This window comes from Carcharodon carcharias, chromosome 1 (assembly GCF_017639515.1).
Source record: "Carcharodon carcharias isolate sCarCar2 chromosome 1, sCarCar2.pri, whole genome shotgun sequence".
Classification (NCBI taxonomy): Eukaryota; Metazoa; Chordata; class Chondrichthyes; order Lamniformes; family Lamnidae; genus Carcharodon; species Carcharodon carcharias.
This window is the reverse complement of record NC_054467.1, coordinates 73,372,139-73,660,496: the sequence shown is the minus strand read 5'-3', so window position 1 is coordinate 73,660,496 and position 288,358 is coordinate 73,372,139. Positions and strand designations below refer to the sequence as shown.

The 288,358-nt window shown below is 42.1% G+C and overlaps 3 protein-coding genes and 1 non-coding gene across 8 annotated transcripts in view; 3 read left to right on the top strand and 1 right to left on the bottom strand.

The window, feature by feature from the left end:
• The window catches only part of LOC121278687 (protein transport protein Sec24B-like), a 111,550-nt gene extending 15,113 nt beyond the window's left edge, over nucleotides 1-96,437 (top strand). For 2 of the 3 annotated variants that reach the window (XM_041189034.1, XM_041189043.1), the window contains 23 exons: nucleotides 1,544-2,269; nucleotides 5,345-5,515; nucleotides 21,896-21,991; nucleotides 26,117-26,203; nucleotides 30,338-30,522; nucleotides 31,918-32,102; nucleotides 35,944-36,046; nucleotides 37,513-37,639; nucleotides 39,596-39,705; nucleotides 40,169-40,281; nucleotides 41,058-41,176; nucleotides 44,064-44,119; nucleotides 48,559-48,765; nucleotides 50,810-50,933; nucleotides 53,262-53,420; nucleotides 63,534-63,707; nucleotides 71,478-71,588; nucleotides 73,857-74,032; nucleotides 77,005-77,142; nucleotides 82,699-82,803; nucleotides 87,840-87,932; nucleotides 94,581-94,684; nucleotides 95,325-96,437. In XM_041189034.1, the coding sequence (XP_041044968.1) occupies nucleotides 1,567-2,269; nucleotides 5,345-5,515; nucleotides 21,896-21,991; nucleotides 26,117-26,203; nucleotides 30,338-30,522; nucleotides 31,918-32,102; nucleotides 35,944-36,046; nucleotides 37,513-37,639; nucleotides 39,596-39,705; nucleotides 40,169-40,281; nucleotides 41,058-41,176; nucleotides 44,064-44,119; nucleotides 48,559-48,765; nucleotides 50,810-50,933; nucleotides 53,262-53,420; nucleotides 63,534-63,707; nucleotides 71,478-71,588; nucleotides 73,857-74,032; nucleotides 77,005-77,142; nucleotides 82,699-82,803; nucleotides 87,840-87,932; nucleotides 94,581-94,684; nucleotides 95,325-95,439 (3,561 nt within the window). In that variant the 5' untranslated portion in view covers nucleotides 1,544-1,566 and the 3' untranslated portion in view covers nucleotides 95,440-96,437. The remainder of the gene's footprint in view (nucleotides 1-1,543; nucleotides 2,270-5,344; nucleotides 5,516-21,895; nucleotides 21,992-26,116; nucleotides 26,204-30,337; nucleotides 30,523-31,917; nucleotides 32,103-35,943; nucleotides 36,047-37,512; nucleotides 37,640-39,595; nucleotides 39,706-40,168; nucleotides 40,282-41,057; nucleotides 41,177-44,063; nucleotides 44,120-48,558; nucleotides 48,766-50,809; nucleotides 50,934-53,261; nucleotides 53,421-63,533; nucleotides 63,708-71,477; nucleotides 71,589-73,856; nucleotides 74,033-77,004; nucleotides 77,143-82,698; nucleotides 82,804-87,839; nucleotides 87,933-94,580; nucleotides 94,685-95,324) is intronic. The other variant, XM_041189050.1, reaches the window with a different exon arrangement.
• A 43,160-nt stretch (nucleotides 96,438-139,597) lies between these two features.
• LOC121272852 (calcium uniporter regulatory subunit MCUb, mitochondrial-like) lies at nucleotides 139,598-246,006 on the top strand. 3 transcript variants are annotated; one of them, XM_041179794.1, is made up of 8 exons: nucleotides 139,598-139,902; nucleotides 208,459-208,534; nucleotides 218,686-218,856; nucleotides 221,930-222,034; nucleotides 235,340-235,500; nucleotides 236,615-236,818; nucleotides 241,679-241,795; nucleotides 243,356-246,006. In XM_041179794.1, the coding sequence occupies exons 1-8, from the start codon at nucleotides 139,822-139,824 to the stop codon at nucleotides 243,413-243,415; spliced, it is 975 nt and encodes a 324-aa protein (XP_041035728.1). In that variant the 5' UTR covers nucleotides 139,598-139,821; the 3' UTR covers nucleotides 243,416-246,006. The 3 variants fall into 3 exon arrangements, with proteins under 3 accessions (XP_041035728.1, XP_041035648.1, XP_041035811.1); XM_041179714.1 differs by having other exon boundaries at nucleotides 243,352-246,006; XM_041179877.1 differs by lacking the exon at nucleotides 221,930-222,034 and having other exon boundaries at nucleotides 243,352-246,006.
• A 633-nt stretch (nucleotides 246,007-246,639) lies between these two features.
• On the bottom strand, nucleotides 246,640-279,055 carry LOC121272777 (caspase-6-like). Its single transcript, XM_041179592.1, has 8 exons — nucleotides 278,866-279,055; nucleotides 272,059-272,103; nucleotides 269,932-269,968; nucleotides 267,272-267,421; nucleotides 263,873-263,949; nucleotides 260,235-260,410; nucleotides 251,855-252,008; nucleotides 246,640-247,757 (listed from the first exon to the last, which is right to left on the bottom strand). The coding sequence occupies exons 1-8, from the start codon at nucleotides 279,038-279,040 to the stop codon at nucleotides 247,519-247,521; spliced, it is 1,053 nt and encodes a 350-aa protein (XP_041035526.1). The 5' UTR covers nucleotides 279,041-279,055; the 3' UTR covers nucleotides 246,640-247,518.
• Nucleotides 260,944-261,107, top strand: LOC121285657. Its single transcript, XR_005944738.1, has one exon. It is a non-coding gene; the product is annotated as a U1 spliceosomal RNA (small nuclear RNA).
• Nucleotides 279,056-288,358: the final 9,303 nt, after the last annotated feature.

Below are 288,358 nucleotides of genomic sequence, written 5' to 3'. Positions count from 1 at the left end.
TATGGTATACTCTCAGCTGGGTCAGACGCAAGGAATATCCTGGTGTCTGCTGTCCATCATAATGATCTCTTCCTTGTCTGTAGACTGTTCAGGGTGGAAATCTGAAGTTGGCAACCCTAAAGAGGTTCCTTTTGTCCATGCTTTTTCATTCTTGACTGCATGTTTGTGTACTTTATTTTTAGGGGGTGGAAGGTATTTCATGACAGTCACTCATTCATTTACACCTTCCATTCAGCTGTCCAGTTACCAAGGGACAGGTATCCAAAGTATCCCCTTCCTATTCCAGCTCCTAGCTAATTCAGTCAGCCTTCTGCTTATTTCTTGTTTGGGCAGTTTATTAACCTTACTCAGTTTGTTTAGATATGGAGCATGAGATCCCACCTTAGCAGCCCGGCATGGCTTGCAGAAAGGCCGATGCCTAGAGTCATGTTCTGGGCAGACAGCACAGGCATATGCTGCGCTGATTCTTTGTCAGTTCTGGCAGGCTGCTGCAGAATCCTTCTTTTAATAAGAGGGTCATTTCTATAATATTCAATTAATTTCTTAAGATTTTATAAGATCATTAGGTAGCCATTTAAAATCAGTAGTAGGTGCCAGGGCTGGAGTCAAGAGGTGGAGTTGCCCTAGGAATGGAGTACAGTGCTATTGGTTTTAGTTTTAACTGCATACCACTCCTCTGCTGTTCTGACGCTTAAAGGTAACATTTGCTCCTGAAATCAGGTTTTCACAGTTCAGTTTTAAATTTGAGAAAATCCAGTAAGGTGTGGAGATTTAAAATTAATTTTTAAAAATCGTTGCATTGGCATTCACATGGTGCCTTTTATCTCTGTTGAAATAAAGAAAAAACAAAGAGCTGTGTTTCTATACTTCATTTCACAATATCAGGACATTCCAAAACATTTTACAGCCAATGAAAACTTTTAAAGCGTGGTCACTGCTGTAATGTAGGGAATGTGTGAACCAATTTGTGTACAGTAAGGTTCCACTGAACATAATGAGGTAATAACAATATCATTTGTTCTTAGTGATATCGGTTGAGCAATAAATTTTGGCCAGGATAATGGGGAGAATTCACTATCTTTCATTGAATAATGCCATGGGATCTTTTACATCCACCTGAGGGGGCAAAAATGGTCTCAGTCTAACATTTCATCCATATATGATACCTCCTACAGTACAGCACTTCCTCAATATTGCACTGTCAGCCATGATAGATTATGTACCCAAGTGTCTGGAGTGGGATTTGAACCCAAAACCTTCTGACTTGAGGCGACAGTGCTATCGCTGAGTGATAGCAGTCAAATGGCTCAAAGGCGTTCAAACAAATTAATTTTGGAATGCAGTGGTATGTAGTCAAAGAATAGGAGCTGTACTGAAGCGTGAAAGGAGAAGCACCATTTAGAACTCTCATCACTGGATGCACCGTAGTGAAAATACAACACACGAATGAAACAGTTTGTAAAGGCACATATGTCTTTGGTTTCTCACAAATAATTATTTGTAACTTACTGATCATTTCATAAGCATTTCTTTTTCTTTTCAGGCCCTACACAGAATTTGTTGTCTATGCAGCAACCTCTCTCTACTAGACATGGAGCACCTCTGCAGAACAGCAGTACTGCTCCAGAACGTCACCAGCAAGTGCCCAATAAAGCACCACTTGCACCCATGGCTGGACAGTATGACTTTAACTATTACCAGAACAACTACCAGGCAACCGTCCACAACTTCATCAGACCTCCTCTATGTCCTACATCATTGGGTACTCCTCAAGGACCTGGTCAGATGTACCCTGCACTTCCCTTGGGTCCTAATCTGATCACTGCCAGACCTCAGTTAGAACCTAAGTTTGTAAGCACTCCTCCTCAAGGTGGTTATGTTCCAAGTGGTGGACACTATCCAGGTCAAGTTCCCTACAATGTACCTTCTCAAAGTACTACTCAGGGTATTCCCCCTCATTCTTCTCCTTATACTGGCTTCTCTTATCATCAAACTATGCCTGTTTTCAATACCCAATATAATGCTCCTTTAACCTCACAGACTGTTCATCCTGCTACCAGTCAGCCTTTAGTTGGTGTCTTACCCAGTCATATGAAACCATTGCCAGAAACTGGGCAGAGACCCACCCAAGCATCTTTTCAACCGTATACTGTTGGAAGTACTGCTGCATCATGGCATCCCTTACCCGGAGCATCAATGACAGCACCAACTGGTCCTGTTACCAATCCTGCTGCTGCTGCTTCCTCTGCAAATAGCCAGACTTGTGCAGGTAGGGGATATTTTCTATGATTTTTTTCAAGGGAGGGAATGAGAAATATGTGGTGCAGTTTTTTGATAGTAACAACAGCCCTATGTGTAAACTGCATTTTTACCCTTTGTTGATGAATCCATCAAATAGTCCCTAAAATTTACAGGAACTCCTTAGTTTCTGAAGTGTTTCCAACCAACATAAGGTTTAAAATTATTTTTAAAATGATATACATAGCATTTTTCAGATAGTTTGCATGTTTTCTTTTCATTTTTCCCAGAAATTACAGTGGTATTGATTTATATCCTGTTAAGCCAGAGCAGCTTTGGATTAAGGTGTTAAAAAAAATCAAAATTGCGTTGCAAAGCCCAGTATGATGCTCCCTGGTATGAAACTAATGACAAGACTATTTTCTACTTTTATTTTTTTTATGTGCCCTTCTCTTAAAAGATGGTTCTCTGCCACATCCAGCCCCTCTGTCCCAGCCAGCACTACTTGGCACCTTTGTGTCTGACAATCCAACCAGAAATGACACCCACCTGCCATGAAAGAGACAGAAAGCAGGAAACAATAAGCCAGTTATACAACAATGACATCTGTAATTGGGAAAATACTGGAATCAATTAGTAAGGAAGTAGTAGCAGGACATTTAGAAAATCATCATAAAATCAGACAGAGTTAACATAGATTATGAAAAGGAAATATTTGACACTTATTAGAGTCATTTGAGGATATAGCAAGCAGGGAGAATAAAGGTGAACGTATAGATGTGGTGTGTTTTGATTTGCAAAAGGCATTTGACTAAAGGCTACATAAAAGGTTACTACACAAGATAAGAGCTCATGGTGTTGGGGTGATATATTAGCATGGGTAGAGTATCGACTAACTAACAGAAAACAAAGTCTGGATTTTCGGGTTGTCAAACTAACTAGTGGATTGCCACATGGATTCAGTGTTGGGCCTCAACTATATTAATGACTTGAATGAAGGGATTGACTCTATTGTAGCCAAATTTGCTGAAGATATGAAGATAGGTAGGGGAGCAAGTTGCAAGGAGGACGCAGTCTGCAAAGGCATACAGATGGGTTAAATGAAAACAGGTTAAGATAGGTTAAGTGAAAAATTGCCAGATCGATTATAATGTGAGAAAATGTGAGCTTGTCCACTTTGGTGGGAAGAATAGAAAAGCAGAATATTATTTAACTGGAAAGAGACTGCAGAATGCTGTGGTACAGAGGGATCTGGATGTCCTCGAATGAATCACAAAAGGTTAATATGCAGATACAGCAAGTAATTAGGAAGGCAAATGGGATGTTGGCCTTTATTGCAAGGGGGTGGAGTTTAAAAATAGGTAAGCCTTGGTACAACTGCACAGGGCATTGGTGAGATTGCACCTGCAGTACTGTGTACAGGGGTTTTGGTCTTCTTTAAGGAGGAATATGCTTGCATTGGAAACAGTGCAGAGAAAATTGACTAGTCTAATTCTTGGGAGGAAGTGGTTGTCTTATGAGGAAGGGTTAAGCAGCGCCCATACTTATTGGAGCTTAGAAAAATGGGAGGTGATCTAATTGAAACAGGTAAAGAGTCTGATTGGGCTTGGCAGGGTGGATGCTGAGAGGAATCTAGAACTAGGGGGCACAGCTTAAAAGTAAGGAGTCTCCTTAAGACTGAATTAAGGAGGAATTTCTTTGGAATTCTCTTTCCCAGAGGGCCTTGGAGATTGGGTCATGGAAGAAATTCAAAGCTGAGGTAGATAGATTTTTTAACTATAAGGGAGCATATATGAGGAGGCAGGTAGGAAAGTGGAGTTAAGGCTACAAATCAGATCAACCTTGGTCTTTTTGAATGGCAGAGCAGACTCGAGGCCAAATGGCCTACACCTGCTCCTATTTCTTTTGTTCTTCTGTTATCAAGTGGCAAGCGCTATTGCTCCCTGACTTCACACCCTCCATTCTTTGCTTTTTTATCACTTGTTCCTACACTGTCCACTGCTAGAAGTCACATGCCTGGGAAGCAGTAGGAACATGGACAAGCACCAGAGGATTTATTGTCCAATAAACTGAAATAATTTTATATTTTTACTTTAACAACACAAGTAGAAAATGAGGCGGAATTTGAGAAAAAAGCCTGAAAGATTGGTGATCCAGTATTTTTTTTAAATCTAGTATTTACATAACTTCTGCAATTAATGTAAAATCATTAATTGTCTCAAAGTAAACTCCTTAATCATGGAAATTAACTTAGTTGTGGAGAACCAGTAGACATGTGCATCAGTAACTTAGGAATGGAACTAGGTTAGATGGCCTTCCTTGTGAAGGGTCTGGAGCATCTGGTTGTCAGCTCTTGTGATTATTGTCGGTTTACAGCTGTTCAAAAATAGGTTGGAGGATTTTTTGGCTGAGGCTGATCTCACTGCATCTTGAAGTTATGTGGGATGTTGGATGATATTGCTCATGTTGCCTGTGGTTTCCTGGACCTTATTTTCATCGTCTTCTGAATTTCTCAGAATTGTCTTTTCCCCTTGGATTGGCTTTTAAATTCTACTTTCTTGCCTCACAGGAGATCATGTGGTTGACGGTAGGAGGGAGTGGGGTGGAGGGGTCATGATGTTTAATTGCAGCATGACTATGGAGCAAATTTGATAGACCAGCTGCTCTTTGCTGTTTGTCAATTTTCTATTTTAAGCATGTTTGTACTTCACAGTAACTGAGAGCAATTAGTTGCACTGAGCAATATGGCAGACTTGAATGACATTTTAAAAAAAAACACTTTTGTTACTTGTCCCGGCATTCTGCTCTGCTTCAGCAAGGCCGGACCAATTTCTTACTGCTCCCTCTCCCCAACCATCCCCACCCAACCCGCAAACCCACCCTTTCTATTGAAATGTGGCTAATCCACAACAGCTGAGACTTAGGGAGATGAGCAGCCCTGCCATATTAGAAATCAAAGCCATTATTTGCTTGTTCTTATGATCAGTGGCATGCAAGAATTGTACTTATTTTTTGCAGCATCCTATTTGGAATTTATTATCATGTATCTAATGTGTACAGTCAAGTCACACAAATTGTTTGCAGTCAAGCTCTGTTCTGCCTTTAGGTCCACCCCCTTCAATGCCGCATCATATCAACCAAAGTTACCTACCTGACAGAGCAAAAGTAGCAACGCTTCCAGTTGTTGGAGCACCTCTTGCACGAGGGCCACCACCATCAGCTAATCCACCCGTATCGGCGTCTGCATCACAAGCACTTGCTTCAGAGGCACAAGAAGGTAAATATTGTTCTATTGCTATTTATTTACCTCACTTCTCTTCTATCCCCCTCCCCGCCTCCCCACCACTCTTCATCCCACAAACACATAGAGATGATCAATTTGCGCTATTCTTAAAGTCCATGATTAAAATAACTAATTTACCAGAAATAGTTTATTTAAGGTGATCAAGAGGCAGGCAAAGATGACCGAGGGACTGTGATTAGCTGATGCAATGAAGTGGGCAGATACCCCTTCAGGCACACTCACAATCCACCTGGCAAGAGACCACGAAATGCACAGAGTCATCAACCTCCATAGCAAAGAGAGAGAGAAAGAAATGGTAATGGGAATTCTTGTCCACTGGTTAGGTGGCAGTTCATTTCTTTGAAGATAGTGAACCTGAAATTGTTAGGTGTCCTGTACATTCCTGAGATACAGCTCTGTTTTCAACAAAGAATGAAGCTTATTGGGCAAATGAGTGAAATGAAGGGTTTAGTGCTCCTTTTTCAGAGATTGTTGCAGAACTTGGCATCTCCTTGTGAAGTACTGAAGTGATGTTTATTTTGCCACCGATGGATCTAGTACTCATTGCTGCTGTCAAGAATCACCAAATTGTCTTTTATTCAGTTGTTTTTGACAGCTGTCTTTTAATAAGTTGATGGTCTTAGTCCTTACTTCTTAGAGCTGGCAGCAGGTTTATCATCCTTTTATAGAAAACTATTCACTTCAAGATGCTGAAGAATTGGGAAATTCAGTAATGATGCTACTTATATTTGGGAGTAGTTTTGTTGGAATCTTATGCTGATACTAATATTGACTTTGAATGCAATCCTAAACAAAACATTTTCATATTTTTATCCCCACTCTGACTTTTCTGTTAGCCATTTTCCTATTTTCTCTCTTTTCTGTGCTCCCTTTGTTATCTGTTACTTTACACTTTCTTTCTTACTTTCCTAATGTTTATGTACTAAATTTAGCTTTCTTCCCTTTCAATTCTGGAACTGGGACATAAGACAATTTTGATCTTGCTGAAAATTGCTTGCAGTATCTTATTTTTTAATTCTTTCACGGGATGTGGGCATCGTTGGCTAGGCCAACATTTATTGCCTATCCCCTAATTGCCCTTGACAAGGTGATGATGAGCCACCGTCTTGAACAGCTGCTTTCAATGTGATGTAGGTACACCCAAAGTGCTGTTAGGAGGGGAGTTCCAGGTTTTTGACCCAGCGACAGTGAAGGAACGGGAATATAGTTCCAAGTCAGCATGGTGTGTGGCTTGGAGGGGAGCTTGCAGGTGGTGGTGTTCCCATATATCTACTGCTGTTGTCCTTGGTGGCAGAGGTCGAGGGTTTGGTAGGTGCTGTTGAAGGAGTCTTGGTGGGTTGCTGTTGTCCAGTTCAGAGAAAACCTGTAACATTCAACTCCTCCATTTGTCAGGATACATCCGCAGTTGTCAATCTGCTCAGCACTCCTCGACTCCACCTTTGTCCTTGTTGCTAGTAAAACCCTTTCACTTTCCCAGCTTGATATCGCTCTCATCTTTATCTCTTCAACTTCAATCCCACCAAACCTGAGCATAATTAGCTCATGACTGGATTGTACTAAGCATTTGGATTAAGGCATCACTGGTAAGGCCAGCATTTGTTGCCCACCCTAATAGCCTTTGATCTGATTGGCTTGCCACACCATTTCAGAGGGCAGTTAAGAGTCAACCACGTTGCTGTGGGTCTGGAGTCACATGTAGGCCAGACCGGGTAAAGGACATTTTTTAAAGGACGTTAGTGAACCAGATGGGTTCTTACAACAATCGACGATGGTTCCATAGTCACCATTTCTGAGATTAGCTTTTCAATTCCAGATAATTAATTGAATTTAAATTCCACCGGTTGCCGTGGTGGGATTTGAATCCTTATCACCAGAACATTAGCCTGGGCCTTTGGGTTACTGGTGCAGTGATGTTACCACTATGCAACCATCCTCCTTCAATGTTTCTCCTCCATTGCCAAACTGAGTAATTCAACTCTTAACTATCTAATTTTAGCTGGAGTACTTTCAGCAAAAGCTTCTCTTCCTGCTCTCCACACCAGCACCTTGAGTCCTCCTATCCAAAGACATGGGTCAGGTTCCATATGTATACTGTTGACACGAAGCTCTACCTCGTCAACACCTCCCTTGACCCAATTGTACGTAATCCCATCCACAGTCTCTGTGTTATTTGCCTGCTTGCCTGGCATCTAGACCCGGATGAGCCAGTTGAACATTGGGAAGACTAAAACTATTATCTTTGACCCCTGCCAGACTCTATGCCTTTGACACCCAATTTCTCCTCCCAGTCATTATCATAAGCTGAAATAGTCTTCATAGTCTGTTTGACATTGGCTAAGCTTCCAACTGCCAAGTCATCTTCAGTACAAAGCCTACCTACACAACATGCCTGTCCATGTCCATCTGCTGTTGAAATCCTCAGCCGCGCATTTGTCACCTCCAGACTTCACTATTCCATTCAAAAACAGAAAATGCTGGAAAAGCTCAGCACATCTAACAACATCTATGGAGAGAGAAACAGAGTTGACGTTTTGATTCTGTATGACCCTTTAACTCTGTTGCTCTCTTCTCAGATGCTGTTAGACCTGCCGAGTTTTTCCAGCATTTTCTATTTTTGTTTCAGATTTCCAGCCTCCGCATCTGCTTTCATTATTCCATTGCTCATTCAGGGCTCCTAGTCTCCACCCTCTATAAACTGAACACATCCAAAACTCTGCTCTCTACATCCTATCTCTGTAACTTTCTCCAGCTCTACATACCTCTAAAGTACTCTCCATTCCTCCTCCTCTGACCTTTTATGTATCTCATACTCCCATCTCCCTACATTAGCTGTCATGAATTTAGCTGTCAAGACCCGACTCATGAATTCCCTCCTTATACCCCTCTGCTTCCTTCTCTTGCTTCTGGCCCCTCCTTAAAACCCACCTATTTGACCAAGCTTTTTTCCTTATTACCTCTTTTTAGCTTTGACTGTTGTTTGATTATGCCTCTACAAATTGCTTCAAAACATTTTACCATGTTAAAAACAGCATGTAAATGCAAGTTGTTGATTTTTGTTGTTGAGGTGAGGAATAAATGACACCAGGAAGGCAATTCTAAAAAGTGTTTTTGTTCAGAAGACTCTCACTGTATAAATTTTCAAAAAAGATTCTGCCATAAAAATATATTAAGGGGGCTCACCAGTGGGAAGACTGGCAAAATGACGTGTGACATACCCAACATCTTTCTGCAGCAATGCCATTTTGCCAGCTGTGGGAAAGGTGACAGACCAGCCGATAAGGGCCACTTCCTGCCTCTGTCAGGAAGACCTGCCCCTTGGCAGCTCCCCCAGCGGACTTCGGTTGGGGTGGTCCCTCCATTTTAGACACTTTTCTGCCCACAGAGTACCACCCCTGGCTGCTCATGTGGCAAAGGTGCTGCTGCTTGCTCTGTGACCTTCCTTCCCTAGTCAGAGCCTGTGTGACTGGTCCCGGTGCCCCCAGATCCCACTTACCTGACTTTGAGGGCACATGTCCGTTGATGCGCTCTCATCCTGCAGGTGCAGCCCCAGGAGTGGCCACTGTTACTTGATTAAGCAGGAAGCTCTTAATTGGCTGCCTCTGGCAAACTGTGGTCCTGCTGAAGCGGGGTGGCCTCCCCTCCCCCCGCTCCTTCTCTCCAGCTGTCAGCATGGTGGGAGGGCTTCTGCTGCCTCAGCTAAATTCCAGCCATGGATTTTTTAAATTCCATTTTTTAACCTCTGGAGATTTACAAATTCTAATCTCCTCATCCTTAAACTACTCAGTGATGTCACTAATGGGTAATGCCCCTCACTAACTCAATTAAATGCAGAGGAGGCAGCAACTCCTGAAAAACCTGAGTAGCAGGACTGAACCATGAACTTAAAGAGTAAATATTAATTGAATATCAATTCTGAAAAATGATTAGATATCGAAAACAAATCCATCAATTTATGTAAATGACGACAAGAGTGAGAAAGCGATGAATTTTTTGACAATCCATCTGCCAGCAAGCAAACACAAATGCAAGGGCAATTTAGATGAATGTTGACTGAATATCTAAAAGTGAATAACCTATTTAAATTTGACCCCCTTTTTAAGTTTCCATTCTCCCTGTTCTTGTTGTTCAGTATTTTAATACTTTGTGTTTTCTGTGATGTTGAGGTTTAACAAATGAGTTTCAAGCTTACTAGACTAAGCAGGTGCTTACTTTAGCAGTGAGTGTGCTTTTTACCAAATGAAAATAGGATGTAAAACTATGTGTTATGCCTTGATATGCAGTTTCAAATTGGAGACAACTCAAAATATACTTAGATTTTTTTTTACATTAAATAGGAATTGTTGAAAACTGGAGAGGCTAACAAAAAATGAATGCTTAGTAAACTCTTCCATGTTTTTTCTCTATCCTGACCCTTTAGATGCGTTTCCTTTCTAATTGACCTTTTTACTTTTGATCATTGCATTCTTGTTTCAACTCTTAGTTTGCACTTGCCTATTCAGAGATTCAGTTTGGATAATTTGTGTAGTTGCTGTTTTCTATTTAATGTTGTCCTTTCCATCTAATTACAATATTGCTTTATCAGGCAGTATCTAAACAGTTCATTGCCCTGAAATGATAAAAATTACCTTCTTAAAATAAAATGTATTTTTATTATGCTTGGGCTTTTAAAAATTAAATCATATGAGATAATAAAACACATTATCATTTCAGTATTTCACCTTGTGGACATTTCCCATTCTTTCTCTTACATATTTCTTTTTCAATAACTTTCCTTGGGGAAAGGAGATCATTTTCTTTCAAGAGCACAAGCAAATAGATTGACTCACATCAAATCCAGATCAACTGGGGTGCAGGGGGTGATTGGCTTTTAATTTTCTTTAAATATATTGTCACTTACACATACCCTTCCTCCCTGTTGCACTGTTAGGCCAATAACACATGTTTTCTCTTTCAAGACTACATTTGTTGTCTCTGTTTTTAAGTGCAATATTTTTTATTTTGTATTGGATTGGCCCATTGCTTTTGAAACACGTCAGGGGAAGGAAAGTGGGAGGGGAGATGGAATAATTTTCCAACACACCCAGGTGATGGTTTATTAATTCATATTTTTGGATGAAACCAGGAAGCAGGTGTGAACGATTGAGAGGTAGGTGTGTTCTGTGGGAAGAAAGTAGGGATGGGGGCCACCCTTGGGGTACAGAGGAACCCACCTGGAGGGATGGTTTTGAGTCAGCATTTGTAGTCTTGTAAAAATCATGTAGTTCCAAGCTTCACCACTTGTACACTGGTGAGATCTAAACATTTTTTTTTATTTCAAAAGGGAGCAAGTGAGACGAGCTGTAGTCGTTTTGTGGGAGTGCCTCTGTTGCTGTGTATAGTTCGCATCTATTAAATGGAGTGTAATTGCATCATTCACTGAATTAGGTTATACTGATAATCTGTATACTGTCTACTTTCCAAAGACTCATGTCTACTTTCCAAAGTTGAGCTACATTTGTTTTGAATTGAAGAAGGGAAACCATATTGTATTTGTCTGTTGCAGGTTGCTCAATAACATTGCCATTTAACATCAGTGTAATATCTGTTTTACATTTCGGTAGACAAGCTTGATTTTTAACTGTAGACTGCAAAATTCATTATTGCATAGTTTTCTGAATTATAATTTGTGCTTTCATTTCTGCTGAGAATTTCCATCATCTATATAATCTCTGGGAAAATATAGTCAATAAACAACTTGCAGTTGCTTCATCTTCTCAGCTGATAAGAGAGAATCTCAATAGATGCTCTTTTCAAGCTGTGGGCTTTTTAGGGACCAATTGTCAGCATTTATGTTTTAAAATTCATTTGCTCATAAAAAAATAAGAGAATGAACCAAACTCTGTTTTGGGAAGTGTTCTAAAATGTATTAGAGCAGAGCAGTGAAGAGACAAATCTCCACTGGGAGCCTGTTGCAAGGGAATAGTGGTTAGCCATCCCTCAATGTTTCTTGTTCGCAGCCCCAGGGATTTCATCTGAGTTCGTTTAATTCTAGCCATCGCTGTATTCAACCTAACGAAGCCAGTTTTCTCAGGCTTTTATTAATCTTCATTTGGTAATGTATTCCTTGGCTAAACTTTAACTTTTACATCAGTAAATTCAAACATTTACATTTTAAAACAAATTAAATGTTAATAATTTAGCTGATTTTGACGGTTTCATGGCAATATTCAACAGTGGTCCTTTTTTATGGCTTCCAAAACAATGTTGAATTCAGTTAAGGTTTGTTTTGCATATTGATGTTCTGTCCATCAGAAAACAAACATTCTTAATCACTTTCTCCTTGGAGGATTGGAATTTTAAGTTATATGCAACTGTTAAAAATGGTTTCTCCGCCTTTTTTATGTTTTTAAATTCTGTACTCTACTCATGGGAATTAGAATAAAAAAATGTGAAATTGCCATGAAAAGTTGTCAATTTTCTGGAGTGGGATGAGAAAGCAATCCACTCGGCTTCACACAGTTAGAAAGTACATCAGAAACATCAGTTCTTTTTGTTAACCAAGTGCAATTACAGATTGTGCTTGCAAAATTTTGTGATCGTTTAACGCCTCCTCTTTGTTCTCCCACCCCTGTCTCATCTCACCGTTAACGGAGAAACACCATATCAGTTAGTGCAAGCTGAGCTGCAGTGTTGCCAATATAAAGGGATTGTCAGTGTTTTAGCTTGTTGGATTGGCAGTAGCAAAAATTTTCAGACTGTCCTATGCTTTTGGCTTTATAGCTGTTTTCAGGAAGGTTAAATTTAGGTGTTAATTTCCAACTGTTTTTTGTGGTCTCCTTTTTTGTGGAATTTGGGATTGTGGGACATTTTTCTTGTTTTAAATTTGAAGGGAAAAAAAGTGTCTTTCTTGTAATTAGGAGTTTCAGCTTTACAACATAAATAGTGAAGTAGTTAATCAGAGTTGCACTGGCACTTAAAAGTTGATTTGTATCTGAGCCCTTAGAACTGCAGAATCACCAACACATCACAGCAGTGCTGGATGACATTCTAGATCTTGGTTACTGGAACTGTTTTATTTTAATTGCACTTGTTTTCTGTTCATGGATACTGCTCCATCTAATTAATTTTGATAGAGGGCCGTTTTGCTAGTTTTTTCTTCTATATTTCATTATGCCTTTATCGACTCAAGACTCAGCTTTGGTCATAGCTTCGCTGACTCTAACTTCCATAACTCATTCTGAATGCTTTAGGCTCCCTCCTTATCCTTATAGTCCCTTCACTCCATCATTGTGACGTTCAGCTGCCTGCTGCATTAGTGTATTGGCTTCATGATTCATTTCCTTGCCTTCAAATCTCAGCTCACCTGAGCTTAGCAGTCTGACCCTGTCTTGCATGTCCACACATACCATCTGCTTCTTCATCGCTCCGTGTATTTCACTGTGAGTGGCCACACTATGACAATGCCTATTTGTAGTTCCTTCTTTGCATCTCTCCACCTTACCACTTCTGCCTTGCTCTTAAATAACATGCCTCTTTTCTGTTTCCCCCTTCTTTTTTTTTCCAATAAATTATAAAGATTTTCCTTTGCCCACCTATTTCGATTATATAAAAAAACCCCACTAGAGCTATACCTTGAGTGCCCTACCATCCATTCTTAATTAGCACATTCGTTTAGATAATATCACCAACTTTAACTTTAACACCTATGTGTTCTATTGTACTATTGTCGTTGACATCTTTTGATGATCTGCTTCTTTCACTGCTTGTTTGTCCCTACAACCACACCCCCCCCCACCTCTCTCTCTCTCTATCTCTCCGCCCCCTACACACACACCTTAAACCAGCTTATATTTCAACTCTTTCTTGGACTCGAACTCAAGTTCTGTCGAAGGGTCATGAGGACTCGAAACGTCAACTCTTTTCTTCTCCGCCGATGCTGCCAGACCTGCTGAGTTTTTCCAGATAATTCTGTTTTTGTTTTGCCTCTTTGACTATTCTTTCTACTGCCCCCTCTATCCACCACTCTCTTTTTTGCTCCCTTTACCCGACCCTACCCCTATCCTTCTGTTTGGTTTCCACAGTTTTTCTCCATCCTTTAAAGCACTCTGAAGTGTACAGTAATTTTTTTCTCTCTATAAGAATGCAAGTTGTTTAGATTTCACTTTTTTGCAAGTCTACATGATCCTGTTTGTTGATATCCATGTGTCATAAAATTTATTAGCTAATATTGTACTTGTGAGCGAGAACTCTTATTTTTAGACATTGAAAAGATCTTAAGATTCCAATATAATAAAATTGGTTTGTACAATTCAGAGGTTATATTTTCTACACTTTAAAGGTTTGCTCTATCATTTCAGGATGGTGCTGTTTATGTTACCTTAGATTGGACCTCAGATGAGGACCAAGCTGGCCAGCAGCAGCCTGCTACACAGCAGAGGGGGAGCCAGCAGACAGGTGGTTTGCTGTTCCTTGCATAACATTGTGCAACAGCAAGGCTGTTCACACTGCTACAAGGGATCTCATTGTTAACAGAAGATTCAATAAGGTTGCACCAGTACCTCCAGAAAATGGAACGATTGCTCTTATCCCTTCCCCTCCATAACGCCTCTAACACAAAACAGTCCTGTGACAATGAACCAGACTTCCACATCATTCCAGTCAGTTCCCATGAATTCATATCCCCACATTCTTCATCAAGCAAAGTAGAAGGCACTTAGCGTAAACTAGACAAGCTGAAAATATGGTGAAATGGCTTGATATTTATTTGGCCTGAACAAATAATAAATTTATCAGTGCAATATTTTATCAGACACCTGTGTGCAGCTACAAAGCCTTACTCCTTTTTTGGCTACTGCTACGTGATGCAACCTGTGTGGCTTCAGCAGAGCCAGCGCCAGGCTGCTTCAATCTCTGCTCTAACTGCTCAGATGCTCTTGGCCAAAGCCATGAATTCATATCCCCACGTTCTTCATCAAGCAACCTAGAAGGCACTTAGCATAAACTAGACAAGCTGACAATATCAAAGCATTTTTGAGCTCTTAAAGATCCTGCCAAAGACTGCCCCTACTGGTGTCTGTAAAGCGGCAGACTCCATCACCAGCAGACAAAGCTGCACGTGGGCAATAGAATCAGGTGGGCTATGGCTGAGAGGTCAAAGCACTTTGAGAAAGGTCATGGGAGTGGGCTCCATTCGGTGTCATCTTTTTCATGGGCCAGCCGCGTTTCACTGTGCCGGTGAGCACCTTGGTGCCTGTCAGGAAAGCCCTGTAAGGCCAAAGTTGGGTATCTGTCAACATGTTTAACATGGCAGACATGTTAACCACCATCCAGAGCATGTGTAGTGATGTTAAAGCGTGCATGGATTCATTTGATTGGAGGCTCTGTCATTTAGTGTGTTCGAGACTGAGATTGATAGATTTCTACATACTGAGAAAAACCAAGGGATTTGGGGATAGTGCACAAGAATGGTGTTGAAGTAGAAGGTCAGTCCTGAACTCATTGAATAGCAGAGCGGGTGTGAAGGGCTGAATGGCCGACTTCTTTTTTGTTCTTTATAATATGGCAGTCCATAATGCTGGACACTCTGTTCATGGAAGAATACAGCATCTCAGTGGGATTTGACACCACCCCTCATGCTTGAGGTGGACTCCTCCAATTTTTGTACAATTGTGTAAATTCCACTTTGAAAGCCTGTCAGTGCATTGCACATTCTCTGCTGGTGTCCCATGATTTTCTTCTTCATCAAAGGCCTTTAAGGTACAATATCGATTACCAGCTGAACAGAGCTTGTGCCCTCCGATGTGGACTCTCCGCTGCTGTGCTTCTCGCCACGACCTGCTCTCTCTCAGTTATGAAATTAGACTCACCTGGTGAAAACACAGCTATCTGCCTTACTGGTCCCACCAAAGTGCGAGTATCTGAACTGATACATGGCACATCCTCAGAAGGAATCCTGCTGTGAGGAACCTTTATCCGCAATCTCCACCAACGGCTGCTGTATAGGTGATGGTCCTGAGGGGGAGAAGAATGAGTCCTGAAAAGGTGAAAAAGTGTTGTTATTGAAGCCAAGTCAACGTGGGGTGCACCAGGAAGATGATAAGGTGTGAGTCGTAATGTGCCGAAGTAGACGTGACGAGACAGAATTAGGAGATAGGGTAAGGCAGATGTATTGACCTCACGTTTCCTGACCTAGTTAGGACATGAAAGCACTTGTGTACTGAATCCAGCAGTGTGTTACCATACCCCTGCTGCTGACCACCTCGGCTACCTTTAGCCATGGTTTCTTGCTCTCCATTGCAGACTTCTTCCTCCCATTTGTAGAAGGGTAGAGTATATCTCTCCGACATCTCTCAGTCTTCAGCAACACACTCCGGGAGGTGCCACTGAAATTAGGTGTAGCTTTGCTCTGTCTCTCTTCATTCTGGTACTTCCTTCTCTTTGGTTCCCAATTTTAAACTCCTTCGAAGTGCATGTTTGGAGTGACCCCATAAATACTGGAGTTGCGATTATGCCGTGTGGGTTCACATTACACTCACTGCCACTAATTGGACAAGAAATTGGAAGTAAAACTATAATGAAGTGGTTAAGTTAAAAAGTCATTGCCAGATACACTGCATTTGCTTCTGGGTTTGCTGAGCGCTATTGGACCCTCTTACCCCAACATACCCAGTAAGTTGCAGAATTAAAATTAGGGCCAATGTGTCCACTTACCTTTATATAGTTTTTAATTAATAAATTGCAAAAGGCAATATTTGTTTTCATAATGCATAAAAATCCAAAGAGTTGAAATTTGCTCAAGTTGGCAAAAATCTGATTTTTCTTCCCTTATTGTTTTGAGACAGGGCTGGTGGTGAATAATTTGTTTGAAGAGGGAGTACTTTTGACCTCTTTGAGAGAGTTTTATTTTATTCATTCATGGGATGTGGGTGTCACTGGCTAGGCCAGCATTTATTGCCCATTCCTAGTTGTCCTTGAGAAGGTGGTGACGAGTTGCCTTCTTGAACCGCTGCAGTCCATGAGGTGTAGGGTGTACACACAGTTCTGTTAGAAAGAGAGTTCCAGGATTTTGACCGATTGACGGTGATACATTTACATTTCTAAGTCTGGATGGCGAGTAGCCTGGAGGGGAACTTCCAGGTGGAGGTGTTCCCATGTGTCTGCTGTTCTTGTCGTTCTGGATGATAGAGGTTGTGGGTTTGGAAGGTGGTGTTTTAAGAAGGCTTGGTGAGTTCCTGAAGTGCATCTTGAAGATGGTACACATTGCTGCTACTATGCATCGGTGGTGGAGGGAGTGAATGTTTGTGGATGTGGTGCCAATCAAACAAGCTGCTTTGTCCTGGATGGTGTCAAGCTTCTTGAGTGTTGTTGGAGCTGCACTCATCCAGGCAGGTAGAGAATATTCCATCACACTCCTGACTTGTGCCTTGTAGATAATGGACTGACTTTGGGGAATCAAGAGGTGTGTTACTCACTGCAGGATTCCAAGCCTCTGACCTGCTCTTATGGCCACAGTGTTTATATGCTAGTCCAGTTCAGTTTCTGATCAATGGTATAACCCCCCAGGGTGTTGATAGTGGGGATTCGGTGATGGTAAGCCACAGTGTTTATATGGATAGTCCAGATTGTCTTGGAGTTACTTAACCTGTCAATGTGATGATGTTGAATCAATCAGTAGAGATCTGGCAGCTTATCTCGGATACTACAGTGATCACACAGAAAAGTAAAATATTCAGCTAATCAACAGAATGGACTAAAAATGAGGATAGAAGCTTATAATGCTAATTCCTTGCTACTCTAAAGAAAAGACCATTGACACATATGCACGCACAAATTCAACTTCCAAAGGCTGTGGATGTCTTACAAATATGGTTCACTACATGCATTTCCTAAATCCTTTTATTATGGAACTAATGAACTGTGTAAATCTATAGAGTTACCAAACCTTATTGAGATCAAAAATAAGGAAAAAATTCTTGAACTGTTAGAAATGTAATCAGTTAATAGAACATTGTCTAGAAATATCTGATATAAATTGTGCAGCATTGAGAGTTTGGCATCACCAATTGCAATTTAAGGAGGTAATGCATTCATCATTGGAGTAGTTTTTGCATGAGCAATGCACTGTTGAAAGTCTTTGGAAAGATAATTGTAAACTTCTATGTAATGCCACATTGGATCCAGTGTTATTATTGTTAACCACTTTGATTTTCTGAAGTCTAATAATAATTACTCGTTTCTATAGAGGGACACTTGGCCTTTTTAATTGGAAATAGAAATATTCTTGATGGAAAGTATTTCCTGATTCCTGTGTTCTCAAATTTTCTTCTATTAAAAGGTATTTGATTTTGCGGGCTAATGGATATTGCGACTGTTTTAAAATGTTGCATACAAATTCTATTAAATTTGAGGTTTATAGTTTTGATACCCTTGATATTTCAGACACTGGCTATCGAATGTGCAAACATACTTGTTTCCAATGACAACTGAAGAACCGTTTGTTTGCAGATACGGTTGACTTGAAAGGGCACAACTGGCAATGCTAAAGTTCAGTTGCAAATGCAGCATAAAGACACTCTGCATACATTGCCACAGAGATCTTGTATATGGTGAAGACTTTTTTCATGATAAATTAAGGAATAGAACTGAAGTACTAAACAGTCTCATGGCAATTCTTCATTGTAATATTTCAACATACTGAATGAACTTTATATTTTCATTGGGAAAATAATGAGGACACTATTTACTTCAATGTTTCAGATGTTGAAACAGGAAACCTCTGCGACTTCCAAATAAAGTGCAGTTTATTCTTCTTGTACACATAGCCAAATTATTTTTTTGTGGGATTTTCCTTTTTTTCACTTATTAATTGAGATGAGGGGAATTTAGCTGCAGCTAGCTAGGACAGTATTGTCTACTAGAATGGATATATTGAATTGTTTATAAAGCAAGTTTGGAGATTCCATCTTTTTTCCAGTTATCTTAATCCTAATAATAGTTGTTTGTCCTTGAATTTATTGTAGTTTTAACTGTTCGTATTTAAAATGTTGAATAAAAATGTTTTGGGCTGCAAATATTGCGTACATTTGCTGAAAAACATGATTGGTAATCTCAATTTGTGCTAAATATAGCTTGAATCAGCGAGACCTTTGACAGCACAAAATACTCCACTGGTAACATCCTCAAAAGTTGGATAAGTTGGCCAGTTGTACATCATTGCTGGTCACATTGGGCAGCACTGAGAGTTGGACATTATTGAGGATCAGTTTGTCTGCTCGGGTGGTGATTCTTGCACTGAGTGGTGATGGATGCTGTTGGTACTTTACGAGTTCTAGCACTGCATTGATCCAATTTGACACCAGTAAGTTGACAACGAGGTAGTCCTTTTGGCGCTGCTTATGCACCATTCTTTAGCACTGATAGTGCAGCAGTAGAAAAGAAAGCACACAATGAATTGATTTTAGGGACTTCTGTTTTTGCACCAACTGTTTTGCTGCAACAGTCTCGGACATCGACAGGGTGCTGTGTTACAGTTAAGCTACTGGAATAAGCTTATGTTGGTGCTCTGTGCAAATTGGGTAGGCATTGGTTGGTGGCAGTTCTAAAAAGACCTGGATCTCACACCCAGTTATGCAATACTGAAATTACTTCTTCACAGAATACCCTCCTTTCTATTTAGCTTGGGTTAAATCTGGAACTTTGGTAAGCTCTGACCCTTTTAAGTTTAGAAGTGAGCCTGAGTGGATCAGAGCTCCATAAAGTTAGACATGGAACTAATTATGAACACTCCATCTCATTCTTTAGATGAAAGCAAAATACTGCGGATGCTGGAAATCTGAAATAAAAACAAAAAATCCTGGAAAATCTCAGCAGGCCTGGCAGCATCTGTGGAGAGAGAAACAGGTTATTGTTTTGAGTCCGCTCTGAAGAAGTGTCATATGGACTCGAAACGTTAACTCTGCTTCTCTCTCCGCAGATGCTGCTAGACCTGCTGAGTTTTTCCATAATTTTTTGTTTTTATCACATTCTTTAGACCCTATTGACCTGATAATTCCACTAGTACTTGTTTCATTTTCCTTGACATTGTCCTTATGGATCGTGATGAGGGGGATTTAGCAGAGGCTAAGTCAGCAACCTCTACTAGTAACCAGAGTGAATATACAATATTATTTGTAATGCAAATCTGGAACTTCCATCTTTGCTGCCTGTTGCTAACTGAAGCCTGTCTTTCAAATGTAGTAAGAACATGGCAAAGTTTACAGAATCACAGAATTGTTACGGCGCAGGAGGAGGTCATTTGGCCTATCATGACTGCACCGGCTCTGCGATTGGAGCAAGTCACCTACTTATTTTTCCCTGCTTTCTCCCCATAACCTTGCACATTCTTCCTTTTCGGTCTTAATTTCCTTTCGAATGCATTGTTTGAACCTGTCTCCACCACACCCTCAGGCAGAGTATTCCAAACCCTAACCACTTGCGTGAAAAGTTTTCCCTCATTTCTTTTGCTTCTCTTGCTAATTCCTTTAAATCGGTGCCCTCTTGTTCTTGACCCTTTCACAAGTGAGAACAGTTTCTCCCTGTCTACCCTGTCCTGACCCCCTCATGATTTAGAATACATCTATCAGATCTTTTGTCCAATGAAAGCAATCTTAATTTCTCCAATCCATCTCCATAGCTGAAGTTCCTCATTGTCGGAACCATTCTCGTGAATATTTTCTGCACCCACTCTAATGCCTTCACGTCCTTCCTAAAGTGTGGCACTCAGAACTGGACACAGTACTCTAGCTGAGACCAAATTAGTGATTTATACAAGTTTAACATAACCTCCTTGCTTTTGTACTCTTATGTTCCTATTAAGAAAGCCCAGGATACTGTATGCTTTATTAACTGCGCTATCAACCTGTCCTGCCACCTTCAATGATTTATGCACATAAATTGTTTGAAAAGCATTCACATCCAGAAAAAACAGTCCAGATACTGAATTCATTTATTCAATAAGCACTTCAGATAATGTTCTACTTATGGCAGGAATGCCATATCATTAGAGCGCTACAAGCTATAGATTTTGTCTCAAATGGAAAAATCCCCTTCTCTGGATGAAAACAAGTTGACTTCTGTAGTGTCAGGCTACATTAAAGAACACCAAAGTAAGAGTGATCTCAGTGCTCATCTCCTTATAATATATACCTTGATCTTGGTGTCCTAATCTACTCCTGTGCTTGATAGCATATTATTGGACCTTTCTGTAGTCAGCTGTGCTGCTAAAGATGTCTGTTGAGTGTAGATGGATGTTAGACAATAAGGTTGAAGCTTTGCTGTGGCATGCAAAAATCTTTTGCAGAACTTGAAGACTATCTTAGTATAACTCCAAGGATCAAACTTGTTGTCTCCATGGTAGGTTAACGTGAACAGGGCTTCTTGGAACATAAGGGGGTATGCTTGGGCCCAGATATACATCTAAGCTCCATTAGCAGGAAGTACCAAAAGTACCCGAACTTCCTAGCAGCCCTGCAGCAACTGGCCAGCATTTGTCCCATATCTCCATGTCCATAAGGCTTCCAGCACGTGGAGGGAGATGCATTTTATAGTTTATGGTCTTAAGGAAGTACTTAGTTTCCAATGTGTGGATCAGTGAGACTACATAAGCAAGATTAGAATTACTCATTTAGGTCAGATGATGAGTCGGTGGATTTAGAGCATTTGTCACTCATGGGAAACTACCACCTTTCACCCAGGTGTCACAGATTGCTTTTAAACCTGTTGTTTGGTGTTTACCCCACTAAAATAAAATTCTGGGCAAGTTTTTCCAACCCAGCTCACCGCTGGGATCTTCCAGTCCTGCTAAAAGTCAATGGATTTTTGGCTGGGCTGCCGAATTCCCTGTGGCAGGTCCCGCCACAACAGGCCCGTAAAATCCTGGCCCCTGACCTTGTAGCATGGTCGGTTAAAGTTACCATAAATATACTGTATCCTTATGAGTCTTCCTGTTGAAAACTAAGGCTACCTCTGTAATACATTGTGGATATCAGTACTTGATGAAGATCATCCTATAAGTAGGTACCATGCATTTCTTCCACAAATATGTTTCTTGTGTATAGTTGGATGGAAAATAATTATGAACCCAAACTGATACTTTTCAGCATTCTCCCTTATCCATTACCCCTTAATCCCATACATTTGGTGGACTGCTTTTGTTGTTTTGAATGGATGTTGTTTTTTTTGTTGGATTGAGAGAGCTGGTCATTCATTAACTACTTGGTTTGTATCCTATTAACTTGCTCATCTGTCTTGCACTTTTATTGAATGATTTGCACTGAGTGATTCTTATTCTTTGCTCTGTTTAATTTTTTTTCTTGTTTTGTGCTTTCCACTCTACAGGCATGCACTATGGATATGTTGCTAATAATCAAGTTAATTCAGCACCGAGTCCCTTGTCATCAACTTCAGATGATGAGGATGATGATGATGAAGCAGGTGTGCTTTATGTTTTAACAGATGTCCTATATGTTGCATGTGCTGAATTCATTTGCTGTAAATCATTGATTAATACTTACATAATTTTGATGACTGCAAAAGCCACATACTTTGACTTGAGGGAACAAAATCTTCTGCATTGAGTAAATAACGGTGACCAAGTACAATTTATTAAGGTTCAAAATGCATGAGTATCAAAGTAATTTGTAGCTCTGAAGTAGAGGGGTTTTTCAGGCACTAAATCAAGGCTTCATAATCAATGAGCAGTTTGTGTAGAGTGAAATGACTTATTTCTCTGTAAAATACTGATCCTTACTTGCAGGCTTAACATTCTGTAGCTTTGAGTCTTTTGGAATGAGAAGCAATTTTTCCAAGAGACAACTTATATTTGTAAAGCACTTCACCACACCTCTCAGAACATGCCAACATGCTTTATGTAATATGAATTAGTTTAAAGAACCATCATTATTACATGTGGCAGCCCATTTTGTACACAACTATGTTCCATAAACAGTGGTAAGTTGAATGAGAAGCTAATCTGTTTTGTTGGTGTTGACTGAGGGACAAATATTAGCCAAAATAACAAGAGAACTCCCCTTTGAATAAGGGCACGCAATCTTTAATATTCATCTGAACAAGCAGACCAAAGCACAGTTTTACTGACAATGTAGCACTCCTTCTGTACTGCACTGACATACTACATTATATTATTTGTTCACTTACTAAAGTGGGTCCTGAACCCACATGGCATGGAGTAACAGGAGCCTATGGGTGGGTTAGGTGAGTATGCAGAATTTAACATTAGCTACTTGAGCACACTCTTAGAGAAACATGGACTAGCTAGAGGGGAAAAAAGTGATAAATAAAGATCAGGACTGGCTGCCACACAAGTAGATTAAAAATAGAGAACAGTGAGGCTGATGAGGCATAAGGCAAACTCATCAGCCCATTTTGATGCCAGAATAGAGGCATAAGGCAAACTCTATTCTGGGGGTAAATAAACTTGTGCATAAGTGACTTGAGCTAAGCTAATGAAAGTAATCCAAGTTAAGTCCTAAACCATTGATTCTCAGATCATGAGCAATTATAAACTAACATTTTCTTTTGGAGATTATCTACTGTACTTGTCATATGTATTCATTCACTCTAAAGTAACTAAATTCAAAATCTGCAATATAGATTTTATACACTGATATTCAATTGGTGGTCATAACTTCCAAATTTACTTTTACTGTAAATGATTTATAGTGTCATTATTGAGTTTCCAGTTCCATGCTCGTAACCCCCTTTTTTTTTTGCATTCTTTATTTCATATGTTATTAGTAATGTTGTCACTCATAGCGACAACCAGAAAAGCATTTTCACTGTTCATTTGGACTTGGTACTTAATGAATACAACAGTAAAAGAAATGACTTTACAGTCATGTTCACTAAGTGATAAAAATAGAGGGAGTTTACACCATCAGTACTACCGTGCCTTGTTGCTGTCATAAACTGAATGACTAGTATTACGCTGATATTGTCCTCAACACAGAGCTTTACAGCCCTGCTTTGAACATATTTGTAACCAATTACAATTTGTGATCTTTTTACACCACTATTTAAAATAAAAATAAAAATTATTTTTTTTAAAAAGTTGTCCTCAATAAAATGAACTGTTGCATAAATATTATATTCTGTTCAAGTATTTTTGATTTCTGTGTGATGGGGTGGGAGAGCAGTTTTACCACTGAAACTGATCTTCACCGTTCTCCTGATTTCTGCTTGCTATGTTTGATGTCGTGACCAGAGTGCAGATAGTCTGTGATCTGAAGAAATCAAACAAGATTTTATGCTTATTTGTATTTTCATAAATGAAAGTTTCCTCTTTTTCCTTTCCCAGTAGTCTCCTGTCCCCTCCTGGAGGCAATGAATCATGCTGGGGCCTGATAGTATTTCGCCCAAAAGGCAGTCCTTTGTCTGTGACAATGAATTGCCATAGACAATGAATTTCAGGAGCTATTTGATATCTGTGCATGCACAGTTTTAAATAGAGGCCATTGTATAATGATGGAAACCAGGAAGCTCATCTGATTTTTTTTTTTCTTCTCTATTTAGCCCTGGGAGACTAAGACCTAATGTGGCTCTCCCACACAACATTTGCTGCAATTGACAAATGACACCACCTTAAGGATTGAGCCTGCCTTGTATTGCCGCCTTTGAAAGAATCCCAAGTTAGATGGACTTTTTTTTTGTCATTGTTCTCGAGGTGTTTGGAAACTTAACAGATGGTTATCTACTCGGTTTTGAGATGGTCAGTAATTTGAAAGATCATTAAACCAGAGGGTAGATTCAGTGAGGCTGCATTTCTGGAGCACAGTCTTGCTAGATGGATGTGTGGTTCAGAAAATAGCGCTGCAGCCTCAACAGCCTGTTTTGGACTTGTGCTTTTGAGGTCTTGTTCGCAGTATTCCAGAGACCCAGGGTAATGGGTTTGAATCCCATCATGGCAGATGGTGGAATTTGAATTCAATAAAAATCTGGAATTAAAAGTCTGATGACCATGAAACCTTTGCCAATTGTTGTTAAACCCATCTAGTTCACTAATGTCTTTGAGGGAAGGAAATGTGCTGTCTTTACCTGGTCTGGCCTATATGTGACTCCAGACCGACAGCAATGTGGTTGACTCTGATAAGAGCAATTAGGAAAGCTCACCTAGCCAGTGATGCCCACATCCCATGAACAAATAAAAAAAATGCCTCACTAAATTTGCCCTTATATAGTACCAGCTGTCTACCAGACCTTCCTATTTTCTTCACTCTGTTTGACTGTATATGTTAGCAATAGGAACATCTTGAAAATTGGGGATATTGCTGAGCATTAAAATTTATGCTCACATAAGCTACTTGACCCAGTTAGGCAGATGGTGTAAGTGGCTGATTCCAACTGAATCCAAGTGATTAATAAATAAATTTTGCTTAAACTGATATTGTCTTTAATACAGAAAGAAAATATCAGCGAGGGGGTAGAATCTTTTGCTGGGTAATAATGTAGGTGGAAGTATTGTCTAGGTAGAAGTATTCTATGAACACGTTTTGCTTTCTCTTTGTCAGCACTTTGAAAATTAACCTATCTCAAATAATATCTAGGGGCTGTTTAGGTCAGTTGGTTAGGTGGCTGGCATATGATTCAGAATAATGGCAACAACGTAGGTTCAGTTCCCCTTCTGACTGAGGTAAACTTGCCTCCTCCCCTGAGTGCGCAAGGCAATGGCAAACCACCGCTGGTAAAAACTGCCAAGAGAATGGCTCAGGATGAAACATGAGCAGACAGTGAACCAAGGGCCTGCCTTTGGCCAGAGTACGCATGACATAATGAAATATGTTTACAGATTTCCATCACTTCTTATTGAATATGTTCTTGCTCTTACAATTGCACTGATAATAGCAGTGTCTTAAATTTATTTTCTGCACTGGCAATGTTGTTGACCTAAGATCTGTGTGCAAATTACCAAAGACTATGCTACAACCTTATGCAACAGAAATAATTCATTTTGATTAACACAGCAGTGCAGGTGGGTAAGCACCCCTATATGGTGTGGTTCTGACCATACAGACCTGCAAGTTCACAAATGTTTATTTCTGTGAACTGCATTCAAATGACATTTTCTGAGACGAGTAATCATTACAGCAAAATGAACAATTATGTTTTTGTGTAACATTTTCAGTTTCTTGTAAATATGAATATTTACACAGGTGTATGCAGAATTGTTTTTTCAGTAGTTAAATTATATACTGTAGTTATAAAAAAAAAGCAAAATGTTCAGAGACTGCTTTAGTTATCTTGTGCTTTTTGACTGTATAAAGTATTGTGGAGACCTGATGACATGGAAAAAACACTGAGAGTCAGCTATTACCTTAGGTATGAGGTTGTTTTTAATGTTGCACACATTTTATTAACCGAAAAAGAAATTTTATTTGTCCTGATGAGTAAATGGTGAGATGTTACTTTACGAAAGCAAAGGAGCTGGGTGAAGTTCCATTTATATTTTTTACATCCATTTTAATTCCAGCCCTGCATAGGTTTTTTTTCTGTGAATGTGTGACTGTCTGTGAATGTGTAACATGTTTTGATTATTTTTTCTAGGTGCAGACTCTTCCTCTTCCTCATCATCATCCACTAACACTTCACTCCCCAACAACTACGATGCTTTGGAAGGTGGAAGCTACCAAGGTAACTGCTAATTTTGGTTCGCAAAGGGTAGCATATGTATCGAATATAGAGAACTATGCTGTTTTCCAGACTTAATTTTTCTTATACCTTTCTTCTAGAGTATTCATTGTTTATGGTTAACTGTCACTTCTTTCTATATCACGTTTTCTTAAAAAAATATTCTTTTCAACTCCTTAGTTTAAAAAAACTTTAACTCAAAACTAATGATATTGCTGCTGGACACTTAACAATTTTGAACCCTCAGATGAAGTGCATGTGTGATTAAGTGAAGTACACAGCTCCAATCTCAGAACTGACCTCCAAGGCAGAGTGTGACAATTTTCCATTTTTCACCACAGCCTTGTGGTCTCCTGAAACTGGTTGCCAATTCAGAATAAGTATGTGGCAGTTCTATACCATTGGAGCTCAAGCTTATAACAGAGGCTTTGAGGCTGCCAGAACTCATTTCACGAAGGCACTTCTGTCATTTGTCTAATACTGAGAGTTGAATTGGATGCTTAATTTGTAAATGAATGAAATTTTGCACAGTGGGTATGAAGCCCATTTTCAGACACTTATTCTGTAGTTTCCATGACAGTTTGCTTTTGCAGCAACAAATCACAAATGTTTTCAAATCGCTGTGGCTGACTGATTGTTCGCTCCGGTAGACCAAAGAATACGTAACTTAGACAGAAATTCTACTTGAGCTTTTTGGGTATAAAGCTGATCTTTGCTGAGCAGCTGGTAAATATTATAATTTGACTAAATAGAACTTATTAAAATCTAAAGAAATCATTAAAATGCATACAATGATGAGAATAAGTCAGCATTTAAAAATATAGCGATCACCTTGTTCATATTTGATTTAAATGCAGCAATATGTTAATGCACATGTAAAGTGTTGTAAAAAGTTATCAACTGAGTTTTGAAAGGTTATGTTTCTGCTGAGGAGCTCCACAATTTTACACTCAAAAGAACTTGAGGAAAAATTTCATAACATTAATAAACCTGTCAGTAACTTTATCACATTACAGCTTTAAAAGGAGGAAGAATCTGTTCACTTGGGAGTGGGAAGGGGAGTATTTGTTCAATTTCAAATACCCTATCCATTTGAGAAGTACTCTTAATTTTACTATTGATTGAGAGCCCAGGGGGGACATGCTATTTTGCATCTTCCAGTGCATTATATTGAGGGCATTCATCCTCTCCCACTGTAATTTTTCTGTAAATGCATGATTTCATATTGTCAGTTCAGACTTGGTTCATTTAAGGTATAGTTGGGGGACATTGAGACTAAAAGTAATGTTACCCATTGAGAAAGTGGAAACAGTTGGAGACTTGTCAGTATGATGGACAAGGTGTAGTATTTTTTCCTGTTTCTCTGCTTATCATAACATGGGTATTGATACTAAAGAAATAGAATACTTTTCATTTCAGGTATCTAGGCTCCACATTAAGTCCTTGGTGAGTAATAGTACAACTGGTTGCAGAAGGAAATAACTTCTACTCTGCTGCATCGATGTTAATTCTAACCTTAGAAAGCATTCCTGTTGCATTTTTACATCCGTCAGCCTTTCTTGTGGTCTCCCTGAGTGAAAGTGCTAAATTACATCAATCAGTAAATGAATTATGAACAGTTTTGTCAACTGGGAGCGTGGTTTTATGGAGATCCTATAGAGAAATCGAGCTGCTTCAATACCCTGGGCTGGATTTGGCCATAACTTCAGAAAAGTAAGAGCACAATTGTGACCACTGAGTTTCCCTCAGCGAGGCTAAATGTTAAGGATGCATAGTGTTATAGCAAGGTCCAATGATTTAGCAGATAATAACATTACCCAATATAGTATTTGGGCAAAGAGACCAGAATATTCAGATTTGTTTTCCACTTTGTGATTAATTGCTCTCAACTGAATGCTGCAATTTGTTTCAGTGCTTTTGGCCTGGAGAAGGTGAAAAAATAACTCGGCCTCTCTCCTGATCACTTTTCAGTATTCTGTTGGCTTCTGTTGACAAGAGCACATGCGTGGAATGTGGAGGAGGCCAGGATTGAGATTTAACTGTGGTGCATTTTTTAACAAGCTGCTTGCAAGTGAAGAATTGTACTTGATCAAGAAATAGAAGGCTGAGGCAGCTTAGAAGCCTTTCGCCAGCATGAGGGTTGATTGGCACCCCATCCTCTCCTTTAAGCATTCACTCCCTTCACCACCAATGCACAGTGGCAGCAGTGTGTACCATCTATGAGATTCATTGCAGCAGCTCACCACAGCTCCTTGAATAGCACCTTCCAAACTCCTGACCTCAACTACCTAGAAGGACAAGGGCAGGTGATGTATGGGAACACCACAACCTGGAAGTTCCCCTCGAAGCCACACACCATCCTGACTTGGAAATATAACGCCGTTCCTTCACTGTTGCTGGGTGAAAATCCTGGAATTCCATTCCTAACAGTACTATGGGTTTACCTACACTACATGGACTGCAGTGGTTCAAGAAGGTGGCTCACCACCATCTTTAGGGCAATTAGGGATGGGCAATGAAAATGCTGGCCTAGCCAGCAACGCCCACATCCTGTGAAAGAATGAGAAGAAGCAACAACTTGCTCACCAATGCTCAGTTTGAGTTCTGCCAGGGCCACTCAGCTCCTGATTACATTACAGCCTTGGCCCAAATATGGACAGAAGCGTTGAATTCCAGAGGTGAAGGGAGATTGATTGCCCTTGACATCAAGACAGCATTTGAAAGAACATGACAACAAGGAGCCCTCGCCAAATTGAAGTCAGTGGAAATCAGGGATAAAAACTCCACTGGTTAGTCATACCTAGTAAAAGGAAGATGCTTGTGGTTGTTGGAGGCCAGTCATCTCAATCCCAGGACATTGCTGCAGGAGTTCCTTATAGTGGTGCCTTAGGCCAAACATCTTTAGGTGCTTTATCAATGATCTTACCGCTTTCATAAGGTCAGATGTTCGCTGATGATTGCACAGAGTTCAGTATCAAAAGCAACTCCTCAGATAATGAAGCCATCTGTGTCTATATGCAGCAGGATCTGGACGACAGTCAAGCTTGGGCTAATAAGTGGCAAGTAATACTTGTGCCATACAAGTGCCAGTCAGTGACCATCTCCCACAAGAGAGAATTAACCATTTCCCCATGACGTTTAATGACATGATCGTCGCTGAATCCCCTGCCATCAACATCCTGGAGTTTATCATTGACCAGAAACTTAAGTGGGCCAGGCATATAAATGCTGTGGCTACAAGAGCGGTAAGAGGCTAGGAATCCTGCAGCAAATAATTCACCTCCTCACTCCCTAAAGCCTGTCCACCATCTACAAGGCACAAGTCAAGAATGTAATGGAATTCTCTCCACTTTCCTGGATGGGTGCTGCTCCACCAGCACTCAAGAAGCTCAGTACTATCCAGGGCAAGTCAGTCCGCTTGATCAGCACACCATCCATCATCTTAAACATTTACTCCCCGCATCACCAACGCATACTACCAGCAGTATGTAACATCTACAAGATTCACTGCAGCAACTCACAAAGCCTCCTTTGACACCACCTTTCAAACCCACAACCTCTACTAAGAAGAACAAGGGTAGCCCAAGCATGGGAACGCCACCACCTGCAAGTTCCCCTCCAAGCCACATACCATCCTGACTTAAAACTATATTGCTGTTCCTTCAATGTCGTTGGGTCAAAATCCTCAAACTCCCTCCCTACCAGCACTATGGACATGGACTACAGAGTTTCAAAGACCACCTTCTCAAGGGCAGTTGGGGATGGGGGATAACTGTTGGCTTTACCATCAACTCCCATATTCCAAAAGTAAATATTTAAAAAATTACTGCAGATTTAGGAGTGATAACTTTTCGAATAAAATTCTAAGTACAAGAAGCCTTTCATTGTTACCTGGTCATATTTAGTGCCCTGATTATCTGTCAACAAAAAACACTAAAACTAGATTATCTTGTCATTATTTCATTGTTGTTTGTTGCACTATGCTAACATGTTTTGCTGCATTACACCTGTCGCTATACTTCATTGCAATGAAGTGCTTTAGGTTGCCTTGAAATCATGACAGACACTATGTAAATACAAGCTCTCTCTTTCTTTGTATATTATTGTAATTATATTTTCATGCTTCGATTTTTGCAGACTCAACATCTTCAGCTACCACATTCCCCGCTCCTTCTGATCCACGTCCATTGAAGAGCACTAAACCATTTGGTTACGCATATCCAACTCTCCAACCAGCCTACCAGAACGTAGCTTCTCCTTCACAATCTGTGGGTCCACCCACTAGCCCAGGATATTCTCCAGGACCTCAGCAGTTTACTCAGGTAGGACTTGTATTTATCTTAGTCTTATGATGAAGTTGTAAGTTATCTCAACACAACCTCTTCTTAATCTCTCACACCTGCCACCACTCCCCCCCAAATGCGTATGCTGGGGAGGTGGAGGAAAAGATGGGGAATCTTTGGCATTTTCTGTCAATAAGGGCAGTATTTTTGTGAGGAAATCTCTTCATTTTTGTGCAATTGCTGTTATATTCAAAAGTTGTGACCAGTTATTTACCTGCATTTTTTGCATCTGCCTGTTCCTTACTTTCCAGCATTTTGTAAGTTAATGGATCCAGGAATGCGTATTATTGCTGCACGTAATCCAGATAAGTACATGGGGGTAAAAGAAATAAAAGGATCCATTGATATGGGGAAGTAAAGTAGGAAGAAACATAACATTGACACAGCACTTTTGGGCTGAATGATCTGTTTCTTTGTTGAAATTCTGAAATTTTTGAGGGTGAGAACCCTACCCACTTTGATGTTTCAGAAAAGGAGATTTGTTATTGACTTGGATGAATTTCTCAGTTTCTGGTAGATTGTGGGTACGGGGAGTGGGACAATTGCTGGAATCGTCCAAAGTTATGCAAGTGTAAAATATTTTACATTATGGGTATTTTCACTGCAGATGAGGAAGTGGGAACGTGGTAGTACAAAAATATTAAAATATCTGTGTTACTTCATTCAGCTTTAGGACCCACAAAGTTGGGACACCTTAGTTGGTCTGTTTCTTTGTTGGAAACTTTGGTTTGGAAGTAAACCTGTTTGTGGAGATGTGTCAGATTTGCATTGTAACACGTTCTCTCCTCCTGGAAAAAAGAGAAGCTTGATACTGTGCACGTTTCTGTCACATCTAGACTGGAAATGCATCTTCGCATTACACTGGACTTGAGTGGTATAAATTAATTTGCTTCTAGTAAAGCTTTTTAAAATCAAGTCCAAATTTTAAGTAATCTGCTTGATTCTGCCTTGCTGACCTTCATCAAAAGAACAAATTTGGCATGGCTAATCATTGTATCAAAATAAAATCTAACATGATTATTTGAAACTATTTGCATAAGGAAAATATTCTATGCCAATTTTTAGTTGCCTGAATATTTTTTGAAAATTTCATGAAAAACCAAAATTGGTTGCAGATGTACAATAAGATTGATCCTAGTTCATATGCTATATAGTTGTGAATTGTAACTGAAGTATCCCCTTCAAACTGGCAATCTTAATGTCTTTGGGTATTTAGATATTCCAACAGATTTTTAATAAGGAGGTTCAACATTTCAATAATGATGAAATGAATTAATATTAAAGAGCTTGTGTTTAATTTCAGTTTATAATGGAAAAATGGATGCTGAAGTTAAAATGTAAAATCAGATGAAACTGCTTTTTATTTAATTGCAGCCTTTTTCCAGTGTTAATCAGCTGTCGTCGTCCATGGAGGGGCTAACCTTTCGGAATAATCGGCAGGCTGAAGCCCTTAGGCAAGTCAGTCTGCTTCAAGAACGGAATATTCTTCCACCTGTACCAATCCTGAGCCCTCAATCCAATTTAAGTCCAGAGCTGAAAAAGCTTAACTGCAGCCCAGAGTAAGTCAACCAAGAATCATATTTACTCTTGCAAGTGAAGCATTTTTGTTGTTCCTCAGCTTTGATCTGCACGATATTCACTGGAATAAAGGCAAAATACTGCAGATGCTGTAAATCTGAAACAAAAACAAAAAGTGCTTGAAAAACTCAGCAGGCCTGACATCATCTGTGGAGAGAAAGACAGAGCTAACTTTTTGAGTCTGTATGACTTCTTCAGAACTAAAGAGAAGTAAAAGTATGGTGAAATATATACAGTTTAAAGGGGGTTGGACAGGTGAAGCTGGGTATAGGGCCAGTGATGGGTGGAGGTAAAGGAGAGATTGCAAAATGTATCAAAACAAAAGGTCAAAGAGGTGTTGATGGTGGTGATACTGGCTAAAGGAGGTGCTAATGGCGACATTAAGAGTAGAAAGCAGAATGAGTAAATGACAAATGGCCCGAGTGGAGGTGGGGTGGGGGGGAGGGGATGGTGTGGGAAAAAAGATCAAAATAGGCTAAAAGGTGGGGATAAAACAATGAATAAAAATTGAAATAAATGTTTTAAAAATAAAAAAGTAGGCAGGGAAAATGATATATGCGTGCATATATAAAAATTTTAAAATAAATATTTGAAAAGGGATCAAAAAGGGGTGAGGATGGAGGAGAGAGTTCATGGTCTGAAGTTGTTGAACTCAATGTTAAGTCCGGAAGGCTGTAAGATGGGGAGTTGTTCCTCCAGTTTGCGTTGAGCTTCACTGAAACATTACAACATGCCAAGGACGGTCATGTGGACATGAGAGCAGGATAGTGTGTTGAAATGGCAAGCGACGGGCAGGAAACTGTCCGCAAGCAACGGGCAGGAAGCTGTCCACAAGCATGACCCAAACCTCCCTGTCGCTTGCCATTTCAACACACCACCCTGCTCTCATGCCCACATGTCCATCCTTGGCCTGCTGCAGTGTTCCAGTGAAGCTCAATGCAAGCTGGAGGAACCGCATCTCATCTTCCGAATAGGCACTTTACAGCCTTCCGGACTTAATATTGAGTTCAACAACTTTAGGCCATGAACTCTCTCCTCCATCCTCACCCCTTTTTGATCTCCTTATTTCAAATGTTTTTTTAAATTTTTATATATACACATATATAATTTTTCCCACCTATTTTTAATATTTTTAAAAATTTGTTTCCATTTTTATTCATTGTTTTATCCCCACCTTTTAGCCTATTCCAATCTTTTTTCCCATCCCCACTCGGGCCATCTGTCACTTGCTCATCCTGCTTTCTACTTTTAATGTCACCATCAGGACCTCCTTAACCACTATCACCACCATCAACACCCCTTCGACCTTTTGTTTATGACATCATTTGCAATCTCTCCTTTGCCTCCACCTATCATTGGCCTTCTATCCAGCTTCACCTGTCCCACACCCACCTTTAAACAGTATATATTTCACCACATTTTTATTTCCCTTTAGCTCTGAAGAAGAGTCATAAGGGCTCGAAATGTTAGCTCTGTCTTTCTTTCCACAGATGCTGTCAGACCTGCTGAGCTGAATTTTTCCGTCAGCGAGTTGGGAGCGGAACCCCTGACGTCATCCTGCCCCATATAAATATTCAGGAAGGCGGGGGCACAGTCCGACTGCAGGAAGGCAGTCCGCCTGCCGACCTGTCAAGAGCCAATTGAGGCCATTGACAGAGTAGTTAAAGGTTGGCGGGCAGGCCAGGAGCCCCGGCGGGCTTCTGAAAAAACATGAAACCTCATCCCCCGGCAGGATGAGGTTTCATGTCGGTTTTTAAAAAGTTTATTAAAGTTTTTGTGCAATTTATTAACATGTCCCATCTACATGAGGGGGACATGTTAATGATTTTTTTATTTTTAAAATTTGACAACCTTTCAGCGATCTCTCTGAGGCACCACTTAGCCTCAGGGAGATGTGCGCTCTTTCTCGCATTCTTGCATTTGTGGAATCCCCACCCGCCTGCACGGGAAGCGCTTCCCGTCAGGCATCACGCTGGGCGGGCCTTAATTGGCCCGCCCACTTAAAATGGCAGCGGGGCCCGTTTCAGCTGCGGCGATCAGCTGCCTTCCCCCTCATCAAAGGCAAAATTCAGCCCGCTGAGTTTTTCCAGTATTTTTTGTTTTTGTTTCATTATTCTCTGGGGTTACCGTTACTGAATTTCATTAATATTGTGTATTTTACGTTCTTCCCCATGTTAAAATTGTTTTTTTTTAGCTTTATAAAATCCAATGCATAAGCAAAATACTGCAGATACTGGAAACCCGAAATAAAAACAAAATGCTGAAAATGTTCAGGTCTGTCAGCATCTGTGGAACGAGAAACAGAGTTAATATTTCAGGTTGATAACCTTCTGTCGGAACTGATAATCCAGTGTATTGGTTATAACCAACAGTAGCTGGAAAATTGTAATTGTGCTATTGATTAAGTTTCCTTCCCAGGTTTGCAAAACGTAAAACATTCAATTCAGTTGTGACAATAAACAATTTATGATGTGTGATTATATTTTCATTGTAATTCCAACTGTGCATGTTTATAGCTGTATGCAAGTTAAGTGCAACCTCTGATTCTAACCATGCTTTGCAAAGCTTAGAATAATAAGGAAGGTTTTGAGAGTAAAGGAGCAGGTTGTAAATTGTGGTATTCCAAAGGTAAAATTGGTTTAAGCTTGTGATGCTTAATATTGTTCATTCCACTTTCTGACTGAATTGAAGGCGCAGAGCTGACAAAACCATTGGCAATCAATATTTTTGCAATGCTTCACTTTTTGAATATGCTTGTTAAATAAATGTTTACTGGAACTTAAGGATCAAATGATTCCCACAAATGAATGGATTGCTTTAGGGATACAAGATTTCAGAGTTCTGCAAAGATCTTTGGGCAAGACTAAAGATTACCTAGTTATAAAAGCTTTCTTTCAAAACTATAAATTTAAAAATGTACTATTTCCTTTGCAAGGAAAAAAAATCTTTGTTCATTTAACCCTCATGTTCAAACAGAATGTTGTTGCACTCATGTGAAAGGTCACATTTCTGCCATGCATGTGCACATGCATCCACAGCATTTTAGATTATGGGCTATGTTAATAATGTCCCATAATTGGTAACCAGATCTTCTAAATTTCAAATTAGTGTTCAGTTTTTTGGGTTTGGAGTCATTACATCAATCTCCCAACCAATTCTGGGCCTTGTGTGCTGCACTGCTCGTTTCTTGGTAGGAATTTGACCATCAGTTCTGGGACCTGTATTCGAATCATATCAAATGGGATAAGGTTTTTTCTTATATTTGCTGACTTTTTAAAGATCCTTCAAGAAAGAAGCCTGGGAAGCCTCGACACAGCTATGTAGAGCACCACAACATGAAATTGCACTTATTGCAACCGTATTCAAGAGCACAGGAAGGTTGCTATGGTGAATGAAAAATGTTGCACTGGTACATTCAGAAGTGTGCTGTTGAGATTGCAACAGAATGATTTTTCTTGTATCTAATTCTACTAAAGCTGACACTAGAAGCTCACTGAAAAGTGTTTCATTCTCCTGCAGTAAATTCCTCATCCTGAGGAACATAAAGAAAGTATATGATAGTGAAGTTTTAAGCTTTTGCTGAAGCTGAACCTTTATGTGTAGGCAATGAGAAATGGCTGATGTAAAATTTGACATACCCACTTCTACCTCCTCAATTTCAGGCACACTGTAAACTTTTTCGCCTAGCATATGCATACTAAAAACAAAAGTTATCACTAAAAGCAACATATTGAGTAGAAAAACAATAGAATATTTTACCCTAGGATTTATCCTATATTGGGGTTGTGCCTGATTTGATTATTTCGATATTTTTTATCTCAGCTTATTCCGGTGCACTCTGATGAATATCCCTCAGACCCAGGCTTTGCTGAGCAAAGCAAAACTTCCTCTTGGATTATTACTCCATCCTTTCAGAGACTTGACGGTAATCAACTTTTTTTATTTGGTGTGTATAATGGTACTCTTTCACCCCATATTATATTTCGTAGTGCAACTAAATGACAGTATTGGTGCTCAAAATGTTCAATACAGAACTGCTGCTAGTAATGACCTGTTCAACCAATACTGCCTCTTATTGTGGTCAGTACTGATAATAGGCCATACTGATCTTTGTTAGCATGCAAGAATATTAGCAAGTAGAAGAATGAAAGTTTTATGAAATGATTTTGGAAAAGCAACTGCAAGGAGAATATCAGTATCAGCCTAAACACTTGCATGAAAAACAATTTTGCATAAGTGTACAATATTGTTCGGTCTATCACCTTCATTATATAATAATGGGGCGCAGAGAGCTGCTGCTGCCAGGTTAGTCAAAAATACCCACTGGTTAGGATGACCTCTTTTCTTAGTGTCCCTGCCACTAGAGGTAAAGATGGCAAGAAACTCCCTTTTCTATTTTCTATTACAGATGAATAATACTTTTGAATTTCTACAGCCATTATAATTGGTGGAAGCACTGCCCTAATGGAGACAGCAGCTCATCGTGCAAGGCAGAAGCTTAATGCTCCCATCTCATTATTTAATTACACACTTTGTGTATTGTATTTCCATCCTAGTTTTATTTTTTTGCTGTATTTAAATTGTTATTTGTTCTCCCCATGACTAAAATTTAAATTTGACTGTCAACATTTGAAAAAAAACGTCCTTGGATTTTCTCTGTCCTTTTTAATCTTCCACTCAGCACTAAAGGAAGTCGAGTTTTACAATCCCTCTTATTGTAAGTGTGACTCTTTAACTGCTTGTGTTGTTTTTCTTTGTATTGAGATAGAACTCAGTTCTGCCCCTTGTAACACTAAGCTAAATTTTCCTTACTTGGTGAGCCAGAATATAATGTAGAAGGAAATCCCAAAGCAAAAGTTCAAGCAGCCACTTTACAATTTTTTTTTAAATGCCTTTCAGAATAAATATTTTCTAAATAATCTGGAACATGCTGCACCCCCACCACTCAGATTTGCAAGTTCTCTGAAGAATTTTAGCCACTGCTTCTAAATATTCGGGTGATAAGTAAGGAAAACAGTCACTATATGTTTGAAGTACATTTGATATAAACATAATTTTGTATTGATTTACTTCTGCCAAAGGGATTAATTAAGGCTTCTCCATAAGTTGATTAATCAACATTAAAATTGTTGTTAAACCCACTGGCATCCACTGAGAGGAATATTGTGCCTAATGGGTTCCACAGACAAGTAAGCAACCAAACCTGCCTGTGCATGAATTTCTTCTCATAGAATCCCTCTGGAAGTACTGTTAACAATATTTTATTAGCCTTGCCTAGTGTGTGGAATTGTCTTTTACTGTTTCTATTTCAGTTACCAAAATTTTCTTTTTTTTATGAGAACAGCTAGAATTTCTGCTTAATGCTAATGATTGATTTCATTGATAATTTAGCATTTGCCTGTGATTACGTCCAGCACCATCGTCAGATGCCGAACCTGCAGAACGTACATTAACCCATTTGTATCCTTCCTTGATCAAAGGAGGTGGAAATGTAATCTGTGCTATCGAGTCAATGATGGTAAGTTAGCAAATGTTCCTTTGTTTGGTTTGGTGTCATTTGGGGTTATCTTAACATATGAAAGATCTAAGTTGTTGTTCATATGAAAATAAAGTTCAATTTTACAATTAAGGATTTTAGGATTATTAAAATACTTGGATTCATTCCAAAGCCTACAAAAGCCCACAAAAAGGGTAAGCCTATCATTCTCACAGTGACAAAAAGGATTCCATTTATCTCCCCAATTTCAGTTTGCTCTGTGATCCTTTCCCTCCAGTCATAGTATACAAGTTTTTCTATAAAAAGCAACAGTGGTTCAATTTTTTGACAAAATATTGCTAGGGAATTCATATGAACATACAAATTAGGAGGAGTCAGCCACTCGGCCCTTCAAGTTTGCTCTGCCACTCAATAAGATCGTGGCTGTTCTGATTGTTACCTCAACTCTACATTCCTACATACCCCCAATAATCTTTCACCCCATTACTTATCAAGAATCTATCTACCTTTGCCTTAAAAATATTCAAAGACTTTGCTTCCACTGCCTTTTGAGAAAGAGAGTTCCAAAGACACTCAGCCCTCTGAGAGAAGAAATTTCTCCTCACCTCTGTCTTGGGCAACCCCCTTATCTAAACTAGAGGTCCTGCTAAAGGTGTTTGAGAAACTAAGAGCTAAACTAAAAAGCAGATCCTAATGGGACCTCTGGATGACTAAACAAGCAACATGCTAATTTACATAGGGAGAAGCAGATAAGGAAAGTGAATGCATAACTGAAAGAGTGTAGCAAAGAGGGATCTCGTTTCTTGGCCACTGGCACCAGTACTGGGACAGGAAGGAGCTGTACTGCTGAGACTGGCGCTCCACCTGAATGAGAATGGGACCCGAGTCATAGGATATTAAATGGTGTGGATATGCTAAGCAGTAAGCATTACTTCAAAGTAAACCAGGAAAACCGGATTGGGGGATATCTATTAATGAAGTATAATAAAACTGATATTAGGAACAATATCCTCTTTAAAATTTAGTTGTTGTGCGTAGCCAGGTTTTTTTTTTACAGTCTGCGGTCCCTTTAAATTTTTTAGTTCCCATGCCTGCATGTTATTTGTCACAGTCTTTATTTGCCAAGACCTGTGTGGAACCTTCCAGACTGCTGCACGACGGGAACATTGATTAGGTGTAACAGTTTTACAAAATAATAAATGTTTAGAACAATCTGCCAGATGGGGCAATAAAATCAAAATACTAAAGATATGCAGAGAGAGGCTAGATGAAGCTCCTGCATTACTCTGAATTGAGGTTCACTTTCTTCTTGACTGTCGTGCTTTTTCTAGCTTAGTTTGTTGGGAGCCGCACTCTACATGACTGCTGCGTTCTACTTGACTGAAGCAATCTCAGTAATTGTTCTGGATTTAATGTTAACACACACTACCTGAGAGTATGGTTGAGGCAGATTTAATCATGGCTTTCAAAAGAGAAGTGGATCATTATCTTGAGGAAATATTTGCAGGGCTATGGGGAAAAGGCAGGGAGTGGGACCAGGTGAATTGCTCTTGCACAGATGGACACACTGGACCGAATGGTGGCCTCCTGTGCTGTAGCCAATCGATGATTCTATACTATAATGAGAGTGTTAGGGTATTAAAATGATGAACTTTAATGAAGAAAATGGCCTTTCCTCATCCTTTTTGTTTTGTTTCTAAGGCCTATCCCTTCTATGGGTTGAGTAACTCATTCAGACCATTTCCCTGCAGCAGGGCAGTTCAAGTGCTCTAGACCTTGGAATGGCATCTGCTACCCTTTGTATTTTGGCTTGGTGTCATTATTAGATTTCAAGTCTCCCAGCATGTATGCAGAGTAATGTCCTGTTTGCCAAAGAAGTTATTAGCATTTGGGAAGCTACTTGCATATATTAGAATAACTAACTATATTGTACTTTTGCAAATTAAACAAAATATTTCACTTTGTTTTAAATTTCAGTACCTGAAGAATTTATGTATAATCCTTTGACACGCTCCTATGGTGAACCACACAAACGACCAGAGGTTCAAACTGCAACTGTGGAGTTCATTGCTTCTTCAGATTATATGGTAAAATGCTGCATTTTGAGGAACTAAATTAACAGATATTCCTGTCTATATATGGTCAACTCCTGCTGTTTGCGACCTCCCTCTATTGCAAATTTGTTTACCCCCGTAAATGTGTTTGTGCACCCAATCGCAGTTCGCAGACCCAAAACTTCACTCATCCGTGATTTAGAATGTTAAACTTCTCACCTTTCCCACATAGAAATTGTGCACTGCGCACGTGCCATCTCTGCACATGCGTATGTTTGCCATTCGCGATTTTACCTTCGCGAAATTTCATGGGAACAGAATGCCTCCCCTCCCCGGGCGAACGGCGGAACTTTACTGTATTGTTAAAAGTGTGCACTTCGTACATAATAGTGCATTGCAATCAAGTTGAAAAGATTTAAAATCAAAATTGTATGTTTTAATATTTCATGTAGTCTAAGGTATACACCTTTCAATGTCCAAAATGTTTTCTTTACAGTTGCGACCTCCTCAACCTGCTGTCTACCTCTTCGTTTTTGATGTTTCCCATAATGCAGTGGAATCAGGATACCTGGACATTTGTTGTCAGTCATTGTTAGAAAACTTTGACAAGTAAGAGTGCCTTTTTAAATGCATTGTGCAAGTGAGATAAGTGGAACATATAAACAGCAATTCGTTTCACAATTTGTTCCCAGATTATGAAGCCCAAAAGGACATAAGTGAAAATGCCTTGTACAGTTGCAATTCAAATCGCTTTAGTTTACAGTTATAAAAAGTAGAAAATGTGCGACACAGAAGAAGGCCATTTGGCCCATCATGCCTGTGCTGGCTGATAAAGACTTAGCTAATCCCACTTTCCAGCTCTTGGTCCGTTGGCCTGCAGGTTACAGCACTTTAAATGCATATCCAAGTAAATGTGATGAGCGTTGTTTCTGCTTTTACCACCCTCTGGGTTGAAAAGTTTCTTTTTATCTCCCCTCTAATCCTTCTACCAATCACTTTAAATCTACGACCCTTGGTTATTGGCTTCTCTACTAAGGGAAATAGGTCTTTCCTATCCACTCTCTCTAAACTCCTTATAATTTTATACCCCAATACATACAGTTAACAAACTTCATAGCATGTGTTCCTGCCTGTTTGCCTTAAAATGCATTTTAAAACTTTTCTTTGAATGAAATTTAATTTCCCATACAATAATTTAGTTCTTATAAATCTTTAAATATCCGATGATGGATTTGAGTACAAGCCCAAGAAGATATCTCATACTGTATTGCAATATCTTCTTCATAGTAACTTGTGACTTATTGGTATAAGAGAAATTTGTTTATTTAAAGATTATGACCAATGTTGAATGTGCTAATACATGTATATAAATATATCTTTTTAAGGTTACCGGGAGATTCAAGGACCAGGATAGGATTTATTACATTTGACAGCACAGTTCACTTCTTCAATCTGCAGGAAGGGTTATCGCAGCCTCAAATGTTGATTGTGTCAGATATTGAAGGTACAGCTGAAACCGTGTTTTTCAATTATAACCAAACTTTGGTTCATTTGTTGTATTGTGGGAGTAAGCCTTTCATAAAGTAATGTTGGTTTCAGAATACCTGCTGGTGCTTGGTACTGTTTAGTATTCTTCTTCTACATGTTCAAATACCAGTTTTGCCAGCAAGTGTATTCAGTAGAACTGCTCAACTTGAGGATGTTTCTGGATTGACAGGTACTGAACTGAGATGGACATAATGCTGAAGTTTCCATAGAATAATGAAATTGTGTAAAAAGAAAACTGCTGTTTGAAAACATAGCTTTAGACATATTAGCCTCATCAAAGAAACAACGCCAGTGAAAATCAAACCCACTGAATTTATCAGCCTGGCACCTAAAAGGGATGTAGGATGATGCTGGAGTCATGCTTAGCACGAGGGAATGGTCCATCCTACATAATGGACCTTATATCAATGTGAGAAGTACTATTTTCAGCAAGTGAGATTACCTGAAATAGAGGACGTTGCCTACTCCAGAATAAGAGACTACCAGAGCTCTCCTAAGGGAAATAAGTAAGTAAGTACTAAGGGAATTAAGGGATATATGGGGTTAGTGCAGGAAGGTGGAATTGGTGTAGAAGATCAGTCATTATCTTGTTGAATGGTGCAGCAGTTTGAAGGGCCAAATGGCCTACTGTAACTTCTATTTTGTGTGTTTTTAGGATAAGTGGCTCTTGAAAAGCTTGATCAAAAGGAGTTGGAATTTTTGCAGTCATTTGTAATGGCACCACAGGGTATTGGCTTTAAGGAAAGCAATTAATCTTGCAAAACTAAGTGAAAGTAACCTGTTCATTATTGTTCGTACCATCAGGGTTTCCTGTGCCAGTGACATTACCAATAGTACTTTCAAATATTGTTGGTTAAAATAATCTGTCCAAGCTCTCAAAGTTCAAGTATTTTTACCCATCGTGCTCCTGGCATGCACGAAAAGTGGGAGGAATGTCCCCTGCTTTTCTTGGGCAATGAAGAAATGGAGCGTTTATGTTTATGAAATATTTGGGAGAAGACAGGAAGTGGGAAATAAAAAATCCAATGATTTTGCTTTTTATAAGTATGAATAAATTGATCAGGCCTAAATCCATAGCAAAATCCCTCCGGGCTACAAAGTAGCCATCACTGTCACGAGTATCACTTGAAAATTTTGTGTGTTTGGCAATGTGACCCCCACCTCAATGAGGGGAAGAGGGAGAATATATGTCAATAAATAAATTTCTAACTTGTCTGCTTATTCTTCGACCTTTACCCTGTGGGTGCATGGCAGACCTTTGTGATCAACAAATTTAGGCTGGTGCTCAGTTGCAACAGTACTTTATGGAGGAAAATGAGCCAGCACACCAGGCCAACACCTCCAGCCTCGTTATAATGAGCCTGTGTTGCTGATGTCACGAGAAAGCTCCAGGAAATCCAGGGTGACGGGAAATCATGGCCTTCCTTAAGTCACTGCCCCTTTTCCTATTCACTGTGCCTGGGGAATGCCACTTTGTCCCAGGGTGCAGTGAAGTGAAAATCCTCCCTAATATTCTAATAGCAGTATAATTAGTAATTTGTACAAGTTTATTATTATCCACTTGCTTTTGTATTCAGTACCCCTATTAATTCAAGCTAAGACCCAATTGTTTTTAATCATCTTATCCTCCCCCTTCTAAGATTTGTGTATGTATGCCCCAAGTCTGTCTTCGCTATTCCTTTTAACGTTTTATTATTTAACAAGGGCAAAGGACTTCATGGATGTCTTTGTTGCTAAGGCTGGGACCTTAAATCTCAGCTCTTGCTTTCTTGACCCCATTCTCACTAAACTGCTGACTACCCAAGTTCCCTTCCTGACCTCCAGGCTGTTGTCATTGTGAATGGTTCCTTCTTCGGGAATTGTTTCCCTTTCTTTAAATAAAACAGTTGTCACCAGCCTCCTCTTCAATAAGAGAAACACCCTTGACCCCTCTTTCCTTAAACTATTACCTCAACTCCAACCCCTCTTTCCATGGCAAAGTCCTTGAATGTGTTGCTGTTCCCCCACCCCAAAAATCCTGTTTTCATCTTTGCTGCAACTCCTTGTTTGAATCTCCCCAATCAGGTTTCTGTAATTTCTCCCCCACTTCCGAGTAAAAAGGCTCAAATCCAAGCTGCAGATGATATCCATTGTAACTATGATGCATTTTTACACCTCATCTTCCTTCAGGACTGCTTGACTCTATGCTTACCCTCCAAATGTAGACAAACATCTCCAAAAAATGGTTTCTCTTCCTCTGCTCATATCTCTGGCATTCCTCTGGGATTCTATGCTTGAGCCCTCCCCTTCCTCATCCAAATTATGTCCCTCGGTGACATTGTCTGCAGACATGGGCTCAGCTTCCACATGTTTGGTGACAACTCCTAGCTTACCTCTCGAACACTTCTGTTGGCAGCCAATTTGTCCTATTTGACTGAGTTGTATTTCTGACCCCATAGCCTCTTGCATTATAAAGATCACCTTCTTCCACCTCTAACATTGCCCACTTTCACCCCTACCTCAGCCCATCTTCTAAAACACTTTTCTGTTCCTTCCTAGCCTGACTATTCAAATGCTTTCCTGGCCAGCCTCTGATCCTTCCTTCAGTTGGCTTCAAGAGATTCTTACTTAATTATGCTAGCATTAGCACTGTTGAACCTTGTAATATGCGACTGCTGCACCCAAGTATCACGTCTGCTACCATGGGTAATGCAGTCCAGGTGGCAAACTTTGGTGTAGGTTGTAAAGCATGCAGAAATATATTTTTAGAAGTTGTATTATTTAGTTGACCCTGTCTAGTTACTTACTTGCAGGTTAAATTTTGTATTTTTCTCACAAAAATTGATGAAGACTTTCTTCTGCAGATATCTTCATACCTACTCCAGACAGCTTGATGGTAAACCTATATGAAAGCAAGGAGGTAGGCAAAAGGGAAAGAGAATTTATGATTAAAATTTAACATCCTTCCATTTTTTTAAAGAATGTTTTGAATGCTGTGGTAGTGCTATCAATTACAGCTAATGCAAATCTACCATTTTACTGAAAACTATTTTCCACCATGGGCAAAGCTTCATAAAGCAGGTAGTCATATGCCAGCTTGGAGCAGTTGATAGCATTCTTACCTCTGGGTTGTAAGTTGAAATCCAACACCAGGACTTGAGTTCATAACATTTGGCTGGCACTTTGGTGCAGTACTGAGAGGAACAGTATCCCGCACCATAGTACTTTAGATGAGCCAGATGCCTCCCTATTCTGATTGGAAGGTGAATATAAAAGCTCCCTTGGCACAACTCAGAGGAAAAAAATGAGCTCTCCCTGAGTCCTGGACAGTATCCTTCCCTCATTCAAAAAACAGATTAACTGGCCATTTATCTGATTGCTGTTTGTGGGGCTTTTAATGTTACAGAGTGGCTGCTGTATTTGCCTGAATTCAGTGCTCTATAAAAGTAATTTATTGTCTGGGTGCTTTGCGATGCTTTGATAAAATGATAAGGTGCTATATAAATCAAAATATTTAATTTCTCTTCAGTTGTATGATAAATTAATGAGTAAGAAAACAATAAGTTTTGTCTCTTTCGCTATTATTTCAGTCTTGCCTCTATAATAAAGTGTGTTTTTGAAAGTTAAGCCACATTTTTTTAACACTTCGTAAATACCTGAAGGGCAATCTAAAGATTTGTGTATTTTTCTTACAGTGGGATTGATTTGAATGGAATTAATTATTTATAGATTTGAGTGTTTGTTTTATTAAGGAAAGGCACTATTTCAAAGTTTCAGCGTAACACTGACAAGCCTAGACAGTTGTACTGGACCTTTCAGCCTCAGAATGGTGTAGCAGCCTTTGTTTCTTACATGGTGCGGGACAACCTAGAAAAGGATTTCTGGTAACAGAGAATGCAGGAAGTGCATGACCCAGGCAAACTAACCTAGGCAGGATAGCTACCATTTCATCTTTCCTCAAGTTTTATTCTCCAGGGCTCTTCCTGACACCTGTAGTTAATATTTCAGGAGTTATAATCAGTGCATTAAAGAGGTAAATGAAGCACTGCTTTGCCATGCACCCATTTACTTACACTTCAGAGAGACAACATGTTTCCCCCAGGCACAAGGCATTGTTCACTATGCATTTGACTGTGCCAAACCTATGGCATGCTGAAATAAGATGATATTTTATTCTATTCATGTTTAAATAAAATGCTACCGTGCCAGAAATTGTGCATGTTAATAAATTCTAAGAAATTTAGTGTTAACACAGGTCTTTAAAGAAGGAAGGGTTGACTCCTCAAAAACAGCCTGTGTGGTTCACCCATGTCTGACAATGACTCTGTGAAATCCTGGTACTTTCCAAGAGAAAAGATACAATGGCTTTGGTATTTACCGAGTCCCTGTAGGATGTGTCACAGCGTTGTGTAGGTGGGGGTCTAGTCAAATTGCTGAGGGGAAGGGCAGATAGTAGAGATTGGGGGTGGGGTTGTTGGGTGGGGGTGGGGGGTGCTGGGTTTACAGGATTAGCTTAACTGTCCTGGTAAGAACTGCTCTCCTGGTCCACAGGAGGTGCTGTAAAGGCACTTACCTGATAGATCCAGTCCTCCATGCCTCCTTTTAACTATCAGCTTTCTGATGCTGCTTTGCTGAAACCTGACTGACAGCAGTTTAAAAATAGAAATCTTGTTGAATTGGAGCTATGTAACTTCTTTAAATGGTTTTCATGCAGCTCCTGAGAGCAAATTGATTGCCTGAACCTGATACCACCTCCATTAAAACCGGAAGTAGGGTGATTGGGTTTGGATTTGAAATTTTAAAAATTATCCCCAATAATGCAGATTTGTCAGATAAAGCCTTCATTAAACAACTGTTTCAGATGGCTTTAAATGCTTGGACCAATCTTTTGATGGAGGAGCAAGCTTACCTTGTCCACCTTTTTTGAAAAGAAGCAAGGGCAGGAACCAGTTATCATGCAGGAGCTACTGCAGCTAGGGAGACAGACATAAGAAGCACTCATTGACCAGAGCTTCTAGTGAGCCCTGGTATCTGCTGGAGCATTCTATTGACTGGTTTACGTATTTTGCTATACTTCAGAATTGCACGTTTAATGTGCACTTCCATGCCTGCACAACAAAAAAAAGATAGAAAATATGTAATATTAGTCTTATAATTTTATTTTGTGAATTAGTACATATGTGAGATATTCAGATTGGTTTTTCTAGGTGTTAAACTTCTATGTATAGCTTTTTGATGTGCCTTAGCCTTGTGGGAGTAACAGTAGTGCTTGACTGATCAGACAAGTTGGTTGCTGCTTGGAATTCAGAAAGTCCAACTGTCTGCATCTGTGCCTAACCATTACACTGCCAGATATGTTGCAGTTGCATAATTGGGGTACTTGGCTCTGGTTCTTGCTCATCATTGATGCATTTTTGTCGTAAATGTTAGTATATTTTACTGTACTCTTTTCAAGTAAGAGAAACATGTTTAAAGAGACAAAGGAGTCATAGTGACGAGAGAAGCCTGGAAAACCAGAATTCAAGGAGATGATTATCTTACAATCTTACTGATCACTGCTTTCAGTGCTGCTTCCTACTTTATAAATTGCACAGAAACCCACTGTGTATGGTGTTTGGGGTGGAGGCAAAGATTTCTCAGGTTGAGAGGGGACGGTAATTGGTCTAGAAAACAGAAATAAATCAAATCTTATTTGGATAGTATTTCAATAGTATGTCACTTTCTAGTCATAATTGCTCATCAGACTGATCTATAACAAAAATGATCTAAACTGTGTAAAATGTGAAAATAAGCTTTAAAAAGAATTTAATGTTTATTTGAAAACTGACATCCAGTGCAAGATTTCTTTAATAGAAATAAGCTATTGTGTATTGATGTGTTAGTGATAGAACAAAATTATTTCTCAATTTAACAATCTAGCACTACCCAGAAATGGGCTCTAAATTATACTAGGATTTATTTTTTGGATCGCTTTCCTTGGCACATCTTTATTGACATCACATACAAATGTTTGATCATTATAAACATCCCAAAGAAAAATATGCAACAAAATGAAGACATTTAAACTTTTTAACACTCAAATAGGCGGAATGATTGCAGAATGTTAATATATATGCTAATGAGATTGGTTTAAAAATTAGAACCTAGGTAGGAATTGCCAGTCTGGTTAAAATATAAGCAGCTAGGTTTCACTCGTTTATTTTAATATTTTTTAAAAATCATTCCCGCCTTCTCTGCCCCTTTCATACTTTCTGTGGGTTCCCCCCACTACCCAGTACCTGTTCATGTGAGTGGCAATAACTGGCAACAGCCACATTTGACCCTGCCCTTGTCTGTTCTTCATGCATGCTCATTTCCAACACAGGCCGTTGAATAGTATTTGGGAGCTGAATGCCTGACTGTTTAATTCTCTTGCTTCTACTTCTCCTTCCACTTGCAGCCTAGGGCAACCACCTCCATCACTACAAAACTGAGATCAGCCAGCTTGATCTGTATGGTTCAGCTGCTTAATGGTTAAACTTGCTGGCCTACCAAGGGAGCACTGAATGCATTTCTAACAATCTGAGTTTATACAAAAGAAAATATACCAATTACGTGCAAACAAAAACTGGTTCACACACACGCCCACCGGGATTTTCGGATACATCAACAAGATAATTATGTACATTTTTTTTAAGCGTCAATGAATCAAAGTTGTCTTCTCTGCTGCAAAAGCACTGATGCAGTAAATTCTATGAAAGCACAAAAGGGAGGATTTCAATACTTAAGGGGTTCTATACAGAAAAAAATCATTCTTTTGGAGGAACAAAAAACAAATATGAAAAAATGCAGTTTTTATTTCCCCTGTGTGTAATTACTATAGGAGGCAGCTGTTTTATTGGTTCCGTATCTGTGTGTTCATCTTTGACTTCTTGTTGTGATGTTGGCATCATCTGGTGTATCCAAAACTCACTGCTTTTCCCTCGCCTCCTGTCCAATAGCATAACGACACAGCAAGGTATTCCTCTCCTTGTTTTTAGCTACATGAAGCAATCTGACCTGCCTTTATTGCTGAGGGAATTCATATAGTACTCCACTGGTTCTTGTGTAGACATAGTGTACAATAACCCTGCAGAATTATCCTAGGTGATATTGTATTTCATTGAATGTCCCCTTTTAGTTCCGCTGTACAAGATATGCAGAAGTCACTGGTACATTGTCAGGCTTCTTGATTGTAGAACTGCCATTGATGTTTATTGTCACTTGAATGTTACTGAGGGAAAAATAATTACTGTAGATCTTTGCTAAATATTTGTCAGTAGTTGCATATGTCCTTTTTTACCCTGTTATTTATGAAATATGTTTTTGTTTTACTTGTAGCTTATTAAAGATTTATTGAAAGCATTGCCCACAATGTTCACCAACACAAGAGAGACCCATAGTGCATTGGGCCCTGCTCTGCAGGCTGCGTTTAAACTTATGTCTGCGACAGGGGGGCGCATATCTGTGTTTCAGACGCAGCTACCATCTGTAGGTGTGGGTCGTCTTCTATCAAGGGAAGATCCTAACCAGAGATCCACCACAAAGGTAATCAGTTTTTCATGCCAAATGGAAAAGAGTCTTACTTTAAAGATAATATATAGGTAACTGTGCATCACTCCACACTCCATTTTTGGGGCCAAGCAACTCTGAATAACCTCAAGGATTCCCTGAGATCTTCAGACAATGGAAAAGAAAGGGCATGTAGTACAGTGGGCAACAGAACACTTCAGTAAGAATTATCCTTTAGGAATAGGGTTGCCAATTCCAGTTGGGATTATTCCTGGAGAGTTGGTCACGTGACCTTTGCTGCAGTCTGAAATGTTACTGCATTTAATTGGTTGATACTCTGCAACATGAATGGTACCATATTGTGAAAATGCTTCATAGATTAAACTTGAGTGCACTGACACATGGAAACTTGTAGTACACATGCTACAAATGAGCTTGAATATATTTAATGTTTTATGATCCACGGGTGTGTAATCTGCTCCATCATTTCTGATTGAAACGCAGAGGTCCCTGATTGCCCAGTTATCTCTCAGAATGATCAATCAGTCTCCCAGGTATTGCTGCTGGCAATCTTTGAGTAAAGAACTTCTGCTTTCTGGTTCAAACTATCATGTTTGCAAACTGCTGAACTCAGCCCCCACCTTGCACCATTTTACCTGCATCTGTGGGGTTGGACATACTGTCTATCACCAGATTTTAACGATTCCCTGCTGGAGCATCAATCATGGCAGTTGCTGTGCCCGTGTTTGTTGGTGAGGCAACTTACTGCACACTCTAGAATTATGACGGCAAAGTCGCGTCAGCCATGAGGGAATTTGCTGTGCCTGCCTTGCTTACCCTGGCGAAGAGATCGGAGCCATAATTTTACATGCATGAATGTGGCAAGCGAGTAATTGATGAATGTGACTTTGATAAGTTAAAGCTAGTGTGACTTTATTGTATGAAATGGAATGGACAAAAATTACTGCAAAAGTACTACAAAAAGGAATGCAAAGATCTTTAATACATGTCAGCCTTAAATCTCTATTTCTTATTTTTTGTCCCATAATAATGAGTCAATTGTTGCATATAGAATCATTTTTACTTTAACCAAGTCCAAGCCCTGACAATCTTCCGCATAAAAAAAAATTCCCACGCTCTTTCCTCTTTGTTCTTCTGGTGATGATCCTAAATCTATCCAACTCATCGATCAGGTTTTGCCTGCTGACCTTAAACCCCTTCATAATTTTGAACGCTACTATCAGAACTTATTGAGATTCTTGGTTCTATTAAAAAGAGCTTATTTTTTCTAGTCTCTCATGATTCAAGCATCTTAACCTGACCCTCATTTTAGTTACCTTGTACTAGTAAACAACTGAAAGTTAAAACTGGAAAATTGCTTCTGACTAAACCATGAGAATAGGACAACAGCACAGGTTCGACTGGTGAAAGGCAAATTTAAAAACGAGTTCAGGAAAGTGTTCTTCAGACAGTGATGAACATCTGGAATAGAAGAGCTATAGAGTTGAAACACTAAGAATTATCCATAAAACAATTGGATGCCATGATGGGGATGGGGGCTGAACAGGTAGAGGGAAGTCTGTGGGATCTTTCTGGATGAATGAACCAAGATGGACCAAATGGTCGTAGTCGTCAATATTTCTTTTGTGCCTAATGTCTCATCACAGCTGCTTGGATCAAAGGCACCTGGGGTCAACTGCAAACGATTGACTAATGAACTCAGACTTTGGAATTTGTGGCTGGCTGTGCTGTTGCTAAGAGGTTCTACTTAAGGCAGCTCACAACAACTATTTTTTTAAATCAATAAACAAGAAAGAATTGAATCTTCACAAAAAGAATTTGTGATCTAGCAGCGATGTGATCCATTTAGTGAGGGAGGGTGGATAATGTGAGTATCATCTCAAAGCAAAAGCCTTTAATGAAACAATCCTATTGCTTTTGACATTTTAATGACCAATACTCAAAAGTATGATTTTAAAAAAGAACATACTCAGGCAGGTAATATTATTTTCAAGGGTTACTTTCTAATTTACAGTTTAATTAGAAAATATGAGATACTAACTATTTAATTTCAATTAAGGGTGTGCAACACCTTGCGCCAGCCACAGACTTTTATAAAAAGTTTGCCTTGGACTGTTCAGGCCAGCAGGTGGCAGTGGATCTGTTTCTACTGAGTGGACAATACACCGACATGGCTTCGCTTGGTAAGATAACACTTTTTCATGACCATTAAATGATGTATGTAATATAATTGACAAATGAATTAAGAAATATCTTTCTTTGAACCAATAGGGTTCAACCTATTATTTTTTAAGTTGACTCAATACTTTCACAGGCCGGAGCTTTTTTTTAAATATTTAAACCAAGGATTGGGCGGGACTTATCATTGCAGTTATCAAAGATTAATGACGCACAGCTATTTAAAAACCCCAAAGTACCAACTGACGATAAGAAAGTCATTAGAGAACTTAATTTATTGAAGAAGCCTGGAGACTGCACGCTGAACCTTGATGATTCACCAAAGATCACTAAATTTGTGTTACAAGATAAACCTACAATCATAGAAAAGATGTTCTACCATTACATAATACATATATATATATATATATATATATAATTAGCCATCTAATTACACTCCAGTGAAGTTACAGCTCCTTTTTAGCAAGGTCAGTGTTCTTCCCACCGTAGAATGTACCCTGCAATCCAACCATTTTTTCTGGGATCGGACTATTAGGGATAATTGGAACAGTTACTGTCCTGGTCTGCTGGGAAACCTGCAAGAATGGGAGCTGGCTGCTGACCTCAATGGCAGGTGAAAGGGAAAGCTATTTTCCAGATTTCAAAGTGCAGAATTGAAGAGTTTAATTGATTATATTGTATTCAGTGCAACCCCTGTTCAGAGAATTTAAAGTGTAACTCTGCCCCCTGCCAGTCAAAACAGTTCTGGCCCTGGAATGCATTGCTGCCCTTTGTGTGCTATGTTGATAAGGTGCCAATGAGAGAAATACATTATATGATGCATTTATGTTATTTGTCTAATTATAAGCTGCCTATCCATATTTGAAAAGGCATATCATATGCCTGATATCCCTTTGGAGAGCTGGTGTAACTCCGATGTAAAACTTGCCCAGAATGTTAATTACTTAATGCAGGCTTTACTGCAGTTATATAATCTAATATTTTTCTAAGATGCATTGTAGTGCTGTTTTCATCTTGATATTGAACAAAGGGTTTAAAAGATACACAAAAAGGTTATGAAAAACAAAGTGAAGATAAAGCACTCAATCCTATTTGTTCTTTATTCTGATAACTTGTCATTTGTTATGTTATTTGCTTAAAATAACTTGTGTTTCAGAAACTCTGCACTTGAATAAGTTAATTTGATTTAACAGAATATTGCTGAATAATCTGGTTGCAAGAGATGTTAGAATTGGGGGGTGTTAGTATTTGGTACAGGTCTTGATCTGATTGATTTACATCTAATAATGAAATCCTCTGCTGTTTTGGGTGTAATATCTCAGAAGTTACTTGGTTCACTTGTAGCAGCGCTCAATCTGGTTTCCTGTAGTTTATGAGAAGGGTTATGTACTTTGTGGTGGCCTGATGGTTCTGCTAATATACTATTCCTATTAAACCTTTTATATTCTGTATGTAATGGCTCATAAACATCATAGTTACTGAAAAATTAAATCCTCTTTCTACCAGTCATTATGGGGAGACAGTGGCGTAGTGTTAATGTCACTACTAGTAATATGGAGGCTCAGGCTAATACCCTTGGGACATTGGTTCAAATCCTACAATGTCAGCTGGTGGAATTGAAATTCATTGAATAAATATGGAATATAAAACTAGTCTCAGTAATGGCGACCATGTCATCCATTGTTGTAAAAATCCATCTGGTTCACAAATGTCCTTTAGGGAAGGAAATTTGCCATCCTTGGCCTATATGTGACTCCAGACCAACAGCAATGCGATTGACTCTTAACTGCCCTCTGAAATGGCTTAGCTCAAGGGCACTTAGGGATGAGCAACAAATGCCAGCCTTGCTGGTAGTGCCCTTATTCCATGAAAGAATAAAGAGAAAAAATTCCAAAAGCAAAATTCTGAATTTTAGAAGAGAAAAGATGAACCAAAGGGAAACAGATAAGAAAATTGAAATGAAAAAGCAAAAATAGCAACATGAAGAAATTGTAAGAATTATGATGGAGAAATAAAAATAGAAAAGATGACAATCAGAAAAATAACTAAAGTAAGAACTGCAGAAAACAATATTTGCCCTGCTGAAAAAACTTAGGGTGCATCTTCTAATTACTTTAGTAAATTAGTTATTTTTATTTTGTCGCCTCTTTCAGAAACATTTCTGCACTGTTTTGTATACGTGCATACACTGATGTTATTATTCTCAGCACTTTAATTACAATTATTTATTTCTCAACAAATAATTGTACTTGCAAAAGACTTTGCATATTCACTGCCAGTGAACAATAGCAAATTTTAAACCTATTTTATTACAAATCTGATGTTTTCCACAGCTTGTATGTCAAAATATTCTGCCGGTTCAGTCTTCTATTATCCATCATTCCATCACATTCACAATCCTGCCCAGGCTGAGAAGTTTCAGAAAGACCTCAAACGATATCTCATTAGAAAAATTGGCTTTGAGGCAGTTATGAGGATACGTTGTACCAAAGGTAATATTTTATTCTGTATATGTAGTTATGATAGTTATATGGATTGTATATATTTTTGTTACACTGTTGCATAATTCTTTACAAAAATATTTCTCATTGCCTTGTAAAAGAGAAAAGAAAGACTTGCATTTATATAATGCCGTTCATGATCACAGAATTCCCAAAGCACTTTGCAGTCAATGAGCTAGTTTTGAAATGTAGTCACTATTATAATGTAAGAAAGGTGGCAGCCAATTTGTACACAATAAGCCCCCACAAATAAGAATGTAGTAATGACCAGATAACCTATATTTGCAATGTTGATTGAGGGACAAATATTGGCCAGGACAGACTGTTCTTCGAAATAGAGCCATGTGATCTTTTATGTACATCTGAGAGAGCAAATGGTAATTAGCCGTAATCCATAGGTATCATAGGACCATAGGCATCCCTGTCCATTAGAGAGAGTGACAATTGGTTATGTGGCTTGAGAGGCACCACTCCACATTAAATGTGGGGCAAGGCAAGGAGGCAGACTTCCATAAACTACCACAGCTGCCAAGGAATAGTACCCATGTTGTTGGCATCGTTCTGCATCACATTGTAGTCATCTAGCCAACTGAGCTAACTGACCCGAAGTACAGTAGAAAACCAAGTTCAATTTAGAAAGTACAGAGGAAACCTATAAAAAGAAATGAGGGAAAAAGAAAAGTGTGGGAACAAATATGTCCTCAGCTTTAACATCTCATTCTAAAGGCAGCATTTCTGGCAGGACATCGCTCCCTCAGTACTGCACTGGAATGTCAGTTTGGATTTTTTGTGCTCAAATCTCTGGAGTGGGTTTTGACCCATAATTTCCTGGCACAGACAAGACTCATTGGCTGTCTCTCAATTTGAGGATGACGTCTACTCGGTTGCAATGTTACATGTGACTGAACAGGCTGATTCTTGAACCACAGACCTTTGGGCACATGAGGCAGGACAGCCCATGAGCTAGTGGGATCCAGAGTACGGCACTTGCTTCCTTTACTTTCCTCCTTTGCCACCCCTCTGATCATTAGGATGTTTGGCCTCGAAGCTTGATAGACAAATTGTTGCCATTTTGAACGATAAGCTCCTCCCAGTCATTAATGTCAGTGCTGCTTCTTCAGCACCTTTAAAGTGTTTTCTTTGTTCTCCCTTGGAATGCTTGCCTTTTGAGAGTTGAGAAGACAGGGTCTGGCAGGGGAGATGGGTTTCAGCCATTCAGACATAGTGTCCACTGCCTCATAGTTGATTTTGCAGGAGTTTTGCCTGAATGTTTATGCAGCTGGCTTTAAAAAGGACACCTTGCATTTGTTCAATGGCCCTCCTATTGAATCTGGAGGATGCGGCAGAAGCATTGCTAATGGAATGAGCCTGTCCGTCATCCGCAAGGCACAAAGCAAGAGTGTGATGGAATACTCTCCACTTTCCTGGAGGAGTGCAGCTCCAACAACACACGCAAAGCTCAACATCATCCAAGACAAAGCAGCCCACTTGGGAGGCACCCCATCCACCAACTTCAACATTCATTTCCTTGACCACTGATGCACAGTTACAGCAGTGTGTACTATCTACAAGATGCACTGCAGCAACTCACCAAAGCTCCTTCGACAGCACCGTCCAAACTCATGGCCTCTACCGCTTAGAAGGACAAGGGTAGCAGATGCCTGGGAACACCACCACTTCCAAGCCACACACCAGCCTGACTTGGAACTATATCATCATTCCTTCACTGTCGCTGGCTCAAAATCTTGGAACTTCCTTCCAAACAGTACAATGGGTGGGGCAGCATCGGCAGAGAAGAAAAGAGTTGACGCTTCGAGTCCTCATGACCCTTCAACAGAACTAGGTGAATCCAAGGAGAGGGGTGAAATATAAGCTGGTTTAAGGTGGGGGGAGAGAAGTGGAGGGGGGTGTGGTTGTAGGGACAAGCAAGCAGTGATAGGAGCAGATAATCAAAAGATGTCACAGACAAAAGATCAAAAGAACACAGAGGTGTTGAAGTTGGTGATATTATCTAAACGAATGTGCTAATTAAGAATGGATGGTAGGGCACTCAAGGTATTGCTGTAGTGGGGGTGGAGGGCATAAAAGATTTAAAAATAATGGAAATAGGTGGGAAAAGAAAAATCTATATAAATTATTGGAAAAAACAAAAGGAAGGGGGAAGAAACAGAAAGGGGGTGGGGATGGAGGAGGGAGTTCAAGACCTAAAGTTGTTGAATTCAATATTCAGTCCGGAAGGCTGTAAAGTGCCTAGTTGGAAGATGAGGTGCTGTTCCTCCAGTTTGCGTTGGGCTTCACTGGAACAATGCAGCAAGCCAAGGACAGACATGTGGGCAAGAGAGCAGGGTGGAGTGTTAAAATGGCAAGCGACAGGGAGGTTTGGGTCATTCTTGCGGACAGACCACAGGTGTTCTGCAAGGTGATCGCCCAATTTACATTTGGTCTCTCCATTGTAGAGGAGACCGCATTGGGAGCAATGAATGCAGTAGACTAAGTTGGGGAAATGCAAGTGAAATGCTGCTTCACTAGAAAGGAGTGTTTGGGCCCTTGGATGGTGAGGAGAGAGGACGTGAAGGGACAGGTGTTACATCTTTTGCGTGGGCATGGGGAGGTGCCACAGGTGGGCATTGAGGAGTCGGGGGTGATGGAGGAGTGGACCAGGGTGTCCCGGAGGGAACGATCCCTACGGAATGCCGCCGGGGGGGGGGGGCGGTGAAGGGAAGATGTGTTTGGTGATGGCATCATGCTGGAGTTGGCGGAAATGTTGGAGGATGATCCTTTGAATGCGGAGGCTGGTGGGGACAAGGGGGACCCTATCATGTTTCTGGGAGGGAGGAGAAGGCGTGAGGGCGGATGCGCGGGAGATGGGCCGCACACGGTTGAGGGCCCTGTCAACGACCATGGGTGGAAAACCTCGGTTAAGGAAGAAGGAGGACATGTTAGAGGAACTGTTTTTGAAGGTAGCATCATCAGAACAGATGCGTCAGAGGCGAAGGAACTGAGAGAATGGGATGGAGTCCTTACAGGAAGCGGGGTGTGAGGAGCTGTAGTCGAGGTAGCTGTGGGAGTCAGTAGGCTTGTAACGGATATTGGTGGACAGTCTATCACCAGAGATTGAGACAGAGAGGTCAAGGAAGGGAAGGGAAGTGTCAGAGATGGACCACATGAAAATGATGGAGGAGTGGAGATTGGAAGCAAAATTAATAAATTTTTCCAGGTCCCGACGAGAGCATGAAGCAGCACCAAAGTAATCATCGATGTACCGGAGAAAGAGTTGTGGAAGGGGGCCGGAGTAGGACTGGAACAAGGAATGTTCCACATACCCCTTAAAGAGACAGGCATAGCTGGGGCCCATGCAGGTACCCATAGCCACATCTTTTATTTGGAGGAAGTGAGAGGAGTTGAAGGAGAAATTGTTCAGTGTGAGAACAAGTTCAGCCAGATGGAGGAGAGTAGTGGTGGATGGGGATTGTTTGGGCCTCTGTTCGAGGAAGAAGCTAAGGGCCCTCAGACCATTCCGGTGGGGGATGGAGGTGTAGAGGGATGAAGAGGAAGCGGTTGGGGCCAGGGAACTGGAAATTGTTGATGTGACGTAAGGCTTCAGAGGAATCACGGATGTAGGTGGGAAGGGACTGGACAAGGGGAGAGAGAAGGGAGTCAAGATAACGAGAAATGAGTTCCGTGGGGCAGGAGCAAGCTGACACAATCGGTCTACCGGTACAGTTCTGTTTGTGGATTTTGGGTAGGAGGTGGAAGTGGTCTGTCCGAGGTTGGATGACTATCAGGTTGGAAGCTGGAAGGAGGAAGATCCCCAGAGGAGATGAGGTCAATGACAGTCCTGGAAACAATGGCTTGATGTTCAGTGGTGGGGTCATGGTCCAGGGAAAGGTAGGAGGAAGTGTCTGCGAGTTGACGCTCAGCCTCCGCGAGGTAGAGGTCAGTGCGCCAGACAACAACAGCACCACCCTTTTCAGCGAGTTTGATGACAATGTCAGGGTTGGACCTGAGAGAACTGAGTGCAGTAAGTTCAGAGAGAGAGAGATTAGACTGGGTGAGAGAAGCAGAGAAATTGAGACGACTAATGTCGCGCCGACAGTTCTCAATGAAAAGTTCAAGAGAAGATAAGAATCCAGAGGGAGGGGTCCAGGTGGAGGGAGAATATTGCTGGTGGGTAAAAGGATCCATTGAACGGGGAGAGGACTCCTGCCCAAAGAAGTGAGCCCGGAGCCGAAGACGGTGGAAGAAGAGTTCAGCATCGTGCCGAGCCCGAAATTCATTGACAACCGGCTTCCTGTAAGGACTTCATCCCATTCTCTCAGTTCCTTCGCCTCCGTTGCATCTGTTCTGATGATGCTACCTTCAAAAACAGTTCCTCTGACATGTCCTCCTTCTTCCTTAACCGAGGTTTTCCACCCATGGTCGTTGACAGGGCCCTCAACCGTGTGTGGCCCATCTCCCGCGCATCCGCCCTCACGCCTTCTCCTCCCTCCCAGAAACATGATAGGGTCCCCCTTGTCCTCACTTACCACCCCACCAGCCTCCGCATTCAAAGGATCATCCTCCACTATTTCCGCCAACTCCACCACCAAACATATCTTCCCTTCACCCCCCCTGGCGGCATTCCGTAGGGATTGTTCCCTCCGTGACACCCTGGTCCACTCCTCCATCACCCCCTACTCCTCAACCCCCACCTATGGCACCTCCCCATGGCAACGCAAAAGATGCAACACCTGCCCCTTCACTTCCTTTCTCCTCACCGTCCAAGGGCCCAAGCACTCCTCTCAAGTGAAGCAGCATTTCACTTGCATTTCCTCCAACTTAGTCTACTGCATTCGTTGCTCCCAATGCGGTCTCCTCTACATTGGAGAGACCAAACGTAAACTGGGCGACCACTTTGCAGAACACCTGAGGTCTGTCCGCAAGAATGACCCAAACCTCCCTGTCGCTTGCCATTTTAACACTCCACCCTGCTCTCTTGCCCACATGTCTGTCCTTGGCTTGCTGCATTGTTCCAGTGAAGCCCAACGCAAGCTGGAGGAACAGCACCTCATCTTCCAACTAGGCACTTTACAGCCTTCCGGACTGAATATTGAATTCAACAACTTTAGGTCTTGAGCTCCCTCCTCCATCCCCACCCTCTTTCTGTTTCTTCCCCCTTCCTTTTGTTTTTTCCAATAATTTATATAGATTTTTCTTTTCCCACCTATTTCCATTATTTTTAAACCTTTTATGCCTCCCCACCCCTACTAGAGCTATACCTTGAATGCCCTACCATCCATTCTTAATTAGCCCCTTTGTTTAGATAATATCACCACCTTCAACACCTCTGTGTTCTTTTGTCTGTGACATCTTTTGATTATCTGCTCCTATCACTGCTTGCTTGTCCCTACAACCACACCCCCCCTCCACTTCTCCTCCACCCCCAACCCACCTTAAACCAGCTTATATTTCACCCCTCTCCTTGGATTCACCCAGTTCTGTTGAAGGGTCATGAGGACTCGAAACGTCAACTCTTTTCTTCTCCGCCGATGCTGCCAGACCTGCTGAGTTTTTCCAGGTAATTCTAAATTTGTTTTGGATTTCCAGCATCTGCAGTGTTTTGTTTTTATATTAGTACAATGGGTGTGCCTACCTCACATAGACTGCAGCCATTCAAGGAAGCGGCTCACCACTACTTTCTCCAGAGCAATTAGAGATGGGTTACAAATGCTGGTCTAGTCAGCGACACTCTCATCCCATGAACAAATAAAAAAAGAACTCTTGCACTCATGTGTCACTGATACACAGTCTAGGTATCACTGCAGTAAAAGAGTGTGGTGATTGCAACTGCTCTAAACTAGGACTTTTGCTGACTTCCGGCAGCCTTTGTTGTCAAACGCTCATGGCTGTAGTTTGTAGAAGGATGAGCTGGCGCAGCTGATCTGAACTGGATCTCCTCTTCAATGTTGCCCTTTTGAGTCGTGGCTGCCAACATGTGGGAAGTGCTCAACATATTCCAGAGTTTTTCCTTCAGTGTATATATGGGATATGGAATATTTTACTGACCAAGTCTGTGTTGATATGAGTTTTGCTTTGATAAAGTTATAGGTAGACCTAGTCTCTTGTATGCAGAATTGAAGAGATCGAGGGGGGCTTGCACATTGGTGCAGAGTGGGCAATGACACAGCAGTTATCTGCAAACTGTAGATCATATATGTCTATGATGGTCAGTTCAGTTTTGCATGGAGGCGACTCAGGTTAAAGAGTTTTCGATCGAGGTGGTTTTTAATACTCACACCAGAGGACAGTTAATCTTTGATGGGATGAATAGCTTCTGTCAGGTAGATTTGTAAACAGTATGAGGGCTATCGCACAGACTTGCTTGACACCAGTCCAGATTTTGAAGGGGGCTGTTTCAGATCTCCCATTCAAAACAGTTGCAGTCATATCATCAGTTGCAGGATTGTGATGAAGTTTCTTGGATATCCAAATCTCTGGAGCACAATCCACAGAGCCTCTCATTTCACTCAGTCAAATGCAATGAGCTTAAAAGCTTACCTGATAAACTATCACAGCTGCAAAGGGATTGCATCTGTGTTGTTGGCATCATTCTGCATCACATTGTAGCTATCTAGCCAAATAAGCTAACTGACCAAAGGTTCATCATACAGTAGACAAACAAGTTCAATCTAGAAAAAAACAGAGGAAAACTATAAAAGGAAATGAGGGAAAAAGGAGCGTATGAGAATAAATACATCCTCAGTTTTAACGCTTCATTGAAAAGGCAGCATTTCTGGCAGGGCAGCACTCCAGAACCCACTAGCTCATGGGACGTCCTGCCTCATGTGCCCAAAGACCTGCAGCTCAGGAATCGGCCTATTCAGTCACATGTAATATCGCAACCCTGAGTAGACGTCATCCTCGAATCGAGGGACAGCCAATGAGTCTTGTCTGTGCCAGAAAATTGCGGGTCAAAATCCACTCCAGAGATTTAAGCACAAAAAATCTAAACTGACATAAAGCTTACCTCTAAACTGAGCTTTAGAAGACCATGTCAGAGGTTCCTCTGGGAGGTCTAAAGTCACACTGTGCCTCTGGGAAGATTTGTCAGGAAGTAGACGATTCGAGAGAATGCATGTCAGGATTTTCCCTGCAATAGACAAGAGGGAAATACTTGATGGTTTCCACAGAGAATGATTATCTCCCTTGAAGATAGTTACAACTTCGCAAATAAAAACAGAAAATGCTCTAAAAACTCAGTAGGTCTAGCAGCATCTGTGGAGAAGAATAAAGTTAACTTTTCGAGTCCATATGACTCTCCAGAGGTAAAGAGAAATAAAATGTAATGAGATTTATACTGTTTAAGGGGGAGGTAGAGCAGGTGAAGCTGCGTAGAGGGCCAGTGATAGGTGGAGGCAAAGGAGAGATTACCAGAAATACCATAGAAAAAGGGTGTTAATGATAGTGATACTGGCTAAAGGAGGTGCTAGTGGTGGCATTAAGGTCAGAGAGCAGAATGTGATGATGGCAGGACAAGGGTAAGCACTCTGGAAAGAACAACATGAACAAGTGACAGATGGCCCAAGTGGGGGTGGGGTGGGGAGAGGGGACAGTGGTGGGGGAAAAAGGATTAAAAAAGGATAAAACAATGAATAAAAATGAATTTAAAAATAGAAATAAAAAATGGATAAAAAATAAAAATGAAAAAATAAAAATTAAGAAATGAGAATGAATATTGAAAAAAGGTGATATAAAAGGGGGTGAGGATGGAGGAAAGAGTTCATGGTCTGAAGCTGTTGAACTCAATGTTAAGTCCGGAAGGCTGTAAAGTGCCTAATCGGAAGGTGAGGTGCTGTTCATCCAGTTTGCATTGGGCTTCACTGGAACAGTGAAACGTTTTGCTTTTACAATTTCGCAACCCTGAAGTCAGGGGTGGGGGAAGGTCTTTTACCTCCCTAATCCGTAGGATGGGTGCTTGGAGTCTTGTTATGAGCAAAAGCCCACCAGCTTTGAAGGCCTCAGCTGGAATAGCATCAAAACTACAGGCTTTGTTGTTTCTCATCCATTTGATTGCTTGTTGCGGTTCACCCATGGATTCTACCATAGCATACTGGGGTTAGCCTGGAGAGTATCAGCTGCCACTGTGGATTCATGGTTGAGAAGTTGTTGAAAATGTTCTTTCCAGAGTTGACGGATGGTATTATCATCCTCAAGAAGAGAAGCACCATCCTGTGAGCAAAGGGGATTTTGTCCATTTGAGCTTGGTCTATATATAGGTGGCCCAGGTGGCTTCAAAGAAACTTTGCATGTCATGACAGTCAGCATATTGTTGGATCTCTCAGGCTTTTTCTTCCCACCCCTTATCCTTTATCTTCCTGATTTGTCTTTGGGTGTCAGCCTTGAGCTGTTGGAATGCTGCCTTCTTGACTTGTGACCTTTGATCTGGACACAGGAATCTAGTACAGCTGGCTTTATTTGATCTCACTGTTCTGAAATTGACTTCAGTGTGTGTAGATTTTCCAGATTGATTGTGAGCTGCACTTGGAATTCCTCTCGTCGTTTGGACTGCTTTGAAGTTGAAACTGGTGATCTTCCTCAAGACCTTTTGGTTCTTATGACGTCTTGATACTAGGTGCATGTTCATCATCGTTTGAACAAGTCAATAATGTGTCCAGCAGGCATCATTCCCCCGAGTGATGCAGACATCACTTAGATCTTTGACTCGAACAATGGGATAATCCAGAAGGTGCCAGTGCTTTGATCTAGAATGCCTTCATGTGGCTTTATATTTGAATATGAGAATAAATGTGTCCACGGTTTAAAATTTCATTTGAAAGACAGCACTTCTGACAGTGCAGCACTACCTCAGTACTGCACTGGAATGTCAGTCTAGATTTTTTGTGCTCAAATCTCTTGAGTGGGTCTTGAATCCACAGCCTTCTGACACAGTCATGAGTGCTCCCAACTGAGATAGCCTCTTGGCCCCAGATCTCAGTAGAATGAGGATTACCACCTGGAGTTTCCCCAGGTGGAAGTGAGGATGCTGAGCCACAGGGAAGAGGGGAAAATAATTCTGAGCTCAAGTCTAACAGGTCTCTTGTTCACCTTCCAGAGGACAGTTGCAGAGAAATGTCATAAAAGGCCTTTATAGCAGATTTGTCCTCTTCATCAGAAATTCATTAGCAGATAGCTGGAAAACATTTAGGGCTGAAATACAGGAGATGGATTCTGATAATTGTACAGTTTCATTACAAATATTATTAAATGTGTCAAGCTTAGCTCATTTGTTAGCTGTTTGGTTCTGAGCCAGAAGATTGTCAATTCAGGGCTCATTTAACCAAGGCTGATATGCTGGTGTAATCCTGAGGAAATGTTGCATTGTTAGAGAATTTGCTAATCAGTTAAAGTGTTAAATGAAGGCTGCATCTGTTTTAATATTTTTTGTGCACTTTAAAAATTCTATTTCATTATTTGAAGCAAAGCAGGAAATTCTTCCAATGTTCTGGCCAATGTTGCTTCTTCAAGCAGCATCACCTAAAGTAAATTAACTAAGCATTCGTTTCATTGCTGCCTGTGGGATCTTATTGAGGCTGAAGTGGCAGCTACCTTTCTCTACACTGCAGCCACTGCACTTTAAACTACTTGTGCTTCTAGGCTTTTCCAAGAGATGTAATTGGTGCTTTACAGTTGGAAATTTTTCTTCACTTGGTAGTATCAACAAGTTCACTTCCTGACGGTGGAGACCTGGAGGGCCTAAAGAATACGAGAAATAGTAGAGAATGAGGGAGGAATAAATTGTTTTTCAAAAATAAACGTCTACTTAGCAGAATGGAAAGTTAGTCAATATTCAAGTAATTATTTAAGGATGCAAGTGATTGTGTTTATCTGTTTCCTTATGTACTAAGTCAGTGTACTTAAAAGATATTAATAGTGTGAACAACTTTTAAGATATTTCAGTGCATTATACAAGTGTAGTACAACTATGATTAATACAAATTCCCATATACAGCAAATTCCATGATAGTGCATTTGAAAGGGAGTTACAGAAAAAAAATTGATTTGCTTTGTTGCACATCAAGTATAAGCAGAAGCATAACAATGCTAATAATGATTTCCCATTTACAGGTCTCTCCATTCATACTTTTCATGGAAATTTCTTTGTGCGTTCCACTGATCTGTTATCCCTTGCTAATATAAATCCTGATTCAGGATTTACAGTGCAAATGTCCATTGAGGAAAATCTGGTAGACACATCCATTGTATGTTTTCAGGCTGCTTTGCTTTACACTTCAAGCAAAGGTAGGTGAATGTCTTATGACTTAAAAACTAAGTATGTATGTTCACGCTAGTTGATGTAGCTCAAGAAAATCTAAACCAGAGTTTTGATTTCCACAAATTAGTTGTTTCATTTTAAAGATTTTCTATCATTGAAATGTTTACAAGACTTGGTAGAAAGTGTGTTATGTCTAACTAAAATTATAGATACTTTTAACTATTTACTTGTGTAAATATGTATCTTTGCCTTCTCTGTGTTAAAAGTTATGCCATTTGAGGCTCCGGTGTTTATTATGGAAAAGTTAAAAATGCATGTCTGATTTTATAATCCTGAGGGATCCAAAGAATGTAAACTGTCAAACACCAAAGCTGATTTCCAAATGGCCACGGTAGCTTTTGTGAATCTGAAGAGTGAGTGTTCTGAATATGATATACCATATTTGAGCTGTCATTTAATAGAAATATTGCTGTTCTCAAATATTGATATTTCAGCATTCAAAAAAATGTGGGAAAATCAGTAGAACATTGCTGAAGGTACTGTGCTTCCCATTCTTTCAAAGTGGTTCAACATTGTTTTGTAAATAAACCATTACTGTTAGCTCTTGAGGCAGCTTCTACTAAGGGCAAGCCTACAAGCTATTTTGAAGTTCTTTCATGCTTTAAGTTGGGTTCTGGTCGGGTGTTCTTTGTGTTATAGTCATCATTTGAGACATGCTGAGCCAACAACATGCCACACAATGACAACTGCTGAAGCCTGAGCCATATCAGCCTTCGGCACTGTTGAAACAGTGATGAGTTAGCCTGGCTGTCAAATGTTGGGCTGCTTTTGGAAGGTGACAGCTAGGAAGGGAGGATCAGGAAAAGGGTGGGAGTGAAGTTGGTGGAGGGCTGAAGCCACTGGGTTAGGCTTGTGACTGGTGCTGGAGAAAGATGTGTGATGATTAGAGCGCTTCCTTTTCCCAAATACGCAAGCAATGCAGAGCATTGTTTGACTGATGCATCTTTATGGAAATGAGCCTGAAAAATTTCCTTGTCCACATTCAGTTCACTGTCACCTATGACAGATTAAGTCTTGAGCTGGAAACTGAGGAAGCTGTACCTAGAGGAACGGAGCTTTATTGTTCCTGTGAAAGTATCAACTTTCTACAGACCTATTACTTGTGTTCATCCTTTATGCCAAGTCTGAAGCAGGTATCACATTTCAGAAACCATGCAAATGTAGCAAGGGCCAAGAACCAGTGTAAATTTTAAGACCATGAACTGCAGCAACCAACAATTGATGTATGGCTAAATGGAGTAACTTATTTTTGGGAGACTGCATTGGGCTGTTGCTCAAGACCATATGGAAAGGGGTTAGGGGCTGGTGGTTGAAGATGGTAAATCTTCTCAGATTGAAATTAATCCCTTTCTATGAGCACTAGGATCCTGAGGATTTTTCGACTGGTGTCCAGGAAAACAAGGGTAAACAGATTTTTGATGGACAAGAGAGTCTAGGGTTATGGCAGACAGGTAGGAAAGTGGAGATGAGACCACAACCAGATTGGTCATGATCTTAAAGAATGATAGAGCAGTCTCGAACGGCTGAATGGCTTACTCCTGTTCCTGGGTCATATGTTCCCATCTTTCCTATGGAAAGAGAGCGAACTAATAAAATGTGATCTTTTTTAAATGTCTTCAGTATAGTTAAACAACATACTTCAGGCAATTAGAGTGGGGTGAATGGACTAGAGATTTTTTTTTTTGAAAAATATACCTTATTCATAAAATATCGGGAAGAACATTCCAAAACATTTCAAAATCACCGTCACAAAAGTACAATCACATTCAACTTTTACACATGGATCACAAGGTGCATCAATACAATCAATGAATATTACAATCATTTCAATATGGTCAATGCAGACAATCAGACAACATACATCATGTTGCACTCTGAGGTGCTTCTATACAATTATAATACAATTAGTGAATGGACTAGAGATACAGACCAGCATATGGGAAATTTGCTGCACAATTCTTAACAATACACTACTTCCAGGTGTCACTTGCTGAGTGATGCCTCTTGGAGGTCAGAAGACTGAAGAAGATTTTATAGGGTTAGAGCATTATTGTACCTTAGTCTACTTGTCAGGTCCAGGGAACAACTCCAGTAGATCTGCTATAGGTGTGAATATCAGAGTAGAGTTTAGCATATTTACCTTACAAGGAATAGGGTAGATTTGCAAGGTCTAACTTGGGTTTGGTAAAATTTGTTATGTTATTGGAAAGTACAATTTCAAAACTGGTATACTTGGCAGTTATTGGGTTCTTTTACTGTTTGTGTAAAGTGAATTGTTTGTGCATGGGGTGTCTCTAATAGTTCAGCAAATCATAAAAACAAAAGTCACACAATAAAAAAACTGTTATACAGGGCATGTAAGTATATATTCAGTTGTAAACCTGAACTGATTAATGCAACATCACAATACTTTATGAAGGGGTATGCTTATGATTTTAGTTATATTTTGGAACAGCAGTTTAAATCCATTATCTGTCGTAGATACAGGTCACTAGTTTAAAACATAAGCTACAGATGTTTGAAATAGATTTGCTATGAAGTTTAAGGTCATTACAAGTGGAAGCAGATGGGAAGTAGCCCATGTTGCAACTTCTGATTAATAAATGCAGTGTGCAAATATTAATCCAGCTCCTGTGGTAAATTTGTAAGCAAAAAAAGCAACAAACAGTGGCATGAATTTTCTTTTTATGTTGACTGATATTGTTTTGTATGAGGAAACAGGATGAATGCACACAGGCACAGGACTCTTGTTTTTCTGAGGGGTGGAGGGGGAGGGGCATACCTCAATTGTAACTTATGTAAGAAATGCGCTGTCAGCAGAGCAATGCTGCTTTCAGATTAGTGTTTCAACTAGAGTCCTCATCAATCCAGTAATGTTCAACATCTGTCTAATCTTTCCGCTCTGCAATTAACAACACCTGTCCAAATACCACGATTGATATTTATGTCACCTTACCTAGCAAGATAACCTGTCAATGCAGGAGTATTTTCTGTACATGGAAGATTTTGTTTTTTAATGAGTTACAGAAAGCACTGCACACTAATTGTCACCCCATGATGAACCCTTAGTGTCTGTCTGAAAGGCTCTTTTCCATTTATAAATTATGGTGGTGTAATGGTTATATTACTGCACTAGTAATTGAGAGATCTGGTCTAATCAGAGAACTGGGAGCTCTCAACATTGACCCGGAAAGTCTCATGATTCGCAGTGGGCAAGGACACCTCCTGCTGATAACCCCTCCCTCAGTTGATAAATCAGTACACCTCCACATTGAGTGCTACTTGGAGCTTGCACTGACAATAGAGGGGGAACAGAATATACTGAGTCTAGTTGGTGGATGTCAATGCCCATCACCAAAAATGACTTAGTTGTACCACCAGTGATTGAGTTGGTTGAGTCCTGAAGGACATTAATGACCTAGACCTTGGTGTACAATTTCAAAATGTGCAGAAGATATGAAACATGGAAGCATTGGACGTGGACATGTTGGTGGATTGGGCAGACAAGTGGCAGTTGCAGTTCAATGTGGAGAAATGTGAAGGGATTAATTTTTGTAGGAAGAACATGGAGAGACAATTTAAAATAAAGGATACAACTCTAAAGTGGTTGCAGGAACAGAAGGACCTGGTTGTATATGTGCATAAGTCATTGAAAATGGCAGTAGAGGTTGAGAGTGCAGTTACTATAACATAGAGTATCTTGGACTTTATTAATAGGGGCATAGAGTACAAGAGCAAGGAGGTTATGTTGAACTTGTACAAATCAGTACTTCGGCCTCAGCTGGAGTATTGCGTCCAGTTCTGGGTGCCATGCTTTAGGAAAGATATGAAGACACTGGAGAGCGTGCAGAAATGATTCACAAGAATTGTTCCAGGGTTCAGGAACTTCGGTTACGAAAATAAATTGGAGAAGTTGGGACTGTTTTCCTTGGAGAAGATTGAGAGGAGATTTGATAGAGATATTCAAAATCAGGATCAGTCTGGGCAGCATAAATAGAGAGATACTGTTCTCACTCATGAAAAGATCGAGAACAATAAGGCAGAGATTTAAAGTAATTGGCAAAAGAAGCAAAAGTGACATAAGGAAAACTTTTTCACGCAGGTGGAAAGGTCTGGAATGCAATGCCTGGGAGTATGGTGGAGGCATTTTCAATCGAGGCTTTCAAAAGAGAGTTAGACTGTTATCTAAAAAGAAAGAATGTGCAGGGTTTCAGGGTGAAGGGAGGAGAATGGCACTAGGTGAATTGCTCATTTGGAGAGCCAGCCCAGACAAAATAGGTGGAATGGCTGCATTCTGTGCTGTAACAATTCTATGATTCTGTGACATAGCAGCCAGATTGGGGTTGTGGCAGATGATGAGAGAACCAACATGAAGGAATAATCTACTTGACTGCATCATCGCCAGTTTTTGTCACAGGTATATATGTCTGATCATGACTTTATTGTTAGGTGTGACCATTACGCAGTCTATGTCGTGTTTATGTCCCACCTTTACACTAAGGACATCCTCCATCGTGTCTTGTGGGCTACCACCATGCTAAATGCAATAGATTAAGAATAAGCCTAGCAGCTCAAACTTGGTACCCATGAGATACTATTGACAGAATTGTGTCCCACCACAACCTGCGATGTCCTATTTGGGAGATCCCTCATTCTCGCATCACTATCAAGCCAGATGACTGAGAGGAATGTAGAAAAGCATTCCAGCAGCAGCACTAGGCAAACCTGAAAATGGGATGACAAACAAGATGAAACTACAACGCAGGACTGCATGCATGCTGAACGCTGGAAGAGACTCGCTGTCGACAGAGCTAATCGATTGCTCAACCAAAGAATCTGGCCTAAACTCTGGAACCCTGTCCCATCCAGTTGTAAATGATGGTGGACAGTTAAAGTAGCTACAAGGTAGAATGGATGATTCTTCTTGGACTCCTACAAAGGTCTGCATCGTTGCATGATAATCATCAGCCAATTTAAATCCACTCTTTGACACCAAGAAATTACTGCGTGCATTAGACACAGCACAGGCCATGGGTCCCAACAATATCCCAGCTGTAATGCTGAGGATCTGTTCTCCAGAACTAACAAACTTGTTCACATACAAATAAAACATCTACCCAGCAATGTGGAAAATTGCCCAAACATGCCCTGTCCACTAAAAGCAGGACAAATATACCATGACCAGTTACTGCTCTATCAGCCTTCTCCCAATCAGCAAAGTGCTGGAAGTAGTTTTCAACAGTGCTTTCAAGCAGCAATTACTCACTAATAACCACCAGGACTACTTAATTCCAGGCCTCTTTACCATCTCGGCAAAAAACATGGACGCAAGATCTTAACTCCAGAAGTGAGATGAGTGACTGGCCTTGATGTAAAGGTGATATTTGCCTGAGTGTAGCACCAAGGAATCCTGATCAAACTGAAGACAATGACAGTTAAGAGACAATTTCTCCATGGCTGGATTCATACCTGAAACAAAGGAAGGCTGTTGGGAGACAAATCATCCCAGCTTCAGGGCATGACGACAAGAGTTTCTCAGGGTAGTGCCCTAATCTCAACTATCTTCAGCTACATAATCAATTAACTTCCATCCATCATAGTATCATAAATAAGGCATTTTGCTCTTGATGATAGTGTTCAGCCTCATTTACTATTCCTCAAATCATGGAGCAGCTGATGCCTGCAACAATAGATAACCATCTCCCCTTGACTATCAATGGCATTATGTGCAAACATATGAATTAGGAGCAGGAGTAGGCCACTCGGCCCCTTGAGCCTGGTTTGCCATTCAGTAAGATCATGGCTGATCTGATTGCAACCTCAACCTCACATTCCTGCCTTCACGCAATAACCTTTCAGCCCCCTGTTAATCAAGAATCTACCTAGCTCTGCCTTAAAAAATATTCAAAGACTCTGCTTCTACTGCCTTTTGAGGAAGAGAGTTCCAAAGACTCATGACCCTCAGGGAGAAAACTTCTCATCTGTCTTAAATGAGCGACCTCTTATTTTCAAACAGTGACTTCTAGTTCTAGATTCTTCCACAAGAGGAAACATCCTTTCCACATCCACCCTGTCAACAACTCTCAGGCTCTTAAAGGTTTCAATCAAGTATCCTCTTACCTCCTAAACTTCAGCGGACACAAGCCTAGCCTGTCTAATCTTTCCTCATAAGACAACTCTCCATTCCAGGTAAACTTGCTCGGAACTGCTTCTAACACACTTACATCTTTCCTTAAATAAGATTACCATTTCCAAGTCTCCCACCGTGAGAATATAATAAATAGGAGCATGAGTAGGCCATAAGGCCCCTTGAGCCTGGCCCGCCTTTCAGTAGGATCATGGTTGAACTTTATACTAACTCCACCGTCCCACCTTGTCCCTGAAACCCTTGAATCCCTTCATGCCCAAACACCTATCACACTCAGTCTTGAAAACACTTACCAATAGCTACCAGGACCACTCATCTCCAGATGTCATTGTAACCTTGGCACAAACAAGACCTTAATTCCAAAAGAGATGCATGCTTATCCTTGACATGAAGGCAGTATTATTGAATGTAGCATCTAAAAGCCCTGGTAAAGCTGAAATTGGATCAACACTATCAAATTTGTGTTCTGATCCTTTGCCTACACAGCAAGAAGATAATTCAAAAAATGTTGACATCTGGCCAAATTTCATGAAGAAAATGTTACAAATGTTTTATCCTTATATTATGTAGGTTTATATATTCATCATGATAAATGTCCAGGATTATTAGCTAATTGCTGAAGTACTTGATATTTGAATCTTGGCTTAAACATTAGTTCACATTAATACTGTTAGATTTTTTATTGGTGGTTAATAGTGGCAGTCTCCAGGAAATTGTGTTTGAATGTTGCAAATATTCTCTGACCTATTGATACTTTAACAGATGTTAATTAGGCATGATCTTGCAATACATACTAAATTTGGCACCAGTGAAGCTGTCAATTTAAAAACGTTTTGTATCTTTTAGTAGCTGGACTTGACCCTCCCTTATTTTCTGACTTTTTTGTCAATGTAAATGTAAACAAAAACATGTTTGTCCAGCTAGCCCTATTAAACACTGCAACTCACAATGAACTTCAAGCAAATTGTTACCAAATGATACACGAAGGAAAAAAACAGGCATGAGATCTAAACTGAAATCCTGGCTTTCAGTTTCCCTTTTTGCAAGTAGTGGAGTCAGCCAAGTGTGCAATGAAGCTTTTAAGGCCAAATCAATTGGAGACCTGAAAAAGGAACAGACAATACTGAAAATAATAGCTACGAAGAGAAAGGACTGACTAACATTTTGTGTGAAGCCGATCATTTTAACAAAATGAGAGATCTTGGATGTAAAGTATCCACTGTCATTGGATTCTTCAGAGTTCCCTGCAGCTGGTTAACACAATTTCAGTTTTTAACTTGTTTTAACACCTAATTGTTTGAACTGTGTATAGCAATGCCTTTGATTTATAAAGGAAATTTTTTTCCCCGATCTAAAAGTCCGCCTTTAGTAATTCATAATCAGATACAGATTCTGTATACTTCATTCTGTTGCAAAGTGTAGGATCCCTAGTGTTTGGTATCACATTATCAATAAATCCAAGATACATGGATACAGATCAGACTTCTGACTTCTGTTTCCTAAACTATATGTTGTCTTTATTTTATGAAACATCATTGCAAAAAGTGAATTTTCAAAACTAGCGACCTTAATTTTTGTTTTCTTTCAGGTGAACGTCGGATTCGTGTGCATACTTTGTGTTTACCTGTTGTGACCTCTGTAGCTGATGTTTATGCAGGAGCAGATGTGCAGGCTATTACTTGCCTCCTAGCTACTATGGGTAAGTGCCTGTTCTAATGTAATAATACAATGTGATAGGGAAAATCCAGGCAATGAATGAAGAGACCAGAACATAAGATTCCAGGTCTTTTCTTTACAAGTGTAAACATGGTTGCTGGTGCTTTGGAGCACCTTTTTGACCATGGGGCTTTATCCTGTTAATCATTGACAAGCTGAGTTTATCAATATTGCATTTGTTAACCATGAGTGGAGGACATGCTGTGTTGGCAATTCTGTATGGAAGGGTGGATTTCTTTCAAAGAATAAGATCATACCACAAGTTTGGAAGTTTCGCATTCTTCCACATTCGTTCACTCCAAATGGGAGGATCCTATAAAAGTAGACGTTGATGGTGAGGTTCTGATGATCTCCATCTACGGGTCAGACTGGGCTCTAGCAGTGCCAAAGTGCTTGTTCACTTAATTATTCAGGAAACTGCAGACCATTGGGCTGCTATCCTGTTGTCTCAGCAAAAATCTGAAACTTTCTCCATGGTGCCATACTCCTTATAACCTCATTTGTCACAGACTTGACTGCCTTCAAATATAAGAGCTGTACACAAAGTTGGACCTTATTTCTGTTGAGAGCATCTCCTGCCCGACATGTGCAATTCATTCAACAATAGCATTAAATGTTCATGCTGTCAGCTGGGGACTGAGTTCTATCCTACTTGTTCATATAACCTGTCATATTGGTGACAGTCCATTTTTGACAGCTATGTTGAAGTCCACCCTTTACAATGGGGCCAGCAACACTGCTCGAAACACTGTTGATGTGCTAAGCATCGTAAGAGGGTTCCCCATATTCACTAGATTCAAGCTTCTTCCAGGTAGAATTCGCTGCCTATTTCTACCTATTGAACATGGCCTCAGCTCATTTGCTGCTGAAATCCTCATCCGTGCCTTCGCTGCCTCTAGACTTGAATGCCCTTCTGGCCGATCTTCACCCTCTGTAAATTGAGGTCATCCAAAACTCCAGTGCCTATGTCTTAACTCACAAGTTCCATTGCCCAGTCACCCTCCCTGACCTATTTTGGCTTCCAGTCAAGCAACACCTTGATTTTAAAATTCTCATCTTTATTTTTAATTTCCTTCTTGACTTTGCCTGTTCCTCTCTGATTGATTGGGAATTTTGGTTGTGCAGTGCTGTAATTTGCTAATTTGCTGCCACTTGGGAAGGCGCTTATAGTGGCGAATTTCAGAGTCCACACTCACAGAAAGGTGCCACCAGGGATGGACCCTTAATAAAACTGCAGAGTGCCGAATTCAGACAGAATGATAGCATTTTACCTTGATAATGTAGGCTTAAAGTTGATGTTACATCCTGTAGAAAACCTGAATGGCTAAATGCATTATCGAGCCACATGTTGATGACACCAACAAGAGTATGCATTTATATAGCATTTTTAGCATTGTAAAACATCCCAAGGTGTTTCACAGGAACCTTATTAACAAAATTTGACAGCAAACCACATTAGATATTAGGACAGATGACCAAAAGAGGTAGGCTTTAAGTAATGTCTTAATGGAGGAGAAAAAGGTAGAGAGAAATGAAGAGGTTTAGGGAGGTAATTCCAGAGCTTAGGGCCTAGCTATCTGAAGCGTAGTCACCAATGGTTGAGTGAAAAAAATCAGGGAAGTTTAAGAAGCTAGAATTAGAGAAGTGCAAACACCTCGGAAGATTGTGGGGCTGGAGGGGATCACAGAGATAGGATGGGCAACGCCATGAAGGGATTTGAAAACAAGGATTAGAATTTTAAAATCAAGACTTTGCTTGAGCAGGAGCCAGTGCAGATCATTGAGTACAGGGCAATGGGTGAACGAGACTTGGTGCAAGTTAGAACATGGGCAGCAGAGTTTTGGATGAGCTCAAGTTTACCGAGGTTCCATGGCTGCCCAAAGAGGCCAAGTCTTGAGGTAACAAAGACATTAATGAGCCTTTCAGCAACAAATGAGCTGAGGCAAGTGTAAACTTTCACTTTATTAATGTAAATTTTCTACAAAGTGTTCTAAAGGCGAGAAGAATTGCAGTTAATTTCTGCGGAACATATTTCAACCTTTTTATTTTTAAAATCCGTGCCTGTTGTATAATGTGATCAATTATTTGACAATGCTGTGATTTTTTTTTTAGGTCCCATGTACTTTTCAAAGTGGCATCACTTATATTCATTCCCCTTTTAAGCATCTGAAGATATTGGATGCCACTGGCAATCGTGTGGATTCAATCATTTTTTTGTGTCTTAATCTGTAAATTGTTGTTTGTTCCTCAGCTGTTGATCGATCTGTTTCCTCAAGTCTGTCTGATGCCAGAGATGCCTTGGTGAATGCTGTGGTGGATTCCTTATCTGCGTATCGCTCCACTGTTTCTAACCTCCAGCGGTCTGTATTAGTGGCTCCAAACTCCCTCAGGCTGTTCGCTGTTTATATTCTGGCTCTCCTGAAACAGGTATATTTAAAAAGTAATGACCGTCACTCCTTTCATAATGACTGATGTATTTATAAAGCAGGGGCATATTCAGAATATGCTTGGATGGCCAAAACCATTTTTCCATCTAACAGGAGGATTGTCATGGTTAAGGTTAGAAACCATTATAGTGCATAATGGCTCTAATAACAACAGTAAGTTTAAAAAAGCATAATTTGGTTGTTTATTCAAAATGGTTACAGGGCGGCAAGCCACTAATGATGGCTTTAAATATTGTATGAAGTGTTCAGGAGCATTTATCAATTCTAATGGCTATAACTGTTTCCTTGGATGCCGTTTTATAAAATTCATTCATGGGATATGGGCATCATTGGCTAGGCCAGCATTTATTGCCCATCCCTAATTGCTCTTGAGAAGGTGGTGGAGAAGGAGAAGCAACCTTCTTGAACCGCTGCAATCCATGTGGTGTAGGTACACCCACAGTGCTGTTGGGGAGAGAGTTCCAGGATTTTGACCCAGCGACAGTGAAGGAACAGTGATATATTTCCAAGTCAGGATGATGAGTGGCTTGGAGGGAAATTTCTTTGTGGTGGCATTCCCATGTGTCTACTGTCCTTGTCCCCACTTCTAACATTATGATGGAAGAAAGGCCATTGATGAAGCAGCTGAAGATGGTCGGGCCTCAGACACTACCCTGAGATGCTCCTGCAGTGAAGTCCTGGAACTGAGAAGATTGACCTCCAACAACCACAACCATTTTTCTTTGTGCTAGGTATGGCTCCAACGAGCAGAGAGTTTTCCCCCTGATTCCCATTGACTCCAGTTTCGCTAGTGTGAGGAACCTGTTTTTTGGATAATTTGAAGGACATTGAATTTTGGACATTCTTCCTCCTGAGTTAGTTTTAAAAGTTTACAATATTAATTTGAGGCTGTGAATATGCAATTCTTCAAAAAACCATGGGTCAAGATAGGTGTCTGGCAGGGAACACCTGGAGGGAAGAGATATGTTGTATATCTAAGTTAGCAAAGAACTGTTGTGGTCAGGCTAAAGACTCTTGCTAATTGGTTAAAAATACCTGGCCTAAGAGAAGTATCCTTTAAGCATCTTTGACTCTAAGACTCTGTCAGAGTGAATATGAGGATACCTTAGAAGCAGGTTGCAAGAAAAAGGTTATCTCTTGCCTTCTCCCTGCTCTATCTTTGTGTTAAACTTTCCTCAGATATGTCTCTTCAGGGTAACTCCATTTTTTTTGGAGAATTCGCAAAGTTGAGATAAGTAAGAGTCAACAAGGACAGTTTTACCAAAAAATCTATCTGAAAGAACTTCCAGAATTCTGGTAGATCAACAGAGTTGAGATCTTTTTGAATTTTATCCTTTATAAAAGAAATGTTCCGATAACTCCAACCTATGTAGGGACTGTTTGTTTTGTCCTGTTTTATGTGTATGGGGTGTTGAATTTTTTTTAAAAAGGCAAGAATTGTTATATTTCTAAACTACAATGTTAACCAGTTTAATAACTTGCTTTTAAAAAGTAGTTTGTTCTATAATAAATCATTTTTTTTCTTTTCACTGAAAGAAGCCTGGTTAGACCCTTTTTATGCCAGGATTAACAGTATCAAAGGGTAACAACTAGCCAGTTTTGTGGGTGAATTAAACATTTAAACTATTGTTATGACCTGTGGAGAACTGCAGCTAAAATTAACTGTGCACCATACTTGGTCAAATGCTGCCTTGATGTCAAGGGCAGACACACTTATCTCACCTCTGGAGCTCAGCTCTTTTGCTCAGGTTTCAACCAAGGCTGTAATGAGGTCAGGAGCTGAGTGGCCCTGGCAGAACCCAAACTGAGCATCAATGACCAGGTTATTGCTAAGCAAGTGTCACTTGATAGCACTGTTGATGACCTCTTCCATCACTTTACTGATGATCGAGAGTAGACTGATGGGACAGTACTTGGTAGATGCCAGGGTTGTAGCTGTATTGGAACAGCTTGGCGAAGTGCACGGCAAGTTTTGGAGCACAAGTCTTCAGTACTATTGCTGGAATATTGTCAGGGCTCATAGCCTTTCCAGTATCCAGTGCCTTCAGCCGTTTCTTGATATTACATGGAGTGAATTGAATTGGCTGAAGTCTGGCACCTGTGATGCTGTGGACTTCTGGAGGAGGCTGAGATGGATCGTCCACTTTGCACTCCTGGCTGAAGATTGTTGCACATACTTCAACCTTGTCTTTTGCACTGATATGCTGGGCTCCCCATCATTGAGGATGGAGATATTTGTGGAACCTTTTCCTCCAGTGAGTTGCTTAATTGTCCTCCACCATTCATGACTGGATGTGGCTGAACTGCAGAGCTCAGATCTGATCCATTGGTTGTGGAGTCGCTTAGCACTTGCTGCTTCTGCTGTTTGGCATGCAAGTAGTCCTGTGTTGTACCTTCACCAGGTTGACACCTCATTTTTAGGTATGCCTGGTGCTGCTTCTGGTATGACCTCCTGTACTCTTCATTGAACCAGGCTTGGTGGTAATGGTAGAGTGGGGGATATGCTGGGCCATGAGGTTACATTGTATTTGAGCACAGTTCTGCTGCTGCTGATGGCCCACAGTGCTTCATGGTTGCCCAGTCCTGAGTTGCTTGATCTGTTCGAAATCTACTCCGTTTAGCACGGTGGTATTGCCATAAAACACACTGGAGGGTATCCTCAGTGTTACATCATGGCCCCGGTATTCCCTTTAACAAGAAACTTTAAAATAAGGTCTCCTTAAGGATCTGCCCCCTTGTGCTACTACTCTATTCAAGAATACTATGAGCAACAGCTCCCATTTTGTGTGCCATGTTGTGTATCAAGCTGTATCAGTACTGGTATATGTACTGGCCAATAATAAAGAACCTGTGAACTGTTTGCACCATGTCTAAATTTTTCTGGGTCAGCATTTTTGGTCATTATTAATTTGTACAGCACAATTAATATCTTGTTTAATCCTTGCTTTACAGCAAGCATTCAGAACTGGCACCAGCACTCGATTGGATGAACGGGTGTTTGCCATGTGTGAGATGAAGACGCAGCCGTTAGTTCATCTGATGCTTACGATTCATCCCAACCTGTACAGAATAGACAATTTGTCTGATGAGGTTAGCAATAAAGCATTACAAAATATTTTCACCTGAAATTTAATTGTAGTTTTAAGGAAATTCAAAAAAACTAAGATATTTGGATTACAAAAGGAAAACGAAAAGTTGCAGGCCTGAAAAGTTAGCTCTGTTTCTTTTTCCACAAATGCCACCAGACTTGCTGAGTAATTCCAGCATTTTCGGTTTCTATTACGTATTATATATGTTATAAGACTTTCGGAGACCTTGGTTGGAATGTTACCAGTCCTTTGCCAATGGGCTGGGAGATAGAAAGGCTGGCAAAATGGCACAGGAAGGAGTCAGGGATGGGGGTTTTTGGATGTCTTCCCATGGCCATGCCATTTAGCTGATGACAGGAAAGGTAGAAGATTGGCCAGGAGCCCAATTAAGCCACTTAAGTGGCCAATTAAGAGCCATTTCCTGCCTCATGCCCAGTGTCCTCAGGGGTAGGTCTCTTTTCTGGGCACTCCATGGTCCTTAAAGGGCCATCCCAGTAGCATTGCCACCCCCCCCCCCCCCACCCCACCCCACGGTAACAGCACCACTGACACTTAACAAATTCCCCGATTGCCAAGCTAGGCCTGCCAACCCCTCTTCAGGGGCACCCAACCGTTGAGGCACCTTCTCCCTACAGCTGCAGCCTCGGCAATGGCTACCATTTGCAGTGGCACTGTTGAGCACTGGCCCTCTTGGCCAGCAGCTTTTGGGAAATGGGCTGCCATCCTCAATTTGATGGCGGCCCCTGCAGTGGCCACTTAATTGGCCATCCACTGCTATATACCCCTCCCACTGCTGGTCTCGCCTCCCACTTTCAGCTTTGGAGGCGGGACTTCTGCCTGCTGTATAAAATTCAGCCACTGTTATTGGTGCCAGGTGATGAACCATTTGATAAAAGGAATATATTTTCTAAATTACCCTCTTGCCTCAGAGGTGAAACGGCTACCTAATTTCTTCACAGTGCTTTCCAGCCATGGGCTAAAAAATCCATTGACCTTCGGGTGAAATATAATTTAACAGATACTTCCATATTTTACCTAATTAGTAGAACATGGTCCTTTCATTAACATGGATTCAAACAAAAGCCAGACTGATGAGGTAAAATTCTACACTTAAGTTGTAAATAAGAGTCTCAAACTAAGGACAAAAGCATTTTTTCACACAGTCAAGCTAATTCCTAGGAAGTACCAATTAAAAGTGTTCTTTCTCAGTACGGGTAGTTAGCGTGAGAAGCAGGAGTGTCCTAATAATAAGGTACCTATTAAGAAAATGTATCCCTCATCTTGTGTCTGAAAGGGAAGTATTACACTTGTGTTTAAAAGCACTGAGTAAAGAGGACAATAAGCACCCAGATTCCCTTTGTGGCCCCGAGTGTTTTGAATACTTTTATAAACGTGGAGTTCTTATTTAAGTAGCAAGTGTTCTTATAATTATGATCGTGCAGAGGACTGACTAATGGCTATATCTCTCTGATATTGTAGACAGCCATTTCTGTTACAGGGCTACCTGTCTCCGTCTAAGTTTTTGCAGTATTTTTTTGAGTCCAGAATGTGAGAGCTGAATTTTCTTTCCCCACCAAACAGATAAATATTGATTAATATGGTTTTCTTCAGCATTCACACTGTTCTACTTTATGCTAATAAAATTTGGTGTGGGGGAATTTAATACCTTCAAACCGTTCTTAAATGTTGTAACTGTCTGGTCTGTTTTAAAGACATCCATCTAAAGAAGCATTTTACTTAAACATTGAGTCAGCAAGGAACCAATAAATTTGACAAATCTTGGCATCCACCAAAGGACCCAACTAGGCACTCATCGTTGCCTCCTTACAAACAGTAATCCCAACTGCTCCATCCTACTCTCTCATTGGCCTTCCTTCCCCTCCCCCCCACCAACTCATGAGCCCACAGGGGACTAATCTTGACCAGTCGCCTCCTTATTCAACTCACCCTTCCTAATACTGACCCTTTGGACATGATAACCATCACAGATCAGCTATCCCATTCCTCTCCACATTTCCCTCCAGAATTTCCATTCACTTGTGAAAAAGGCCATTGCCATCCAGTTTATTGAGAGTGATTGCATAAATATCATGACCTTGGTGCAAACCTGACTGAGGTATGATGGCACCTTTTCTTTTTTTAAATGAAACCTCCCTGCCTGGCGATACCTTCTACTACATGCCCTGGTCCAACTATTATGGTGGTGGTTTGGTTGTTATCACCAAGTCACACCTTAGTCTGTCCCCCTACTCCTCTAGCACTTTCTCTTCCTTTGAGCATCTCACATCTCTAACCTCTCATTTAAAAATCTTATTCTCTACTGCCTACCTAAGTGCCTGAAAAATATTCTCATTTGAATATCTTTGCCACTTTCCTCCCTCAGCCTCTGCACTGAGAAATCTTTCATCCTCTGTGATTTAAAACTCCATCTCAACTCATCATACTCTCTGTCTCCTCTCAGTTCACTGTCCTTATACCCCATCTTAATATACCCTTCCAAATAAACTTCCCAATCCATAGTCATGGTCACCCTCTTGACCTTGCCACCCCTCATGGCCTTGCTATTACCATTGTGTCAGTCACAGATAAGGCAAGCTCTCATCACTTGCTTGTGCTGCTCTCCACCACATCCTCTTCTACCTACCATCTTTCAACCCTACTTCCTCTTGTTACTGTACCTGAGAGGGAGGGAAACTCTCCCGGTTCATTTACAACTGTACTTCCAAATCCTCGCTCTCTGCCCTCCATTCATCACAACATTTCTGCAGCTACCAATCTGCTTAACTACACCCTCACTTTCACCTTTGATGCCATGGTTCCCATTAAAACCATTACACTCCCAGCCTGACCATTCCCCTGGTAATACCCTCTTTTCTGTTCCTTTAAGCGCAAGAGACACAAAGTTGAAGGGATATGGCAGGCCATTGTTTAAGCCAATCACTGCCAGACTTGTTCGTACCACATAAAGCACAATTGAATCCTGCTATTCTCTACTAAAACTGGTCACTATTCCAGGATTATCCTGAAATGCAAAGAAAACCCCTGGCTTCTTGTCTCTACTGCAAACCATCTTCTTAAACCCCTCTCCTCTGCATCCTTTTGCAACACAAACAATAGTGCAATGAGCTCATGGACTTCTTTGGCACTAAAATTGAGATCATCCCATCTGCTGCTTCCCTCCCTTCTCCTTGTCCGTTTGACCAAAATTCCTCTAAAAGTTCCCCTTTCCCTTGTCCCGAATGTAATTTTTTCTCAAGTTTCCCTTCTGTCTCCCATCATGCCCTCTCCAAGCTCATCTTGTCCATGAGACCCTTGTCCTGCCCCCTGAGTCCTACTCGCATTAAACTGCTGACCATCTGACTTCCCTTCCTGGTTAGCTGATATTGTTAACAGTGACTTCTCCTTCAAATTTGCTGTCATCACCCCTCCCTCTCTCTCCACCTGCCTTCCTTGCAAATCACTATTCCATCTCCAGCCTCCTCCAAAATCCTTGACTATACTGCCTCCTTCCGAATCTGTGCCTGTCTTTTCCGAAATGCCACCAGGTTTCTGCTCCTGCCGCAGTGCCGAAACCACTCTCATCAAAGTCACAAATGGCACCCTATGTGACTGTGACAAAGGTAAACTCTCCCTTCTCACCCTTTTCAATCTGTTCTAATCTTTTGACAGGGTTAAACATTCCATCCTCCTCTAACACCTCTGTTATCCAGCTGGGTGTGACTGCACTTAACCTGGTTCTATTCTTATCTATCCAGCCCTAATCAGAGTATCACCTGCAATAGCTTCTCTTCCCACTCCTGCAGCATTACCTCTGTTCCCGAAGGATCTATCCTTGTCTCCCTCTTATTTTTCATCTGCGTGCTGCCCCTCGGTGACTTCATTTGAAAACACAATGTCTGTTTCAGCGCATAAGTTAATGACATCCAGCTGCACTCCTCCACCGACTCTTTCCACTCCTCCACTGTCTCTCAATTGTCAGATTGCTTAACTGTCACCCAGCACAGAAATGTCCTCCATTCACAAATATTTGGAAGACTGAAGCTATTCACACAAATTCCATTCCCTAGTCACTGACCCCCACCCACCCCCCCATTGCCTTAGGACACCTGCCACAAATTCCATTCCCTAGTCAACTCCTCCCCCGGCAACTGCCTGAGACTGAATTAGATTGTTTGCAATATTGATGTCATATTTGACCCAAAGATAAGCTTTTGACCACATCTCTGCACCATCACTAAGAACATCTCTTTCCACCTTCCAAACATTGCTCAAACCACCCCTGTCTTAGCTCATCTGCTTCTGAAACCCTCATTATGCCTTTTTGACTTCTATACTTGACTATTGAAACACATTCCTGGCAAGCCTCCCATGTTCTACTCTCTGTAAGCTTGAGGTCATCCAACATTCTGTTGCTTCTGTCTTAACTTGCACTAAGTCCTGTTTACTCTTCACCCTCATGCTCCCTACGTTGGTGCTAGTTAAACAACATCTTAATTTTAAATTTTCTATTTTTTAAATGTCTCCATGACCTCCCCATTCCCTACCTCTGTAACTACCTCCAGCCTACAAATCTAACCTAACTATCCAAGATATCTACACTACTCCAATTCTGGCTCCTTGAGTATCTGAGATTTCAGTCACTACCCCATTAGCAACATTGCTTTCAGCTGCCAAAGCTCTGAAGTTCCCTCCCTAAACCTTTCTACCTCTCTTTCCTCCTTAAGATGCTCCTTAAAACCTCCCTCTTTGACCAAACTTTTAATGATCTATGCTAATATCTCCTTATGCGGCTTGGTGCCAGATTTTGTTTGATAACATCTGTGAAGCACCTTTGGACATTTTACCATGTTAAAGGCGTTATACAAACACAAGTTGTTGTTCTATATCTCCCACTTGAATCTTCCTTTTAAAAAAATTAATGAAATAAATTGTTCCTTTTTTCTATTTAAGTTATGCATGAGGTTATTCATAATTTTGAGGTGGTAATAATATTTGCCATTCTGCATCAAACTTAAGCTTACTTCACAAATATAGCTTCATTCCTGCCAGGCCTGCATGTCTTTACACAGTTATGTCTCTGTTTGATATCACGGCAAATTTATTCTATGCCTCCAAATTTTTTAATAAAATTGATGCATTTGTACAAAATTTGATATGTTGTGAAGGTGTTTAATTTTTTCATTTCAACCTTGAAAGATGTTTAGGCATTGCTGGCAGGGCACATTTTATTTTCCAATCGGTGCCCTGTGTCTAAAAGAGGAATAGCACTTACCCAGGATTTGACTATTATAAAGAATAATTTTTGAGAGACACAATGGGAACCATGTAATTTAAATGTCCTATTTGCCGCACTTTCGAAGTTTGCAGATTTATACCAGAACCATGGTGCATTTGAAAGCCTGAACATGCTTCTGCGTATGGATTCAATTATCTAGCCTTGGAGCTCAGTGGCTCAGATTTGATGGAAATTACAAGGACTGTAACTTGTTTTACCCTTGTTTAATTGTTTTTCTCCCAAATAATAGATTTTTTTTAATTCTTTCTGTGTTTCTGGTAGGGTTCCATCACTGTTGGTGACAAAACTGTTCCTCAGCCACCTATTCTGCAACTTTCTGCAGAAAAGCTGTCAAAGGAAGGTGCTTTCTTGATGGATTGTGGCTCTGTAAGTAGTTTTTATTAAAAATGGTAAACCCAAGTATGTTTCTTGTGCAGTTTGCAGTATTTTCTGGTGAAATGTTACTAAAGAATTCTGTACTTGGTATTCTAAGGGCATTTGCATGTGAAACAAGCAGAGTCTTGCTCTTTATACAAATTTTTAGAAATTGGCCAAATATGTAGCTAAGTCAACGTTCAAAGCTGAATTATTTTGCCATGGGAAATCGAACGACCTGTACAGGTTGTTCCTATCCATCATTGGGTGTTAGATACATTTCCTTTTTTTTCTCTGGCTGTGTGGTTACGTTCATCACTGAAGGGAGTGAGAGCACTTCTTTGCCTATTTTTTCCGCATTTGCTCATTGGATGTGCCAGCATTTATTGCCCAACCCTAATTGCTCTCGAAAGATAATGGTGAGCCGTCAACTTGAACCGCTGCAGTCCATGTGGTGTAGATACACCCATAGTGCTGTTAGGGACGGAGTTCCAGAATTTTGACCCAGCGACAGTGAAGGAAGATGATATAGTTCCAAGCCAGGATGGTGTGTGGCTTGGAGAGGAACTTGCAGTTTGTGATGGTCCCATGCGTCTGCTGCCCTGTTTCTTCTAAGTGGTAATGGTCTCGCATTTTGACTATGCTATTGAAGAAGGCTTGGCAAGTTGCTGTAGTGCACCTTGTGGATAGTACACACTGATACCATTATGCACCACTGGTAGAGGGAATGTATGTTTAAGGTGGTGAATGGGGTGCCAATCATGCTTTGTCCTGGATGGTATCAAACTCCTTGATGAAAGCAAAATACTGCGGAAGCTGGAAATCTGAAATAAAAACAGAAAATGCTGGAAAAACTCAGCATGTCTGATCTGACCACATCTGTGGAGAGAGAACAGAGTTAACGGAGCTCTGAACAAGGGTCATGCAGACTTGAAATATTAGCTCTTTCTCTCTCCACAGATGCTGTCAGACCTGCTGAGTTTTTCCAGCATTTTCCATTCTTATGTCAAATTTCTTGAGTATTGTTGAAACTGCACTGATCTAGGCAAATGGAGAATATTCCATTACACTCCTGACCTGTGCCTTGTAGATGGTGGACCTACCCTTGGGGAGCCAGGAGGTGAGTTACCTGCCACAGAATTCTCAGCCTCTGACCTGCTCTTGTAACTGCAGTATTTATATGGCTGGTCCTGCTCTGTTCCTGGTCAGTGGTAACCCCCAGGATGATAGTGGGAGCTTCAGCAATGATAATGCCATAGGGAGATGGTTAGATTCTCTCTTGTTGAAGATGGTCATTGGCTGGCATTTGTGTGCCATGCATGTTACTTACCACTTATCTGTCTAGCTCTTGCTGCGTGCAGGTATGGACTGCTTCAGTATTTGAGGAGTCACAAATGGCAATGAACATTGTGCAGTCATCAGGGAACACCCCCACTTCTGATATTATGGAGGGAAGGTCATTGATGAAGCAACTGAAGATGATTGGACCTAGCACACTATCCTGAAGACCTCCTGCAGTGATGTCCTGGAACAATCACAACCTTCTTCCTTTGTGCTAGGTATGACTCCAATCTCTGGAGAGTTTTCCCCCTTGACCCCAGCTTTGCTAGGGCTCCTTGATGTCACATTCTGTCAAATGCTGCCTCGATATCAAGGGCAGTCACTCTCACCTCTGAAATTGATCTCTTTTGTCCAGGTTTGGACCAAGGCTGTATTGAGGTCTGGAGCTGAATGGTCTTTAAGAACTCATTGAGGATCAGCGAACAGGTTATTGACGTGTAAGTGCTGCTCGAAAGTACTGTCGACGACACCTTCAGTCGCTTTGCAAGTGATTGCGAGTAGAGTGATGGGGCAGGATTGGATTTGTCCTGTTTATTGTGGACAGGGCATATCTGGACAATTTTCCATATAGTGCATAGCTGTGGCATAACAGCTTGGCTTGGGAAGCAGCTGGTCCTGGAGCACAAATCTTCATTACTGTAGCTGAATAGTTATCGGGGCCCATAGCTTTTGCTGTACCCAGTGCACTCAGCTGCTTCTTGATCATCATGTGGAATGAATCGAATTGGCATCTGTGATGTTGGGGACCAGGCCAAGATGGATCGTTCACTCAGCACTTCTGGCTTAAAATGGTTGCAAACAATTCAACCTTGCCTTTTGCACTGGTGAGTTAGGATTCCCTCATTATTGAGGATGGAGATGTTTATGGTGCCCCCTCCTCTGGTTAGTCTTTTAATTGTCCACCACCATTCTTGACTGGATGTGAGGGTGCTGGTGAGCTTTGACCTGATCCATTCATTGAGGTCTGTTCAGCCTTTCAAACTATTTCAGTGAACAGGTTCCTGTGTAATATTAAACATCTGATTTATATAAAGCATAGTTTCGAAATGTACATCCAATTTCAAAAGTCTGCTTACGTGACTGAAGGTACTTTCCAATGTTTTTGTATCATACAGGCTCTGCCAAAGAACTTGAAGTGATTTTAAAAACAGCCCATGGAGCTGATAATACCAAAAATGGCTAGTGTTGCCATCTTGCAAGACAATCACAAATGGGTTTTTGTAATTGCTATTGGTTGACAGTTTCAAATAAGCAACAGGCGACATCTTTTTATATTGCAAGCTGGAAGGTTTCAACATGTAATCTTTTACAAATATCCACTATTCTGCCACAAAAAACTTTTAACTAAAGTTGATTTCAAAAATTTAGTTGGCCTGATGAGAAATTAACCTTCTTCCAGCCTTAGCAAGGGCAATTAAATTCATGACCTACAGGTAAATACTAGTATAGCAAAGAGATGGGTCTTTTAAACGAGCATTGCCTTCATGCCAAATATGTATCTCTATCAATGTTGAAAACTCTATTAGGTAGAATTCCAACATTTGTTTGAAGAAAACAAAATTCGATCCAAGTCCCTTCACTACCCAGATGGCTATTACTTTGGGTGTAGAGACTTAATGAACAGTATGAATTTTGCATGTACGACATTTTATACTGGGCTTTTGCAAATCACCAGAACAACCCATCTAGGATCTATTAAAATTTTTGCAACCAGGTAATCTGACTTAGCCATTGGCTAATTCTCTAAAATTGGGAAAAATATAGACTAGGCCTATATTGCCTACAAATAATCAAGTAAGGGTCTGCAAGCCACAGTTCGACTCTTCGTTCCTTCATCTTCCATTTAGCATTAGAAGAAGTGCCATTTGACATTATGGATAATCATAGTACAGTACCTCAAAGAAATTCAAATTCAGGATGTCTTGACAATGTGGTATTGTCTGCATAACCTTTTCTTTCCCTAGGAAGGCACTTGGTTTTCTTTTTATTGATGACCAATTTTTAGAAAACAAAACCATTTTTTAAATTAAAAAACATGTTATTGTGGGAAAAAATATCAAAGCTTTCAGACTTCAAACACTGATCAAAACATGCATGATCTTAACACAAAAGGTTACAAGCATCTGCAGTTCTTCTGAACAAAAAAAAAATTGTATTCCATTGGGCTTCTCCACCTATACCTGCTTTGGCTAACTACAGTTATGGGAAACAATCCTAAATAATGAAATGACTGCAAGTGTGAGTTCAGGGAGACTCATTGAACTTTGCATCTTGTTTTGACCCACTCTTCTGAGAACGGGATTGCTTCTTGGGTACTTGGTCAGATTCTATTTGCTGCTATTAATATGGCCAGTGTAAGATACCCAAACGCACTGACTGGCACTGATAAAAAAAATTCCAGCTAGCAGCACACTGAGCAGACAGATTCCAAACAGTAGGAGCTAATTGAGACTAATGGTAAAATTATTGTCATGACTTTGACAATACTTAGTAAGTCAGGTGTAACCTTGGGGCCTGCTTACATCCAAGAGGTTGAATAAAAGCAGTGAATGTCTAGATTTCCAATTGTCTTTGAGTCTAAGGAATTCATGGAGAGAGCATTCAGTTTTGATTTCCTGTGTCTATATGAAGGGGGGTTGTTCCTCCACTTTGGCACCAATTGGCTTGCAAGAAACATTGGTTTGATGCCACTATCACCGACTATGCGACAGTAATTTTACCATTAATCTCAATTAGCTCCTACTGTTTGGAATCTGTCTGCTCAGTGTGCTGCTAGCTGGAATTTTTTTATCAGTGCCAGTCAGTGCGGTTGGGTATCTTACACTGGCCATATTAATAGCAGCAAATAGAATCTGACCAAGTACCCAAGAAGCAATCCCGTTCTCAGAAGAGTGGGTCAAAACAAGATGCAACAGTAGAGCATTAATCTTGATCCTTTGACACAATTTAGGATTCAAATCACTTATGTTGCACTAGGATTGAGGCTTTGAATCTGGATTTTCCATGCTGGATTCATTGTGATTATCTGCATCGTATACATTTTCAGTTTTTCGTCTTTTCCACCCCAGTTGCTCCCCCAATATCACCTTTATCATTGCTTAAATAAGAATGATTTTGGTGAAATTGTCAATTTGTCTGTGTTCTCAACACTGTGAGGCCTTTCTTCACACAGTCGTCACAACTTTCCTGATGAAGCATGGTAAGCTTTCCAAACCAAACCAAAACAAAAGCCCCTGATTCATAAGAAACAAAGTCCAAGAGGCTGAATGACAGCAGTGAATGTCTTCACACCCAAAAATATTTGGGAATAAGGAATTTATAAAGATATCTTTTTCTGTAGCTTACAGGAATACAGATCAATGTTGGGAGTCTCACTTCAGGAAGTAGGATTGCAGATAATTTAGGTCTTGAAAAGGTTGGCAGAAATTTGGAGGCTGAACAAATAAGCAATAATACAAAGTTTTCCTAAGTCCTTGGATATCTTTTAACATCAAAAATTTTCCTCAGAATAAGAATTTATGATTTAGCCGCTTGTAGCAGATGGTTTGTAAATCGGTATTTAAAGGTGGCATAAAATGGGTGGTGACTATTTGTTAGCCCGTTTTACACCCTGAATGATTTCCTTTTCCATTGCTTTACATTTAGGTTGTGTGATAGTATGAGGGAGTAGCATCACCAATAAATGGACTTAATTTTCTTTCTTTTAGGTAATGTACCTCTGGATTGGCAAAAGTTGCAGCAGCAACTTTATTAGTGAAGTGCTTGGATTTCCTAACTATGCTTCTATACCACAAAATATGGTAACTTGGAGTCTACATAAGAATAAATTTAATGCATTGCTGTGTTTATTACTGTGTATCTCTTGCTCTTGAATAGTGAAAGAAATCAGTTAACTATTATATTCTTGAATTGTTTTAAAATGTAATAACAAATAGAATCAATGCAACTCTCGTTTATATTAGATTTTCTAAAATTGACCTTCATCTTATAAGTAAGTTTATTTTCTTCCTCACCAGAATGGCTGAGCCCATGAGCTTCTGCCAGTTTCACTCCAGACCTGGCCACTAAATGGTGTGAATGTGTGGTTTCAGTAATGTTGGCTGAAATTTTCCGTGCCCGCTGGCAGCAGACATGATAGAGGGGATGTGTGGGCAATATGGCACGATCAGTTTCACGACAGCGGGAAGGCAGGTCGTGATCTTCTGCTCTGTCCACCAACAGCGGGCCGCATTTCCCGCCGCCGGTCGTCGGGGCGCTCATTGTAATACATCAACGTATCATTAAAAGGCGGCCCTGCTGGATCGTCCGTCCACATCAGGAAAGCACGCTGACGTGTTTCACAACAGCACGCAGGCAGTGTGCACTTGGCGGCCTTCACTTTGTGGGGACTGAGGTGAGTGAACAGCAGCATTCACCACAGCGCGCCAGGGTCGCCTGTTGCTTTGCAGGCTTCAGGGGCGCCGGGGGGCATTGGTGAACTGTCGCCATGCCTCTCTAGGAAGGGGGTGCCCAGGGCCAGATGCTGCCCTGCCAAGGAGGCAACTGCTGTCGGGGGCTGAGGTTTCCGTGGGAACTGCTGCCTGGCCTCAGAGGTGACTGTTGCTGGGAGTGTTGGGGGGGCAACTGCTGCCCTGGCATTAGATCCTGTGCACAAGCAATCGAGGTGGGGGCCAGGGTAAGCGAGGAAAGTAGCTATGCATTAGGGAGACCTGTACAAACTGACCATCCCTCCGCAACTGTTCAAGCGCAGCTACAGTGATATGATTGGGGCTGGGCTCTTAGACTGCCCACCCACGCAAGCAATGCGGAGACAGCAAAGTGCCACCAAGCTCTCCGGACCTTGCCCCACCGCCCCACACAGACTGCAAGTCCGCAACTACTTTACTGAACTGCAGAGCAGTCGGACTGCACACGTTGTTCAATCTCCTCGACAATGCTGGCCATGCAGCAGTCACTGCAGGAGGCGCTCACAGCCCCTTGCAATCTCAGCAACTCGGTTAGAAGCTGTCTCCCCCGTGTCGCAGGCTGACAGGGCAGCCACGCAGCGCACTCACATATGGCTATCCGAGGGGTGGCCAGCATACTCCAGGAAGCATTAAGAGGCTGTCACACGGCCAGAGGGTGCTAAGTTCACCCATGCTAACCACACCTCTCTCTCTTTCATGCCGCAGGAGGACCACATCAGGAGCATGGAGCCTGGTGATCTAGCTGTATGCCTGATGGCCTACAGAGAGCGAAGAAAGCAGAGGAGAGAACGACTGAGGTGCCTGGCCGCGCAAAGGCAAGAGCAGCAACCTCACGAAGAAGGGGCAGCAGGAGCTCCTGCACACACTGCCCAGGAGCGACAGCAAGCCTGGGCTGGCCGGCACCTAGCGACACCCAGGGTCTATAGACGCCGCCAGAGATTCCTGCAGATGGTTGAGATTGACGACTGCGCGTGTCTAGGGACCTGGTCGCTCACATCTGCCATTAGCTGCAAGACTTGGCGCCAAGGGGACATGGTGGGCATCCAGTGGCTATGAAAGTGACCACACCATGCAATTTCTATGCCATTGGCTCCTTTCAGGGCTCCACAGGTAACCTCTGTGGGATATCACAAGCCACCATCCGCAAATGCATTCATGAGGTCACGGATGCCATCTTCTTGAGGGCACACAACTTTATGCATTTCGCCTGGGACCAGGACAGCCAGGATGCAAGGGCCATTGGATTCGCCCAAAACTCAGGATTCCCACAGGTGCAATCGACTGCAACCATGTGGCGCTCAGGTCTTCGTTGCTGCACATAGTGGACTACATCAACCACAAGGGATTCCATTCACTGAACGTGCAGCTGATATTTGACCACCAGAAATGCATCCTGCAGGTGTGCGCACCGTTTCTGGGGAGTGTGCACGATGCCTACATCCTCAGTCAGTCACAGACCCCTGGAGTCTTCCAGGGTCCACAGAACGTGCAGGGATGGCTCCTTGGGGACAGTGGCTACCTGCAGAGGCTGTGGCTGATGACACCTGTGCGGCAGCCTCAGACTGCAGCAGAGCGACGATATAATCAGGCTCATGCAGCAGCTCTCAACTTGGTGGAGCAAACCAGCGGGATGCTGAAGATGAGATTCCAGTGCCTGGACCGGTCTGGTGGAGTCCTGCAATACAGTCCACAGAGGGTGTCACGCATTGCCGTCGTCTGTTGTGCCCTTTACAACCTGGTGCTGCAGGGAGATGAGCTGACTGAGGAGGAGCTGCACATCTCCTCCGATCAGGAGGATGCCGACGGGGATAAGGTTGAAGAGGTCCTTGGAGCCGATGATGGGGTGAGGCCCTTGCACTGGCTAGACGTGGCAGGCATGCTCGGGATTCCCTCATAGCTGCTAGACTTGTGGAGAATGATGACAACATGCAATGAGGTGACTGCATAGATCCTCACATCACATTTGTTAATGCTTGACTCCAGTCTGGCTTATAGCAATGCAAATACCCTGAGAATGCTCCTGTCATGGAGATATAGTGGAACCCTGATAGCCGCTCGATTGCAGGAGGATGATGATGACATGCATTGAGGACACTTCATAAATCTTCACACAGTCTCTGAGAATGCCTGACTCCTGTCTGGCCGAGGGCAGCTCACTTGAGCTCCATGATCAGGGTCATATCATAGAGACGGAGCCAAGAAACTTTAGAAGCATCTGATGCTTTGTCCGCCTTCAGCACCTGAGCCCTTCAGAAGCTGGAGCACAGCATCACTGGTCACAGATGGGATCCCACCCCTCCTTAAAGGTGCTGAGAGCACACAGAGAGAATGAGAGAACTCTGTGGCGTCTGCCCACTACATTCTGGCAGGAATGACAAGCACTGCCGCGGTGCAGGCATCAGTAATGTTTCCAGGGAGTGAGAGGCTGGACCATCACTTTGGTCTGAAGGCTGCACAGAGCACAGGGAAGAGGCCCTGGACTGAGACACCTGCCTTTCTCTTGCACAGAAAGTGTCACATCTGAGTGACAAGAACACTGCTCATCAGAACAAGGAGCCATAGGCAGGGAGATGTTCTTTAGAGCTCATTGACAATAGTGAACAGTATGTACAAGTGATTAACACCCATGCACAGGCTGTGCAACTAATTCTCCTTTACTTTCCTAACCCTGCCTCTACGTCTTGGTGCTCCCCAGACATCCACAGCGGAGGTGGAGGCAGCCTGATGACTGCTACGCCCTACCTGTGATGACTTTGGTGGGCGTCCTCTATAGGGCTGATACTTGGAGGGCCTCAGTCTGCTTTCAGGGCCCTGCTGTGTGGCAGTAGCACCCTCCTCAGCCTGTGAAGCTGGAGCTGCTGAGTTCACAGGAAGAGGGATTTGGATGGGCCGGACTCCCAGAGTCACCTGGGTGGATAGGCCCACAGTGTGCACCTGCTGATCCTCCTCCCTATGGGTGCCCACAGGCCCCTGGCTGACTTCTTGAAGGGAAAGGGTAGCTGGAGTGAGATCGAGCTGCCCTCTCGGTCGACATTGTTGGAAGCCAACTATGGCATCAGCAATGGAGTTGAGACCGTGCAGCAGTGCAGGAGCAAACTCCTGGACCAAGATCTCCATGGCAGCCAAATTCCTACCAGTGTTGACCTTGGTGCGCTGCCATGCTGGCATTATCACCTCGGCCTGTAGGCGGACATGCCTTGCAATCTGAGGAGTGCAGCGGACCTCCCATCCTGATGTTCCGAGGCTTGTCTTTGCAGCTCCAGCAACTGAGGTATGACCAAGTCCAGAGGCTCGTCATCTGACTTGGGCTCAGCAAATATCTGTCCTCTAGCAGTCCTCCAAATGCCGGGGACCTAGGTAGCCCTTGCTGCCGCCTGTTGTGGATCAGACAGTGTGATGTGCTCATCAGATTGTGATCCCATGTCTACTCTAAAGCTAGGTCCCACTGAGGTGTGTGTGCCTGCGCTGGTGGGGGGTGTTGGTGAGCCTGTGATGGGACTTCAGGGAAGGTGCTTCCAGATTCCTCTTCAGAGGTTTCTTCGGGGCTTGATTGGAGGCCCTGGGTCATGGACTCTGTCAGCTCTTTGGCAGATGTGCCTGCGAAAGCAAGGAGAGATAATTAGTGCATGGCAGTGGCCTGTGAAACAGGACACATCACTCACGACATGGTTGTCTGATGGATGTTACACTGTTGGATCCTCACTTGGTCGAACAGCGCTGACCTCACTGTCAGCACAGGACTGGTCCAGGTCCTCGCTGACCAGCTGGATGGCTCTGTTTTCAAAGTCCAGACGACCTTGATTTCGGGCATTTCGCCACAGGTCTGCAACTTTTCTCTCTTGTGTGCCAGCTTGTCCTGCATGGATAAAGATGGAGAAAGTGTAAGCAGGACGCCTGGCGGGCGGTGAGTGGTCCCATGGATGGGCTGAGGACAAGAAATGTATGTGTGAGAGAGTGAATGGTGATGTCCCTTGACCTGGCAGTGAATGAGGGCCCAATGGATGTGTGCTGGGTTTGTGAGTGAGTTAAGAGTGATGAAAAGAGTGATTTAAACTGGCGGAACAGAGGAGATCATCCTCTGTGGCACTGGGTGGCTGTCCTCTTCAGAAGTGCGTTGGCACTGGCCATCGCCTCCCAAGCCAGATTGGTCACAATGCTGCATATCCTGTGGCTAGAGTGTGGGGGTACAGGATATCCCAGTGGGCCTGCACGGCATCCAGCAGTTGCTCGAGGGACCCGTCATTAAACGAGGGGGATGCAGTCTTGTTTCCTTTGCTGGCCATATCTCCTGGGCTGTGGTGGTGAGCTGATGGCGATGAGCGGTGTGCTGGCGGCTGCCTTTTAAACATGATGGCCAGCGTGATGCAATGGCGGGAGAGCAAATGAGAGTCCGCTCGTGCATGGAAACAGCATGTTTCCTGGGAATACATAAATAATGTGGCGGGTTTGGGACAATGCGATGTGAAAACCTGCCATCCCGGCCAGCGGGTAGGACGCCATTTTGGCCATCCACTATGGCATTTAGTGCAAATTTGGGAAAATTCTGCCCATTGTCTCCCTAAAAAGACATCTCGTCCTCTGGTCTCTCCTGCTCTTAATGTCACCTAAAATTGTAGTCTCATTGTCCAGGATTATGGTCACACATACTTAAATGTTAACTTTCAAAAAAACTGTAAATTTATTGCATTTCTGATACTGATCAATACGGTAAAGCTGAGAGAGCTCAAAAAGTAGCGATCCAGCTTGTTGACATTGCGGTTGAAGACAAAAAGACAAAATTGGACTGTCCCAGAGAAGTTTTGAATGCACTAATGAATACACCACTGGTCTGATCACAAATCTGAATTGCCATTAATGAAGATAACATCAAGGTGTTCTGGCTCTTGCATAGAATTGAACTTTCAGGTATTTCCTCACTCTCAAACTTAAAACTCGAACCATTCTCATTCCACACTTGGAATTAAACCAAACCTTTGATCTAAATGGGTGTCAGCTGTGGCTCAGTAGCAACACTCCTGCCTATTAGTAAGAAGATCATGAGTTTAAGTCCCATTTCAAAGACTTGAGCACTTAATGTAACTCTTTCGAGTACAAACCCGTTTCCATCTGTTTATTCAGATGAAGTTACATTGTTTCATAGTTTGCCATTGTGAGATTTGAACTCTTGATCTTGGGTTTACAAACCCAGTACCATAACCACTTGGCTATTTAGGCCAAGCGCTGAACCTCCACGGGGCCGACTGTCGAGACAGGGAGCCCGCGACAATGGCAGGGGGGCCACAGCCGGGAACCTCTTGACGACACGGACAACTAGACCCAAACCTCCTTTTTATATATATATATTTATCGGGAGGTGGCCGTGCCGGCCGCATTCGGGACTCGGTGACCATGCCGGCCGGGACTGTGTCTCGAGACAGAGCGGATGGGCGAGCCAGCCTCCCCCCATGACAGGGAGGCCAGTGCCGGGTATAAGTGTAACTCTGTCGAGTACAAACCCATTTCCATCTGTTTCAGATGAAGTTACATTGTTTTCGTAGTTTTGCCATTGTGAGATTTGAACTCTTGATCTTGGGGTTACAAGCCCAGTACCATAACCACTTGGCTAATGTAGGCTGGCACTGCAGTACAGAACTGAGGGAGTATTGTACTGTTGGAGATACCATCTTTCAGAAGATTAAACAAGGACCCCATCTGCCCTCCCAGGTGGGGTTCAAAGAGTAGCAGAGGAGGTGGGGGGGGGGCGGTTCTTCTAGTGTCCTGGCCAGCTTTTATCATTCAATCAAGACCCAAAACAGATATTATGGTCACTTAATTAATTGCTGTTGGAATCTTGTTGTCTTCAAATTGGCTGCTGTGTTTCCTACATTACATTATTATCTATACTTCAAAAATGATTCATCAACTGTAAAGTGCCACAGATTCACTTTTTTTTCCTTTTTTCTCCCATGTCCACAATACTGTTCCTTTTTTCTCGGAAAAAAGACTCAGCTACCAGAATTGAATACAATTTTGTCTCAAAGAACAAGTAATTTTGTTTCCTGGCTTCGAGACAGCAGACCTTTCTTATCGATTATTTACATTGTGAAGTAAGTATTTGCTTTTTGAATTACTTTAAAGGGCATTTCTTTATAGTTGTTCCGGGGGAAAAACCAAATAGCTCACAAGATAGGTTCTGATGAATAAAGCCCTTAGGCTCATTTTTTTTCATCATTGCAGAATGATATTATTGTCATTACTGCATTATAGTTTCTGGCTGTTTCTGAAATTAATCCAATGTCCTATTTATCTACGCTTCCCAGAAGTTTACACTCCTCTATCATTTTCATTTTCCTCCTTAGCGAATTTTATCCAAGCCATGAAGTACACAAGTTAGATTTTAGTCCCGTATTTAAATTGATTAACGGCAATGAGTTGAAATCTCTTTACAAAGCTTTAGCTGCCTCATTTTAAGCCACAATCCTCCTTACTTTGGTGTGGTTTATGAATTTACCTAAGTTGCATTGTAATTTCAGTAATTTTATGCCAGGACTAAAGTTGTATTTCTTGTAATTTACAGCTTTATAGTAATTATTTAGATGATAAAGCATTACTTAGAAAAAAACAACTGCAACACTGGCCTAAAACTGTTGTCCATGCACAAATGTAAATTTTGGCTTTCGGTTCAAACACAAATTGTGATAATTGTATGTGTAATGTTTGTTACATGATGTTATCAAATATCAACAGGGATGATGGTCCTATGAAAGCAAACTTTTTCCAGAAGTTAGTGGAGGACAGAACCGAATCTGCGTTGTCATATTATGAATTCCTTCTTCACATTCAGCAGCAAATCTCCAAGTAACAGCAGTTATAGTTTGAAAGCTGGAACTGATCAGTGATTTTCTCGTTTTGGGGGAGGGTTGGGGCAGTACTGTCATCTGAAGCAAACGTACATTTACCTTGGAGGATGGATTTTGTGTTGAGGTATAATGTGAGGTGGACATCATCAACAATATTCAGTCTTGATGAAGGTTTTTACACTGATGGTAGGAATATGAAAAGCTGGTCAATAAAATGTGCAACCTTGCAGAATAAATTCTTGAAGTTACTATGCTGTAATGTGTATTTCTGCTCTACAATGCAGTGAAATGAAAATGCCATTGTACTGATAGAATTCTAATAATGGCGTTAAAGAATGGGCTTGATTGTTTTATCCTAGATAGAGCAGGAGCATAGAGGCCTTGTTACTGAATACAAATAGAATAGATGTATTTATTACGATGTATAAGCTCTGTTTATTCACAATTTTGTTCAAGTTTTTGATCTGATTAATTTTCCTGTCTGTTAATTTTCCTGTGTGTAATGTATCAGTGTACATGTTGATTTTTCACTGGCATTGGGTAGAGGTGATGACTGTACATGCTTATGCAGATAGGAATTTTTATTGGATTGATAGCAAATACAGTCTGCATTAAAGTACAAGCCAAGATCACTTACAGAGCTGTTGAATGTGGTTTAGAGATGCACATTATAAAATTCAATGTGTACATAGAAAATTTAACTAACTTTGTAAAGTAATGTACAAAAAAAGTATCAATCTAACTTTCGGTTCTATTAAAAGTGAAAGAGTAAACTGTATGCAACAGTGTTGAATGTTTTGTGATCAAACTCCTCCTGCCTCACTCAGGCCATTTGAGGCTAGAGAGGACCTGAATGCAGGTATTCTGTGCCATCTTCCAGTTCAACTGGCAATGACTATCATTTTATAAAAACTCAAATTATTTCTCATTGTAATTCTGTTTTTCATCTTTCTCTTGCGATTAATTTCTTACCAGCTATTGATTAAAGAGCTCTGCTGGATTTTTATTTTTTTTGATGATGCGTCTGTGTATACTTGTTTACCTTTCAAACCAAACTTGTCTGACTAAGGTTGATGTAATGGATAGGCCATTTTAAACATACGTTCTCATACATCTCATGTCTATGGTTGTCTAAAATCCTGAGAAAGCAAAAAGCTTGATTGTGTGCAAACAGCTCTGTAGCTGAATAAATGTATAGGATGTCAGGAGAGGTTTAGAACACTGGCATACTAATAAATGAATACCTGAACCTCAGCAAACTAACTTCTGGTGTTTTCTGCCAACTAAAACACTCAAAATATCAGGTACAGCATCCATCCAGTATCTAATGTTTATCACTGGATTAGAAAAGTTAGCAAAGTGCAAGATTGAAATAAACTTCTAGCTGTTCCAATTCCATACGTAAAACAATCAGTAACAAATGAGTATTGTATGAAGCACAAGTCTGGAAAGAAAGAGCTAATGATGACTCAAACCCCAAACTCCAGTGGTCAAGCTGAATCAAGCTTAATCTGTCTATAGAGAATCTTGCTGCAAAGAGAAAATAGAAAATTAAAATAGCGGGTGTAAGTTGAAGGGCTTAAGTATTTAGTTGATTTTTTTTTCTTGGATGCTATGTGTTGAATGAGCAGGGTAGGTATCCATTAATGGAGCTTCAGTTGTCCAGCATGGGACTACTTAAGGAGATGAAGTACACCAATAACAGTCAAGATAAAGACCTGTGAGATAATGGAAATAAATTAAACCCATGGCTTGTATTTGGTCAAAATAAAGTCTATAAATATTGACTAAATATTTTATTACTTGTCTGTATTATTTATGCCTGTCCACTATGTTCCTGTGCTTCCTACTTTTATATAATGCACGGGTTCTTTTGTTCCTCTCAAATGGCATTCTGATGCAGGTTAAATAGATTGATGTTGCCAGATGTTTTCAAAGACATTAGGAATCAGTTGTTTTCGCTTCAGATATGTCCCCGAACTGGGTTGACCACTATTCGGTGATGCCCAAGAGAAGGCTTCATTCTTACACCTGTTATAGACCGGGTCAGAGGGAACTACTGAAATCCTGTCCCCTTTCCCTGCTCAATGTAATCAGTAAGCTTTGGAGAGGAAGAGGTTGTATGTGTTTCCTTTAACCCCTGAGCATGTGGACAATTTGAATTACTAGCAGCAAGCTTCTCGTGGGTTTAAATGAAGAAAGGTTGTTTATTTAAGCACTCACTCCAAAATCTGATATTACAGCATCCACCCACACAAGCACACAAACACACTCAAGAAAAGTACAGCTGAAGAGAATACTGCATTTACAAGCTATAAACAAAAGTTCATAATTCATGTGATCATCTTGTTCTGGAAAACATGTGCTGCAAGCGTGATGAAAATACAACTTCACTATCGGTGAACTCAACAGCCAAAGCCTTATGCCAAACTTGTGTTCAGGATTCTCTCAAGGAGATGTGCTTTCTGCAGGTAAAAAAGTTATTTGCTTTTAGTCTCAGTACCATGAGGTCAGTTTGCTGTATTGGTGTACCTGAAAATGAACAGGCTTGGAGACTTTAAAATGTTACAACCTCAGGTTCTGAAGGCCTTGATGTTATTGTCCTTACTGCTGTAGACAATATTTAAAGATTAAAAGGGGCAAACATGGCTGCCTTACCATGTGACTCCTCACACTGTGATTGGCCCCTTTGCAAAATATGGTGGTGGTCTTAGGTTGATGAGCCATATCCTGGTTTATTTTAAGGCATTCTTCCTGAGGGTTAAGACAATCACCACCTTTTAATTAAAAAAAAATGACCCACTCAATTCAGGAATGTCTTCTGATGGTCTCAGGTTATGTGTAGTTGACACCTTTTCATCTGGGATGTACCCTTTTGTCTGTGTTTGCAGTCAGTCAATTTTTTGAATACACAAACCAGGTCAGCTGATCTTCAGCCATCTTTTCAGCAACACATTCCTCAGTTTAAAAAGAAAGGGTCCATTTCAGAGTCCATACTGAATCTTAAAAGTTATGAATATGACATACCTTCACTGGCCATGGCAAACTGTTATGATCCTCTGGAGACCAATAAACCTAAAGTACCAAATGAGCCTCATGGAAGAAACTGGTGACAAGAGTTCATTTCTTAAGTTATACTTTTAACAATCAAACCAAAATCAACATAAAGTGAACATGAATTAACAGGCAAATTGTAGTCAATGTAAGGTATAAATTGCATTTTAAATAGCTGATACAATAAAGATAGATCTCACAGACTTACAATTTACTAGCAGTCTTAGTATATATGGCACTTCGTTCAGCCACAGAGTCCTTCAAAACTACATCTTCCTCGGGTAGACTTTCAATTCCTTTATGTTGAGGCTTTAGTCACCAAGTCCACCCAACAGCTTTATTCCACCCGAGTTTCACGAGTACTGTCTTCACCTAAAGATACATTTTTTCCAGACCCCCTCAGCTCTGCTCATAGATTCCACTTTTTTTTTACCCTTTCCCTAGCTGCGCTACCTGCCCTTAATGTTACTGCACAAATCATTTTGAGGCTCTATCTTTGTCTAGTTTCTGTTTCCCTAGCAACCTGAGATCAGAAATCTAACATCACAGCCATTCCCAGAAAGCTGAAGTCTTAGTTTCTCTTTCACGTAGGGACTCTTAAAAATCAAGCTTTGAGACCAGAGTTAGTGCACCCAACAAACATCTGGCAAGCCATCTGTGCAGATTATAGCTCTCACACGATTCCCCACTGGTCCTGCAAACTGCTGATTTGATCACAACACAAGGAAATTATTGGGTTTTTTTATTTTCTTTTTAAATCATGTTCTTAATACTGTATAGTTCAGCTATATTAGATAGTTACTTTTGGGACTGCAATGATTATCTTGTAGGCCAACAAAACAGTCATTTTGCATCTTTAGCATCCCGCAAAATAGAAATTACATGAGTGACCAGATAACGTTTTGTTAGTGGTTGTTGAGAGAAGGTTCACCAGGACACTAGGATAATTCCTTTTTCTATAGTTCCATAGGAAGTTTTAACATTTACCTTATCAGACAAACAATCTTCATATATTATCTCACCAAAAGGATTGTATTTCTGACAAAATGCCTAGTTAATACATTTGAGTCCAGTGTTGTGATTTTAATTAAAAATGGAAAATGCTGGAAAAACTCAGCAGATCTGGCAGCATCTGTGGAGAGAGGAAGAGTTAACATTTTGAGTTCATATGACACTCCTTCAGAGCTGAGGAGAGGTAGAAATGTGATGGATTTGTACTGTTGAGATGGGCGGAGCAAAACAGAAGGTCAGGGATAGGTGGGAGCTCTGGAGAGATTTAACAAAGATGTCATGAACACAAGACAAAGGGAGTGTTAATGGCATAAGGGTAAGAGCAGAATGAGTTATTAGCAGAACAAAGGTGAGAGCTATGTGAAAGCAAAACAAGAACAAGTTACAGATGGCACTTTGGGGGGAGGGGGTTGGGAAAAAATTTAAAAGATCAATATGGAGGACAGAGTTCATGATCTGAAGTTGTTGAACTCAATATTAAGCCCAGAAGGCTGTAAAGTGCATAATCAGAAGATGAGGTGCTGTTCCTCCAGTTTGCGTTGGGCTTCACTGAAACATTGCAGTAGATCAACAATAGAAATGTGGGCATGAGAGCCAGATGGTGTGTTGAAATGACAAGCAACAGGAAAGTTGGAGTCATGCTTGTGGACTGAATGAAGGTTTTCTACAAAGTCACTCAGTCTGCGTTTAGTGTCCCCAGTGTAGAGGAGACCACACTGGGAGCTGAAATACAGTAGACTAAATTGAATGAAGTGCAAGTGAATTGCTGCTTTACCTGAACGGAATGTTTGGGACCTTGGACGGAGGGGAGGTAAAGGGGCAAGTGTTACACCTGCGATAACATGGGAAGGGGATGAGGTGTTGGGCATGATGGTTAAGTGGACCAGGGTGTCACGGAGGGAATGGTCCCTACAGAATGCTGACAGTGGAGTGAGGGGAAGATGTTTTTGGTAGTGGCATCATGCTGGAGTTGGCAAAAATGGCAGAGGATGATTCTTTGTATGCAGAGGCTGGTGGGTGAAAAGTGAAGAGAAAGGGAACCTATCATGGTTCTTGGAGGGAGGGGAAGGGGTGAGGGCAGTGGTGCAGCAAATGGGTCGAACACAGTTGAGGGACCTGTCAAGGACAGTAGGGGGCGGGGGAATCATCCACTCAGGAGAAAGGAAGACATGTTAGAAGTGCCATTGTGGAAGATGGCATCATCTGAACAGATGCAATGGAGGCAGAGGAACTGGGAGAATGGGATTGAGTCCTTCCAGGAAACAGGGTGTGAAGATCTGTAGTTGAGGTCGCTGTGGAGTTGGTGGGCTTGTAATGGATATTGGTAGATAGTCTATCACCAGAAATGGAGACAGAGACATCAAGGAAGGGAAGTGTTGGAGATGGACCATGTGAACGTGAGAGAGGGGTGGAAATTGGAGGCAAAATCAATAAATTTTTCCAGGTCCACATGAGAGCATAAAGCAGCATCAATACAGTCATTGATATACTGAGAAAAGAGTTGTGGGAGGGGGACTGAGTAGGACTGGAACAAGGAATGTTCCACATACCCCGCAAAAAGACAGGCAAGTGGGGGCCCATGCAGGTACCCATAGCCGCACCTTTTATTTGGAGGAAGTGAGGCAAGTTATAGGAGAAATTGTTAAGTGAGACAACAATTTCAGCCAGGCAGAGGAGGGTGGTGGTGGATAGGGATAGTTCGGGCCTCACTTCAAGGAAGAAGCAGAGTGCCCTCAGACCATCCTGGTGGGGGATGGAGGTGCAGAGGGTTTGGACATCCATATTGAAGAGGAGGCAGTTAGGACCAGGAAACTGGAAATTGTTGATATGATGTAGGGAATCAGAGGAATCGCGAATGTAGGTGGGAGGAGACTGAACAAGATGAGAGAGAATGCAATTAAGATAGGAAGAAATGAGTTCAATGGGGCAGGAACAGGCTGAAATAATGAGTATACCGGACAGCCCTGTTTGTGGATTTTTGGGAAGGGGGTAGAATTGGGCTGTGCAGGGTTGGGAGACGTTGAGGTTGGAAGCTGTAAAGGGAAGATTGCCAGAGGAGATGAGGTCCGTGGCAGTCCTGGAAACAATGGCTTGGTGTTTGGTGGTGGGAACATGGTCCAGGGGAGGTAGGAAGAACTGCTTAAGAGTTTGTGCTCCTCCGTCCTCACCGTCCAAGTCCCCAAACACTCCTTTCAGGTAAAGCAGCGATTCACTTGCACCTCATTCAATTTATTCTCCTGTATTCGCTGCTCCCAATATGGTCTCCTCTATGTTGGGTAGACTAAACGCAGACTGGGTAATCACTTTACGAAACACTTTCGCTCAGTGCTCAAGCATGACTCCAACCTTCCTGTTGCTTACTATTTCAATTCACCATCCTGCTCTCATGCCCACATTTCCATCCTTGGCCTGCTGCAACGTTTCAGTGAAGCCCAATGCAAACTAATCTTCCAATTAGGCACTTTACAGGCTTCTGGACTTAACATTGATTTCAGCAACTTCAGACCATGAACTCTGTCCTCCATTTTGATCTTTAAAAAAAAAATTCCAAACCCCCTCCCCCCCATAGGGCCATCTGTGACTTGTTCTTATGTTTATCTTTCACAGAGCGCTGAGCTTTATTCTGTTATTAACACATTCTGCTATCTTACCTTTATGCCACTAGCAACACCTTCTTTAGTCTTTAACATTAACATTCCTTTTGTCTTATGTTCATGACATCTTTGTCAAATCTCTTCTGAGCACCACCCTATCCCGACCTATGTTGCTCAAACTGTTCCGCCCCCGCCCCTCTCTTCAACAGTATAAAACCCATCACACTTCTACCTCTCTTTAGCTCTGAAGGAGAGTCATGCAGACTCGAAACATTAACTTTGTTTCGGTCTGCACAAATGCTGCCAATCTTGCTGAGCTTTTCCAGCATTTTCTGTTTTTATTTTAGATTTCTGGTATCTGCAGTATTTTGCTTTTATGATTGCGTGATTTTAATCCATTAGTTTCTGCCACAGAGTTTTCACAGCCCAAACTAGAAATTCAGGCTTCAAACTAGCCTTTATACTAATCTGAAGCACCTGAGTTAAGAAAATTGGCACTGTCTTAATGAATAACATAGTGATTCTAACTTTTTCTGTGAGCAGTTCTGGAGCATCATGTAACCCAGCTCAACTTCGTCACTGGAGATACTAAATCCGAAAAGTATTGGATAGGCTAACATGGTGTGAATTGATGGATTGCGGTGAGAGGCAAAATGAACATCACAAACAATGTCACCCCCTACAATAAAGAGATTTTTAGTTTTGGAGATTACGCATATAGGGAAATACATTCCCCTCAACTCTAAACATAAGAGCCTAGACTGCCGCCAGACCTCAACAGCCACAGATTATTGACAGGGTGGCACTTAGACCTGTTGTTTGATTTCATCCTCCAACCTGTGTCAAATCCAGGAGTCAGATGTATTTGTGTTTTATAAGCAGATATGAGTGCCATGTTCAGCATTGCTGGAGCAGGGAGGGCGTAACTTTGCTATACGATTGGACTGCCTTGGGGAAAGGTTTTAAATAATGCTGTGTTCCACTTCTTCCAGGGTCAAATCCTGCCACACTTCTACCTCATGTAAGCTTATAATACATTGGAGCAATGCAGGTATCACTGGCAGAACTTTGGGCAGATGTCGCATCTTGTCAGCCCTGCCTTTTACACGTAATTACAGAATATCAAATAACTAATTATACAAAATATTTATCTGAGTATCTTGGTTCCAAGGACTGAATTGTACACCCCCCCCCAACCCCCCTCACCTGCAGGTGGGATTTCAGACGTCCCTTCTGCTATCCATCCCCAAAGAGCTGGACACAAGAAGTGCCTGTCCCTAGTACCGGCAGAAGTTTAAAATGCAAGAATAAGGGCAGCCTAAATTCTCCTCCCTGCTTGTCCAAATAACGATGGCCTTATCTTACTAGAGCCTCAGAAAGTTGGGGCAGGATTTTTCGGACGGTGCAGTTTTCCTCCCTGCCACCCAAAGAGTCGGCAGGGATCATATCCCCACCAATCACAACTGCCCCACAGCCATTTAACTTGCTGAAAAGTGTTAATTGGGCAGAGGCAGGACTTGCACCCCTCACTTGAAAGTCCTGATCTGATTGGCCGGCAGGCCTGTAGTCCCAGCAGCAGCGGTGGCCAGGACTGGGACTATAAGTATTCCCTAGGTTCCAAGTCCCAGAGTCCAGGACCAGGTAAGTGCAGGGATTCTGACAGCAGGGAGGGGAGGGGAGGGGAGTTTAGGCCCAGGAGATGGAGATCTTGATGAAGAGGCTGATGGCTGAGGTGGTAGGGGAGGGTGTGGTGAGGAGCACCTGCAGAGGGCAGACCTTGATGTAGGTGCCCGATGTGGAAACAGGCCCTTGAGGGAGGGAGCCCCCCACCACCCCACCTTTCTGCCAGAGACCTAAGCTGTATGACCTGCTGGGTATTGCCCCACTATCCGTGAACTCCTCCAGCTGGCCTCAAAATCGAGGCTACGTGGGAAACAGCCCTTAAGTGGCCAATAATAGGACCTCAACTGGGGCAAAGGTGGGCAGGCCCCACCTTCCCATTCTAAAATTGTGGATAGATCAGAGGCAGAAAGCAGGAAGGCCCCTCTGAAAATTTTACGGGCCCTCTGGCTACAATCCCACCGGTGGTTGGGGGGGCGGAGGGGCATACAATTCTGTCCTTGGAATCAAGATACTTAGATAAATATTATGTATACATAGTTACTTGATCTCCTGTGCTTCTATTGGTGGTCCAGGACTTGGGTGCAAATTCTGATTACTATCAGGGTCCCATTCAACCTAAGTGTGACAACAATTTTCCCATTACTGTAACACAGTAAATTTACAGAAAGCTTGCATAACTGGCAGAAATATGTTATAATCACCAATATAATATCTGTAATACAATCTATTTACTACTTTACAAATCTGGTTCAAGTTGCAAATAATATTATCCTTCCCATCCCAAAATTTTATACCCAGCTATTTTCAGTTTATCATTTCTCTACCTCCTACAATGGATTTGCACTATTTGATTAAGATGCTTATGCTTGAATTTTTAAATTTTTAATTAAAAGATCATAAAGGATTTTCTTTCTACTCCTGACTTCCCGTGATGGATTTATTCTTGTTAAAGCTGTTGGCATCGTGCTGCCTGGGGATATATCTCCATTGTTGAGGCTCCAATGGCCAGCACCTGCTCATTTGTCATGGCCCAAGCCTGGCTAGCTCACTGGACTCTCACTCTTTGAGGCCAGTGTCAAAACACATTGTAAATATGCATTGCTATTGGTTCTCCAGAAGCTTCATAGCCCTTAACACAAAGAAACCACAATCCAAGAAACACTCAGAACTTATAAAATACTTTTTAAAAATGAAATCTCAATTTTTTTTCTCCTGTTCATATCGCACTATTAATACTTGTAAATGTTGTTCCTGATTATCATAGTGTACTGTGGATACATTGGTTCTACTAGAGAAACCCTAAACTCTTGTGATATCTCTTGATGCCTGTTTCTCTCTCTGTCAGTTTCTTGGACTAGTTTAACAATTTTGATATAGAACTTTATAATTTTCATATTTTAAAATTGCAAAAATTGTTAATTTGAGACATAATTCAGATGGAGGGGAACATGTGATATAAATCTTGGGGTGAGGAAGTACAAGAAACTTTGAAGATGGTGTCATGAAGAGATTAATATCTATAATCTTATTGGAAATTATTTTTAAATTGGACTTGTAGTAGGGTCTGTATCTGTGTGTGTGTCTGTGTGGCTTAATTGGATTGAAGACAGCTAGTCTGGGTGCTTTGATGTGTAGTATTTTGAGATGTTAATTAGATAAAAGTAAGACTAGAGGGTAAAGAGTACATTTGCATTTGTTGAATAAACCGTTCAAAAGAAGGGAGTAAAATCTTGCACCTAGATGGGAGACACCAAGCAATGCATTTATATTACTAATACAACTGGTACTATGAAAGGGGTTTTATTGTTAGAAGAGGTGGAGTTCAAAGACCTGTTGATACAATGGAAAATTTACATTCAAAGGAAAAGCTAGGTATAAACCAAGAGGAGTTTGTGTGTGTGAGTCAGAGGCATGTAAGATCTAACCAGCCTGTAAGCCTAGGACTGCGTCTGAAAAGGAACCAAATTGTAAGGGACCTCATTTTGAATTTGTACAGTCAAATATGCTTTGCCTGGAGTCTGTTCAAAGTCTATGGGTTATTGTTGCCTTGAAGATTCACCTAGGATTGATCAGTTTGAGGATTTGTTTAAAAGTTATTATGGTAGTAATTTGTAGACATGTGTATGTGTTTAAAATTTGTTAAATTAATAAATGTTTAATTTAGTTTTATATATGAAAACCTCTGGAGGCTTGGTGGTTTTATTACTGAATTCAGAGCTGCATCTCAAACATGCCAATTGAAAATATAGGTTAAGACAGTTGTTTAAGGTTTCCCTCTGAGATTTAAACAACTCAGACTTTACCAACTGCTGTGTCAGAACAATGGCAAGACTAGTGCAAGCCCACAGGAACTTGCCTATTTATTTATTATTATCTCTTGTCTCTCACAATTCTGCTTGTATCCCATGTAGCCTCTTGGTATTGTCTAGTAGTGACTTTATTAAATGCTTTATCAATTCCTCTAGGTTCTCTTCACCCTTGCAAGCTCCAGCAGAAACCTTGAAGGGAGAGAACCATAGTGAAGGATTATCACCATTTCTCCATCTCTTCCAGAGATCAGCACAGTGATCAGCACCCTGGTTGGAATAGTGAGCTTAGAGGTGATTCGCACTGTACATGTGAGAAGGAGGTTCAAGGAGAGCAACTCCAAATCCTGTCAGGTAAATTCTTCAAGTGCAAACTAGGCCAAAATATAGTACATTGAGATTGGAGGTGAAGAAGAAAATAAAGCTAACAGAGAGAATATGAGAATAGAATGGCAGTTAACATAAAAAGGAACCCAAAAAATTTCTACCAGCAAGTAAATAGTAAACAGGTAGTAAGAGGCAGGTTGGGTCCTATTAAGAATAAAGAGAGTATATATGATTAGAGGCACAGGGCAAGTCGAGAATACTTAAGAAATACTTATTACTAAATACAAAATATTCACTAAGGAAGAGGAATCTAGCAAAATATCAGTAGAAGTGGAGATGGTAGAGGTAATGGGTGGGTGAAAATGATTGGCAGGATGTACTGGAAAGGCTGGCTATGCTTGAAATGTCTTGTCCAAATGGTTTGCATCCCAGGTTGCTTAGTGGAGTGGGCGTGGTGTAGCTTGCTATGATCGTTCAATCTCCCCTAGATACAGGGCAAGTGCCGTAGGATTGGAGGGAAGCAAATGTTGACACCCATGTTCAAAAGGGTTTAAGGACATTCCTGGTAACAACAGGCCGGTCAGTTTGACATCAGTGGTGGGTAAGGTTTTAGAAACAATAATCGGGAGAAAAAAATCAACAGATAGTTGTTAATTGTTGAATTAATTTAGGAGAGTCAGTATGGATTTGTAAAAGGCAGATCATGCTTGACTAATCTAATTAAATTTTTTGTTGAAGTAACAGAAGATTGAGGAAGGAAATGCAGTTGATGTCGTCTATATGGATTTTATGAAAGCATTTGACTAAGTACAACACAAAAGACTGCTTAACAAAATTGATGCTCATAGAATAGGAGGTTCGGTGTCAACTTGGATAAAAGAATTGGCTTAAGGTCAGAAAACAGTGAGCTGTGGTAAATTGGTGTTTATCAGACTTGGGGATAGTAGACAGTGGTGTTTCCCAAGGGTCAGTTCTAGGACTACTGCTTTTTTTCAGATATAAAAATGATTTGGGTATTGGAATACAGAGTAAAAGTTCAAAGTTTGCTAATGATACCAAGCTTGGAGGTGAGGCAAACAGTGAAGGTGATACCAATCAATTGCAATAGGACATAGCTAGGCTAGCAGGATGGGCAGACAAGTGGCAGATGCAATTTAATTGAGAGAAGTGTGAGATGATGCATTTTGGCAGAAGGACAGTAAGGGACAATGTAGACTTAATAACACTGTTCTAAAGAGTGTGCAGGTTCATGTGCATGGGTCTTTGAAGGTGCTGAGAGAGTAGTAAACAAAGCATATGGGATCTTGACTTCATTAATAGAGATACTGAATTCAAAAGCAGGGATGTTATGCTGAACTTTTTACAAAGCTCTGGTTAGACCACAATTACAGTCACCACATTTCAGGAAGGCTGTGAGGATCCTTGTGAGGCTACAAAGGGGATTCACCAGAATGCTTCTGGGGCTGAGGGATTTTAGCTATGAGGTTAGGTTGGAGAAGTTGGGATTGCTGTCCTTGAAGCAAAGGAGATTGAGGGGAGATTTGATGGGAGTGTACAAAATTATGACAGGTTTAGATAAGGTGGGGAAAGAAAAGCTGTTCCCATTAGCTGATGGTACAAGAATTAGGGGCGGCAGATTTAAGGTTTCGGGCACTAGATACATGAAGAATGTGAGGAAGAACTTTTTTACGCAGCAAGTGGTAATGACCTGGAACCCAGGGCCTATGATGGTGGTGGGAGCTGAGGCGATCAGTTATTTCAGAAGGAAATTGGATAGGCACTTGAGGGAAATACACTTTAAGGGCTATAGGGATGCAGAGGGAGTGGAACTACTGGGTTGCTCTACAGAGAGCCAGTATGTACTCGATGGGTCAAATGGCCTCCTTCTGTGTCATAATAACAAGGGGCTGGATTTTGGAAGCCCACAGAGGCAGATGGGCTAGGATTTTCCTGCCACTGTTTTACCAGCATCTCCCTGCCTCCGAACCATTAAGGAGGAAAGTTGAACAGGGTGATGGCTATCCACCCACAAGTGGCAACTAGCTTGTTAACATCATTTAAAAGCCTATTAAGACCATTGATCAAATGCCAACTGGAAGATTTGTCTGGAGCCCATCAGATTGCCTGGAGGTGGCCTCCTGATGGGAGACAGGGTGGCCAGTGTGCCAACATCAATCTGAGGCATTCACCGCAGCCACCATATCTACCTGGACACAACTGCAGCCTTAGCCCCCTCCCTCCTGACCTCAGCGGTTGGGTTTCTCCTCCATAATGGTGGTCCGGCAGCTGTAACCTTTTCGCTTTTCAAATTTTGTCAAAAATACTAAGAGGGATCTCACTCTTTATCTCTCTCTCTTCCTTAACTGCATGGGCTGTCTGCCATCCTTAATTGGACTAACGCATGCCCTCTGGCCACTACTTGGCCTTTCATTATGAAATGGCGGCGTGCACGTCATTGCTAACCCCATGCAGAGTCAGGACCCAGAAATGATCCCAGTGTTGGGCTCCCAACCCAAATATGAAAATCAGGTCCTCTGAATCTCTCTGACTGTATGCGATCCTAGCTCCATTGCAGAGATTGGAGGTGTAGGCTTTAGAGGCCCTGATTCAAAAGTTGACTTCCTGACCCACGCCAACAGTTGTGGGGGTTCTTGTACTGCTTGCATTGTAATTACTGCAGCATATCTTGAGTATTGAGGAATTCCACTCTTGCAGGTATGACATTGTGCAGCAGTGATATCAGCAGTCTATAAGCTACCATGGAGTATGTGGTCACTTATGTTGATGCTGCAGCCAGGATTCTGTCACCTGGCAGCTTTGATGGAAGCTCAGGCTGTTGCCTTTCCAGCTTTGGGCTTCTCAAAAACCATTGGCTACTGAAGACTAGTCGACCACTTTTGTCTCTAATGCCTGTCATCTTGCAGCTTAGCAGGAATTAGGACCTACAGTGGCACATACCACTCACCCAGGAGATGACAGCTCCTCTGAACCTACACTACCACTAGGTGCCCACCATGGCACTTGAAGGGTAACTGGTTGAACTGCCACAACAACAGCCAAAATGTCGCAGTCTCCTTCTGGTTTCTCAGGCCCCAAGCTGCTTTAGGTCAGTGAGCGTTTTGGGGACCATCATGAAAGCATCAGCAGCCTTCCAGCACCCATGCTGGAGGAGCACTTTGTAGAAGCAGTAAGTAACAGAACACCTATTACCATGATGGGTTGAAACATGGGTGGCTCAAAATAACGTTGAGGCTAACTGCATTCTCTGTTATTTATGCGCAAGCCATGTTGAAAGTTAAGGAGCAAGCAGGTGTGCAGTTAAACACAAAAATCTGAAAGTTGCTGCCATCATTAATTTCACAAAGGCAGGATCATTTTGTCAGGCGTTCCATTCAAGTGCATTGAATGGCATGAAGCTCCTGTATATGTGCATGGTAGATACAAACTAAACCTGCCACAGAAAATTGGGTCTTATCCATTTCAAAGTATCCTTTTCAAATGCTTATTCTTGCTGAATAACATCTCCAGCACTGAAAATGAACTATTAGAAAAATGGAGTCTCGTTTCTTCAACTTTAAATTATTGTACTTTTTATTTTTAAAGATTTTTTTACTTCAACTTTATGTCCCTTATATCTCTCTCGCTCTCTCTCTTTCTCAGTCTAATCCTTCACTCTTTGGTCAGAGTTTTCTGTGACAATATGGCAGACATTATGGCGCAATCGGTTTCATGACGGCGGGAAGGCAGGTCGTGATAGTCCGCTCAGCCCGCTGACAGTGGGCCGCGTTTCCTGCCATTGGTCATCAGGAACCTCATTGTGATACATCAGCATATCATTGGATCCCCACTGGATCGTCCGTCCACATTGGCGGGAAAGCACTCAAACCTGTTTCACAACAGCACAGCGGCGACGTGCACTAGGTGGCCTGAACTTTGGGTGAACTGGAGGTGAGTGCACAGCAACCTTCTGCAGAGCTCACCAGGGTCACCCGTAGCTTTGCAGGCTTCAGGGCACCGGGGCGGGTGGGGCAGTTGGGGTTAAGTGCCACCCTGCCCGAATGGTGGCCGGAGGGGCATTGGGGGCAAGTGCAGTGCTGCCTCTGAGGCAACTTTTGAGGGTGAGGGGGAGCAGGGAGCAAGTGCAGCTCTGCCGTTGAGGCGACTGGCTGGGGATGGGGTGGTTAAGGGCAGTCCTGCCTCTGAGGTGACTGGCGGTAGGGGAGGTGGGGTGGGCAAGGGCAGCCCTGCCATTGAATAAGACGCACAAGCATTCTGGATTGGGGGGTAGGGTGGGTGAGGGAAGTGGCCACGCATTTGGGAAACCTATAAAAAGTGACCATTCCTCTGAAACTGAGACAGTTCAAGCGCAGCCACATTTACATGATTGGGGTTGGGCTTCTAAATTATCTGCCCACTCAAGTAACGCAGACACATCAAAGTGCCACCAAGTTCTGCAGAGCTCCCCCCTCCCCCCAGATAACCCCTTTCCTCACCGCACCACCCCCACCCAACCCCGACTGGCACAGACTGCAAATTCATGATCACTTTAGTGGACTGCAGAATAATTGGACCGCACAAGTTGTACAATCACCTTGTTAAATCTGGCCATGGAGCAGTCACTGGTGGAGGCGCTCACAGCCCCTTGCAATGTCATCATCCTGGTTTAGACCAGTCTCCCCCATGATTCAAGCTAAAAGGGCAGCCATGCAACGCACTAATCTCTGACCATCCAAGTGATGGCCAGCACTCTCCAGGAAGCATAAAGGGACCGTCACACTTAACCAGGACAGGTTCTTAGCACATCCATGCTAACCATATGTCTCTCTCTTTCATCTTGCAGGAGGAGTACATCAGGATCATGGGGCCTGGTGAACTAGCTGTGTGCCTGATGGTCTACAGGGAGCGAAGACGATGGGGGAGAGAACAGCTGAGGCTCCTGGCTGCGCAGAGGTAGGAGCAGCAACCTCAGGAAGAAGGGGAGGCTGGGACTCCTGCACACGCTGCCCAAGAGCCACAGCGAGCCAGCACTGGTCAGTGCCCAGTGACACCCAGGATCTAAAGGCACCGCCTTTCATTCCTGCAGATGACTAAGAACTAGTGTCGCTGAAGGCTGCGCAAGTCTAGGGAACTGGTTGCTCACATCTGCCATTTAATGTAGGATTTGGCACTTCGGGGACATGGAGGGCATCCACTGCCAGTGGCGTGAAAGTGACCGCAGCACTCAACTTCTATGTCAGTGGCTCCGTTCAGGGCTCCACAGGTGACCTCTGTGGGATCTCTCAAGCCTCCACCCACAAATGCATCCATGAGATCACAGATGCCATCTTCATGAGGGCACACAACTTTGTGCATTTCACCCGGGACCAGGAAAGCCAGGATGCAAGACCGATTGGATTCGCCCAGATCTCGGGTTTCCCACAGGTGTAGGGTACAATTGATTGCACTCATGTGGTGCTCAGATCTCTGGCGCAATACGCAGTGAACTACATCAGCCGCAAGGGGTTCCACTCGCTGAACGTGCAGCTGGTTTGCGACCACCAGAAACACATCCTGCAGGTGTGTGCATGGTTTCCAGGGAATATGCATAATTCCTACATCCTCAGTCGGTCACAGCTCCCTGAAGTATTCCAGGGTCCACAGAGGCTGCAGGATTGGCTCTTCAGGGATAAGGGCTACCCACAGCTGCCGTGGCTGATGACACCCGTGCGGCGGCCTCAGACTGCAGCAGAGCGATGCTATAATGAGGCTCATGCTGCACCTCTCAACTTGGTTTAGCAAAACATCAAGATGCTGAAGATGCAGTTCCGGTGCCTGGACCAGTCTGATGCAGCCCTGCAATACATTCCGCAGAGAGTTTCATGCATTGTTGTTGTCTTCTGCGCCCTTTACAACCTGGTGCTGCAACAGGGTGAGGAGCTGGCTGAGGAGGAGCTGGAGGAGTTGCACGTCTCATCTGATCAGGAGGACACCAATGGAGATGAGGGTGAGGGATTCTCGGTGGTGACGATGACGAGGATGAGGGTGAAGAGGTCCTTGGAGGCGACGGTGATGTGGATGAGGCTTTCGCACTGGCTAAACGAAGCAGATGTGTTTGGGAGGCCCTCATAGCTGCTAGATTTGTGAAGGATGATGATGGCATATAGCGAGGTGACCTCATAGGTCCTCACATTGCATCTGTGAATATTTGACTCCAGTCTTATGCCTTATGGCAGTGCAAATACCCTCTGTGTGAATGCTCCTGTCATTGAGATGCAGTGGAGGCCCTAATAGTCGCTCAATTGCAATGAGACGACATGCATTGCGGACACTCCATGATTCTTGACACAGACTCTGAGAATGTCTGACTCCTGTCTGGCCAAGGGCAGCTCGCTTGCGCTCCATGATCAGGGTCAAATCATAGAGACACAGTCTGTTGCTTTGTCTGCCTTCAGCACCTGAGCCCTTCAGGATTTGGAGCACAGCATCAATGGTTGCAGATGCTGAAGTGATGGGGCCAGCCCCTCCTTAAAGGTACTGAGAGCACATGGGGAGAATGAGAGAATGAGTGCCTGACCACTACATACTGGCAGCAATGACAAGCACCGCTGAGGTGCAGGCATCAGTAATGTCTCCAGGGAGTGTCAGGCAGGACTCCTTGAGGAGCAGGGGAACTGGAGTGAGGTCGAGCTCCCTGGCACCCCTCTCACGTACACACTGTTGGAAGCCAACTATGGCATCAGTAATGGAGTTGAGCCCATGCAGCTGTGTAGGAGCGAAGACCTGGACCAAGGTCTCCATCGCAGCTGCCATCCTACCAGTGTTGACCTCGGTACATTGGCATGCTGTCAACTCAGCCTGAAGGCGGATGGACTCCTCCATCGTGCCTTGCAATCTGAGGAGTGCAGCGGAATCCTTTCCTAATGTTCCCGAGCTTGTCTTTGCAGCTCCAGCAACTGTGGCATGACCGAGTCCAGAGGCTTTTCATCCGACTCAGACTCAGCAACGTTCTAGCCTCCAGAAGTCCTCCGAGTGCCGGACACCTGGGAAATCCCAGCCTCCCCCTGCAATGGATCAGACAGTGCGATGTGTTCACCAGATTGTGATCCTGGAGCTACTCTAAAGCTAGGTTCCACCGAGGTGTGTGTCTCTGCACTGGTGGGGGATGTGGGTGAGCGCTGTGATGGGTCTTAAGGGAAGGTGCCCCCAGATTCCTCTTCAGAGGTTTCTTTGGGGCTGGATTGGAGTCCCTGGGTCATGGTCTCTGTCAGCTGTTTGGTAGTTGTGCCTGTGAAAGTGAGGAGAGATCATTAGTGCATGGCAGTGGCCTGTGAAACAGGACACTTCACTCACAGCATGGTTGTCTGATGGATGTTGCACTGCTGGATCCTCACATGGTAGAGCATCACCGACCTCACTGTCAGCACAGGACTGGTCCAGATCCTCACCGGCCTGCTGGATGGTTCTGTTTTCAAAGTCCGTGAGGACCTTGATTTCAGGCATTCCACCACCGGTCGGCAACCTCTCTTGTGTGCCAGTTTGTCTTACATGGATAGAGATGGAGAGAGTGTAGGCTAGACGCCTGCCAGGCCATATGACAAGTATGCCTGATATGTGCGAGTGTTGAGTGGTCCCATGTACAGGATGAGGACAGTGATGATATATGTGAGAGAGTGAATGGTGATGTCCCTTGAACCAGCAGTGAGTGCGGGCCCTGTGGATGTGAGGTGAGTTTGTGAGTGTGTGCGCTGAGTGATGAGATGAGTGACTTACCCTGGCAGAATGGAGGAAATCATTCATCCTCTTAAAGCACTGGGTGGCAGTACTCTTTTGCAGGGTATTGGCACTGACCACCACTGCCACTGCCTCCCAAGCCAGGTTAATGCTGTTGCTGCCCATCCTGCAGCCAGAGCAAGGCTAGAGGACACCCCATGTGGGTCTCCTTGGCATCCAAAAGTCACTCAAGGGACAGGTCGCTGAACCTGGAGGCTAAAATCTTCTTCAGTTTCAGGGCCATGTCTTCCATGCAGCAGTGGTGAGCTGGAAGCAGTGAGATGTGTGCTTGTGGCTGGATTTTAAACATGGCGCCCGGCGTGATGCAGCGGCAAGGTGATGGCGGGTGGGCGAATGAGAGCCCACTCACCATGGAAACGGCGTGTTTCCCGGGAGTGCATAAATAATGAGGCACGTTCAAGATGATACGGCGAGAAAACCCACTATTGCAGCCCACGGGTAAAAAGTCATTTTACCCACCCGTCACCGCACTTAGTACAAATTTGGGAAAATTCTGCCCTTTATTTCTCTTCCTGTATCTGATTAGAAAATGAATTCACTACTCCGACGTGCACTTCCTAGTTCAGACTGAGCTGCTCATTAACAATCCTTCAGCCTAGTTATCTAAAGAGATATTTATCATTTATTGCCTATTTACAGGGATGATTGCCTGAGCCATGAGCAAATTGGCACAGGATAAATAAATGTTACGGACAGGAAAGAGTCAAACTGAACTTCTTTATCCTCTCATGATGTGTCTGTAAGCAGAGGTGTTTTTGAATGTTTTTAAAGTAGGTTGTGGCATTTTTCCTCAAACCCTCAGTTTGTGTGGGTCCAATTTTCTGAGTAACATGCAGCAGACTTTCTTCATTATTAACTCAGAAGGTAAGTTTATTTCACATTCAAACCCAGAGAGTTGGGGGGAAGATTGCAACCTCTGTCTCTCTCTCTCTCTCTCACACACACACACACACACACACACACACACATACACACACATATACAGTAAGGGGGATAGAAAAGGGAGTTTATACAACTATGGATAACAACAGCAAAAGAAATGAATATTAGCTCACATGATTTCAAGAGCCTAGAAAGTCAAAGTCCAGAGGGTGTTTCCTTTGTGGCAGATTTCAGTTATGATGAAGTTCCTGGCTGAGACAGCAGCAAGAAAATCCTTGAAAGCAAATGAGGGTGCAGCACAATGTGCTTTCTGTATCTAGAGTGCTTGGTTGGTGATGGTCAGATGCTTTTAAAATAAAGCAGGCTTCAAGGAGTTAAGAAATGGTGGCTGGCTGCTTAGTCAGCTGGGAGCTCTACTGTTGTTCTTTCCTGGTTGGAAGTAATCAGCAGACTGATCTGTGAAGCTAGACATGCAATATTAAAACTGTCCCTTAGGCTAGAAGTATAGGGCCATGTGATGTTGCCCATTAGTGAGTTAATTTCAGCTTCACAAGCAGTTTCTATGCCTCTGGCCAAAATCCATTGCCTCCCTTAGGAGTGGAATGGTGGCTGTTAACACCTTTTCAGGTGTAACAAGTTTCAGTGTCTCTGTTGTTGTTATTGCCCCAGCTGGGGAGCCAATTTGCCTATTAGTCTTCTAGATTTGTGATAATAATATGGCCTTACAATGGGGTGTGAGATTCCAGAAGGATGAGAGTAGAATCATTTTGTTCTTGTAATCTCTGTTGGAAGCTTCCAGAACAGATGACCAATCTTGTGCATCAAGTGAACTGTAGCAGCCATCTTTTGGTTCAGCAAAAACCCATTTTAAAATAGTTTAAAAAAAAGTTTTGATGTACATAGTTTTGATTTTTTTCCATGTCTTATTGACATGACACAGGATTAGAGAGATGAGTGTGTGGCTCAAAGACTGGTGTGGCAGAAATGGGTTTTGATTCAAACAGATGTACGATTTGGGCTAGCAGGAACTAAAAAAACTCATTCAAAAATTCAGCAAGTCAAGGCAGACCAGTGGTGCAGTATGTTGGTATATCAACAGATTACAGGTTGTGGGTGATTTCCTGAGTTATGAGTTCTCCAATTCAGCCAAGTCATTGTATAAAGAGTCTAAGGAAGCACCCCTCCACAGGGACCAGTACTGACAGGGACCAGGACCACACTGGCACCAGTACTGAGGAGAGTGGGAGTTGTACCACTGGGACGGGCTTCACTTGAACTATGCTGGGACCAGTATCGAGTTTTTCCCCTAGTGCCAGTCTGTATCTTGTTCTCATGTTTTTGCTTTCAGACAACACTGACCTTTACTCTGCTATAAACTCTTACTCTAACCAAGCTTTGTGTCTTTAATACTATCATTATCACTCCCTTTGCCTGGTTCCATGACATCTTTGTAATTTTATCTCCCCCACTCTCTAGCCTATTCTTAACCTTCTCTTTTGCTCCAACGGCCCTTCCCCCTTTTCAACAGCATAAAACCCATCACATTCTGACCTCTCTTCAGTTCCAAGGAAGAGTCAAATTGGACTTGAAACATTAACTCAGTTTCGCTCTCCACAGATACTGCCAGACCTGCTGAGTTTTTCCAGCACTTTCTGTTTATATATATGCTGGGACCATTGTTCTGGTGAGTTGTATAACTAGGGTGGTAGAGAGGGCTTTAAACTAAATTGTGAGGGGAAAGGATCATGTGAAACGAGATGTGATAAATGATAGGGAAATAATGAAGTAATACGGCAGGGTAGCGACCTGGGCTAATGATAACCAGAGTATGGCAGGAAGGGACAGATAGTACAAACCTAAGAGTGCAACAGCAGATAAAGCCAGAGATTGCAAAAATGGTTGAAAAAAGAGAGTTAAAGTCTCTGTATCTGAATGCTCACTGCATTTGTGACAAAATGGATGAATAGTTAGCACAGATAGAAATAAATATGTATGACCTGATAGCGATCTCAGAGACTTGGTTGCATCAAGGCTGGGACTTGACTATTGAAGGGTATTTGATATTTCTAAAAGATAGGAAGCCATGAAAAGGAGGTGGGGTAGCTCTGTTCATTAAGGATGTCATTAGCTCAAAAAAGCAAGATGTAGAATCAGTTTGGTTAGCGATAGGAAATAGGAAAAGTCACTTGTGGAAGTAGTTTATAGGCCCCCTAACAGTAGTTACACTGTAGGACAGAGTATACCGGACAATATAATTGTGATGTGTGTGAAAAGTACTGCAGTAATCATTGGTGATCTATATGTAGATTGGGAGAATCTGATCAGCAAAGGTAGCCTGGAAAATGAGTTCAAATGGTGTATCCAACAATTTCTTAGTGCAGTATGTTCTAGAGCTAACTAGGGAGCAAGCTGTTTCTAGCCTGACAGGATTAATCACTAATCATGGTAAAGAAGCCTCTAGGTGACAGCAATTGTAATATGATTGTATTAACTGAGAGGTCATGACCTAACCATCTTTGAGCCTACTGTTTAACTATTTGTTCATGGGCTGGCTGGGCCATCTCTAATTGCCTTGTTTATAAGTCAACCACATGGATCTGGAGTTACATGTAAGCCAGACCAGGTAAGGATGGCAGATTTACAGATGGGATTTTACAACAATCAACACTTTTAATTCAACATTTTAATTGAATTCAATTTTCACCATTGCACAATTTGAACCCAGGTCCCCAGAGGATTACCTTGAGTTTCTGGAATACTAACTCAGTGATAATACCACTGTGCCACCACCTCCCCATGTGTTAAAAGAGAGGGAGGTAACATGGCACGTTAAATCGGTGCAGGATGAAAACATCACTGCTGCTACCAAGGCCCCTTTTATGTTGTACATCATCCCCTAAAACAGAAAAGGCAGAATGTTCTGAATGTCCTGCTCTGAGGCGTTGGTCATAGCAACTCCCTAACTGGCCACTTTAAGGATATGCAAGGTTGGCATATTCTCATTTCCCTGTGGAGGGGTGCTTCCTTAGACTCTTTATACAATGACTTGGCTGAATTGGAGAACTCATAACTCAGGAAATCACCCACAACCTGTAATCTGTTGATATACCAACATACTGCACCACTGGTCTGCCTCGACTTGCTGAATTTTTGAATGAGTTTTTTTAGTTCCTGCTAGCCCAAATCGTACATCTGTTTGAATGCCTACTACCATCCTCGTGAACAACTTAGTGGTTCGCAAAACTCGTTTTCAAACTCCTTCTGCTACCACCTCCTAATGCTGTCATGATGATTTAGTATGACACGTTTTTGCCCACATAGGATAGGGAATAAAATTACTTTTCAGTGTGGGAATGAGAGCTGACAGATGTAATTGCTGTGTGAACTTGCAAATTACTGATCAGAGAAATATGGAAGATTTTTTCCTAGAAAAAGTTGCATCTTAAAGGCTTTACTTTGTATGTGTGTGGGTGAGCTTACAGTCTGAAGACCCAGCCTCATAATTAAATTGTCATTTAACATCACTTATCAGAATCTACAGTAGTTGAATTCATTTCTACAGGAACTTTGTTATGTAAAAATAAAGGATTTATTCATACCATGGATCTGTCCTTGCTTTCTTAAATTGAAGGGGATATGAGAATGGTTTTACAGTTGATATAGGGAGTGACAAGGTATTGGAGGTGTTGGCCGGCTTAAAAGTGGACAAATCACCAGGTCCAGATGATTTGTGTCCCAGAATGCTGAGGGAGGCAAGAGAGGAGATTGCAGGGGCTCTGACCCAAATTTTTAATTCCTCTCTTACCACGGGGGAGGTGCCAGAGGACTGGAGAATAGCTAATGTGGTTCCGCTATTTAAGAAGGGTTGTAGAGATAAGCCAGGGAACTACAGTGGTCGGGAAACTATTGAAGTAAGTTCAGAAGGAGAGTATCTATCTCCACTTGGAGAAGCAGGGTTTGGTCAGGGATAGTCAGCATGGCTTTGTCAGAGGGAGGTCATTCCTAACAAATTTGATTGAATTTTTTGAGGAGGTGACCAGGTGTGTAGATGAGGGTAGTGCAGTTGATGTAGTTTATATGGATTTCAGCAAAGCCTTTGACAAGGTCCCACATGGGAGACTTATAAAAAAGGCAAAGGCACATGGGATACAGGGTAACTTGATAAGGTGGATTCAAAATTGGCTTACTTGTAGGAGACAGAGGGTGATGACAGAAGGATGCTTCAGTGACTGGAAGTCAGTGTCCAGTGGCGTACCACAGGGATCTGTGCTGGGTCCCCTATTATTCGTCATTTATATAAACGACATAGATGACTATGTGGGGGGTAGGATTAGTAAGTTTGCGGATGACACAAAGATTAGCCAGGTGGTTAATAGTGAGGTTGAGTGTCTTGGGCTACAGGAAGATATAGATGGGATGGTCAAATGGGCAGATAAGTGGAATTTAACCCTGAAAATTGTGAGGTGATACACTTTGGAAGAGGTAATTTGACAAGGAAGTATTCAATGAACGGCGTGACTAGAAAGTTCTGAGGAACAAAGGGACTTTGGCGTGTGTGTCCATAGATCTCTGAAGGCAGAGGGGCATGTTAGTGGGGTGGTGAAAAAGGCATATGGGACACTTGCCTTTATCAAACGAGGCATAGATTACAAAAGTAGGGAGGTCATGTTGGAATTGTATAGAACCTTAGTGAGGCCACAGCTGGAATACTGTATGCAGTTCTGGTCACCACATTATAGGAAAGAAGCACTGGAGGGGGTGCAGAGGAGGTTCACCAGGATGTTGCCTGGGATGAAACATTTAAGTTATGAAGAGAGGTTGGATAGACTTGGCTTGTTTTCATTGGAGCAGAGAAGACCTGATTGAAGTGTACAAAATTATGAGGGGCATGGACAGAGTGGATAGGGAGCAGCTATTCCACTTAGTTGAAGGGTCAGTCAGAAGGGGACATAAGTTCAAGGTGAGGGGCAGGAGGTTTAGGGGGATGTGAGGAAAATCTTTTTTACCCAGAGGGTGGTGACAGTCTGGAATGCACTGCCTGGGGGGGTAGTGGAGGCGGATTGCCTCACATCCTTTAAAAAGTACCTGGATGAGCACTTGGCACGTCATAACATTCAAGGCTATGGGCCAAGTGCTGGTAAATGGGATTAGGTAGGTGGGTCAGGTGTTTCTCATGTGTCGGTGCAGACTCGATGGGCCGAAGGGCCTCTTCTGCACTGTGATTCTCTGATTCTGTGATTCTGTTGTCAAAAGATTGGCACCAAAATCCTAAAACGATCAGAAAGAAAAACATTTGAACCTACGATTCTGTTAACATGGTTTTATCTTGAGATTCGTTAGCTTCTTAATCTAGAAGAGATCTTGCTGGGGGCAATAGTCTTTTATTAAAAACACATTTATTTGCATACAAGCTATTTACAAAGATTAAGTCTTCTTCTTATCATGTCCACGAACAGTCTGTACATGGCCCAGCCAGAACTGGACGCATTTTTGTGCCTTGTTGTTGGATTCGGCAAGATCTGCAACAGTGCAGGGTTCCTCTAGCAATAGGCATTGCAGGAGATGTTGCACAGTCTGTGGCTCAGTTCCACATTCACAAGTTGTCAGGCTGATTGTATATCCCCATTTGCTAAGTGACACCTTTGAACGACCTACACCAGTCCTAAGTCTGTTAAGGCACTTCCAGGTTGTCCCATTGCAATTAGCTCCTGGGGGAAGGCTTGCTTCCAGTAGAATTTCCATCGCTGAGGGTTGTTCAAGACTGGTGAGCCAGTCTTTCCACAAGGTGATATGGGCTTCAGATGGGGTTGATTGTAATGGAACAACACTGTTCATGAAGCTCTTCTTTGACTTTAGGTGGCTGGGTGCAGGTTTATGACAATGTAGAGGGTGCCTCTCACCTGATGTTTGATGGAGTCACTCTTTCTTGCTGGCTACTGTTCTTCTTATATCAGGGGGAGCGATACCCGCCAGGATATATAGGCTGTTGGTGTTTGTTGGTTTTAAACAACCTGTGATAAGTCGGCAGCTTGCATTCAGAACTGCTTCCATCTTCTTAGCATGAGTAGATCTTTCCCATGCAGGGCAGGCGTATTGGACAGTGGAATAGCAAAGAGCAAGTGCACTGGTTCGCAATGTTTTCGAGCTTAGTCCCCATTTTGTGTTAGTAAGCTTATTCAGGATGTTGTTTCGTGCGCTTACTTTTTCCTTTGTCTTTTCGATGTGGTTCTTGAAGGTGAGGCATCTGTCAAGGGTGACTCGTAAGTACATAGGGTGCTTGCAATGCGTCAGTATTGCTCCACTGCAGGTTACTTTAAGCTGGCTTCATGGTTTCTGAGGTGGAATGCACAAACTTGCATCTTTGATGGGTTTGTGCAAAGTAAGTAAGACCAAGACATAGCTGGAACTTCTCTCAAAGATTCTTCTCAGTCATCTTCTCTCAGTGGGTGACATCACTGTGACATAGCTCCTTATGCACATGCTCAGTAGCTAGCATTAGAATTAACCCTTTACATCTCTCCCCTCCATCACTGAGTCTTTATCCCCATACTATTATACACATATTCCTCTACACCTCCCCGCAAAGTCTCTTCTCTTAAAGGGAAAGTCTCTTTGCTGGTTTCACCAGTCCTCCTGAACTGATGGGGTGCTCCTTCTGAGGTAGATGGGAATCCTGTTGCTCTGAGGTCAGTTCGTGTTTTCTCTCATTTGTGGTTCTGTAGGTGTGATGCCCTTTGAGGTTCAGGGTACTCTGCCCATGCTGTTAGTGGTGTTCTGTCCCTTGAGATTAGGACAGATCTGTCCCTTTGAATTATGTCTGACTGTGTCTTGACCAGATACAATCTCAGTTGCTGTAGCTTTTCAATTATAATTCCTGCACGGTTCTGGTCTCTGATCCATACCCTCTCTCTCCTTCGAAGAATCGGAAGGCCTTGATCCCTATGCCTCTGGTTAAACATACAAGCTTGACTCGCTTGGTAGGCTCGATGATGGTCTTTCACTGTGACATTTGGAAGTTAGAGGTGGGGCAGGAAAGGAAGTTGAGTCTTTCCTCCTTGGGCTTGTGGTCCGTCAGAAGCTCACATGGGCAAACCCATTATGTAATAATGTCAAACGATAGCTAAGCAGAGTGAGCTCAAAGTCATCATTCTTCTTCAAGACGTCTTTGACAGTGGTTACTCCTTGCTCAGCTACCCCATTAGACTGTGGATATTTTGGGGATTTTGTGGCATATACACATCCATATGACTTTGCGAGGAATTAAAAGCACTCATTGGCGAATAGTGGACCGTTACTGGAGATGACAATGTCAGGAATGCCATGTGTAGAGAGCATTTTCGTCAAGGAAGTAATAACAGTTTCAAAGGTGAGGCCATGTAGCTTTTGCACCTCTACCCAACCAAAATAATAGTCTACACTATAAGAAATGTTTTCCCTTTATAGTCAAACAAATCCATGCCAAGGTCTTCTCAAGACCTTGATGGGAAGGAGGAGGGCAGAAGTGGATTTTTATGCTCCTGCCTGTGAATGGCACAGGTGACACGGCTGGAGACCATCTGTTCAATAGAGTGTGAAATCCCTAGCCACCATACAGACTGCTGTGTCCTGGCCTGACCCTTGGTTATGCCAAGATGCCCTTGGTGGATCTTTTGAAGGACTTCCAGGTGGCAGGCATGTGGTACCACCATTCTTGCATCTTACACCAGGAGGTCATCTACAACATTGAAGTGGTGCCACTGTTCAAGATATTGCCTCAAGACAGGGTTGCTTGGGATGTACCATGGTCATCTGCCCTGGAAGTACATGCAGATCTGGGTGCAATCTTTATCTCGCCTTTGGGTTGTACAAAATTTGTGCAACTTCTGGTCTGTTGCTGGCAAGTATTTGGTAGTCAAGGCTGTGAAAGCTTCAGCTTCTGCTATGAAGGTTTTGTCTTCCTGTATTGGGTAAGTGGCGGGTATCCTGGACAGTGTATCAGCCATAGTCTGATATTTACTCTGTATGTACTCTGTAGTAGCCTTGTATCACTTGAGTCGAAGTGAGAATTGCTGAATCCTGTGTGGCATCTTTGCGATTTCCTTTGTGTTCAACAACATTACTAATGGCTTGTGATCAGTCTCAAACTTAAAGTGCAGGCCCAGTATATAATCAGAGAATTATTCATATGCCCAAGTCACTGCGATAGCTTCCTTTTCAATCATAGCATAGTGCTGTACACGCTTGGTTAATGAGCTGGATGCATAGTAAGCAGGTCTTCTTTTGCCATCACTTTGGACCTGGAATAGCACTGTTCCCAGTCCCATTGCCACGATCGTGGGAAGTTCAGGATTGTAATGGGCTAGAAGCTCTGAGGATGTTAGTATCATTTTCATTTTCTCAAATGACTGCTGCTGATGCTCAGTCCAGCACCCCACCAGATCCTGTTGTAAAAGATGTCTGAGGTGTTCATTTACCTGGGCTAGATGAGGCAGGAATTTGCCCAGTGGGTTGACCATGCCCATAAACCTGTGTGGCTCTGTTACATTTCTAACGGCAGGAAATCCTTTATTGCCTTTGTTTTCTGTGATCCAACGGTAAACCCAATTGCTTGGATAATGTGCCCTAGGAACTTTACCATGTGCCTAGAAAACTTACATTTCTCATTGAGTGTCAAGCCAGCCTCTTGCAGCATGAGTAAGACTTCCTTGGCCAGTTTGTCATGTTCCTGTTTCATTGACCGATAGATCACGGTGTCATCCAATGTCCTAAAGTATATTGGATATTGTCCTCTGGAATATTTCAGATGCTCAAGTGATGCCAAATGGCAGACAGTTAAAACAGCAGCGGCCAAAGGGCATAATGAAACTAGTTAAGAGTTTTGACTCCTGGTCCAATGGCAATTGCCAAAACCTACTGTTGGCGTCAAGTTTGGTGAAGAGATGGTACTTTTTGCAAATTTGACCAAGTGCACATCTACTAATGCCATTGGATGTATTTCTCTTTCCACTGCCTTGTTGAGGTGTGTTAGATCAACGCAGATACGAATGGAATCATTAGGCTTAGGGACTGATACCATACCAGGGCACCACCTGGTTGGTTTAGTGGCAGGCAAAATGACTCTTTTCAGAAGTGGGTGTGTGACATTTCTTGGTGTGAATAAATAAAGGGGCTTAGCATTGCTTTGAGTGTAATACGATACACAATTTTCAGCTTACCCAAGCCTATAAATAGTGTAGGGAAATCCCCCCTAAATTCATTACTGTATGATTTTGCATTGACCTCACCACCGTTTAGAAGCAGGTTCAGAGCCATGCAGGCCTTCCTGCTCAACAAAGAGCATTCTTGAATTTTGATAAGGTACTATGTATCAGAAGTTTCTCTATCTTTGCATTTCAGTGTTGCATCTAACTGGCCTGGAACATTTAACTTGATCCCCCCTGGATGTTGGATTTGAATAGAGGACAGTTGCAGTGTCACTTTATTCAGCCATTAAACTCTGTCAGATAACACGAAGACAGCGTTCCTGTTTCTAGCTTGAATTCAGTCAGATGCCCATTGACATCAATGTCAGCACTCCAATACTGGTTTGTACTTCCTTTATTTCTCCTAGGAAGGTGCTTTCCTGGTTGTCGAGGTCTTGAATTTCTTGAATGGAGGTTCCTTTAACATATTTCTCTCACTGTCTAGTAAACACAGATCTCCTGGAATGGAAGACCAGTTTAAAATGGCCTAACTTGCCACAGCCATGGCTCTGCGCAATTCGGACAGGGCATTCTTCCCACCTGTGGACCTTCCACATGCTACAACAGGGACATTGGAAATGGCAGTTGGCATCTTTTCAGGGTGTTTCCCTGGTTGCTGCCTTGCTACACTTTCAGTTTAACAGCTCAAAAATTGAACAACTTCATCGGGCTGTTCTTGGGAAATCTCCCTCACGTCTCTGACAAAAGCCTTATTCTGCCTTTGTTTATCGGCATGTCCGGCCAGTTGTGCAGCTTTACTTTAGTTTAAACCTTCCCGAGATTATAAGAAGCCAGAGAGATTCACATGTAAGAAGCCAACAATTATTCTCTCTTTGATCAGGTCATCTTTTAATGTTCCATACTCTCAATTGTCAGCTAGGCAGTACAATTCATTGATGGATGAGTCAATCCTTTCATCCTCTTTTTGAGTGCACCGATTAAATTTTGCCTTCTTAATGACAATATTTTTACGAAGACTGAAGTATGAGTCAAAGGTGCCGATGACACCCTCGTATGAGGCTGTGTCTTCTTTCACCCCCTGTCTTGTCAGCACATCATCTGCTATGCTCCCAACAGCATATAATAAAATGCTAACTTGACCTTTGTCCTCTTTACTCACAAGATGAAGCTTTATGGTACTGGGTGAAATGTCTTCGCTAATTTTGCCATCGCTCAGCCTGTCTGGGGCCCTCTGTATTTTGAAATGATTCTGGTGGGGGCAAAGTAGTAGCCATTTCTCACTCTGATTCAAGGTTGTCTTTTCTTGCACTGCTTGTCTCATCTGTTGCTGGGCTGCCCTCAGTATTTTGTTGTCTCTGATGTGGTTGCTGGGTTGGCCTTGAAGTCCTTCAACCTGTTGCAGGGCTTCACTCGAGACTTTTCCTGCCATTTTTGACTGTTTCTCTTTGGGTGCAGTCACTGCTGCCACCATCTGTTATTGTGGTTTTATCTTGGGATTAATTAGCTTCATACTCTGGAAGAGATCTTGCTTGATCTTTTGTTGAAAACCCATTTATTTACAAACTATTCACAAAAGTTAAGACTAAGATCTCGCTGGAGTTATTCTCTAAGATGCTCCTCAGTCATCATGTCTCAGTGAGTGACATCACTGTGACACATTGTGCTCCTTATGCACATGCTTAGTAGCTATCATTAGAGTTAACGCTTCACTCTATGACAATAACTTCAACATTCAGTTCACAATGGTTTATACTGGTTATATTTTGTTTATGGAAATACTTTGGTTTATGTTGGTCAGTTAGCTTAAAACATGGGCATGTCTTGACGTGGCTATTGTTGGACTGATTTTGAGGTTCTTAATAGTAAAATTGTACAGAGTGAAGTTTCAAACTATGACTTTGAAATGCTCATGTAATCTTTCTGTCTTATACTTTCATAATTCTAAACCATCACAATGTATTTTTGCTTTGCATTGCTGGTAACTTTTGCTGAAGCTTGTTTAAGTCCCTTGTTGGATCATAGGCCCTGATTTTAACTGCCTCTGTCCAGCAGTTAAAATAACTCAATTCACTTCCCCACCCATTCCCTTTTCCTTCCTGCTGTGTCCTAATATTAATCTGCTCTTGTGAGCATGCCAGCAGGAAGGAAGCAGGATCTATCCTGACAGTGTCATGAGGAACTGATCACCTGAGGCCTAACTGAGGGTAGGGTCAGTGACGGTTCCACCATCAGACAAAACCTGTCAAGAGTCAAATCCTGGGATAGCAGAGTCCCGGAAAGTAATTTTTTCTTATGTTTCATCTCTCCTTGTCATTCCAGGCAAGACTTCTACTGCAGACCTCAAAAGGAAGCCTTGGGCCTCCTTGGAACAGGGACCCCCTCCATCAGAGAGTGGCCAAGATCCCCTCGCCTAAGCTAATCATTTACACCCCCGCCCCCCACCCCCCGGCCATGATTTCTTTCAAATGCTTTTTCTCACTTTTGATCATGCTGACATTCTTTTACCCCTCTAATTGCATGTCCAATTTTTCCCCTCCAAATGCCAGCTACAGATTGCTTCCATCAAAAAATACATAACAAATATCCTAGCCTTCCCCACAATAGAGTGTCATCTTGCTTAAACAAAACTTAACTTCTCTGAAATAAAAACAGAAAATGCTGGAAAAACTCAGCAAGTCCGGCAGCATCTGTGGAGAGAGAAACAGAGTTAACGTTTTGAGTCTGTATGATTCAGAGCTAAAGAGAAGGAAAAATGTAATGGATTTTATACTGTTTAAGGGGGGATGGAGCAGGTGGAGCAAAATAGAATGTCAGGGATAGGTGGGAGCTCAGGAGAGATTGACAAAGGTGCCATGGACAGAAGACAAGGGAGTGTTAATGGTAGTGGTAAAGACTAAAGAAGATAATAATAGTGACATAAAGGTAAGATAGCAGAATGTGCTAATAGTAGAACAATGGTCAGCGCTCTGTAAAAGCACAACACAGAAACATGACAGGTGGCCCTTGGAAGGGGGGGTGGTGGTGAAGGATGTTGGGGAAAAAGGATGAAAAAAAGGGATTACATATAAAAAAATAGAACTAAAAACATTTTAAATAAATAAAAATAAAAATTTTAAAATGGGATTGAAAAGGGGGCTGAAGATGGAGGAACAATTTCATGGTCAGAAGTTGTTGAACTCGATGTTAAGTCCAGAAGGCTGTAAAGTGCCTCTTCAGAAGATGAGGTGCTGTTCCTCCAGTTTGCGTTGGGCTTCACTGGAACATTGCATACACGTACAATACTGGATACACACTGAAACACCAGTGAACTGGATTTGCAGAGTAAACCTTCAGGGAATTATAACGGACCAGGGATTTGTCCAATATACCCGCAGACAGAGGCTCATTAAAAAAAAGACAACTGCTGTCAGGCTTGTGGTCCTTGTTTTGCGGAGTGCTTTATGTTTGTTGAGGCTATTCTGAGAAACTGTTGTTCTGCACCTGTGCGATGACAGTTAGTTAGTTTGATATTTTAAAACTTTATTGTAACAATCGGACACTGAGTGTACCAAGTATAACAATTTTTTGATCCATCTGATACAAGACACCTGGAGTAAGAGGATTGGTGGGGGATATAGGGTTACCAAGCTTCCAAGATTGGCCCGGAGTCTCTAGGAATTGAAGATCAATCTCCGGATGCTGCAACCCTGGAGTAAAATCATTGAGACATTAAAAAATATTTTTTTTGTCATTTTCTTTGAACATTTCTCTTTATCATATATAAAAATATTGAAAATAGGGGAAAAAGGCTGTTTGGCTGACAATCAAGCGAGAAACCAATTGGGTAATGAGTCTTTTTGCTTTCCAAGGAAGGCAATGTATCACAAGGATAGATGCCAACTAATGACTGGATCATGAGTGCAATGTGATGAAACCTCCAGGATTACATTTAATCACAGTTTACAACTCTAGGGGAAAAGCATGGAGAGAGAGTCGGCAAGAGGCAGGAAGTGGTGGTGTGGCAGCATGGAAAGTGGGGGCAAAAGATGTAAGCATCATGGGCTACATTTAGTTTTCAACACCACAAAATCATTTTTTAAACCCAATTCCATTTATTGCACAAAATTAAACTTCGAGACATGCGAGTGTTTCAACTGCAGTTTATAATAAACCTTATATTTTCACACATACACAGAATTATATGGATTCTTCTAGAGTCAGGAGAGGCCATCAGATGCAAACGCGTCTTTTCAACTCAGGAGAAAATAGTTCACAATTAGACTTTCATATTCTATGACTAGGAACAAGGCCAGACTGTTGAAAATAAATTCCTATATTCCTAGGCCTGATGTTACACATGGACATTTTTTCCAGAGTGAGAAATTAAGATCCTGCTGAACTCTCTGATGAAAGAATAAAGAGAAATTCTGTATTTGAAGAAGCACTATTGCAAAAAAGAACTATTTAACCTCAAATATTTTGTGGGTCTGTAGTCTTCAATTATTTTTCTTTGTAAATAAATTATTGTTTATCTGCATTTTTATTTGCCTGCTTTTGATCAGGACCCATGGAAAAGCCGCCCTTATTTAATTAATTAATGATTCTGGAGAAGTTAGAGCCATGACTGATTTTAAAATAATTTTTTTAGATATAACCTTCTCAATGTTTTGATATATAACTTATTCTTCCTTTTGTTTATCTTTGTTTGCATTCTGAGGCAATCACTTCTATATAATTTTTGTAAGAAGCACAAATTATTGCTGAGTTTACTTAATTATCTAATTTATTACTGAATTCATCACTGAAGGTTTCTTTATTCATTCACAGGATGTGGGCTGGGCCAGCATTTATTGCCCACCCCTAGTTGCCCTTGAGAAGGTGGTGGTGAGCTGTCTTCTTGAACCGCTGCAGTCCATGTGGTGTAGGTACACACACGGTGCTAAGTTTACTTAATTGATTCTCTATAAGACAGCTTTTACTTCATGAAACAATGTGCTTAATTTATTTATTGCCAGGGTTCTTACAATACTTCATTTTTGGGAAGACCCCCAAGTTCACTAATCCTTGCTTCTGAAAATAAGGAAACAAACTATAGTTTATTGAGTTAAGTTAATCCATTTCCTTTTTCTCTGTAGCTTTTTATTACTTTATAAAAAGGCTTGCCTTTATTTATTCCATTAAGTAATCTTCCTTCTAATATGAGAAGTGCAGCTTACTTTTGCCCTTTAGGATCCAATGCTAAGTGTTACTGCATTCCTGAGCTGCCATCCAGTTTTCCTGTAATGGATCTCTTGGGGCCACAGTGCTAGTAATAGGCTTTGCAACTAACGAACGTTATATGAGACAATTTTTAACGCTGTAATGGTTGATCTCAGTGACATTTGCAAGTGTAGCTGGTAATGCAGCCAAATCTGACATTCTTAAAATAGGATTTCCTATAAACAAGGGCAGAGATAAGAATTCTCAATGAATTTTGAGATAAAATTTGTGTTCTACTCTGCAATTTTAATATATAATGACCAAGCAGATCTCTCCAAAGCATTTCAGTTTGTACCCAGGATGTCATGGTGCTGGAAAGGCCACATTTGTTGCCCATCTCAAGTTGTCCTGGTAAGGTGTTGGTAAGCTTTTTGCTTCAACCTGCTGCAGCCCACTGGTGACACTGATGAAATGTTATAAGGCAGTGAGTTCAAGGATACCAATTTTGCAATGAAATAGAATTGGTGAAATATATCCAAATCAGGATGGTATGTGGCTTGGTGGAAAACTTGAGAGTTGATGGTGGTCCCATACATTTTGCTCTTGTCTTTCTCAGATGTAGAGTTCACAAGGGATGGAGGGTTGGCAAAGTAAACTTAGTGAGCTGCTGTAGCCACAATGTAACGAAATGTGGATTTTTATCGTTTTTCATTCATTGAGTTAAAGCATGGGTATATTGCTGGCATATAGCATTGCTAATTGCCCATTGCTAACTGCCCTTGAGAAGCTGATGGTGAGCAGTCCATGTGGTGTAGGTACACCCACAGTGCTGTTAGGAAGGGAGTTTCAGTTTTTTTGATCTGGTGACAGTGAAGGAACAGCGATATAGTTCAGGGTCGGGATGGTGTGTGACTTGGAGGGGAACTTACAGATAATGGGTTGCCAGGCACCCTTTGTCCTTCTAGAGATAGCTAGAGGTCATTGGTTTGGAAGATGCTGTCAAAGGAGGCTTGATGAGCTGCCATTGAATGTCAAGGGGAGATGCTTCAAATTGTTTATAGGAGATGATCATTGCCTGGCTATTGTGTGGCCCAAATGTTACTGCCACTTCTTGGCCCAAGCCTGACTGTCATCCAGGTTTTAGTGCATGTGGACACGGACTCCTTCAGTATCTGAGGAATTGCAAATGAAACTGAACACTGCAATCATCAGCAAACATCCCCACTTCTGGTCATTGATGAAGCAGCTAAAGATGTTTGGGTCTAGGACACTACCCCAAGGAATTCTGGTAGCAATGTCCCAGGACTTAAATGATTGGCCATCAACAACCACAACCATCTTCCTTTATACTGGCTATGATTCCAGCCAGTGGAGATTTTTTTCCCCTGATCCCATTGATTTGAATTTTTTTAGTGCTCTTGATGCCACATTCAGTCAAATGCTACCTTGATGTCAAGGTCAGTCACTCTCACTTTACCTCTTGAATTCCGTTTTTTTGTCCATGGTTTAACCAAGGCTGTAATGAGATCTGGAGCTGAGAGGCCGTTACAGAACCCAAACTGAGAATCAGTGAGCATGTTATTGCTGAGTAAATGCCACTTGATAGCACTGTCAACAACACCTTCCATCATTTTGCTGATGATCAAGAGTAAACTGATGGGGTGGTCATTGGCCGGATTGGATTTGTCCTTCTGCTTATCGACAGGACATATCTGGACAAATTTCCATTTTGTCGGGGAACTACTAGTTTTGTAGCTGTACTGGAACAGCTTGATTTGAGGCAAGGGCATGGTTAGCTCTGGAACACTGTTGCCAGGATGTTGTCAGGACCTTTGCTGTATTCAGTGACTTTGGCCATCTTGATATCACATGGAGTGAATCAAACTGGCTGAAGACTGGCATCTAAGATGCTGGGAACCTCAGGAGGAGGCTGAGATGGATCATCCACCCTGCACTTCTGGCTGAAGGTGATTGCAAATTTTTGAGCCATATCTTTTGCACTCACTTGCTGGGCTCTGCCATCATTGAAGATGAGGACATTCGTGGAACCTTGTCCTCCTCCATTTGGTTGTTTAATTATCCACTACCATTCACAACTGGATGCAGCAGTACTGCAGGTCTTTGAGATGATCCATTGGTTGAGGGATTGTTTAACCGTCTATAGCATGCAGCTTCCATTGTTTAGCATACACGTAATCCTGTGTTGTAGCTTCACCAGGTGACACCTCATTTTTAGGTATGCCTGGTGCTATTTCTACCATGTTCGTCCACATGCTTCATTGAAACAGGGTTGGTCACCTGGTTTGATGGTAATGGTGGAGTGAGGAGATTTGCCGGGCCATGAGGTCACAAAATGGTGGTTGGGAACATTTCTGCTGCTTTGTGATGGTCCACAGCACCCCATAAGGAATGTGTGATGGTCACTCCTACAAATACTGTGGCAGATGCATCTGTCCATAATGGACAGATTTGTGAGAATGAGGTCAAGAAGGTTTCTCCCCTCCCCATGAGTTCTCTCACTACTGCTGCAAGCCCAATCTACTGATCCATTGTTGGTGATGGACATTGAAGTCCCCCACCCAGAATACATTCTGTGCCCTTGCTACCCTCAGCGCTTCTAAAAATGGTGTTCAGCCCTGAAGGAGTACTGATTCATCAGCTGAAGGATGGCAGTATATGGCAACCAACAGGAAATTTCCTTGCCCATATTTGCCCTGATGTCATGTGACTTCATGGGGTTTGGAGTCAATGTTGAAGATTCCTAGGGCAACTCCCTCCTGACTGTATACCACTGTGCCACCACTCTGGTGAATGTCCTGCTGGTGAGGCAGGATATACCCAGGGATAGCGATGGAGGAGTCTCAGGGCTGCATTTTACATGCTCCCACTGGGCATGTTTCCAATGGGGGTGGGGGTGGGGTGGGTATTGCATCCCACCACTTGCCCAACCACCCCTGAGCTCAACCCCATTATTCAGGGGTGGGTGGGTGCTGAAATCAGCAGCCCACCTGCCATATTCAGATAAGTAATCAAGGGTCAATTAGGCTTGTTATCACGCCTATTAACTCTGATAATACACTGCCCATGCCATAAAATATTTAGTATGGGCAGCAGGGCAGGAGCGGGCAGCCCCACCTTTTAACTACATTCATCAAAGGGTGGGAAGAAAGGCATAGTTCAACATTTGGGGGGATGCTGCTTGCGGATCAGGGTTGGTCCACCTAAAATGGACCACCCCCCCTTTCTTCCTCACCACCGCCCCTCCCTCGCAGCCTGAAAAACAACCCTTTCCCCACCCACCGCCCCGCCCCCGCCCCCAGCCCACCCCTCTCCCTAACCCGCCCAAACCCTCCCTACCCAAGACCCTGGACTTACCGGCTGCAGGGATTCATGACTTCTTCCTCCCCTTCTTCTTGCAGTCTCTGCAGCGGCCATCCACACGCTGTTGGCACTGCCAGGACTGTTGGAGCTGCCAGCCAATCCATTCCAGAAAGTGGGACTTCCTCCCCAGTGACGGGCAGAAGTCCCACTCAGCCCTTGTTAAGCCTGCGCACAGCATGTTATGGCTATGTTGGGGCCAGCATGGAGCAGGATGGTTCCATACTAACTTTGCTTCTGGAGGGAGGTGGGAGGAGCCACCCACCTGCCTCCTCCATATTATTTAGCTCCGCGACAGTTGCTTGTAGGTGGTGAAAATGAAATTTACCCAATGGCTTTTTAATGTAACAAACCTTATTTTTAGTGTCTGAGTTAGTGCAAGCACAAAATGGTGAATTAAACTTCAATTTTTTTGGAGCAATTTTATTGGTTCAGCATCTACTATTACTGCTCACTCTGTTTCCCCCTTAGTTATTCATTGAAAATGTTATCTACCTGTTTTCCTTGAATGCTATGTTCTTTACCTGTTTTGATTTGTCAGAGAGGACCAAATGTAAAGCTTGTCTTTCATTTATCAACAATTCAGCAAATGAGATCACAAGAAATAGGGATAGGAGTAGGCCATTTGGCCCCTCGAGCCTGCTCCACCATTCAATAAGATCATGGCTGATCTGATTGTGGCCTTAATGCCACTTTTCTGCCTGCCGTTCCATAATCCTTGACTCCCTTTTCAATCAAAATATCTGTCCAACTCAGCCTTGAATATATTCAGTGACCCAGCCTCTACAGGTCTGTGGAAGAGATTTCCAAAGATCAACTACTCTCTAAGAGAAGAAATTCCCCCTCTTCTCCATCTTAACTGGGAGACCCCTTGTAGTAATTATGGTCCTGAGAAATGTAGGAATGTAGCTTTAAGAATAATCCTGTGTTGTAAGATCACACGATCTGTGTAAACCAATGAGTTAGCAGCGTGGGGAATTCTGGGGAAGAGTTCTTCTTTAGTTATAGGGCTGAATTTTTCCATCGGCGAGAAGGGGCAGGGCATGCTCGCCGACATGAAAATTACGCGGGATAACATCGGGGGGAATCCCCGACATCATCCTGCCCCATTTAAATCTTCGGGGCACAGCGCGATCAGCTGTCGGCCTGCCAACCTGCCAATGGCCAATTGAGGCCATTGACAGGATAATTAAAACAATTAAAGGACCTGCCCATTCAACCTTAAGGTTGGTGGGCAGGCTAGGAGCCCCGCCGGGCTTCTGAAAGAACATGAAACCTCATCCACCGGCGGGATGAGGTTTCATGTCGGTTTTTAAAAAGTTTATTAAAGTTTTTGTGCAATTTATTAGCAATCCCCATCTCGTGTGACATTGTCACATGAGGGGGACATGTTAATGATTATTTATATTTTTCCATTTTTAAAGTTTGAAAACTTTTCAGCGATCTCCCTGAGGCAGCACTTAGCCTCAGAGAGATGTGCAATCTTTCCGGCGGACATCACGTAGGGTGGGCCTTAATTGGCCTGCCCACTTAAAATGGCAGCGGAGCCCGCTTCTCTAGTGGGGATCAGCTCCCCGCCCGCTGGAAATTGGGTCAGGCCTGCCTGCCCGACAGTCAAAAAATTTAGCCCATAGAGTTTGATGCACATGGGTAGCTGCTGCTGCTGTCTTGTAAATAAATTCCAATGTTTCCACCAAGAAAAGTTGCCTGGAAAATCAACTCTAACAAACTGGTGACAAGGTTAAATCAGATCCGGTGCTGTCCCTCACTCAGCAATTTTGAGTATCAAAGAAAGTTAAAAAGAAAGGAAAATATATCATTCGCAATGCCACAGTTTGACAGAATCGATCCCTTTGAACCAGCCACTGGTCTCAATATATAGAATGACTTGCATTCTACTTTCAAGCCAATGAAATCATGGGAGAGGAAAAGAGGAGGTTGATTCTCCTTAATATCTATGGGAACAAGACCTACAGTTTAATTCAAAGCTTAATGGCCCCCAGTGCCCCAGATTCAAAGACTTTCTGTGAATTAGTAGACTTCGTTAAGCGACATTTTCAACCCAAGCCCTCAGTCACAATCCAGAGGTTCCGGTTCAATTCACGGAATAGAGCCCTGGGGGAGACCATTGCTATCTACATGGTGAAATTAAAACAACTAACAGAATATTGTGATTTTGGTGAAACCCTGAATGAAATGCTCAGGGATCGTTTGGTATGTAGCATGCAGGAGGATGCTATTCAGTGAAGATTGCTGGCTGAAGTGGATCTTGGTTTTAAGAAAGCTTTAGAAATAGTTCTTGTGATGGAAAGTGCTGTAAGGGATTTACAAGTGATTCAAGGTGTACAAAATGGTGCTGTTTTCCTAGTTAGGCAGGAACAGTCAGCCAAAAGTGACAGGAAAAGCCAGGACTCCACTTCAAAGTGGGAAACAGCCCCCGCTGACTAAAAACTTAGAGGAAACAGCTTAGCAGCAAATTTGAAAGCGGGTACAAAAGAGAAGTTGGCTCATGTCTGGTACTGTAACCTTTGTCATGTGTACCTGACAGCAAAAATTGACCGAAAAGGCTACACACCAGGTAACAGAATTTTCACCATCACCCTTTATGTGTAAAGGGTAAAATTACTATAGTGCCTGTCTCAGCCACTTTACAACCAATGAAGTACTTTTTAAGTGAACAATCATACTCCTAACAATTGGCAATTTAAAGAAACAGAGTGTTATTTTTGTCACAAAAGTGGGCACATAATGAAACACTACAAAGTGAGATTTAAACATGCTTCCAGACAACAATCGAAGTCCAATGAAGTATATAGTGTAGAAGAACCAGAAGCAACCAATTCTGATATTTATTCATTATTCAACATGAAAGTTGAAGAGACAGAGCCAATTATTGTCACGTTGCAAGTGAATGGTAAACCCTTAAAAATGGAAGTAAACATGAGTGCTTCTACTCCTGTAATAGGAGAACACACTTTCAGATATTTAAATAAAGGTGTTCAACAGTTAAATTTGGAACAAACATCTGGCAAGTTGAAAACGTACACAGGTGAAGAATTCCAGGTAAAAGGTATCGTCAGAGCAGCTGTTCATTATAGACACCAATTGGCACAGCTACCAGTGATGGTGGTAGAAGATGAAGCGTCAAGCCTTCTAGGTTGTGACTGACTGAAAGAGATTAAATTAAACTGGTCCAAAATCTTCCAGTTGCAAACAGGGGGACTGCCAGAGCTGCAAAAAAAAAGTGACACTGTCTTCAAGAATGTACTGGGAAAAATCCAAGGTCTACAGGCCAAAGTTTACGTGGACCCAGGAGAACCTCTTTGCTTCTTGAAAGCAAGACCAGTGCCATACATCCTGAGAGAGAAGGTTGACGCTGAGTTGAACCGGCTAGAGAGGCTGGTTGTCATAAAAGCGCTTCAGTTCTCATAGTGGGCAGCACCCATAGTCCCTGTCCTTAAACCAGACCAGACCGTCCGGATCTGTGGGGACTATAAACTAATAGTCAACAGAGTAGCCAAACTGGACAGGTACCCTATTCCCAAGATTGAAGACCTCCATGCCAAACTAGAAAGAGGGGCAACGTATACAAAGCTTGACATGAGTCACGTACATCAGCAACTGGAGCCGAATGATATCTCCCGAGAATTTGTGACCATAAACATCCACAAAGGGTTGTATCAATACATCTGTCCGCCCTTTGGTATTTCCTCGGCCTGTGCCATTTTTCAGAGGACGATGGAGAGTTTGCTACAGGGACTACCTCAAGTTGTGGTCTACCTGGGCGATGTACTGATAACTGGATTCACAGAAAAGGAACACTTGACTAACCTAGAGGAAGTCCTGAAATGATTTTTAGAAGCAGGAGTTCACCTAAAGATGGAAAAATACACTTTTCAGGCAAATGAAGTCATTTATTTGGGCCACTGGGTAGATGCCCCCAAGGGTAACACCCTGTTCAAGAGAAGGTTAAAGCAATCAGAGAGGCACCTGCACCTAAGAACATCTCTAAACTTAAATGTTTTTTTAGGGATGGTAAATTATTATGCCTGATTTCTACCAAATTTATCAACAGTTCTATCCCCTCTACGTTCACTGCTAAATAATAACCAGCATTGGGTTTGGAAGTTCCCCAAGAAGAAGCCTTCATGAAAGTAAAACAGCTCTTGCACTCTTCAAATTTGTTAATGCACTATGACCCGACAAAGGAAAAGGTGCTAACCTGCAATACTTCGCTCTATGGAGTGGGAGTGGTACTAACTCACAAGATGGACAACCGTACAGAAGGGCTGATATCCAGAACACTTAACACAGCTGAGGAAGGATATTCCCAGATCAAAAAGGAAGGTCTGTCAATTATTTTTGGTGTAAAAAAATTCTACCAATACTTGCATGGGTGACATTACATGATAGTATCAGACCACAAACCACTTTTGGGTCTGTTTAGTGAAGATAAGGCTATATCTCTCATAGCTTCTGAACAAATACAAAGACAGGTCCTAATTTTAGTAGCATATGAATACACCTTTGTGCATAGATCAGGGATTCAAAAGCAAATGCTGATGCCCTAAGGCGCCTTCCTTTACAAGAGAACAATGACCATGTCCCAATTCCCCAGGCACTTGTATTAGTGATGAATTTCCTGGATTCCTCACCAATCTGTGCCAGGCAGATAAGAAACTGGACGAATCATGATCCAGTCCTGTCTCGAGTGGTTTGTCCCAGGAACCAGCCTCTGATGAAGTGAAACTATTTTTCAACCAAAGGCACAAGATGAACAGTCAAGATGGGGTGCATGAGTAGTAGTTCCTTCACAAGGAAGAGAACCTTCCTCGTAGAGCTACACAGTGCTCATCTGGGAATCTCACGAATGAAGACGATAGTGCCAAGTTATCTTTGATGGCCAGAGATGGATGGCGATATTGAGAAGGTGGTAAAACACTGTGTACAATGCCAACAGCTACAAAAGTTGCCGGTGGCAGCCCCATTACACCCATGGGAGTGGCCTGGTAGACTCTGGATGAGATTGCACATAGATTATGCTGGTCCTTTCCTTGGAACTATGTTTCTACTGATTATAGATGCTATTCCAAGTGGTTAGGCGTTTATGAGGTAAAGTCGCCAATGCCAGGCGCTACTATAGAAAAACTACACCAAAGCTTTGCTAACCATGGATTGCCAGAGGTAATTGTCTCAGATGATGGTACTGCATTTACGAGCGCTGAGTTTCAATAATTTGTCAGCATCAATGGTATCAACCATGTGAAGATTGCACCATACCATTCATCATCTAACTGACTGGCGGAAAGAGTGGTACAAACTTTTAAGGCAGGAATGAAAATCTTAACAGATGAATCGTTGGAAACTAGACTTGCTCGTTTCCTATTTCACTACAGAAACTGCACCCCCCCCAATACTACGACAGGAGTAACATCTGCAGAATTACTGATGAGGCGTCGCCTTTGAACAAGTCTAAGCCTGATACTTCCCAATTTGGAGGGGAAGGTGAAGAAAAGTCAAGGGAACCAAAGAGCAACATATGATTTGCATAGTTGTGAGTGACAATACACAGTTGGAGAATCAGTTTATGTAAGGAATTTTAGTGGAGGACCAAAGTGGTTACCTAGTAAAGTAAGCTCTGTGACCTGACATTGCCATACCACGTGGAAGTGGAGGGCTGGATCACCCATAAGCATGTGGTTCATTTAAGAAAAAGGGAGATGGCCTTCCAAAATGATATGATCATTGCTGAACCTGTGGTTCCTGTTGAAGTTACTCAACCAAGGACAGACATACCTGATGTCTCTGTCAGAGTGAAAGACACTGAACTGCCTGTGCTTAATGAGGTACCTGATGTTAGTGCGGTTCCAGAGAATGTGGTTCCTGTCAAAGAATTGGAGGTCAAGGAGCCTCGACCTTCCATATGGACCGCGAAGCCACCTGAAAGACTGAACTTGTAATTTCATGACAATATTGTAATGTTATAAGATAAATATCCTTATAAATACAAAATGTACAGAAAAGTTAAAAGGGGAGGAATGTAGTAATTATAGTTCTGATAAACATAGGACTGTAGCTTTAAGAACAATCCTGTGTTGTAAAATCACATGATCTATGCAAACCAATGAGTTAGGAGCATGGGGAACCTCTGGGGGAGAGTTCTTCTTTAGTTATAGAATTTGATGCACACGTGTAGTTGCTGCTGTTGTCTTGTAAATAAAGTTCAATGTTTCTACCAAGAAAAGTTGCCTGGAAAATCAACTCTATAACACCCCTTACTTTTAAATTGTGCCCCCTAGTTTTGATTCCCCATAAAAGGAAACATCCTGTCAGCATCTATCCTGTCGAGCCCCCTCAGAATCTTTATACATTTCAATCAGATCACCTCTCATTCTTCAAAACTCCAATGAGTATGGGCCCAACCTGATCAACCTTTCTTCATAAGATGACCCGTTCATCCTAGGAATCAGCTAAGTGAACCTTCTCTGAACTGCCTCCGATATTACTCCTTAAAGAAGGAAACCAAAACCGTACCATTGGTGTGGCCTCACTGATGCCCTGAACAGTTGTTGCAAGGCTTCTCTACTTTTATACTCCATTCCCCTTGCAATAAAGACAAACATTCAATTTGCCTCCCTAATTACTTGCTGTAGCTGCATACTAACTTTTTGTGATTCATGTACTAGGACACCGAGGTCCCTCGGTACTGCAGCCGCTCTCAATTTAAATAATATTCTGCCAATTGTGTTATAAGCATTCTAGTGAAGCTCCAGCGCTCCGCCTAGTGGCAGTGAAAGAGGGAGAAAGAGTTTATTTAGAGCAGCAGAGGTCGCTCTGCTTCACTTTTAAGTTAGATTCAATTTGGCTCCAGCCTCTGTCTGTTTTGTAGCGGAGCTCGATTCCTCGTTGTAAAGCTCCCCCTTGGGTCCCTTTCATTCAGCAGAGACGGAAGAAGATGAAAAGGAGCGGGTGAGGTGGGAAGGAGGAGTAAGGAGAGAGGAAACCACACCAAGCGGCGGATATTAACAAGCAAAATCTTGTATTTGAGAGTATCCAACAGGAAGAGCGGAGAGGGAGAGATGGCTTTGTGTCGGAGAGTCCTGAATGGATGGATTCCAGTCAGCAGACAGACTGTGCTGGTCAGCCGGAGGTGGGCAGCGGTGAGTACGGAGAGACACACATATATATGTATATACACACATTATATAATATGTAATATATATAAAACACAGAGTGACACAGTCCCGGAAATAAACAGCGAGCCCAGGCGGTGAGTACAGAGACACACACTCGCACAAAGCCCGGAGACAAGCTTGAGAGTACAGAGAGTGCCTCTTACTCTGACACACCCAGAGAACAGCAGCTGCCCTGGAGATAGACTGAGGGTACAGGCACATATGCAGACATACAGGGCACTGCAGATAGACTGAGGGTACGGGCACATATACAGACATACAGGGCACTGGAGATAGACTGAGGGTACGGGCACATATACAGACATACAGGGCACTGCAGATAGACTGAGGGTACGGGCACATATACAGACATACAGGGCACTGGAGATAGACTGAGGGTACAGGCACATATACAGACATACAGGGCACTGGAGATAGACTGAGGGTACAGGCACATATACAGACATACAGGGCACTGGAGATAGACTGAGGGTACAGGCACATATACAGACATACAGGGCACTGGAGATAGACTGAGGGTACAGGCACATATACAGACATACAGGGCACTGGAGATAGACTGAGGGTACAGGCACATATACAGACATACAGGGCACTGGAGATAGACTGAGGGTACAGGCACATATACAGACATACAGGGCACTGGAGATAGACTGAGGGTACAGGCACATATACAGACATACAGGGCACTGGAGATAGACTGAGGGTACAGGCACATATACAGACATACAGGGCACTGGAGATAGACTGAGGGTACAGGCACATATACAGACATACAGGGCACTGGAGATAGACTGAGGGTACAGGCACATATACAGACATACAGGGCACTGGAGATAGACTGAGGGTACAGGCACATATACAGACATACAGGGCACTGGAGATAGACTGAGGGTACAGGCACATATACAGACATACAGGGCACTGGAGATAGACTGAGGGTACAGGCACATATACAGACATACAGGGCACTGGAGATAGACTGAGGGTACAGGCACATATACAGACTACTGGAGACGAGGAGCGAGTCCTGGCTGTGAGTATACAGAGACACAGGCACCGTCCCGGTGATAAATTTGAGAGAACAAACTTGAGATTATAGAGTCTCTCCCTGTCAGTTATGGAGATCTCCAGCTCCCTCTCTGGCAGGGAGAGAGTTAACAAGCTGCTAACTTCTGAGCTGATGCTGACACATTGAGGCGATGCTGGGTCTGTGTGTCTGAGCTGAATTAAAATAAAATATCTGTCCAAGCACTGCGTGGAAAACAACCCCATTTATTTATTTATTTATTTTACATTCCCACCCTCCCCAACACCACAAGCAGCTCCATTCGGGCTTTACAATTGAAAAAGAAACTTACTTCCCATGAAATGCCAAAGACGAACGTATCAACTTCCGTACGTGCAGTCAGTAGTTATAGAAGCAAAATGCCATCAGTTTAGAGGGAGTCCATCTTTTTTTACAAATAAAATGTATTTGTCAGGAAGGGGACTCGATATTGAAAACAGCTGTATTAATTACAGCCACAATGCCGAGTTTAGGAGATCCAGGCATCATGTTCACTAATGCACCGAATATGTACTGTGATATCAAAAACGGCTCGTCTCAAAGTCCAGCAGCTTTTATGCTTAGACTTTTAAAGCGTATCAATGTACACCGAAGTAGATTAAAATCAGTGCCCCTAACTGTAAAACTGCTGCAAAATCCCAAACGAGAAGGCTAAATGTAACTTGAGAAGATAGTTTACTTATAAAATGGATATCAAGATTTACCCATGTCAGTTTGGCACCCTGGGTATTTCCGCACTTGAATCTCATTCCGAAACTTTAAAAAACACAGGTTTAACATGTCTTGTTCAGACATGTATTAGGCGTTGTTTTTTTAGTTTTAAATGACTGCTTATTCCCCATTGTAATAAAGAATATATAAAGTCCCTTATTTACCAAATGGAGCTAAACAAACCTTTTCTTCCCTTGAGTTAAGATGTGACAGACTTTGTAAAACTAAGCAGTTGTATTTGTTGCCTGAATGTCTAAAACATGTATATCTCAATTTCTACATGCATAAGGAAGCAATCCAAACTACTTTCTATTTTAGAAAGTAATTTTCAGTGTAGGGTGAAATTCTGAGATATTGCACTGCACTTTGTGCTAATTTTAATCCAACTAAAAAATCAAATTTTAGCTTTTTTTTGTAAAAGTTTGAAATCAAATGATGGAAATAGTGCACTTCCTGCATCCAAGCAAGTAAATGTCCTCCGAAGTGCTAATATCTAACTTGCGTGGGAAGAATTCAAAGGCAACATCATGAGATGTTCTAGAGTGGTTTGGGATAGCTCATTCTAATTTTCTGACTATATTAACAAGCACTCTGCCTCTTCTCAGGAACTGTACACTCACTCCCAGGCTGAAATCATGAGCATATCACAAAACAAACATGTGCTTATATCTTACCACTCTTTTGCTTGTCTGTACAGGTACATAGTGTGCTGCTAAGCTGCTGAATATTCCACTTTTAACTCAAAGGATAAACTCATTTTCAAGGCTTTTTTCATCCTTCCCTTTTGTCTTGCCCTAGGACAAGTACCACTCTCCACCAATGACCTTTGGAACTGATCCACCCGAAACAACATAGACACTGGAGTTAGACATACAGAGCCTGAAGCCTGTTCTGCCATTCACTTAGGCCCTGGCTGATCTGTATGTTAACTCCATTTACTTTTCTTGGTTCTATAAACCTTAATACCTCTACCTTGAAATTTTCAATTGACTTAGTGAAAGCAACCACAATATGGTACAATTTAAGTTTGTTATGGACAAAGAAATAGACAAGTTGCAAAAAATGTTTGGATTGGGGCAGAGTGGATTTTAGTAAAATAAGGCAGGATCTGACCAAGGTAGACAGGGAACAGCTACTTGTGGGGAAATCTACAGAGGAGCAGTGGGGGGTGGGGGGGGGGGGTGTTCAAAAAGGAAATGGGGAGGGTACAGACTCAACATGATCCCTCTAGGTTGATAGGAAGGAGTAACAAGCCCAGAGAACCATGGATGACTAGAGATATTCGGGATATGATGAGAAGGAAAAGAGAGGCTTTTAACAGGTACAAGGGAAGCAAATCAGCGGAGGCATTAGTGGAGTGCAGAAAGTACAGGGTGCAGCTTAAGAAAGCAATTAGGAGAGCAAAGAGGGGATATGAGAAATCTCTGGCTGGTAAGAGTAGGGAAAATCCCAAGATATTCTATATAAGTGTATCAATGGGAAGAGGATAACCAGGGAAAGAGTAAGGCCCATTAGAGACCAAGAGGGCAATCTATGGGTGGAGCCAGAAGACATCGGTAGAGTGTTGAACGAATACATCATATCCGTCTTCACCCAAAAGAATGGGGATGAAGGTATGGAACTCGGGGCGAGAGACTGCAAGGTTCTTAAGCAAATTGACATAGGGAGTGACAAGGTATTGAAGGTGTTGACAGACTTAAGTGGACAAATCTCCAGGTCCAGATGATTAGTGTCCCAGGCTGCTGAAGGAGGCAAGGGAGGAGATCGCAGGAGCTCTGACCCAAATTTTTAATTCCTCTCTGGCCATGAGGGAGGTGCCAGAAGACTGAAGAACAGCTAATGTGGTTCCGCTATTTAAGATGGGTTGTAGAGATAAGCCAGGGAACTAAAGGCCAGTGAGTCTCACATCAGTGGTAGGAAAACTATTGGAGAAAATTCAGAAGGAGAGAATCTATCTCCACTTGGAGAGGCAAGGTTTGATCAGGGATAGTCAGCATGGCTTTGTTAGAGGGAGGTCATTCCTAACAAATTTGATTGAATTTTTTGAGGATGTGACCAGGTTTGAAGATGAGAGTAGTGCAGTTGATGTAGTTTATATGGATTTCAGCAAAGCCTTTGACAAGGTCCCACATGGGAGACTTATAAAAAAGGCAAAGGCACATGGGATACAGGGTAATTTAATAAGGTGGATTCAAAATTGGCTTAGTTGTAGGAGACAGAGGGTGATGACTGGAAGCCAGTATCCAGTGGCGTATCACAGAGATCTGTGCTGGGTCCCCTATTATTTGCCATTTATATAAATGACATAGATGACTATGGAGGGGGTAGGATTAGTAAGTTTGCGGATGATTGGCTGGGTGGTTAACAGTGAGGTTGAGTGTCTTGGGCTGCAGGAAGATATAGACGGGATGGTCAAATGGGGAGATAAGTGGCAGATGGAATTTAACCCTGAAAAGTGTGAGGTGATACACTTTGGAAGGAGTAATTTGACAAGGAAGTATTCAATGAACGGCATGACACTAGGAAGCTCTGAGGAACAAAGGGACCTTGGTGTGTGCGTCCATAGATCTCTGAAGGCGGAGGGACGTGTTAGTGGGGTGATGAAAAAGGCATATGGGACACTTGCCTTTATCAATCAAGGCATAGATTACAAAAGTAGGGAGGTGATGTTGGAGTTGTATAGAACCTTGGTGAGGCCGCAGCTGGAGTACTGTGTGCAGTTCTGGTTGCCACATTATAGGAAGGATGTGATTGTACTGGAGGAGGTGCAGAGGAGGTTCACCAGGATGTTGCCTGGGATGAAACATTTAAGTTATGAAGAGAGGTTGGATAGACTTGGGTTGTTTTCCTTGGAGCAGAGAAGACTGAGGGGCGACCTGATCGAAGTGTACAAGATTATGAGGGGCAAGGACAGGGTGGATAGGGAGAAGCTATTCCCCTTAGTTGAAGGGTCAGACATGAGGGGACATAAGTTCAAGGTGAGGGGCAGGAGGTTCAGGGGGGGATGTGAGGGAAAACATTTTTACCCAGAGGGTGGTGATGGTCTGGAATGCACTGCCTGGGAGGGTGGTGGAGGTGGGTTGCCACACATCCTTTAAAAAGTACCTGGATGAACACTTGGCCTGTCATAACATTCAAGGCTATGGGCCAAGTGCTGGTGAATGGGATTAGGTAGGTAGATCAAGTATTTCTCACGTGTCGGTGCAGACTCGATGGGCTGATGGGCCTCTTCTGCACTCTGTGATTCTGTGACTTAGCCTCAGCAACTTTTTGGGAGAGAGACTTCCAGATTTCCACTACCCTTTGTCTGAAAAAGTGGCCCCTGACCATCACCCTGATGAATTCAGCTTGAATTTTAAGGTTACACCTCCAAGTTCTGGCCCCTCCCACCAGATGAAATAATTTCTCTCTTAGGACCAGCCCAACCACCATAGGTAGCTGTGTAATAGGCCAGATTGTGCTCTCAAAATAGCAGTGAGGCTAATAGCTGTTATTTATGTATCAATGTTACAGCAACCTTTAGGTGAGGGGCAGATACATGGTTAAACACTGAGTTATGCCACTCTGCCACTGGCCTCAAAATCAGCATCTCCCAAACAGGTCTTACCATTCAAATGCATTGAGTGTCATGAAGATGCTATATTTGTGCGATAGATACAAACTAAACTTGCTGCAAAAAAAAGACATTTTGTCAAATCTTTTCGTCTTGCACTCATCAGGACATTCGCAAGAATACCAATGTCAGGAGAAACAACAACTTTATACTTCGAGAAGAAAGTGCTGATTGATTGGCAAGTGGACTCTGATTGGTAGAGACATTGCCATCGGGAATGCACCAGTTAATGGTGACTGACAGTTAACTGCCAAGCATTGTTTGAAATTTTAAACCAGGCAGCTTGACTCTGATTGGTCAAGGCATTGCCCTGAGGAATGAACCAGTGAATGGCTATCACGTATTTGTTTAGCTGAAACAGGCACAATGAGTGTACATGTTCTTTCTGTCTGCAAAGAACAGGGCCCTGTGTATTATATATAGCTTCCAGTATACACAAATGCGCCATACTGTGAGTGCAACTGACAATCTTAAATTGGTTGTCAGTGTAATTTTTAGCACACCGAGGATTATTTAGCAAGTATTGTCCAGCCGGGGAATCACAACAAGTGTTGGACACTGTTTTGAGTTTTACAAGCACGGGCTGGCTGGGTACGGTCTGTACCTTGCCCGTTGAGAACAGCGGCTGGGACATGCTGTTTGATACCAGTCTTTGGGATGCACAGCCTACGTACCTAGCATCACAATGGTGCTGAAATTCATATAACATATTACTCATTTGTGTGATAGGCAGAACATCATTTTGGCTTGGCGACAGCTTCCACATTGGTGGCAAATACCACTCGCGCTGCTACTACACAGTAGCAGCGTGAAACAGCTAGCTTCACTTGTTACTCAAATTTTTGAGATACCTTGCCTTTCCAGGGTAATCTGAGGTAGCCTTAGGCCCATTCATGAGTTTGAGCGATGTACTGCGTGACATGATCTGATTAGGGTAGCCATTCTCCCAAAGGATGTCTTTGATGCCCCCTATTTCAGCATCAAGCTTGCATGGTGGACAAATGGCTTGGGCCCTATTTATGAGGGCGCTGATGAGGCCAATATTATAGCACATGGAATTGTAAGAATCCCAACGCGTGTATTGACCAGTGGTTGCTTTGTTCATTCAAGTCCCAGATGCCCTGTTCGCCTCACTGCAATGTTATCAGCTCTTACTTTCAGTGATCTTTCATTCCAATAATGAAAAAGCTTGGGAGGACAAATCTAACGACAGACACTATAAAATGCCTTGCTACCATAACTGGGTCACTGAAACAGGCACCTTGATTTCTTCACAAAAACATTGCTGAGTGCAGTACCTCACAATGTGGGACATGGCCTGTATACTCCATCTCCCATCCCCATCTGTATTTCATTACTGTTTGCAAACCATGCCTAGCACACAATTTTAGTATAAACAGGCACGGAGAAGAAATCAGAACATGTCTGCCTGTCCAAACACTCCTTTCGTTACTTGATTGACATTGAAGATTTCAGTTTAGAGCAAATCGGTAAACTGTTATCCTCAGGCAGCCTGCTGAGCAGTTGCTTACTTTACTGACTCAAATTTTGCTGCAGCACAGTATCAAATAGTGTGCGCCATTAAATAGACTTGCCTTTGCATGTTTAGGTTGATACTTTTTTTTTGTTAAAAGGGTATTTAGACTTGAAATGATGTGACTGAACTTATGGCAAGTTTAGCTCCGATCTACTGAAGCAATCTATGTCCACATGCAGCAAGACCTGGACAATATCCAGGCTCGGGCTGATAAGTGACAAGTAACATTCACACCACACAAGAGTCAGGCAATGACCATCTCCAACAAGAGAGAATCTAACCATCACCCTTTGATGTTCAATGGCATTACCATCACTGAATCCCCCGCTATCAACATCCTGGGGGTTACCATTGACCAGAAACTGAACTGGCCAAGCCATATAAATGCTGTGGCTACAAGAGCAGGTCAGAGGCTGGGAATCCTGTGATGAGTAACTCACCTCCTGACTCCCCAAAGCCTGTCCACCATCTACAAGACTCAAGTCAGGAGTGTGATGGAATGCATCCCACTTGCCTGGATGAGTGCAGCTCAAACAACACTCAAGAAGCTTGACACCATCCAGGACAAAGCAGCCCACTTGATTGGCACCATATTCCCAAACATTCACTCCTTCCTCCACCAATGCACAGTGGCAGCTGTGTGTACCATCTACAAGATGCACTACAGAAACTCACCAAGGCTCCTTATGCAGCTCCTTCTAGACCCATAACCACTACCATCTAGAAGGACAAGGGCAGCAGACACCATCTGGAATTTCCCCTCCAAGCCACTCACCATCCTGGTTTGGAAATATATCATCATTCCTTCACTGTCACTGGATCAAAATCCTGGAACTCCCTAACATCACTGTGGCTGTACCCACGCCTAACGGACGACAGTGGTTCAAGAGGCAGCTCACTGCCATCTTCTCAAGGAATTAGGGATGGGTAATAAGTGCTGGCCTAGCCAGTGATACCCACGTCTCATAAATGAATAAATAAAAATCTTTTAACCTTCCCTGTTCCGCATAATTGAAGTTCCTGATCCCTGATAAGATTCTGATTAATCTCCTCTGTACCCTTTCTAAGGCCTTCGTGTCTTTCCTGAAAGTATGGTGCCAGAATTGTCCACAATACTTCAATGAGGCCTAACCAATGATTTATAAATTTCTAACAAGATCTTTGCTTTTATATTCTATGTCTCTATTTATAAACCCAAGTAACCCATATGCTTGTTCAGCCACCTTATCCATGTGTCCTGCCACCTTTAGGGGATTTGTGTATAGATGGACACCAAGGTGTCTTTGCTCATCTACATGGTTCAAAATCAAGCCATGTATAATATATTGTCCTTCCATGTTAGTCCTCCTAAGGTGTATCACTTCACCTTCTTATTAAACTCCATCTGTCATTCTTCTGCCCATTTTGCCATAGTTTCTATGTCATCCTGAAGGCTACAACTGTCTTCATAACTATCTGATGCTTCACCAAGTTTTCTAGGCGATGACCACAGTGACAGTAATTCAGCAAACCTGATCTTGGTACTGATTTTAATGTAGGGGTTGGGCTATCCTAATTACCTGTTCAGCTTTGCCAGCAGTGGTCCCTGGAGCATCTTAAAAGCTGCACTGAGTTATGGTGGGATTTCTGCTCTATAATAACCTTATACTGTAGATGATCATAATTTTTCAGAAAATTTGATTCCAAAGTGCATGGACCTTGTGGTTCTCGAAAGCCATGTCAATTTAGATTCTCTATTCTCTCCTCGCCTTCTCCAATTCCTCTGTCTTCCCTCAAGTAAAATACTATCACTGTCAAAGTAGAATAGTGTCATGTCAGTGCCACTTATTCATAAGCCCATGAGGAAGCATGCTTGCCATGAAAAAGATTAATTTTCTCTTCCTAAAGTCGCTCTTGCTGCCCTGCCCTGCAACGCACACCCCCTACAACCCTTTAAACAAGACTACAAAAAAACCCTGAGGCTTAGTGGCCTTTGAATGTAATTCAAAGCATTATGAAAATGTTGCTGTAATCTTGCAGCCATTGAGCTACAATAATGAGTTTAGCTGCACTTTTAAGCGGTATAATGTACTTTGATTCTGATTTATTTGACTTGATGTGTTAAAGTATTGCCTGAGGCACTGTATTGTTACAAGCCCAATTCTGAAGATCATCAATCCTTGTGTTTGGGTAGGGGAAGAGAGAGAGAAGAAAAATGACATAGTAAGGACTTAGAACATTCATTTTCTCGTACTTTGGTTTTTGGATACTTGTATCCATTAAAATACTTGGCTTAAATAAGAGTAAAATACTGTGGATGCTGGAAATCTGAAATAAAAGCAGGAAATTTTGGAAAAACTCAGCAGATCTGGCAGCATCTGTGGCCAGAGAAAGAGAGTAAATGTTTCGAACCTGTATGACTCTTCTTCAGAGCCGAAGTGAGGTAGAAATGTGATGGGTTTTATAACATTGAATAGAGGGGATGGAGCAAAATAGAAGGTCAGGGATAGGCTGGAGATCCAGAGAGATTTGACAAAGATGTCATGGACACGAGACAGAGGAAGTGGTAATGCTCATGTTAAAGGCTGAGGTAGTTACTAATAGTGGCATAAAGGTCAGATAGCAGAATGTGTTAGCAGCAGAACTCTTCAACAGTATAAAACCCATCAGGTTTCTATTTCTCTTGAGGGGTCTGCAAAAGAGTCATACGGACTCGAAATATTGGGCAGAATCATCCCAGATTAGCGCTAAGTGCGGTAGCGGGCAGGTAAAACATTGGTTTACCTGCCAGCTGCAAAGGCGGGCTTTCATGCCACATTGTCCTGAACCCACCACATTATTTACGCACTCGCGAGAAACACGCCGTTTCCATGGTGAGCAGGCTCTCATTCACCCTCCCACCATCACCATGGTGCTTCATCACACCACGCGCCATATTTAAAGTCCAGCCGTGCACACACATCTCAGTGCTTCCAGACCATGAATGCAGCAAAGAAGACATGACCCTGAAAGGCAAAAAGCAGCCCCCGACTCAGTCCAGTGACATGTCACTGGAACACCTTTTGGACACAGTGGAGGCTTGCTGTGATGTCCTCTATCCCACTCTGGCTGCAGGATGGGCGGCAACCTCATTAATCCAGCTTGGGAAGCAGTGGTCAGCGCCAACGCCCTTCAAAAGAGGGCAGCCATCCAGTGCCACGAGAGGGTGAATGATCTCCTCCGTTCCACCAGGGTAAGTCGCTCTTCTCATCGCTCTCAACTCTCTCTCTCTAACCCATCACACATTCACAGGGCCCTCACTCATTGGCAGTTCAAGAGACATCCCCATTCACTCTCTCACATTCACCGTGCATTGCCCTCATCCCGTCCATGGCTCTACTCACCACCCATACAAGCCAGGCATTCTTGTCATCTGGCCTGGCAGGCAGTCTCCTTACACCTCTATTCATGCAGGACAAGCTGGCACAAAACAACAGGGAGAGGTCACAGAATGGTAGAGGAATGCCTGAGATCAAGGTCCTCACGGACTTTGAAAACAGACCCATCCAGCTGGCCGGTGATGACTGGGATCATTCCTGTGCTGATGGTGAGGTTGGCGCTGCTCTACCAAGTGAGGATCCAGCAGTGAAACATCCATCAGGCAACCATGCTGTGAGTGATGTGTCCTCTTTCACAGGCCACTGCCATGAACTAATTATCTCTCCTTGCTTTCACAGGCACATCTGACACAGCCCATGACCCAGGGCCTCCAGACAAGCCCCGAAAAACCTCTGAAGAGGAATCTGAAGGCATCCTCCTTGAAGTCCCGTCACAGTGATCACCCACACCTTTCACCAGTGAAGAGAGACACACCTCGGTGGGACCTAGCTTTACAGTAGCCTTGGGATCGCAATCTGGTGAGCACATCGCACTGTCTGATCCACAGCAGGCGGAGGCAGGGACTTCCCAGGTGTCCGGCACTTGGAGGACTACTGGAGGCCAGAAATCTGCTGTGTCCATGTCAGATGAGAAGCCTCTGGACTCAGTCATACCTCAGCTGCTGGAGCTACAAAGGCAAGCTTGGGGAACATCAGGAAGGGATGTCCGCTGCACTCCTCAGATTGCAAGGCATGAGGAGACCGTCTGACCAACACTGGCATGATGGTGGCCGCCATTGAGACCTTGGTCCACGATGTCACTGCTGCGCAGGCTCAACACCATCACTGATGCCATCATTGGCCTCCAACAGTGTGTAAGCAAGAGGGGTGCAGGGCAGTTTTATCGCACTCCAGCTACCTCTTCTCCTCAAGGAGTCAGCCTGGGGTCCTCGGGAACCCATTGAGAGGAGGATCAGCAGGTGCACACTCCGGGGCCCATCCATCCAGTTGACTGCGAGAGTGTCCGGCCCATCCAAATCCCGTCTTCCAGTGATCTCTGCAGTTCCAGCTCCACAGGCTGAGAAGGGTGCCACTGCCACACGGTAGGACCCTGAAAGCAGGCCAGGGCCCTCCAAGTATAAGCCCTCCAGAGGACACCAGCCAAGGTCATCACAGACAGGGCATCACAGTCAGCAAGCTGCCTTGCCTCCACTGTGGATGTTGGGGAAGCACCAAGACGTAACGGCAGGGTTAGGAATGTTAAGAAGATGTAGTTGCACAGCCTGGGCTCCAGGTGTTAATCACTTGTACATAATGTTCACTATTGTCAATAGACTCCCAAGAATATCTCCCTGGCTATGGCTCCTTGTTCTGATGAGCAGGGTTCTTGTCACTCAGATGTGAAACCTTGGTTACTGCACAAGATAAAGGCAGGTGTCTCAGTCCAGCGCCTCTTCCCTGTGGTCTCTGCAGCCTTCGGACCAAAGTGATGGTCCAGCCTCACACTCACTGGACACATTACTGATACCTGCACCTTGGAGATGCTGGCCATTGCTGCCAGAATGATGTGGGCAGGTGTCTCGGAGTTCCGTCATTCTCTCTGTGTGCTCTCAGCACCTTTTTAAGGTAGGACTGGCCCTCATCACACCAGCATCTGTGACCAGTGATGCTGTGCTCCAGCTCCTGAAGGGCTCAGGTGCTGAGGCCGGTCAAAGCACCTGACGCTTCTAAAGTTTCATGGCTGTGTCTGTATGATATGACTCAGATCACAGAGCTGCCCTCCGCCGACAGGGGTCAGACATTCTCAGAGGCTGTGTGAAGGTTTAAGGAGTGTCCTCACTGCATGTCATCATCCTCCTGCAATCAAGCAACTATTAGGGCCTCCATTAGGTCCCCATGACAGGAAAATTCTCACACAGGGTATTCGCGTTGCCATAAGCCAGACTGCAGTCAAACATTCACAGGTGCAATGTGAAGATCTATGGGGTCACCTCACTGCATGTCGTCATCATCTGCCACAAATCTAGCAGCTATGAGGGACTCCTGAGCATACCTGCCTTCTCTAGCCAATGTGAGGGCCTCATCCCCACTATCATCACCTCCGAGGATCTCCTCACCCTCATCCCCATTGACGTCCTCCTCATCAGAGGAGAAGTGCAGTTCCTCCATCTCCTCCTCAGCCAGCTTGTCTCCCCGTTTCAGTGCCAGGTTGTAAAGGGCGCAGCAGATGACAATGATGCATAACACCCTCTGGACTGTATTGCAGGGCTCCACCAGACCTGTCCAGACACTGGAATCTCATTTTCAGCATCCCAACGGTTTGCTCCACCAACTTACGAGTTGCAGCATGAGCCTCATTACACCTTTGCTCTGCTGCAGTCTGAGGCTGCTGCACGGGTGTCATCTGTCACGTTCTCTGTGGGTAGCCCTTGTCCCCAAGGAGCCAACCCTGAAGCCTCTGTGGACCCCGGAAGATGTCAGGGATCTGTGACCAACTGAGGATGTAGGAGTCATGCACACTCCCTGGAAACTGTGCCCAGACCTGCAGGATGCCTTTGTGGTGGTCGCACACCAGCTGCACGTTCAGCAAATGGAACCCTTTGCAGTTGATGTTGTTCACCGTGTGTTGTGACGGAGAACTGAGCGCCATGTGAGTGCAGTCGATCGCACCCTGAACCTGCAGGAAACCTGAGATCCGGACGAATCCAGTTGCTCTTGCATCCTGGCTGTCCCAGTCCCGGGCAAAATGCACAAAATTATGTGCCCTCGCAAAGATGACATCCATGACCCCATGGATGCATTTGTGAGTGGAACCTTGTGATATCCCACAGAGGTCACCTGTGGAGCCCTGAAAGGAGCCACTGACATAGAAATTGACCACCCAGGTCACTTTCACAGCCACTGGCAGTGGATGCCTTCCATGTGCCTGTGGCACCAGTAGCTGGTAGATGTGAGTGACCAGTTCCCTAGACATGCGCAGTCTTCAGTGACACTGGTTCCTGGTCATCTGCAGGAATGAAAGGCGGCATCTATTGACTCTGGGTGTCACTAGGCGCCGACCGGTGACAACTCGCTGTGGCTCTTCGGCAGTGTGTGTGGGAGCCCCAGCCACCCCTTCTTCCAGAGGGCGCTGCTCCTCCCTCTACACAGCCAGGGGCCTCAGTAAATCTCTCCTCTGTTGTCTTCACTCTCTGTAGGCCATCAGGCACACAGCTAATTCATCAGGGTCCATGATCCTGATGTGCTCCTTCTGCAGGATGAAAGAGAGAGACATGTGGTTAGTATGGGTGTACTAAGAACCTGTCCTGGTTAAGTGTGAAGGTCTCTTTTGCTTCCTGGAGAGTGCTGGCCACCACTTGGATGGCCAGCGTTTAGTGCGCTGCATGGATGCCCGAAACCCCACCCACCTCAGCCCTGCTTCACCTGACCGATTGGCGGCAGCTTTGCCCACTGGACTGCATGCTTGTTCTCAGCTCAGGCACAGACGTTCTCCAAACCTGCACTGCAAGGCTGCACTATTAGCTTGAACCATGGCCAGCTATAGTGAGGAGATTGTACAATGCATGCAGTCGTCCAACTATTCTGCAGCCCACTAAAACGTTCATAGATTTTCAGTCTGTGCCAGGGGAGTGAAAAGCTTTGGAGCACTTGCTAGCACTTTGATGCCTCTGCATTGCTTGAGTGGGCAGAGGAGCGAGAGGCCCGACTCCAAGCATGTCAATGTGGCTGCACCTAACTGTCTCAGTGGCAGAGGAATGGTCACTTTATACAGGTTTACCTAATGTGTGGCCACTTCCCTCACCCACCCTACCCCCACCCTGAATGCTTGTGCTGTATATTCAACAACAGGGCTTCCCTTAACCCAGACCCCCAAAACCCTTCAAGCTTGAATTCCAACAGGCGACCCTGGCGAGCGCTGCACAGTGTTACTGTGTACTCACCTCCGGGTTCCCGTCAAAGTGCAGCCCACCGAGTGCACGCCTTTTATGTGCTGCTGTGAAACATGTCAGTGTGCTTTCCCGCTGAATTGGACGGACGATCCAGTTGTGGGGGTGGGGGGGGGGGAATGATTCCTGCGGGCTGGCCTAATAATTATACGCTAATGCATTACAATGAGGCTCCCATCGCCTGATGGAGGGAAATGTGGCCCACCATTGGCTGGCTGAGTGGAGAATCGCAAACTGGTTTCACACCGTTGTAAAACCAATTGCGCCATATTGTCAGCTCACGCCACCAAACACGCCCGATGCTGGAGGGCATGGAAAATTCCACCCTTAACTCCGTTTCTCTCGCCACAAATGCTGCCAGAACTACTGCGCTTTTCCAGCATTTCCTGACTTTATTTAAAATAATTAGCCCACTGTTTATTGCATTAAAAACTGTTACTGATTGCTAATATTTTGTGACTGTATTGAATACAAATATAATTGGCGTGGATTTAAATTTGTTGATAATCCTTAATTTATATAGTTGGACAAATTATAACACACCCATCTGAAGCAGCTGTTTCATTTCAGTCTTCAAACACCATTTTTATCCTCAAATTACCTGATGATCTGAATCATCTTTTGTTTCCAGCTTTGACCAGTATGAATATAGCCTAAAATCTAATCACTGACACCAGTTGGGATATGTTCCTTACTGGAATTCATGTAGGATTTAGCTATCACTATCAGTAAATTGGAGGACAGAAGCCAAGTTTTTTTTTAACTGGTAAAACGAACTTCACTCTAGCAACTAATCAACTTTATATATAATTAAATCATTGACAGCAAAGGCATTATTCATATATTTTAATTTTGTGTTCTAAGTTTAGGCTTTTCCCAGTTTAAAATAATGTGCAGCAAATACTTCCAGTAGACATTTTTCAGGTTTTTCTTTCTGATATACATAAAGCTCTTACAAGGATACATGAGCCAAATGCTTATGGGGTCCTTCTGTCCAAACACCAGAAATTAAGGCAGTAGTGTCAAATGCAAAGATCCTAATGCTTTAGATACCTTTTAATTTCTTTGAAGATAGGGTTGCTGATCAAATGGTCAGGGTAATAATAACTATTTTGAAATGTGATGATAGCATGATTTTGTTAATTATTTCTGATTATGCGCATCATAACTGCAGCCCCGTGGAAAGCTAATATAGTGAGCACAGATTGTCTGGAGCCTTAGCTAATTTAATGCTTCAGTTTCAGAGGGTTTCTAAGATGAAACACTTTTATAGTGGACTCGTATCATCAAGTGCCTGAAGTCCTGCCTAATTGGCAAGAATTGTGTATCAAACTGCCATGACCTGCTAGGATTGACTGCTGGGGAGGTCCAATTTTCATGAATTTTGTTGGTTCTGTCTTAACAAGCTCTGGCAGTTTTATATTTGACTTGCAGCTGGCTGCATGAGACATACTTTGGCAGAATCAAGCTGGTTGAAAGCACTTTTTAAATGCTTGATCTGATTTTAATTCTATTGCCAGATGTTGGGCAAAGCATCTCGGGAAACCCACTTTAAATTTGAAGAAAGTCTGTGTAATCCAGCTTGGGTCATAGGGTGCCACAGCCTTTAATCATAGCTAAAGTAAATGCCAAGTGAATTACTTATAATAATATGATGCAACAGATTGCTATTTTAAACAAAAATGTGCATGCTATGGCCTCAGTGACTCACAAGGTTGATTTGGAAAGAAGACTGGTGATATAAGAAAAGTGTATGTCCCAATAGCTCAGTTCAAACCTCTCAATTTGTAGCCATGGTTACTTTAGCAGAACTGAGAAGGCACCGCACCCAGAGCACCATCTCAAGCAGCTTCCCCACACCATACCCAACTACTGCCACCAGTGCCCCCCTGCCCCCCAACAATTGTTACTGCTATTAACCTCCTGTCTTTAAGAAACCTGAATGTTGTGCAAACCTACTTGCAATAATCTAATAATCACAATGTAGGCAATTTTCCCCAGGGGTCACAATTGTGCATGCACAAGCTTTCATTTATTTTAAGTTTTAAATAAGCTCCTTGGCTATTTTATGGTGCATATTTATCTTCCAGTTTTAAACACTACCTGCTTGGCTTAAGACTGGTTCCAAGGGTCCAGTTTAGGTCACTAAGACTGAATATGATTTTTGACCTGGCCATGTTACTAGGTCAAACTCTGACTATATTTTTTGGGTCAATATTTGGAACCCAAGTTAGTTAAGCACCCATTGAGGTGACTCTGCAGCACTTGAAGATTTAAAGATAGGTGCGATAGATAAAGGCAAAATACAGCAGATGCTGGGAATCTGAAACAAAAACAGAAAATGCTGGAAAACTCAGCAGGTCAACAGCATCTGTGGAGAGAGAAAAAAACAGAGTTAATGTTTCGAGTCCGTATGACTCTTCCTCAGAGCCAGATGAAGAGTCATACAAACTCGAAACATTAACTCTTTTTTCTCTCCACAGATGCTGCTGACCTGAGATTTTCCAGCATTTTTTGTTTTTGTTGCAGTAGATAGAGTGCTGCTTAATAAGTTTCACACATGTTTGGGTTCACAGCAACTTCAGGTTAATATTAATATACTGTCCATGCCATCTTGCAAGCTTGATGTTAATTCTCGGTTACTGCCATCTACAATCAAAAGGTAAATATGGATGAGAGAGGTTACCTTAGCCCATCCTGGCAGAAGGACCCTGTAGTCTTGCCCCGAGTACAGCATTCATTTGGTTCCTAAATGATGCCAGGGTTTATACTTTCAGCACTCTCCCTGCAAGTCCATTGCATGTTTTCACTGGTTCAGTGAAGAGGAACTTCCTGACATCAGTTCCAAATTTACCTTCAGCTGGTTTGGGTCTGTGTCTGCCTTTTCTCATGGTTCAATGAAATAGTTTTCTATATCCACCTTTCCCATGCAATTTCTACTTCCAAAAGGTCACCTCGGTCAGCTCCTTAAATATCTAGAAAGCCCAATTTTCTGTGGGTTTTTTTTTTCTTGTAATTCATTCTTATGCTGGAGATCAGTCTTGTGGTTCTTTTCTGGATTGCCTAGGGCAGCTGACTGGTACCCTGGTGTCTTGATGACCAGAGCTGGACACTCCTCCATGTGTCGTCTGGCCAGTGTGCCTTACAGTTTAAATATGATTTCTTGTTTTGGCTAGCTGGTTCAGTGCTGCCCTTGTTTTTATTGCTGAACAATGATGGACATGTAGAGTGTTAAATCTTCCAGCTTCACCTCTCATTAGTTCAACACCACACACTGAGTAATTAAGTTGCTTATTTTTCTTCATATATACAGTACTTTACACCTTGTAATAAATATTAGCAGTATGTTAATTATATTGTTAGCACATATAAATAGGGGACCTCTGCAGCCGATGGGCACTGTGGGGTTGGAGTGCTTACTCAGCCCCCAAAACAAAATTTTAATTTTACATAATAAGGTTCTTTTTTAAAAAAAAGTCTCATTTTGTTACACTTCCCCTTTAAGGTGATATCACTTTAATTTGATTTGTTTATTTAATTTGACCTGTTCAGTTACAGGTATGCTTAAAAGAGTATAAATAGGGGACAGCTGTGACACTGGGAGGAGAGCTGTGAGACTGAACAAAGTCAATAAACTCTGTACACAAAGAAAAGCTCTGCATCTTGGTTTCTGCTTCACTAACCAGTTTGGATATTATTAACATTAAATTCTATCTGCTATGGCCCTATGAAGCATTGTGGGATGTTTTATTATGTTAAAGGTGCTAAATCAATGTAAGTTGTTAGCCTGCAATTTTGACCAGCTCATTTGGTAGTTCCCAAGCTGCACAATGAAAATCAAGCACCCCTTCCCAGCTTGGTATAATCTGACAATTGAATAGTCTTCATTAAATTTCTGAATTCAAGTCATTCGTATATACGTGTAGCTGGTGAAGGAGCATGCCATACATACTTTGATGCCCTACTGTGTACTTATATAAAGGTAGTGAGATTCTTAATGACAAGCTGACAATATCTCTGATTTGGTACAATGACATTGGTTCAGAATTTGTACGTTTCTGACAGTGAACTGTCAGTATTTATAGTCCCCTTTGCACCTGACCGCAACTTCAGGGTTTAGCACAAGTTGCCTGTAAGAAGGCCAACTTGTGGAAGGAGAGATACACTTTACAATTGATAGTTTAAGGAGGCATCTCAAATATTTAGGTCAATTAGAATTTTTGTTATCTTTGTAACATCTAATCTTGACTATTTGTGTATTCTTAGGTTTTATCTCCCTGTCCCTTTCTGCTATTCTACGACCCTCATTCCCCATATTACTATTATACTGCCCTGCCTTGAATTTGCCGCATCTACCCAAGTTTGATCCCTCACCCCCCACCACTGCCTTGTTTAGTTTAAAGCCCTCTATACTTCCCTAGTTATGCAATTTGCAAGAGCACTCATCCCAGCACAGATCAGGCGTAGACTGTCCCAACAGTACAGCTCCCACTTTCCCCAGCATTGGTGCCAGTGCCCCATAACCATAACCACTTCTCCCACACCGATCTTTGAGCCACACATTCATCTCTCTAATCTTATTTGCTCTATGCCTATTTGCACGGTAATAATCCACAGATTATCACTTTTGTGGTTCTGCTTCTTAATTAGGTGCCTAGCTTCTCATACTGACCCTGCAGAACCTGCTTCCTTGTTCTGCCTTATATTGTTGGTACCTACATGGACCATAGCAACTGGATCCTCGCCCTCCCATTGCAGAGCAGGTTGAGAGGAGATTTGGTAGAGATGCTCAAAATCATGAGGGGTCTGGACAACTAAATAGAGAAACAGTTCCCAAAGGAGGAAGAGTCCAGACCAGAGGACACCAATTTAAGGTGATTGATAAAACAGTCAAAGGTGACATTGGATAAACTTTTTTATGCAGCAAGTGGTTATGATCTGGTTAAGAAGGTGAGAGAGGCATATTCAATAATGGCTTTTCAAAGGAATAAACTTTGCAAGGCTATAGGAGCAAGGGCTGGGGAGTGGGACTAGCTGTGTTGCTCTTGTAGAGAGCTGGCATGGACTTGATGGGCCGACTGACCTCCTGTGCTGTAATCATTATAATGATTCTAAGCCCAGATGAATGCAGAAATCCTGAAGTTGCAGTTTGTCATTCACTGCTCTGCTGTAGGGAATGTTGAGGTCCCACCACCCTGCCCCATAGCCAGCAATCAGCTGATCTGATGACACATTACTCTTTCCACACTCATATCATTGTTATAAACTCTACAAGAGGTTAAGCCTTGTTCAATAAGGTGTAACTGAGTTTTTAAACAGTAATCTGAATAATAACTCCTGCTGAATAACTGACCTGCCCTTAAGAGATTTGGTTGCTAGTACCTTTCATTTCTTGATTGGCTGTTCGTAAGAATTCTTTAAGGTGACAGCTGTGGCTCCGTTGGTATTATTCTCATTCCTGAGTCAGAAGCTTGTGCCCACTCCACACTTGAACACAAAATCTAGGCCAACACTCCAGTGCCGTACTCAGAGACTGCTGCACTGTTGGATGTGCTGGCTTTTAGATGGTACATTAAACTGGGGCCCATCTGCCCTCTCGGAGAATGTCAAAATTCCCATAACAATATTTATCCTTCTGTCAACATCACAAAAACACATTATCTTGTCATTATTACATTGCTGTTTATGGGAACATGCTTTGAACAAATTAGCTCCTGTGTTTCTTACATTAACAGTGACCACACTTCAAAAGTACTTTGGTAGCTGTGAAGGGTTCTGGGATGCCTTGTGAAATTTACTACATAAATGCAAGTCCTTTTTTGCTTGGTGACTAACACAGCTTGATCTCTGCACGTTTAGACTGGGAATTCACATTAAACGATGCAACAATCGATTGTACGTAAAGAGAATTTAAGTTCTCACCACAGAAATATTTTGATCTCTCAGCGGGACTTACCTCGAGATCAGCCGCAAGCCTTATTGCTGCGTTGCTGCTTGCAAAATGTGGAACATTGTGTATAACATGTTGGCAGAACTGTGTTGCATTCTTTATTAGTTTTTATTTATTCACTTATCTTGTACATACAAGAAGCTATATAAATTTTATTGACTCCTGAATGTGCATTGTTCCATCTTGCACTGCTGTCTTGAAAGATTGGTGCATCCTAGTAACACTAGTTTGTAAAATGCGTATAGTTTGGGTAAGGCTGTGAAATGATATCATGGTTATCTGATTAGTGGTTACAGCAGAAAATGGCTGGCTTGTACTGCCAATATTTTGCATATATTTAAATGGGGATTGCTGCTGGTAAGTTGTACTTTTCTCTTAGAGCAATTTCTACTGTTGAGAGACAGAATTGTCTTAAAATAATCCCCATTGGGAAGAGCTGAAAATTCTGGACTTCTTTTCAGAAGGATTTTGTTTGAGTCAACCAAGTGGAAGGAGACCATTCGGCCCATCAAGTCTATGTTGGCTCTCTAGAGCAATCCAGTCATTCCCCTGTTCAATCCCCATAACGCTGCAAGTTTATTTTCCTCAAGTATCGATCCAATTTCATTTTGAAATTATCGATTGTCACCACTTCCACCCTCGTAAGCAGTAAGCTCCAGATCATTACTGCTTGCCATGTTTAAACAAAAGTTCTTCTTCCCCCACTACCCACCAAACCTCTTCCCAAAAAATTAAATCTGTTTGCCTTAGACCTTGTATGATCAGCTCATGAGGACAGCTTTTCATTGTCAATCCTATCTAAATCTGTCATAATCTTGTACACCTCTATCAAATCTCCCTTCGATCTCCTTGGAGCCAAAGAGAATAGCCCCAGCTTCTCCAGCCTAAACTTCCCTAAAATTTCCCATGCCTGGAACTATTCTGGTAAATTTTCTCAGCACCCTCTCAGGACCTTCATATCCTCCCTAAAGTGCAGTGACCAGAACTGGGCACTATATTCTAGCTGTGGTCGAAGCAGACCTTTTATGAAGTTACTGCATTACTTCTCTGCTTTTGCACTCAATGCATCTATTTATAAAGCCCAAGATCCCATATGCTTTGCGAACTATTCTCCCAGTATGCCCTGCCACTTTCAGGGATCTATGCACAGGCATCTGTCCCTACACATTCTTTAGAACTCCATAATTAAGTCCCTCCCTATGCCTTCTGCCAAAATACATCACATCCCATTTCTCTGTACAAAATTCCATCTGCCATTTGTCAACCCATTCTGTTAGCCTATCTATGTGCTGTTGCAGTTGATTTGTATCACACTCACTGCCACATCTCCAAGTTTAGTAGCATTGGCAATTTTGTCATTTTACTCTATTCCAATATTCAAGTCACTTTTATATTCTGTATATCCTGTTATGAATAGGGGAGGAGAGAGAAACTGAAAGTCCCAATTCCTTCCCCTTATGATCTGCAATCAGTATGATTGTTTTTGAAAAGTAGATGTGTGTGTTTCTAAACCATCTTTAGTGGTGGTCAGTTTAAAGAAACAACAGCAGACTTTGATGGGTTTAAAACTAAAGATTACTTATTCATACACTCACCCCAAAAAAAGTCTGAACACTGCATCATTCACATTCCACGCATTCAAGAAAGAAAGATACAATTAAAGAGGATAGTGAACTTCTAGAATAGTTAACAGTCCACGTGTTTAGCTCATTGTAGGAAAATAGCCTTTTTGGGCCCATGACACAGGAAGCCTCTTCCACTCTTGAATTATCGTTTAGCTGGATTCAAATAGCTGGAGTCAGATATCCAGACTGTTGTAAGATTTCCTCGAAGAGATGGATTTTTCAGCAGGTTTTGAAGTTGGTTATTTGGTTTTCTTATCAGGAGGTCAAGTTTCTGTACTTGTGGACTTAAAAAGGAAACAGGCTGGGAGACTTTACGATATTGTAGCCTCCAGGCTACAGAGATGGTGCCTCTGCAGTTGCCCAGATTCCTGCCGAGTCTTTAGATAAAACTCGTTATCTCAAGCCAATTTCAATCACAAGACCTGTACTGGCATCGTCCAACCAGCATCCATCACTATGCAATAGGAGATAGCTGGTGATCTTTCACAATTAAAGATAACTAGTCTCTTCAGCTTTCCTTTGTTGAATTGCAAACCTGGAGACATAGCCTCAGAGTCCATTGACTCTGTTTTGAGTAAGCTTCTCATGGCAGGCTTGAATTCCACTGAGGGGTGCTGTCTACTCCAAAGAATGTCCCCTGCCCCCCACCCAGGGTGATTCAATTAAAACCTCCCAGAAGCTTGAGCTAGTCTTTTGAATAAACAAAAATCACTTGGCAGTTTATCTGTGTCCATTTTAAATAAAAGACAGTTCCATAAACTTCTATAGGACATGCCTTCGCTGGGCATGACAATATCAAAAAACAAGCACTGTTTACTATCCTCCAGTCTGAAAAACAACCATTTACAATGATTTTCTTTTCCTTTTCTTAAGTCACTTTTTTATCCAAGTTGACATTGACCCTCCTATTTCAAAAGCTTTGTTAACAAATATTTTGTCGTACTTTGTCAAACACTTCTTAAAATCCATGTAAACAACATCCACCACATTCCCTTCACCAACCTTCTCTGTTACACCATCAAAAATTCAATTAGATTAGTTAAGTATGATCTTCCTTTTACAAATCCATGCCAACTCTCCTAAATTAACTCAAACTTCTCTCAAAATATCTGTTAATATTTTTCCCTGATTATTGTTTCTAAAATCTTGCCCACCGCTGATGTTAAATCAACTGGCCTGTAGTTAAAGAAGTGTCCTTACACCCTTTGTTGAGCAAGGGTGTTTCACTTGCCAATCTACTCCTTTGGCAGTTCCCCTGTATTTGGGGAGAATTGGTAGATTTTGGAAAGCATTTCTGCTACCTCCACTCTCCCAATTCATCTAGCTACCTTGCATGCAAGCCACTCGGACCAGGACAAGGTATTTATCAAGCCTAGGCATGGCCAATCTTTCCAGTACATCCTGCCTACTAATCTTCACCCCATCCATTACTGCCACTATTCCTGCTTCTCTCGATATTTTGTAAGCATCCTCTTCTTTAGAAAGCGTTCTAACTTGCCCTGCTCCTCTAATTATACATCACTTTGTTTCTTATAGACTCCACCCTGGCTTGCTATTTCTATGCTGTTAGATTTTTCAGTTCCCTTTTGTGTTAACTGTCACTCAATGCTATTCTCTCTTTGCCAACCTTGTTTTTTGCTTCACTTTCCCTTTCAACTTACTTTATTTGGCCTGGTTCTTGCTTGGAGAATTCACCTGACAGGCATCATACACCCTCTTTTTAAAAAAAATAAAATTGTTTCATCGTTTTCTTTGCTTCCCTTAACTTTCTCTCTTGCTTGAATGTACCAAGAATCTATCTGGAGCATCTCTACCTTAAAGATCACCCATCATTCTGTTACCATTTTTCCTGTCAGCCTTTGGTTCCAATTTATCCTGGCTTGTTCCCCACTCATCCTATTGAAGTTAGCCCTCTTTCAACTTAGAAGTTCTACTTTAAATTGTTCCTTCCAATTCTCCATTACTCATCTAAACCTTATCATATGACAATCACACTTGCCCAAGTGTTCTCCCATACACACTTTAGACACTTAGTTCACTTGACCCACACCAGATCCAGCAATGCCGGCTTCCTAGTTGGACTGAGAACATACTGATGAGGGAAGTTTTCCTGAATAAATTTCAGAAATTCCTCCCTGCTCCTTAAGCTTTACTCTAATATTATTCCAATCTATATTTGGGTAATGAAGGTCTCCCAATATCATAACCCTATAGTTTTTCAAGAGTTCAATAGGAGGACATTATAAGTGTGCATGTATAAGCCCTGTATTATCAGTTCATATTGTTAAGTATAGCTAGGGTAAATATTAAGAGATTGTGTTGCATTCAGCACTTTAAACTAGTTTTGTTTATTTCCCACTTAAATGGTTAATTTCTGCTCCTTTTGGCACTTGTTTGAAGCCGTCCATGGAATCAGAGAACCTAGATCTTGCGTTTAATCACAACTTTATGTAATTTAGAGGTTACCTGATCTGTAAATGTTTGCTAATTCTGTGCACAGATGGCCCTCACAACTTTAAAATTTTTTTATCAATTTGTGTTATGTAAGCATCTCTAGATAGGCCAGCATTTGTTGCCCATCCTTAATTACCTTTAAGAAGGTGGTGGTGAGCAGCCTTCTTGAACCGCTGCAGTCCATGTGGTGTATGTGAACCCACAGTGCTGTGAGGAAGAGAGTTCTAGGATTTTGACTCAGCAACAGTGAAGGAACGGTGATATATTTCTAAGTCAGGATGGTGAGTGACTTGGAGGGGAACTTCCAGGTGGTGGTATTCCCATCTGTCTGCTGCCCTTGTCATTCTAGATGGTAGTGGTTATGGGTTTGGAAGGTGCTGTTTAAGGAGGCTTGGTGAGTTCCTGCAGTGCATCTTGTAGATGGTACACACTGCTGCCACTGTGCGTCGGTGTTGGAGGGAGTGAATATTTGTGGATGGGGTGCCAATCAAATGGGCTGCTTTGTTCTGGATGGTGTCAGGTTTCTTGTGTTGTGGGAGCTGCATTCAACTAGGCAAGTGGAGAGTATTCCATCACACTCCTGGCTTGTGCATTGTAGATGGTCGATAGGCGTTGGAGAGTCAGGAGGTGAGTTACTTGCCGCAGGCTTCCTAGCCTCTGACCTGCTCTTATAGCCACAGTATTTATGTGGCTAGTCCAGTTCAGCTTCTGGTCAATAGTAACCCTCAAAATGTTAATAGTGGGGGATTCAGTGATGGTAATACCATTGAATGTCATGGGGCGATGGTTAGATTCTCTCTTGTTGGAGATGGTCATTGCCTGACACTCGTGTAGCGCAAATGTTACTTGTCACTTGCCAGCCCAAGCCTGGATATCATTCGGGTCTTGCTGCATTTGGACATGGACTTCTTCAGTGTCTGAGGAGTCACAAGTGGTGTTGAGCATATGCAATCATCAGCAAACATCCCCACTTCTGACCTTATCTTGGAAGGAAAGTCATTGATGAAGCAGCTGAAAATGGCTGGGCCTAGGACACTACGTTGAGGAACTCCTGCAGTAATGTCCTGGAACTGAGATGATTGACCTCCAACAACCACAACCATCTTCCTTTGTGCTAAGTATGACTCCAACCAGCAGAGAGTTTCCCCCCTGATTCCCATTGACTCCAGTTTTGCTAGGGCTCCTTGATGCCACACTTGCCAAATTCTGCCTTGATGTCAAGGGCAGTCACTCTCAGGAGTTACCTCGGGAGTTCAGCTCTTTTGTCCATGTTTGAACCAAGGCTATAATGAGGTCAGGAGCTGAGTGTTCCTGGTAGAACCCAAACTGGACGACAGTGAGCAGATTATTGCTAAGCCAGTGCCACTTGAGAGCACTGTTGGTGACCCCTTACATCACTTTACTGATGATCAATGGGGCCATAATTGGCCAGTTTGGATTTGTCCTGCTTTTTGAGAACAGGATATACATGGGCAATTTTCCACATTTCTAGGTAGATGCCAGTGTTGTAGCTGTGTTGGAACATATTGGTAGGGGCGCGGCAATTTCTGGAGCACAAGTCTTCAGTACTATTACCAGAATATTTGTCAGGGCCCATTGCCTTTGCAGTATCCAGTGCCTTCAGCCCTTTCTTGATATCACATGGAGTGAATTGAATTTTCTTAATACTGGCATCTGTGATGCTGGAGACCTCTAGAAGAGGCTGAGATGGATTATCCACTCGGCACTTCAGGCTGAAGATTGTTGCAAAGGCCTCAATCGGATGTGGCATAACTGCAGAGCTTGGATCACATCTGTTAGTTGTAGAATTGCTTAGCTCTGTCTATCACTTGCTACTTATGCTGTTAGGCATTCCAATAGACCTGTATTGTAGCTTCACCAGGTTGACACCTCATTTTCAGTGGTGCTCTTGGCATGCCCTCTTGCACTCTTCATTGAACCAGGGTTGATCCTCTGGCATGGTGGTAATGATAAAATGTGGGGTATGCCGGGCCATGAGATTACAGCTTGTGGTTGAGTACAATTCTGCTGTTGCTGATGGCCAGAACACCTCATGGATGCCCAGTCATGAGTTGCTAGATCTATTCGAAATCTATCCCAATTAGCACGGTGGTAGTGCCACACAACACGATGGAGGGTTTGAAGATGGGACTTTGTCTCCACAAAGACTGTGAGGTGGTCACTCCCACCGATACTGTCATGGGTGGATGCATCTGTGCTTTGGTGAGGATGAGGTGAAGTATGTTGCTCCCTCTTATTTGTTCCCTCACCACCTGCTGCAGACCCAGTCTAGCAACTATGTCCTTTACAGGCCAAGCTGGCCGTGTTCTAGTCATGATACCGAGCCACTCTTGGTGATGGACAGTGAAAACCCCACCAGAGTACATACTATGCACTTGCCACCCTCAGTGCTTTCTCCAAGTGGTGTTCAACATGGAGGAGCACTGATTCATCAGCTGAGGGTGGGCGGTACGTGGTAATCAGCAGGAGGTTTCCTCGCCCATGTTTGACCTGATGCCGTGAGACCTCATGGGGTCTGGAGTTGATGTCGAGGACTCCCAGGGCAACTCCCTCCCCTTGAATACCACTAGTAACTTTATTTGATGGAAGCTGATGCAAATATTATTGGAATATACATCCAATTCAGAACAAGTGACAATCTCTTCAACCTGAGAGAACTGAAATCCTCAACTAAGATATCAGAGATGATGATAAGGGAATTTCTGTTTGCCTGTGACCTATGCCCTCATGTCACATTGTGAGCATAGCCTTCAACAGAACGTGGACTGTTTTTCAAAAGCAGCAGATGACTCTAGGCTAACCTTTGGCTTAAGGAAGACCAAGATACTAAACGAGTATGGTTCCAGTGGGTGAGATGTCAGTTGAGTGAAAATTGACTGACCGTAGTTGAAAACTACAGTTTGCTTTATGAATAGTCACTTACAGGACAATGACTTGTAGAGTATGTACGTATACTACAGTCCACAGTTGTTGATATTGTTATCCTTAAATCAGCTAGATCCCCTTTCTGATTACCCACAGGATTAAATGGATCTCAATTGATTTGGCTATTGGTTAGAACAACCTCCACCCAGTTAAACCCTCCCTTATTCTTCACAATAATTATTACCTCTTTTTCTTGAGGATAATGTGTAATAAGGAGGAATAACATATCAGTCATCACAGACAGAAGGAATGTAATCAGTCTGGTTGAAAGTGGTATTTGTGCACTTGGTGTGATAGGATAAGTTGTGCATCTTGGTGTAAGTGCCAGAATCTGCCATGGTTCACAGAGTAGGGAGGGATGCCTTACTCTTCACACGACAAGAAATGAGAACTGCAGCAGAAGAATGCCAGCCTCCACTCCTCCCCCCTCTCCTTACCCATCCACTTTTGATAGGGAACACAGTGTTCCCGTATATCTCTGAAGACATATAAGGCTTGAATATATTTTTTTAAAGTAATTACCAGCTTAATACACCAGGTGTGGATGATGTGCTGGGTTGCAGTGTTTGAGGGTCTACACTCTTTCCTCTACCATTAAGCTTTGTAAAGAGGGAAAACAGAGGCCTCGTCCTTTAGCCTCCAGCGTAAAGCCAGAACCAGTATATCTGGATTCTGGCCCAGTTTCTTTCAGCTGGAGTTATAGCAGCATTTCAGAAGAGCTATGTGTTTTCAGTTGTCTGAGTATTCAGATAATGCATTCAAGTGTTCTTCATAACTTCCATTACTAATAGTGAAGGTTACTAGCAAAAAATTTGGGACAAACAGCATATGCAAAGAAACTTCTAATATGATTTTTTTTTATTGCTCAGACTTTTGGCAATGCTTTGTTCAATTTAAAATAAGAGTTTAATTACTTTTTGGTCTGATGCCATTTGTATGTAATGAACTTTGTGGGGAATAATATTATTTGGTTTCCAGGTATTTTCAGTGAAAGGCCTGATTCTGTAGGTTGCAAGAGAAGTAAGTCATTTTTGCATAGATACAGTAAAATAAAAGCAAAATACCGATTTTTGAGTCAAATACTCTGAAGTCATATTGGACTCGAAACGTTAACTCTGTTCCTCTCTCCACAGATGCAGCCAGGCCTGCTGAGTTTTTACAGCATTTTCTTTCTTTTAAAATTTATTTGATGTGGGCGTCACTGGCTAGCATTTATTGCCTATCCCTAATTGCCTTTGAGGGCATAAAGGAGTCAACCACATTGCTGTGGGTCTGGAGTCACATGTAGGCCAGACCAGGTAAGGACAGCAGAGTTCCTTCCCTAAATGGCATTAGTGAACCAGATGGGTTTTTACAACAATCGACAATGGTTTTATGGTTATCATCAAACTTCTAATTCCAGATTTTTATTGAATTCAAATTTCACCATCTGCTTGTGTGGGATTCGAACCTGAGTCCCCAGAGCATTACCCTGGGTCTCTGGAATACCAGTCTAATGACAATACCGCTATGCCACCACCTCTCCATATTATATGGATTAGATACAGTATGGAGGAGGCGATGATGATTTAAGAGAGACTCCAGCCACAGTGTGAGAAGACAGCAATTTCCTAATGCTGCAAATTGAACAATTTATCATTAAAATAATTCTTTCCATGTCCCCCATCCTTCTCCCCGCTAATAGAATAATGAGCCGGTACAATTGCTGCTTTCTGTAGTTTCAGGTTTGTTTCTATGTATCGGTATAATTAAATAGGATAATTGCTGCTGTTGCCTTTAGCCGTGGTGCAAGCCAACCAAATGCTGAGTTGAGTAGATGTCTCTTGTCATTTATTTATGGGTTCACAAAAATTACAAAGAGAAAGCAGTGTGACAAACTGCAAAAAGCAGTTTTGTTTTGCATTGAAGAAAAACACCTGATCATGGCTTTTTCAAATCCCAACAGTTGCGTGGACAATTACTTAGATTATGAAAATGGAGTTCATTTCAATCTGAGTTTCCATATCATTTGTTCAAGCAAACAGTAAAATATCAGGTAATTTATGCAGGCTTAGCCTTGGCTGCATATGCCAGGAATAAATATCACAGTAGACTGACTTAATTTATTTTATTTCTGTTTGAATTCAAATGTTGAAATAATTAAAAACCGGGCCGACTAACTCTATTACGGATAAAGATTAGCACACTTAACAATTTATATACAGAAAAATGTCCTGAGGTTTGCACAGATGCAAGTAAAAGTGAATGTCAGACCAATGCAGGAAGTGATATTAGAAGATGTGACTTAAAGCTCGGTCCAGGAATTTGGTTTTCTGGAGGTTTTTTATGAGTGGTAGAGAGAGGCAGAGAGGTTTAGGGAGTGAATACCTGAGAGTGAGACTAAATAGTTGAAAGCACAGCCACAAATGTGGGTTGGGGTGGGGGGAGGGGGTGGGGGGGGGCGGGGGGTCTGCTGAGGGGAGTGTGGAGGTGGAGTGAAGAGGGAGGGCACAGTAGAAAAATACAGATGGGAGGGGTAGTGGGCTGTAGTGCTGAAGAACGTTTCAGAGATTGGGTAGGGAGTGGCCATTGAGAGATTTAAATTTTAAATGAGGCATCAGTGAATTGGGTGCTAAGAAAGTCAGTGAGAAGAAAAGTGATGGGCTTGGTCCAGAATAGGTTATGGACAGCAGAGTTTTGGATGAGCTAAATTTACAGAGGTGAAGGATGGGAAGCTGGCTAGAAGAATATTGGAATAGTTATGTCTGAAGGCTGTAATCTGTCTATATTGTGACAGTCTTTATGGATATTAAAAAGCTACAATGGAATTCTACGACTGGTTTAACTGGCTTTTCACTGTGTTGACATAAAGTACAATAATTCATTGTGACAGCTATTCTGGAGTCAAGTCTCTGGATCTATCTATGTTCTCTTGCTCAAAGCAATGAACATATTTGCGCACTTTTCAATTTGAAGCTTTGCTAAGAATGAGGTTTTGTATGCACATACAATCTGAAGTCTCCCTTGGAGCTCTGAATCTCACAGCTGTGGTATTTGGTTCAATGTCACCTCCATAACCAAGGGCTGGATTTTTGTTTCTGAGGCAGGTAACTCAAGTCAGGAAATTTCCCAGCTCACTGCACCTACCTCGAGGGGAGATTCAGGGGGCGGGGTGGTGGAGATGGTGGAAAAGTGCCCTGAATGTCAATATTTTTGCTCAGTGGGTGAGAGTGAGGGATAGAGTCAGGCCTGCTGACCTGGCAACGGCAAGCCCAGTGCTGAGGCAAGCTGTTTAGGACACGCATCTCGATTTGCTGGGACTTTGTCCCAATTGCTTTGTGAAATTTTAGACCCGTTATCCCTCACCTCTCATCCCCCCACAACCCCACCCACTCCCTATGCTGCACCCAAGCCAACCCATGACTCATCCATCCCTTATGACTAATTGATGCCAACTCATGACCCTGCACTCATTCCAATGATCACTTACAGCATCTATGCCAATTAAGTGCTAACTCATGACCTCTCACCCATCTTGTCCCCTTATAGCCCCTATGCCAACTCTCTCAGTATCCACCATAGGAAGCCCTCAAGAGCCATGGTTAAATAAAATAAAATAAAATTCTAAATTTCTATTATACAGTTCACTGTATCAAAAAAGTTCCATTCGTGAAAGCCCATTCAATACATTTAAACCCCCTCAAGTACTTAATCCCTTATGTAAACAAAATTTGTATTCATAACCCCGCACCAAAGACAACTAATGATAGGTTGTGGAAAGCAGTCAAGCACTAATGGTGTTCTAATGATAGTGCTGAAGGTTATGTCAACAAAAAGCTATTGAAATTGTTAGAACTTTTTTTAAATTTTCACAGACACAGGCAGGCAGTTTTTCAATTTTTAAAGGGCAGGAGGTTTAAATAACTAGACAGTTTAACATTTCAATATGCTATATCTGACATTCAAGAGAATTTATGCCTCCACCATAAAGTCATGGAGCACACACTGCAGGTTGAGACTGTTCCTGGAGCAAAACTCAGGCCTGCTTGTTATGTGCACTGAGGTTAAATGGCCCAGCTGATTCGCAGTTCTCGTCTATGTGCTTCACACCCTGCTCCCTTTCCCCAAGTAGCAAAAATGGGATCTGTTGGAAATGTGGCAGGACTTACAGACCTGGGACCTGTCTGTCATTTTTAAAGGTCCACAAAGTCTCATGACTCGGTGAAAAACCAGCACCTAGTGTTTGTTTATGTACTTGAACTCAATCTGATTTTTTGATTTTTCGTCTTGTAAGGACCATTTCTTGAGAAATATAAAGAAGTGAAATAATTTAAAATAAACATTTTGTGAATTTGTTTCAATTTTAATGTGAAAGTTACATTTGAATAGATGGCCAGTATGGCTATTCATATCACGCTGAGTTTTAAGAACAGCTGTTTGTATTTATGGGCAAGACTGGCTACTGCATTGACTAAATCTCGAAATTTAACTTTTCCAAATATGATTTTTAGTATTATCTCAATCATTTTTACTTTCAACCTATAATATGACAAGTCCGTGTATTTCAGTGCATTAATGTGGCATCTCAACCCACTGAACAGAACTGACAGAATAATTCTAATGTCATTTAAAGTATATTTTCTTATATGCTTTAAGTGTTGCTGTAAGAATTAAACGGGGATTTCTGGTTAAACAGGGACTTCTTTTAGTAAAACCAAAGGTCAGTGGAATTCTCCAGGCGAACCTTGTACACCATAGGGCCGATATTAGCAGAACTCTCCAGAAAGATCTTGGAGATCATAAGGGATTAACTGGTTAGGAGACAGAGGAATGAGGATAAACAGATAAAGGTGAAGACAATCAGTGCCAGGGACTGGAGACACCTGCTTATCATGTGATTATGTACTGACAAGATTAGAATTTGAATAACGCAATGTGTACGTGACTAGTTGTGTATAAAAAAGATGGTTTTCCTGTAATCGTATGGTTCTGTTTTAGTCAGTCTAAGGCAGACTCTCCCTGTGTTCGCTTGAATAAAACAGTCATTAATCTGTATCTGAGTCTCCTGTGATTGATTCTACAGTGCCACAACAGTTGCCTTAGAATTATGAAATCTTATAACACAGGAGCACTTTTGCCCATAGTGCCATTGTTGGCTCTTCATAGGATCTATTTAATTTGTCCCACTTCCCTGCCCTTTCCCAGCTGCCCTGCAAATTTTTGCTTTTCCAATATATACACAATTGCCTAATGAAAGTCACTATTTTATCTGCTCCACCACACTTTCAGGCAGTGCATTCCAAATCATAACTCATTGCATTTAAAAAAAAAGCTTTCTCCTTATTTCCTCTCTGGCTCTTTTGCCAGTTATCTTAAATTTGTGCCTTTCGCCCACCAGTTTATCCTTATTTACGCAATCAAAACCCATCATAATTTTGAACCCTGCTATTGAATCTCTCCTTAGCCATCTGTACTCTTAAGGAGAACAATTGCAGCTTCTCCAGTCTCTCCACATAATTGATATCATTCTAGTAATCTCTTTTTCTCCCTCTCCAAGATGCTATAGGCCACCAGCAGTTGCAGAATTGTATTTAACCACAATCTGTAACCTCTTGGCCTTATATATCCCTTCTCTCCCATTATCTTCAAGTCAGCAGAACATCCCTAGCTCAATGAGGAGTGTAGGAGAATGTATGAAGAGTATTTTTTATTCATTCTTGAGATGTGGGCATCGTAGACAGCATTTGTTGCCCATTCCTAGTTGCCCTTCAAGGTGGTAGTGAGCTGCCGCCTTGAATCGCTGCAGTCCCTGTACAGTAAGTACACCCCAGTGCTGTTGGGAGGGAGTTCTAGGATTTTTACACACCAATTATATTTCCAAGTCAGGGTGGTGCATGGCTTAGAGGGGAACTTGCAGATGGTGATGCTCCCATCCGTCTCCTGCCCTTGCCTTTCTAGGTGGTGGAGGTTGTGGGTTTGGAAGGTGCTGTTGAAGGAGCCTTGGCAAGTTTCTGCAGTGTATCTTGAATGATACAAACTGCTGCCACATGGAGGGAGTGAATGTTTGTGGATGGGGTGCCAGTCAAGTGGGCTGCTTTCTCCTGGATGGTGTTGAACTTCTGGAGTGTTGTGGGAGCTGCACTCATCCAGGCAAGTGGCGAGTATTCCATCACACTCCTGACTTGTGCCTTGTAGATGGTGGACAGGCTTTCGGGAGTCAGGAAGTGATTTTTTGTTTGCAGAATTCCCAGCCTCAGACCTCTTATAGCCATGGCATTTCTATGGCTGGTCCAGTTCAGCCACTGCCCAATGGTAACTCCCAGGATATTGATAGCAGATTCAGTGAGGGAGATGTTGAGATTCTCTCTTGTTGGAGTTGGCTGTTGCCTGGCACTTAACTGCCAAGTGACATTAGTGCCACATATCAGCCCAAGCCTGAATGTTGTCCAGGTCCCTGCTGTATGCAGGCATGGACTGTTTCAGTATTTGAAGAATTGTGAATGGCACTGAAGACTGCTGATATCTGAAAATTAAATGCCAGCCTTTGTGAAACTACAACACAGGACTATATATGCGTTAAATGGTAAAAGCAGCTCCAATGACACTCAAGAAGCTCAAAACCATCAGAACAAAGCAAGCCACCTTGATCAGCACTACATCCACCACTTTAAACATTGATCTCCCCTACCACCACCAGCACACAGTGACAGCCGTACATATCAAGATGCACTGCAGCAATTTATGAAGGCTCCTTTGACAGCACCTTCCAAACTCCCCTCCGTATCGACTAGAAAGCCAAGGGCAGTGGTCCATGGGAACACCACAGCCTGCAAATTCCCCTCCAAGTCACTCACCATCCTGACTTGGAACTACATCACTGTTCCTTCACCATTGCTTGGTCAAAATCCTGGATTTCCCTTCCTAGCAACACCGTGGGTGTAACTACACCACATGCACTGCAGCAGTTCAAGAAGGCAGCTTACCACCACCTCCACTCGAGCAATGAGGAATGGGCAATAAATGCTAGCATAGTCAGTGATGCCCACATCCCATGAATGAATACATTAAATTGCTTTAAGAAATCTTTTGATTTGTACCACATTGCTGTTATAATTGTATCCTAGTTAAAGTAAGTAAATATTACATCTCTCATACACTAGGCAATAAAATCCATTCTCCCTTTCACACCGCTGAATTATTATAATACTGAATCAAAGAAAATTACTTTTTATATATCTTGACTTACACTTGCTAAAATCCGAACAAAATAACAGCTTTCCCGAGGAATAGGTTTGTTGGTTATCAGATCGTGAAATAATGCCTCATAAAGATTTTCTTTCTCACACCATTCTAAGCTCATCTGTCATGTCAGTCAAGTTATTAAGCACCATTGATGGTATGCCTTCAGCAATGGTTAGCAACATGCTGGAATATAAAGAAGATTAAGTTTCTCTGACAGAAAGACGAATTTATGGATCCTTGTAACCAATATCAAAGGTGCAGGATACAAGTGTTTTTATGTCTTGAATCTCCTCTTGAGTTGCTCTTCTGGATCCTAGAGTTAATGGTTGTCACAGTAATATGGGAGAATTTTACAGTGCGATGGATTACCTGCACCCCCCCCCGCACTGGCTGAAAAGTCCATCGGCACCACATCGAATAGCAATCGATAACACCCTAGGGACTATGTTAATTAGTTAAAATGGGACTTCCATCCCTAAGGGACAGGAAGTCCCAGCTTAGAGAGCTGCCAGTCGATCCGATTGGCCTGCAGCACTGTAGTCCCAGAAGTGTTAGGATCATTGGCCACTGCTGGGACTCCAGGCAGTCCCTGAAATGAGGTGGCATGGATTCTGGAACTCAGGTAGATCCAGGGATTATAGGTGGGGTTGCCTGGCAGATACCAATAAGGGGTGTGGGAGGGGTCGGGTTTTAAAGGCTGGGACAAGGATAAAAGGTGGGTGGGGTTATGATCTTGGAAGACACTTTCCTCCAATGGACACGGGACCTACCCAAAAGAGATACACCACCCCCTGCCACCCCTTTAGCCCTTGCAGTTTAAGCAGCCGGCCTGCCCACCATTCCCACACCTTCCCCTGCAAACTGAAAAATTGCAACTGAGCTGGATTGGGGCCTTAAGTGGCAGTTAATGTGAATGTACATGCGAACATACGCATGAGGAGCAGGGGTTGGCCACCATGCCCGTCAAGCCTGCTCCACCATTCAATAAGGTCATAGCTGATCTGATTGTAACCTGAGCTCCACATTGCCATCTACCCCGATAACCTTTCATCTCCTTGCTTATCAAGACCACTTAGGGGCCTCAATAGGCCTAAGGGTGAACAAGCTGCCTGATGCCTTACCTGCTTCCACCAAACCCCCCCCACCCACCCACCCACAATATTAGAGGCAGGATCGGGGGTGGGGGGGAGGAGGGTGGGGGGGTGGTGGGTGGGGGGTTGAATAGGAAGGTGGTGGACGTGCCTGCTTTATTTTATGTGCCCCCTGCCCCACCTTCATATATGCCAGCAGGAGGCTTTAGAATTCACCCCATAGTGGTAACATTAGTGGACAAGTAATCCAAAGGTCTGACTACTATTCCAGAGAGAAAGAGTTCAAGTTTTCGATGGAAAGCTTGGATTCATTTTTTAAAATTAATTTATAAAAGATCTAGAAATAAAATACTGGTATTAGTAAAAGTAATATAGTAAATTAAGATATTGTTGTAAAAACCCAGCTGATTCACTAATGTCTTTTTAAGGAAGAAAACGTGCTGCCCTTACCTGGGCTGACTTGTATAGCTCCATACTGCTCCTGAAGTGAACTAGCCAAGCCTCTTAGCAGAGCAACTAGGGATAGGTAACAAATGTCAGCCTTTCCAATGACGGCCACTTTCTGAGAATAAATTCAAAACAGTTGACTCTAAAGTACAGGATGAAGTTAATGACCATTTAGAAAGACTGCTTTGATTTATATTTACATTAATGGCCCTCCATTAATATAAAACTGGCTTGTAAGGTAACCACCTCCTTGATTTGAGAGGAATTTTTATTTACATTACTGAACTCCGATGGGTTTCACCTAAGCTACTGGTTAGATGATGATATTCTCCCTCACCACAAGCTTCCTCCTCCTTCAGGTGCCATGCCCTAAGAGGGTGTTGGTGACCATGGATTGAATTGACCCTTGGCAAAGTACTGCAGTGACTTACCATTGCCTTCTGATCAAGAAAGTCTCCTCTTTACTGCCATCAGGAGTATTGGAAGGAATTACAGGCTGATAAGCAGCCTCCTTGGCACCTTCCATGGCCATCAAGTCCTGAAGTGAAGCTTGAACCTGGAGACTCTGGCCCAGAGGGGTGGACACTGCCACTCTGCCACAAGACCTCCTCACCCCAAACTTACTAGGCATTATTTATTCAACCCATTTTATATGTCACTTGACTTCTCTGCATTGCAACTTTTAACGTATCTTGTATATAATTTGTACTGCAATGCATTATATTCATGGTATTTCATGGAGAGAAGATTTCTGTGTGTTACCCAAATTCTGTGTGCTCTACTTCCATAAAAATATGTTTGTCATTTGGTAGTACAGAACTTGACTATTGCTGAGAAAAGAGACATGTTGAAGCTTTTCATCTTGCACTCATCAGGACACTTTTCAAGAATACCAATATAAGGGGGAAACAACAATTTATACTGTAAGAGAAGAGAGTGCTGATTGGTTAGCAAGTATTCTTACAAAGTGTCCTGATGAGTGCAAGACAAAAAGCTTCGACATGTCTCTTTTTTAAGTGATAATTTTGTTTCCTAGGAAACAGGGTGAACTGAGTTTAATGTTGAATGTGTTGTCAGTGAATAATTAAATGCAGCAGCTATCTGTTAAAGTTTGTCCTCCAATGAACCAGATGGACCAACTATTTAATTTGACATTCTTTTTGTCCCATCGTTCAATTTTTCCGTCTTTTTACTCTTCATTTTCCGTTTTCCACCCCACCCCTTTGTGTGGTTGAGTTGAATGCAATGCATATACCTGCAGGTGTTCTTACACCCCCTCTAAAGTGCACTATTTAATTTATATTGCCTCTTCGTGCTGCCTCAGTGTCACAGATGCACCTATCACACTCCATTTCTTAGTAGGCTTTGGTTATTTTGAATGAGCTAAAACAAGAAGTGGATTTTGTTTTATAGACAATAAAATAGCAATATTTTTTAATGGAAAAAAGTGCAATTAACTTGTTGCTGTTTCAGCTCAGTGAAGTGCTAAGAAAATTCTGACTTTAAGGGCCGCACAGCATCAGTCAGACTTGAGCACGGAAGTGCTGACTCATGCATACTTTTCTTTGCTGGGTGCTAATTCAGAACAGCAATCTCTCTCTAATCCAGTATCCCTTTGTCTGTAAAATAACTTTCTCTCATCTACCCAGGCATTTTTTACCCAAGGTTTTGACCCTGCTCCCAAATGTTAGTGCTATTCATTGATGGATAGGGAAGTTGATTCTGTTTAATGTGAATGATGGAATATGTATTCCAATAGCTTTCACGCTGTGTTGCAATGGCTCTTCCCATAATAGCCAGCATAATCTCCTCCATTGGGGTTAGAACATGCAGTTGCAACTCTCTCCTCTCTGGTTAGTTCCTGCAGCCTTCAGCTGTGCTCCACTTTATGTGAGAGAAAGGGATGTCTGTCAGCGAGTGCCATGCAGTATGTTTGGGTGATGTGACTATCATAGGTGAATAGCTGTTAAATGTGAGCAAACTATGAGATGTGAGTGTAAATTTTGCAGCAGTGCTAAGTGTGTGACAGTGAGAAGAAGCATATGAATATCTGGCATGTGTCCTGGGTTGATGGAGATTGTTGGAGTGGCTAAGGCTCGTGGTGCAGTTTCTAGGATATGGCACTTGAAGATATGTGCACAGGCCTTGATCACTTGTGTGAGATCGCTAAACTTCATTTGGCACTGCATCCAGGTGGTTGAGGTTATACTCCTGGCATTGATCTTTGAGGCTATCTGTTTCCCACTGCCTTCTGAGCACATGCCTGGTAGGTCTCCTCACCCTGATACAGGACATGTCATCTTCTTTCCAATTCTTCCACCAAAACCTCCAGTGCAGTGTCTGAAAATCCCAATGCCACGTTTCTCCCATAGTTAGCTATTCTTCACTCCAAGTACCAAGTCAGATGCACATGTATTATGACTGCCAGCACCTGCTCCAGTCACAGTGAACTTTGCTTTAAAGCTGGGCCAGCCAGCTTTAACTGGTGCAAATTAGTAGCGATATTGAGTCACATGTTGATTTGTGCAGCCAGTGACCAGCATGTCTGTGCATGGCGATCAGCGTGTCTGCGTACAGCAATTATTGTAATGAGCAGTCATGTGGAAGTGTAACAATATAACAGCAGGTTTACATCCTAAAATCTGCAGCAGTTCCAGTTTGGGAAAGAGAGAGTTAAAACTAGTTAATCTTTTTTTATTTCTGAGTCTGCCAGTCTCCTGCCTTTGAACCTTTGAAATGTAGCAAACAAAGGGTATTTATTTATTTGCTGCTTCTTTGGAGGAGGGAAGGGAAAAAGTGGGGAAAAAAGGCATCAGCTCCAAAATTATTCCAGTTAGAATCTATTGTTCGTTGATTCTAAGCTTTTTGTCTCAATCTGTACAAAACACATTTTGCTTTTTAAATAACGTGCTTAGTCGTTGAGTTGCTTCAGAATCCACTGTTGTTTACATGTTGAAGCCTTCCTGTTCCAGTAGTTGCTTATGTGGCATAGTCACAGCTGGTCCAATTTAGTCACTCCTCAGTAAATCAGTGCTAGCTCAGCTTGAAGTCATGCAAGCAGCTATTTCAGACAATCAGAGGAACCTATAGAACAGAAGGAGGCCATTCGACCCATCATGCCAGCACTGGCTGTTTTAAAAAAGCAGTTGTACATTGTTCCGCATTCCCACTTTTTATCTGTAACCCTGTGAAGTTCCTCATCTTCAAGCACTTGCCCAACTCCCATTTAAAATTGTTCATTGACTCAGCTTCTGTGCCCTTTTCAGGTGGAGTGTTCCAGATCCTGACAACACTGATTTTGCAATATCCCCTCAAGATGCTTTGTCAATGATTTTAAATCATCAATAACCTTTAGTTATTGCCAGTGGGAACATTATTGTACTCTATCAAAACTCTCAGATTTAAAACCTCTCCACTTGCCTGGTTGAGAGCAGCTCCACACACTCAAAGCTCGATACCATCCAGGTCAAAGCAGCTCGCTTGATTGGCACTCCATCCACCAACTTAAACATTTACTCTCTCTACCACCACTGACGCACAGTAGCAGCAGTGTGTATCATCTACAAGATGCACTGCAGCAACTCACCGAGGCTCCATCGACAGCACCTTCCAAACCCACAATCACTACCTCTAGGACAAGGGCAGTAGACACATGGGAACACCACCACCTGGAAGCTCCCTCCAAGTCACTCACCATCCTGACTTAGAAATATATCGCTATTCCTTCACTGTCGCTGGGTCAAAATCCTGGCACTTCCTTTCTAACAGCAGTGTGAGTGTACCTACATCACATGGACTGCAGCAGTTCAAGAAGGCAGCTCACCACCACCTTCTTAAGGGCAATTAGGGATGGGCAATAAATGCTTCGACACCTGCGCTTGCCCGCCGACCTGAAGATTGCTCGCGTGCTAGACGATGTTGGGACGCTCGTCTGACGCCATCTCGCACTATTTCATGTCTGTTCGAGTTGAGCGTGTGCCCACCCACGAGAAGTAAAATTCTGGCCCATGTTCAGTTGTGTTCCGATAAATCCACTGTCACAGAGTGTTCTTTCCCTCAGCTTATCTCAGTATTAATTACCAGCATAAAGCACGTACTCATTTATTTATTTTTAAGCACAGAAATGATAGGCTTGCATTGGCTGGCTTCAAATCTGCTACATGATAACCTTCCCAATCATAAGATGAGGAGTGCGGGTTGTCACAACTATATTTGACACAAACTGGCGCAATTAGCTCTTTCATTACCTTAAAAGATCTTACTGCTTGGAATTTTTCTGTTGAGGGAGTCTTTTCACAACTATATTTGACACATTTTGTCAGACTGACAATAGTCCTAACTGCAGGAATCTAAATCTTCGAGGCTTGCTTCATCCAAACGGAATGAATTTTGCAATTAATGAAAAGTAGGAATCTGGGTTTAAAAGAGGCTTTATTTGACATTTCACAGACTGGGAGTTATTAAAGAGGTGTTGGTTTCATAAATGTGTGATGACGAACCAGTTGCTGTTTTGGAGAGAGCTGACTCGTTCTTATTGCTGTGGCACTACATGCAACACTGCTGTTTGTACTGGGTTACTAGTGAAAGTGTGGTGCTTCGAACACCCATAGCTCACTGATAACAATCAGGGCATAGAGGCCACCTTTACTGGGCTGTAGTTTCCTCTCTTCAGAATCCCAGATTGCCACTATACTTCGACATTGTGCCCATGTACTGCATGTATCCATAGTGGCAAAATGAGATCTGAACAAAACCCAGTGGGCTGAATTTTTCCAAGATCCTGCCACCAGGATGAGAAATAGGAGCCAAACCTGCTCCAGTAGGCCCCTGGGGCGATTTTGCCATTGGCAGTCAATTAACAAGCCAGCACCTGGGCCACTATCCAATTGAGGACTACGATCCAGCCCTAGGTCCTATCAGCCCAATCAGAGGGCTGGCAGCTCAGCAGCCCGGCAGTGCCACTACTAGTGGTGGCCAGTTCTAAAGCTGAGTCACCAAGGAGAGAGGGCCTCAATGCTGAGGCACTCTCAAAGACATACAAGTTCTTTTGAGGAAGCTGGGACCAGGCAAGCAGGCTCCGGCAATTGAGGGTGCCAGTGTTATTGCAGAGGCAGCCAGTTAAATGGGAGGGGTTGCTCATTGCTGTCAGGAGCCCCTCCACAGGCAATGGAAAACCCATCAAGGTAGACCCCCACTCCTGCCCCCGGGAACCGACTGGAAGGCTGCCAGGGTTTATCTGGCAGTTTCCTCAGCTGGCAGCAGGCTTTCCCAAAGCTGGCCTGGAGGGCAGCCGTGCCACTAAGGTTCCCACTATTGACAATATGCCATGATGGTGGGAAAAGGTCGGGCTCCCTTCTTGAAGCCTTCACCTGCCAGATTACCAGCTCGCTGAACCCCAGAAGGGCTGGGAAATTTAGCAAAGTGCATTTGCTCCATTGCACTTAGCCTTTTTCTCTCATACATAACCTAGTGCAAGGCTAGCAGCCCAAAAAGGGTAAGATTCATATTGGGAAAACATTTTTTTAAAGAAATACTTGCATTTATATGGTGCTTTTCATGATTATTGGACATCTCATAGTGCTTCGCAGAAGTACTTTTGAAGTGTGATAGCTGTTGCAATGCAGGAAATATGTGAATTTTTGTATGAAAGCATCCTGTAAAGTGACTTGGGCCATTTTACCACTTCAAAGGTCCTGTATAAATGCAATTTGTTACTATTGTTGTTAAGTTGAGCTATCTGACACTGTGGTGAGCTGAGGCAGACTGTTTCCCCAAGCAGACATTTGGATGCTTCAGGATTCTCATATTAAAAAAGGGGGCAGTGAAAATACAATGCAATGGAATTATTCATGACAGTACTTAGGAAATCTTCCAACTTCACATAAGGTCACCTCTAATTGATGTGTGTAGTTTCTGGTAATTTATGTGGCTATTGTTAATATACTGAAGTCTCTCAATTTTTAATACTTGATGGAGAGCAACCACATCCGGGTTTGATTTACTTCCATATATACTGGGATTCTACACACGCAATTACAGCCCTATGGTTTGGTTCAAAAATCCAAATATGTTGAGAATATGAGCAATTCAGTGGTACATTGGGGAACTTAAAGGGAAAAGAACAAATTAAAAACTTAATGTAAAAAGATGTTCTTGTATCATCTATTTTGATGCAACTACACCAATGTTTTTGTATTTTATTTTTCCAAATAATGCAACTACTGACTCTGCACTTTCCGATTTATAATTGGTAGTACAATTTGCTTAAACCACAATTAATTTTATGCTACAAATGGCACATTTAACTACTATATCCTCCAGTGTAAGTATCAAGCATCCCTGGTCAAATCTAGCTCAGGTCGGTTGCAAAGGAAAACTTTCACTACTATGGTCTACCTCAATCCCAAAGTCAAAAGAGTGGTCAGCACTGCACTAATGCAATTTCTTCCACTCCCCACCACAACCGTCCTTACAACCTTGGTCTGAGTTGGTGCTGAACAGTGCTATGCTATTGGCCTGTACCCATGCTGTAAAAGATTACAGTTGTTCACATTCATTTCATTTTGGATCCTGGCATCTGAAAATACTCTTGTACTTCTGAGGAGGTAAATGCAAGTTCCTGATAACAGGACCTTGAATTCTTAAAGGGTAATATTTTTCTGATGCTGTTACCGTTGAAGCTAAAGCGCTTCCCCACTACTGTCTGTGCTTGCAATCTTGCCCCACTCCATGAATTCTAATTCCATGAATGAATAGGAGGAGGCTGGGGGAGAAACAAAACCAAAAAATGCTTAGCAATTGACTAGAATAAGTTGCCCCAGCTCCCTCAACCACAATTTCTTTGGGAGCTCAAAAGTCATTGTCATTCTGTGCAAGGTTTGCTCCATCGGAAGTTTGGAATCGTTTCAAACCCCCATCCCAAAGGCAAAAGAATAAACTTCAAACACACATCACCATCCAGTTCGCTGAAGATTTTATTTCTTTAATGCGTAAATATTGTAAACCTATCTGACTGACGTAGTTTTGCAACAGTGCTATGCACTTCCTGCAGCGGCTGAAATGATAGCAATTCCAGGAAATCTGCCTGCCCAAAGACATCCAATTAAAGCAGCAGGATCTGTTTATAATCTTGTATTGTTTTACTCAGATTTGACAATGATATAAACGTTGTGAGGTTACTTGTCTTGGTCCCAGCCAACTGAGCAGTTTCCTATTTCTTTGATAATTTTAAATTCAAAGGCTGAACAAAAACATGCCTGTGAACATTTGCATATTTTCAGCAAAATATTAATTAATTTGTATGTGTTTTGCATCTGTCATGCATTTTTATCCAAGAGGTAAAATTGAGCTCAGAATCTGGCAACCTACAATGTTGCTTTTATTTGTAATTCAAAGCTACCCTTCAACCACCTCTCTTCACACACCCCCACTCCACTTACACAGACTGCTTCCTTCTATTGAATTTTGGGAAGACTAAACCCATAACATTGACCCCTGGCACAAACTCTTACCCCTTGCCACTGATTCCAACTGCTTTCCTGCACTGTGTCAGGCTGTTGCTGAAACTCTCCTTCATGCTTTTGTCACCTGCTGACTCGATAATTCTGATTCTTTCCCACCCAGTGTCCCACCCTCCACCTTGTGTAAACTTGAGATCATCCAAAACTCTGTTGCTTGTATCCCATCCTTCACCAAGTGCCACAAACCTATCACCCTTCGAGAAGTAGAAATGTGATGGATCTTATACTGCTCAAGAGGGGGTGGAGCAGGTGGAGCAACATAGAAGGTCAGGGATATGTGGGAGCTCAGGAGAGATTAACAAAGATGTCATGGACACAAGACAAAGGGAGTGTTAATGGTAGTGGTAAAGACTAAAGAAATTGCTGATAGTGGCATTAAGGTAAGAGCAGAATGTATTAATAACGTAATGTTGTGGCATAGACTCAAGAGATTAATTATCTTCAATTGACTTGGACAATTTTGGGCCTAATGAGCAGGCTTAACTTCCTTGTATTTGAAAGGACATGCACTTCTGAAACTTAGAACCTGATACATGTGAGAAATGTGCAAATTAAGGGCGAGTGATACATTCATTATTGTTGTCGCCTTCAAAACACATGGATGTGGTAATGAGTTCTGGGATCAATGTTTTTTGTTTGATTAAATATGCTTTATAATTAATCACGGTGCACAACCTATGGCACAAAAAGAAGGTGGAGTGTGTTGAAAGTTACTAAACAGAAGCAATACCTTTAGAAAAGGAGGGGCACAGCTTGATATTGTAAAAAGTTCAAATTACACAATGAATTTTCCCAACATCTACTACAGTAGCAAGTAGTTGATGCTTTTTAGAAAATTTCAAAGTTCAGGAGTACAGAGCAACATTATTAGAGGGCCATTTCCTGCATATGAGTATTTAACCTAGATGTGGACAAATGGGACTGATTTCATTCATACCTGTAACCCCACCATGTATAAATGACGTCCTTCAATTTCTTATGAAACGACCTACTGATCTTAGCCACCGATTGATCTCAGCCACCTTGCCATAGGAAAAAACAGACAGAGCATATGAACAGATTACTCAGACTGCTTCTGCCCTGTGCGTCGGTGGTGGAGGGAGTGAATGCTGCCCTGAGAGACTTGGATATACTCATAGAAGGAATACAGAAAGCTGGCATGCAAGTACAGCAAGCAGTTAGGAAGTCAAATGTTGGTGTACAAGAATAAAGAAATTGCTACAGTTGTATAGGGCTTCAGTGTGACTACATTTGGAGGACTGTGTGCAGTTTTGGTTTCCATATAAAAGGAAGGATATACTTGCATTGGAGGTCTCTGGAATGAAATGGTGTCCTATCATGAAAGGCTGAATAAATTAGGCCTATAATCTCTGGAGTTTAAAAGAATAGAATGTGACCTCATTGACATATAAAATATACAGAGGGTGAGAGTGACTGCCCTTGGTATCAAGGCAGCATTTGGCCATGTGGCATCAAGGAGCCCTAGCAAAACTGGAGTTGATGGGATTCAGGAGAAAACTTTCTGCTGGTTGGTATCATACCTAGCACAAAGGAAGATGGTTGTGGTTGTTGGAGGTCAATCATCTCAGCTCCAGGTCATCACTGCAGGAGTTCCTCAGGGTAGTGTCCTAGACCCAAACATCTTGAGCTGCTTCATCAATAATCTTCATTCCATCATAAGGTCAGAAGTGGGAATGTTCACTGATGATTGCATAATGTTGAGCACCATTTGTGACTTCTCAAATACTGAAGCAGCCCATTCCCAAATGCAACAAGACCTGGGCAATATCCAGGTTTGGGCTGACAAGTGGCAAGTAACATTCGTGCCACACAAGTGCCAGGCAATGACCATCTCCAACAAGGAATAATCCAACCATCACCCCTTGACATTCAATGGCATTACCACACTGAATCCCCCACTTGGGGGTTACCATTGACCAGAAACTGAATTGGACTAGCCATATAAATATTGTGGCTACAAGAGCAGGAAACAGGAATCCTGTGGCAAGTAACTCACCTCCTGACTCCCCAAAGCCTGTTCACCATCTACAAGGCATAAGACAGGAGTGTGATGGAATAGTCCCCACTTGCCTGTATAAGGGCAGCTCCAACAGTACTCAGGAAGCTTGACACCATCCAGGACAAAGCAACCTGCTTGATTCGCACCCCTTCCAAAAACATTTACTCCCCCCCACCACCGATGCACAGTGGGAGCAGCGTGTACCATCTACAAGATGCACTGGAGAAACTCATCAAGGCTCCTTAGACAGCACCTTCCAAACCCACAACCACTACCATCTAGAAGGACAAGAGCAGCAGATACATGAGAACACCACCACCTGGAACTTCCTCTCCAAGCCACTCAACATCCTCACTTGAAAATGCATCACCGTTTCTTCACTGTCGCTGGGCCAAAATCCTTGAACTTCCTCCCATGGACTGCAACAGTTCAAGAAGGCAGCTCACCACCACCTACTCGAGGACAACTAGGGATAGGCAATAAATGCTGGCCCAGCCAGTGAATCCCATATCCCGTAATGAATTTTAAAAATGATTCTGAAGGGGATTGATTAGGGAGACACTGAGAGGTTGTTTCAGCTGCCTGAGGAATCTAGAACATGGGGGCACAGTCTCAGGATAAGGGGGCAATCATTTTGGACTGAAATAAAGAGAAATTTCTTCACCCTGAGGGTTGTGAATCTTTGGAATTTTCAACCCAGAGAGTTGTGGATGCTCCATCGTTGAATATATTTAAGGTTGAGACAGATGGATTTTTAGGGTGTCAGGAAATCAAGGAATGTGGGGGGGCAGTGGGAAAGTGGAGTTGAAACTGGAGGGCAGCCATGATCACATTGAATAGTGGAGCAGGCTCAAGGGGCCTCATGGTCTACTCCTGCTCCTATTTCTTATGTTCTTATGCTCTCCTGGCTGATGCGTATTGTATAGACCAGCACTATTGCTTATACCTCCGCTTCCTTCCAATTTCAGTGGAAAATTGAACAGCCAAATTAAACTGGACAATCCGCTACTTACAAGGTGAGAACATATAAAGTTTGAGGGAGCAACTAATAAACCTGAGATTGGAATGTGGTGAGAAAAAGTAATTGGTTGAAATAAAAATGCGAATATAAGAAATCATGATAAAAGTTTGTATAAGCTGAGGTGAACAGTCCAATTTATTTGGAAATTTAAATTATATATTTTCTGTTGTGCCCAGCTGTTAATTGCCTTGCATTAGGAAATAATGCTCAGTGGTGAAATAGCATTATGAATTGAGTGCAGTATAATAACACACAGGTTTAAGATGTTTATTAGATGTACAGTGTTTTTAGTTTACAATCTGCTGCTGTTGATTCAAAGTCCATTTTGGATTGCAGCAATTCCTGCCTGATTTCAGTTCAAATTAATATATGTTCAAATTAAGCAACTTTGAGGAGTAGACATTGTTTAGGCTCCCTTTTTAAATGTAGGCCTGGAACACAGCAATGAGGAAATTAAGATAGTACAGCACAAACGCAGGTAGCCATCTCCATGTTGCCCTGTCCAGAACAGCTTCCAAATTTACTTAAAATTGGCATTACGCTTTCGGTATAATGATTCTGCTCTTCACTATAAAACCTCATAGAAAAAGTTGGCTGACTCTTGAAAATATTAGATTTATTTTGAGTTGGGCACAGAATAAGGCCTATTGAAATCTGGATTTTAAAAAGTGTTTTCAGCGTTTTCAGTTTTTGGTTTACTATCTATTCAGAGTGTGCAGTTCTGTAGAAATGACAGCTGGAGTTTATTATTCCAATGGCAACCGATGGGTGTTCTTGCTGAATAATATTAGGAAATAAAGAAATTGTATTTGTATAGTGTCTCTAATGACCATAGGACATCCTAAAGCATTTTACAGCCAATGGAGAATGGTGGTGTGGTACTGTCATTGGACTAAAAATCCACACGTTCAAATCCCAGGCGCAATTTAAATTCAATTAATTTCTAAAAAATAGAATCGAAAGTTAGTCATGAAACTATCACAGATAGTTGTAAGAAAAGCCTACATTAATGCCTGTTAGGGAAGGCTAGTTGCTGACCTTACTTTCTCCGACCTCTGAATGGCCTAGCATACCACTCGTTGTACCAAACCGGCACAGAAAAGCCTGAAAGGAATAAAACAGGACAGAACACCTGGCACCAAAGCAATAACCCAATCCTATTGACCTTGTCCTCCTTACTAACATCTAAGGGTTTGTGCCAAAATTGGGAGAGCAGTCCCACAGGCTCGTCAAGCAACAGCCTGATGTAGTCATTCTCACTTCAGCTTTGACTCTGTACCCCATGGAGCCTGATGGCATCAGATCAAATATGGACAAAGAAACCAACTTATTACCACCTACCACCCTCCCTCAGCTGATGAATCAGTGCACCACTTGTAGGAAGCACTGGGATAGCAAAGGCACAGTGTGTACTCTGGGTGGGAGAACTTCAATATTCATCACCAAAAGTGGCTTGGTAGCACCACTACTGACTGAACTGGCTGAGTCCTAAAGGACACATCTGACAGAATAGGCTCGTGGCAGGTAGTGACGGAACCAACAAGAGGGAAAAGCTGACAAGACTTTATCCTCACCAATTTACCTGCCACAGATGATTCTGTCCATGACAGCATAGGGTAGGAGTGACGACCACAGCACTGCAGCAACTCACCAAGAATCTTTCGACAGCACCTTCCAAACCTGCAACCTCTACCACCTAGAACGACAAGGGCAGCAGGTACATGGGAACACCACCACCTGGAAGTTCCCCTCCAACCCACTCACTATCTTGTCTTAGAAACATATCGCTGTTCCTTCAGTGTTGTTGGGTCAAAGTCCTGGAACTCCCTCCCAACAACACTGTAGGTGTACCTACACCACATGGACTGCAGCAGTTCAGGAAGGTGGTTCACCACCACCTTCTCAAGGGCAAATAGAGATGGGCAATAAATGCTGGCCCATCCAGTGACCCCCATGTCCCATGAATGAATAAATTAAGTGCTACCAAGTGGCTCTTACTCAGCAATAAACTGCTCAACTGGTGCTCGGTTTGGGTTCTGCCAGGGTCACTCAGCTCCTGATCTCATTACAGCCTTGGTCCAACATGGACAAAAGAGCTGAAACCAAGGAGAGGTGAGAGTAACTACACTTGACATTAAAGCGTATTTGACCAAGTGTGGCATCAAGGAGCCCTGGCAAAATTGATGTCCATAGGAATCAGGGGGAAAACTCCAAATCATATGTATCACAAAGGAAGATGGTTGTGGTTGTTAGAGGTCAATCATTGGTCCAGGACATCACTGCAGGAGTTCCTCAGGATAGTGTCCTAGGCCCAAACATCTTCAGCTGCTTCATCAGTGATTTTCCCTCCATCATAAGGTCAGAAGCGGGGATGTTCGCTGATGATTGCACAAGGTTCATTACCACTTGCAAATCCTCAGATGCTGAAGCAGTGTGTATCCATATGCAGCAAGACCTGGACAACATTCAGATTTGGGCAGATAAGTGACAAGTAACACTTGTGCTACACAAGTGCCAGGCAATGACCATTGCCAACAAGAGAGAATATAGCCATCCCTCTTTGACATTCAATGCCATTATCATCGCTGAATCCCCCACTATTAACATCCTGGTGGTTACCAGAAACTTCTATTGACCCTTGACCAGATACTGAACTGGACCAGCCATATAAATGCTGTACGTACAAGAGCAGGTCAGAGACTGGGAATTCTGAGGCAAGTAACTCACTACCTGTCTTCCAAAAGCCTGTGTACTGTCTACAGGGAACAAGTCAGGAGTGTGATGGAATATACCCTGCTTGATTGGATGAGTGTGGCTCCAAAACACTTGACAGGCTTGACACCATCCAGGACAAAGCAACCGCTTAATTGCCACCCCATCCACGACCTTAAACATTCACTCCCTCCACCACCAATGCACATAGCAGCAGTGTGTTTATCTACAAGATGCACTGCAGCAATTCACCAAGCCTCTTTTGGCAGGACCTTGCAAACCTGCAACCTCTGCCCCCTAGAAGACAAGGGCAGCAGATGCATGGGAACATCATCACCAGCAAGTTCCCCTCCAAGTTACACACCATCCTGACTTGGAAATATATCATCGTTCCTTTACTGTCAATGGGATCAAAATCCTGAAATCTCTTCCTAACAACACTGTGGTTGTACCTGCACCAGATGGACAGCAGCAGTTCAAGAAGGCAGCTCACTACCACCTTCTCAAGGGCAATTAGAGATGGGCAACAAATGCTGGCCTAGCCAGTGACACCCATAATCTCACAAAAGAATTTTAAAAATTAAGTACTTTTGAAGTATAGTCACTGCTGTGATGTAGGAAATGTAGCAGCCAATTTGTGTGCAGCAAGTTCACACAAATGGTAATGCGATAATGACCAAATAACTTCTTTAAGTGTTATTGGTTGAGGAATCAGTGGTGGCCAGCACACTGGGAGAACTCTCCTGCTCTTCTTCAAAAGTCGAAGAGGGCAGATGGGGGGTGGGGGGGGCCCTCTGTTTAATATATCTGAAAGATGGTACCTCAGACAGTGCTACACCTCTTCAGTACAGCACCAAAGTATCAACATAGATTTTGTGCCCAAATCTCCAAAGTAGAACCTGACCCTACAACCTTCACAGTCAGAGCTGAGATTGTGACCAACTGAGCTGACACCAGTAATGGAAGGCTAATAAGGGACATTGCAATTTTGTATATGTTGTCATACGTAGTGGCGATAAACCTTATTTCGAAATCAAACTTATTAATTGAACTTTCTGATTGTAGGGTCATTGCAGAGACAGACTTAGTGTCTTAGACAGAGAGAGGGGTGTGCAAAAGGACATCTAAAGTCAAAACAAATGGTGGGAAACACAAGAGAGGGAAGAGGATATAGCAAATGAAAGACCTACAGATGAGAGTGCGCGCAAAGAATTTGAGACTGCAGAAATGTTAATGAGATAGTATCTAGGAGGTGAAGCGCAAGAGAGAAACCATAAATGTGATGGATAGAACGAATTAGAGTGGGAGAAAAGCAAAGCGACAGTTAAACAAAAGAAGATGTTTTTGTGAGCAGTGCCAGGGAGATCGATTAGTTGGTGTTGTGAATTATTTAGTGAGTAAAGCATGGAAATATTGAATTATTTTTTCTTACAACCATTGCCAAGTTAACTGAATGTAGTAATTTTGTTGTGCATAAATTTGCATAATTAATCAGAATTTTAAATGATTGCTATAGAGGCATCAAAGTTAGTTCAACATAACATCCAAGCATAACAATACAAATTCTTTTGATTGCGAAATTAAAGTGTTCATTTAAAGTCCTGTCAGAATGATGGAGTAAGTGTGCCCTTTCTTTCTCTCTTCCATTAGCTGGCAATAAATGTAGAATGTGATGCTCTTGAAGGAGAATTTATTCCAGAGCAGTTCAGTCCAAAAAACAACAACTGGCATTTATATCAAGCCATTAATGTCCCAAGACACACAATCAGACAGAGTTGACACCGAGCCAAAGAAGATTGCATAAAGGCAGTGTCCGAAAGCTTGGCCAAAGAAGTAGGTTTTAAGGAGCAGAGAGAGGTGGAAAGGCTCAGGGGGAAAATTCCAGATCTTAGGGCTTAGACAGCTGATAGTGGTTTCAGTAGGGCTGGAGGAGGTTATAGATGGGGAGCGGTGAGCCCACAAGAATGAAAAAATTAAATTTAAGGGGTTGCTGGACCATTATAAATCATGTTATTACATGGCAGATGATGTGTGCCCGACAGATCAAATCCACAAGGGAAACTTGGCCACGCTATCACAATGGTTTTGCAATTTGTATTTATTACAAGATGTGTACACTGAATTCAGAAGTAATAAGTCCACCAAGACCTTTAGAGATTTTAAAAATTAAATTAAAATATTATTAACATGATTTCAAGCACATACATAAGATTACAGTTACTTACTACTATAATAACTCCTAAAATTCCTAATTAACCTGACCCCCTGTTACACTCACTTTAAGGCAATGGTCCAAAATAGATTTTAGCTTTAAAACAGAATCCACAAGTTAACACAATACCCACCTGACAGTGGAATTCCAAATGGCTTTTCCCCAACTTCAGTTTTGTTATATAACAGACTTATGCACACATGGCTGGAGGCTTCGTTAAGACTATTTCACATACTCCTGTTAGATCTTACATGGCTTTCTGACACACAGCCTTTCATTCTCCTTTATATTTTTAAATTCTATTGTTCCATATGTCTTCGAAACTACATCTTCCTCATAATAAAACTTTCATGTTGCCAATATATTGTCAGTAACCTTTGGGGAAAAATAAACACATCCCTTAGCCTTGCTTATCCAGCTAGTTGTAAACAGACTAAGCTCCCTTTGAAATCCAAACCTCTTCATTTATCTAAAAATACAAATTCCCTTCATACCTTACATGCTAAGCCAACATCCATGTTTACTCATTAGCATGTCAAGCACCTAGCTTCTTTTGATGATTTCAAACTTGCAGTCTACTTCACTCCAAGTATAATTAAATCACACAGACCCAACTATACTTACCCCCATAAACCTACTTCACAATAAACCAGAAAAATATTATGAAAATTATTACACTTTCATCACAATCAGTACGTACAGGGGTGATGGGGTGAAAGGGATTTGGCATGAATTACGATATGGGCAGCCAAGGATTGAAGGTCCTTTTGATATCCTTGCAATTTGAGCAATAGAAAAGAGTTTTCAGTGCAAAAACAATGGAAATTGAATGAGCAACTATTTTTCCCATACAATAATTAACTGCTGCTTTCAATATTCAGTTTCTTTACTCAGTGGTATTACTCTGTGTAGACTCTAATTTGTTAAGATATCTGGTCTTGCAAGTAGATATGTACAGAGGAAAAGGATCATTACTTAATTATGGTGAAGCAATTTGGATTCATGCACCACCTAGTGGTGGATTCAGTAATTGTCGGCAGGCCCAAACATTACCTGTGTTCTTCACTTGGGAAAGGTATGATGGGTGAAAAACCTAGAAGACTGGGAACAAGTCAAGCTAAGTGGTACTATTTATTTTAGCCTTAAAGTACGGTAACCTAAAGATTAGAGTACAGGGCTAGTAACCCAGTGGTTGAGAGTTCAAATCCTACCACGGCAAATCAATAAATCTGGCAATTGGCATCCCCAGAAAATGCCTGTCATGTCAAACATATGACTTGTCCCTTCACAGAAGGGCATCTACTTTTCTTTGGTCTGGCCTTTTTTTGATTCCAGTTCTAACACATGGCCTCAGGAGAATGGGTATTTATTTATCTTGCTAATGTCGCTCACATTCGAAGACCAAATAAAGAAAGCTTTGAGCAGGGCTGGTGTTTCACCTTTGAAGGTAAACTAAAATGTATCTAATTAGCAGGTAGGACAAAAACTAAAAAAAAAAACTGAAATAACTATTATTGCTGAAGACCCAAGGATGTTAAATGGAGTAATGAGATTCTAAATTGCAAAGATGGCAAAATAAACTAGCACAAGGGAGCCAAGCAATTGTTGTTTATAAAATACTGAACAACAGTGTCTTAATAAAGCCTTTTCTTTTCCAATACCAGGAGTTTTAGCTGACAAAATATACTTGAGAAGGTTATTAAAAAGACATGTAGAGTCATTGGTTTTATAAAGAGATCGAGGCAAGAAAGTTATGCTAAATCTTTATAAATCACTGGTTAGGCCCCAATTGGTGTATTGTGTCCAAGGCTGGGCACCATACTTTAGGAAGGGTGGTGGAAACAGATTCAAGAATAACTTTCACAAGGGAATTAGAAATTGTTACGATCAGTCCCTGGGCAAAGTCTCCCAATTTGTTATGATGCCAGACGAAATATCCCAAATTGTTATGTTCCCAGGTGAGGAGGGATGAACTGGCTCCCTTTCTTTATTCATCCCCCTTGGTTGGTTACAACAAGGTTAATTTTAAAAGGATCCCTTCCCTTGTGGACACCTTTTCCTGGTCTAAATGTATTTATGTTTTAAAATGAACCAATTTAACCAGATTTTCTTGAGTTAAAGAGTGAGTGTATTAGGTACTAAAACACAACAAAAAATAATAAAAAGGACAACACACATACACATGATTAAAAATGAGAAGTGAGTCCAGAAACAAAAGTTAAAAAAGATATACGAATCAGTCTTTGGCTGGTCCATGAGGAGTAGGTGGTGGATATGTTGCAGCCATTAAGTTGGATGATTCCAAAAGAGCTGAGTTAAGCAGTTGGTTTGGAGATTCTTGGTCCTGCAGGTTAGCTGAAAGGAGTTGTCCTGTTTCCTTTCCAACTGTGGCTTTGCTATTACTTGCTTCCAGCAATTAGGGAGAGAGTTTTTTTACCTGCAAGCATGGGGATACCGAGTTGGCGTTCTTCAGCTGTGATCTTCACAGCACATACTTACACAGTACACGCTAGAACAGCAGACTAGCACCAGAACAGAGCTCCAAAACTACACACGCAGCCAGTGTTGCAGTTGGCTTTTAACCTCTTGCGTATTCCTGGAAGGGAAAAACAATCATGCCTTTCACCCAGAAACATCCTTCTTTTAACTTAGATCATGTTCACAGTCTGGGATATAACGCTGAGATAGTAATCAGCTTCTATTATCTCTGCAACCACAGGAGATTACAGTTTAGTTTTTGCATTCCACCTCGTCCTTTGAAGTGTCTTTGTCTGAAGTTGGCCTTGACACATTTTTCGGTGGGACATTCCATTCTCTGGACTAGTTGTCAAGTGTAAACCACATAGGAATTTTCCAGTAAGTACAGCCTTAGCCAGTTTTTCCTTGTAGGTCCTTTTTTTAAAAAAAAAAACATGTCTGTCTTAAAAGTTCAATATGTCCGTAAGTAACTCGGGGCTATCATCCATGGTCATGACAAAATAGACTTGCAGATGTAACATTTGCTGGGGTTTCAGGAGAATAGAAGTGCAGTAGGACTACCCAGCAATATGGAAAATTGCCCAGATATGTTCTGTACGAAAAAGCAAGACAAATCCAACCTGGCCCATTATTGCTCTATCATCAGTAAAGTGATGGAATGGGTCATCAAAAGTGCAATCAAGCAGCACATGCTTAGCAATAACCTTCTCACTGACACTCAGTTTGGGTTCCACCGGGGCCACTCAGCTCCTGACCTCATTACAGCCTTGGTTCAAAGTTGGACGAAAAATGCTGAACTCCAGAGGTGAGGTGAGAGTGCCCATGACACCAAGGCAGCATTTGACTGAGTGTGGTATCAAAGAGCCCTAGCAAAACTGGAGTCAATGGTTATTGGGGGAAAACTCTCTGTTAGTTGGAGTCATACCGAGCACAAAGGAAGAAGGCTGTGGTTCTTGGAGGTCAGTCATCTTGGTTCCAGGACATCACTGCAGGAGTTCCTCAGGATAGTGTCCTCGGCCCAACAATCTTCAGCTACTTCATCAATGACCTTCCTTCCATCATAAAGTCAGAAGTGGGGATGTTCGTTGGATGATTATACAATGTTCAGCCCCATTTGTGGCTCCTCAGATACTGAAGTAATCCTCTCCAAATGCAACATGACATGGATAATATCCAGGCTTGGGTTGACAAGTAGCAAGTAACTTTCATGCCACACATGTGCCAGGCAATGACCATCTCCAATGATAGAGAATCTAATCATTGCCCCTTGACATTCAATGACATTACCATCACTGAATCCCCTATTATCAATATCCTGGTGTCACCATTGATCAGGAACTGAACTGGACTAGCCATATAAATACTGTGGCTACAAAAGTAGGTCAGAGGCTAGGGGTCCTGAGGCGAGTAACTCACCTCCTGACTCCCCAAAGCCTGTCCACCATCTGCAAAGCACAAGTCAGGAGTGTGATGGAATACTAAGATAAAAGCAAAATACTGCGGATGCTGGAAATCTGAAATAACACAAAATGCTGGAAATAGTCAGCAGGTCTGACAGCATCTGTGTAGAGAAAAACAGAGTTAACGTTTTGAGTCTATATGACTCTTCTTCAGAGCCCTGAAGACGTGTGATGGAAACTGTCCACTTGCCAGGATGAGTGCAGCTCCAAAAACACTCAAGAAGCTCGACACCATCCAGGGCATAACAGCTTACTTGATTGGCACAACATCCACAAACATTCACTCCCTCCACCACTGACGCACAGTAGCAGCAGTGTACACCATCTACAAGATGCACTGCAGGAATTCACCAAGGCTCCTTAGACAGCATATTCCAAACCCACAACCGCTACTTTCTAGAAGGACAAGGACAGTCGATGCATGGGAACACCACCACCTGGAAGTTTCCCTCCAAGCCACTCACCATCCTGACTTGGAAATATATCGTTGTTCCTTCACTGTCATTGGGTCAAAATCCTGGAACTCCCTCCCTAACAGCACTGTGGGTGTACCTACGCCACAGGATCTGCAGCAGTTCAAGAAGGCAGTTCACCACCACCTTCTCAAGGGTAATTAGGGATGGGCAGTAAATGCTGGCCTAGACAGTGATACGCACATCCCACGAATGAGTAGAAAAAATCCGAAAACAATAATTGAACGGAGCTGGGGGAATAGGGTAGAAAACAGAGTTACAATTGGTAGCTATTTCAGAACTGTGGCATAGATGTGATATGTTGAATGACCTTCTGCTATACTGTAAATTCTGTGATTCTTATGAAAGCCTCTTTGGCTAACCATGGAGGAATAGCCCAGAGGTTTGACTTTTACTACTTTTCCGTCAGTAAGTGAAATGGAAATTAATTAATTGGTCTTAAGCATATAGTATTAGAACCTTTCTGCATATCTAATAAAAATGGCCTTATGTGGAATCCTGGATTTTTAAAAAATTCATTGTATTTGTATTTTCTTAGGATGTTCACTCCCATGTTGCAGAACAGGATTAAGTCATAACTGCCTGCTTCATTTGATTTGAATATGTGAGTCCTTATGAATATTCAGGACCACCTACATCCTGGACACAATTGTGCATATTCTGAGTATTATTTTGCCCTCTAGAGATTTCAGCAAGTACTTTGGATGTAGAGGGGCATTAGGTAGTATGGACTCATTTGTTTTTCAGCAGTTTGAAGCTCTGCTAAACACGTACTTTAAGCTTAATGACTTGAAAAATATCCTTTAACCTAGACCCTTGAAACAAAACATTCTTAAGGTTGCTCTGTTCATAATCACTGCCTGCTTCAGCAACAAAATTTCAACTTGATTTTCTTTGTACAGTTTAATAGCATGGTAAGCATTTTGGGCAAGGTTGTAATTGAATTAAATTGAGCAGAGAGGAAACTTGATCAAATTTAAATGATTGTTAGCTTAATCCTGCTTTGAGCCCTGTCATGTAAACGTGCACCATTTTCTGAATATGATTGACGTTTTCCTTAGAGACTTTGCTGTTAGCTTGGCCAACATGGTAACATCAATCCCCCAGATCCTACCCAAACTCATTTCCCAAGACCTCAAATTATTGCCTCCTTCATTTTCTCTTGCGATGATTTTAGGGCTTTTAAAATCCAAACTTTGCACCACAACTAAGCCTCCCACCCCTCAGAGTTTTTTCCTTCCCATTCCTACCCACAGTGAAGGATGATGCCTGCCCCAGTTGATTTTCTTGTTTAACCGTGTGTTGCGCAATCAGACTGTGTTCCATAAGTAGCGTGGTGAGAAATATTCATTCTGTCTGGGGAGGGCACAATTCCAGTTTTTGATGAGGAAGGTTTATAAAATTTTACATTAAAATATTCTGCTCGGGTACATTGCATAGTGGGGACATCTTTTTGAGCAAATTCCATGACTCAAAACGAGTCATTTCACAAATTACTTACGTAATTTTTTAAAAATACTTCAGTAGCAAGTATTTTTCAACTATTTTATACTTCATTTCCCATTAGTTTTTGATAGATTTTCCCACAAACCAGAGATCTTTTATAGCCACAATGTCTAATAGAATATAATACTGAGGAGACCATTCACCCATCATGTCTCTGCAAGAAAGAGCAGTGCAATTACTCCTCCTCCCTTATTCTTTCCCCACAGTCCTGCAATTGTTTTCATATCAAGTATTTATCCCATTCTCTTTTAAACTTTATAATTGAATCTGCTTCCACCATTCTTTCAAGCAGTGCATTCCAGATCATAACAGGTTTTTCCTCATGATGTCTCTTTTGCCATAAAATCTAGGTCCCCTGGTTACCCATTCCTCTGCTACTCCAATCAGTTCATTATTTACTACTTCATGGTTTAATGATAATGAATGATTAAATTTCGCCTTAATATTCTCTGCTCAAAGGAGAATGAGCCCTGTTTCTCTAGTATCTCTGTATAATTGAAGTCTTTCATCCCTGATACCAACGTAGTGAGTCTTCTACGCCCTATCTAAGGCCTTAACTGGAGACAGTAATCAATTTGGGGCCGAACCAGTGATTTATAAATATTTAGCATAGTTTCCTTGCTTTTGTGCTCAATGCTTCCATTTATAAAGACAAGGATACAATCTGCTTTTTTAACAGCCCTCTTTTAACAGCAACTTGTACTGCCACCTGTTTACCTAAACCCCCAGGTCTACATCCCTTTTAAAATTGTACCATTTAGTTTATATTACCTCCCTGTTCCTTTCTAACAAAATGAATCACTTCACATTTCCCCGCATTAAACTGCATCTACAATGTGTCTGTCCATTTCCTCCTGAAGTCCACAATCCTTACCGCTATTTACATTTGAGTATCATCAATAGAAATCACAGTGGGATTGCTTATTAGTTCAAACAGGCAACACACTGATCCTTTTCTCGCACCTTGTTTAATTACCATATTGATAAAGCATGTAAGTCAAACACAAATTAAAATTATAAAAACAAAAAACTGCGGATGTTGGAAATCCAAAACAAAAACAGAATTACCTGGAAAAACTCAGCAGGTCTGGCAGCATCAGCAGAGAAGAAAAAAGTTGACTTTTCGAGTCCTCATGACCCTTCAATAGAACTGAGTGAATCTAAAGAGAGGGGTGAAATATAAGCTGGTTTAAGGTGGGGGGGGGAGAGAAGTTGGGGGGGCGCGGTGGTTGTAGGGACAAGCAAGCAGTGATAGGAGCAAATAATCAAAAGATGTCACAGACAAAAGAACACAGGCGTTGATGGTGGTGATATTATCTAAATGAATGTGCTAATTAAGAATAGATGATAGGGCATTCAAGGTACAGCTCTAGTGGGGGTGGGGTGGAAAAGCTAGCAAGGCATAAAAGATTTAAAAATAATGGAAATAGCTGGGAAAAGAAAAATCTATATAAATTATTGGAAAAAACAAAAGGAAGGGGGAAGAAACAGAAAAAGGGGGTGGGGATGGAGTAGGGAGTTCAAGATCTAAAGTTGTTGAATTCAATATTCAGTCCGGAAGGCTGTAAAGTGCCTAGTCGGAAGATGAGGTGCTGTTCCTCCAGTTTGCGTTGGGCTTCACTGGAACAATGCAGCAAGCCAAGGACAGACATGTGGGCAAGAGAGCAGGGTGGAGTGTTAAAATGGCAAGCGACAGGGAGGTTTGGGTCATTCTTGCGGACAGACCGCAGGTGTCCTGCAAAGCGGTCGCCCAGTTTACGTTTGGTCTCTCCAATGTAAAAGAGACCGCATTGGGAGCAATGAATGCAGTAGACTAGGTTGGGGGAAGTGCAAGTGAAATGCTGCTTCACTTGAAAGGGGTGTTTGGGCCTTTGGACGGTGAGGAGAGAGGAAGTGAAGTGGCAGGTGTTGCATCTTTTGCGTGGGCATGGGGAGGTGCCATAGGAGGGGGTTGAGGAGTAGGGGGTGATGGAGGAGTGGACCAGGGTGTCCCGGAGGGAATGATCCCTACAGAATGCCGCCGGGGGGGTGAGGGGAAGATGTGCTCGGTGGTGGCATCATGCTGGAGTTGGCGGAAATGGCGGAGGATGATCCTTTGAATGCGGAGGCTGGTGGGGTGATAAGTGAGGACAAGGGGGACCCTATCATGTTTCTGGGAGGAAGGAGAAGGCGTGAGGGTGGATGCGCAGGGAATGGGCAGGACACGATTGAGGGCCCTGTCAACGGCTGTGGGTGGAAAACCTTGGTTAAGGAAGAAGGAAGACATGTCAGAGGAACTGTTTTTGAAGGTAGCATCACCAGAACAGATGCGACGGAGGTGAAGGAACTGAGAGAATGGGATGGAGTCCTTACTGGAAGTGCGGTGTGAGGAGCTGTAGTTGAGGTAGCTGTGGGAGTCGGTAGGCTTGTAGTGGACATTGGTGGACAGTCTATCACCAGAGATTGAGACAGAGGTGTCAAGGAAGGGAAGGGAAGTATCAGAGATGGACCATGTGAAAATGATGAAGGGGTGGAGATTGGAAGCAAAATTAATAAATTTTTCCGAGTCCCGACGAGAGCATGAAGCAGCACAGAAGTAATCATCGATGTACCGGAGAAAGAGTTGTGGAAGGGGGCCGGAGTAGGACTGTAACAAGGAATGTTCAACATGCTCCATAAAGAGACAGGCATAGCTGGGGCCCATGCGGGTACCCATAGCCACACCTTTTATTTGGAGGAAGTGAGAGGAGTTGAAGGAGAAATTGTTCAGTGTGAGAACAAGTTCAGCCAGATGGAGGAGAGTAGTGGTGGATGGGGATTGTTTGGGCCTCTGTTCGAGGAAGAAGCTGAGAGCCCTCAGACCATCCTGGTGGGGGATGGAGGTGTAGAGAGATTGGACGTCCATGGTGAAAACTATTTTTGTAAATAATGGAAAGTATTTTCCCCAATCCCCCTTTTAAAATGGTACATATTCTCCATTTTTTCCTCCTTTTTATTTTCTTTGCACCATTTGCCTCATATGAGCGTGAGCAGTGTCTGCAAATTGAGCAAGCTTTTTATCTTGAGACAGTTGCGACTTTAAACGCAATGATACTTGTAATTCAAAAGAAAATGTCACTGAGCTTAAATGCCTGCTTTGAACATTGTACAATGCACAGAAGCAGCCATTTCATTTATTCGTTCCCTGGTTAATCCTCCACCCCTCCCAAATCCACCCCCACCTTGCCGGTTAATCCTCTCTCCACCGCCCCCCCCCCCCCGCCCCACCACAACCCAGGTTAATCCTACCGTCCCCTTGCCCCGCCCCCCCCCCCACTTCCTCCCGTTTAGTCCTCCCGCTGCTATTCCTCTCCTGGTTTTTTCTGTTTCTCTTTTACAGATCAAGTTGGTTCTTGCTCACTTTCATTCTTAATAAAGCCTTTTTATTTCAGTTTAATTTTGTTCAATTGTTCTTTTTTCATTTTGTTGGCTCTTTTTTTCTGTTGTGCAGAGTACATTTACTTTCAATGTTCTTTTCATGTGTCTCGATTTGTCTGTCACCGAATGAGCTTTAAATTTATTTTCTCAACTGCCCAATCCTTCGAGCTGATTTCAAAAAAAGAAAATGCACGGCACTTGGCTTTGTAACCCATAGTTGTTTTCTGTGCTGACTTAAATATTTTTTTCATCTACAGTCACTAGTTTAACTGTTTATCTGTCTCAGCAGCTGCTCGCGTGCGTAAGAAAAAAATACATGCAAAATTGCTGCTTTCTTAAGCTACCTGTTGCTATGAAGATAAAATGGGGCGGTGTATGAGAACAGATGTATAATAGTGGCACTCATCAATTAAACTGTCTTGCCAAACTGCCTCCAATTTGAGAATAATCTAAGATGTGTATTTGTATTAGAATTCCCCAGTTGCTAGTATGATAATTTGCATGCAACATCATTGTGATGATATGTTTAAAAATTAGCTTCTTGAAGTGTTAAAATAAATGCTCATCTCACCTGTCAGTGATTCTGGCTGCATTTTCTGAGCATGGGATAAGTAGCCCAGCACTGTCTACAATAATATTTGTAAATTATTACAAGCAAGTAGATGCCACCAAAAATAAATACATAAGCGGAAGGCCATTCAGCCATTTTAATTTATCCAGACATTCTAAAGTCCCCCTAGTATAGCGTCCAATTGTTTCTTGATTCCAATATTTTCAATTCCACGACACTTGAAGTTTATTCTATGGACAGATCTCTGTGAGGAAGAATTTATTGATCTTAAATTAACCTTTTGTGAGCTTGAACGATGTCCCACTTGTCCTATAAATGAAGGAATGGAGAAAGTAAATTCAGAGTATTAACTGGAAAAACTCAGCAGGTCTGGCAGCATCGGCGGAGAAGAAAAGAGTTGACGTTTCGAGTCCTCTTGACCCTTCAACAGAGCTAGGTGAATCCAAGGAAGGGGTGAAATATAAGCTGGTGTAAGGTGGGGAGGGGGGAGGGTTGGGTGGGGGGAGAGAAGCAGAGGGGGGGTGTGGTTGTAGAGACAAGCAAGCAGTAATAGAAGCAGATCATCAAAAGATGTCACAGACAACAGAACAAAAGAACACATAGGTGTTGAAGTTGGTGATATATATCTAAATGAATGTGCTAATTAAGAATGGATGGTTGGGGAATTAAGGTATAGCTCTAGTCGGGGTGGGGGGAGCATAAAAGATTTAAAAATATTTAAAAATAATGGAAATAGGTGGGAAAAGAAAAATCTATATAATTTATTGGAAAAAACAAAAGGAAGGGGGAAGAAACAGAAAGGGGGTGGGGATGGAAGAGGGAGTTCAGGACCTAAAGTTGTTGAATTCAATATTCAGTCCGGAAGGCTGTAAAATGCCTAGTCGGAAGATGAGGTGTTGTTCCTCCAGTTTGCGTTGGGCTTCACTGGAACAATGCAGCAAGCCAAGGACAGACATGTGGGCAAGAGAGCAGGGTGGTGTGTTGAAATGGCAAGCGACAGGGAGGTTTGGGTCATTCTTGCGGACAGACCGCAGGTGTTCTGAAAAGCGGTCGCCCAGTTTACGTTTGGCCTCCTCAACACCATCATGCTGAATGAGATGCTTATTTTTTTCTTCCCCTGCATTGTACTTTACACTTGCCTATATTAAGTTTGATCTGCCATTGTTCTGCCCACTTATGTTTTTCATCCATCCTCCTTATGGTACTGCCTGAGCTGCCTTTTCTGGTTCGGTAACCTCTGCAAATCTGACAGTTTTATACTGAGTTTCTGAACTCACATCATGCACATGAATTAAAAATAATAGTGGTTTCAACACAAGCTCTGGGCACTGCATTCTAATGACTGCTCTTGGTTAAATTCAAAGATTCAGGGATTCAGGAAATAAATAGAAAATTGCCTGAAGAGTAGCAAACAGAAACAGGGACTTCCTGGCGGTGACAGTGAACTATCAATCAACTGAAAGTGGTTGCCTGAATAAGTGCTAATTATTGCAGCAGTAGATGTAGATATAGTTGAGGTGATGAATCATTCTGAATTTACTATTAGAAGCATTTTTAAGACGAGAATCAACAGCCAAAAAGTTGGTATAATTCTATGCATCTTAAGCAGTTTGTTTTAAAGATCACTCTAGTGACAAAATCATGGCCTAGATCTCTTGGTCAGTGGCATGCTGGGTGCATTGATGTGCCCCACAAAGACTTTCCTGATTTGACGCTACTGCTAGGGCCAGAGAGAGAAATCATGGGCCCTGGTGCCTCTCCTGTTTCCGGACCCCTTATTTCCACCCTGCCCGCACCCCCAACCCACCCCATCCCCACCCTCCAACCCATTTAACCCTCCCCATCAATCATGCATGTTTTTTCTCCTTTCGAGATGACTCCCATTGTTGGCACCTGGCTACGAATACTGCCCAATATATATGCAGCATGGGTCATTAATATTAAGAGCAGTAATGATATAATGCAGTGTTAGTTTATGTGCACCCTATAGGTGATCCGACCGCAACTACCAAACAAACTAGAGAGTACAAATTTTTAACAGCATCGTGCAATATTGTTAATTCAACAGGAAAATATCCCATTAGTTATTGTCTGCAGTGTTATAAGTAACACGGATTTAAGTGACTGTCTCAGCCTTCATTGACTTGTTCTGCACATTGCAATATATGGACATGGTGACAGTAAATTCATATTTGGAGGAAAGATTCAATAATTGCAACCCGGATAAACTGAAAAAGATCTTTTCCATTCTGTAGAAGAAGTAGAACACTTTTTCTTGCCTGTATGCATGGTATTATTCAATATAATTATTTATTAAAATAGGTGTAATTAGATTCAATTTTATCAGTGATCTCACAGGGTAGAAAGATCAAATGACTCCTGAGCAACAAAGTGGAAAGGCAGAACAACATAGGTCTTCACTCTCAGTGAGAAGCATTGGCACCCTCAGGTGGCTCTGTGAGACATAACTTTTATGAGACCAGAGGACAAAAATTGAATGGTTCGCAATTGTATCTCTGTTTTCTTGATCAGCAAGTCTGAAGATTCTTCTGATTGTTGCTTTTCACCACAATATATTTTCAATATCAACTTTGCCACACAACTTTATCACGATATTTCAATACCTTAAAAAGCTCATAAAAGCACCAAGATAGAGTGGCATAATAGGTAAGGAGACAAAGGGCAGAATTTTTCGCTGAGCAGGCAGGCGTGTGCCTGACCTGCTTAAGTGTAAAATAGCGCATGATATTTTGGTTGGCAGGCACACACAGGAGTCAGAGCCACACCAGCCATCAATCATGAGGCCAGTTAAGGCCATTAAAAATGCAGTTAAGCTAGATTTTACATTGCCCGTGCGACTTCACACTCATCACATGGGCAAAATGGGTGGTCAGCTGACAATTTGCAAAACATCAGCCGAGGGCTGGATAAAAAGGGTCAGCAGCATTGCCCTTGTGAGTAGTGAGGACTGAACAGAAGATCACCCGTGAACAGTTGCACTTGTGCTTATGGTGCTTTAAACTTACGTTTGTGAGTGCTACATCTTGGTGCTCCCCCGCTACTGACAGCAGCACTGGAGATAGCCTGCTGATTCTGCTGTCTTGTTGGCCTTGATGACCTTGGCAGTCATCCTCTGGCCAGTGGATCCAGTGCTGGCCCTGCCTAGGAGGGAGCAGCCAGTGCCACAGCTGGCATCTCCCCAGTTATCTCAGCCTCATCAGAAGCCTTGGTCATTGGCAGAGGAGCTGCTGCTGTCATCCAGAGCGCCCTGAGAGGAGCCCACAGAGACAACAAGCAGGTCAAGCACCAACGTGAGGTCACTCTGGACCTCCCTGCTCACCATTGATGGACAAGCAACTAACTGGGATACTGGGTGCCTCATCCATCTCCCACACTGGCACTGACCACCTGGGGTCATTGCTGGTGTGAGGGCTTGCAGGTCCGAATGCATCCCCAGGATCCCCTGACTGAGTCCCTGAAGCAGCCTCTCCATGAGAGTCGCCACACTTTCAATAGAGGAGGCAGTGCGCTCAGTGATGAAGGTCAACGCTGTGTCCATGTTCCTCCCACACATCCCGCTGGACATCCAGCATCTGCCATGTAATGGATGACTCCGGAGGCTCATCATCAGCCTTTGACCCAGCATCATCCTGGTCTCCAGCAATCCTCCGACTCTTGGTGCCCTGGGCACTCTCTGCCTGAACCTCGACTGAGTGTAAAGTGCCCTCGCCAATGTGCACCAAAATTCTAGCTGCTGATCTAATGCCCACCAAGGTGCTGGTATCTGCGCTGGTGCCTGGTTCAGAGAGCGGGTGTTACGCAGGTGCAAATGAAGCCCAGTGGTTCTCCAGTGTCAGGAGTGGCCCTTCGAGGTCCAGACAGCGAGTTTCTGCTGGCGAATCTAAGGGAGAATAAGGACATGTCATTAGTTAAAGTCACCACTCTGTCACTGTGGATGCCAGGCACCCTGGTCAGACAATGGAGATCTGTATCATGATGCCATCATCTTTCAATGATCAATGGGGAATCCAGTTTTGAGATTTCTGTCAATGAGGAGACGGCACTAGAAGGGTTGCACAATCCAAGGGTCTCGCTTCTGTGCATTGCACTCTTACCTTTGTCTGGCACCCCTGCCTCTCCATGCTCGGTTGCACATGGAGCGTGCCGGCTCTCTAGCTCTAGAGCATCCAGCTCGAATCTGGTCAGCAGCAGCAGGTTGGGCTGCCCTCTGCCTGTACGTAATCCCTCTGCCTGGTTATGGCTCATCTTCTCCTGAAACAACAGAGGAGCATTGATTAGTCCGCTTTCTACCTGTAGCACCATTGCAGCCTGGCCAACCCCAGCTGAGGATCACCTTGCAGGATCCGTGTCATTGACAGTTGGCACTCAGACTCTAGTGCCCCTGAGATCCACAGGGGGATTGCCACACCTTAACACTACTGACCCATGCCAACAGGGTACTCTCCCTTCCTGAGCGCAGCAGGTCATTGAACCTCTTCTGGCATTGCACCCATGTGTGCCGCACCACGTCATGGCTGCTAACCTGTGCTGCAACCTCCTCTCATGCCTTTTTTTTGTGAAGTGCAGCGGCCGCCTCCTCCCATCTCTGGGGACAAGGGTGCCCCTCCAACCGGCAGCCACCTCCTCCCGGCGGCTGACAGGCCCCCGCCTGGCCCTTCCCAACCAGTGGGGAGCCACGTTTCAGCGTGAAATCATGGGTGGGGGCCGATTGTGGTCAGCAGCCCGTTTCCTGGTTGACCCTGGGCCTGCTGACCACGCCCACCCACCCACCTGAAAATTCTGCCCAAAAGGGCAAGATTGAAGTCAATGGAAAAGACTTGTGAATCATGCGCAGTGTGAAACAAGTTACCCATTCACTATGAGCCTAGGACACACTCCTGCCCTGGCAATTTCATAAAGCACGCAAGAGTTGGCAGCATGCCCGCTGACAATGAAGAGGCCTATTAAGGCCATTAGACTAGCAATTGATTTGTATTTTTCACTGCTGTCCAAATTTCCAGTTGGCGGGTAGGCGAATAGGCCAGGCAGCCTTTGCACTTTTTTAGGACACCTCATCCTTGGGCAGGATGAGGTGTCTATCAGTAATTAACAAAAAAATTTAAAAATTTAAACAAAATTTTTAATGTCTCCCTGTTCATGTGACTGAGTCACATGTGGGGACATAATTTCCTTATTTTTAAAATTTTTGTTTTTCATTGTAAAATTCTTCAGCTCCCTGAGGCAGCTCCCTGCCTTCAGGGAGCTTTCAATGCGTGCTCCCCAACAAGTGCAGACTTTAACTCTTACACTCCTCCCGCCCCCAGCCAGTGTGAAATCGTGGTCGGGGCCTGATCGCAGGTGGCAGTCTGTTGCACGGCTGTTCCCAGGCCTGCCTACTACACTACCCAATGAAGGGAAAATCCTGCCCAGTGAATCAACAGCCTGTTTGGCTTCACTCCTGGTTTTTAGTTTGTTATGTTTATTTTGATGAGGCCCAAGATTCTCAAGCCTCTGGTACATCAACACAGCATGTCATCAGAATTAAAAACAGAAAGTGCTGGAAAAAGCTCAGCAGATCGAGCAGCGTCTGTGGAGAGAGAAACAGAGTTAACGTTTCGAGTCCGTATGACCCTTCTTCAGTGCTTTTTGCTTTTATCTTAATGTCATCAGAATTGTCTACTTTAGGGCACAATGAAAATTGACACTGCTTTTTATGTGCTAGTTTAAATTCAAAAGTGAATTTTGAGAAGTATATTTAGCTTTGTTGCACTGAACCTTAAAGTGATCCACCCATTCACCTCTCCCCACATACCCTGCCACCACCACCGCCCCCCCACCACAGCATCCAATTGTCTCAAATGATTGCAGGGATTTCACTTAACATTTTTCAAGTAGATGTTCAACTGAGAGCACTTTCATGACAGTTGCTGTGAATAGAAACTGCTGCTGCTGACCTTCAGGCAGCTTTCTGTTCTCTGATGGACTTTTCACAACAAAATTGGAACTACAAAGCTGCCCTAAGGTCAGAAGCAGCAGCACAGCAACTGTCAGTGAAACTGACTCGAAAGACTGGCTTTAAAAAAAAATCAGAACTGTCAGACTGACAGTTAATTCGTTTTTTTAAAGCCAGTCTTTCAGGTCTGCAGTTCTGGCTTCTCAGGCTAGATGATGAGAAACTCCATTTACAACACAGAGTCCAGGCCCCCCCACCCCCATTTCTTCCATAATATTCTGATCCTGGTTGACAGAGAGTGGGCAGGGGGGATAGTCAGGTTGGGTTGAGTTGGGGGTTCATCATGTTGGTTCGGGGGAAGGTAATTGGAAGGCCAGCTGTGAAGTTACCCAGCTATTAGACCAGCTTTTAAACTGGCTAACATTTTCTAAGTATCCAGGTATGTTGCGCGTATATAGCATGTATCCACCCTAAGCTCAGGGCCAGAGACATTTGTGCAGGGTGCCAAGCCGCAGGAAATCAGCCTACCAGAAGTTTAAACTTCCCGGGTGATTCCGATGTACGCCTGTGGGTCAGTACCTTTGCAGGGTCCTGACCCACACCGGAGACCAGAAGACTTGGGTCTACAGTTTAAAAAATGTCAAAAAGATATGATAATTCAGAGTTAGGTCTATTTTAGTTTTGACTTTTTTTCTATTTATTATATCTGCAAATTGAGTTCTAGAAGAAACACTTGACAATTTCCAAGTATTTTTAGAAATGTCAAATTTTGTCTTGCAGCTCCCAATATTTTCATTTTAGGCCTTTTTTTTAAAAAAATGCTCTTTGTGTAAAATAAAGTTTGCCAACTTCTAGCATGGGAGGAGCGCACTACTCCCAGCTCTCAAAATGTTGCCTTGAATAACCATAATGACTTTGTCAGTTGTTCTTTTCACATTATCCCCCTGCTCTTCCTCTCTCCATTGGAAAACACTCCCGGCCCAGACTCTCTTTGACCCCTCTCCTTGGTACAATAACTGAGATTAGGAACTAGACGTATGGACAAATAGATGGCAACTCGTGTGCTGTCACTGCATGGTACAGTGTGCTAGAGGACAACTACACTGCCTTACCTCATCACACTATTTCAAATCCTAATTAATCTGCTATTATAAAGTATAAAAAGTCCCCTTGATTCTAGCAGCTGAGAGTTTGTTTTTATTTTGTATAAGTTATAAGATTTCTTATCCACGGTCTCTATTATGTTCTACAGAAAAATGGCCCAAGACAGCTCTTCCATTTAAGACAATGTAGAATGACCTTTTACAGCACCCTGGTATCATCTGATGGTAGGTCTATGGTGTATTATTTTGAATAATGTAATGACTGTATTTTGGCATTGCATAATAAATGAAGGTGACAAAGAAAATAATCTCCAAATGATTTGGCTACATTCTTTTTTAATAGTGGCAATTGTGGCTCAGTTGGCAGCACTGTGACCTCTGAGTCAGAAGCTTATGTGTTCAAGTCTCATTTCAGTTTACAAATTCAGGCTAACACTCCAGTGCAGTACTGAGGGAGGGCTGCACTGTCAGAGGTGCTGACATTAGAATGAGATATTAAACCAAAACCCCGTCTCAGGTGTACATAAAAAATCCCATGGTACTATTTTGAAGAAGACAGAAGAGCAGGGGAGCTATCCCCAATGTCCCGGCCAATGTTTATCTCTAACTCAGCATCACTAAAACATCTGGCCATTATCGCATTGCAGTTTGTTGGAGATCACCAACTTCAAGTTGGCTGCTGCGTTTGCTACATTTCCACACTGGCTAGCTACACTTAGTATTTCAACAGGTGTAAAGCAATTTGGACACCCTGTGGTCATGAAAGGCATGAAATAAGTACAAATCTTTCCTTTTCATAGTCTTAGGAATGGGAGTAATTCAGTTTGCCCCCCTAGCCTGTTCTGCTTGCCTTTCAATGAGATCAGGGCTAATTTGCCACCTAACCGCATTTGCCTAATCCTTATTGTCTTTGGATAACAACAATCTATCAATCTCGGATTTGAAGTTAACAACTGATCGCGCATCAATTGCAGTTGCAAAAGACAGTTCCAAACCTCCACCAACCTTTGCTTGATGAAGTATTTCCTAGTTTTGCCTCTAAAATATCGGGTATGAATATTTTATGGCTGTCCCCTAGTCCTTTATGCCCCAAATAGTGGAAGTAGTTTCTCAACCAAATCTGATCCCTTTAATATCTTGACAAGTTTGATCAAATCACCCCTTCATCTTCTAAATTTCAGGAAGATATCATCCTAGTTTCTGTAACCTCTCCTCAATTTAACCCCAAGAGTCCAAGTAACATCCTGGTAAGCTGAAGCTGTACTTGCTCTAAGTTGTGGTGGAGATTTTGTGACTTGGTAGTTAGTACCCCCACCTCTGAACCAGGAGCCCTGGTTCAAGTCCCACTTCAGGACTGCTTGGGCACTGAAGGGGTGTTTGCAATGCAGCTCAAACAGGTCAATAATCAGCCTGCTAATCTGTCCAACAGCTCCACCACCCCCCCCCCCCCACACTCCCCCCCACCCCCCTGTCCTGCTACCTCCCACCGCCACTATTCCCCAAAGGGGAAAGAGCCTGTGTGAAAGTACAAAACAAACAAATAAACAAAGAAACAAGGTGTGGTGCCCAGAACTGTTCACAATATCCTGTCTCTCTCTAATCAGGGCTCAGTGCAGCTGAATCGTGATCTCCATCCCTTAATATTCTAGTCTTTAGATATAAAGGACAGTATTCTGTAAGCCTTTTTAATTGTTTTCTGTACCTGTTCATAACACTTTAACGACCTATGTATTCTAGTTCTATTCTATGCATTTTAGTTCAGTAGCTCAAGGACTTAAAAAGCTCTCAGTACAAATAAATATGTTTCACTGTTACTATCCCTGTGCCAAGCAGTTAATTTGGATTGGGAGGTTTGTGTGGAGTTTATCATTACAGGCAATATAAACAATGTAGACGTGTGTTGCAGACACCAATTCAAGCCAGTTTGAAAGTGTCATTGACATCCTCTTCTAAATAAAATGAAACTTCTGGAGCAGAAGTAGTTTACCTGGGGATTGAGCATGTTCTGTGAGGGGAATGGGGATGTTGAGGGGGCTGTTGGAAAATGAGTAGAAAGAGGGAAGAAAAAAAATGGATGTTTCTGGGAGACCTGAAGAATTGGAGATTGTATGAAAAATTGGAAAGAAGAACATGACAATGGTTTAGAAAAGGGAAAAGTGAATTGGAGCCAGCCTTAAGCAGACCATTGATGATGATTCCAAATTAGTTAAAATTGTGCCATGGGTCCATCTCTCTTAACTCACCCAATGGAACACATTTTAACTAGGATTGACATTCATTTTAACTTGGATTTCTATGGTTGGACTGCCTTTCACATTATCAATTCTTATTCCATTTGAAATAAACTGTTAAAAGTAAATGAGATCTCCTGGAGTTCTGTTGATAGTCCCCTCTGGGCTGGGTCTTTTTGTACGCGAGTGAATCCAGAATCTGAAATTGACCCATAAGCTTCAAACCCATCAATAAAGCGCAAGAGAGACTTCCAGTCACAGTGCAGTTATTGACCTAATTCAGCCCCCTGTCATGGATCACACCAGCACATGAACCATTGTCTGCAAAAATGATACATGGTACAAGACTAGCGATAGCTCCTTCTGAAACTTATGCTTTTCTCCACCCTGAACACTTGCTTCCATTCATCCCTAGACTGAACTAATTGCAAGGTACATTCATGCATCTTTCACCTGCAATCTCTGAAACCTGTTAATAGAATGCCAAAATCATTTTTAATACATATTCTATATTTTTATAGATATTGATATTATCACTGCTACTGAGGAGGGGTACAAAGGACACCCCTATCCTACCACATCAAGTCTGACTGTAACATGTTTTTTTGTGAATTTAAAAGGATGAAGATGTTTACTCACTGTTTGTATGTTTTATGTGTTGATTGCAAAGAAACTAATCTGGCAAGCCTTCTTGAGTTCAAAACAAAAAGGGGTTAGATTTTATTGCATTAAAAGCTGACCAGGTAAAGATATGAAAAATATTTTAAAAAGTAAACCTGTGTCTGCCCTTCGCAACACACACACCTACACACACACGAACATACAGATTTACACTCCCTCCACCGCTGGCGAACAGTGGCAGCAGTATGTACCATCTACAAGATGCACTACAGGAACTCACCAAGGCTCCTTAGGCAGCAACTTCCAAACCCGCTATCATCTAGAAGGACAAGGACAGCACCTGGAAGTCCCCCTCCAAGCCACTCGCTATCCTGACTTGGAAATATATAACTCTGCTGGGTTAGAATCCTGAAACTCCCTCTCTAACAGCACTGTGGGTGCAGCTACACCACATGGACTGCAGCGGTTCAAGAAGGCAGCTCACCACCACCTTCTCAAGGGCAATTAGGGATGGGCAATAAATGCTGGCCTAGCCAGTGACACCTACACCCCATAAATGAATAAAAACAATATAAAAAGATATACAGTGGGAAGTTACTTTCTTAGTCAAATTAAAGTTCAATGCAAAAAGAAAAACATAGAAAGTTCACTGTTTGAGTCCTTTGCTGGCATCTGTGGTTGCAGTAGATTTTTCTCCACGTTGGTTTTGAGATTTCAGGGGTTTTATCTTAAATTTCATCTAAGATTGCAATTGCCAGAGACAATTTATTTTTTAAAACATATTCTATCTTTTCCAGAAGTCAATGATTGTTGCAGCTGAAATTCCTTATGATGGAAGTTCAATGTCTCTGTGCTGGATTTGTATTCTGTAGAGTGATAGGGTCCTGAACCTGGGAGAGAAGAGAAGGGACCTTGATGCTGCTTCATTTGGCAGCTTTTCCAGACAACTGTTTTAGCAACTTGTGTGCTATATTAAAAGAAATTTCTAAAATGATTACTCCAGCCTCTCTCCCTATAATGATTTCAGAAGACATTTACTTAGCTGATGCCTGAACCCACCGTGGCTATTGTCCCATGGCCTATGTCACTCCAGCCATTAGTTCTGAATGATTCATTATCCATCTTGATGAGATAGGAAAAACACCTTTCCATGTAGCTAATTTCCTGAAGCTGGTCAACTTGCCATTCCAGACGTCAGGTGACATTTGGCAGCCACCTTAAGTCAGTGTCGTGCTTTTTAAAAGCCTTTTTAAACTGTTTAACATGTTTTAAATTACAGATTGATATCACTCACACCCGAGTCACATCATTGTGACAATCTTTTTATTTATTTGTGTATGTATATATGAATAAATATATAAATATAAAAATATAAATATATAAAACTACCTGACAGTAGAACAGCAGACACTTCCATTAGTAGGCCAAGCAAATTCTGTGATAGGGACATCTGCATATCTTTAATCCAACACTTGATCCTGCCCAGTATTGTTGGATTAGAAAGCATGATTGTAGATCTGGAGGAGATTCCAACTCAGTGCTTGGATTCCAACACTTCTACAGCATTATGACAATCCACTTTTGAAATCTGGATGGAACATAGCATGTCTGCTGTAGTATCTTACATTGATCCTCATGTTGTAACCTGGACTTAGTTGTTTCAGTTGAGTTTCAGTTAATTATTTTAATTTGGTTCACCTTTATGTGACTAATGTAGGATTATACGAAGGAATAAAAATGTTAGAAAACAATTAAAAAGGCTGACACCATTCCATCTAAAGGACTAGGTGCAGCTACAGCATCATGGCCTTCATCTAACCCAACCAAAAAGGTAAAACAAAGAACAGCTATCACATATTTCCATCATGTACTTGGTAATATATTGTATTGCTCCAAAATGATTTAGTCCCCTGTATCTATAACCTACAGGCCTGCTTCCTGCAAGATTAACAGGATCGTAAGTTAACACTGACTGATGGAAATTGATTCACCATTCTGCTATGAATGCCAAGCCTCACATAAGGTTTAATTACCTTGGTTCTATGTATTCTGATCCATTCAGTCGAGAATACCTATGTGCAAGGTTGATTGCCTTTCATCAGTTTAAAATTGAATCTTCAACCCCACGCCCCAACCCCTGCACCACCAAAGAAATTGAATTTCTTTAGCCTGTGCCAGCAATGTTGAGCTTTTAAGTCCTGGAATCAGCATAATCACTCTTTTTTGTATACTACCTAATGTATCCACTTTTTTTGGAAGATAAGTGAGTAAAACTGGATGCAGTATTTTTTATGTCTCGAGTCTGAGTTCACTAGTCGAGTAAACTGGAATTGCACGTCTCCATATACACTTGTTGGTGCTCGCTATCAGTAACGGAGAGAGACCAACATAAGAACAAACTGTGATTGTTTATTGCGACAGAAGGCAGAGCACTAAATCCTTGTGTGCTCCCACAACCACCTCCAGCTCTGGACTTACAGTTAACCAGTAGCCCGCACTGTACAGTGATTGGTCAGTACTGTCACATGGTTAGTCCACTTGCATTCTCTTAAAGGTACACGGTACTCCACTTTACCACAGTATTCCAAATATTGCCTCACCAATGTGCTTCATAAGTAATTAAAATAACCACTTTTGATATGTAATTGAATGCTGCAGAGTGGCATCATAAAACACGATATACTTTGTTCATAACAATTTCACTTTAACTGGAGACTTTCAGTCAAAAATCCCATCCAACTCTTTCTCCTTTTTCACTCTTGTCAGCCCATACATGTGCAGCCCTTTATCCTGGTACCAATCTGCATTGCCATATATGCCTACACTTTATATTCCATTTGTCATTCTTTGGTACATTTACATAATATCTTCAAATCTGTTTGAAGTTTTTTCTACCTCTCTTACACTAGACACCTGAGCACAGCTTGATGTTACCACCATATATTTACTGATCACACTCATTTTCATATCATTCATGTACAGTTAACACAAAGCTGGATGCAAAACACGCCCTTGTAAGACACCAGGGGCGGGATTTTACAGTCGGCGTGCGGGGGCAGGCCCGACACGCCTGCGGGTAAAATGACGCGCAATGACATCAGACGTGCGTCCTGAGGTCACCTTGCACCATTGCGGTATTTCGGAAGGTGGGCGCACTGAGAGTTCGGAGGCACACCCGCCATTAATTAACATGCCAGTTAAGGCCCTTGAGGCAGCAATTAAATATAATCTTTTGCAGCCCATGTGATTTTCAGGGCATTGCACTGGCGCAAAGGGCAGGCAGGTAGGCCATATTTTCAAAAAGCACATCCACAGGCGGGATAAGAGGGGTGAATGGGCTTGCTAATGCGAGTTGTTAGAACTTTAGTTTATTACTTACTACTCCTTGCTTGTGTGAACAGGACAACGTCATATCTCTTCAGAGCTGCTTTGACAGAAAGAACAGGCTTCAGTTCAGGACACTGGAGGAATCAGACAGCCTTCCCTTAACCTGGGAATGGGGATTGTGTTCTCCGCTGGAGGCACCTCCTCTGAGGAGGAAGAGAGGGCCACAAGGGGGAGGAGGCCAGGAGTCCATATTCAGCCTCCAGGGGAGCCACCTTTGGAAGGGCAGGCACAGGCACAAGGGACGCAGGGCCTTCAGGAAGCTCAAGGTGGAATGGGCTGCAGAAAACACCACTATCCTGCTTCCAGAGTTTACATGCGGCAATGCAGCTACCTCAATATGCCTGAGGTGCAGTGCCGAAGGAGGCTCCATCGCTCAGGGAAGAAAGTGACCTCCATAATTCAGATGATTCGACCTGAGATCAGCTCCAACTGTGTGGGTGGACACCCCATGCCAGTGGCGCTGAAGGTCACAGTGGCCCTCAACTTCTATGGCTCCAGCTCTTTCCAGGGGTTGGTGGGTGATCTTTGTGGTGTCTCCCAATCAGCTGTCCACAGTTGTGTCAAGCTGGTGACAGACGCTCGGTTCAAGCGCGCATTGACTTTCATTCACTACCGCGTGGATGAGGCCAGCCAGGCGGAGTGAGCCAGAGGCTTTGCTGCGATAGCTGCATTCCCCCGCATCCCGGGTGCAATAGACTGTACACATGTGGCCATCGAGGCGCCAGCAGGTGAGGCCGGTGCCTTCGTCAACAGGAAGGGCTTCCACTCCATGAACGTGCAGATAGTGTGTGATCACAGGATGCAGATTCTACAAGTCTGTGCAAGGTACCCAGGCAGCTCCCACGACACCTACGTCCTCAGACACTCCCAGGTGCCGGGGCTCTTCAGTGCTCCAGCCCGGCTGGATGGATGGCTGCTGGGTGACAAGGGCTATCCCCTCAGAAGGTGGCTCATGATGCCTCTCTGCCATCCAAGAACAGAGGCTGAGCAGCAGTACAATCGGAGCCACGGCACCACAAGGCCTGTTGTGGAGAGAACCATCAGTCTTCTCAAGATGTATTTCCGATGTCTGGACCGTTCAGGGGGTACACTCCAGTACTCCCCAGATTGTGAGTCACTGATAGTGGTTGCATGCTGCACTCTCCACAATCTGGCATTGGAAAGGGGGGAGGCGGTGGAGGAAGAAGATGTTGATGCAGCTGCTCTAGCAATAGATGATGAGTCCAGTAATGAGGACGAGCTCACTCAGGAGAATGCTGAGGGGATAGATGCTAACCTGGGAAACCTCCAGGGAGACCGGGAAACCCTGGACGCTTCGATCCAATGCTTCTTCAGCTAGCCTACCAAAGATGAACTACCACTACATGCCAGGGCCGCAGGCTCCATACTTGATACCTGACAGCAACATTTGCCTGGTCAACAACTTGCACAGTGTGCTATTTCAATAAAGCTCAACGACAAACAAGTCACTCATAACATCATGGGTTACCCTTCACCTGCAGAACTAATGAAGCACCCAGAGGCTTGTTGAGAACCAACACATTTAATGCTTTGCAGTCTGACATACAGAAATCAAACTAAATGAAAAGGTGTTGAACATCACACCAACTTAACAGTAACTTAAAAGTGGAGGAAAAGCAAAACACCAGTGATAAGTCCGGGCTGTGCCTAAGGTGATTCACGTTTACTTTTGCAGGTGCTAAGTCTCGGTGCTCCCTGCTCGCTGGCAGCAGCATTGGAGACAGCCCTGCTCACTGTGCTGTCCTGTTGGCCTTGATGACCTTGGCGGGTGTCCTCTGGCCTGTGGAGCCTGTGCTGGCCCCGCCTGGGAGGGAGCAGCCAGTGGCATGGCTGGCACCTCCCCAGTCATCACAGCCTCATCGAATGCCGCAGTCACTGGCAGAGGGGTGGAGGAGCTGCTGCTCTCATCCAGAGCACCCTGAGAGGAGCCCACAGAGACAACAGGCAGCTTGTGCACCAATGTCCGGTCGCTTTGGACCCCCTGCTCACCATTGATGGATGGGCACCTAGCTGGGATACTGGGTGCCCAATCCATCTCCCACACTGACACTGACCACCTGAGGTCAATATTGCTGTGAGGGCTTGCAGGTCTGAGTGCATCCCCAGGAAGCCCTGATTCAGCTCCTGGAGGAGCCTCTCCATAAGAGTCACCACTCTCTCCATGGAGGAGGCAGTGCACTCGGGCATGAGGGTCATTGCATTGTTGATGCTCCGAGTGGACTCCTCCACAACGGAGACCATGGCTCGCATTCCCTCATGTATCTCTGCCAGATCCTCCTGCACACCCTGCTGGACTGCCAGCATCTGCTGCCTCAGGGACGACTCCAGAGGCCCATCATCAGTCATCAACTGAGCATGTTTCTGGTCCACAGCAGTCCTCCCGCTGCTGGCGCCTTGGGCACTCTCTGCCTCCGCGTACACCTCAAGCGAGCGTGAAGTGCCCTCACCACTGTGCCCCGGGATGCTAGCCGACGATCTTATTCCCACTGAGGTGCTGGTACCTGCGCTGGTGCCTGCCTGGCTGAGAGGGTGTGGTGCTGGTGCGTTAGCGTCTCCTGTGCCCTTGGGTCAGCGGCAGTCCCTCTGCCTCCAGAGTTCCAGTGCCTCCTGCTCGGATTTGGTGATGATGAGAAGGTGGGGTTGCCCTCCGCCAGTCGGCAGCCGCTCTGCATTACTGTGTGCTGTCTTCTCCTGAAAGGAGAGAGGAGCATTGATTAGTCCACCCTGTACCTGCATTGCCATGGCATCCTTGCCATCCTCACCTGAGGAAAACCTTGCATCCGATTTATGATCCTGGAATACGCTCACATGCGCTTTGTTGGCATTAACATTATAAATGATTGGAATTACACTAAGCTTGATGATGGATTGAGAGTAAATCAAGTAGCAGAGGGATAAATGCATCTATACCCTTCCACTATCCAGCCAACAATGGAAGAGGAATAGTGAAGAATAGTATGTTGAGGTTTTTGGAATAAATACTAAGTATTTAGGAACTTTTTGCTGGTTAAGGATTGGGTCATAGAAATTCTTTATACCAGCCTTAGCAAGGTGTTAAATCTGTCAGTTCCCAATTCACAAATGTAGCCAACCAGTGCATAAACTTGCCAACTTCAATAAAACCATGTCTTCTTGTGAGCAGTCTTGACAAATCTCTGAAGCTAATATTGGAGTTAATACCAGGTGTGTTCCCTTTTAAAAGACGATTGGATAATTATTTGAAAAGGGAAGGTTTGTGGGGCTACGAGGAAAGAGCAGGAGAATGGGACAGCTGAGTTGTTCTTGCAGAGAGCCAACATGAACACTTAGGGCAAGATGGCTTCCGTCTGTGCTGTAATCATTCTAGGACCCTGTGATTTAATGATTAAATAAGACTAAATGTCAAGATAACCTCTTCAAGGCTAGTATAAAAGCTGGCAGAGCTGTCCACCAAGTGTTTAACATAGTGAAAGTATAAATGTTTACAAAAATCGCTTTGTATGAGGAAGGTTTCCCAATTTTCTTCTTGCTTGCTTTTGCATGGATTATAGGTTTACTTCCATGAAACCCTTTGTTCTTTTCAGCACTATTTAAGCTGTGGATGTTTTATGCCCTCAAGCACAGGTTAGTGATTGGACTGCACCAGTTTATACTGGCAATAGAAGTATGCTCAGATTCATAGCCTATCCTCTGATTGTAAGCTCGATTGGCAGGGTTAAGTGAGCCAACTTCGAAAAAAGATAAAAGCTGACCAACAACTTCAAAGAAGCTGATACAACCTAAAAATAGATGACCAGCCAACAGTCATCCTAATTTTGGCTTATGACACAGGAAGGTGCAATTAAACACAGATGTGCTATAACAACTGAGTGCTTTTAAAAGCCTTCAGGTCCCACCATCCAACCAATCATTCCTATGTTTGTATATTCAATCTGATTAATTTATTCTGGCAACGTCCCATTCCTTCGAGGGAACAAAACTGGTGCTTCTCATAAAATGCTGACTAATAGATTACAAAGCTGACTGTGCACTTATAAAACTGATGGCATGTATGGTGCGTTAGAAAAGCCTGCTTCGCTGTCTGTTTAGTGGCAATTAAAGTGGCATTCATGATTGAACTTTGCCATTATCTTCCAGAGGTAACTGTTGAATACAAGCATGGTTTTCCCATAATCTCCATCACACTACCCTCCAGAAAAGAGCGTTGCCAGTTTCTGGTGAAACCATTGTTGATGAATGTTGGAGACCTTCTTAAGGACTTGAAGAATGAGGATCGAGGCATCAACAGTGCTGGAATATTTTCAGAAGGTGATTGTTATTCAGTGCATTTGAAACCATCCATTACTCTGTCACGGACAGAGTTTGTGTGTTTTCTTATTGTCTGTGATCAAAGTATTTTTATGTGTGAGATTAGTACGTTTTCTTACCCTCAGTGTGGTTTGTCACAACTTAAATAATTTCCAACTTTTGTGGCTTTAAAAGAAGATTATTTATTAACATACATTTGCTGCAGAGATTTAAAAAAACATCACACACACACACACACACAAACACACACTCTCTCTCTCTCTCACACACACACACACACAATTATACATGAAGAGAAAAAACAATATGATAACAATTTGGAATGAATTCAGTCTCTTTTGTAGCAGCCCTGTAGTTTCTTAGCTGAATTGATGCTTTACCTGGAGTGGAAATCTAGTAAAGCAAAGCATTCTCCGTGATTTGCAAGGATTCTTGTAGTTGAATTGCCAGGTGAACTTGAAGATGGAACAGGTTTAAGGATAGTCCTTCCACTTTCAATGTATAGTTGTTTACCTTGGCCACATGGTTGTCTTGCAGCTGGTTCAATAGCTTTTCAGATGATGTTTCAGATGGTATCTGTCATGGTGTTTCTGACCTGAACAGGAATGCTGTTATTTTTTAAAAGAACAGGTAACAAACAGGCCGCCTTAATCATGTGACCAATTAAAAGTTCAAAGTCCTTCTTCCAAAAAAGATAGGGAATTGTTTTTTTCTCACTCTTGTGTTTTAGCTTTTCACACGTCAGCTGTTTGTGAGACAGCCATGGTTTCTGTAATTAAATGACCCCCATCCAATTTAGAATCCGCTTTTGAACATTTTTCAGCAAAGAGATTGAGTTTCAATGTTTTTGTGGCCCAGGGTGAAGTAGAAAGGTGAGTCAGCTGATATGTGTTAGTCTTGTTCTGTTGACAGTCCATCCTTAACAAAGGGACATGTGAATTTCACAAGTGGTTGTGAATGTCCATATTTTAATTAGGTATTTGATTGAGTTTCAGCTCTGTCTGAAGCCAAAATTGACAAAGCCACCTGATATATTACCAGCCACCTTAAAAGCTGTTGTGTCCATTTAAAAAATATAGCTTTAAAATATGTAATATTTTCATGTCTGTACTGGGCATGACAACGCACTAATACAACAACTCTGCTGCTTTCAATGACGCTGTGCAGTTACCCAAAAATGCTCTTTATTTTGGGGTGAACATGGAAAGTAACAGTTATGCACACAAGTGCCAGGCAATGATCATCTCCAACAAGAGAGAAAGTCTAACCGTTGCCCCTTGACATTCAGTGGCATTACCCATCACTGAATTCCCCATGATCAACATCCTGGGGGTTACCATTGACGTGAAACTGAACTGGGCTAGCCATACAAATATTGTGGCTATTAGTGCAGGTCAGAGGCTGGGAATTCTGCAAAGAGTAACTCACCTCCTGACTCCCCAAAGCCATCTCCATGTAGAGATGTAGATGTTCTCCATCTACAAGGCACAAGCCAGAAATGTGATGGAATACTTTCCACTTGCCTGGTTGAGTACAGCTCCTACAATACTCAAGAAGTTTGACACCGTGCAGGACAAAGCAGCTCGCTTGATTGACACCCCATCCACAAATATGCACTGCCTCCACCACTGACGCTCAGTGACAGCAGTGTGTACCATCTACAAGCTGCACTGCAACAACTCACCAAGGCTCCTTCAGCAGCACCTTCCAAATCCATGACTGCTACCCACCTAAAAGGAGATGCATGGGAACACCACCATCTGCAAATTTTCCTCCAAGTCACTCACTATCCTGACTTGGAAATATATTGCCATTCCTTCACTGTCACTGGGTCAAAATCCTGAAACTCCCTAATGGCACTGTGGGTGTACCTACACCACATGGACTGCAGCGGTACAAGAAGGCAGCTCACCACCATCTTCTCAAGGGCAATTGGGGATGGGCAATAATTTCTGGCCCAGTCAGTGACACCCACATCCCATGAACGAAAAAAGTAATTCATTTTTGTTTGATTTATGTTGCCCTGAGTAGGATTCAATACCATCAATCTTTATAGGCCTAGCACTAATTGGACCTGTGGGACCTGATTCAACTGCTGGTTCAATACAGGCACGTCCTAAACTGTCATGGAAAACTGGAAAAGTGCACTCGGCAGCTTGCAGAAACTCAGCTGAGGAATGGAATTTGGTGATGGGAGATGAATGCAAACTTGTGAGCCATTTAGTTGAAAACTGTGGGAATTCACAAGTAATGGTAATGATTGGCTGTCGTCTTGATTAATTTAGCATCTCTGCTGTTAGTCCCGGAACTAAATCACATGGTGCTCAGAAAATAGAACTTGAGTTGCTTTCAAGAGCTGAATCATGCTTTCAGCACACTAAATTAACTCTTATGCAGTTCTTCTTCTATGTCGTGAGATAATTTGAACCTTTTTTGAATAACAAAGTAACTGTAATGCATCCTCTAACATAAATACTGCACCTCACAAAAATGACAAAAATATAAACATGCAATTTGCATAAATGCTTTTACAGAAAAGCTTTTACATAAATGATAAGTTCTGTTACTAAAAGTAGAGTAGCCTAGGTTGGATTGCTGCAGTGTGGAAAATTGACTCTCGATGCCACTTTATGTAATTTGTGAAGTAGGTTTGTCTGATAAGCTTCAAATCACCCATTCCATTCTGATCTTCATTAAGAACAAATTTTGGGTTAATATGAAGCTGTGGAAAAGAGGATGTCTTGGTTTATTTTATGTACATGCAATGTGAGAATTCTGAAGAGGTGAATATGACACTTACCTGCTGAGGTTGGAAATATTTTCAACAGGTCTCAATGTAATCATGGGATGAAATGCTGCGCTTCAGCTGAAGAGTCAATACTCTTCATGGACTATGGTCATACCTGCTGTTCTCAGGCTTGCACATGTGCCTTTGCCAGCTATAGATCTTTGGGAAGGAAGAGGATGGGACAAGCAAAAAAGACAACTGGCTTTTTATGCACAAAAAAAATATAAATATATGTATAGTTTGCAGCTATCTTTTTCTTTATAACCAGTGTTTGTTTGCCTGCAGATGGCACTAGAGTTTCAGCCACGACACCAATCACTGTTTTATTAACAAAGAACTTTGAACTGGTTATTAATGAAACAAAGTATTTTGTAAAGCCCCCAACAAAAGGTAAGAAAGATTTCTTGACTACACTCTGGGCAAGATAATTATTTGCTTCTCATGATGTTTCAAAATCTTTGTGAGCCGCAACCTTTTTTTAAAAAAAATGTCTGTAAAAAGCAAAAGTTGGTTTCTGGAAACATTTTAGTCATTATTATTTTAAAAGTTGGATAATAATTATCTGCCTACACCCTCACTCCATAATAAACAGAAATGCTCTCATCCTAAATATTACTTAGTACAAAAATGTTTCTATGTTGTTGGGTACAAAGTTCACAGTTCTTCCCAGGTATTCTGCAGAGGGTTAATCTGTACTTGAACTCAGTTTATCCATCTTCACTCTATACCCCTCCATACCTAGCACAAAGGAAAATGGTTATTGGAAGCATATCACCTCAGCCCCAGGAAATCGCTGCAGGAGCTCCTCAGGGCAGTATCTTAGGCCCAAGCATCTTCAGTTGCTTCATTAATGAACTTCAGTCCAACATAAAGTCAGAAGTAGGAATGTTAGCTGATAATTGCACAGTCTTCAGTTCCATGCAATTCCTAAAGCAGTTTACTTTAGGAATTTGTATGCAGCAAGACCTGGACCAATTCAGGTTTGGACAAATAAATGACAAATGACACTTGTGCTACACAAGTGACGGGCATTGACCATCTCCAACCAGAGAGAATCTGACCATCCAATGGCATTCTCATCGCTGAATCCTCCACCATCAACATCCTGGAGGTTCCATTGACCAGAATCTTAACTGGACCAGCCATTTTAAACACTGTGGCTACAAGATTAGGTCAGAGGCTGGGAATTCTCCAGATAGTAACTCACCTTCTGAATCCCTAAAGTCTGTCCACCACCTACAAGACAAGTCAGGAGTGTGATGGAGTACTATCCATTTTCCTGGATGATTGCAGCTCCAAAAACACCCCAAGAAGCTTGACACCACCCAGAACAAAACAGCCCTCTAGACTGGCACCCCATATACCACCTTAAAGATTCGCTCTCACCACTACTGATGCAGCAGTGTGTACCCTACAAGATGCATTGCAGCAACTCACCAACCCTCCTTCAATAGCACCTTAAAACCTGTGGCTCTACCACCTACACGTACGAGGGCAGCTGACATATAGGAACACTACCACCTGCAAGATCCCCTCCACATCATACTGACTTGGAACTATATCACCATTCCTTCATTGTTGTTGGTCCAGGTCATAGAACTCCCTTCCCAACAGCACATGGACTGCAGCAGTTCAAAGGGCAGTTCAAAGGGCAGTTAGGATAAACAACAACTGTTGGCCTAGCCAGTGATGCACTCATGCCATGAATGAATTAGAAAACAAAACCTCCTCCAGCCTTCTAAGAACTCTGAAGTCTTCCAACCCTGGCCTCTGGTGCATCTCTCTAATCCTTTGCTTCACCATTGGCAGCTGCAACATTAATATGTCCCAGGCCCTAAGCTCTGGAATTCCCTCCATCTCTCCACCTCTTGTCCTTTAAGATGCTCCTTAAAAACCTCCCTCCCTGATCATGCTTCAACTTACCTGTCCTAATAGCCCTAGTGCTTTGGGATGTTTTATGGTGTTAGATTATGTTTTGTAAATTTAAATTGTTGTTGCAATGGCTCAAGGATCCACATTGATCCTCAAAGGATGCTGAGTTACTTCCTTTCAGGTGAGGCAAGGGAACTACACTTGACCTTAGTGACCCTGGGCTATCCAGAATCCCCACTGCATTAGCCCCTAGAATCAAGTAGTTTGTCAACAGGCTTAATAGTCACTTTGGTGCAAAACTGAAACTGACATCTGTGGAATCGCACTTTAATGTGGAATTAATAACAACTTGAAAGGAGATTGAGGTAAGAAAGAAAATTGGCGAAGGAAAAGAAATAGAATCAGAGAACTAGTGGCATTGCACTCACTAAAGTAAGACTTTAACTCACGAGTTACTGTACACATCAGGATACGAAAGTGTTCAGCACTGAGAATGTTAATTGGCATGCAGAACAATGGCGCAATCTTCTACATGCTACACAAACTGAATTTGAAAACATCAATGTGTTCTGAAGTCAGACTGATAATTCACAGGATCCTTTATTAACCACAAATAATTCCTTACAGTGAATGAAGAGGTTGCTGCACAGAGTTGTTCACACCTAAGAAATAAGTAGAAAAACCCCAAAGCCAATTGGATTAAGCTAGTTTAGAACAAGATAACATTGGAAAACAATTACTGTTATCACCCACTGTGGGTGCAATTCATATAAATAAGATAAAATTAGCGTAAGTGTAGTAAAGTTAAGTTACTAGTAATTTATTCTACTCATTCTACTTTAAGTGTTATAAATAGTTTTTAGAGTTACGGGATGGCAGGTCACCTTGGCCAAGTGGAATGTACATCCTGCAGTATGTGTGAAGTGTTGATGCACCATGTGCCCCTGACAAACACATCAATAGGCAGTGTTGCCAGCTGCACAAGCTTGAGCTCTGGGTTTCGGAACTTGAGCAGCAACTGGAGTCACTATTGTGCTTCCACGAGGCAGAGGACTATGTGTATACCACTTTTAGAGAGGTGGTCATACCGCAAGTCAGAAGTGTACAGCCAGACAGGGAATGGGTGACCACCAGGTAGTCTAAGAGAACCAGGCAGGTTGTGCAGGAGTCCCCTGAGACTATCCTGTTTGGTCATTGGTTTTCCATTTTGGATACTGATGAGGGTGATTGTTCCTCAGGGGAGTGCAGCTAGAGCCAAACCTGTGGCACCACAGGTGGTTCAGCTGTACCGGGAAGGAGGATGGAAAATGGAAGGGCAATAGTGATAGGGGATTCCATAGTCAGGGGATCAGACAGGCGTTTCTGTGGCAGTAAACGTGACTCCAGGATGGTGTGTTGCCTCTCTAGTGCCAGTGTCAAGGATGTCACAGAGCAGCTGCAGGACATCCTTTGGGGGCTGGGGAGGGGATGAGTCAGAAGTAGTGGACCACATTGGTACCAACGACATAGGTAGGAAGATGGATGAGCTCCTGAAAGTAGATTTCAGCGAGTTAGGAAGGAAATTAAAAAGCAGGACCTCAAGAGCAGTAATATCAGGGTTACTCCCAGTGCCATATCCTAGTGAGCATAGGAATAGGAGGACTGATCGATTTAAATATGTGGCTAGACAGCTGGTGTAGGAGGAAGGGCATCAGATTTCTCAGGCATTGGGACTGGTTCTGGGGCAGGTGGGACCTGTACAAGCTGGATGGGTTACATCTTAACAGGGCTGGGACTGATATACTCGCAGGGAGATTTGCTAGTGCTGCTGGGTTGGGTTTAAGCTAGCTTGTCAGGGGGTGGGAACCTGAGAGGTGGCCCAAATTGGAAGAAAGTAAAGTTGGTAACAGGAAGTAGTAGTGAGGCTAGAAGGCAGGAGAAACAAAGCAGACCATTGAGTATGCTTCGAATGCAGAATGATGTCAAAAAGACTGCACCTGAATGCAAGGCATGAATAGAGGTAAATGGGTATGATGTAATTGCCATTATGGAAACACAGCTGCATGGTGACCAAGACTGGGAACTGAATATTCAAGGATATTCAACGTTTAGGAAGGACAGACAAGAATGGGAAGGGAGTGGAGTAGCAGTGATAATAAGGGATGTGTAGTAATTATAGTTTTGATAAACATAGAACTGTAGCTTTAAGAATAATTCTGTTGTAAGATCACATGATCTGCATAAACTGATCAGTTACCACAGGGAACCTCTAGGTGGGAGTTCTTCTTTTGTTATAGAGTTTGATGCACACGTATAGTTGCTGCTGCTGTCTTGTAAATAAAATTCAATGTTTCCACCAAGAAAAGTTTCCTGGAAAATCAAATCTAACAAACTGGTGATGAGGATAAATCAGATCCGGTGCTGCACCTCACCCAGCGATTGAGAGTATCTAAGATAATTAAAAAGAAAGGAAGATATACTCATCCAAGATGCCACAGTTTGGCAGAATTGATTCATTTGAACCAGCCACAGACGACTGGTCTCAATATATAGAACGTCTACTTTCAAGCCAATGAAATCACAGAGGAGGAAAAGAGGAGAACGATTCTCCTGAGTATCTGTGGGAGCAAGACCTACAGTTTCATTCAAAGCTTAATGGCCCCCAGTGCCCCAGATTCAAAGACTTTCAGTGAATTAGTAGACCTCGTTAAGCGACAGTTTCAACCCAAGCCCTCAGTCACAATTCAGAGGTTCCGGTTCAATTCACAGAATAGCACCCCAGGGGAGACCATTGCTATCTACATGGTGAAATTAAAACAACTAACGGAATATTGCGGTTTTGGTGAAACCCTGAATGAAATGCTCAGGGATCGTTTGGTATGTGGTGCGCAGGAAAATGTTATTCAGCAAAGATTGCTGGCTGAAGTGGATCTTGATTTTAAGAAAGCATTACAAATAGCACTTGTGATGGAAAGCACTGTAAGGGATTCATAAGCAATTCAAGGTGTGCAAAATGGTGCCGTTTTCCTAGTTGAGCAGGAGTGGTCAGCCGAAAGTGGTGCAAAAAGCCGGAACTCGGCCATGAAGCGGGAAACAGCCCCCGCTTAACCCAAACCCTAAGAGGAAACAACACAGCAAAAAATTCTAAAACTAATTTTTATCAGCATGGAAACAATCATACTCCTAACAATTGCCGATTCAAAGAGGTGGAATGTTATTTTTTGTCACAAAATTGGGCACATATTGAAACATTGCAAAGTGAGATTAAAACAGGCTTCCAGTGTATTCCAGTGAAGTATATAGTGTAGAAGAGCCAGAAACAACCAAGTCTGATATTTATTCATTATTCAACATGAAAGTTGGGGAGACAGAGCCAATTATTGTCACATTGCAAGTGAATGGTAAGACCTTAAAAATGGAAGTAGATACAGGTGCTTCTACCACTGTAATAGGAGAACACACTTTCAGATATTTAAATAAAGGTGCTCAACAATTAAATTTGGAACAAACTTCTGCCAAGTTGAAAATGTATACAGGCAAAGACATCCAGGTAAACGGTTTCACAGAATCACACAGTGCAGAAGAGGCCCTTTGGCTCATCGAGTCTGCACCGACACGTGAGAAACACCTGACCTACCTACCTAACCCCAATTACCAGCACTTGGCCCATAGCCTTCAATGTTATGACAGGCCAAGTGCTCATCCAGGTACTTTTTAAAGGATGTGAGGCAGCCTGCCTCCACCACCCTCCCAGGCAGTGCATTCCAGACCATCACCACCCTCTGGGTAAAAACGTTTTTCCTCACATCCACCCTCTAAACCTCCTGCCCCTCACCTTGATCTCATGTCCCGTCGTGACTGACCCTTCAACTAAGGGGAATAGCTGCTCCCTATCCACCTTGTCCATGCCCCTCATAATCTTGTACACCTCGATCAGGTCACCCCTTAGTCTTCTCTGCTCCAACAAAAACAACCCAAGTCTATCCAACCTCTCTTCGTAGCTTAAATGTTTCATCACAGGCAACATCCTGGTGAACCTCCTCTGCACCTCCTCCAGTGCAATCACATCCTTCCTATATTGTGGTGACCAGAACTGCATACAGTATTCCAGCTGTGGCCTCACCAAGGTTCTATACAACTCCAACATCACCTCCCTACTTTTGTAATCTATGCCTCGATTGATAAAGGCAAGTGTCCCAAATGCCTTTTTCACCACCCCACTAACATGCCCCCCTGCCTTCAGAGATCTATGGACACACACACCAAGGTCCCTTTGTTCCTCAGAACTCCCTAGTGTCATGCCGTTCATTGAATACTTCCTTGTCAATTTACTCCTTCCAAAGTGTATCACCTCACACTTTTCAGGGTTAAATTCCATCTGCCACTAATCTACCCATTTGACTATGCCGTCTATATCTTCCTGTAGCCCAAGACACTCAACCTCACTGTTAACCACCCGGCCAATCTTTGTGTCATCCGCAAACTTACTAATCCTCCTCCCCCCCCCCACCCCGCCCCCACATAGTCATCTATGTTGTTTATATAAATGACAAATAATAGGGGACCCAGCACTGATCCCTGTGGTACGCCACTGGACACTGGCTTCCAGTCACTAAAGCATCCTTCTGTCATCACTCTCTGTCTCCTACAACTAAGCCAGTTTTGAGTCCAGCTTATCAAATTACCCTGTATCCCATGTGCATTTGCCTTCTTTATAAGTCTCCCATGTGGGACCTTGTCAAAGGCTTTGCTGAAATCCATATAAACTACATTAACTGCACTACCCTCATCTACACGCCTGGTCACCCCCTCAAAAAATTTAGTCAAATTTGTTAGGCATGACCTCCCTCTGACAAAGCCATGCTGACTACCCCTGATCAAACCTTGCCTCTCCAAGTGGAGATAGATTCTCTCCTTCAGAATTTTCTCCAATAGTTTCCCGACCACTGACGTGAGACTCACCGGCCTGTAGTTCCCTGGCTTATCTCTACAAACCTTCTTTAATGGCGGAATCACATTAGCTGTTCTCTAGTCCTCTGGCACCTCCCCCATGGCCAGAGAGGAATTAAAAATTTGGGTCAGAGCCCCTGCGATCTCCTCCCTTGCCTCCCTCAGCAGTTTGGGACACAAAGCATCCGGATCTGGAGATTTATCTACTTTTAAGCCTGCCAACACCTCCAATACCTTAACAAAAACAGAATTACCTGGAAAAACTCAGCAGGTCTGGCAGCATCGGTGGAGAAGAAAAGAGTTGACGTTTCGAGTCCTCGTGACCCTTCAACAGTTCTGTTGAAGGGTCATGAGGACTCGAAACGTCAACTCTTTTCTTCTCCGCCGATTCTGCCAGACCTGCTGAGTTTTTCTAGGTAATTCTGTTTTTGTTTTGGATTTTCAGCATCCGCACTTTTTTGTTTTTACCTCCAATACCTTGTTACTCCCTATATCAACTTGCTCAAGAACCTTGCAGTCTCTCTCCCCGAGTTCAATACCTTCATCCCCATTCTCTTGGGTGAAGACGGATGTGAAGTACTCGTCCAACACTCTACCGATGTCTTCTGGCTCCACCCATAGATTGTCCCCTTGGTCCCTAATGGGCCCTACTCTTTCCCTGGTCATCCTCTTCCCATTGATATACTTATAGAATATCTTGGGATTTTCCCTACTTTTACTAGCCGGAGCTTTATCATATCCCTTCTTTGCTCTCCTAATTGCTTTCTTAAGCTCCACCCTGCACTTTCTGTACTCCACTAATGCCTCCGTTGATTTGCTCCCCTTGTACCTGCTAAAAGCCCCTCTTTTCCTTCTCATCATATCCTGAATATCACTGGTTGTCCATAGTTCTCTGGGCTAGTTACTCCTTCCTATCACCCTAGAGGGATCATGTTGAGCCTGTACCCTCCCCATTTCCTTTTTGAATGCCCCCCCCCCAACTACTCCTCTGTAGATTTCCCCACAAGTAACAGTTCCCAGTCTACCTTGGTCAGATCTTGCCTTATTTTACTAAAATCTACTCTCCCCCAATCCAAAACATTTCTTTGCAACTTGTCTATTTCATTGTCCATAACCAGCTTAAATTGTACCATATTGTGGTCGCTATCACTAAAATGCTCCCCCCCCCCTACCACCTCAGCCACCTGTCTGGCTTCATTCCCAAGAATTAGGTCTAGCATTGCACTGTCCCTTGTTGGACCCTCTACATATTGACATAAAAAATTCTCCTGTGCACATTTCAAGAAATCCACTCTATCCAAGCCCTTAACACTATGTCTATCCTAATTAATGTTGGGAAAGTTGAAATCACCTAAAATAATTACCCTATCGTTATTTTTTCTACACACCTCCACAAATTGTGCACATCTTTGCTCCTAAATTTCCCACTGACTATCTGGGGGTCTATAATAAAAACCTAACAATGTGGATGCCCCCTTTTTATTCCTAATCTCTGCCCACAAAGCTTCATCTGATGCCCCCTCCAAGATATCATCTCTCCTTGCTGCAGTAACTGACTCCTTAACTAATAATGCAATGCCTCCTCCTCTTTTAGCCCATCCCCTGTCTCACCTGAAGATTCTATATCCCAGAATGTTGAGCTACCAATCCTGCTCCTCCCTCAACCACGTCTCAGTAATGGGGCTACTATATCACAACTCCACGTGTCAATCCTCACCCTTAACTCATCTGTTTTATCTGTAATACTCCTGGCATTAAAGTAGAGGCCATCCAGCCTTGCCTTACTCCCTTGAAGCTTAATGCAGCTGTACTCCCTGTGACTTGGTTGTTTTACTGTATTATGATGTGTCCCTATTCTGCTAACATTCTGTGTCCCCTCCCCCTGCCGAATTAGTTTAAACTCCTCCCAACAGCACTAGCAAACCCGCCAGTGTACCTGTTTATTATAGTCTCCAAACAGCACAGCCAGCAGCAATGGTATTAGAAGGCAGAAGACTAAGCCTTCGAGGTCGAAGTTGGTTGAGAAAAATTAACCTCGATTGGCTAGTGAGATTTCAAAAGGAAGCAGGAAGGGTTCCTGAGTTGGAAAAGGAACAAGGCAAGATACTGCAGAAAGAGCCTGGAGAGTCCAAGGACAGCAACTGGATGAAAAATGATTGTGTAAGCATTCAGCAATCTGAAGAATTGAAGGCTACCTTAACAACATGGAAGAGCAGCAGAAGAAACTCAAGGAGACTCTGCTGAATGACAGAATTCAAGATGAAGCGAGTGAGTTTTGCAAAGAAAAGGAAAACCTGTTGAAAGACCTTCACACACTACAAGGATCCCTCAGGTCAAAGTTTGTACCACTGGAAAATTATGAAGAGAAACTGGAAGAATTTAACATCACTCTGAACAAACTGAAGCACCAGTTGGCAGAGAAGATGCAGCAATGTTCAAGTATCCAGGAGGAAGCCAACAGATACAAGAAGGAAACAGAAGAGCTGAAGAACCAGCTGAATGAAGCTAAAGAGGCCTGGCTGGCAGTGAAGTCAAAAGAAGGCTGAGACTAAATTCTGTGGAGTAAGGAAGAAGACGTATGGGAAGAGGGTACAGAGTTGCTGATGAGGTGCCGTCTTCGAAGAAGACTAGGCCTAATACTTCCAAATTTGGAGGGGAAGGTGGAGAAAAGTCAAGGGAACCAAAAAGTGACTCATGATTTGCATAGTCATGAGTGACAATTTACTGTTGGAGAAGCAGTATGCATAAGGAATTTCAGTGGACAACCGAAGTGGTTACCTGGTAAAGTAAGCTCTGTGACCGGACATTGTCGTACCACATGGAAGTGGAGGGCTCGATCACCCATAAGCATGTGGGTCATTGAAGAAAAAGGGAGATACTCTAACAAAATGATGTTCCACCTGTAACCATTTCTGAACCAGTGGTTCCTGTTGAAGTTGCTCAACTAAGGACAGACATGCCCGATATCTCTGTTGGAGCGGAAGACACTGAACTGCCTGTGCCTAGTGAGGTACCTGATGTTAATGCAGTTCCAGAAAATGTGTTTCCTACAAAAGAATCTGAATTCGAGGAAACCATCCGAAAGACTGAACTTGTAATTTCATGGCCTGTGTAAATATTATAATGTCATGAGATAAATATCCTTTTAAATACAAAATGTACAGAAAAGTTAAAGGGAGAGGAATGTAGTAATTATAGTTTTGATAAACGTAGGACTGCAGCTTTAAGAATAATCCTGTGTTGTAAGATCACATAATCTGTGTAAACCAATCAGTTAGCGCAGGGAACCTCTAAGTGGGAGGTCATCTTTAGGTTAGTTAGATGCACACATGTAGCTGCTGTCTTGTAAATAAAGTTCAATACTTCCACCAAGAAAAGTTGCCTGGGAAATCGACTCTATAACAACATGGGATCAGTGCACTAGTAGGGGAGGTTCTCAGATCAGAAGAACGATGTGTGGAATCTGTTTGAGTGGAGCTAAAAAACTACAAAGCAAAACAGCTGACATTTGTTGAAGTTGTATATGGGTCACCAGACAGTAGTGGTAATGTGGGGCATGGTATTAATCAGGAGATGAGAGAAGCATGTAGCATGGGCAATACAGTAATCATGGGTGACTCCAATCTGCATGTAGACTGGGTAAACCAACTGAGCACTAATGCTGTGGAAGATGAGGTTCTGGAGTGTGTTAGGGAAGGTTTACTAGGTAGTGTGTTGAGGAGCCAACTAGAGGACAGGCTATTTTAGTTCTAGTATTTTGTAATGAAAAAAAGCTAATTAACAATCTTGTTGTAAAAGAACCTTTAGGAATAAGTGACCACAATATGATAGAATTTTACTTTATGTTTGGAAGTGAGGTAATTCACTCTGAAGCAAGGGTGTTAAAATTGATTAAAGGAAATAATGAAGACATGAGGGGCAAATTGGCTGAGGTGGATTGGGAAAATGCATTAAAAGGTATGACTGTACATAGGCAATGGATAGTCTTCAAAGAACTTACATAGCTTACAGAACCTATACATCCCTTCAAGGTGTAAAAACCCCAAAAAAGTCAGTCAACCGTAGCTGATAAAGCAAGCAAAGGATTGTATAAGATTAAAAGAAAAGCCTTATAAAGTTGCCAGAAATAGTAGTAAACCCGAGGATTGGGAAGTTTTTAGAATACAGCAAAGGAAGACCAAAAAATTGCTAAAGAAAGGGAGAATAGAATATGAGTGCAATCGAGCAAAAAACATAAAAATGGACTGTAAAAGCTTCTATAGTTATGTAAAAAGGAAGCACTTGGCTAAGACAAATGTGGGCCCATTATTGGCAGAGTCAGGAGAATTCATAATGAGGAATAAAGAAATGGCAGAGAAGCTAAATTTTTACTTAGTGTCTGTTTTCACTGAGCAAGATACAAGAAATCTCCCAGATTTAGAGATCCAAGGGACTAGGGAGAATGAGGTGTTGAGAAGAAAATTATTATAAGTAAGAAGGTTCTATTGGAGAAATTAATGTATTGAAAGTTGATAAGTCCCTGGGACCTGATATTCTGCATCCCAGAGTGTTGAAAGAGGTTGCAATAGAGATAGTGAATACATTGGTGATCATTTTCCAAAATTCTACAGATCCTGGAATGGTTCCTGAAGATCGGAAGGCAGCAAATGTCACCCGGCTATTTAAGAAGGGAGGGAGAGAGAAAACAGGGAACTACAGACCTGTTAGCCTTATATCAGTAGTACAGAAAATACTAGAATCTATTATAAAGGATGTGATAAACGGATATTTGGATAATGATGATCTGGATGTAGTCAGCATGGATTTGTGAATGGGAAATCATGTTTGACGAACTTGTTGGAGTTTGTTGAGGATGTTACTAACAAAATTGACAAAGGAGAATCGATGGACTTAATGTACTTGGATTTTCAGAAGGTTTTTGATAAAGTCTCCCCACAGGAAGTTGATTAGCAAAATAAAAGCAAATGGGATAGGAGGTAATATACTGGCATGGATTAAGGATTGGCTAACAGGCAGAAAACAGAGAGTAGGAATAACCAGGTCATTCTCGCATTGGCAGGCTGTGACTAGTGGGGTACCACAAGGGTCAGTACTTGGGCCCCAGCCGTTCACAATATCTATCAATGATTTGGATGCGAGGACCAAATGTAATATTGCCAAGTTCGTGGATGACACAAAGCTAGGTGGGAATGTGTGCTATGAGGAAGATGTAAAGTGGATACAGGAAGATTTGGACAGACTTAGTGAGTGTACATGAACATGGCAGTTGGAATATAATGTGGAAAAATGTGAGATTATCCACTTTGGTAGAAGAAACAGATGTGCAGAGTATTTCCTAAATGGTAAGAGATTAATAAGTGTAGATGTACAAAGGGACCTGGGTGGCCTTGTCCTTAAGTCACTGAAGGCTAACATGCAGGTGCAGCAGGTAATTAGGAAGGCTAATAGAATGTTAGCCTTTAACGCAAGAGGATTTGCATACGTGAATAGTGAAGCCTTGCTTCAATTGTATAGAAGTTTGGTTAGACCGCACATGGAGTATTGTGTGCAGTTTTGGTCTCCTTGCCTCGGATAAGATATTATTGTCATAAAGTGAGTGCAATGAAGGTTCACCAGACTTATTCTGGGGATGGCGGGATTGTCTTATGAAGCGAGATCGGGAAAACTGGGCCTGTATTCTGTAGAGTTTTGAAGAATGAGAGGTGATCTCATTGAAACCTACAAAATACTTAAAGGAATAGACAGGGTAGATGCAGGTAGAACCAGGGGACACAATTTCAAAATAAGGGGAAAGCCACTTAGGACTGAGATGATGAGAAATTTCTTTACTCAGAGGGTTGTGAATCTCTGGAATTCTCTACCCAGTGGATCATGGAAGCTCAGTCATTGAGTATATTTAAGGTAGAGATTGATAGATTTCTGATTAACAATAATGTAAAGGGTTATGGGGATAGTGTGGGTAAAAGGCATTGAAGTCTTTGATCAGCCATGATCATATTGAATGGCAGAGCAGGTTGAATGGGCTGAATGGCCTTCTCCTGTTCCTAAATTCCTAAATGGTAGTTGGGCACAATACTTCAGTAAGGAGAATTATAGTTCATAATGTTATTTAATGGCAGTAGAAATCTTTTTATTTAAACCATGTTGTGTACAAATGTCAGTCACTGTTTGAGGACATGGGCTGTGCTTTTATTTTGAATAAAAGTGTAATTTAATGATTTTAACTTTGAGTTTGTTTTGAAAATTTTGAAAGTGCTTTCAGCAGTAGGTGTATGACACTTGGTGGTGATGCCATATTTTCCTACATTCGATCCTTTTAAATACACAAAACAGGTTCTGTAGATGACATGGTCCATGGTATTTTCATAAAACAACTCCTTAATATACATGGATAAATAATTGGCAGTTACCTTGGGGTTTCCTTTGTGAGAGGGACATTGTGTCAGCTATGGCTCACTGACAGCACCCCTGCCTGTGTCAGAAAGCTGGATTCAAGCCCCACTCCAGAGCCTCCGTCACTTAATTAGGCTGACCCCTCCATGCAGTGCTGAGTGAGAGCTGCGCTGTCGGAAACACCGTCTTGTGAATGAGACGTTAAACCAAGGCACTATGTCTGCCCTTTTCAATCGGATGTAAAATATCCAACAGCATCATTCAAAAAAAAGTACGGATGCCCTGGTCAACATCCACCTCTTAACCAATATCTAAAAAACTGCTATGAATACAGGCTCCCTACGTTTCCCAAGTTTCTTTGGTATGTTTTACTCTTGATGAACATTAATAGCCTCCCAAAATCTACATTACACATTGCAGTTTTGAAAAACTGATTAGCTGTTTTCAGGGCCTAGGTTGCGTGTTAATTCTGTGTCCTATGTTCTCTTTCTGATGCCTTAGACCATGTAAGCAGTGAGCATTCTGTAGAAATGGATGATGTAAAGAACCTCGTTCACAGGCTTTACATAGCACTACATACAGAAGATCACCAACTGCACAAAGAGGGGGAGCTGCTGGAGAAACTGGAAAATCTGAAAGGAGAGCTGCAGGATCTTGAACAGGTCCATGATTTAGAATAGTTTGCGACTAACCACTTTTAATCATATTGAAAATCTAATATTCTCTAATGATTTATCAATAAATGTACCAAACAATGTTTCTCATTCTGATGTATATGGTCCTGTCTGTGCCTTTTCACAATAGAACTTGCTTGCGTTTAAATCTAGGTTTCGGCATGATTGATTATCATTAGTTATCTTTCAACCGATTCTTTGATGTATATGGGTTTATAATTCTGCAGCAAGGCAACAGATAACTTGACGAAATGTTTTCCAATTTCAGTATTTTTGCTCTTAACAGGCAATCGAAAATTTAGCTCGCATGGATAATCTTAAGAGAGCTCTCCACTTCAGGTTAAACTGTGACAGGTGATAAATGATGTTTTCATCTTGCTTTTCTGACCCAAAGACATTCTGTCTCGCCACGTTTCAAGTGGTAACCTTCTCGAGTATATATGGTTCCCTGCTCATATCTGACAGGTTCATTAATCCTTAGGAGTCACCATGATTTCCCACTTAATCTAACTTGGTTTTTTTATTACTTTTAACAACCTGTTGCATTAGCTCAATGATCTTGGATTAACAGCCTGATGACTTGAAGTTTGTTGAATTAAGACGTGCGTTAGTCCCATTGCCTGGTATACCTCATCTTCTTTACATGGCCCATCCATACAGGATTGGGAGTTGAGATGAGAACTGGAAGCCAAGCCAGAAGGTGTAGGGCTCAGCAGTAATCCCAGGAGTACTCACTCTACTTCGGAGGTGGATAAAATAAGTATTTGTGTCTCTGCATTCTGGAAACCAACAGAAACCGAGAAAGGGACTGGGCCTGAGCAATATTCATCATTGTTGGTGTGTTCGGGTTGCACTCGATAGGCATTTAGAATGTTATCAGATCCATCCGTGACTCTTCTTGTTTTCTTTTTATTCTTTCTTACACCTGTGAATATCCATGTGGGTCAATGGAAGTGCAATTATTAGCCAGAGTCCCACAAATGTAAAAACTATTCACGTGATCAGACTCAACTGTTACCAAATTTGTTGCTTAAGCTGTTGGGTCACAGAAATGATCGATTGTGGGGAAACCAGTGTGTAACTCTAATTTCTATCTCACTAGGTAAAGTCTCAGTTATTTCTGAAGGCTGAAGCTAAATCCAGTCGATTGATGTGGATTGGTCTGGCACTTATGTCCACTCAAGCTGGAGCACTTGCCTGGTTAACATGGTGGGTCTACTCCTGGGATATAATGGAGCCAGTCACTTACTTCATCACATATGCAAGTTCTATGGCCTTTTATGCATACTTCCTGCTCACACGCCAGGTACTATCAAATTAAAGTTCAACTTTTTTCTTTAATCTGTAGTCAGAAGTGTACATTGAAGTCTAAATATGAATAGTAATCACAGAATTACTAAAGCGCAGGAGGAGGCCATTTGGCCTGTTGTATCTGTGCCATCTCTACATAGAAGCAATTTATCTGGTGCCACTCCCCCGCCTCCTCCCCATAGCCCGGCATATTCTTACTTTTCAGATAACAATTTCATTCCCTCTATTCCTCAACTGAACCTGCCTCCACCAGACTCAGTCAATACATTCCAGATCCTAACCACTCGCTGCATGAAAAAGATTTTCCTCATGTCATCATTGCTGCTTTTGCCAATTTCCTTAAATCTGTGCCCTCTGGTCTCGATGCTTCCACCAATGGGAACAGTTTTTCTTCTCTAACCAGACCTCTCATGACTTCGAATGCCTCTATCAAATCTCCCCTCAACCTTCTCACCTCCAAGGAAAACAGCCCCAACTTCTCCAAACTATCTACTAGGCAAAAGTTCCTCATCTCTGGGACCACTCTCGTGAATCTTTTCTGCATTCTCTATATTGCCTTCATATCTTTTGAAAAGTGTGGTATCCAGAACTGGGCGCAGTATTCCAGTTGAGGGCAAACCAGTGTTTTATGCAAATTTAACATACCTTCCTTGCTCTTATACTCCATGCCCTGATTAATAAAGTATAGGATCCTGTATGCTTTATTAACTGCACTCTCAACCTGTACTACCACTTTCAATGATTTGTGCACACATACACCAAGGCCCCTCTGCTCTTGCATCCCTTGTATGCTTTATTTTATATTGTTTCTTCATGTTCTTCCTATGAAAATGAATCACTTCAAACATAATCAATCACACTACGTAGTTCTGTCTTGGTTATAAAATAATAATAGCAATAAGGTTTTAAGGCAAAGAGAGGTTACAATTCAGTCTTTTGATGGCAGTTATACTGGGGGACATCAGTATAACGATTCAGCCATTGTGCAAAAGGAGGAGGCACAAGTCATTATGGCGCATTAGGAGGCCATTCGAACAAACGACTCCTGTTGGTTTTCTGTTGAGCAATCCAGTCAGTATCATTCCCCTGCTCTATTCTGTAGCCCTGTAAATTTATTTTCTTCTTCTTTAAATCATCTCCACTTTCCCCAACTACATGAGATGGGTGTTCCAGGCCATTAACACTCGCTGTGTAAAAAGTTTTTCCTCTCATCTCCCCTGAATTTCTTTCCCAAAATTGTAAATCTGTGTCCCCTACTGCTTGTACCAGCAGCTAATAGGAACAGCTTTTCTTTGTCTCCCTTATCTAAATCTGTCATAATCTTGTAAACCTCTAACAAATCTCCCTTCAATCTGCTTTGCTCAAAGGAGAATAACCCCACCTTCTCCAAACCCTCCCACTATCTCTACCCCAATTTCCCTTAGCAACCTGAGATGCAAGCTATCCAGACCTGGTGACTTATCCACTCTAAGCATAGGCAGGATATACTAGAAAGGCTGACCATCAGTTTTCAGCATCCTCTTCTTAGTAAACACCCATGCAAACACTCATGAATAATTCTAGCCTTGCCCTGTGCTTCTAAGATTAAATCACCTTCATTGTTCGTAATAGGCCCCATGCTATCTCTTACTATCTGGTTACTATTTACATGCCAGTAGATGATTTAAGAGTCCCCTTCTATCTTAATTGCCGTTCCATTCTCAATTTCTCTTTGACAATCTCACTTTCCTCTTCATTTCCCCTCTCAACTTTTATTTAGTCTGGTTCTTGTTTGAAGAATTACCTGATATATATCATACAGCCTTATTTTTGTGTCATCATCTTCTCTATCTTCCTCATTATTCGAGGAGCTTTGACTTTTGTTCTCCCATCTTTCCCCCTTGCTGGGATGTGCTTAGCCTGAACCCAAAACATCTCTTCCTTAAAGGCCACAGATCTATCTACTGCTACCATTTTTCCTGTCAGTCTTTGGTTCTATTTTACCCTGGCTATGCCCCTTCTAATTCCATTGAAGTTAGCTCTTTTCCAACTTAGAAGTTCTATTTTACCATGCTATTCTCCATTAATAATCTAAACCTTATGTCACAATTATGGCTCTTGTTCCCCCACAGACACCTGGTCCTCTCGGTCGACTTTATTCTCCAACAATGCCTCCTTTCTAGTTGGACTGAGAACATACTGATCAAGGAAGTTCCCCTGAAAACATTTCAGAAATTCCTCCACCTCTTCACTCTTACTCTAACATTAATTACCCAAAAATTGATTAGGATTAAGTGCCCCAATATCATCACCATTCTATAGTTGTTGCACATCTCTAGATTTGCTCCTCTATCTATCTCTAATTGGAGGTCTGTAGAATGTCCCTAGTAGCATGATCATTCCCTTCTTGCTTCTCAACTTAAGCAAATGGATTCTATCCTTACCCCACTCAAGGAAATCCCCTCTTTCCAACACCACATTGTCTTTCCTAATCATTACTGCCACCCCACCTCCCTTTCTCCCCTATCTTTTCTGACTACTTTGTATCTGTGAATATTAAGCGCTGAGTCCCCATCATGTTTAAGCCACATTTCCCTTATAGCCATTACGTCATATTCCTATACAGCTATTTGTGCTTGTAGATCACCAATATTATTCACTGCACTTTGTATGTTTGTACGTTGGGCCAAAATCCTGGAACGTCCTCCCTAGCAGCACTGTGGGTGTACCTACACCACATGGTTCTATTTATTAACTTCCTCTCTAGCCCCTTAAAGTCTAACCATAGGACTTCAATAACTGCGGTTTCTATGTCACTGCCACTGACCTAAATCACAACTTCTGGACTCATTCCCTTCACCCTTCAAAGTATTGCGCAACTCTCCATGATGTGCTTTATTCTGGCACCAGGGAGGCAACACAGCATGTGGGGCTGATGATGATGGTTGCACAAATGCCTCTGTTCCCCGAACTATGGAATCTCCTGTAATGACAGCATTTCTACAGGCAAGAAATCATGAACACTAAGAGCATGATCTGATTTTGTACTGATGCAAAAGTCAAAACTGCTTCACAGCAATGGAAAATATAACTGTACACTATAAAATAACAAAATAATTTATAAATAACAAAATAGATGAATAAAGAGATGGCTTTTGTCATAAGTACAGAGGACAATATTTTAAATGAAGGAAGCCATGCCAGGGAACTGTACTGATGTCATAAGCATTGATACATTAGGAATTACCTGGAAAAACTCAGCAGGTCTGGCAGCATCGGTGGAGAAGAAAAGAGTTGACGTTTCGAGTCTTCATGACCCTTCAGCACAAGGGTCATGAGGACTCGAAACGTCAACTCTTTTCTCCACCGATGCTGCCAGACCTGTTGAGTTTTTCCAGGTAATTCTGTTTTTGTTTTGGGTTTCCAGCATCCGCAGTTTTTTGTTTTTATCTCTTTGATACGTTAGGACATAGGGGACCAACCTGGATGTTGATTGGAGAAGTTTTTGAGCCTTGAAGACTCTGTTACTTTATAAATGCCGGACGCTAGCATTATCTGGTTTGGGTATCTCTAATCTGAAGCTCTTGCTAGTTTCAACCATTGTGTTTTGTATTTTTCCTTGGAACTGCTCCCTGATGCACTTTAATTTAAATGATTTGAGGAGTGATATGCAATGCTAAATGTTGACGCAGGTCCTTCAAGCAAGAATTTTGCAAATTATATCCTCCTGCACGGTAGGAGATTCTTTAGCTTGGAGAAGTAATTTATATTTCTCCACCCGAACCCTGGCCTTTTATGGGTATGTGCAGAATTAAAGGTTTAAAGGAGAGGATTATGAGTTTCAAATAAGAGTGGTCAAATTAGGACCTTAAAACATAGGGCAGAATTTTACATCCCATGGGCAGGCATGCGCCCGACCTGATCGGGCGCAAAATAGCACACGATGATGTCAGGTGACTCTCCTGACGTCATCGCACACTCACGCGATAGTTCAGTCAGTGGGCTTGTGTGAGAGTCAGTAGCGCACCCGCTGACAATTAAGAGGCCTATTAAGGTAATTAAAGTTTCAATTAGCAGGGATTTTGCGCTGCCCGTCCAATGTTACGGTTGGCGGGCAGCCGAATCAGCCAGGTGGCCTTTGTATTTTTCAGGGAACCTCATCCAAGTGCAGGATAGGGTTTCTGAGATTCATTTAAGAAAAGATAAAAATGTTTGGATACAAATTTCAGTATCCATATGTTTAGGTGTCTCATTCTGATGCAGCCTTGAGGGAGCTTTCATTCCAAGCTCCCAGTGCCTGTGTTGACTTAAGCACTCGCCTTCCTCCCGCCCCCACTCTGGCAGCGCTGAGCCTTTCAGAGCATGTTTCACACTGGCAAGCCGTTAATTGGCCAGCCAGCATGAAATTGCAGTCGGCGCAGACGCCTGCCGACTCAAAAATCCTGCACAGAGTTAAATGACTGAGCAAGGTGGATGAACTGAGTGTCCCATTTATATCTACATTCTTCTTCCACTTCCTTAACAAATACACATTGGGCTGATTCTGGGCTCCCTGTGTTCATAGAGATTTTCCCTTTCATTAAATTTAATGGCTAGAATATCATGGCTTGTAAGCATGGCTCCGCACAGGGAATATAAAATCTACAGCAAACTTTGTAAATTGTTATGTCAATAGCCAATATCTACCAGTGCAAATAACATTGGTCTTGGCTCTGTAATTCAATTGGGATCTGTGACATCTGAAAGAAGTGTTGAAGGGTGATATTTAGTTGGGGTGTAAGTGAGCATGGTACTGCTCTATCACTAAAGGAGAAGTAATGATCAGTGTTATTTGGCATCGTATCCAGTTTACTTAAATTATATCTCATCCCTTTAGGATTGTGTTTATCCTGATGTGAAAGACAGACAGTTCCTTCATTACTTTCATCGAGGTGCCAAAAGAAACAGCTTTGACATAGAGAAATACAACAAAATCAAGGAGGAGCTGGCTGAGGTTAAGTAACACCGAGTTTAAAGAATAAAAATTGTGTATGAACTGTTTGATCACTAAGGCCGTCTGGGCAAGTTCCTTCCTGTCCTGCTCATCCCATCACTACTGTTCCCTTGGGCTCTGTCAGTGGATCAACAATCACCACTTGTTCCTTATGTTTCCTTCCAGAATATCTGTTCACTTGTAAAGAAGCCCTCGAGCATGGTGAAATTGATATCATAATTTTGGCAGAAACTTGGATCATGGGTATTACCCCTTACTGAAGCCTCCCTGCCTGGCTAATACTTTCTCATCACATCAGTAGTGTGGGCTTATCACTAAATTATCCCTTGGTCTCTCCTTCTATTCTTCCAGAACCTTCTCCCCCTCCTCTGAGCACCTCACTTCGTTCCACCCCCTTTGACCCTGCTTTTAAAATGATAGTCTCTGCGGCCTTCCCGAAGTTGCATCCTGCGTTTCTCCCTGAAATATCCTCTCTCAGCCTCGGTCATTTCAATCTCCAATACAACTCAGCATGCTCTTTTTCCTCTTCTGTCACCGCAATCTTGACCTCCCTAAACTTCCCTCTCTGTATAAGTACATCTCTCCATATTCATGCTTACTCTCTCTGCTGTCTTTGACACAGTTAACCAGATCATCTTCAATGCCCCCACCTGCGGTCAGAGCATCTCAAGCAATGGTTTCTTTTCTCACCGCCACACTTTTACCTCTGGAGTCCCCAAAGATCTTTCTTTTGCCCCCTTCACTTCCTCTCCACACAATGTCCCTTAGAAACATCAACTGAAGATGTGCAGTCAACTTCAAATGTATGCTGCCCCCTTCACTGTCTGTTTTGTCAGACTTCTTGTCTGTTAACCAGTCTTGAATGAGCCAACAGTTAAACATGGTCTTTGGCCCTGGTACAAATTCTGTGGTCTTCCCATTAATTCTAGCTCCATCGCCAATCACTGTCTCAGGTTGAACAAGATTGTTCACAAGCTCTAGTCTATTTGTATACATTCATCTGTACTTTTCTCACCTCTGTTCTCAACTATTTCAATGCTTTTCTGGCCAGCCTCCCATCCTCCACCACAATCTGTAAATTTCAGCTCACACAAAACTCTGCTGTCCATATCTTATCCTGCAGCAAGTTCTGCTCACCCATCATCCTTGTCCTCACAGACCTAAATTCGCACACAGTCCTCATTCACATCTTTGTTTAAATTACTTCATAGCTTTGTTCATCCCTATCCCTTCAACCCACTCCAGCCTTACAACCCAGAGTTCTCATCTAATTATGACCTTTTGTACCTCTGTCCCCATCCCATTTTGTTTGTTCACCATTGGTGGCCATGCATTTGGCTGTCTAGGCTCAATACTCTTATTCACCATCCAAGACTTTCCTTAAAAGCCACCTCTTTTACCAAGTGTTTGGTCACCCCTCCTGACATCACCTCCTTTATCTAGTCATTCTATTTATTTTCTGTTTACAGCTCTCTGGATTTTTTCTGTTAAAAGTGTAATATTAATGCAAGTTGTTGAGGTTTGCTGGTCCTGTGACTTTTTTTTTTGTTTCATAGGTAGAAAAGAATCTCAGACGACTGCGTAACCCTTTGCAACTGCAACTTCCAATCGAACAAGTAAATGGCAAAGACTAAAATGATTCTGTAGCTGATGGGGACACAAACTTGGGAGCCATGCTTCATTATGACCTTGACCTCTTCACCAGTACAACATTTAGATTTAATCACAGTGCCTACAGGCAGGTGTTCACCTGTCTGTTTTAGTTCTTTATTTATTTCTATTTAAAAACTGATTTGATTTTTGCGTAATACCCTTTTTGCAGTTTGTGTGGCATTCTTTCACTGAAGTGCTCATGGAACTGATCTGCTTTAAACTCTGCTATTGATGCTCACCTTCCTCCCTTACTATCTCTCCTCCCCAGTCTTTTGTTTCTGACCCCAATCCTTCAAATAAGAAGCTCTGACAATTATCTTACACTGAAACACTCACAATAGTGAGTGTGGTCTATTACATAACGTTTGAAATTTGTGATAAAAACAAAAAACTGCAGATGCTGGAATTTTGAAATTTGTGGTTGAGTTGCTGCAAACTGCAGCTTTAGTGCCAGTGTTGTGATTACAAAGAAGTGCCTCTCCTTTGCACTGGGAAGACTGGCAGTCTTGTAAAATGTACAATGGTTAAAATACTAACTTGTGCAGAAGCATGATTAATTGGTGAAGGGGTTAACAGTTTTTGCAGCGGGAAGAGCAACTTTTATGAAGCTTTAAATAATTACAGTAAATGAATCTCCTTGAAAGCTTGCGACAGAATACTTTGGCACTTTGGGATTCAAGTACTTTGGATTACATTGGGATGTTGGCCAAAGTGAGTTCAGTCTAATGAGGTGTGCTGTAAAGGGTTTTCATGGGTTCATTCATGTTGAAATCTGGGAAACTGTTAGCACTTGATGCTATTTTTCTAATGCACCCAGTTATTGTAATACCAATGGGATTTGGACAGTGCGTCAGGTTGCTCACTTGTACCATTTTGCAGTGAGAAAAGTCACTGCACATACTTTCAAATGTCTGATGCAGCCTGGCCTCTAATTGTTGTCATGCTCTACTACTTCCTTGGAAAGGAGCTGAGAGACTTACTGGGTAGAATTCAAATAATGTTTTTATTTTTCCATTTCAAAACAGCTGTACATGCCATTTGTGAAATGCAAAAATATTGATGCAAGTTGACTCTTTAGATTTTGTCTTGCTTTTTCCAATACTGTCTCATACTAGACAACTCGATGTTTCCTTTCAGTACTGATGCCAAAGGTGGCATTGAAAGGCAGTATTATTTGTACCAAAATAATAAAGTGCGGTATTTAAACTTGCTCTGCCTCAGTCATGGATGAAGACTTTCTCTGTGCCAAATATTGTGATGCGTCTTAAAGAAGACCTATTCGAAATTATTCTTTTTTTTCCCATTAGTTCTGAAAGAATTCATTTTGAAATCCTTCCATTGTATTTTTAAAATGTACTTCTCTCCTGATTTAGCCAGCAGCTTTAGGCCTTGTGCATCCTCTTCTCATTGTCAAGCTCCCACAAAGGTTGGGTTTTTAACGTTATGTTTTCTTGGCAGATGGGAAGTTGAATATTATTTGTTGTCTCGTCTTCCACCCTCAAGCCATGTGTAGCACTCTCAAATTGTGAATTATTTTTGTCCTGCTGTTCCCATTCTTTCTCCCTTTCAACTTTGCTTCCAGTTTGAAGATGGTATACTTTATTTTTATTTGGTTAAAAATGGTCTGCACTGTTCTTCAGTCAATTAAAATCTAATAAATGTTGAAAAATGCCTTTGGCATGTTTATGTCGTCAAAATGAGGAGCTGCTGCCATTCTTTCAGTGCCTCAGAAGAGTATCTGGCCAAGTAAACCTGCCTGTAGCATTCATGACTAATACCAAATAGTTGGTCTTGTGGTTAGTGTTGATAGCTGAGTTAAAGGCTGGATGGACCTTATCAGATTTCTTTCATTAGAGAGGGAGGTAGGAATTCAATTACTTCCTGCTTGTCAGGTAAGATTGCTCCCATGTCCTTTCTCTCTCAGAGAAGTGTCCCAAATACAAATCAGACACCAATGCTTTACAATTATGATACCTATAGCTCATGAGGCAGGCAGAGCATGGCTATTATTTGATAGTGAAACAAGGATTATATTAGAATAATGCAATAATCCATGTGCGGTTTAGTACTGTCCAGAAAAATGTATAGAAATGAATGAAAGTGACCATGATCTGCTTTAATAAAAGCTGTACTGTTACACTATAATGGAAATTTGCTGTTTCCTAATTTTCATACGTATAAAGGTTGAGTCTTTGGAGGACCTTTTACCCTCTCCCATTGTCACAATGAAATTTGTGAATGTGCATCTTGTATGTCACTCCAGCTCACAGAATGCAGTGCCCAAATTGTAACCATATCTCTAAGGGTGTCTCTGTCTTAGACTTTTTCCTCTTGTAATATGATAATTATGAAAAATGCACAGATTTTTTTATCTATAATGTACTTCAAACAAAGAATGGTATGGTGTCTACTTCATTTCCTGCCTCCTCTCCCTAGTGGCAGGGAACAGCAGATGATATTCAACGCTGCAGTACTGAGTTTGTAAGGTATAAGTTTTGTTTTGTTCCAATATATTTGAAGCATTCTTGTTCAAAGAAAAATAAACCAGATGATCAGTGTTTTAATAGTTTGATTTTATTTACCTTTAGAAATTCCTGGTTTTTGCATGCTCTGCAGACTTTGACCCAAGTTCAGTTTCTCTTCTCCCCCCCACCCCCATTATCTTGTATCTAATCTTGACAATTCATTTCAAACAAGTGAAGTGTAAAGGTTTCAGTAAAAGTCACACCTACAACGGTAAATGGAATTAAGATTAGATCATTAACTTCCTTGATGTTTGTTCAGCCTATATTTGGACGAAAGTAACTTTTCTCACCCTTATAACTAAGTGTAAATGAGATTGTATGGTTCAATCCTACACAATTCAACAGTAGTGCTTTCCCAAAAATTAATATTTAAGTATCACTAAGTCAACTTAGTGCCATTGCTGTTTTATTATCCCACTGTCTGTCACAATATCTAAAATAAATAGTCCACACCTATGTGAACTGATACTAGGAAATTTTAAATTTCCCGTTCATAGTTAATGAATGTCACGACTGTCCTAACTATCTGAGCAACTATTGAGTTTGTGACTTTGACCAAGTAGGCTTTTACGACTGAGACCCAGCTTTGGTAGAGTATTTCACTTACAAGGAACAGTTCACATAGCTGAAATTTAATAGGCTCTTGTACTAAAGGATGTGAATCAATTAATATCTAAAAGTTTTTGTGTTTATTTAGATACTTCAAGATTATACAAGTAGGACACCAAAAAGTAATCAATCACAATGCACCTGACCCACAGGAAAACATACACAGACTTCACAGCTACACTCAATTGTGGGTCATTTTCTTAGTCTATAAAAACATGAGACAAAATTGTTCCTGAAAACATTCCAGTTATGGATATATTTCATGGCAAGAAGTGTGAAGAAGAGTTAGCTAGAAATACTGCACCTAGTCACTTTCTGGAGAGCATATGTTACTAGTAGGCTCACACCAATGAATACCCACTTACTCAACCATATGAAATAGCTGGTGCTGCAGAGTATTGTGGAAGAAGAGGAAATAGTGGAATACACTAGATGTAAATGAACATGCCTTTAAAAAAATGTCATTTAACATGGAGTCATGACAGCCATATAAAAAGCTAATTTTTAAAAAGTTGCCCTTCAATAATTCAAAAATACAGAAGACAGCCTTGAAATTACTTTTCATTGATTTAGCTAAATTATAGAACTTTTCAGTCAGGCAAAGGTGGAATCAGTTTTGATTTTTTTTCCTGAATTGGTCATTATAACTAAACTACATACTCACATGATAGGGAAAAGGACCTATCTTTGGTTAAACTTTTTTGTGAATCATTTAGGTTTTTTTTTTGATTGTATAAAAGAGCATACATGTGCGGCCAAAATGTGTTTAACTGGAATCAGATTTACTGTTCAGAATTGCACATCCAATAGTCCTTGCAGAGTAAGTAATTCTATCACAGTTCAAAATCTTGGACTACAGATTAACAATTTACTGGGGGGAGAAAAAAGGCTTGGCCAAGATAAACCAAACTGCGAAGCAGAACAAACTCTAGACTGCTATGAAGTCTTAGGTTTAAAATACAATTTCTTGGTAAGCATTGAGGCAAAGCAGGGCACTTGTTTCTTCCCTATTGCATTACGATCCAGGCATTTAAAGACACTTCGCTCTGACACCTTCCTGTTCACCAGTGTCAGGAACTCTGTGAACTCGATCTGTGAGCCGAGGTGCTTAAGCAATTCGCAGAAATCCTGAATGTACCAAGAGCCATTTATAGTTTCTCGATGAGAATAGAAACCTACGGTAAAAAGGAAATGTTAAGAATATTGAGGTTGAAAAGAATGTGTACAATTTTAAACATTGATCATCTTGACCCAGATTTTCAACAACTTATTTATACTGCATCTTTTAATATAAACCCCACCACCCACCCAGCCCCAGAGACATTTCACAGCAAAACCTGACAAAGCCATGTGAGGAGAAAGCAGAGCAGATAATCCATATGCTGAGTCAAAGAGGTAGGTTTTAAGGACCTTCTTTAAACAGGAAAATGAGGTAAAGAGACTTAGGGAGGAACATGCAAAGCTTGAAGTCAAGGCAGATGAAGGCACAATTGTCACTGGGGAAACAATTAAAATCAGGGATCTTCAAGAGACCAAAATTAGAGGAAATTAGAGATCAGGAAGGGCAATGCCATGGACAGATTTGAAAACCAGGACGAGAATTTTTAAGAGGTTTTGCTTAATCAGGAGTCCAGTCACTAAGCCAACCTGCACTGAAGAAGAGGACCCAAGCCTCTGCATCAATTTCCCAAATAGAAGTCCTCTCCCACCCAGGAAAGATTGCTAGGTATTGGGACAGTAATGATATGTATCAGGATTCCTCAAATGTAGATAATGCTGACTTGAACAAGCAATTCACCAGCCTATAATGTCACATTAGCAAAAATGCACACATTGATTAAGTGACAGGTGCAATTTAATTCGGATGAGGCAAAATAAAGGTTTGAATTATAGACAATGATGAGCAATCTTTTGCTTTATGTAATTTGCAGATATATATATATATATATATATATATATATAGTAAGAGTACAAGAGTAAAAAAGGGTTTGGCCAGTTTTCACTAGGTGTGATACTTTGGGCACTCAAAGGAAATATTTAAGCCGTAGAGAGCACTCAGCAGAGCAATTCTAGGGGTTGGAGTTTCTTGTGACAATGAAAGATTTTCATTGCAAGTAAGAAAGCTAAGAAAATATAATCTTTTTAGTACAGTGAATGGAAAAGACCTTTTTCCTCTGGATAGGGAGTCAGGGATAAAATTATCAGTGAGAAGTGTTATGGAAAATTTACTCAAGTTATTGGAGCAGAGAATGTTTTACCAATGTAAGTGGTGGCAGTAAAAACCAGTGCATCTTTTAAGGGGAAAAATAGTTGAAGCAGATATGGAGGAAAAAGAACTAATCCAACTTTCCATGCTCTAAGTGCTGCATGAAGTAGCTACACAAAGTGGATGCACTGGTAGTAAACTTCCAAGAATCCTTAGATTCTGGACAAGTCCCAGAAGATTGGAAAGCTGCCAGTGTAACGCCCTTATTCAAAAAGGGAGGGAGGCAAAAAAAAAACAAGTAACTATAGGCCAGTTAGCTTAACATCCATCATTGGGAAAATGTTAGAGTCTATTATAAAGGATGTAATAGCAGAGCATTTAGAAATGCATAATATAATCAAGCTTTATAAAGTGGAAATCATGCTGATTTATTATTAGAATTCTTTGAAGTAACAAGCAGGATAGAAAAAAGAGGAACTAGTAGATGTAATATATTTGGATTACGAAAAGGTACCGCACGTAAGGCTCTTTAATAAGATAAGAGGCCATGGTGTTGGGGGTTGCATATTAGCATGGATAGAGAATTGGCTAACTAATAGAAGACAGAGTTGGGATAAGGGGGGCATTTTCAGGATGGCAACCTGTAACTAGTGGAGTTCCACCGGGATCAGTGCTGGGGCCACAATTATTTACAATATATATTAATGACTTAGATGAGTGAAATGAATGTACTATCGCCAAGTTTGCGTGTGACAAATAGGTGGGAAGGCAAGTGGTGAGGATGACGGTCTGCAGAGGAACGTAGATAGGTTAAATGAGTGGGCAAAACATTGGCAGATGGAATATAATGTGGGAAAATGTGAGGTTATGCATTTTGGCAGGAAGAAGAGGAGCTGAATATTACTTAAATGGAAAAAGACTGAAGAAAGCTGCAGCAGAGATGGATTTGGGAGTCCTCGTACATGAATCTCAAAAAGTTAACATACAAGTTCAGTAGGTAATAGGGAATGCAAATGGAATGTTGGCCTTTATTTCAAAAGGGAATGAAGTTTAAAAATAGGGAAGTCTTGCTAAACCTATACAAGAAACTAGTTAGACCATACCTAGACTACTGTGAACAGTTTTGGTCCCCTTATCTAAGGAAAGATATACTGGCATTGGAGGCAGTCCAGAGAAGGTTCACTAAGTTGATCCCAGGGATTTTCTTAGGAGGAGAGGTTGAGCCTGCACTCATTGGAGTTTAGAAGAATGAGTGGCGACTTTATTGAAACATATAAGATTCTTAGGGGGGCTTGGCAGGGTAGATGCTGTGGGGTTGTTTCCCTTTGTGGGAGAGTTTATGACCGGAGGGCATAATCTTAGAGTAAGGGGCCGCCCATTTAAGACAGATGAGGAATTTCTTCTCTGAGGGTAGTGAATCTGTGGAATTCTTTATCACAGAGGGCTGTAGAGGCTTGGTCGTTAAGTATATTCAAGGCTGGGATGGGCAGATTTTTAATCAGTAAGGGAATCAAGGGCGATGGGGAAAAGGCAGGAAAATTGAGTTGAGGATTATCAGATCAGCAATAATCACATTGAATGGCGGAGCAGACTCGATGGGCCGAATAGCCTACTTCTGTTCCTACGTCTAATGGAATTAGGCATGCATCTGCCCATGCTTACACAGGACTGACAATCAGAAAAATGGAGCATGTCCCAAAAGGTGCTAACCAATATTTCTTTGTTGTCAATTTTCACAGCAATAATTTTAATTTGGAGATTTTTAAGAAAGTATATATTGCCAAAAGTTAGTCCCCATTAACAGCAGGTCGTATGTTAGGTATGCTCAGGACATCTGATTGTAACACTAACATTCACAACATCCACTGCCTCAAAGTTCGGCACTAAACATTCAAATACCAAAGTAGCAGAGTGCACGGATGTTTGAACTCAATAGTTAACCCATAAGTTACTGATATTTTGATCCTTATATATAGGATGAGTTTTGGGGATCACTAAGCCAGTTTTCTGGCCATACTGCTTGATTGTCTTGAACCTCTTGAATTAGGAGTGGGAACCTGAGCTAACCTTCCCCTCTCCAATTGTTTTCCAAAAGGCCACTTGCATGGGGCTGTGCCCCAGCAAGCAATCAACAGAGGGTAGCAGAGAAAATTAGTAATATAACTCTGATAAGATTCCTTTATCAGTCCTTACTATTAAAAGCATGGAAGAAAACATAATTAAAACTCTCCTTTTTTCTTTTGCAACATTATTACTAATGTTACTGAATGTACTCAGTAGCTAAAGCTCACTAAGTCATAGAGCAGAACCTGAGGGAACTAATTTGGGTGATGACAGTTCAATAGCCAGATGCTCAGGTTACTTGGCCAGAACTAACTACTTGTTGACAGACCAGATCTGCCTGCAAATTTAGAAGAGGCTTGGGGACCTGATAGCACATCCCTCAAGCACGCAAGCCAATATAAATTGTGACTTGAGGTAATTCTCCTTTTGGGAACATATGCTGGTGACATTTGATCACCACTCCAGATCAAAGAGTGGGAGTGCTTCAGTGACTAAACACAGCCTAACTGCTTTCCACCAATTGGTGGATTGTATCAAACATTACTTTGAGACTTCATTTTTCAATGTCAGTCACGAAAAAGAGCCAACACAGGTGTTGTTGAGGGGGGCGGGGGGAAAAATGGGAAGAGCAATATCTCACAATAGATATTTTAAAATAGAGCTGGCATTTACCAAAGTTGACTTCTCTGAATGAAGTAGTTAAGTAAAGCTATGGTGGGATAACATAGCACAATAGTTAGTGGCCAATCCAACAGGACACAATGATCAGGTACTGGAAGAAAATTTAAAACAGAACTAGAAAAAACAAAAAAAAACTCAGGTGTACCCCAAAATGGGATTCTCTATATTGCTTGGGGAAGAATAGATATGAGAACAGTCACATAACCCACACAGTTTGAAGTTCTTAAAAGGATACACTAAGCAGTTTTTGTTCACCTTGTGGGATGACAAATTACAATTGGCATGTAGAGGTTGAACAAATGAGGGAAAATACTTTATTACCTTCAGCTACTGAATAGCACATAATGAAATCTGCACCAGCAGGTAATGTAGGCATGGTTCCTGTATCAACAACCACTTCATTCACCACAGGCTGTATTGCATCCACCTCATCCATGGGCATTACTGGCTCATCATGTTTGTCTCCTCGACATGCCTGAAAATCATAAATGGCAGCAAGATGCTCAAAGAAAGTTGTTTAAAATAGAAAAAGAATTCACAAGGTAATTACTGAGAGGGAGGCCATTCCAAGCCAGTCTTTCATCAGCACTCAGACCTGTAACATTAAGGACTAGCCTCATCGTTCCTCACTGCACTGCCTCCTGTGGCCACAATTTTCCCATGTCCTAGATCAGGACATAGTGTTCTTCTGTGGTCTGACTAAAGCACTATCCATAGTTTAATTATGACTGCTGCCTTGCAGTGGTTGAATATTGAATCTAAGATTTCCAAGTCTCTCCACAACATTATCCTTAGCTACATCAACACAATTCATGGAATACATATCACCCATTCTCATATATAATACTTTACATCAAGCTACATTAAAAACTTCATTCTGTCCACTTAGATGAATTGCATCATGTCTATCTTAATTTGGTAGGCGTTATAACAATGGGATATGCAGAATCACAAAATTATATAGTCACATTTTTTTTTAGAAATTACATGTATTTGTAACCATACGATTTTGTACAAAGCTAAATTAGAATGGATATTGTAACATCTACAGTAATAGAGTAACTGATTTTCACTGTTACAACCTTGTATGAATGTTAACCCACTGCTATTACTGCATCGCTATCACCTTAAAAAGATAATTCATTTCCTTAATGGGAACCTCAATATCCAATATTTCATGTTCATTAAAATTGAGTCATTGGTAATGTAAATGCTTTTTCAGAATGCTATACTACATTAAAAACAGCAGGAATCAGTTCCCAGCACTTGTACTGTTCAGTAGGTTGTTCAAAGCTATTAAACTGGTGCAGCTACCTTGTATAAAATGGTTTTGTTGTTCATCTAAAAACATATGAATGTGTTAAAAATTAACAAGATACATGTACAGTTTGAGTGATTCTGACATCAATAGTGAGGATTTACATAGCTTGGTTCAAACCTCTTGTCATGAAGCTATTAATGTATATATTTTGTAAAATATTTTTCTTTTAAAGTAGAGATTTAGTCTGCGGGTATGTCTTAACTGGATTAAAGCCAGCTCGTCTGGGTGCTTTGATGTGTACTAGGTTGAGATGTAAACAGAGAGGTAGAGTGTATTTGCATTTTTTGAATAGAGCTTTCAAGAAGTGGGGTGAAAACTTAAAGCCTTTCTAACATATACCAAGCAATATGTTTATATTACTAATAAAATTTGGTACAATGGAATGGGGTTTCATTGTTAAAAGGTAAAGTTCAAAGAAACTGGTGAGACAATGACAATTTGAATTCAATCAGTGGTGATAGGTATGATTTCAGTAGTTTTCAGGTATGTAGGGCAGAGGCAATTAAGATCAAAAGGCAGCTGTAAGCCTCCAGCTGGCTCCAAAGTGAAAAGAACCTCATTTTGAAATCATAAAGAGAAAATGCTTTGCCTGGTGTTTGGTTAAGTCAATGGATTGCTGTTGCCTTAATGGAGATTAGTTTGCGAAATTGTTAAAATCCATGATAGTAGTAATTTGTAGCCATGTGTATACATTTTAACCTGTGTAAATTAATAAACTATTTCACTTAGTTTAATGTAAAACCTCAAGAACAGGTGGTCTGATTCCTGAATTTAGAGTCGCATCTCAAACAACACTTAAATTATAGGTATGACAGTTGTTTTAAGTTTCCCTCTGGGATTTTTAAATAACTCCGCTTTACCAACTCCATCGGTCAAAACAACTGGGGGCTCGTCCGGGATAAATTACATTTCTATTTCCTCGATTGGTTAGGAATTAGTGGATCTTAAAGCTTATGCTTATGGGAGGCACTTTGAATTCAGGAGTTGGTGAGGTAATTTAGAAGTGGTGAGACTGCAAGATGGCTTTGGCAATTGCTAAGCCTTGTCTGGGAGTAGAAAAGATATCTAATGAGGTTGGTGAGAATAACCAAAAGTAAGTTAACAGAGTTGGTGGATAAGTTACAATTGGGGTTACCTGCAGGAGCTAGGAAATCAGATATAATTAAGAAGTATAGTGCAGCATCTACAGTTGGAAATGAAACATGACACTTGTGAGTCATGGAAGTAGTGAGACTTCAGTTACAAATGAAGATGCCAGAATTTGAACAAGCAAAAGGACTGAAAAAGCTTGAATTTGAAACAAAGGACAGAGAAATGGCTTTTAAAAAGAGAATTAGAAATTGTGAAGAAAGAATAAGAATTCCAACAGAAAACATTGGCAGGTAGAAAAGAGGTATCAGTAGGTGAGGAAGGGTTTATCTCTAGAGTAGAAGCCAGTGGGAATATGTTTAAATTTGTACAAGCTCTTCCAAAATTTGAAGAAACAGATCTTTATTTCATTTGAGAAGCGAGCTAAATAGATGAAATGGCCACAGGAAAAACTGGACATTATTATTACAAGTTATTAGGTAGAGGGCTTGAGGTATATGCTTCGCTTTCAGAAGAAATGTCAGTGAATTATGATGCGGTGAAAAAAGCTATTTTGAGTTGGTTCCTGAAGCATACAGGCAGAAATTTAGGAACACGAGATAACAGCCAACTTATACTGAGTTTTAAAGAGTAAAACAAAAGCAATTTTGACTGGTGGATACGGACATTAAAAACAGACAACCTATGCAGCTCTTAGGGAAATCATTCTCTTTTGGAAGAATTTAAAGATTCAATCTCTTTGGTCATGAGAACTCCTGTGGAGGAACAGGGGGTTGATTCTGTAAGACAAGCAGTAGAGATAGCTCTATGAACTAACTCAATCATCAGCTAAACCTTTTTTCTGTCACCCTTTCAAATTGGAAAAGGATAAAAGGTGGGAAGGTGAAAGGAAGGCAGCTAGTCAGGGAAGAAAAGGAGTAGCTGGAAGTTCCCAGGAAGTTTTTTCTCAGAACAAAGAGGAAGGTGCTGAAGGTAGAAGTGACATTCGAAAATTGAGGTGTTTTCATTGTAATAAAGTGGAGCACACAAAGTCACTGTGTTGGAGATTGCAGGAAAAATCTGTAGGAATTATTGGGGTATAGAAATGCTCTGGAAGTAAAAGTACTGTGGGTTCTGAGGTTCAGGCACAGGAGAAACCAGTGGTTTGTGTACAGGTGAAACAGGGAGAATCAGTGAAAGGTAAAGAAGTGAGAAAAGTGAGTTTACGCAAGAAAATTCTGAGGTGCAGGTTGCAAAAATGTTTAAAGATGTTGTATGTGAAGGGAAAGTCTTTCCATGTGTACAGGGTGGGGTAGGTAAAGATGTTAAAATATTAGGACACACAGGGGCTAGTCAATCCTTAATGTTGTGGGATAATGGTATTTGTTGTTCAGAGGGAGTGTTGCAGGAGAAGGTGGGGTTCATCGAGATGCTAAATCTATTTCGTTGTGGAAGGTAAAATTTAAAGAGCAGGTGGAAGACAGGTGAAGTTTTTGTTGGAGTGGTGGAAAAATTGCCCATTGCAGGGGTTCAATTTATTCTGGGTAATGATAAAGCTGGATGCCTATGGTAGTTGAGCAACCTGTAGAAGTGTTTTCAACAGAAGTGCTACAGATGGAACATCTTGGATTGTTCCCTGATTGTGTCATAATGAGATCCAAAACCATATGGAAGAACAAAACAAACAAGATAAACAGGCATTTCAAAGGCAAGAAGGGTGGTGTCGAAATCCAATTAGCTGGCACTGTATTTGATAACATTGTTCAGGAGCAAGGAACGCAGGACAGTTCAGCTGAAGTGTTTAACTCAAAGAGGTTAGTGGAGTTACAGAAAAATGATTTGCAATTAAAACAGTTATATCAGAAAGCTTATTCAGAAACTGAAGCAAAATGTATTCTGGTATGTTATCTTCAAAGGAATATATTAATGAGAAAATGGTCGGATCATGTCTCAGCAAACGAAAGCTGGAGGGAAGTGCATCAGATTGTTATCCCATAGATTATAGAAATGAGATTCTGAGGGTTGCTCATGAAATTCCAATGGGGGCACATCTAGGAATTAGAAAAACACAGGAAAAGATGGAGGTTTTTTGGGGGGGCCAGGATTACATAGGGAGGCAGTCAAATTCTGTAGAACCTGTCATATATGTCAAATAACAGGAAAATCACAGCAAGTGATGAAAGTAAAAGCAGATAAAGGTGGCTAAAATTCGTAGTTTTGTTTCTGCAGATAAAGTATTCGTTTTGTTACCAGTACTAGGGGAGTCCTTAAATGCAAAATTTAGTGGGCCTTTCAGGTTTGAAAAGAAATTGAGTGAAGTAAATTATTTAATAAATACTCCAGGTAGAAGAAAGAAGCAAAGGGTGTGTCATGTAAATATGCTTAAAAAGTGCTTTGACAGGGAAGAGGAACAAAAAGAGGTGTTCATGTGATGATGGATGATGAGAAAAAGAGGTAGAAATGCCGGACTCGGAAATTGATTTTCCTTTAATCCAATTGGATAATGAAAGGGTGCTTGAAAATTTAAATGAAATATTGGCCTGAGTTTTTCAGGTGACGGTTGGGCTCAGCAGGAGCGGTCGCATAGCCAATCATCGCCTGCTATCAGCTCTGCGCTGCCATTTTACGTGGGCGGGCCAATTAAGGCCCACCCAGCGTAATATACAAGCAGTAGTGCTCAGCACTATCTGTGCAGATGGGCGGGGGGGATGAAGAGGGAGAGAGAATCGGGGCCACTGCGCATGCCTGTGAAAGAGCACTTCGATCTGAGGCACAGAGCTGCCTCAGGGAGATTGATTTGATATCAAAAGTTAAATAAATGGGTCAAAAATTTATTTAAACATGTCCCCTCATGTGACTATGTCACATGAGATGGGACATGTTTTTATATTTATGAAATTTTTAAAATTTATTTAATAAAAGCTTTAGGAAACCTCATCCCGCTCGTGCATGAGGTTTCCTAAAAATCATGACGGCCGCTTGGTCTTTTCATCTGCCCGCCAACCATAAGGTTGGATGGACAGCATTAACAATTACTTCTATTACTTTCTTAATGACCTTAATAAGCCGTTTACATATTGGCGGGTGCGCAGCCGACTCCAGCATGCACCCACCTAACGAAACATTGCGGGATTGCGCGATGTCGTCGGGACACAAGCCTGATGTCATTGCGTGTCATTTTATGTGCCGGCGTGTCAGGCCCGCCCCCGCAGGCTGACTGAAAAATCCTGCCCATTGATTTAACTTCCAAATACATGTCAAAGTGATTTGGAAAAGTTATTGCAGTCACACAAACCTATTTGTGGAAATAAGTTGGGAAAGACACATTTAGCTTTACATAATGTATGTATAGAAATATCATCTTCAACAAGGCAACAGTCTTATAGATTAAAACCAGCAAGATTATCACAAGTACAAAAAGAAATTGGTTTCACACTTCAGAATGATATCATTGAGTTTAGTTGCAGTAACTGGAGTTCACCTATGGTGCTGGTATGGTACCGAAACCGGATGGAACACAAAGACTGTGTGTGGACTATCAAAAGGTGAATGCGGTGACAAAAGTGGATTCATATCCCATACCACGGTTGGAGGATTGCATTGAGAAAGTGGGACAATTGGAATTTATCACAAAGATTGACTTGCTAAAAGGATATTGGCAGGTACCCATTGTCAGAGAGAGCAAAGAAGATATCTTCTAAAGTCATGCTATTTGGTATGAAGAATGCACCTGTGACAAATAAAGTAATTGCAGGTCTAAGCAATTGTGTGGTTTATCTTGATGATTTCATTGTTTTCAGTCAGACGTGGGAGAGGTATTTACAGCATCTGGAAGAATTATTTAGTCGACTACAAGAAGCTAACTTGGCTAAAATTGAATTTGCAAAAGCGCAAGTTATGTATCTAGGCCATACCATTGGACATTGTAAGGTGGCTCCGAGAGATGCGAAAGTCAAGGCAATCATGGATTTCCCAGTGCCTACAAGAAAACGAGAAGTTTTGAAACTTCTGGACATGAGTGGGTTTTACTGGAAATTTGTACCAAATTTTGGCCAAGTGATTGGTTCACTGACTGAACTATTAAAAATCAAGAAGTTTCAATGGATGCTGGAATGTCAGAAGTCATTCAGTAGTTTGAAAACTGTATTAACTACAACGCCAGTGTTGGCAGTACCAATTATGCCAAGCAATTCAAGTTGGCCATTGACGCAAGTGATATAGGCATTGGGGTTGTACTGTTACAAGACGACGACACTGGAATTGAAAAACCGCTGGAGTATTTTTCCACGGAAACTGAATGTACAACAGAGATGGTATTCAACGATCGAAAAAGAGACTTTGAGTTTGGTGCCAGCACTGTGAAATTTATAACAAAAACAGAATTACCTGGAAAAACTCAGCAGGTCTGGCAGCATCGGTGGAGAAGAAAAGAGTTGATGTTTCGAGTCCTCATGACCCTTCGACAGAACTAGGAGAATCCCCGGAAGAGGTGAAATATAAGCTGGTTTAAGGTGGTGGGGGGGTGGGGTTGGGTGGGGGCAGAGAAGTGGAGGGGGGTGGTGTGGTTGTAGGCACAAGCAGTGATAGAAGCAGATCATCAAAAGATGTCACAGACAGCAGAACAAAAGAACACATAGGTGTCGAAGTTGGTGATATTATCTAAACGAATGTGCTAATTAAGAATGGATGGTAGGGCACTCAAGGTATAGCTCTAGTGGGGGTGGGGGGAGCATAAAAGATTTAAAAATATTTTAAAATAATGGAAATAGGTGGGAAAAAGAAAAATCTATATAATTTATTGGGAAAAAAACAAAAGGAAGGGGGAAGAAACAGAAAGGGGCTGGGGATGGAGGGGGGAGGTCAAGACCTAAAGTTGTTGAATTCAATATTCAGTCCGGTAGGCTTTAAAGTGCCTAATCGGAAGATGAGGTGCTGTTCCTCCAGTTTGCGTGGGCTTCACTGGAACAGTGCAGCAAGCCAATTTACCTCCCACCACCTCTCTAACATCTACTTCAGTTGGTCTGACTGTCGGTAAATTATTATTAATTTAGGATCTTTCGACAAGTTCAGCTCTAAGTTGATGAGTCTCCCTAATGCTCAACTCAGTTTCGGTTGTGACCATTTCTATCAAACACGAGCGTCCAGATCTTGCTGTGAGTGATGAAACTATGGCTAATGCCACTAACTGCGCTTTAAATTATATAATTACCTTGCTCGTGGGCTGCAGCAAGAACTTGCTCTGCCTCCTGTCGTTGCAGCACGGATCCACTAGTGAAGCCTAGTCATGAGGCACAACTCCAACTAAGCCCAGCCCCATTTAAAATTATGAAGATATGTCCCTTGCAACCTGCCTTTGGCTCAATGGCAGGTAAGCATTTACAAATTTTTCTTTATTCAACTTTTAATTCTAGCCATCCATTTCCCCCACCCTGGAACTCCTAGGTCTGCCTACCACCCATCACCTCCCACCCCCACATCCCCAGCTCTGCTCACTGCCTACCGCCCACCCCCAGCACTGCTCACCCCCACCACCCAGCTGTTCGCCAACATTGGTGTGACTAAGGAGGTGTGAGGGTGGGTGGGGTGAAAACAGAGCTGTAGACGCTGAAGCGCCTTGACACTCCCCTTCATTTAAAAGGATACACCCTAAAATCAGAGTATGTCAAGAGCAAACAGGCCAAGTTTACATGCTGACAGGTCTCAGTGGGACTGTCAGCATGGGCTCCCATGCAGCCGTTTCTGACCAACTGCAATTCCTGGGTTCCAGCTTAAGTGTGCTGCCCGGAACATGCAGTGCCATTGCAGCTCTAAGAGAAGAGCTTCTCAGTGTTCGGCTGTTGAGACCAAAAAATCTGGGCCGAGATGTTGGATAAGCAAAACAATCCATAACAATTTTTGAAAATTTGAGAAATTACCATGATCAATAGTATCAAGTCTTCCACAACTTTCCTCAGCTTCAGAGTTCTGAGGAAGAGTCATCATGGACTCGAAACTTTAATTCTGTTTTTCTCTCTCTCTCTCCCCACAGATACTGTCAGGGTTGCTGAGTTTTTCCAGCGTTTTCTGTTTATATTTTATTAAGCTGCAACCAGTGTTATTCACTTCCTCGGAGAGAAAATTTATGGCTATTCTATTCTAAAGACCCAAGTATTACAACTAAATATATGGACACTAATTCTAGATTAAAGGTATAATGCTGCAGTTATGAAGTTGAAATACTTCCACGAATAACTTAAGAAAAATAAAAAGCAAATTCAAAATGTCCACATTTTACCATTTAGAAAGCCGAAGATGTATATGGATTTACTCTACCTGAATTACAAATATTTTAGGTTTTCCAACCAGAGAAGGGCATTTGTCTCCCCTAAAACGTTCAGTTATTTCTTGCAGGCTTATTTTTGCATCAAAGGCAAAAATGTGATTGTTCTCCCCATGACTAAGAAAGACACACAGAAAGCAGTCTGCATCAGAATGATTTGAAGTAGCCACTGTGAAAAGAAAAGAATATTTAAAATCTGATCTGAAATAGTAAGCAAAAACCAAAAATAAATCATACATGGCAGTTCTGAAATTGAATTTTGCAACCCACTCAATAGATTTGATGTCCGAGGTAAAAAAAAAAAATTCTCCCTAGGATTGAAGTAATTACTGAAATGGCTTGGCTTATTCACAGCTGGAATTCTCCATTACAGATTCCTAACCTGGACATTGGTTTATGTACTCTCCCAGGATGAGAAATGTCAGCCTTTTAGCTGAATTCTGACTTTGGGGTCATGGAATTCTGCCCTCAAAATCTTTTTCAACCTCCACAGTGGTGTACTTGAAATATATTGCTCTTTAAACATTTTAAAAAGGACACATGATGAGTCTCAGTTTCCTGGTGGGAGGAGGAGCTGGGCCCTCAAATCGGTCTAGGTCTCGCTTTGGTCCACAGAGACGTCATTCATAACCCACCCCCATCCAATTGATTGCAGCTGACATTGACGGGAGTGCTCAGTCGATTGGTTGTGTCTAATCAGCTGGGCTTACCTGGCAGGGGAGAAACAATGATCATGAAGGTTGTTCTCCCAGGACGAGGCTATCCCATTGCACATTGGGTGTGCTGATGCCTGCGATGTCCCCAAATGCGGGATACTCGACTGCAAAATTTGTGGTAGTGGGGGACTGCGTTTGCACTCTCCCCTGATTTCAAATTCTAATCAGCTGGGACAGTTTGATTTGAAATGGCAGTGGGTGTAACTCTTTTGAGTCAACGAATTAAAAACTAAATTAACAAAATTGAGGACAAATTGGTAAGCAGCCTCTTAAAGGGAAACTGCAAAAACAAAGGCAAACTTAAAGGAAGCTTACAAACATTAAAAAAGAGGGACTGGACCCGGGGACAGAACAGACCCAGCCTGGCTTGGCCCTTCTACTGACTGGCTACAACATGAGCCATCGACCAGGAAACAACCTGTCCAGAAGCACAAAGCAAGGTAGGGGAGCAGTGGGGTGGTGGGTTCGGTGGAAGGGGAAAGTCTCTGAATTTAGAAGCAGCTTTGCACAGAGGAGCGCCTGGCATAAAACTGGAGGAGACTTTGCAAGCTGACAGTTAAAAATGAAATACAGATTACTGGAAATAGCATCACCATCTACAATGGAAAGACATTAATTTTGGGAAGATCAGAAAACTAGGAGACAGACCAATTTAGTAGGGTTAGATAAAGTGTACCAATGTGACCACTTTCTCCACAAACTGCAAAACATTTGCTTATATTTTAGTATTCAATTTTGATCAAGCATTATATACGAAATATGAATCACCTCTAACTTGATCACTGACCTGGTGTTTTTCCAGTATTTTCTAATTTCTGAAATGTAATGGTAATAGCCATGCCAATCATAACAGTGTTGTAAACAATGCCAACTCATTGGTACATCACCAAAAAGATCATCTTCCCCCCACACCCCCGGTTTCTTGCTACCATCGTCAGAACAGGTTGAAGGCAGGACTGGAGCCTGTTGGATCCTATTTATTTCTATACTGTATATCTACATCAATAGCTTAGATGAAAGGACTGAGTTTAACATCCAAGTTTGCTGAAGATACAAAGCTAAGTTGGATAATAGGCTGTGAGGACGATGTAAATAGGCTGCAAAATGATATAGGCTGGGTAAATGTTTGGGCATCAAGGTGACAAATGGAGTATAATGTGGGTGGTCTGAAATTTTCCACTTTGCTTTTCCATCCTTCCTACCAGAGTACTTTTTAAACAGAGAGACTCTGCTAGGAAGACTCATGTTACAACTGTGCATTCATCTGCCATAGGGAAAACCAAACGAATCAGTTAGCAATCTTTGCAAAAACTTTGATACACATTTATGACTACATTTAAGGTCATGCTGGTGTTAGTACATGTAATACAAGTAAATTCTAACTGCATTAAACGATGAAATGTTGAAATACTAAGGTTACTTTGCCAATTTGAAGTAAATGCATTGGTCCACATTCTTTACAGTAATAAAAGGTAAACAAAGGGAAAAACAAAGGGCTGGATTGGTTTCATTTTATAAACCGAGGGCAGAGAAGAGAATCGTAATACGTCTTGTCTAATTTTTTCTGCAACCCGAACTCCTTTTGTGTTCATTGTGTGAAATGTTGGTTATGGCTTCAGATGCAAGACTATTACGTCTATTGTCCCATTAAAAAATCTTTGCCCTCCACCAACACCCACCCCTTTCCTCCTCTCGTCAGCCAGCTTTCATACTTCCCAGTTTCAGGTTCTTGGTCCCTACAGCTCAGTTCTTCACCACTCTGCCATCCATCAGCCCAGGTTTGAATTTGCCTTGAATAAATACATGCCTATCCCCTTGAATCCCTGTTAGAATTTTCTGAAGGGCTCATTGAGACACACATCATTGCCCCATTACAAACAACAAACTTGAATACTTTCTCTCTCCCAATCTTCCCACAAAGCACATCCACTAGAGACTAACCTTGTCAAACCCATCTGCTCACCTTCTCCATTGTTCTCTTAGATTTCCCTCCAGAATTAACATTCACTCACAAACAAACCACCCACGCCTACTGACATCATGGCTTTGACTCAAACTTGGCTCACTGGCAGCAACGCCTTGTTTCTTACAAAGGAAAATAGCAATAGACCTTTCAACCCCACAACGCTGTCTGCCATTCAATAAGATTATAACTGGTCTGTAATCTCAACTCCATTCATCCACTTTCATTCCTTATCCTTTAATATTTTACTCAACAAAAATCTGTTAGTTTCAGTTTTCATTTCAGATTTCTACTTACCACCTGGCTATACTTTGCAGAATCTATCCCACCTAAATTGCCATGGTGGCAATGTGGCTATTATCACCAAATCATACCTTGGTTACTCTATGACTTTCCCCTCCTTCAGGATCCTCACATTGTTTCACCCGCTTAAAAATATTGTCCCCAAATCCCAAGTTTCTCGCCAGGATATCTATCCCCTTTTTCATCTCTGCCTCTACATGGGGTGACACTCCAAATTCAAATTCAATCATTTCAATTCCATCACAGCTCTTCTTCCCCTCTTCTCTAAATTCTAGATTCCTCAGTCTTCCCTGAATCTCTTTCTCCATGTAGAATCTCTCATCTGCATCCATGTTAAGCCCTAACATCTCCTGTGACCCCTTTCCTTCTGTGGTCTCGATCACAGACAAGACCATCCTTGAGCACTTCCTAATCAGCCACATCCTTCTATCCTTTCAACCACATGCCCTGCTGCACCAGCCCTAGAAAAAGAATTCCCCCAAGCCACTTGCAGCTACACTTTCAAACTCCCAACTCCTTAGGCTTTCATCCTTCCTTTGCTATGATGCAGGTTTTTTTTTGCTCAAGTACATGCCCATCTGATGGGCATTTCCTAGCAAAGCATTCACCATTTCCCAAAAAGTTGTCGTAAAAGTACATTGTGTGTTACCTTCATGAATTATCTGCAACACCTCTGATGATTTGGCATTATCATAAGCACGCACATCAAAACCCAGCTCTTGTAACCTATTTAAAAAAAAGCACATGTTGACTTACCCATATTCAATTTTTTATTTCTTGAATCATCCCCTTAGGGTCTCCTTTGCTTGCTACAATTCCTAATCACGAGCAAACAAACTGTAAAATAAGCCAACTCCTATTCTGATTTTTGATTAGGACATGTACAAGAGTAGCCCAGCCTGGGGTGATGTCATCCAATACTTTTCCCTCCATGCAGAAGTGCTCTGCCGAACAATACATCAATAACTGTGCAGGAACTGCAGGAGCAAACCAACATTCTATCACTCTTATACAGAATGGTGGTGTTGAACCCCTCTACATAAATTTAATTTGATTTTTGTAAAGTAACTTGTATAGTGTAAGCCTTTGTAAATCTATGTAAGCCAGCACCAGGATACTATTTTAGGCCAACTTTGTAAATGCATGCTCTTCAAAATTAATATTACAAAATGGTAGGTTTGGTATTCTGATTTCAAAATGGCTGACGTGGCAATGTAATGAGGAAATAGATCCAAACAAATAAAATGGAACATAAAAGTCTCACGTGTTAATTCCAATAATTTAATGTTGAGGAGGAATGAATCTGAAGCTAGCCTCTATGTTAAAACAGGTTTATTTCCAATATTGCAAAGTAAAGTCATAAACTCTCCCAGTTCTTCTCAGATACCCAGAGTGAACTGGTTTATATATTCTTACAATGATTCACTAATCCTTCCCTAATTGGGGACAGCTGTCCTTAATTACCAATTTAAAAGCACGTATTCTATTGTAGCACAATTTTACCATTAATATCATATACACACACTTAGAATCGGTCTGACATTTCCCATAGCATTTCTTACCACACTCTTAGGCAAAACTTCCAACAAAACAGCACTGAGATACCAGTCTTTCCTGATACTTGTCTGTTTAGTTAGGGAATCATGTGACATGGCCCTTTCCTGTACACGAGAATTATCATTTCTGCCGGCTGAGGGAGGAGGAATGGTTGGCAAGGGAGTACTGATCTAGGAGCAAAGGGATAAGTATGATGGGAAATGGGCAGGAGTGAACAGCATGAGAACATTCAAAGGAGGAAATAAAACAAAGGAGGTCATTTTAACTGATGGGGTGAGATGGTATCTGATAAGTGGAGTGTAAAATGGCAGCCTAAGTTTACTTTCCACTGCCTTCAACAGAAAGCAACAATTCCCACGGGGAGGTACAGCTGAACCTCTGGCTCCCCATTGAAACCTCTCACTCCCAGTACATTAATTCCAGTTGAAGTATAATGTTTTTAAAACTTTTAGTCTTTGTCGGGTTGTGTTGTCTCATGGTTCTATAATAGACAGATGAATCACAGATAACAGTGCATACTGTGAATTACTATCCTCACTGAAATCAACATTCAAGAACCAGACCCCAATATGACCACAGTAATTGAAGGAGAGGCAGGAGTTGGAGGGGAAAATTGTCAGAGACTTCCCTGATGTCTCATTAGGTATATGTGTGGCATGCTATTGAGTCAGAGGCACCTGCAAGGTCAAGATTTGATGCTTAGATGAGAGGCTGTGGGGAGTGAAAGCTGTCAGCTAGGGTACGTGCTCCTGATCACTATATATCAATCCCTGCTGAAAATTTACATGTCTGGACAAGAGAGAGGAGGGGGAAAGGACAAATAGGGCCTGTAAATACCCATTCTTGGTGTACGTTATGAAAATATGCACTTTTGCTGACTCTTTGTTTTTGCATTTTCAGGCAAAAATATTAAAAGTGCGTTCTTAAGCAAATGGACATTTGCTTTAATGTAATCTAAGCTCCTTGTATTAATTGAAAGGATGCAGTTCATAGGAACAGTTTTAATAACAAGCAGGGAATATTATTAAATAAAAGGTTTAGGATGTTGGACGTTCAAACTGATAAAGGTTCTGTTCAGTCTAGTATGTGTAAACTGCTTGTGGTTACACAAGGAGAAATTTACATAACGTGACCTCACTTAACCTCAAGCGAAAAAAAGTATGTCAAATTATATGAAAAGTAATCAAAGTCTCTAGCCGTGAGGGTCAATTAGTTTAACGTTTTCGTAAAATTCTACGTACTAAATATCTATGCTGTCATGCATGACTAACAGAGAGGTCACAAGAAATGAAATTGTGTTGGTGATTCCTCGATGGTGATGCACTGCAGCCTAGCATCAATTAAATTCTTTTGTTCTGCTGCTTCCCCACCTTTCCTTTGTCCAACAAGTCAAACCTCCTCCTGCATTGACCCTGAACTTGAGCTTCTTCCCGTTTCTCTCCAATCCCTCCTCATACCTTTTCTGATCTCATCTCATCCAAGAGACCCTGCTCTTGTTCCCTTGACCTCATTTGCACAAAACTACTGACCACCCAATTTCCCTTTCTCAGTCCTATGGTCACTCATACTGTCTATAGTTCCCTCTCTTCAGATGCTGCACCTCTCCAGTTATACCCCATTACCTCTGGAGTACATCCCCTTCTCCCTCCCCCAGGGATCTACACTTTGCCATGTTCTCTTCTTCACTTACATGCTGTTCCTTGACAAAAGAAAATAAATTAGGTTAGCCTCCATATTCAAGTCAACACCACTCAGCTTTACCTCTCCATCAGCTCCTCTGATGCTTCCATGCTGGCAGATTGCTTCTTGGACATCCAAAATTTTAGAGCAGTTAAAATTTCTATGTAAACTTCATTAAGAACTTAGCTTCTGCACAAACTCTGCACCCTTGCCACCAATTCCATCCCACTCCACAACGGAGAAAGAAAGAGTGTATTAGAGTTCAGTTAGATACAGAAAAGAGAAATAAAAGTGGGAAAGAAAATTTGGATTGAGAGTGAGAAAAGGAAGACAAAAAGCAAAAGGAGGAGTTTTATTTAAATTTTAATTTTAAATCTTAAATCTTAGAAACCTTTAAAGAAACAACTGCAGGAATGAGACACCAGAGTTTCAATTGTTTCCCTTCTGGGCCTCGGAAGTTGAGTAGCATTGCAGAAATATAAATCCCATCATTAAAAAAGGTCCTTACTTTGTTAAGTAACTTGCTGCAGTAATTAATTTTAGCATTGCAAATGTAACCATTTCTGCAAAGAGGTCGAGAGTGAGCTCCCATTTTCATAACATTAACAGCAGAGAGGCACATACCATCCAGCAATTTGTGGTTATTTGCAATTTATGCTATATCTCTTCCCTGCCACAAATTGTTGAGTTAATTACATTGTTATAAGAGTATGCAGATTGTGCTTTCCCACCCACCCCCCAAACAAATCTCAGCCATTAATTCAACTTTTATGATAATCATACTGCAATATATTCCAGCAAGCCAGCATACCTTCTTTCCAGATTGAATTTATCAGCATTTGTGCCTCCTCTATTAGGCAAGTTCAGATACCAAAAAAACCTCTCATGGTTGAAAATTAAAGCAATCCCTCGCTTTTTGTGCTTCATGTTGTATTCAACAGATGGATCCATGACATCAACACTGCGACAAAAAACAGCCAAACTCAGTAAGCAATAATGTCACCTTTTGTCAAATGGACAAACAGCTTCCATGTCAACCAAATGTCCTTGCAATAGGAAGACAAATTTAATCAAAGCACAGAAGATGTTTATGCCAAAGGCAAGCTAGACAGAAGTTAGCCATTCATCCATACTTATAGGAGTATTTGTAAAATGCATCTAAAAAGCATGTTTACCCATTGTATTTTGAAGTACATTAGAAGTAGTCTGTGATATGTATTCAATATATACCATATCATTTTATGGAAACTCTTTTTACAACCTTTTCTCTATTTTATGTATTATGATTCAACAACTTAACCAATTGCTTCTGCTCCATTACATACTTACATCATTCGATAAAACAACTGATATGAAATCCAGAGTAATGGAGAAGATTTTTTCTCAATGATTAGTTCAAGTCAAATCTTTAGGAAAAGCAGCAACTGCTAATCTCAATTCATTTATTCCCAGTGCTGCATCACTACTTTTTATATAAAAGATACCTCTTCTTCAAATGTAGCTTCTCTAAGCTATATTGCCATAATTCCAAGGAATGAAAATCAAAGATATCCCATAATTCTATCAATTTAAGAGTTTTACATACAAACCCATGTTGTGTAATAGTTCCTCAGTTCGCTTTGATGCAATGTTAATTGAGTATACCAAATTGTCATACAAAAGGAGAAATTTAATCGGATTAACAACAAAGCTCCAATTTTTAAATTTAGGAGACTAAAACTGAGAACACTTTTATAACTTCTCACTTAAATACCACCTTTCTTTTGCATTTGGGGATAAGAAAAAGTTACTTTGCCTCAAAAAAAAGTTGAATTTCATTCCTCATTAGATAAATGAGGATGTAACAAATTCTGCATCGATTTGTTGAAGAACAAACATGATCATGCTATCCTTTTTGTTCTTAAAAACATTCATGGGATCTGAACACTTACTGGCCATCCTTATACAACTGGAGTGGTTTGCTAGGCCATTTCAGAGGGCAGTCAAGAATCAATTACATTGTTGGGGTCTAGAAATACACATAGGCTAGCCTGAGGAAGGATGGCAGATTTCCTTCTCAGATGGGTTAAGAAAATTCAATAGTTGGTCACTATTCCTGATGGGAGTGTTTTATTCTGGATTTATTTAAGTATCTGTACTTAAATTCCTCAACTGCCACAGTGGAATTTGAACTTGCTTTTCCAGATCATTAGTCCAGGCATAACCACTATGCTACTGTGCAATTTGAACAGCCAAATAGTCTCACAGCACTCAACTCATGGCCACTTTAAACAAGTGCACAGGTCACTGCTAAAAAGTGGAAAAGCACTGCTCATTTGTATACTTCATTCACCCTCAAATAAAAAATGTCAAAGCTGTTTAAATAAAAATTAAAATGTGCAAAGAATGCCATAACAAGCCAAGAAGTGAATATCATTTTCAATATTAAGTGCACAATGGTCACTGACATTTAATTTGCAATTTATCCTTTTTGTATCCAAGCAAAAATGTCAAATTAATGTTTTGGCTCAAATGCCCCTTGGTCTATCAACAAATCTTTCAAAAATAGGTAGGTGGCATATTCATGAACTGAGTTGTATATTTACTACCTTGTTTAATTCCCTGCAGTTTCTCATTCTTCAGAACTGTATTAACTAATTGTACAATGGCCAACAACGTTATGGTGACTGTTGAGCCATTTGAGGGGTAAAATTAGCATTGTTGTAGGAGAATGGGGAGAATAAGCAAAATTAAAATCTTGAAACTTAAATTCTCTAGTCATTCCGAAAAGAATTAAAAATTTACACAAAGAACAAAGCCAGCCTGCCTTGATCTGGAGAAACATGATAGTGTAAAATCCCTCATACACATTTTTAATACCAGTTATTCATGAAGATTTTTGACCGACATCTGTTGTTAAACTGGAGGTTGCAACCCTGGTCTTGAATGGTTGAGTCATAGCTTTAAAGGCAAGTAAACTGTTTTACATTACTTCATTTATTTGGGTTACCAACCCTCCAGAATTGTCCCCGAGTCCCCAGGAATTGAAGATTAAGCTCCAGAACATCACTGCATGCAAACGAGGAAAAAATTCATAGGGGGATTAAACAAAATTGTGGTTCTTTCCTTTGAATATTTTCAAATATTAGTTATAAAATATTGGAGATGGGGGTGGTGGGCAGTAAAGCTGTTTCCTAAAAGTGAAGATTAATCCAATTGGATAACAAAGGCTCTGTCCCTTTTCCAATTGGTGAGGACAGGGTGTGTACCTGGAGGATGGACCAATGGTGAAACTGCTGTCCAAGGTCATGTGTTGCAACCACCAGGAATACACCCAAAGCTGACAATGCTACATGGCATCAAACAATGGACTTCTCTCCCCTCCACCAAACAGTCCGATTTGAAATGACTTATATTTGTATTCATATTTAATTGTGGGGTACACAACCATAAAATAAAACAAAACAAAGTTACATTTAGAAGATTTCATACCTTTGAAGATTCGTTGGAAAATCAACTTCAGTGATAACTGAAAAAAGAAAAGAATTTACCATCAATGCAAACTTACAATACTGTGCCTTCTTTTGCTGCCTTGATCACTTTGCTTCAGTCTTATCAACCATAGTATTCATGACTCAGTTGAATACCTACGGCCTGCCACTTACAGATTTGAATACACTGAAGCAACGTAGACTATAATCAGGGCTCCAAGAATTCTCCAGCAACTTAACTTCTGCATCAAATTTATCCAAATTACTTAAATGGTCTGTACATATTTATGCCTTGGGTATAATCACCGTTAATTTTAATTTGAAAATAAATTTACAGAGGAGACAGAGGGAACACAAACTTAACCATACCTGCTGAGGAGAAACTAAAGCACCAGAGAATGGCCTGCAAGCAAAGCAGGGACCTCAGCAGACAAATGGCGAAGGAGGCCCAAGATAGCAAGTGTATAGATAACTAACCTCCACCATAATGTTAAGGATATAGCCAGGATAGAGCTCACAGGCTCCATCAGCAGAAACAGTGAAATCAGGAATGAAAAGAATTCATTAAAGCCAGGAACAAGAGATCCAACAGTGATTATGCAATCAGTTTATTGATTAATGGGATTCATTGTGCTAGAACTTTTACCCTTCTCACTCTATGGCCAGAATTTTCCAGCCCCTCGTGCTGGTGGGATCTTCCAATCCCACCAATGTGAATGGAAATGTCAAGCGCCAGCCCCACTGCAGGGGAACCCACAGCGGGGATGCAGGAAAATTCTGGCCTATGTTTTGAATATGGTGACAGGGCTTAATGACCTGGGGCCATCCATCCTTTCTTTGGCAACAGCAAATTCGACAGTATCTGAAATCTTATAATGCAAGGTTATCTGAAATATGGCTGTTGTGAATTTTAGGGATCCAGCAGATGGTCCTCTCATAACCAGTGCCAAAGATCACTGAACTTATGCTCCCTGTGAACCACATTATCTTCTATTGTAACAGTGCTCAGATGTCAAAAGGAAACCTTCATTACGCTAGATTTAGTTCAGTAAATTAGCACTAGCTCACTAATGTTCTCTAAGTACTGAATAACAAAAATAAACCACCTGACTCTGCACCTGGGCTAGAAACTACAACAAACAGTCTTGATTTAACCATTAAAACACAAGTAGACAGTAGCAATATGTTACCAGACTTCACTTGATTACAGACTCACACCTCCCCCAAAATCAGCAAAAATTAAATGCAACAATGCACTGACTTCCAGTAATGTTCAATTTGGATCACTTGTCTATAGATTATCACTGAGGAATAATGTGTGAAAGTGCCCATGCAGAGTTGCGACGGGAGTGACACAAGGACAGTCCCATAGTGATGGATCATAAAGGAGAGATTGAGGGAGGATAGCGTGAGTGACCATGTCAAATGCCACAGAGAGAAGGGAACAAAGAGATAATGCACTACAATCCCACCTTAACTGTCACCTCGCAATTGCTGAGCCACCAAAACAATTAAAATCCTATAAAAGTTGTTGTATTTCACTCACAGCCAACCATTATGAAATACTGTCTTTTCATCCTTAAGTTTCAAATTAATCCCTGAAAAAGGGCATGTTTAGTGATAGAGCATCCTTCATTACCACTTGACCCTGGGAAATATCAGTATGAAGAATTATGTATAACTGAGACAGCATTGGATTTTGATTTGGTGGTTAGTATGGAACTGCCTGGAAGCAACAAAAGTGTTCAACAGTGCAAGAGAACTCAATTATCTCTCCAACAATTAAATCTGAAATACTTCAGGTTTATGTTTACTGACACTTGTTCAGCTTCCTCACAGTACAGCTCAGTATCTCAACCTGGACAATTTCCTTCACTTGGGACATCAGGACTCAAAAAAATATCCTTAATCAAATTAAACAAACTGTTTGGGCTAATGATGAGAAACAGGTCATAACCATCATAGTTCTGTTTTCAAAAAGGGAAGGGATATGGTTTAAGAGACAGTCTTATATAAGATACCATAAATAAGGACTGACATTCGAATCTGGAAATGCACGTTAAGAAAAAGATTGTTGATTTTTATGTCATTTTTCTTTTTGTAAATAAGAAAACATGGGTTTACTTACCATTTGCGTTTTGTTCAACAGGTTTACCGTCTTGAACAATAACACCTAGGAATATAGTAATTTTATTAATGCATGAAAAGGCTCAGAACATTGACAGCAGATCTAACCAATGTTAAATAGCAACTGAACAAAGGGGAAATACTATCATATTCGTTATTAGTTACATCTTCAATTGAGTTACAACGCGGACGCATCTCAAACATTCTCACATGCTCCATTCACATGAAATGAAGGAACCACCAAATTACAAAGTCGATCACAGTAAACCCAGCAAGACTTTTTAATATAGTGATATAGCGGCACTAGAAAGGATGCAAAAAATCTTTACAAAGATGATAACCGAGCTACAAAGGTTATAGTCATCTCAAGGTTTGAACGGGCTGGGGGCAGAAATTTTCACTCGGCAGGCGGGCACGCACGTGTCTGACCTGCTCGAGTGTGAAATGACGCGCTTTGACATCTTTCCTTTGCCCCAAGGAAAATAGTCCTAACTTCTCCAATTTATCTACATAACTGAAGTTCCTCATCCTTGGAACCATTCTTGTGAATCCTTTCTGCACTCTCTCATATCTTTCCTAAAGTGTCGTGTCCAGAATGGGACTCCAGTTGAGGCTGAACCAGTGTTTTATACAAGATTGATATGACTTCCTTGCTTTTGTACTCTATGCCTATAATGATAAATCCTCGGATGCCGTATGCATTGTTGAGCAACCTGTCCTGCCACCTTCAGTAATTTATACACATATACGCCTAGGTTCCTCTGCTCCTGTACCCCCTTTAGAATTGTACCCTTTATTTTATATGGTCTCTCCACGTTCTTTCTACCAAAATGAATCACTTCATGCTTCGCTGCATTAATTTTCATCTGCCACTTGTCTGGCCTTCCACCAATCGATGTCCTTTTGAAGTTCTACACCATCCTCCTCCTCAGTTTACAATATTTACAAGATTTGTGTCGTCGACAAATTTTGAAATTGTGCCCCACACTTCTCTGGACTGAATTCTATTTGCCACATTTCTGCCCACGTGACAGGCCATTGAAAACTACTTCTTGCACTGGTCAGGAATTATACTGAAAGCAGTGGAACACTGGCTATTTAAAGCTCTAGGCACATATAATACTCATCTGGTACTAGGGCGTGGAGGTGGGGGGGCATTGGTTAAAATTGAGGGGGTACATAATTTACATTCTATTGCCTGTCTAAGGAAATTTCTCCACCCTTCCCCCCCACCCCCACCAAAGAAAATGCTGATATTTGATACTTCATTTGGTGTAAATTCTCCATATTTTGGAATCTATGTAGATGGGCATTACAGTTTGTTTTTAAATCTAAAAATGGAGGGATTATGCATAACCCTTATTTAAAACTATTCATATTTGGTACTTGGAAAACTTTTTTTTTAAACAGTTGTAATGATAACAAAACCATCAGCATTCACTGTCATTAACCTGTGAAACTGAAAGAAAAACTTATGAAGTCTGCATATGTGCAGTTAAACGCAGAAATTCAGAAGTTGCTGCCTGTTATTCCCTAGCCCTCCAGAGAGTGTATGATGGAGGTCTCTGCAGACAGCAAACTTCGAAAGTCATTGCACTAACACGAACTTCCCCATTTACACTTAATTATCACTGTCGGAAACCCCTGAAAAAGTTATAAAAATAGAAAAATGCTGGTGATACTCAGCACGTCTGACAGCATTTGTGCAGAAACAAAGTTAAGTTTCAGGCCCGAGGTCTGTGACTTTACATCAGAACCTGAAAAAGTTTTGCCTTGTTAATGAGATGTAATTGGGTCTTTAAAACAATGTAGTAATTCATATCTATTTCTGAACATTCTCTGGCTTTTGAAAATTAATATCTGTAATGTTGAATGTTTGCATTATGATAATGCTATAGCTGTTTAATAATACTTTTCCATAATTTATGATATTCAAAATATCCAAGTCCCAACCTTGAATTCACTATTAAATTTGTAAAAAGTGAACCCTATTTGCTGTCTGAGAGAATACTTCAATATGTTTGGCAGCTTACTCTGCCTGATGACATCACTGGAGATCTCCTCAACCCTGGTGCCAGATTCAAATTATCAGGAAGGCAGAAATCCACACCACAGACTGCCAGATCTTTTGCAGGCAGCTTTTGAGGTCAGCGGCTAATGTTGCTTGCACTAAATTGGTTCATTAACATTTTTTGCCTGTAGCAGCAATTTTAATTAATTTTCCTTTTGAAAGAAAAAGTAGAGCAAATAGAGGACACAAATCACAAATTATGGGCCATGAGATCATTTTAGTCAGAGCTGCAGACAGTAAATTCAGAATTTTATACAATTTTTTCAAATGGCCTCTCAAATGTAACTTTAAATACATTAAAAAAATGAAACATTGTAGTTAATTTTAAACGCTTATGTACTTTAGTCAACAGATTTTTGATCTGAAAAAAGATGGGAAAACAAAATGACGTTTGGGTTCACAACAGACCACCACTGCACAAACACTAACCCCGCTGTCACAGTCCAGCCTTCAACTTGTGTCCCAGTTCACATAGACATCATAACCTCTCCAAATCTGTACCCTGTTCACAGATATACTGCAATTTTAATTCCTTGAATGCATTCCAGCAACTTCTCTCTATCCAATCTTTCTTTCCTGCTCTTTATTTTACTTTGTTTCTGAGTTGGCCTTGAATTAAAATTCTTCCAATCTCTGCTTAAGACTGCATGGCTCTTTAAAAATTCTTCAACTTGTTTGATTAAGGAGATACAGAGTTGTCTGTCCTGTAGATAGCAGCTGGTCATGCAAAACCCCACTGATATTCTATGGGCAAGCTCAAGTCAGCCATTTGTTCATGGCTCAGCAAAATCTGGCCCAATCTACTCTTGCTTCTGCAGATAAACATCTAGTGTGCGCACGTTTATAAGTTAAATCAGGAACAAATGCAGGGATTCTGATGGCACACTATTTTGCTGTGTTATCTAAACCTAATGACGCACTATCCCTCTGAAACACTGTCCCATCTGCTATTTCAAATAATGGATTTACGGTACTAATTTTATTCAGTTTACAACAATCCTTGTTTTTTGCATATAGTAATTCCCATGGTGGACAGTGACAGAGGAGAGGCTTACGTAATTCAATCACGTGCTTTGAATTCAATAGCATTGCACTACATTGTGAACTGAATTGAGGTAAGGTTTTATTTCATGACATTTCATAAGACACAATCACATGCCCTATCCAAGCCTCTAACTGACTTTGGTTGATTCGCAGCACTATCCTACAGAATATAAATTTTTAGATTATAAACTCTGCTATTGCTACAAGATGTATATGAAACATTGGGAAATTGCAATTATAAAATCAAATACCAGCCTCAGTTTACATGATTAGAAATTTCAATAGCAAGATTACAATGAACAAATGGTGTTTCATAGACTTCGTTTTTGCACTGTGTCCCCAATAATGCTGCTTCATCATATAATTCAAATTACACTTACATCTTATCTTAGATATGCCATAAAAGCAGTACTAAGGGTACAATAGTCTAAAAGTTTCATCTTTCTGGCAAAACAAAAAATTCTTTACAATTTACACTTAATTTGAAGTTACTAACTTTGAATTAAGTTAATTTGAACTGAAATTGTGAAAAAACATCTCACACAGTATTTTAAATTGTTTAATTCAAATTACTAGATAATTATTTGAGCAAAACTGATTGAATTAACAAGAGAATTAATAAGAACTTTCAGCGACTTCAGAAATCAACTATAAATAGCCCAACTAAAAACAGCTTTCAAGCAGTAAATCTACCGTAAACTAGAATTTAAACAAATTTGGCCTGATCTTGCCAGAAATAAGCTCTACTAGAACAAGCCATAATTTTGCGAGCTACAATGCAGGTAGCACGATAGCTAGTTCCAAACTTTTTAATTGAAAGCCTCAAAAGTGATTGGCAGTGTTAAAGGCAGTAATTCTGCAAGTAATCCTAATTATGTGAATTCTTACTATTTTTGGGAAGCAGATCACATTATAAAATGTTAAATTTATAAGTTTAAGATAGACCAAAAATGTAATATCTACCGTCAACCTAATCTGTAAATCAAGTTGCAACCTGTTTCCCTTTCCTTTCATCAAAAGAACTTTCACAAGTGTACTGCTTGCATTATTAATCCATCTTTAGATAAATTTATACTGAACAGGGGTAAGAGCAAGTTGTTTTTAAAACGTCCTCAAAGGGATTTCTGCTTTTATTCTGTTACAATTATTGGACTACTTACTCTTATTTTTTCATTCTTGTTTTTGTAAGGAATGTATTAATACAACTAACAGTAAGTAAGTATATATGAAAAATGATCACATTTACTGCAAAACTGCAGTCTAGGAGGCTTCCAACCTAATGTGCTAAATTATACTGTGATTTAAGAAGGTGCACGAAAATTGATGTAAACTCTCATTCTACATCCAGATCTGACTCAAGCGATTCAGCAAACTATTTAAGATTGAAAAGGTATCTTTGTCTGAGAAAATGGGTTAGGAATCTGTTGTTCATGGGAAAACTGAAAATAATGAAACATTTTAATATATTTATTAATGCAAGAAGGAAACATCTTTAAATTGAACAGGTGTAGACTTGTATCTAAAAAATCATTCAGGTTTTCAGGTAATGCCTTCTATAGCTCCACGGCAGTACAAATAGTGACTTAAGGAGGAGACTTGACAAAATATGGATATAGATTTGCTTGAGAAGAGTTAAATGTAATGTATACCTTCATTTTGTTCACTATAAAATATTAATAGATTTCACTAAATTCCAGGCATAGTAGAAAGAATAGTTAACTTGGATTGAATCTTGTTGTTCAGAAACTATGTAGCACCTGAGTTTGAATTTGTCAACACCCAATTGCTTCAAATTTGATGAATGCTGAGAAAAACCAGGAAGCATCTGCAGTTTTTATTTGCCAAAGCATTTAATGTAAAAATGTTCATTATCACAGGTGCAACTGCCAGACAGTACCTTACTCTGCAGGCTTCTAGAATCCACTCTCTTCCTCCATTTCTGGTGTGTGTACACACTCTTCCTCAGTCATTCCTGTTGCATCTTGTGTGCTTTCTCTCACCGCTGCACCCCACCCCTCCTGCCCCACCCTTTGCTTCTGCTGCAAGTTTCCGCTCCCTCCACTCCCTCACCTTCTGGTGCATACTGTCCCTAAAATTCCTCTTCACTTCTATTATACTACCCTCACCTTCACACTTTTCCTTTCTTCTTTTTGTTTTGTGCTCTTCCCCAATCTGATTTCACGTGTGTGCTCACTTTCCTTCTTGTTGCACATAGCATTGCCAACCCTCTTAAGATCGTCTTGGAGTCTTGTAATTGAAAATGATTAATTTCCTGGACACTTCTGCAAGCCAGTAGTACTTCCAGTAGAAAAATCATTTAAAAAAATGTGGGTTGTGGCATCAGTTTCAATTAACATTTTCATTGATTTTATCAAAATTTACAATATTAATATTGGAGCCAAGACACAAGGCTGTTTGGCTAGGTGGGGCAGTTTGCTTTCTTTCCTTTGCTTCATGTACACCCATCACACATACCTCTGCCTCCTCCACCACACTCCACTTTTACAACCCATCTGTCTGATTAGCTCTGCTACATTCAATTGATTTTGTGATACACACTTGCTCTTACTGTAACTCTTTACTCTCCTTTGCTTACGCTGTCAACCCTCTGATTTTGAAAACAATCACATTACAGCTGGCTAGATTGGATATCAAGCATAGCAATGACTATTATTCAACTTTGTTTTACTCTGGACATATTATGACTGGATGTGTTTCACTTGCATTTTCACACAATAAATCAAATACAGAAAATACTGACATTTTCTCTCTTCCCCCCCACCAAAAAAAAATTCTGTTTTTGACAAAAATTCTGTTTAATAAATTCTCAGTTATAAATCAATCCAACACAAAACCAAGATCTTAAATCTCAGTCTGCATCTGGGGACAGATGGGCAACTTCACATTTCAGATCTGGGCACCTGTGTCAAAAGGTCAAGTGAAATAAAGTTATCTGTTCCTTCCAAAAAAAGTTGACCAACTCCAGTTGTGTTTTCAGAATATTCTGTTCTTTGGTTTCAGATTTCCAGTATGTCGATTTTTTCTTAAATCAGGGTATGGCAAGGCCAACATTTATTGCCCATTTCTAGTTACACACAGGTGGTAGTTAGCCATCATCCTAAACTTCTGCATCAGCATGTTGAATATATTCTCACTGCTATTTGGTAGGGAGGTCCAGGATTGTGACCCATTGAGGATGAAGGTTCAAGTCAGGATGGTTTCCCCATCCAATTGCTGTCTTTGTCCTTCTAGATGGTGAAGGTCACCCGTTTGAGGTGTCCGGGAAGTCATCACGAGTTACTGCATTGCATCCTATGGATAGTCCACGCTACAGCCACACATGCAAAACTAGTGGCTGGGATAGCTGCTTTAATCTGAATGTAACCAGTCATCCTGTTTTGTTGTTAAAGGGGCTCCCTCCTCGGGTACTAGTGTTTACCTGGAAAGAGGAAGTAAAGCGCTCCCTTCTAATGGTATGCTGGGTCACCCACAGTAACATTTGGGACCCAGTGAAAAGGAGCCTGGCGACACCGAGCAAACCCAGCCGGCCTCCGGCTCCCAGCCCAAGCACCAGCCCCATCCCCTCCAAACCAACCCCCACCACCGGCCGGCCCAGCGAATCGCACCGTCCGCCCAGGGAGGCAGCCGATTCGCCGAGGGGCAGGTGTCCCGGGCCCGCTCTGCTCTCAGTACCTGGCTCCTGGTTCGCTGCCATGGGGTCAATGCCAGGCGCAGCACTGCTTCCCCCAGTCACTCTCTTGGCCGAGCTCCTCGTTCTTTCTGTCTGTCCGTCTCTGGGTCTTTGTCTCTCCTCGAGCAGTCGCTTCCTGGAAACCAGCGAACACCCACCTCCTGTTCTGATTGGCATATCGAGCTGTCAGTCAGCCTGGGGGCAGGCTGCTGGCTGACAAGTGCAGACAAGCACTGGCACTCATTGCCACACCTAATACATCTCTAACTTTCCTCTAGAAAAACTCAGCAGGTCTGGCAGCATCGGCGGAGAAGAAAAAAGTTGACGTTTCGAGTCCTCATGACCCTTCAACAGAACTGAGTGAAAGTAGGAGAGGGGTGAAATATAAGCTGGTTTGGGGGGGCGGGGGAGCGAGAAGTGGTGGGGGAGGTGTGGTTGTAGGGACAAGCAAGCAACGATAGGAGCAGATAATCAAAAGATGTCACAGACAAAAGAACAAAGAGGTGTTGAAGGTGGTGATATTATCTAAACGAATGTGCTAATTAAGATGGATGGCAGGACACAAGGTACAGCTCTAGTGGTGGTGGGTGGAATAAGGCTAACTGGGCATAAAGGTATAGATTTAAAAATAATGGAAATAGGTGGGAAAAGAAAAATCTATATAAATTATTGGAATAAACAAAAAGGGAGGGGGAAGAAACAGAAAGGGGTGGGGATGGAGGAGGGAGTTCAAGATCTAAAGTTGTTGAATTCAATATTCAGTCCGGAAGGCTGTAAAGTGCCTAGTCGGAAGATGAGGTGCTGTTCCTCCAGTTTGCATTGGGCTTCACTGGAACAATGCAGCAAGCCAAGGACAGACCTGTGGGCAAGAGAGTAGGGTGGAGTGTTAAAATGGCAAGCGACAGGGCGGTTTGGGTCATTCTTGCGGACAGACAACAGGTGTTCTGCAAAGTGGTCGCCAATGTAGAGGAGACCGCATTGAGAGCAACGAATGCGGTAGACTAAGTTGGGGGAAATGCAAGTGAAGGGCTGCTTCACTTGAAAGGAGTGTTCGGACCCTTGGACGGTGAGGAGAGAGGAAGTGAAGTGGCAGGTGTTGCATCTTTTGAGTTTGCATGGGGAGGTGCCATAGGTGGGGGTTGAGGAGTAGGGGATGATGGAGGAGTGGACCAGGGTGTCCCGGAGGGAACGATCCCTACGGACTGCCGCCGGTGGTGGGGGGGGTGGGTCGGGGGTGGGGGGGGGGGGTGGGGGGGGGTGGTGAAGGGAAGATGTGTTTGGTGGTGGCATCATGCTGGAGTTGGCGGGAATGGTGGAGAATGATCCTTTGAATGCGGAGGCTGGTGGGGTGATAAGTGAGGACAAGGGGGATCCTATCATGTTTCTTGGAAGGAAGAGAAGGTGTGAGGGCAGATGCATGGGAGATGGGCTGGACACGGTTGAGGACCCTGTCAACGACCGTGGGTGGAAAACCTCGGTTAAGGAAGAAGGAGGACATGTCAGAGGAACTGTTTTTGAAGGTAGCATCATCAGAACAGATGCGACGGAGGCGAAGGAACTGAGAGAATGGGATGGAGTCCTTACAGGAAGCGGGGTGTGAGGAGCTGTAGTCGAGGTAGCTGTGGGAGTCGGTAGGCTTGTAATGGATATTGGTGGACAGTCTATCACCAGAGATTGAGACAGAGAGGTCAAGGAAGGGGAGGTAAGTGTCAGAGATGGACCATGTGAAAATGATGGAGGGGTGGAAATTGGAAGCAAAATTAATACATTTTTCCAGGTCCCGACGAGAGCATGAAGCAGCATCGAAGTAATCATCAATGTACGGGAGAAAGAGTTGTGGGAGGGGGCCGGAGTAAGACTGTAACAAGGAATGTTCCACATACCTCTTAAAGAGACAGGCATAGCTGGGGCCCATGCGGGTACCCATAGCCACACCTTTTATTTGGAGGAAGTGAGAGGAGTTAAAGGAGAAATTGTTCAGTGTGAGAACAAGTTCAGCCAGACGGAGGAGAGTAGTGGTTGATGGGGATTGTTTGGGCCTCTGTTCAAGGAAGAAGCTAAGGGCCCTCAGACCATCCTGGTGGGGGATGGAGGTGTAGAGGGATTGGACGTCCATGGTGAAGAGGAGGCGGTTGGGGCCAGGGAACTGGAAATTGTTGATGTGACGTAAGGTGTCAGAGGAATCACGGATGTAGGTGGGAAGGGACTGGACAAGGGGAGAGAGAAGGGAGTCAAGATAATGAGAAATGAGTTCCGTGGGGCAGGAACAGGCTGACATGATCGGTCTGCCGGGACAGTCCTGTTTGTGGATTTTGGGTAGGAGGTAGAAGCGAGCCGTCCGAGGTTGGGCGACTATCAGGTTGGAAGCTGTGGGAGGAAGATCTCCAGAGGAGATGAGGTCAGTGACAGTCCTGGAAACAATGGCTTGATGTTCAGTGGTGGGGTCATGGTCCAAGGAGAGGTAGGAGGAAGTGTCTGCGAGTTGACACTCAGCCTCCGCGAGGTAGAGGTCAGTGCGCCAGACAACAACAACTCTTGTCAGTCGGTTTGATGACAATGTTGGGGTTGGCCCTGAGAGAACGGAGTGCAGTAAGTTCAGAGAGATAGAGATTAGAATGGGTGAAAGGAGCCGAGAAATTGAGACAACTAATGTCACGCCGACAGTTCTCAACGAAGAGATCAAGAGAAGGTAAGAATCCAGAGGGAGGGATCCAAGTGGAGGGAGAATATTGGAGGTGGGTAAGAGGATCTGTTGAACGGGGAGAGGACTCCTGCCCAAAGAAGTGAGCACAGAGACGAAGACGGCGGAAGAAGAGTTCAGCATCGTGCCGAGCCCGAAATTCATTGAGATGAGGACGTAAGGGTATGAAACTAAGTCCTTTACTGAGCACTGAACTTTCAGCATCAGAGAGGGGAAGGTCATGGAGTATAGTGAATACACAGCCGGGGCTTGGATTGGAAGATGGGGTGGGGACGGAGGAACAGGCAGGGGTGGAGGGTTCTAGATGGGTGTTGGTGTCGATGAGTTGTTGGAGCTTGCGTTCCTTAGCACTTGCGATAAAGAGAAAAAGTTTCTTGTTGAGGCGTCGGATGAGACGAAGAATAACATGAAACTGGGGGCACGCGCAGCTTTGAAAAAGGGTGCGGCGGTGCTGCTGGAGGGAGAGGTTGAGTGTGTTCATATGGCGGCGCATGGCACTGAGTGTGGATCTCAGAATGTGACGGGAACAGCAGTCCGAGAAACGTTTTATGTCCCGGAGATACCTGTAATCCTGGGTGGGTTCGAAACATGAGGGATGGAATTTCAGTTGAAATCCACGTGGGGTAAATCAGAGACGGAGACAGTCACTGAGAAAGGAAATATGTCTGTGAAAGCAGGTTTTAGTAAACACCTTGTCAAACACCAGGAGAGAAATAGAAAGCAATGAAGGTGAACAAGGCAAAAGAGAGATATGGAAATCCTGTCAGAGAGAGGAGCAGTACTTCTTCAAGGTAGGCATTTCTTGAAGAGAAATGGCAGTCAATTAAACACAGAGATAAAAACAAAAAACTGTGGATGCTGGAACTCCAAAACAAAAACAGAATTACCTGGAAAAACTCAGCAGGTCTGGCAGCATCGGCGGAGAAGAAAAAAGTTGACGTTCCAAGTCCTCATGACCCTTCCACAGAACTGAGTGAAATTAGGAGAGGGGTGAAATATAAGCTGGTTTAAGGTGGTGGTGGTGGGGGGGGGGGTTGGTGGGGGGGTGGGGGGAGAGAAGTGGGGGGCACGTTGTGGTTGCAGGGACAAGCAAGCAGTGATAGGAGCTGATAATCAAAAGATGTCACAGACAAAAGAACAAAGAAGTGTTATCTAAATGAATGTGCTAATTAAGAATGGATGGCAGGACACACAAGATTCAGCTCTAGTGGGGGTGGGGTGGAATAAGACTACAGCTCCTCACACCCCACTTCCTGTAAGGACTCCATCCCATTCTCTCAGTTCCTTCGCCTCCGTCACATCTGTTCTGATGATGCTACCTCCAAAAACAGTTCCCCTGACATGTCCTCCTTCTTCCTTAACTGAGGTTTTCCACCCACGGTCGTTGACAGGGCCCTCAGCCATGTCCGGCCCATCTCCCGCGCATCCACCCTCACGCCTCCTCCTCCCCCCCAGAAACATGATAGGGTCCCCCTTGTCCTCACTTATCACCCCACCAGCTTCTGCTTTCAAAAGATCATCCTCCGCCATTTCCGCCAACTCCAGCATGATGTCACCACCAAACACATCTTCCCTTCACCTCCCTGGCGGCATTCCATAGGGATCATTCCCTCCGGGACACCCTGGTCCGCTCCTCCATCATCCCCTACTCCTCAACCCCCACCTACGGCACCTCCCCATGCAAATGCAAAAGATGCAACACCTGCCACTTCACTTCCTCTCTCCTCACCATCCAAGGGCCCAAACACCCCTTTCAAGTGAAGCAGCCGTTTACTTGCATTTCCCCCAACTTAGTCTACTGCATTCGTTGCTCCCAATGTGGTCTCCTCTACATTGGAGAGACCAAATGCAAACTGGGCGACCGCTTTGCAGAACACCTGCGGTCTGTCCGCAAGAAAGACCAAAACCTCCCTGTCGCTTGCCATTTTAACACTCCACCCTGCTCTCTTGCCCACAGGTCTGTCCTTGGCTTGCTGCATTGTTCCAGTGAAGCCCAACACAAATTGGAGGAACAGCACCTCATCTTCCGACTAGGCACTTTACAGCCTTTCGGACTGAATATTGAATTCAACAACTTTAGATCTTGAACTCCCTCCTCCATTCCCACCCCTTTCAGTTTCTTCCCCCTCCCTTTTTGTTTTTTCCAATAATTTATATAGATTTTTCTTTTCCCACCTATTTCCATTATTTTTAAATCTATACCTTTTATGCCCAGTTAGTCTTATTCCACCCCACTCCCACTAGAGCTGTAACTTGTGTGTCCTGCCATCCATTCTTAATTAGCACATTCATTTAGATAATATCACCACCTTCAACACCTCTTTGTTTTTTGTCTGTGACATCTTTTGATTATCTGCTCCTATCACTGCATGCTTGTCCCTACAACCACCACCCCCTCCAACGTTTCTCTCCCCCCATGCCCCCCCCAACCCCCCCGCCACCTTAAACCAGCTTATATTTCACCCCTCTCCTAATTTCACTCAGTTCTGTTGAAGGGTCATGAGGACTCGAAACGTCAACTTTTTTCTTCTCCGCCGATGCTGCCAGACCTGCTGAGTTTTTCCAGGTAATTCTGTTTTTGTTTTGGATTTTCAGCATCCGCAGTTTTTTGTTTTTACCTAACTTTCCCCTATTCTGATGAAGGTCATCTTGAACCTCTTAGAACACATGAACACGTTAACTCTGTTTTTCTCTCTCTCTATATTGCCCAACCTGCTGACTACTTCCAGCATTTTCTGTTTTTGTAACTAGCTGGTGTTTTTGCTACTCTGAAACTCTGCGATCTTGGTATTGTGGGCGCACTCAGACAAGGGTTGGACAAATATGGCACTTTAGTTACAATGTGCTGCTAGTTTGAGACAGTGTAATCTGCAACTTTCAGGAGTAGAGTTACATTGTGCGCTTCCCATGCTTGTATACATTGTTGAAATCTCTGTAGAGGCCTATAACTTTAAAAAATATATTAATTTCCCAGTGACCAATTCAATGGATCACACAAGATTTTACATTTTAAGACATTTTTTCTGTAACAAACACCCTAAAATCAACATTGACTAAACATTAAACATTACTTAATAGGCAACTAATACAACAAACTACAGAAAAGGTATCCCCCTATAACTTAACATTAAGGAAAACCCCATGCTCCATATTACACTGCTGTCTGTAGGCATGTAGTCTTAAGTTTAAAGTCTAACTCCTCTTTGTGTTAATGGGATTCATTCTTCCTACTTCACTAAGGTGAATCTGCAAGTGTCCTTTTAACAAAGTCCTCTTCACTCAACTCCTTGCATATAATCAAATAAACTCCCCATTGTAAGGATCCCTCTGGTTATTCCATGGTCTCTAACTTTTCACAGTCGTTGTTTCCTCAAACATGCGTTTTATACTCATCAGCCCTTTTCTTCTGCTTGGCAAAGCAGCAACTGCAGTGGGTCTACTTCTCCCAAATCCTTCAGTCTGACTGATTCTGAGAGTCTGTTGCACAAAGCATCTGCCTTTTCCCTTGTGTGCAGGAGTTAAAGCTCACTTTGAATAAAGCCTTTTCCCTTGTGTGCAGGAGTTAAAGCTCACCTGACTTTGAATAAGCAAATGGCAAACAGGTCACATGGTCTGATCACCAGGTAGAGGTCACACCGTCTCCCATTCCAGGGCATTCTATTTTACCTTATAAGAGACACTTTAAGACAGGCTTGCCCAAAGGGTGGACAGAACCCCTCTCTATCCAGCCCACCAAACATTGTTGGACGTGCAACAGACTTAAGTTTGAAAAATGCTGTAAATCTACTCATCCAATTACAGGCTGATTTCTCCCTGCATTTACTGCTGATAGGCTCACTGTGATTCGACGAGCAGCAAAGTGGGAAGGTCGGTTTTCAAGATAAGTTCCAGGGCCCAGAACAAGAGCAAGAACATAAAATAAAGGAGCAGAAGTAGGCTATTCAGCCTTCTGAACCTGCTCAGCCACTCAATGAGATCATGACTGATTTTCTACTTCAACACCATTTTCCTGCACTGTCCCTGCAACCTTTGATATTTTTAATATGTAGAAATCTATCAGTCTCAACTTTGAACATACTCAACAACTGAGCCTCCACAGCCCTCAGGGACAGAGAATTCCAAAGATTCACCATCCTCTGAGTGAAGAAATTCCTCCTCATCTCAGTCCTAAATGACCTACCCTTTATTCTGAGACTGTGTCCCCTGTGCCTATACCCCCAACCAGGGTATACATCCTTCCTGCATCTACCCTGCTGAGCCTGTAAGAATTCTCTATGTTTGAATGAGATTGCCTCTCATTCTTCTAAACTCCAGAGAATAAAGGCCTAGACTATTTAATCATTCCTCATAGGGCAATCCCTCCATCCCAGAAATTAATTTAATGAGCTTCCATTGCACTCCCTCTACAGCAAGTACATCTTTCCTCTGACCTATCTGACCAAAACTGCACACAATATTCCAGGTGCAGTCTCACCAAGGCTCTATATAATTACAGTAAGATCTCTTTACTCCTATACACAAATTATCTTGTAATAAAGGCCAACACACAATTTGCCTTCATAATCACTTGCTGTACCTTCATGTTAGCTTTCAGTGATCCCATGAACAAAGACACCTAAGTCTCTTTGAAGTTCAACACTTCCCAGCCTCTCAATATTTAAGAAATACTCTGTATTTCTCTTTTTACCACCAAAGTGGATAACCTCACATTTCTCCACATTGTATTCCATCTGCAAAATTTTTGCCCACTCACTTAACCTCTCCAAACCCCCTTGAGGAGTCTTTGCATCCTCCTCACTACTCACTTCCACCTATTTTTGTGACATCTGCAAACTTGGAAGTATTTCATTTGATCCCCACGTCCAAATCATTGATATAGATTATGAATAGCTGGGAGCCCAAGCACTGATCTTTGAGGTACCCCACTACTGTTCACAGCCTGCCAATCTGAAAATGACCCATTTATTCCTACTCTCTGTTTTCTGTCCATTAACCAGTTCTCAATTCATGTTTGAGGGCAAATCAACAACTGACATGTGGGGGGCTTTCAAACGTCAGTTGATAAGAATTCAGGACCGGCATGTTCCTGCTAGGATGAAGGATAAGTATGGCAAGTTTCAGGAACCTTGGATAATGAAGAATATTGTGAGATTAGTCAAAAAGAAAAGGGAAGCATTCGTAAGGGCTAAATGACTGGAAACAGATGAAGTCCGTGGAGAATATAAAGAAAGTAGGAAGAAGCTTAAGCAAGAAGTCAGGAGGGCTAAAAGGGGTCATGAAAAGTCATTGGCAACTAGGATTAAGGAAAACCCCAAGGCCTTTTATACATATGTAAAAAGAAAGAAGGTAGCCAGGGAAAGGGTAGGCCCACTCAGGGACAGAGGTGGGAATCTGTGTGTGGAGCCAGAAGAAATGGAAGAGATGCTAAATGAGTACTTTTCATCAGTATTCACCAAAGAGAAGGACTTAGCGGTCGATTTGTGTAGGGAAGAGTGTGTAGATAGCCTGGATCATGTGGAGATCAAAAAAGAGGTGTTAGATGTTTTGAAGAATATTAAGGTGGATAAGTCCCCAGAGCCAGATGGGATCTACCCCAGAGTACTGAAGGAGGCAAGGGAGGAGGTTGCTGGGGCCTTGACAGAAATCTTTGTATCCTCACTGGCTACGGGTGAGGTCCCAGAGGACTGGAGAAAGGCCAATGTTGTTTCATTGTTTAAGAAGGGTAACAGGGATAATCCAGGAAATTACAGGCCGGTGAGCTTTACGTCAGTGGTAGGGAAATTATTGGAGAAGATTCTTCGTGACAGGATTTACTACCATTTGGAAGCAAATGGGCATATTAGTGAGAGACAGCATGGTTTTGTGAAGGGGAAGTCGTGTCTCACTAACTTGATTGAGTTTTTCGAGGAAGTGACAAAGATGATCGACGATGGAAGGGCAGTGGATGTTATCTACATAGATTTCAGTAAGGCCTTTGATAAGGTCCCTCATGGCAGACTGGTACATAAGGTAAAGTCACACGGGATCAAAGGTGAGCTGGCAAGATGGATACAGAATTGGCTTGGTCATAGAAGACAGAGGGTAGCAGTGGAAGGGTGCTTTTCTGAATGGAGAGCTGTGACTAGTGGTGTTCTGCAGGGATCAGTGCTGGGACCTTTGCGGTTTATGGTATACGTAAATGATTTGGAGGAAAATGTAACTAGGCTAATTAATAAGTTTGCAGATGACACTAAGGTTGGAGGAGTTGCAGATAGTGAAGAGGATTGTCAAAGGATATAACGGGATAGAGATCGGTTGGAGACTTGAGCGGAGAAGTGGCAGATGGAGTTTAATCTGGACAAATGCGAGTTAATGCATTTTGGAAGGTCTAATACAGGTAGGAATTATACAGTAAATGGCAGAACCCTTAAGTGCATCGATGGGCAGAGGGATCTGGGTGTACAGGTCCACAGGTCACTGAAAGTAGCAATGCAGGTGGATAAGGTAGTCAGGAAGGCATATGGCATGCTTGCCTTCATCTGCAGGGGTATTGGGTATAAAAGCTGGGAAGTCATGCTGCAGCTGTATAGAACCTTGGTTAGGCCACACTTGGAATATTGCGTGCAATTCTGGTCATCACATTACCAGAAGGATATGGAGGCATTGGAGAGGGTGCAGAGGAGGTTTACCAGGATGCTGCCTGGTCTGGAGGTTATTAGCTATGAGGAGAGGTTGGAGAAACTCGGATTGTTCTCACTAGAGTGACAGAGATTGAGGGGCGACTTGATAGAAGTTTACAAAATTATGAGTGGCAT

Coding starts and splice junctions, on each gene's coding strand:
- LOC121272852 (XM_041179714.1), top strand. CDS start 139,822: ATGGCTTTGTGTCGGAGAGTCCTGAATGGATGGATTCCAGTCAGCAGA. Junction 208,535..218,685: donor CACCCTGGTATCATCTGATG/GTAGGTCTATGG, acceptor ATTATCTTCCAG/AGGTAACTGTTGAATACAAG. Junction 236,819..241,678: donor ACTTCCTGCTCACACGCCAG/GTACTATCAAAT, acceptor TCATCCCTTTAG/GATTGTGTTTATCCTGATGT.
- LOC121272777 (XM_041179592.1), bottom strand. CDS start 279,040: ATGCCAATCAGAACAGGAGGTGGGTGTTCGCTGGTTTCCAGGAAGCGA. Junction 272,104..278,865: donor GGCAGCGAACCAGGAGCCAG/GTACTGAGAGCA, acceptor CTATATTCCTAG/GTGTTATTGTTCAAGACGGT. Junction 267,422..269,931: donor TTTCCAACGAATCTTCAAAG/GTATGAAATCTT, acceptor TTTTTGTCGCAG/TGTTGATGTCATGGATCCAT.